This window comes from Chiloscyllium plagiosum, unplaced genomic scaffold (assembly GCF_037043375.1).
Source record: "Chiloscyllium plagiosum isolate Xiang-an unplaced genomic scaffold, Cpla_swu_hap1 HiC_scaffold_29, whole genome shotgun sequence".
In the NCBI taxonomy this organism is placed as follows: Eukaryota; Metazoa; Chordata; class Chondrichthyes; order Orectolobiformes; family Hemiscylliidae; genus Chiloscyllium; species Chiloscyllium plagiosum.
The window spans coordinates 10,693,957-10,982,314 of NW_028270167.1; the positions used below are offsets into that span (position 1 = coordinate 10,693,957).

General features: G+C 43.6%; 4 protein-coding genes and 1 pseudogene across 10 annotated transcripts; all 5 read right to left on the reverse strand.

The window, feature by feature from the left end:
• Positions 1-38,528: 38,528 nt before the first annotated feature.
• Positions 38,529-43,403, reverse strand: LOC148142249 (uncharacterized; annotated as a pseudogene).
• A 7,014-nt stretch (positions 43,404-50,417) lies between these two features.
• On the reverse strand, positions 50,418-69,620 carry hinfp (histone H4 transcription factor). 7 transcript variants are annotated; one of them, XM_043676590.2, is made up of 10 exons: positions 69,497-69,620; positions 62,334-62,503; positions 60,707-60,933; positions 59,594-59,705; positions 59,178-59,330; positions 58,690-58,767; positions 57,946-58,066; positions 54,914-55,052; positions 53,996-54,120; positions 50,418-52,240 (listed from the first exon to the last, which is right to left on the reverse strand). In XM_043676590.2, exons 2-10 carry the CDS (start codon positions 62,491-62,493, stop codon positions 51,712-51,714), a joined length of 1,644 nt encoding a protein of 547 aa, XP_043532525.1. In that variant the 5' UTR covers positions 62,494-62,503; positions 69,497-69,620; the 3' UTR covers positions 50,418-51,711. The 7 variants fall into 7 exon arrangements, with proteins under 7 accessions (XP_043532525.1, XP_043532531.1, XP_043532527.1 ...); XM_043676596.2 differs by lacking the exon at positions 69,497-69,620 and adding an exon at positions 68,375-68,544; XM_043676592.2 differs by lacking the exon at positions 69,497-69,620 and adding an exon at positions 68,281-68,372.
• Positions 69,621-71,241: 1,621 nt separating this feature from the next.
• On the reverse strand, positions 71,242-97,511 carry dpagt1 (dolichyl-phosphate (UDP-N-acetylglucosamine) N-acetylglucosaminephosphotransferase 1 (GlcNAc-1-P transferase)). Its single transcript, XM_043676597.2, has 9 exons — positions 97,177-97,511; positions 89,182-89,302; positions 86,129-86,342; positions 84,687-84,833; positions 81,478-81,562; positions 78,142-78,330; positions 77,659-77,746; positions 74,636-74,791; positions 71,242-73,450 (listed from the first exon to the last, which is right to left on the reverse strand). The coding sequence occupies exons 1-9, from the start codon at positions 97,329-97,331 to the stop codon at positions 73,385-73,387; spliced, it is 1,221 nt and encodes a 406-aa protein (XP_043532532.1). The 5' UTR covers positions 97,332-97,511; the 3' UTR covers positions 71,242-73,384.
• Positions 97,512-104,456: 6,945 nt separating this feature from the next.
• On the reverse strand, positions 104,457-117,803 carry LOC122540626 (uncharacterized). The gene is made up of 9 exons (XM_043676598.2): positions 117,683-117,803; positions 117,009-117,204; positions 116,158-116,310; positions 115,679-115,836; positions 113,672-113,758; positions 112,201-112,347; positions 107,758-107,955; positions 107,127-107,248; positions 104,457-104,752 (listed from the first exon to the last, which is right to left on the reverse strand). The coding sequence occupies exons 1-9, from the start codon at positions 117,800-117,802 to the stop codon at positions 104,557-104,559; spliced, it is 1,377 nt and encodes a 458-aa protein (XP_043532533.2). The 5' UTR covers position 117,803; the 3' UTR covers positions 104,457-104,556.
• Positions 117,804-118,421: 618 nt separating this feature from the next.
• On the reverse strand, positions 118,422-174,741 carry LOC122540546 (uncharacterized). The gene is made up of 25 exons (XM_043676412.2): positions 174,654-174,741; positions 169,290-169,508; positions 166,720-166,863; positions 165,458-165,706; positions 164,074-164,297; positions 162,747-162,911; positions 160,631-160,810; positions 158,784-158,889; positions 157,019-157,117; positions 156,283-156,463; positions 155,439-155,601; positions 154,593-154,781; positions 152,555-152,747; positions 151,174-151,313; positions 149,552-149,689; positions 146,709-146,911; positions 145,408-145,565; positions 139,035-139,370; positions 128,987-129,388; positions 127,352-127,522; positions 125,307-125,464; positions 121,959-122,099; positions 120,921-121,062; positions 119,487-119,656; positions 118,422-118,559 (listed from the first exon to the last, which is right to left on the reverse strand). The coding sequence occupies exons 1-25, from the start codon at positions 174,739-174,741 to the stop codon at positions 118,422-118,424; spliced, it is 4,497 nt and encodes a 1,498-aa protein (XP_043532347.2).
• Positions 174,742-288,358: the final 113,617 nt, after the last annotated feature.

Below are 288,358 nucleotides of genomic sequence, written 5' to 3' on the forward strand. Positions count from 1 at the left end.
CCCAAGCACCCTGTTGTGAGCAATTGGAAGGGTTAAGGGTGGAAGCAGGGGTGACAAGTCGGATGCGGTTAAGGGTCAACCACAGTGGCAGGAAACCATGGTTATGGAAGAAGGAAGCCATGTCAACTGTGCTGTTTTGGAAGGTGACATCATCTGAACAGATGCAATGTGGGCAAAGGAACTGGGAGAATGGGATGACGTCCTTGCAGGATGTGGGCTGTGAGGAGGTGTAGTGAAGGTAGCTGTGGGATACAGTGGCATTGTAGTGGATGGCAGAGGACATCAAAATGGAGACAGAGAGGTCATGGGAAGAAAGCGTCGGAAATAGACAATGTGGAAGTTACAGAGGGATAGAAGTTGGAGGCAAAATGCTCAAAGTTTTCAAGGTCCTGGCAGGAGCATGTAGCAGTTGTCGATGTACACTTCCATTAGGAAGACTGTATGCTATCTGTGGTATTCTCTTCCTTTCGGGATTTGTGGGGTGCAATTTATGGATGATTGGTTTGTGGCCAATTCCAGCAATTACTGAGCTGTACAAACAGGAAGTCTGTTATCAGCTGTTTAGTCCTAAAGTTGAAAGGACAATGTTTTCTAACCCATTGCACCACCTACAGGACAGAAAATATATTGATTTCCCCAAGTAAATCAAACTTACACCTTATTGGAAATAAAGTGTAATGCTTTCACAATTCAAAAATAAAAATAATGTTAAAGTGCTCACTGATTGGACTATATTAGCAATGTAGATGTGAGCATGTTTTGATTCACTCATTCAGGGATGTAAGCATCACTGGCTTGGCAGACAAAGTCTTTTCCCTGGGGTGGGGGAGTCCAGAATTAGAGAGCATAGATTTAGAGTGAAAGGGGAAAGATATAAAAGAGACCTAAGGGGTAACTTTTTCACGCAGACGGTGGTGGTGTGTATGAAATGGGCTGCCAGAGGAAATGGTGGAGGCTAGTACAATTACAACCATTAAAAGGCATCTGGATGGGTATGTGAATAGGAAGAGTTTGGAGGGATATGGGCCAGGTGCTGGCAGATGGGACTAGATTAGGTTGGGATATCTGGTCAGCATGCACAGGTTGGACTGAACGGTCTGTTTCCGTGCTGTACATCTCTATGACTTTATGACTCTATTGCTCATCCGTCCCAAATTATTTCAGAAGGTGCTGGTGCACTGCACTAAGTCAGTGCTGCATTGTTGCTGGTACAAAGTTCAGTCAGGCCTTTCACTGCCTGTTTAGGTTGACCAGCTGGGTAGAAAGGTCTTGAAGCATTGCGTATTAAGAATTGATTTGCTGATCAACATTCTCCCTACTTTCACTCTCACTCCACACACCAACAAATGGCCCTTTATCTTACGTGCTGCTGGTGAGATGAAGCCATGCACAATCTGGCTGTTATCTTTGTATAGAACACGACTTCAAATTAATTCCTTGGCTGTAAAATAACTTGGGGCAGCTTCAGAATGTAAAGATTTGCAGGTTTGTTGTTGTTACTGATGTCCAGTAGTTTACAAACCTCTTTTTATGGATGATCATTTATACTGTTTGTCCCTTTGCTGTACTTTTGAACACCCCTACCTTCTGTCCTGGTGTGATGAAACAAAGTTTGTGGATAACAATGAGTGGTAGAGCAAAGTATGCAGAGGACTATGAAACTTGACAAATGGACATAGATAGTTTGAGTGAGTGGGCAAAGGTCTGGCAGATGGAGTACAATGTTAACAAATGTGAAGTCATCCATTTTGGAAGGAATAACAGTAAAATGGATTATTACTTGAATGGTAAAAAGTTGCAGCACGCTGCTATGCAGAGGGACCTGGGTGTCTTTGTGCATGAATCACAGAAGGTTGGTCTGCAGGTACAACAAGTAATTAGGAAGGCAAATGGAATTTTGTCCTTCATTGCTAAAGGGGTTGAGTTTAAAAGCAGGGAGGTTATGTCGCAGCTGTACAAGGTGCTGGTGAGGTCACACCTGTGTGCAGTTTTGGTCTCCTTACTTGAGGAAGAATATACTGGCATTACAGGGGGGTGCAGAGGAGGTTCACTAGGTTGATTCCAAAGTTGAAGGGGGTTGGCTTATGAGGACAAACTAAGAGATTGGGATTATATTCATTGGAATTTAGAAGATTGAGGGGGGATCTTATAGAAACATATACAATTATGGATGGAATAGATAAGATAGAAGTAGAGAGGATGTTTCCACTGGTGGGTGAAGCTGGGAGGGCGTGGGCTCAAAATTAGGGGGAGCAGATTTAGGACTGAATTGAGAAGGAACTTCTTCACCCAGAGGGTTGTGAATCTATGGAATTTCCTGCCCAGTGAAGTAGGTGACACTACCTCTGTAAACGGTTTTAAAGCTAAGGTAGATTTTTTTTAACAATAAGCGAATTAAGGGTTATGATGAGAGGGTGCTAAGTGGAGCTGAGTCCACGAAAAGACCAGCCAAGATCTTATTAAAAGGCCAGATAGCCTACTCCTGCTCCTAATTCTTGTGTTGTGAGTGAGAGAGAGAGAGAGAGTCTGTGTGTGTGTGTCAGTTGTGATGAAATAATCATTCATTCCAGTTAGAGCAGGAGTGATGCAGCAATTACTAGACTTTTTATGCTTCTAACATAACTTCCAAACAGAGATGGAATGACTATTATTTCAAATTTACTTTGGAACACACACAATCGACAAACATCCACACAGGTGTGGTGGGGAAGCTTCAGGGCAGAGCTTTTAATTTCCAGCCCAAGTTGAATAAACACTGACACAAGTAAACACAGATGGAAATGGGGAGCTTGAAACCATCAGCGTGACTGGCACAGTTAGTTCTGCTCTCAGGTATCAGTCTACAAGTCTGTCCTAACACATGTACCACACAGTATCAGGAAGGAGTGGCATACCTTTCTGAACGACTATACAGCATGTCATTCCTGCTAATTAAATTTAAAAACCACACAACTCCAGATTTCAGTCCAACAGGTTTATTTGGGCACTAGCTTTCGGAGCACTGCTCTTTCATCAGATGGTTGTGGAGTATAAGATCGGAAGATCGTCTTACAATCTTATACTCCACAACCATCTGATGAAGGAGCGGCGCTCCGAAAGCTAGTGCCCAAATAAACCTGTTGGACTGTAACCTGGTGTTGTGTGATTTTTAACTTTGTCCACCCCAGTCCAACACTGGCACCTGCTAATTAAATACATTCATCAACTCCCTCCTCTGACACTTCATTCAAAATACCTCAAATAAATTTAAATAGATTTTCCCCTAAGCCAACTGAATTACTGTTTTTTAATTAAAAATATGATCATAAAATTTATAAAAGTACGTTTGGCAGCTGTTCAAAGTTAACATGACATAACATGAAAATCAGATTGGTTTCTTCCAATCCTGTATTGACAGGAACAGTTAACATTAACAAGATCAGTTTACATATTATACTGCCCAAGGGATTTTACCCAGTTTCTAGCCCCTTGGGGTGCAATAGACAAAAGGTCTCAGATGGTGACCTTCCTCACTGCGTCTTTGAGATGGTCACTCAAAACTTTAGGACATTAATCAGCTCATAGTCCTGGGCTTTAGAATGGGCAGCAGTTATCCATAGACAAGCTTTTACTCTGGAAGACCAGTAGTTTTCAGGCCAATCAAATCATGCCTTTCAGTGAGTTGATGGTCCTCCAGCTGGAGTTAATGTTTGTCTTGGTTGTGTCCCTGGGAGCAACACATTGACCACGGAGCCCTGTTTCTTGGAACTGCTTGGGATGAACTTTGAAATAAAAACTGTATCTCTTTGCAAACCTACTTTGCAATGTCATGTTCAAGGAGGAGGTGGGCAATGGTTTGTATTATAAAAAAGCAGAAACTGCTGGAAAAGATCAGCTTGTCTGTGGGGAGAGAAACAGAATTAACATTTTCAGTTCAATATGATTCCAAGAAACTTAGAAACTAGGCAGGAATAGGCTATTTGGCCCTTAATGCCTGCTCCTCCATTCAATGCAACTGATCCCCTGCTCCTGCTTTCTCCCCAGACCTTTTGACCCTAAGAGCTATGTCTAACTCCTGTTGAAAACATTCAATGTTTTGGCCTCAGCCACCTTCTGTGCCACAGATCTCCACAGGCTTCTTACCACTCTCTGGGTGAAGAAACATCTCCTCATCTCAGTCTGAAACGGCATACTCTGTATTCTTATACTGTGGCCCCTGGTTCTGGACTCCTTAATCATCAGGAACATCCTTCTAGCATTTGCCCCATCTAGTCCTGTTAGAATGAGGAACCCCTCATTTTTGTAAATTCCAGTGAATATACGATCCAGTCTCTTTTCATACATCAGTCCCATGTGCTAAGGAATCAGAGTTCCAGTTTCTTCAGAATTGTTCTGAAGAAGAATTGTATTCGACTGGAAATGTTAACTGGGTTTCTCTCTCTACAGATGCTCCAAGGCTTGCCGAATTCCTCCAATATTTTCAGTTTCCATTCCAGATTTCCAGCATCCTCAGTATTTTGCTTTTGCAGAATAATAGTCTCTGTAAACGTGCAGAAAGATTTGACAGGAGGCCAGTGCCCAGACCACGTCTTGGAGCTTGTTTGAATGTTTTGACAATGAGGCATTTCACCAAATGACTTTGACAATCTATTGAGGGAACCATCTGACAGGATTCACCTTTAACTTTGTTGTGGGCCAGGCCAGACCCTCTCAAAACATTTGAAGAATGTAGCCCAGACCCTAACTTTTCTAGTTTGTTAAGCAGGTGGAAAGTGGATATTCCAGGAGTAATGCAGCTGGTCAAACCATTTAGTTTTAAACAAAACAGAATCTATTAACAAGATTACTGAATAAAACACAAGGAACAGAAAACAGAATACTGAACAACTTACCCTATCTGAAAACACAACAGATTATCCCAACTCAATGATGCCATTCCAAATACTTGCAAAATTCCCCATAAACACCCCTTGGCACAAAAGGTAAAATCAAATACAGGGTCTTACAGAAGAGAAGTCAGAGAGAGAGAGGATCAATCTGGATCTGCTTCTTTGGATTCAGCAGCCTTTCTGTTCACACTCCTGTTTTTAAAAAAAACCAAACCAGAGATAAGCTGAGCTGGGAGAACTGGCCATTCCCCTTTCATTGTACAAATGTTTTTCTTAAAACTTGAAAGCCTTCTGCCTGAGGCAATCACTGTTATCTATTACCAACTTGGTTCTAATACCCTTCAAACCCAGACCTTTTGGAGTCTGTGTTGTTTATGACCTCTCTGAAGAAAAAGCCAAAGACTACATAACCTTGTTAAAGGAGCAGCTTTATCACACCTTTCCCCATAGGCCCTTTAGGACATTATATCTGAACAAATTCCTGGTGAGCTTGTAATCAAAAGTGTTTTTCTGTGTTATTACTGCTCCATTTATAACCTAAAGTGACCAGCCAATACTTGCTTAATTTCATCTGTGGGCTACATTTGCTTAAATATTAAAATTATTGAGCACATTGTGTGTGTTTCAGTTGTATTGCTACATAAATCCATTTGCTGAAGATTTATGATTATCCTCATCTGAACAGCAGGAATCATAGAATGGTTACAGCACAGAAGGAGGCTATTTGGCCAATTCCATTGCATCTTTGGTAGCTTTCAAAATAAAGTCATAGTCATAGAGATGTACAGCATGGAAACAGACCCTTCGGTCCAATTTGTCCATGTCGACCAGATATTCCAACCCAATCTAGTCCCACCTGCCAGCACCCGGCCCATATCCTTCCAAACCCTTCCTATTCATATGCCCATACAGATGCCTTTTAAATGTTGCAATTGTACCAGCCTCCACCACATCCTCTGGAAGCTCATTTCATACATATACCACCCTCTGCGTCAAAAAGTTGTCCCTTAGGTCTCTTTTATATCTTTCCCCTCTCACCCTAAACCTATGCCCTCTAGTTCTGGACCCCCCGATCCCAGGGAATATACCTGTCTACTTATCTTATCCATGCCCCTCATGATTTATAAACCTCTATGAGGTCACCCCTCAATCTCTGATGCTCCAGGGAAAACAGCCCCAGCCTTTTCAGCCTCTCCCTGTAGCTCAAATCCTCCAATCCTGGCAACATCCTCGTAAATCTTTTCTGAACCCTTTCAAGTTTCACAACATCTTTCCGATAGGAAGGAGACCAGAATTGTACGCAATATTCCAACAGTGGCCTAACCAATGTCCTGTACAGCCGCAACATGACCTCCCAACTCCTGTACTCAATACTCTGACCAATAAAGGAAACCATACCAAATACCTTCTTCACTATCCTATCTACCTGCGACTCCTCTTTCAAGGAGCTTCGAACCTGCACTCCAAGGTCTCTTTGTTCAGCAACACACCCTAGGACCTTACCATTAAGTGTATAAGTCCTGCTAGAATTTGCTTTCCCAAAATGCAGCACCTCGCATTTATCTGAATTAAACTCCATCTGCCACTTCTCAGCCCATTGACCCATCTGATCAAGATCCCATTGCAATCTGAGGTAACCTTCTTCGCTGTCCACTACACCTCCAATTTTGGTGTCATCAGCAAACTTACTAACTATACCTCTTATGCTCACATCAAAATCATTTATATAAATGATGAAAAGTAGAGGGCCCAGCACCGATCCTTGTGGCACTCCGCAGGCCTCCAGTCTGTTTAACCCTCCCCCTTTGCCCCACAGTCTTGAGAGTGTTTTCTATTTGGATAATTACCCAATTTTACATTTGAAAGTAATAATTTGAATTATCTGACAATTAATTAATAATTGAAAATGATCCAGTATTTTACTTTTGAAAGTCACATCACAGTCTCAGGTAGTAGTTTCAAAACCCCAAACCACTTGCTCCCGTGAAAAGTTATAATTTTCTCATCCTTCTTCTGCAATTCACCTTAAACCTGTGTCATCCTGTTTGCAATCATTCTGCCAATGGGAGCAGTTTCTCTTTAGCAACTCTGTTCAGATGCCTCACAAACATGGACACCTCTATCAAATCTCCCCTCAACCTTCCCATCTCTGGGGAGAACAATCTCAGCTTCCCTGATCTATCCTGTGGATGTAACTGAAATTCCTCACCACATTCCCATGAATCTTTCCCACAGTCTCCCGCTAATGACTTTACATTCTTCCTGAAGTGAAATGCCCAAAGTTGGATGCAATATGCCCATTGAGGCCAGACTTATGATTTGTCAAAAAAGACAAAATGCTGGAGATCACAACGGCTCAGGCAGCATTATGGAGAGAGAGCAAGCTGGCAGTTTGAATCTAGATCATTCTTCATCAGAGCTGATGTGAAGTGGAGGGGGCAGCAATTCACTGTAACTTCCTTGCTATTAACCGCTATATGTGTGCTTCTATATCCCCTTAATATTTGTCACTCATCTAATAAGGAAGCTAAGGTTATAATCTTGACGTAACCAGCATTCAAAGCTGAAGGAAAGTTCATCTTCCTGCTCAGAAACGCAACCAGTTAGCCTCATGGTTCCAGATTCTGGTATGAGCTCTTTTGAACCATTCAGAAAGCAAAAGAGACTACATAACAGAAGAAAAAGAAACTACGCCTCTGTCTTCAGTCCAAAGTTAAAAATCACACAACACCATGTTATAGTCAAACAGGTTTATTTGGAAGCACTAGCTTTCGGAGAGCTGCTCCCTTCATCATATACATGCAGTTCCACCTGATGAAGGAGCAGTGTTCTGAAAGCTAGTGCTTCCATATAAACCTGTTGGATTGTAACCTGGTGTTGTGTGATTTTTAACTTTGTACAGCCCAGTCCAACACGGGTTTCTCCAAATCACATCTTCAGTCCAGTGTGATCTGAGAATTCTTAGCTAAAAAGAACATCAGATTGAGTTTTAGCTTAGATTTTGTCAATCTGTTTGAACCCTTTATGACACAGCTGGGAGGCAGGTGGGTCTTGTACTGGGCTCATCTAGCACAGAGACAGGGACTCAACCTTAGCACCACAACAGCCCCCCTCTTGAAATTTCGTGCAGAGTATAAGGAGAATCATTCTTTTAAAAAATGGAAGAATGTCTGCTTTTCTTCCATTTTCAATGTATTACTTCGACCGCATATCTGACAAAAATGGCTTTCTCTATCAAATTCCTCTTTAACTTAGACTTTTTATCCCCCCTTATTTTTTCACTTGGATTTGGGCATCACCTGCAAACATTTGTTACCCATTCCTAAAAGCTCTTGAACTGAATGGTTTCCTGGGCCTTTTCAGAGGGTCTGAACTCACAGAGAGATCAGACCGCCTTCCTTCAAGGGCATGAGAGAACCAGATTGTTCTTTACAACAATTAATTATAGTTTCCACAGTCAGAATATCAGGATATCAGAATGTCCTTTATTGTCATGTGTACTTAAGTACAGAACTACAGGATTACAGTGAAAAGGCTACAATGTCCAAGATATGGTACCATCATAGGCACAGAGGACTTAGTTACAGATGTTAGAGACAAAATTCAGAAACAAAGGCAAAAAGAAAAGAAAAAAGAGGCATTACTTATAGTTGTTCATAGTACATGTTAGATAAATGAGGATAAATATAAAAAGATAAATATCTTAGTCTTTCAGTAGATCAGCGCAGGGGGTTCCACAAGTGGTCTGCCCAGGATAACAAGCCACAGACTGCCCAAACTGTCCCCAGTCCAACAACTATCCCCACATCCCCCAGGGTCTCCAGCCGACTGACCATCCCCACATCGCTCGGGTACTCCAGCCTACTGACCATCACCACATCCCTCAGGGTCTCCAGCTGAGAGATCATCCCCACATCACTCAGGGTCTCCAGCCCACTGACCATCCCCACATCCCCCAGGGTCTCCAGCGGACTGACCATCCCCATATCCCCCAGATCTCCAGCCCACTGACCAACCCCACATCCCCCAGGGTCTCCAGCCCACTGACCATCTCCACATCCCCCCGGGTCTCCAGCCCAATGACCATCCCAATATCCCTCAGGGTCACCAGCCCACTGACCATCCCCACATCGCTTGGACTCACCACCCCTCTGACCAACCCCACATCCCCCAGTGACTCCAGCCCACTGACCATCCCCACATCCTCAGTGTCTCCAGCCCACTGACCATCTCCACATCACCCAGGGTCACAAGCCCACTGACCATCCCCACATCACTCAGGGTCTCCAGCTCACTGACCATCCCCACATCCCCCAGGGTCTCCAGCCCACTGACCCTCTCCACATCCCCCAGGGTCCCCAGCCCACTGTCTGCTCCCACATCCCCCAGGGTCTCCTGCCCACTGACCGTCCCCACATCCCCCAGAGTCTCCAGCTCACTGACCATCCCCACATCCCCCAGGGTCTCCATCCCACTGACCATTCCCACATCGCTCAGGGTCTCCAGCCCACTGTCCATCTCCTCATCCATCAGGGTCTCCAGTCCACTGACCATCCCCACATTCTCCAGCCCACTGACCATCCCCACATCGCTCTGGGTCTCCAGCACACTGTCCATCTCCTCATCCATCAGAGTCTCCAGCTCACTGACCATCCCCACATTCCCCAGATCTCCAGCCCTCTGACCATCACCACATCACTCTGGGTCTCCAGCCCACTGACCATCCCCAAGGGTCTCCAGCCCACTGACGATCCAGACATTCCACAGGGTGTCCAGCCCACAGACCATCCCCCAGGGTCTCCAGCCCACTGTCCGCCCCCACATTCCCCAGGGTCTCCAGCCCACTGACCACTCCACATCGCCCAGGGTCTCCAGCCCACTGATCATCCCCACATTCCCCAGGGTCTCCAGCCCACTAATCATCCCCACATTGCTCAGTGTCTCCAGCCCACTGACCATCTCCACATCCCCCAAGGTCTCCAGCCCACTGACCATCCCCACATCCCCCAGGGTCTCCAGCCCACTGACCATCCCCACATCCCCCAGGGTCTCCAGCCCACTGACCCTCTCCACATCCCCCAGGGTCCCCAGCCCACTGTCTGCTCCCACATCCCCCAGGGTCTCCTGCCCACTGACCGTCCCCACATCCCCCAGAGTCTCCAGCTCACTGACCATCCCCACATCCCCCAGGGTCTCCATCCCACTGACCATTCCCACATCGCTCAGGGTCTCCAGCCCACTGTCCATCTCCTCATCCATCAGGGTCTCCAGTCCACTGACCATCCCCACATTCTCCAGCCCACTGACCATCCCCACATCGCTCTGGGTCTCCAGCACACTGTCCATCTCCTCATCCATCAGAGTCTCCAGCTCACTGACCATCCCCACATTCCCCAGATCTCCAGCCCTCTGACCATCACCACATCACTCTGGGTCTCCAGCCCACTGACCATCCCCAAGGGTCTCCAGCCCACTGACGATCCAGACATTCCACAGGGTGTCCAGCCCACAGACCATCCCCCAGGGTCTCCAGCCCACTGTCCGCCCCCACATTCCCCAGGGTCTCCAGCCCACTGACCACTCCACATCGCCCAGGGTCTCCAGCCCACTGATCATCCCCACATTCCCCAGGATCTCCAGCCCACTAATCATCCCCACATTGCTCAGTGTCTCCAGCCCACTGACCATCTCCACATCCCCCAAGGTCTCCAGCCCACTGACCATCCCCACATCCCCCAGGGTCTCCAGCCCACTGACCATCCCCACATCCCCCAGGGTCTCCAGCCCACTGACCACTCCACATCGCCCAGGGTCTCCAGCCCACTGATAATCCCCACATTCCCCAGGGTCTCCAGCCCACTGACCAACCCCACATCCCCCAGGGTCTCCAGCCGACTGACCAACCCCACATCCCCAGGGTCTCCAGCCCACTGACCACCGCCACATCCCTGGGGTCTCCAGCCCACTGACCATTCCCACATCGCACATGGTCTCCAGCCCACTGACCATCCCCACATCCCCAGGGTCTCCAGCCCATTGACCATCTCCACATCCCCGAGTGTCTCCAGCGCACTGACCATCCCACATCCCCCAGGGTCTCCAGCCCACAGACCAACCCCGCATCCCCCAGCGTCTGCAGCCCACTGACCATCTCCACATCACCCAGGGTCTCCAGCTCACTGACTATCCCCACATTGCGCAGTGTCTCCAGCCCACTGATCATCCCCACATCGCTCAGGGTCTCCAGCCCAATGACCATCTCCACATCCCCCAAGGTCTCCAGCCCACTGACCATCCCCACATCCCCCAGGATCTCCAACCCACTGATCAGCCCCACATTCCCCAGGGTCTCCAGCCCACTGACCAACCCCACATCCCCCAGGGTCTCCAGCCGACTGACCAACCCCACATCCCCAGGGTCTCCAGCCCACTGACCATGCCCACATCCCCCAGGGTCTCCAGCCCACTGACCGTTCCCACATCCATGAGGGACTCCAGCCGACAGACCATCCCCTCATCGCTCAGGGACTCCAGCCCACTGACCACCGCCAAATCCCCGGGGTCTCCAGCCCACTGACCATTCCCACATCACACATGGTCTCCAGCCCACTGACCATCCCCACATCCCCAGGGTCTCCAGCCCACTGACCATCTCCACATCCCCCAGGGACTCCAGCCCACTGACCCTTCTCCACATCCCCCAGGGTCTCCAGCGCACTGACCATCCCCACATCCCCCAGGGTCTCCAGCCCACAGACCAACCCCGCATCCCCCAGGGTCTCCTGCCCACTGACCATCAAAAAAACCCCCATAGTCTCCAGCTCACTGACCATCCCCACATCCCCCAGGGTCTCCAGCCCACTGACCCTCTCCACATCTCCCAGGGTCCCCAGCTCACTGATTGCCCCCACATCGTTCAGAGTCCACAGTCCACTGTCCGCTCCCACATTCCCCAGGGTCTCCCGCCCACTGTCCGTCCCCACATCCCCCAAGGTCTCCAGCTGACTGACCATCCCTACATTGCTTAGGGCCTCCAGCCCACTGACCGCCCCTACATATCCCAGAGTCTCCAGCCAACTGATCATCCCCACATCCCCCAGGGTTTCCAGCGCACTGACCGTCCCCACATCCCTCAGGGTCTCCAGCCTACTGACCAACCCCACATCACTCTGCGTCTCCAGCCCACTGACCATCCCCACATTGCTCGGGTTCTCCAGCCCACTGACCATCCCCACATCCCCCAGGGTCTCCAGCCCACTGACCATCCCCTCATTCCCCAGGTTCTCCAGCCCACTGACCATCCCCACATCCCCAGGGTCTCCAGCCGACTGACCATCCCCACATCCCCCAAGTTCTCCAGCCCACTGTCCGCTCCCACATTCCCCAGGGTCTCCAGCCCACTGACCGTCCCCACATCGTTCAGGATCTCCCGACCACTGACTGACCCCACATCCCGCAGGGTCTCCAGCTCACTGACCATCCCCACATTGCTTAGGGTCTCCAGCCCACTGGCCGCCCCTACATCCCCCAGAGTCTCCCGCCCACTGACCATCTCCACATCACCCAGGGTCTACATCTCACTTACCATCCCCACATCCCCCAGGGTCTCCAGCCGACTGACCATCCCCACATCCCCCAGGGTCTCCAGCCGACTGACCATCCCCACATCCCCTAGGGTCTCCAGCCCACTGACCACTACCACATCCCCCTGGGTCTCCAGCCCACTGATCATCCCCACATTCCCCAGGCTCTCTAGCCGATTGACCATCCGCACATCGCTCAGGGTCTCCATCCCACTGACTATCCCCACATCCCCCAGGGTCTCCATCCCACTGACCATCCTCACAACGATCAGGGTCTCCAGCCCACTGTCCATCTCCTCATCCATCAGGTTTTCCAGCCCACTGACCATCATCACATTACCCAGGGTCTCCAGCCCACTGACCATCCCCACATCCCCCAGTGTCTCCAGCCCACTGACCATCCCACATTGCTCAGGGTCTCCAGCCCACTGACCATCCCCACATCCCCCAGGCTCTCCAGCCCACTGACCGCCACCACACCCCCATGGTCTGCAGCCCACTGACCATCCCCACATCCCTCAGGTCTCTATCCCACTGATCATCTCCTCATCCATCAGGGTCTCCAGCCCACTGACCATCCCCACACCCCCAGGGTCACTAGCCGAGAGATCATCCCCAAATCGCTCAGCGTCTCCAGCCCACTGACCATCCCCATATCCCCCAGGGTCTCCAGCTGATTGACCATCCCCACATCCCCCAGATCTCCCACCCACTGACCATCCCTACATCCTCCAGGGTCTCCAGCCCACTTACCATCCCCACATCCCTCAGGGTCTCCAGCCCACTAACCATCTCCTCATAATGCAGGGTCTCCAGCCCACTGATCATCCCCATATCCCTCAGGGTCTCGAACCCGCTGACAATCCCCACATCTCCCAGGGTCTCCAGCCGACTGACCATCCCCACATCGCTTGGAGTCACCATTCCTCTGACCAACTCCACATCCCTCAGGGTCACCATTGAACTGACCATCCCTACATCACCCAGGGTCTCCAGCCCACTGACAGTCTCCTCATCGCTCAGTGTCTCCAGCCCACTGACCATCTCCACATCCCCCAGGGTCCCCAGACCACTGACCATCCAAAAATCGCTCAGGGTCTCCAGCTCACTGACCATCCCCACATTGCTTAGGGTCACCAGTGCACTGACCATCCGCACATTGCTCAGGGTCTCCAGCCCACAGACCATCCCCACATTGCTTAGGGTCGCCAGCCCACTGACCATCCCCACATCCCCCAGGGTTTCCAGCCCACTGACTGTCTCCTCATCGCTCAGTGTCTCCAGCCCACTGACCATCCCCACATTCCCCAGGGTCTCCAGCACACTGTCCATCTCCTCATCCATCAGGGTCTACAGCCCACTGTCCATCCCCACATCACCCAGGGTCTCCAGCCCACTGACCATGACCACATTCCCCACGGTCTCCAGCCCACTGACCATCCCCACATCCCCCAGGGTCTCCATCCCAGTGACCATCCCCACATCGCTCAGGGTCTCCAGCCCACTGTCCATCTCCTCATCCATCAGGGTCTCCAGCCCACTGACCAACCCCACATACCCCAGGGTCTCCAGCCCACTGACCAACCGCACATCCCCTGGGTCTCCATTCCACTGACCATCCCCACATCCCCCAGGGTCTCCAGCCCACTGACCAACCCCGCATCCCCCAGCGTCTCCAGCCCACTGACCATCTCCACATCACCCAGGGTCTCCAGTCCACTGACCATCCCCACAGCGCTCAGGGTCTGCAGCTCACTGACCATCACCACATCTCCCAGGGTTTCCAGCCCACTGACCCTCTCCACATCCCCCAGGGTCCCCAGCTCACTGACTGTCCCCACATCGCTCTGGGTGTCCAACCCACTGATCATCACCCCATCGTTCAGAGTCCCCAGCCCACTGTCCGATCCCAAATCCCCCAGGATCTCCCGCCCACTGACCATCACCACATCCCCCAGGGTCTCCAGCCCACTGACCGTCCCCACATCGTTCAGGATCTGCCGCCCACTGACCATCACCACATCCCCCAGGGTCTACATCTCAATAACCATCCCCACATCCCCCTAGGGTCTCCAGCCCACTGATCATCCCCACATCCCCCAGGCTCTCTAGCCGACTGACCATCCCCACATCGCTCAGGGTCTCCAGCCCACTGACCATCCCCTCATCCCCCAGTGTCTCCATCCCAGGGACCATCCCCGCATCGATCAGGGTCTCCAGCCCACTGTCCATCTCCTCATCCATCAGGGTCTCCAGCACACTGACCATCCCCACATCACCCATGCTCTCCAGCCCACTGATCATCCCCACATACCCCAGGGTCTCCAGTCCACTGACCATCCCCACATCACCCATGCTCTCCAGCCCACTAACCATCCCCACATACCCCAGGGTCTCCAGTCCACTGACCATCCCCACATCACCCATGGACTCCAGCCCACTGACCATCCCCACATACCCCAGGGTCACCAGCCCACTGACCATCCCACATTGCTCAGGGTCTCCAGCCCACTGACCATCCCCACATCCCCCAGGCTCTCCAGCCCACTGACCGCCACCACACCCCCATGGTCTGCAGCCCACTGACCATCCCCAGATCCCTCAGGTCTCCATCCCACTGATCATCTCCTCATCCATCAGGGTCTCCAGCTCACTGACCATCCCCACACCCCCAGGATCTCCAGCCCACTGACCATCCACACACCACTCAGGGTTTCCTACCTACTGACCATACCCACATCGCTCAGTGTCTCCAGCCCACTGACCATCGCTTCATCGCTCAGGGTCTCCAGCCCACTGACCACCGCCACATACCCCGGGGTCTCCAGCCCACTGACCATCAACTCATCCCCCAGGGTTTCCAGACCACTGAGCATCCCCACATCCCTCAGGGTCTCCAGCCCACTGACCATCCCTACATTGCCCAAAGTCTCCAGCCCACTGACTATCCCCACATCCCTCAGGGTCTCCAGCCCACTGACCATCCACATATCCCTCAGGGTCTCCAGCCCACTGACCATCCACACATTCCCCAGGGTCTCCAGCCCACTAAGCATCCCCACATCCCTCTGTGTCTCCAGCCCACTGACCATTCCCTACATTGCCCAAGGCCTCCCGCCTGCTGACCATCCCCACATCACCCAGGGTCTCCAGCCCACTGAACATCCCCACATCCCCCAGGGTGTCCAGCCCACTGACCATCCTCACATCGCTCTGGGTCTCCAGCCCACTGACCATCACCACATCCCCCAGGGTCTCCAGCCCACTGACCAACCCCGCTTCCCCCAGCATCTCCAGCCCACTGACCATCTCCTCATCGCTCAGTATCTCCAGCCCACTGACCATCTCCACATCCCCCAGGGTCTCTAGCCGACTGACCATCCCCACATCGCTCAGTGTCTGCAGCTCACTGACCATCCCCACATCTCCCAGGGTTTCCAGCCCACTGACCCTCTCCACATCCCCCAGGGTCCCCAGCTCACTGACTGTCCCCACATCGCTCTGGGTGTCCAACCCACTGATCATCCCCACATTGTTCAGAGTCCCCAGCCCACTGTCCGATCCCAAATCCCACAGGGTCTCCAGCCCACTGACCGTCCCCACATCATTCAGGATCTGCCGCCCACTGACCATCACCACATCCCCCAGGGTCTACATCTCACTAACCATCCCCACATCCCCTAGGGTCTTCAGCCCACTGATCATCCCCACATCCCCCAGGCTCTCTAGCCGACTGACCATCCCCACATCGCTCAGGGTCTGCAGCCCACTGACCATCCCCACATCTACCAGGGTTTCCAGCCCACTGACCCACTCCACATCCCCCAGGGTCCCCAGCTCACTGACTGTCCCCACATCGCTCTGGGTGTCCAACCCATTGATCATCCCCACATCGTTCAGAGTCCCCAGTCCACTGTCCGATCCCAAATCCCCCAGGGTCACCAGCCCACTGACCGTCCCCACATCGTTCAGGATCTGCCGCCCACTGACCATCACCACATCCCCCAGGGTCTACATCTCACTAACCATCCCCACATCCCCCAGGCTCTCTAGCCGACTGACCATCCCCACATCCCCTAGGGTCTCTAGCCGACTGACCATCCCCACATCCCCTAGGGTCTCCAGCCGACTGACCATCCCCACATCGATCAGGGTCTCCAGCCCACTGTCCATCTCCTCATCCATCAGGGTCTCCAGCCCACTGACCATCCCCACATCACCCATGCTCTCCAGCCCACTAACCATCCCCACATACCCCAGTGTCTCCAGTCCACTGACCATCCCCACATCACCCATGGTGTCCAGCCCACTGACCATCCCCACATACCCCAGGGTCTCCAGCCCACTGACCATCCCACATTGCTCAGGGTCTCCAGCTCACTGACCATCCCCAGATCCCTCAGGTCTCCATCCCACTGATCATCTCCTCATCCATCAGGGTCTCCAGCTCACTGACCATCCCCACACCCCCAGGATCTCCAGCCCACTGACCATCCACACACCACTCAGGGTTTCCTACCTACTGACCATACCCACATTGCTCAGTGTCTCCAGCCCACTGACCATCGCTTCATCGCTCAGGGTCTCCAGCCCACTGACCACCGCCACATACCCCGGGGTATCCAGCCCACTGACCATCCACTCATCCCCAGGGTCTCCAGCCCACTGACCATCCCCACATCCCCAGGGTCTCCAGACCACTGAGCATCCCCACATTGCCCAAGGTCTCCAGCCCACTGACCATCCCTACATTGCCCAAAGTCTCCAGCCCACTGACTATCCCCACATCCCTCAGGGTCTCCAGCCCACTGACCATCCACATATCCCTCAGGGTCTCCAGCCCACTGACCATCCACACATTCCCCAGGGTCTCCAGCCCACTGAGCATCCCCACATCCCTCTGCGTCTCCAGCCCACTGACCATTCCCTACATTGCCCAAGGCCTCCCGCCTGCTGACCATCCCCACATCACCCAGGGTCTCCAGCCCACTGAACATCCCCACATCCCCCAGGGTGTCCAGCCCACTGACCATCCTCACATCGCTCTGGGTCTCCAGCCCACTGACCATCACCACATCCCCCAGAGTCTCCAGCCCATTGACCAACCCCGCATCCCCCAGCATCTCCAGCCCACTGACCATCTCCTCATCGCTCAGTATCTCCAGCCCACTGACCATCTCCACATCACCCAGAGTCTCCAGCCCACTGATCATCCCCACAGCGCTCAGGGTCTGCAGCTCACTGACCATCCCCACATCTCCCAGGGTTTCCAGCCCACTGACCCTCTCCACATCCCCCAGGGTCCCCAGCTCACTGACTGTCCCCACATCGCTCTGGGTGTCCAACCCACTGATCATCCCCACATCGTTCAGAGTCCCCAGCCCACTGTCCGATCCCAAATCCCACAGGGTCTCCAGCCCACTGACCGTCCCCACATCGTTCAGGATCTGCCGCCCACTGACCATCACCACATCCCCCAGGGTCTACATCTCACTAACCATCCCCACATCCCCTAGGGTCTCCAGCCCATCGATCATCCCCACATCCCCCAGGCTCTCTAGCCGACTGACCATCCCGACATCGCTCAGGGTCTGCAGCTTACTGACCATCCCCACATCTACCAAGGTTTCCAGCCCACTGACCCTCTCCACATCCCCCAGGGTCCCCAGCTCACTGACTGTCCCCACATCGCTCTGGGTGTCCAACCCACTGATCATCCCCACATCGTTCAGAGTCCCCAGTCCACTGTCCGATCCCAAATCCCCCAGGGTCACCAGCCCACTGACCGTCCCCACATCGTTCAGGATCTGCCGCCCACTGACCATAACCACATCCCCCAGGGACTACATCTCACTAACCATCCCCACATCCCCTAGGGTCTCCAGCCCACTGATCATCCCCACATCCCCCAGGCTCTCTAGCCGACTGACCATCCCCACATCGCTCAGGGTCTCCAGCCCACTGACCATCCCCTCATCCCCCAGTGTCTCCATCCCAGGGACCATCCCCACATCGATCAGGGTCTCCAGCCCACTGTCCATCTCCTCATCCATCAGGGTCTCCAGCCCACTGACCATCCCCACATCACCCATGCTCTCCAGCCCACTAACCATCCCCACATACCCCAGGGTCTCCAGTCCACTGACCATCCCCACATCACCCATGGTCTCCAGCCCACTGACCATCCCCACATACCCCAGGGTCACCCACCCACTGACCATCCCACATTGCTCAGGGTCTCCAGCCCACTGACCATCCCCACATCCCCCAGGCTCTCCAGCCCACTGACCGCCACCACACCCCCATGGACTGCAGCCTACTGACCATCCCCAGATCCCTCAGGTCTACATCCCACTGATCATCTCCTCATCCATCAGGGTCTCCAGCTCACTGACCATCCCCACACCCCCAGGATCTCCAGCCCACTGACCATCCACACACCACTCAGGGTTTCCTACCTACTGACCATACCCACATCGCTCAGTGTCTCCAGCCCACTGACCATCGCTTCATCGCTCAGGGTCTCCTGCCCACTGACTATTCCCACATTGCTCAGTGTCTCCAGCCCAATGACCATCGCCACATTCCATAGGGTCTCCAGCCCACTGACCACCGCCACATTCCATAGGGTCTCCAGCCCACTGACCATCCCCCCATCCCCCAGAGTCTCCAGCCCACTGACCATCCCCACATCCCCCAGGGTCTCCAGCCCACTGACTATCCCCACATCCCTCAGGGTCTCCAACCCACTGACCATCTCCTTATACCGCAAGGTCTCCAGCCCACTGACCATCCACATATCCCTCAGGGTCTCCAGCCCACTGACCATCCACACATTCCCCAGGGTCTCCAGCCCACTGAGCATTCCCACATCCCTCTGCATCTCCAGCCCACTGACCATTCCCTACATTGCCCAAGGTCTCCTGCCCGCTGACCATCCTCACATCACCCAGGGTCTCCAGCCCACTGAACATCCCCACATCCCCCAGGGTGTCCAGCCCACTGACCATCCTCACATCCCTCAGGGTCTCCAGCTCACTGGCCATCCACACATCCCCAGGGTCACCAGCCCACTGACCATCCACACATCGCTCAGAGTCTCCAACCTACTGACCATCTCCACTCAGGGTCTCCTGCCCACTGACTATCCCCACATTGCTCAGTGTCTCCAGCCCACTGACCATCTCCTCATCCATCTGGGTCTCCAGCCCACTGACCATCCCCACATACCCCACGGTCTCCAGCCCACTGACCATCCCCCCATCCCCCAGAGTCTCCAGCCCACTGACCATCCCCACATCCCCCAGGGTCTCCAGACCACTGAGCATCCCCACATCCCTCAGGGTCTCCAGCCCACTGACCATCCCTACATTGCCCAAGGTCTCCAGCCCACTGACTATCCCCACATCCCTCAGGGTCTCCAGCCCACTGACTATCTCCTCATCCATCTGAGTCTCCAGCCCACTGACTATCCCCACATCCCCCGGGGTCTCCAGCCCACTGACCATCCTCCCATCCCCCAGGGTCTCCAGCCCACTGACCATCCACACATTCCCCAGGGTCTCCAGCCCGCTGACCATCCCCACATCACCCAGGGTCTCCAGCCCACTGAACATCCCCACATCACCAATGGTCTCCAGCCCACTGACCATCCCCACACCCCCAGGGTCATCAGCCCACTGACCGCCACCACACCCCCATGGTCTGCAGCCCAATGACCATCCCCACATCCCTCAGGTCTCTATCCCACTGATCATCTCCTCATCCATCAGGGTCTCCAGCTCACTGACCATCCCCACACCCCCAGGGTCTCCAGCTCACTGACCATCCCCACACCCCCAGGATCTCCAGCCCACTGACCATCCACACACCACTCAGGGTTTCCTACCTACTGACCATACCCACATCGCTCAGTGTCTCCAGCCCACTGACCATCCCCACATCGCTCAAGGTCTCCAGCCCACTGACCATCCCCCCATCCCCCAGAGTCTCCAGCCCACTGGCCAACCCCACATCTCCCAAGGTCTCCAGCCCACTGACCATCCCCACATCCCCAGCGTTCCAGCCCACTGACCATCTCCTCATACCTCAGGGTCTCCAGCCCACTGACCACCACCACATACCCCGGGGTCTCCAGCCCACTGACCATCCCCCCATCCCCCAGGGTCTCCAGCCCACTGACCATCCCCACATCCCCCAGGGTCTCCAGACCACTGAGCATCCCCACATCCCTCAGGGTCTCCAGCCCACTGACCATCCCCACATCCCCCAGGGTCTCCAGACCACTGAGCATCCCCACATCCCTCAGGGTCTCCAGCCCACTGACCATCCATACATTGCCCAAGGTCTCCAGCCCACTGACTATCCCCACATCCCTCAGGGTCTCCAGCCCACTGACCATCTCCTTATACCGCAAGGTCTCCAGCCCACTGACCATCCACATATCCCCCAGGGTCTCCAGCCCACTGACCATCCACACATTCCCCAGGGTCTCCAGCCCACTGACCATTCCCTACATTGCCCAAGGTCTCCCACCCGCTGACCATCCCCACATCACCCAGGGTCTCCAGCCCACTGAACATCCCCACATCACCCAGGATGTCCAGCCCACTGACCATCCTCACATCGCTCTGGGTCTCCAGCCCACTGACCATCCCCACATTGCTCAGGGTCTCCAGCTCACTGACCGTCCCCACATTCCTTAGGTCTCCATCTCACTGAACATCTCCTCATCCATCAGGGTCTCCAGCTCACTGGCCATCCACACATCCCCAGGGTCACCAGCCCACTGACCATCTACACATCGCTCAGAGTCTCCAACCTACTGACCATCACCACATCACTCAGGGTCTCCTGCCCACTGACTATCCCCACATTGCTCAGTGTCTCCAGCCCACTGACCATCTCCTCATCCCCCAAGGTCTCCAGCCCACTGACCATCCCCCATCCCCCAGAGTTTCCAGCCCACTGACCATCCTCACATCTCCCAAGGTCTCTAGCCCACTGACCATCCCCACATCCCCAGTGTCTCCAGCCCACTGACCATCTCCTCATACCGCAGGGTCTCCAGCCCACTGACCATCCACATATCCCCCGGGTCTCCAGCCCACTGACCATCCCCACATCCCCCAGGGTCTCCAGCCCACTGACCATCCCCACATCCCTCAGGGTCTCCAGCCCACTGACCATCACTACATTGCGCATGGTCTCCAGCTCACTGATCATCCCCACACATCGCTCAGCGTCTCCAGCCCACTGACCATCCACACATTCCCGAGGGTTCCCAGCCCACAGAAAAACACCCATCCCCAAGGTCTCCAGCCCACTGAGCATCCCACATCGCTTGGTGTCTCCAGCCCACTGACCATTCCCACATCCCCCAGGGACTCCAGCCCACTGACCATCCCCACATCCCCCAGGGACTTCAGCCCACTGACCATCCCCACATCGCTTGGGGTCAGCACCCCTCTGACCAACACCACATCCCCAGGGTCCCCAGCCTACTGACTGTCCCCACATCGCTCTGGTTTTCCAACCCACTGATCATCCCCACATCATTCAGAGTCCCCAGCCCACTGTCCGCTCCCACATCCCCCAGGGTCTCCAGCCCACTGACCGTCCCCACATCGTTCAGGGTCTCCCGCCCACTGACCGTCCCCACATCCCCCAGGGTCTCCAGCTCATTGACCATCCCCATATTGCTTAGGGTCCCCAGCCCACTGGCCGCCCCCTACATCCCCCAGAGTCTCCATCCCACTGACAAACCCCACATCTTTCAGGGTCTCCCGCCCACTAACCGTCCCCATATCCCCCAGGGTCTCCACCTCACTGATCATCCCCACATCCCTTAGGTCTCCAGCCGACTGACCATCCCCGCATCCCCATGGGTCTCCAGCCCACAAATCATCCCCACATCCACCAGTCTCTCTAGCCGACTGACCATCCCCACATCGCTCAGGGTCTCCAGCCCACTGACTATCCCCACATCACTCAGGGTGTCCAGGCCACTGTCCATCTCCTCATCCATGAGGGTCTCCAGCCCACTGACCATCCCCACATCACCCAGGGTGTCCAGCCCACTGACCATCCCCACATCACCCAGGGTCTCCAGCCCACTGACCATCCCCACATCCACCAGGGACTCCAGCCCACTGAACATCTCCTCATCCCCCAGGGTCTCCAGCCCCCTGGCCATCCTCACATCGCCCAGGGTCTCAAGCTCACTCACCGTCCCCAAAGCCCTCATGGTCTCCAGCCCACTGACCATCCCCCAGGGTATCCAGCCCACTGACCATCTCCACATCATTCCGGATCTCCAGCCCATTGACCATCCCCACATCGCGCAGGGTCTCCAGCTCACTGACCACCCCCACATCACCCAGGGTCTCCAGCCCACTGACCATCCCCACATCCCTCAGAGTCTCCAGCCCACTGACCAGCCCCACATTCCCCAGGGTCTCCATCCCACTGACCTTCCCCTCATCCCTCAGGGTCTCCAGCCCACTGACCATCCACACATCCCCCAGGATCTCCAGCCCACTGACCGTCCCCACATCCCTCAGGGTCTCCATCCCATTTACCATCCCTTCATCCCTCAGGGTCTCCAGCCCACTGACCATCCCCACATCCCTCTGCGTCTCCAGCCCACTGACCATCCCCACATCCCACAGGGTCGTCAGCCCACTGTCCATCCCCACATCCCTTAAATTCTCTAGCCTACTGACCATCCCCACATCGCTCATGGTCTCCAGCCCACTGACCATCCCAACATTCTAAGGCTCTCCAGCCCACTGACCGTCCCCACATCCCTCAGCTCTCCAGCACTGACCATCCCCTCATCCCTCAGGGTGTCCATCCCACTGACCATCCCCTCATCCTTCACGGTCTCCAGCCCACTGGCCATCCCCACATCCTAAGGCTCTCCAGCTCACTGACCGTCCCCACATTCCTCAGGTCTCCAGCATTGACCATCTCCATATCCCTCAGGGTCTCCATCCCACTGACCATCCCTTCATCCCTCAGGGTCTCCAACCCACTGACCATCCCCACATCCCTCTGCATCTCCAGCCCACTGACCATCCCCACATCCCTCAGGGTCTCCAGACCACTGACCATCCGCACATCCCCCAGGGTCTCCATCCCACTGACCATCCCCTCGTCCCTCAGGGTCTCCAGCCCACTGACCATCCCCACATCCCCCACGATCTCCAGCCCACTGACATGCCCACATCCCCCAGGGTCTCCAGCCCACTGACCATCCCCACATCCCCCAGGGTCTCCAGCCACTGACCATCTCTACATCGCCCAGTGTCTCCAGCCCATTGACCATCCCCACATCGCTCAGATTCTCCATCTCACTGACCATCTCCACATACACCAGGGTCTCCAGCCCACTGACCATCCCCACATCACCCAGGGTCTCCAGCCCACTGACCATCCCCACATCCACCAGGGTCTCCAGCCCACTGACCATCTCCTCATCCCCCAGGGTCGCCAGCCCCCTGGCAATCCTCACATCGCGCAGGGTCTCAAGCTCACTCACCGTCCCCAAAGCCCTCATGGTCTCCAGCCCACTGACCATTCCCCAGGGTCTCCATCCCACTGACCATCCCCTCATCCCTCAGGGTCTCCAGCCCACTGGCCATCCCCACATCCTAAGGCTCTCCAGCTCACTGACCGTCCCCACATTCCTCAGGTCTCCAGCATTGACCATCTCCATATCCCTCAGGGTCTCCATCCCACTGACCATCCCTTCATCCCTCAGGGTCTCCATCCCACTGACTATCCCCTCATCCATCAGGGTCTCCAGCCCACTGACCATCCCCACATCCCTCTGCATCTCCAGCCCACTGATCATCCCCACATCCCTCAGGGTCTCCAGCCCACTGACCATCCCCACATCCCCCAGGGTCTCCATCCCACTGACCATCCCCTCGTCCCTCAGGGTCTCCAGCCCACTGACCATCCCCACATCCACCACGATCTCCAGCCCACTGACATGCCCACATCCCCCAGGGTCTCCAGCCCACTGACCATCCCCACATCCCCCAGGGTCTCCACCCACTGACCATCTCTACATCGCCCAGTGTCTCCAGCCCATTGACCATCCCCACATCGCTCAGATTCTCCATCTCACTGACCATCTCCACATACACCAGGGTCTCCAGACCACTGACCATCCCCACATCGCTCAGGGTCTGCAACCCACTGACCATCCCCACATCCCTCAGGGTCTCCAGCCCACTGACCATTCCCACATCACTCAGGGTCTCCAGCCCACTGACCAGCCCCACATCCCCCAGGGTCTCCATCCCACTGACCATCCCCTCATCCCTCAGGGTCTCCAGCCCACTGACCATCCACACATCCCCCAGGATCTCCAGCCCACTGACCATCCCCACATCCCTCAGGGTCTCCATCCCACTGACTATCCCCACATCCATCAGGGTCTCCAGCCCACTGACCATCCCCACATCCCACAGGGTCGTCAGCCAACTGTCCATCCCCACATCCCTTAAATTCTCCAGCCTACTGACCATCCCCACATTGCTCATGGTCTCCAGCTGACTGGCCATCCCCACATCCTAAGGCTCTCCAGCTCACTGACCGTCCCCACATTCCTCAGGTCTCCAGCATTGACCATCTCCATATCCCTCAGGTTCTCCAGCACTGACCATCCCCACATCCCTCTGCATCTCCAGCCCACTGACCATTCCCAAATCCTTCAGGGTCTCCAGCCCACTGACCATCCCCACAACCCCAGGGTCTCCATCCCACTGACCATCCCCTCGTCCCTCAGGGTCTCCAGCCCACTGACCATCCCCACAACACCCACGATCTCCAGCCCACTGACATGCCCACATCCCCCAGGGTCTCCAGACCACTGACCATCCCCACATCCCTCAGGGTCTCCAGCCCACTGACCATCCCCACATCCCCCAGGATCTCCAGCCCACTGACCGTCCCCACATCCCTCAGGGTCTCCAGTCCACTGACCAGCCCCACATTCCCCAGGGTCTCCAGCCCACTGACCAACACCACATCCCCCAGGGTCTCCAGCCAACTGACCATCCCCACATCGTTCGGGGTCTCCCGCCCACTGATCATCCCCCCATCCCACAAGGTCGTCAGCCCACTGACCATCCCCACATTCCCCAGGATCTCCAGCCCACTGACCGTCCCCACATCCCTCAGGGTCTCCAGCCCACTGACCAACACCACATCCCCCAGGGTCTCCAGCCGACTGACCATCCCCACAGCGTTCGGGGTCTCCCGCCCACTGATCATCCCCCCATCCCACAGGGTCGTCAGCCCACTGTCCATCCCCACATCCCTTAAATTCTGCAGCCTACTGACCATCCCCACATCGCTCATGGTCTCCAGCCCACTGACCATCCCCACATCCCAATGCTCTCCAGCCCACTGACCGTCCCCACATCCCTCAGGTCTCCAGCACTGACCATCCCCTCATCCCTCAGGGTCTCCATCCCACTGATCATCCCCTCATCCATCAGGGTCTCCATCCCACTGACTATCCCCTCATCCCTCAGGGTCTCCATCCCACTGACTATCCCACATCCCTCTGCGTCACCAGCCCACTGACCATCCCCACATCGCTCAGGGTCTCCAGCCCACTGACCTTCCCCTCATCCCCCAGGGTCTCCATCCCACTGACCATCCCCACATCCCCCAGGGTCTCCAGCCACTGACCATCTCTACATCGCCCAGTGTCTCCAGCCCATTGACCATCCCCACATCGCTCAGATTCTCCATCTCACTGACCATCTCCACATACACCAGGGTCTCCAGCCCACTGACCATCCCCACATCCACCAGGGTCTCCAGCCCACTGACCATCTCCTCATCCCCCAGGGTCTCCAGCCCCCTGGCCATCCTCACATCGCCCAGGGTCTCAAGCTCACTCACCGTCCCCAAAGCCCTCATGGTCTCCAGCCCACTGACCATTCCCCAGGGTATCCAGCCCACTGACCATCTCCACATCATTCCGGATCTCCAGCCCATTGACCATCCCCACATCGCGCAGGGTCTCCAGCTCACTGACCGCCCCCACATCACCCAGGGTCTCCAGCTCACTGACCGTCCCCACATTCCCCAGGGTCTCCATCCCACTGACCTTCCCCTCATCCCTCAGGGTCTCCAGCCCACTGACCATCCACACATCCCCCAGGATCTCCAGCCCACTGACCGTTCCCACATCCCTCAGGGTCTCCATCCCATTTACCATCCCTTCATCCATCAGGGTCTCCAGCCCACTGACCATCCCCACATCCCTCTGCGTCTCCAGCCCACTGACCATCCCCACATCCCACAGGGTCGTCAGCCCACTGTCCATCCCCACATCCCTTAAATTCTCTAGCCTACTGACCATCCCCACATCGCTCATGGTCTCCAGCCCACTGACCATCCCAACATTCTAAGGCACTCCAGCCCACTGACCGTCCCCACATCCCTCAGGTCTCCAGCACTGACCATCCCCTCATCCCTCAGGGTGTCCATCCCACTGACCATCCCCTCATCCCTCACGGTCTCCAGCCCACTGGCCATCCCCACATCCTAAGGCTCTCCAGCTCACTGACCATCCCCACATTCCTCAGGTCTCCAGCATTGACCATCTCCATATCCCTCAGGGTCTCCATCCCACTGACCATCCCTTCATCCCTCAGGGTCTCCATCCCACTGACTATCCCCTCATCCATCAGGGTCTCCAGCCCACTGACCATCCCCACATCCCTCTGCATCTCCAGTCCACTGACCATCCCCACATCCCTCAGGGTCTCCAGCCCACTGACCATCCCTACATCCCCCAGGGTCTCCATCCCACTGACCATCCCCTCGTCCCTCAGGGTCTCCAGCCCACTGACCATCCCCACATCCACCACGATCTCCAGCCCACTGACATGCCCACATCCCCCAGGGTCTCCAGCCCACTGACCATCCCCACATCCCCCAGGGTCTCCACCCACTGACCATCTCTACATCCCCCAGGGTCTCCAGCCCACTGACCATTCCCACATCACTCAGGGTCTCCAGCCCACTGACCAGCCCCACATCCCCCAGGGTCTCCATCCCACTGACCATCCCCTCATCCCTCAGGGTCTCCAGCCCACTGACCATCTCTACATCGCCCAGTGTCTCCACCCATTGACCATCCCCACATCGCTCAGATTCTCCATCTCACTGACCATCTCCACATACACCAGGGTCTCCAGCCCACTGACCATCCCCACATCGCTCAGGGTCTCCAGCCCACTGACCAGCCCCACATCCCCCAGGGTCTCCATCCCACTGACCATCCCCTCATCCCTCAGGGTCTCCAGCCCACTGACTATCCACACATCCCCCAGGATCTCCAGCCCACTGACCGTCCCCACATCCCTCAGGGTCTCCATCCCACTGACTATCCCCACATCCATCAGGGTCTCCAGCCCACTGACCATCCCCACATCCCACAGGGTCGTCAGCCAACTGTCCATCCCCACATCCCTTAAATTCTCCAGCCTACTGACCATCCCCACATTGCTCATGGTCTCCAGTCCACTGGCCATCCCCACATCCTAAGGCTCTCCAGCTCACTGACCGTCCCCACATTCCTCAGGTCTCCAGCATTGACCATCTCCATATCCCTCAGGGTCTCCATCCCACTGACCATCCCTTCATCCCTCAGGGTCTCCATCCCACTGACTATTCCCTCATCCATCAGGTTCTCCAGCCCACTGACCATCCCCACATCCCTCTGCATCTCCAGCCCACTGACCATCCCCAAATCCCTCAGGGTCTCCAACCCACTGACCATCCCCACATCCCCCAGGGTCTCCATCCCACTGACCATCCCCTCGTCCCTCAGGGTCTCCAGCCCACTGACCATCCCCACATCCCCCACGATCTCCAGCCCACTGACATGCCCACATCCCCCAGGGTCTCCAGACCACTGACCATCCCCACATCCCTCAGGGTCTCCAGCCCACTGACCATCCCCACATCCCCCAGGATCTCCAGCCCACTGACCGTCCCCACATCCCTCAGGGTCTCCAGTCCACTGACCAGCCCCACATTCCCCAGGGTCTCCAGCCCACTGACCAACACCACATCCCCCAGGGTCTCCAGCCGACTGACCATCCCCACATCGTTCGGGGTCTCCCGCCCACTGATCATCCCCCCATCCCACAAGGTCGTCAGCCCACTGACCATCCCCACATTCCTCAGGGTCTCCAGCCCACTGACCATCCCCACATTCCCCAGGATCTCCAGCCCACTGACCGTCCCCACATCCCTCAGGGTCTCCAGCCCACTGACCAGCCCCACATTCCCCAGGGTCTCCAGCCCACTGACCAACACCACATCCCCCAGGGTCTCCAGCCGACTGACCATCCCCACATCGTTTGGGGTCTCCCGCCCACTGATCATCCCCCCATCCCACAGGGTCGTCAGCCCACTGTCCATCCCCACATCCCTTAAATTCTCCAGCCTACTGACCATCCCCACATCGCTCATGGTCTCCAGCCCACTGACCATCCCCACATCCCAATGCTCTCCAGCCCACTGACCGTCCCCACATCCCTCAGGTCTCCAGCACTGACCATCCCCTCATCCCTCAGGGTCTCCATCCCACTGATCATCCCCTCATCCATCAGGGTCTCCATCCCACTGACTATCCCCTCATCCCTCAGGGTCTCCATCCCACTGACCATCTCCACATCCCTTAGGGTCTCCATCCCACTGACCATCCCTTCATCCCTCAGGGTCTCCATCCCACTGACTATCCCCTCATCCATCAGGGTCTCCAGCCCACTGACCATCCCACATCCCTCTGCGTCTCCAGCCCACTGACCATCCCCACATCCCTCAGGGTCTCCATCCCACTGACCTTCCCCTCATCCCTCAGTGTCTCCAGCCCACTGGCCAGCCCCACATCCCCCAGGATCTCCAGCCCACTGACCATCCCCTCATCCATCAGGGTCTCCATCCCACTGACCATCCCCTCATCCCTCAGGGTCTCCATCCCACTGACCATCCCTTCATCCCTCAGGGTCTCCATCCCACTGACCATCCCCTCATCCCTCAGGGTCTCCAGCCCACTGACCGTCCCCTCATCCCTCAGGGTCTCCAGCCCACTGACCATCCCCTCATCCCTCAGGGTCTCCAGCCCACTGACCATCCCCACATCCCTCAGGGTCTCCAGCCCACTGACCATCCCCACATCCCCCACGATCTCCAGCCCACTGACATGCCCACATCCCCCAGGGTCTCCAGACCACTGACCATCCCCACATCCCTCAGGGTCTCCAGCCCACTGACCATCCCCACATCCCCCAGGATCTCCAGCCCACTGACCATCCCCTCATCCCTCAGGGTCTCCAGCCCACTGACCATCCCCTCATCCCTCAGGGTCTCCAGCCCACTGACCATCCCCACATCCCTCAGGGTCTCCAGCCCACTGACCATCTGCTCATCCCTCAGGGTCTCCAGCCCACTGACCATCCGCTCATCCCTCAGGGTCTCCAGCCCACTGACCATCCCCACATCCCCCAGGGTCTCCAGCCCACTGACCATTCTCACACCTCCGGGGTCTCCAGTGGATCATTTACGACCTGTTGGTTCCTGATCCATCATCCAGGTTGGTGAAGAATTGGCGCTGACTCTTGAGTGGAGAAATAGCAACGCAGATCAACAAGAATTTATTTTTATTTTTACATTCATGGGCTAACGTGATAACTGTTCAAAATGATCTAGTGCCAAGAATTTTGTCATGGCAGTTTTTACATACATAGAGGAACAGATCATGAAAACAAAATACATTGATATCGTGCCATTCTCAACATCAGTTGATCCTAAAACTCTTCAGAGTTATGCCTGTTGTAACATACAACATGATCCCAGGAAGTGTGCTAAGTCTGAGTGATGCAGGATTATACAGGATAGCCTGGATGGATCATAGAATCCCTATAGTATGGAAGCAGGCCATTTAGCCCATCGAGCTCAAACCAACCCACCCAACAGCATCCCACCCAGATCCAACCCCTTAAACCTAACCCTGCATTTCCCATGGCTAACCCACCTAGCCTGCAATCACCTGGACACTACGGGCAATTTAGCATGGTCAAGCCGCCCTAATCTGTGCATCTTTGAACATTGGGTGGAAACCAGACCACCCAGAGGAAACCACGCAGACATGGGGAGAATATGCAAACTCCACATAGACAGTTGCCCGATTCTGGAATTGAACCTGGATCCCTGGTGCTGTTAGGCAGCAGTGCTAACCACTGATGGACACTACGGGCAATTTAGCATGGTCAAGCCGCCCTAATCTGTGCATCTTTGAACATTGGGTGGAAACCAGACCACCCAGAGGAAACCACGCAGACATGGGGAGAATATGCAAACTCCACACAGACAGTTGCCCGAGGCTGGAATTGAACCTGGATCCCTGGTGCTGTTAGGCAGCAGTGCTAACCACTGAGCCACCGTGCCAGTAATGTCTTGATGCCCGACACTGTGCAAAACAATTAGCACTCGTCCAAATCACAGCAAGGTGGGTTCATGATTGAACTCTTTAATGGAAGAATTGTATCTACAATGTCAGACTACAATATATGTCCAAGGAATTGAATCAACACATTCTTACTGAGGAACAAGAGCTTTATACCAAGTGCACAGGCACAGAACACACAGTCTGACTGCATTGATTGATAACTTAAATCAAAAAAATGCAAAGACGTTGGTACTAAGGAAGCAAGCACAGCAATCAGACCGATTGATTAGTTTAGAAGACAGACCAATTCCATTGCTTCGACTGCAGATGTATGGACACTCTCATTAACCTGCTCTGAACAAATCAATACATGCTACATTTATTATTCAACAAATGAATCACTAAGGATTAATGTCAGCAATAAGTGCACATAATTCCCACTTCTTACTTACAGTAAAGATTCCCTCAAGAAACTGTTTCATTAAATTCTTGACATCCTGGTTTTAAGAACACTAGTTCACCCAATGGTCCATGGGAGCAAATGATGATGTTGATTTTCACACTGAGTGAGGACAATTAACACCATTGATCAGATAGGTGTCAAGGATCGCTTTGTGGGATCATCACTTACTGGCAGTTCTTTCAGTTTTTATTTAATATTTAATATTTAACTGACTGCCACATCTCTTCCAGGTATGCCCACCTTGAAGATGTTCTGCTCCTCTCTCCGACAGGATTTCCATTCCAATCATTTTTCTTGGCCACCGTCATTAGTTTCGCTGTCACTCCTTCGCTGTTTGACCAGATATTTCTCGTTTCCACAGCCACATGACGTTCCTCAGTGACTGCCTCTGGTTCAGATTCACCCCAGGTGGGTTCCAACTCGAGTTTCATCCCTCGCGCTTTGAATCCACCCAGGATCACAGGTGTCTCTGGGACGTGCGATGTTCCACAGGCAGCTGTTCTCACTGCATCCTGAGATCCACACTCAGTGCCACACAGTGTCACACGCACATTCTTGACCCCTCTCACTCTCCAACAGCATCACATCAAGCTGGCTCAGGGCTGCACCACTCGCCAGTTTCACTTCCTCCTCTGGCTTATTTTACAGCATCCATACTTCCTTTGGTTTTTGTCACTCACTGGGATCAGTATCGTGTGATGCTGCACTGAAAGCTGCTCTCTTGTTGGCCACAGTGAAGTGCAGGCCAGTTGAAAAAAAAAGCCAAATGATCCCACACCTGTAACAGGAAGATCAGGTTTTTGCAAAAGCTGTAGCAGCAGCAGCCCAGTAAAATCCTGGGTTGGGATGTCACAGATATTCCACGACCTTGCTGATTTTTCACCATCGCTATCTGTAAAAGGACTTCAAACATGCTTCAGTTTCTTGATTTAAAAGAGGCCTCAATCAGCAGATAGAAATGATGCGCTCGTTTCCCAACTTTCTGCTTTTCAATAATTTTAAAATTAATTCATTTTTGCCCCCCTAAACCATTCCTGTACTTGACACTGGTCCAGGTGTAGGACAGTAACAGCTAATGTAGTGCTCAGAAGTTAATGCAAAGGTAATTGCTTTTAATTGGGGGATTATTGTAGCAACACATTGTTTGTGTCAGTTTGTATCACAGTCCGCTTTGGAAAGCTGCAGTAAAGCCTTGGGTTTGATTCCCGCCGCGGGTGACTGTCTGTGTGGAGTTTGCACATGCTCCCAGTGTCTGCGTGGGTTTCCTCCAGGTGCTCCGGTTTCCTCCCACAGTCCAAAGATGTGCAGGTCAGGTGAATTGGCCAGGCTAAATTGCCTGTAGTGTTAGGTGCATTGGTTAGAGTGAAATAAGTCTGGGTGGGTTACTCTTTGGAGGGTCAGTGTGGACTGGTTGGGCTGAAGGGCCTGTTTCCACACTGTAGGGAATCTAATCTAATCTATAGCCCGATAGAGTCTTGGAGATGTACAACATGGAAACAGACCCTTCAGTCCAACTCGTCCATGCCAACCAGGTATCCCAACCTAATCTAGTTCCATTTACCAGCACTTGGGTCCACACCTCTCTAAACCCTTCCTATTCATATAACCATCCAAATGCCTTTTAAACGTTGTCATTATAACAGACTCCACCACTGCCTCTGGTAGCTCATTCCATACACGCATCACCCTCTGTGTGAAATGTGTGCCCCTTAGATCCCTTTTAAATTTTTCCCCTCTCATCCTCAACCTATTCCTTCTAGTTCTGGACTCCCCCACCCAAGACCTTGTCTATTTACTCTTGCACCAAAACAGTTTTGGCTGTCCCTTTATTTGGAGGATTACGATAGCTGAATTTTAAGTAGCCTCATCAACTTATAACAATTATTTAGGAGTATCACACTCCACCTCAAAAAAAAAACAAAACATATACATACCACCCCCACCCCACACTCGCCCCATGTCCATTCATAACTGACGATTCAGTTATGGAATGAAATTGATCAGACTATTTTCAAAATTTGGAAATTTTGCAAACGAAGCAAGGGTGATGTGAGAAAGAGACTTTTTATTTAGTGAGTAGTTAGGATACAGAATATACTGCTTGAAAATGTGGTGGCTGCAGGTTCAATTGAGGGCATTGGATGATTATTTGGGTAGTAATGATTTGCAGTGATATGGGAAACAGCAAGAGATTGGCACTAGCTAAGAGAACAGGTGCAGGCACAATAGACTAAAGGCTTTCTTCTGCACCGTAATAAGTTCATGATTCTATGAATTATCTTTCAATCTTCCCTGGCTTCAGAGTTGGTGCCAGAGGATGATAGAATTGCAAATATTATGCAATCTCCCCACACCCACCCTCCTCTCATTTATCTCTCCACCCTTCAGGCACTCTGCCTCTATTTCTGATGAAGGGCTTTTGCTCGAAACATGATCTTCCTGCCTGTTTGCCCAAAGTAGTGTTTGTTACAGTTCTTGAACGGTATTTTGTAAATGACATTAGTTCTTCTCACCCTACCTCCTGCAAAAATGCCATCCCGTATTCCCAATTCCTCCGCCTCCGTCGTATCTGCTCCCAGGAGGACCAGTTCCACCACAGAACACACTAGATGGCCTCCTTCTTTAGAGACCGCAATTTCCCTTCCCACGTGGTTAAAGATGCCCTCCAACGCATCTCATCCACATCCCGCACCTCCACCCTCAGACCCCACCCCTCCAACCGTAACAAGGACAGAATGCCCCTGGTGCTCACCTTCCACTCTACCAACCTTCGCATAAAACCAAATCATCCGCCGACATTTCCGCCACCTCCAAACAGACCCCACCACCAGGGATATATTTCCCTCCCCACCCCTTTCCACCTTCCGCAAAGACCATTCCCTCCATGACTACCTGGTCAGGTCCATGCCCCCCTACAACCCACCCTCCTGTCCTGGCACCTTCTCCTGCTACCACAGGAATTGCAAAACCTGCGCCCACACCTCCTCCCTCACCTCCATCCAAGGCCCTAAAGGAGCCTTCCACATCCATCAAAGTTTCACCTGCACATCTGTTGCTCCCGATGCGGGCTCCTCTACATTGGGGAGACTGGATGCCTCCTAGCAGAGCACTTTAGGGTACATCTCTGGGACACCCTCACCAATCAACCACACCTCCCTGTGGCCTAACATTTCAACTCCCCCTCCCACTGAGCCGAGGACATGGAGGTCCTGGGCCTCCTTCACCGCCGCTCCCTCCCCACCCGACGCCTAGAGGAAGAACGCCTCATCTTCCGCCTCAGAACACTTCAACCCCAGAGCATCAATGTAGACTTCAACAGTTTCCTCATTTCCCCTTCCTCCACCTCACCCCGGTTCCAAACTTCCAGCTCAGCACTGTCCCCATGACTTGTCCTACCTGCCTACCTTCCTTTCCACCTATCCACTCCACCCTCTCCTCTGACCTATCACCTCCATCCCCACCCCCACTCACCTCTTGTACTCTATGCTACTTTCTCCCCACCCCATCCTCCTCTCATTTATCTCTCCACCCTTCAGGCACTCTGCCTGTATTCCTGATGAAGGGCTTTTGCCCATAACGCAATCTTCCTGCTCCTCGGATGCTGCCTGACCTGCTGTGCTTTTCCAGCACCACTCTAATCCAGAACCTGATTTCCAGCATCTGCAGTCATTGTTTTTACCTATTAGTTTGTTTATTGTCTGTATAGGGTCTTTCAAGTTCATTAGCTGCTGTTTGGTAGGTTTGTGGGCTACAATGATGCTAAGGGGTCTGAGTAGTCTGGCAGTCATTTCCAAAATGTTTTTGATGTAGGGGAGAGTGGCTAGGGTTTCTGGACATGTTTTGTCTGCTTGTTTGGGTTTGTTGCTGAGAAATCAGCGACTGTGTTCATTGGGTACCCATTCTTTTTGAATACACGGTATAGGTGATTTTCCTCTGCTCTGTCATAGTTCCTCTGTGCTGCAGTGTGTGGTGGCTCATTGAAATAATGTTCCAATGCAGCTTCGTTTGTGGATGTTGGGATGATTGCTTCTGTAGGACAAAGTGAGGACTGCAGATGCTGGAAATCAGAGCTGAAAATGTGTTGCTGGAAAAACAAAGCAGTCAGGCAACATCCAAGGAGCAAGAGAATCGACGTTTCGGGCATGAGCCCTTCTTCAGGAATGAGGAAAGTGTGTCCAGCAGGCTAAGATAAAAGGTAGGGAGGAGGGACTTGAGGGAGGGGCGTTGGAAATGCGATAGGTGGAAGGAAGGTTAAGGTGAGGGTGATAGGCCGTAGTGGGGGTGGGGGCGGAGAGGTCAGGAAGAAGCTTGCAGGTTAGGAAGGTGATGCTGAGTTCGAGGGTTGGGACTGAGACAAGATGGGGGGAGAGGAAATGAGGAAACTGGAGAAGTCTGAGTTCATCCCTTGTGGTTGGAGGGTTCCTAGACGGAAGATGAGGCGCTCTTCCTCCAGCTGTTGTATTGCTATGGTCTGGCGATGGAGGAGTCCAAGGACCTGCATGTCCTTGGTGGAGTGGGAGAGGGAGTTGAAGTGTTGAGCCACGGGGTGGTTGGGTTGGTTGGTGCGGGTGTCCCAGAGGTGTTCTCTGAAACGTTCCGCAAGTGGGCGGCCTGTCTCCCCAATATAGAGGAGGCCACATCGGGTGCAGCGGATGCAGTAAATGATGTGTGTGGTGGTGCAGGTGAATTTGTGGCGGATATGGAAGGATCCCTTGGTGCCTTGGAGGGAAGTAAGGGGGGAGGTGTGGGCGCAAGTTTTGCATTTCTTGCGGTTGCAGAGGAAGGTGCCGGGAGTGGAGGTTGGGTTGGTGGGGGGTGTGGACCTGACGAGGGAGTCACGGAGGGAGTGGTCTTTTCAGAACGCTGATAGGCGAGGGGAGGGAAATATATCCCTGGTGGTGGGGTCCGTTTGGAGGTGGCGGAAATGGCGACGGATGATACGATGTATATGGAGGTTGGTGGGGGAGTGGTAGGTGAGGACCAGTGGGGTTCTGCCTTGGTGGTGATTGGAGGGGCAGGGCTCAAGGGCAGAGGAGCGGGAAGTGGAGGAGATGCGGTGGAAAGCATCGTCGATCATGTCTGGGGGGAAATTGCGGTCTTTGAAGAAAGAGGCCATCTGGGTTGTTCGGTATTGGAACTGGTCCTCCTAGGATCAGATGCGGCGGAGATGAAGGAATTGGGAATATAGGATGGCGTTTTTACAGGGGGCAGGGTGGGAGGAGGTGTAGTCTAGGTAGCTATGGGAGTCAGTCGGTTTATAGTAAATGTCCGTGTTGATTTGGTCGCCCGAGATAGAAATGGAGTGGTCTAGGAAGGGGAGGGAGGAGTCTGAGATGATCCAGGTAAATTTGAGGTCGAGGTGGAAGGTGTTAGTAAAGTGGATGAACTGTTCAACCTCCTCGTGGGAGCACGAGGCAGCGCCGAAACAGTCATCGATGTAGCAGAGGAAAAGATGGGGGGAGGTGCCAGTGTAGCTGCAGAAGATGGACTGTTCCACATATCCTACGAAGAGGCAGACATAGCTGGGGCCCATGGCTACTCCTTTGATTTGGAGGAAGTGGGAGGATTGAAAAGAGAAGTTGTTCAGAGTGAGGACCAGTTCAGTCAGTCAAAGGAGGGTGTCAGTGGAAGGGTACTGGTTGGTACGGCGGGAAAGGAAGAAGCGGAGGGCTTTGAGTCCTTGGTGATGGGGGATGGAGGTGTACAGGGACTGGATATCCATGGTGAAGATAAGGCGTTGGGGACTGGGGAAGTGAAAATCATGGAGGAGGTGGAGGACGTGCGTGGTGTCCCGAATGTAGGTGGGGAGTTCTTGGACAAAGGGGGACAGGACCGTGTCGAGATATGCAGAGATGAGTTCGGTGGGGCAGGAGCAGGCTGCTAGGAAGAACTATTTGTTTAGTGTATGGATTCTTCTGTGGATGAAGAACAGTAGAGGACCTTTACAGGTCTGTGAGAGTGTTGTCCTGAGCTGGGGTAGGGCTGATTGCAGGGAATGTAGGTAGCGGCGCATGGCTGCAAGTGTGGAGCGGAGGATCCGGAGGGATGTCTGTTGCTGGAGGCTTTGGATTTGTTACAGGTACTGGTTGTCCTGGTTGGGTCCAAATTTTGTTGGTCTGAACGTAGTCCGGAGTCCGTGCGGGGTCAGTCAGTTCCATAGGTGGGTGCTGAGGAAGGAGATATGGCTGTGGTAGCAAGTCTGTTTGAGAACGTGGCTGAAGAGCTTCTGGGCAGAGGAGATGACTTGGGGTGTGCAGTGAGAGAGGGACTCACTGAAATCCTTGTAGAGGGAGGAAGAGAGCTTCTTCAAGGAAGGCATCCTTGTAAGAGGATTCGCAGTAGGTAAAATCTTCTAGGAGAAAGTGAGGACTGCAGATGCTGGAGATCAGAGCTGAAAATGTGTTGCTGGAAAAGCGCAGCAGGTCAGGCAGCATCCAACGAGCAGGAGAATCAACGTTTCGGGCCTGAGCCCTTCTTCAGGAATGAGGAAAGTGTGCCAAGCAGGCTAAGATAAAAGGTAGGGAGGAGGGACTTGGGGGAGGGGGAATGCGATAGGGGGAAGGAGGTTAAGGTGAGGGTGATAGGCCAGAGTGGGGGTGGGAGCGGAGAGGTCAGGAAGAAGATTGCAGGTTAGGAAGGTGGTGCTGAGTTCGAGGGTTGGGACTGAGACAAGGTGGGGGGAGGGGGAAATGTGGAAAATGGAGAAATCTGAGTTCATCCCTTGTGGTTGGAGGGATCCTAGGCGGAAGATAAGGCGCTCTTCCTCCAGTCGTCGTGTTGCTATGGTCTGGCGATGGAGGAGTCTAAGGGCCTACATGTCCTTGGTGGAGTGGGAGGGGGAGTTGAAGTGTTGAGTCACGGGGTGGTTGGGTTGGTTGGTCTGGGTGTCCCAGAGGTGTTCTCTGAAATGTTCCGCAAGTAGGCGGCCTGTAGACGGCATGATTGCTTCTGTAGTTCAGTGTTTGGTCTGTTTGTGTTGTTTTCCTGTAGACGCTGGTTTGAAGTTCCCCATTGGCTGTTTCGCTCTACTGTGACATCTAGAGATAGCAGTTTGTTGTTGTTTTCCTCCTCTTTAGTGAATTTAATGCCAGTAAGGGTATTATTGATGGTCTTGAATGTTTCCTCTAATTTGTTTCATTTAGTGATGACAAAGGTATCATCCACATAGCGGAGCCAAAGTTTGGGTTGGATGGTTGGCAGAGCTGTTTTTTCGAGTCTCTGCATCACTACCTCTGCTAAGAACCCTGATATCAGAGATCCCATGGGTGTTCCGTTGGTTTGTCTGTAAGTTTTGTTGTTGAAGGTGAAGTGGGTGGTAGGGCATAGGTCCAGTAGCTTCACGATAATGTCCTTGCTGATGAAGTTAAAGGTGTTTGGTGTATGTGTCTTTGGTTCTTCTAATCGTGTAGTCAGTGTTTCTTTGGCCAGGTTGATGTTGATGGATGTGAACAGGGCTGTTATGTCAAAGGAACCCATTATTTCATCCTTTTCTATCTTGGTGTCTTTGATGGTGTTCAGGAATTCTTGGGTGGAGTGGATGGAGTGGCATGAGTCTACTCAGTGTTTTAGTCTTTGTTGTAGCTCCTTTGCCAATCTGTAAGTTGGTGTTCCAGGTAGTGAGACTATGGGTCTGAGGGGGGCTCCTGGCTTGTGAATTTTGGATAATCCACAGAAGCGTGGTGTGTTGGATCTGTCTGGTTTCATTTTTTGGAAGTCGGTCTTATTTATTTCTCCAGATTTCTGAAGGTTTTTGAGTAGGGCTGTGATTCAGTTCTCTTGTTGTGGGGTCAGGTCTATCGCCACTTGTTGGTGAGTGTTGGCATCTGTAAGTAGTACGTTCGCTTTCTCAATGTAGTATCTTTGATTTAAAATGACTGTCAAGCATCCTTTGTCTGCAGGTAGGATAACAATGTTTTTGTCTTTCTTCAGTCTTTCTAGCACTTTCCTTTCTTGTGCAATGAATGTGTTTCCTTCCTTTTTCCTGCTTAATATTGGTGCAACTGTCTGTCTGATGGTTTGCTGGGTTTATTCTGAGAGTTGGTTATCTTTCAGTGTTGTTTCTAATGCTGCTTAGAAATCTTTCTTGTCCACATCCTGGAAGTTGTAATTTAATCCTCTTACTAAGGCAGCTTTTTCAGTGTCTGTTAAGGGTTGGTCAGATAAGTTTTTTTTAATCCATGCTTCTGTGTTGTTATTTTGTGTAAGTTTGTCTAGTTTTTTCTGCAGGTCCAGTTTTATTTTCATTTCCTGTGTTTGTGGCTGTCTAATATCTATGGCTTGTTGCACTGTGTCTGTCCATTCATGGTCTGTTGCATTAGTGAGTAAAGCTTTTTGGCGCGAAATTTCCCAGTTGCATTTACAAAGTCTGTTGTAGGCATCATTAATCACTTCTCTGAGCATTCTGCGGCCGTTTTGCTCTGCTATTCTTTTTGCGAATGGGGTGTTAAGGGGAAGTTTGTATTGAAGATATTTAGGTAGTACTTGTTTCCTTAGGCATTCGTGCGGAAGTACAGCTGTTCATAGGTGGCGCCCTGTCAGATGGCATTGGTTTCCCATTTTCGGGCCAGTTTTTGCATATTGCACCCATAGGTGTTAGTGAGTTTTGAGAAGCTTTGTAGCTCAGGTTGAGGTTCTGGATGTAGGTTTGCTCGCTGAGCTGGAAGGTTCATTTTCAGCCGTTTTGTCACCAAACCTGCCTGTTAACATCTTCAGTGAGCCTCCAGATGAAGCACTGGTGGCATGGCTCGCTTTCTATTTAAGTATCCAGGGGTTGGTGATGTCATTTCCCTTGGAGACATCATTTCCTGTGGTGACGTCATTTCCCGTTCTTTTTCTCAGGAGATGGTAAATGGGGTCCAAGTCAATGTGTTTGTTGCTAGAGTTCTGTTTGGAATGCCATGCTTCTAGAAATTCTCGTGCATGTCTCTGCCTTGTCCTAGGATGGATGTGTTGTTCCAGTCGAAGTGGTGTCCTTCCTCATCTGTATGTGAGAGTAGGTCATGTCTTTTTCTGGCTAGTTGATGTCCATGTACCCTGGTGGCTAGTTTTCTGTCTGTTTGTCATGCCTGCAATAAAACATTATTTCAATGAGTCACCACACACTGCAGCACAGAGGAACTACGCAGAGCAGAAGAAAATCACCTATATAGTTTATTCAAAAAGAATGGGTGCCCAATGCACACAGTCCATCGATTTCTCAGCAACAAACCCAAACAAGCAGACAAAACATGTCCAGAAACCCTAGCCACTCTCCCCTACATCAAAGACATCTCGGAAATGACGGCCAGACTACTCAGACCCCTTGGCATCATGCTAGTCCAGAAACCCACAAACACACTAAAACAGCAGCTAATGAACTTGAAAGACTCTATACAGACAACAAACAAACTAATGTCATTTACAAAATACCTTGCAAGAACTGTAACAAACACTACATTGGACCAACAGGAAGAAAACTAGTCACCAGGATACATGAACATCAACATGCCACAAAATGACATGAGCCACTCTCACTAGTATCCTTACATACAGATGAGAAGGACACCACTTCGACAGGGACAACACATCCATTCTAAGACAAGCCAAACAGAGACATGCATGAGAATTCCCAGAAGCATGGGATTCCAACTGGAACTCTTTCAACACACACATTGACTTGGATCCCATGTACCACCCCTGAGAAAAAGAACAGGAAATGACATCACCGCAGGAAATGACATCACCACGGGAAATAACACCACCAACCCAAGGAAACCTAAACCAATAAATAGAAAGTGGGCCATGCCACCAGCGCTTCATTTGGAGGCCCACTGAAGAAGTTACCTACCATGGTGATGAAACGTCTGAAAACAAACCTTCCAGCTCAGCGAGCAAACCTACATCCATTATGCCCTTGTTCAAAGAAAGTTATTGAGATTGTCCCAGCAATTACAGATCAATTAGCAGTGGTAGACGTCTGGATACTATTGTTCAAGATTGAATTAATAGACACATGGAAAAATGTGGATTGATTTGGAAAAATCAGCAGGGAATTGTTAAAGGAAATTCATCTACTTAACAAAAACTGAAATCGCTGGAAACACTCAGCACATCTGGCAGAATTTGTGGAGGGAAAGCAGAGTTAACATTTTGGAAGGATTCTTCTAAAGAAAGGTCGCTGGATGTGAAACGTTAACTCTGCTTTCTTCTGACAGATGCTGACAGACCTGCTGAGCTTTTCCAGCAAGTTCTGTTTTGTTTCTGATTTCCAGCATTAGCAATTCTTTGTTTTTTTTAACTTACTAGAGTTTTTGGAAGAGGGAAGATTTTAAACATTTGCAGTTCTGGAATTCACATTTTACAAAGGGATATGATTGCACTGGAGAGTGCACAGAAGAGATTTACCAGGACTTTGCCCGGAGAGTTTCAGTTTTGAAGAGAGACAGATCAGACTGGTTTTCTGAAGGGAGAGGAGATTGAGAGGGGACATGACTGAGATGTATAAAATTATGAGAGGTCTGGACAGGTTGGATAGGAGGAGACTTTTCCCTTGATGGAGGGTCAATAACCAGAGGGGATAGATTTAAGGAAATGGGCAGAAGGTTTCGAAGAGATGTGAGGAAAACGTTTTCATCCAGAGGGTTTTGGGAATCTGGAACTCACTGGCTGTAAGGGTGTTGGAGGCAGAAACCATCATAAAACATTTGAGAAGCATTTGGATGACTTGCAATGCGAAGACATACAGAGCTATGAGCCAAGTGCTGGAAAATGGGATTAAAGTAGTTAGGCCGTTGTTTTTGACTAGGGCAGACACGATGCGCTGATGGGTCTTTTTCAGTGCTGTCGATCTCTATGACTCTATGCAGCAAAGACAGTTGATAACAAGAGTATTGATGTGGTGTGCATGGACCTCTCAATGGTGTTTGATACAATGCCTTTGTGAAGAAAGTTATTGAAGGTGGAATAAAAAGGAGAGTTACAAGGTGGATACAAAACTGGCCAATAGATTGCAAACAGAGTTAAGGTTAATGGGTATTGTTCAGTCTCAAGAAAGGTTTTTAGGGGATTTCCCTTGGGGTCAGTGTTGGGATTTTTGCTTTTATTGATTCTATGTAAATGATCTACATTTTGGTGTGCACAGGACAATTTCAACGTTTGCAAATGGCTCTAAACTTGGAAGAATTGTAATCTGTGAGGAGGAGAGTGTAGAACTTTCGAAAGTCTGTGACGCATTGATGGAACGGGCAGATATGTAGCAGATGAAGTTTAATGTGCATAGGTGTGAGTAATACATTTTGATACAAAGAACGTGGGGATACAGAATAAACTATTCTATAGAGTGTGAGGAGCAGAGAGAGACCTGGATGTATATATGCATAAGTCTTTAAAGATGGTAGGACAGGTAGGTAGATCTGTTAACACAGCATACAGAACTCTCAGCTTCCTAGTTAGGGGCAGAGAGTACAAGAGCAGGGAAGTGATAATAAACTTATATAAGCACTGGTTGGCTCTCCACTGGTGTACAGGGTACAGTTTTGGATATCATACAATAGGAAGGAATTGAGCATTGGAATGAGGGAAGATTGAAGAAGTTGGAATTGTTTTCTTTGGAGAGGAGAGCTGGGAGGACATTTCAAAATCATGAGGCGTTTGGGCAAAGTGCATTCAGAGAAACTGTTTCCATTCACAAATGGATCAAGCACCAGAACAGACAGTCTTAAATTGTTTCACGAAAGAAGCAAAAGCGAGCTGGGAAAAAAGGTTTTCACACAGTGAGGGGTTTCAAACTAGAATGCACTGCCTGAAAGAGTATTGGAGGCGGTTTCAAAGGAGACATTCAAGAGGGCATTGACTGAATACTTAAATAGAAACATTGTGCAAGATTACATGGAAAAGACAGGAGATCAGCACTAAGTTAAAATACCCAGAGAACCAGTGCTGGAATAGGAGGCCCACTTCTGCACTGTCATAGTAATAGTTCTGTAATGATTCTGTGATTCTATTGAAATCTTGGCCCACATGTGTCGATCTTAGATTGTAGCTAACCACACCTTCAGTGGATTGGACATTTTAACATGTGAAAGGTTCAAACTGACCTACTCCTCCAATTATTGTATTGCACACAGCCTAAGGAGTTCTGCATTTATTATAAAAATTCACGAGAAATGTAGTAACACAGAGAATAGTGCACTTACTTAACGTTGCCACAGCCAACAGTCAATAGTTCTATTTTGATAAGGTACAAGATAATTGCTGCAATTTTAGACAAAGCAAACAAGATATGTTCAATCCCCCACCCTTCATGTGTCATTAGTTATATTCGCTCTATGTTCCCTCATACAGCTCAGGGTTACCTCACCCAGCGAAAGATGTAAAAGATTTATATTCTTTAGCCTTATTGTCTCTGTTCTTAAGTGAAGAACAGTTGAACAAGAGTATAAGCAAGCTACTTTCGCTGACCCACATGCACACAGATAGACTCCTATGCAAGCACTGAATATGCGGACTGCATATTTCTGTCAGTCAGTGTAAGCCACGACTGCAGCACTCTAAAACCATCTTTACAATCGGATTCCACTTTCTCAATTACAAGCAGGGGATCCCATTACAATTTCAAAATAGAACAAAGTCTATTCCTAGTGTGGTTGTTGCAAATCTCAATGCTGAGACATCAGTTACGTACAATTCATAGGAATTGGTTGGATATATCTGCGTTACTGGTGATATAAAACCGAGAATGGAAGTAAACTTTGAGGAAAATACGAAGACTGCAAACGTTAGATGAATGAGCCACAAGGTGACAGTATATAATGGACAAAGTCTGAGCTTATTCAGTTTTAGTGGGTAGAAAAATAGATCTGGATCCAGTGCCAGCCTCCAAAGCATGGTTGGTGGAGACATCAGTGGCCCAGAACAGAGATGCCAGTGACCAGAGAGGAGATGCCACTGGCCCAGAGCAGAGTGCCCAGAGTGCCCAGAGTGGCAGCCAGCAGTCGGACAACATGGAAGCCCTTTGCACTGGTCTGCTGAAGGGACCCTTTGGAGAGAAACTGTGATGTTTATCTTTTTAACTTTGCATCTTGTTTTTCTGGCCTATGGTTATACTGTCTATAGCTGCAATGTAACTTTTTCCTCTTTATTTCTCTATTCTGTAACTATGCATTGTGCCCAGGTACCTTTGTACCTAAGGTGACCCTGTCAGTGGCGACTTATAAACTTTTCACTGCACTCATTTGATTACATGTGGTAATAAAACTAATTCAATTCATTCTATTTCTTAAAGGTGAGAAACTATTAAATGCTGGTGGGTTAGAGTACAAAAGGAAAAAAAATCTCCTTTAATTGTACAAGGATTTCCTGAGACAACAGATAAAAGCAAATTACTGCGGATGCTGCAATCTGAAACCAAAAGAGAAAATGCTGGAAAATCTCAGCAGGTCTAACAGCATCTGTAAGGAGAGAAAAGAGCTGACGTTTCGAGTCTAACTGACCCTTTGTCAGAGCTTTGATAAAGGGTCAGTTAGACTCGAAACGTCAGCTCTTTTCTCTCCTTACAGATGTTGCCAGACCTGCTGAGATTTTCCAGCATTTTCTCTTTTAGTTTCCTGAGACAACACTGGAGTACTCTGTACAGTTCCCACTAATGGCATCATGAGTCTACCTCGACCAAACAGACTGCAGCAGTTCAAGAAGGCAGCTCACCACCACCTCCTCAAGGAGCAATCATGCATGGGCAACAAATAGTCACAGCCCACATCTCAGGAACAAATTTTTAGTAAGTACAAAAGGCCTGTCCTTTCTGGAGATTAGATTTCAATGATGAGTTGGAGTAAATAAGATTCAGGGAGAACTTGACGAAATAGCTTGCCCCAGCAGCCTTACAGGATTATCTCAGAGAAAAGGAGCCATCCAATCAGGACTGAGAAGTTTCTTCTCCCACAATGATTTGAATTATTGGAATTCTCTATCCCAGAGGACTGTGAATGCTGTTGAGAAAATTCAGAGCGAAGATCTATCGATCATTCCATTCGAAAGGGATAAGCGGTCAGTCAGCAAAGTGGAGTTGAAGATTAGTAATGGTCTTATTGAATGATGGATCAAACTCCAAGGGCCTACTCTCACTCCTATTTCTTATGAAATCACTGTCTTCAATATTTTCACCGTTGTTAAAACATGAACAGACAAACCACTGATTTGTGGACTTTGAACCTTCCATTACTAAATTTACAACACGGGCTGAATCAGGTGGACATAGATGCATCGTGAGACTGGAACACCGGCAGGTAACCCAGTCACTGGTTTCTGTTACTCTTGTTCTGTTGGAAAGTTAACCTGTAGCTGTACCCGAATGCTGATGGAATTACCGATTATTCTCAGCATTTTCTCATTTGTTCCTCAACTGATCACACAAAAGATAAAACAACAGAAGTAACTCTAGGTGCAAGACATCCCTCAAAATCTGTTCACCTCTCTCCGTTAATGTGGAAGTACATCACTAACATGGGGGACATGAATAATCATAATACTGTGAAGCTAAACTCATGAACAACAACATTGGAATAACGTAGACCATTTAGTTCTTACAGGCGAAAGTGAGCACTGCAGATGCTGGAAATCAGAGTCAAGATCAGAGTGGTGCTGGAAAAGCACAGCGGGTCAAGCAGCATCCTGATGAAGGGCTTTTGCCCGAAACGTCGATTTTCCTGATCCTTAGATGCTGCCTGACCTGCTGTACTTTTCCAGCACCACTTTAATTTAGTCCTTACAGCCCATTTTATCATTCATTTTTGGAATACTGTGTTCAGTTCTGGTCTCCCTGCTACAGGAAAGATGTTGTTAAACTTGCAAGGATTCAGAAGAGATTTACAAGAACGTTGCTGGGATTGGAGGGTTTGACCTACAGGGAGAGGTTGATAAGGCTGGGGCTCTTTTCTGTGGAGTGTCAGAAGCTGAAGGGTTTATAAAGTCATGAGAAGTGTTGATAGGGTGAATAGCCAAGGTCTTTTATACAAATCTACAACTAATGAGAATAGGTTTATGTTGAGAGGGTAAAGATTTAAAAGGAACATGAGGGAGGGACAACTTTTTCACGCAGAGGGTAGTGCGTGTATAGAACGAGCTGCCAGAAGTGGTGGTGGAGATGGGTACATTTACAACAGTTAAAAGGCATCTGCATGGGTATGTGAAAAGGAAGAATTTAGAGGATTATAGGCTCAGTGCTGACAAATGGGACTAGATCAGTTGAGGATCTCTGGTCAGATACATGAGTTGGATTGAAGGGTCTGTTTCCATGCTGTATAACTCTATGGATCTAATTAACTCATAGCTGATTGTATTCTAATTATTTATCCACCTTTGCCCCAGATCCATTACTACCTTTCATTAACAGAAATCTAAGTCACAGATCTAATTAGCATTTGGCTTTGCATCAAATACAATTCATGGAAGACAATTCCAAATTTCAACCATCCCTCAGGTGTATAATTGTTTCTTCCCTTCTGAAAAGTCTGGTTTCACTTTTAAGGCAAACTGTCTTAATCCTCAACTCCTCAATGTTGGAAGATAGTGCTGGTTTATGCACAGAGCCTGCAGATCATGGTTGAATACAATTCTGCAGCTACTAATGGTCCACAGACTCACGGGTGCCCAGTTGACTGAGTAGAACTAGTCGAAATTAATCCCATTTAGCACAGCGTTAATGTAACACAACACAATGTAAAATATTGGTATCCTCAAGGACTGTGCAGTGGTCACCCCTGCTGATACTGTCATGGACTCATACATTTGCTGCAGGTAATTTGATAAGGATGAGGTCAAGTTATGATGCTCTCCCAAGTTCTGGCACAAGCCTCCGAATTCCTGCAGTTAAAACGTGAGCCATTCACTGTTGTCATTTCCATTGCCTTGATTAATGCCAAGTTCATCCCTCTGGCATCAGTCCTTTTAGCAGCCTATATAGTGGTTCGATACAACTGTGGCTTGCTAGGTGATTTCAGAAGGCATTTAAGAGTCACCACATACTAAACCTGGGGTCATTAACCTGAAAGGCTAACTCTTATTTCTTTCATTGATGTATTTCAAGCATTTTGTTATTCTAGAAGGTTAGTACATTGCTCAGTCAAATTTTAAACTGCCCTAAGTAATGCAGTACATTTACTAGACCAACCGTAGCTAGCTATATCTAACTTAACCCTTTTTGACTCCTTTTATCAGACAACACAGCTCCTGACAAACACAAGATGCCAAAAACAAATTAGCCTGGGCAACACTGAATATAAATTTAGCAAACATCCAAATAACTCATTAAATCATTGTAGTCTGATGAGTGAATGGACTGCTTTTCATTAAACTGAAGCACATATTTAGCAAAATGGAAATTCCACTGACTTCCCCAATTTTAGATAATTTCAGATGTTCTCCTTGTCCTACACCCGGACCATATTTTACTGCAGCAATCACAATTTTGCATTGTGGCAGTCTCTCTTCTCACACTACATGTTTAAAAAAAAAGGTCAAATTCTGTTAAAAATGTTATAACTAAATCCTTTGCAGTCAGTGTGCTTTAGATTAGATTAGATTAGATTAGATTACAGTGTGGAAACAGGCCCTTCGGCCCAACAAGTCCACACCGACCCGCCAAAGCGAAACCCACCCATACATTTACCCCTTACCTAACACTACGGGCAATTTAGTATGGCCAATTCATCTGACCCTGCACATCTTTGGACTGTGGGAGGAAACCGGAGCACCCGGAGGAAACCCACGCAGACATGGGGAGAACGTGCAAACTCCACACAGTCAGTCGCCTGAGGCGGGAATTGAACCCAGGTCTCTGGCGCTGTGAGGCAGCAGTGCTAACCACTGTGCCACCGTGCTCTTCCAGTGTTTCCCATTAACCCCTGGTAGCAAGAGTACAGAGGATGAGAACCATGTCAAAAGAACATATTGCCTTTATTAGAATCCACCGATGGCATACTTAGACATCTATGCATTCTACAGTTTTATCTCACTTGGAGAATGTGGGAAGCTACATTTTATCAGGGAGAAAGTGCCTTTGAATCTGAAAATACACTTCCCCTCGTCTGCCGCGGATAATGAACTAAAAAATAGAGGGGGCAAAGATATCCAAGTTGCAATTTCAAACTTCCATAAGAAACAGGAAGAACATGTTCACATATTTAGATGCACTGTGAAACTGGACTTGCAGAATGCCTGCATTAAAAGGGAAATATTAATGCATTTCTTTTCATTTTACTTTTATTAATTTCCCATTTTAATCTTCCATCCCTAAGACAATGTCAGTTCTCTCTGATGCTTGTTTTCATACATGATCCACTCAGTTTCTTGTAAAGGAACAGTGTTTACACACAAGAATTGAACAGGATGGGCTTCAGAATGGAAACGAATGCTACGTTGATCCAATATGCACATCCACCAGAAATTGCAGGGTTGCATTCGGGAGAGCAAATGATAGCCCATTCACTACCACCATCACTGACCCTGCCCCAACCACAAAAAAAAAACACAGGTTGTGAAATCCCCATGGCTATTTATGAGGACAAAACTTGCATGACAACCAAGCCTTCAGGGGAGGAATCAATGTATTTTTCAGTTGTATTTAATTGTACAGAGATACAAGATTGTCTTTTGCTCCCCCCATGCTGAGTACTACAGATGTCAGCACTGCTTCTATCTTGTGCTGCTGAGCAGTCCCCACTTTCCAATAGTTGGGAAGGTATGGCCTGGTGCTATTAATGTTAGTCTATTAACCCAGAGACTCAGGGAATGGTCTGGGGCCAGGTTCAAATCCTGCCATGGCAGATAGTGCAATTTGAAATTAATTCTAGAGTCATAGAGATGTACGCACAGAAATTGATCCTTCGGTCCAAGTTGCCTATGCTGACCAGATATCCTAACCTAATCTAGTCCCATTTGCCAGCACTTGGCCCATTTCCCTCTTAAACCCTTCCTATACCCATCCAGATGCCTTTTAAATGTTGTAATTGTACCAGCCTCCACCCCTTCCCCAGCAGCTCATTCCATACATGCTCCACCCAATTGCATGAAACTGTTGGCCCTTAGGTCCCTTTTAAACCATTCCCTCCTTAACTTAAACCTATGACCTCTAGTACTGGACTCCCCCCCACCTCAGGGACAAGACCTTGGCTCTATTTACTCTATCCAGGCCCCTCACCATTTTATAAACCTCCCTTCAGCCCCGATCCTCCAGGGAAAACAGCCCCAGCCTGATCAGCCTCTCCCTATAGCTCAACCTTGGCAACATCTTTGTAAATCTTGGAAAAACCTGTTTGGTTCACTGATGTTCTTTAAGGAAAGGAAACTGCCATCCTTACCTGGTCTGGCCTACATGTGACCCCAGACTCACAGCAATGTGGGTGACTCTTAACTGCCCTCTGGGATGGCCATAAAAGCCAGCCTAACTGGTGGAGCTCTCATTCCATGAGTGAATATATATAATCCACCACTAGCAGCCCTGTCTTCAACTGCTTGGGCGTTAAACTCTCGAATGTCTCCATTAAAACTCCCATCCATCCTCCCTCTGTCTTAATAGCTCATGGTTTTGGTGTCATGTTTTATTGGATAATGCTCCTGTGAAGTACTTAAGGACATGAAGATGCTTATGCAACCACAAGTTGTCATTGGTCCCTGCCGACACACTCTTTATTGTTACATGTAAATTGCTGCTCTTAAGTGAAAATGTAAAAATACAATCCCCCCCATAGAATACACGATAAGGCCAATAATATGTGAAATCAGTACTGCACTCCACCTGACCTGTCTTCCTAAAGACAGAAAGATACCGAGTGGAGGTTGTGTGACTCTTGGCGTTGGCACAAGGCTCAGGGGTAAGCACAGTCCAACACTTCAAGGAATTGATGAATACAAAGTTGTAACTCAAGAACTGGCCAAAACAAAATTTAGCACATGTTAGTGAATAGCAGATTAAGCAAACTTGCTCACCACACTATTTGAACACAAATTACATTACAATAATAATTTAGCTCAATCATAACTATTAGAATACTCCACTTTAATAATTTCCCAAGAAATCAATCGTACATTTGTCAAAATAACACCACCTTCTTAGAAGCATACGTGGCGTTAGTTACATTGTGAGTGTTAGTTCAATTATGAATCCATAGCAAGCTGGTAAACACACAGGCTTAATGTTACATGCCAAACTTGACGCTTGAAACTCACATCACATCATTTGTTACTACTTAGTAGTTAAAGATGCTTTTAAAAGTAGTGCAAGATTCTAAGTCAGACTATAAGTCTGAAGTAGGTTGCATCATATTCTCAGTTGAAGGAGATAGCAATCTCAGATTGAAGTGTTGGTGCATGGAATTCAGCCTCAGTCTATTTGATTCTGTTTGACTGTGAGTAGCTGCAATACAAATTCAAGTTAAAAAAGTATGAACTTAAAAAGATGGGCATGGAATCACAAGGATGGCCAGATATGCAGATACCTGATGCGAGTTCAAAAGGTGCTTAACAACAGGAATGTAGATGGAAGAGAATGTGGATGGGTGGAGTTTGAAGATAGGAGTATGCAGAGAAGCTAGTGGTAAAGTACCACTGTTAAAGGAAACATTGATCTTTATTACACTGGCTGAATATCGTGTTAATATAATACGAACGGCCCATGTGCGATGCAGATACTTCTGGATCAAAATAGCATAAATCAATGACTTACAAGAGAAAGGACCTCAAATCATCCTGTTAATCTGTGTAATGTCAGACCCTATGGTAACAGAGGAAATTTTTACAGCAATTTTTACTCCTAAAAAGAGTAAAAAATAGTAAGGACCTGTTTGCGTGTCGGATGGCTGTGCTAAAAAGGACATTTCACAAAAATGAACAGTAACAGTACAGGATTTTTACACAATAAAAATACTGGTGAGAACTGCATTTGCATTGACATTGACCATCCAGAACCTGCCAAAATCTATTTTCTAATAGATTTGTCTAATCCAATGATTTAGTATAATTGAATAGGGACTGCACTGCATCTGACAGCATTACAGACAGAACATAACAAACCTCTTGTTTTGAAGGGAGGGGGTACATTAGAAAAAAATGACCACCATAAATATGGTCCGAGTCTCCCAACCAAATCGATACAGCATCACAAAGCTCATTCTTGACTCGACTAAAACAGAATATAGAGATCAGACCGAATCGCAGTTTCCCATCAAGAGCAGCAGCAGTGATGTGAGCGGATCATTAATCCTAGAATATAGAGATCAGACCGAATCGCAGTTTCCCATCAAGAGCAGCAGCAGTGATGGGAGCGGATCACTAATCCTAGCCGATTATTTGAATGCCTAGTTCTTCGGCAGTCTTTTCTATATTGTCAGTTGAGGTTCCCTCAATCTCCACATTCACATCTTCACCAGATACTTCAGCGTTACCTGGGCTGGGTGGTGCATTGGTCAGAACATAATAAACAGTTTCACTCTCTCCATACTCATTCGTCCGATTGACCACCCTGATGATTGGACTTTTATCTGTGTCAGGGGAATTCAACTGCGATTGTTGGAGCTGTCCCCCACCAGCAATCTCATTATGACTGGGGTGTTGTAAGGTCTCAGCTGTACAATAGTTCAGAGCATCAGGACTGCGCTTCCCTGGGTCTTGTTCCTCACTGTTTGACTCTTCCAGCGGCTCTAGTATAATCCCCCTTAGGTTTGCTTCTGACAGAAACAAACTCTCTGACATGCTGTCCATGCGGCCGTCCTGCTTTTCCCGGTCTTTCATTAGCTGCTCGGACAGTTCAACACTCTCATAACGAACCAACTGCAGCCTCATGTAACCATCTTCATGCTCTTTGTACCTGAGGAATGAACATTAATGCAAGTGGTGAGAGCATGCAGTTTGTGCCTCACATTGATTCTCTTCGCTCTACCCCAGAGTTGTAACATTTCTTAACCAGACAGGAGACAAATAGCTAACCACCTCTTATTTCCAGTAAAGCAAGCTCTGGGCAGAGACACTTTCTGGATCTTCAGAGTGAAGCAGTTGGGAAAAGGTTCTTTTTTCCTTCTCCCTGAAAGGAAATGGCTTGTAATTAATAGTTATCAAGCACTGGCAAATGAGATTAGGTTAATGTAGGATATATCTGGTCAGCATTGACGAGTTGGACTAAAGGGTCTGTTTCAGTGCTGTACATTTCTATAACTATTTACCAGCTGCTATATGGGACATCGCAGATTTGAATTCACAACAAATGTGTCAATTTGTGTGCCAATGTGAAACCCACAAGCCATACCACATTATGAGAATGCTTTCTTGCTTATATGAACATACAAACACTGAGCCAGGTGGCTCCTGAAGCCTAGTCTGTCCCTTAATAAGATAATGAATGACCTGGTTGACAGAGGCAAAGAAGGTGGCACTGGAAAAGCACAGCCAGACAGCACCATCCGAGGAGCAGGAGAATCGACATTTCTGGCACAAGCCCTTTGTCAGGGATGCTGATGAATGCTCATTCCTGATGAAGGGCCTATGCCCGAAATGTCGACTCTCCTGCAGTGCTTTTCCAGTGCCACACTTTTTGACTCTGATCTCTACTATCTGCAGAGTCACTTTCTCCTGATCTAGTTGACAGTCCAAATCCCTGATAACCTTCCAGCCCCCATATTTATCAAGTATTTATCCACCTCTGTCTAATTTTGGTACATTTCCTCTAGGTATGACAAGGAAACATAACCCCAAAACTGGAGCCATTCAGGTGGAGAGTTAGAAATATTTTCCCCCACAAAGGGTGATGGATATGTGGAACATTATCCCACAAGAAGCAGTGGATGTCAGCTCAACTCAATTTTCAATCAGAGACTGATGGATTTTTATAAGCAATGGGTATAGGAATAAAGAGCTAAGGTTGGCAGTGATTAGCAATGTCATTTCATTACATCTCACTGCTCCAAAGTTAGTGACTTATAACCTACTTTCCTGGACATTTCACTTCTGTATTTACTCGCATATACTTTGTTCAAACCTAAAGGGACCGTGAAATGAAGAATCGCTTTAGACTTTAAAGTCCATGCTGGGGAATGAAACTCATTTTTGCTTTAGTCACAGCTGACAGACATAGCTGCACTGCAAAGCGCCCTTGACAAACCCAAAAACTGACCCAAATCAGTTCGATTTCTCAAAACAGTCACCGTCGTGGTCATCAAAACTGAGGCTGCTAACTCTCTCTGCGACAAGCTTTGGGCAACAAATTTGCATCTTTTGAGTTGTGGCTGCAGTAACTCATTTCAAGGGATAGAAGTCAGATCAGCCTACAAGGTCATAGGGCTGCTCTCTCATTACAGAGAGACTGGGGTGGTTTAAACTTGAGGTCACCACATCTCAAGCGAGGGGAGAGGTTGAGAAGGAAAGATTTCCACATACCCTCAGCTGGTGCAGGAAGTGAACATACGCTGTTTGCGTCACTACATCACAAACCAGCGGTCCAGCCAACTGAGCGAACTGACCTCATAAAATAGGACAAGGTAATGTGATAACATTAGGACAACGTGATGTGACAATATGAAATAAAAAGTTACACCATAACGTGAAGTAAACGTACAATATACCGACATACCTGAAACGTGGGTGACCTGAAGGCCACTTAAACTGATGCTTCTTCCTGAGGTGCACAGTCAGATTGTTACCTCTGGTGAAACATTTGTCACAAACATGACATTTATATCTAGGTTCCTTATCCCCCTGGGAAGGAGAATTCAGTGACACTGAATTAATTAGGAGCCACAATGTAAAGCTAAACTATAGCCACAACTACCCTCAAAGAGGTAGCCCTTATCAAAACATTCAGAGAAGAAATGTTTATGATATGAAGAATTAAAGTTATGTGAGATGTGAAAGAATTAAAAGTTATTTGGGTCCTATTCCTTTAAAAAAAAAGTGATGAAAATTTAGATCTTCCAATTTTGGAAACTGGTTTTTTGAGAGTTACTATGCCTTTATAACAGATTCAAACCAATAAGCAGCTGAAGCTAACAAATCCATAGTTAATAAACAAAATCCACAGTGTCAGCCATCTGCTGTCACAAACACGCTTAGATAACTGCTTCAGAGTGGTTTAAACCATGTTACTCACTGCCTCCTTTTCAAATTGTAGTCAGGATAGGGGGATCAAGCAAAGGTGCAAGACAGAAAGCACAGCAATTCAGCTTTCATCAAGAATCAGACATAATGGATACCTCAGAATAGATTAACTCCATTTTCTAGAAGGTATACCTTTCAAGGAGTCAAACTCGAGCTCATCAACCAAGATGTTTGAGAAATATAAAGTACAGTGGCATTATTTTTACATTTTCATTAGCTTTTCACTAGATATCAGCAATGGTCAAACACAATTACTGCAAGGATTGCAATAAAGTATTTTCTTCATTGATGCAACATCCCACTTCAGGTGGGAGACTCTTATAGGTAGATTGGAAATGTTGCGATTGGATCTTGCAAAATGCTGCAAAACACAGCATCGCTTTCAAATGCTTACCTCATGTACTCTCCTGTAATGGGACTTGATGGAATACTGGGATCGTGCAGTGAATGTACAACCTGCAAACTCACAGCGGTACGTTGGATCCTCACTGTGTGTATCTAAATGCTTTCTTAGATCCACCAAGTTCTTGCAGCTGGGAAGAAACACATTACAGCAAACATAATTTTCAAAATACTTTCAATACAAATCTCTCAAACCCCTAATATTGAGAACAACCCAACATCAATAACAGCTCCAAACTGGAGATATATCATTAGGAATGCTGCCTTTCTTAAGTTTACAGATTTTGTTGTGGGGATCACAAGTGATTTTGCAATGTTGGTAGATAGGCACCTACTCTCCACAGAGCGTTAGCAAAGACCTTAAGTGAACAATGCTAGAATTCTCCAGCTTGTACATCACACTGGATCCCAGATACTAAAGATTAGTTTCACCATTTCTATCTAAAAGATAATTATCTGGAATAGCAAGGGATTGGTCACATAACCAGATGTTTATTACAGGCTGCTGAATAGTGGAACAACTGAAATTTTTTAAAAAATAGAATAGTGGGTATAAATAATAGCTGTAATTGAAGATATTTGAATTATCCAAAGATGACTGAAGACAAGAGGAACAAAAGGAGAATATGTCATGTAGATTAGTTAGGACTGCTCCAAGTCAGTACTTGGCCACACCATCAGAAAGTACTGAATGACCATGCTCTGGTTAATGAGCTGTAGGCAACCTGAAAACTAAGTCGTATTTGGAAATCACTGTGCATGATTCAATTAACTTAAAAGAGAAGACAGAAAATAAAGAGACCACACAAGAGCACTTTATATCTTCCCCTATTGGAACTGTAAAGAGATTATAGTCAGGCTGAATGATAATGCAATTAGAGCAGATAAACCACAGCAGGAGACGTTAGCAAAATAAAATCTAAATGACACACAGATACACTACCAGTAAAATAACAGCCATATAAGAATAGGGAATTATTAATGAAGGGGGAAGGTTTATAATATTTTTGCTATTTCCTAAGTCCCTGTGTGTTTTATCTTCAGTATCACTCAGATGGAGTAACCAGGATTGTGCATTGAAAAGTAGTCACTGCCTACAATTAATTGACTTGTAGGTGGTTACAGAACAAACAGTGGGTCCTAATGTTCTAAAAAAAACCCAAAAAACTATGGATGCTGGAAATCTGAAAGAAAAACACAAATTGTTGGAAAACTTGGCAGGTCTGGTAAGATCAGTGGAGAGAGAGAGAGAGTTAATATTTTGGGTCCAGAAACCTTTCTTCGGAATGACTGTAGCTAGAAGACTGATGTGCTGAGGATAGGGTGGGGAGGAGAGGATTTGGGGAGTAAATCGTAGGTGGACAGCCCAGGGAGAGAAAACAGTTGGTTAGATATAGGTTAGTATAAAGGGTAGCCTGGGAGAATGAACAGCTGCTAATATGGATCTTTGTCTCCGACAATGGGTTGTTTGTGATGACAGGGCTAAGGCAGGGCAAGGACATGGGAGAAAATGTTCAAGCCCTAAAATTGATGAACTCCGTATTGACTTCAGAAGATGACAGGGCTCCCATGTGGAAAATGAAGAATTTCACTGCCTTCAAGTTCATGGTAAAAGATACTTCTCCTATCTTCCCTGGACCATGGAACACCAGGCCATTGTGTTCACGCTGGTTACTAATCTCATTTCATCTGATGATATCCCCACCATTGCTTCACTTCAAGCTTGTGGTAAAATCAACACACCACTGTAATCCCTGGCCAAAGTCTCTGATTTAGGGCTCCTGTTGTGCTCCAGCAAAACTCAGCACAAGCTGTAAGAACTGTACTTCACTACTTACCTCTGCCTTCTCCTAGCGACAATCAGTTCTAAAGAAGGGTCTCTGCACCTGAAACATTAACTCTGTTTCCCTCTCCACAGATGCTACCAGAGCTGCTGGGTTTCTTCACCAATTTCTGTTAATGCTCTAAAAACTTTGATGAAGGAATGACAGCTGGTCACTTTGTTTCTTAGAAGAAGAGTCTAAGAAAATTATAGGCTAATAAGTCTTCCTTCAAGTTGAAAATTTCTCGCATGGAATGAAATTACTTGAAGAAATAAATTTTTCATGTTAAATGAACAGCATTTCTGCAAGACCTAAGCGTGAGCATCAAAATCTGAAGTGGAAGATAATACGTGAAGTTCAGTGTGTTATTTCCTGAAAATGATGGGATCAGCTAGCACATAAAATACTTGGAGCTTAGTTAGTGGAACATCAGGTGGCATGGTGGCTCAGTGGTTAGCACTGCTGTCTCACACTACTGTTGGCACCGACAGGGACCTGGGTTTGACTCCACCCTCTGGCTGTGTGGAGTTTGCACACCCTCCCGTATCTGTGTGGGTTTCCTCTGGGTGTTCCAGTTTCCTTCCACAGCCCAAAGAGATGCAGGTTAGGTGGATTGGCCATGGGAAATGCAGGGTTACAGGGATAGATTAGGGGGATAGATCCAAGCGAGATGCCCTTTGGAGGTATGAGCTGAATGGCCAGCTCCCACACTGTGGGGATTCTATGACTCTTCTACGATTCTATACCATAATGGGACTAAGTTTGCATTGATCTTATTGCAGGATAAAAGGCAGCTCTAACAGCTTGTCATATTCTGACTGGACAAGCGTGGACTGCCACATGGCTTTCCTCACCACATGAATGGGGTTCACGTCAAAGTAATGCAAACCTTGCACACAGATTTATTAGTACACTACCAAGTGTGCAGAGATTTAAAGTTAGGAATATAGCTTACAATGAAAAAGCGAAGGGATTAGTTCACAAAGATCATTAAGACTCTGCAGAGTTACAATTGGGAACAATCCTACCAGAATTTACGCTTTAATGAAACGATAGGGAGAGCATATAAAATTTAGAAGGTACATTAGAAGTAAAGATAGCCATGAAAAATCCAGACCAACTACTTCTAGAAGCAGAAAATAATGTGGTAAAGCAGGAATATCTGGACAAAATACACCATTATGTGAATTGAAGACAATACCTGTATTCACAATATTCGCAACTAAATGGTTTCTCATCACTGTGACGGAATTTGACATGGTTCCGCAAGGCAGAAGGTGCTGGACAGGTCATATCACAAAATGGGCACTTGTAATAGTTCACTAGAAAACAAACATTCAAGTGTTCATTCAAACCCAGCTAAACATTTCATCTATCCCCTCACAAGGAGGGTTAGTCAACTGTTTACTGAGACACGGGATGATGGACATTCCTTCTGATTCCAAAAGAACAGGAACTATTACCACACTGTAACGTCACAACGTTTTGTTTTCTTCCTATTGATTTGCAAGATTTTTATATCCAAATCTGATTTGAGAGAAGCAAACTTTCTTTTGAGTGGAGGGTAATAGTATGGTGTTTTCCAACTAACTTTTTTGTTAGGACATAACATGGACTCTGGACCTCTCTTCTCTGCAACCATTACTGTTCACTTTGCCTTATGTTCTCTGATATCCGTACTATCTAATGCCCGTCCCCAGTATCCTTTCCCTGACCTTGCCTCCTGTTCCATTTGTTCCTCTACACCTTTCGCTACGGTAAATCCACAACACTATTTTATTTTTCTTAGACCGTGCTGTTTATTCTTAAAAAAAGATGTAAATGGTGTGGGTGAAAGCTTGATATTTTATCCTTCTGAAACAGACAGTGTAGCTAAAACGGTCAGCAGTTTGTATGAAATTATCCCAGATATGAAGATTAGTAACAGCAATAAAACTCTGCTTACCGTGATGTCGCATGTGATCCCTGAGTAGTCTTTCGGTAGCGAATCTCTTTGAACAGTGGGAGCATTGAAAGCGTTGGTCTACCAAGACAAAATGGTGGACAGCATATAATACATTTAGAACTAGGATAAGCACCCTGTAAAAACATACATTTGCATGCTGTCTTTGTGAAGCTTTGCACCTGCATCAATAGCATTAAATGGCATGCTTAAACACAACCCAGTTTGAAGTCATAGCTTTACACCAAAATGAAATTATGAATAACTAGCACAGTATATTGTCACACTGGCACAACAAGTCAATACACTCCAGAAACCAATTAACACTTTGCTAAGCCATGTTACGCATTATTTCCAAGTTCCAAATTGGTTTTAGGTAATAAAAACTGCTATGCTTAAAAAAAAAATCAGATTTCCAGGCTCCAGAAAGGAATTAAAACATCAACTGAAAAACCACATCCTTTTCAACATTCCAAAGATACTTGACTTACATTCCATGGCCATCTGCCTGCGGATGTGATCAAAGAATTTAGTGTTGCTTGCAAACATCCCTCCACAGGTGGGACATGCCACTACTTTCTCCTGCGTGTGGCTACGTAAATGCTCCCGAAGCTTAAATTTCACTCTGAAAGTTGCATCACAATCTAAAAAGACAGCAAGTGGGAAATGAATTGCTCCACTACATGGAGCTTGCTGCCATAAGACGACTAACTACACATCAAAAGCAATTCATTGGCTATGAAGCACTTTGGGACGTCCTGTGCTAACAAAAGGTTCTGTCATAATTAAATTGTCAAGGGATGTTCCCATTAAGCATTATCTTGTCGTCAATTGTGCCCATTTGTTAAAACAGGAATGGTGGAAACAACCACAACTTGCTTGGTAGTCTGGCTTCCCAAGAACATACCTTTCCAACGACAGGGAATTATTAGATTAGAATCTGTGGTTGCATCCCTGTCTGAACACATTCCATGCATGTCCACATGCCTGTAGAACCATTCTGGATTCTCAAATGTGCTCTAGGGAGAAAGTACAAAGACTGAAAAACAAAAGCGTCAAAGCCCATATGGTTCACTAGAAACTGTTAAAAACAAACTTCAATCTGTGCCAATTTCACCATGACTATAAAATAGTAGGAACCAGCACAAGTCAGGTCAGTGCCCTTCTGGGACAGCTGATTTTAATAGTTCACGACAGGAAGTTCATCCTGTCTGGTCAGTAAACATATAATACACAAACGTAGAGCAGAAATAGGCCATCTGGCCCCTCGAGCTTTCTCTGTCATTGCATGAGGAAATCTTGGAGGAAGAGAAACAAATTCAATGCTTCAATTCCAACGAAAGCATAAATATCAACTCTATTTCTCTCCCCAGAGAGGCTGCCTGACCTGAGAATGTTTCCAGTATTTGCTGTTTTTATGTCGGATTTCCAAGATCTGCAGCGTTTTGCTTCTGCAGCAATAAAGATGCTGCAGGGGTAACAAAGGAGCTGGAAATCTGCTGCCCGGGTGGAAGTTTAGAAATGCTAGTTTCCTCTCCCAGACAGCATCATATTCTCTGTGATAGTATCATCCTGCTCACCTCTAGAAATTCTTATGTTTAGTCATGGGGGCGACATGGTGGCTAGTGGCTAGCACTGCAGCGTCACAGTGCCAGGGAACCGGGTTCAATTCCAGCCATAGGCAACTGTCTGTGTGGAGTTTGCACATTCTCCCCCTGTCTGTGTGGGTTTCCTCCGGACGCTCCGGTTTCCTCCCACAATCTAAAGATGTGCAGGCTAGGTGAATTGCCAATGGTGTCGGTTAGGTGCATTAGTCAGGGGTAAATACAGAGTAGGGGAATGGGTCTGGGTGGGTTACTCTTCGGAGGGTCAGTGTGGGTTTGTTTCCACACTGTAGGGATTCTATTGAAGCTCAAAACAAATCTCTTTAAAAGAAATCTCAAGGGTAAAACTGAAATAAACATGAGTGCACAGAGTACTTGATATGAAAAGACGATTCAGATTTGCATGGTTGACTTACATCACAGTGGCCCCAGAGACAGACAAAACTCTCTGGGATTTCTGGAATGACGTTGCGGCTCTGCTGATCCATTATGCAGTGTTCGAGTTCGCTCTGAGCCTGCAGGGACTGCAGACCCCAGTGCTTCAGTTTTGTGTGATAGGCATGAAAGTAAACATGACGGATCAGGTCAGCTGAGCTCTCCACCGTGTAGAATCCACACTCTGCCCACAGACACTGGTGCTCCTCTAGGAAACAATGACACAAAACGGGTTCAGCACAGCCTGGATTATTTTGCTCAGGCAAAAAGACTTTCACAATTAAAAAAAGGTTAATCCTCCAGCATTCAAGTCAGAGTCATCTATATTTTTCATTGACAAACATGCAGCTTTATTCTAAAGGGAAGAATTTTTTTTTTCTCTTATTCGTTCACAGGATCAGCATGTTCTACTGACTTTCTCTGTAACCCATTCAGTTTAATTACAGGACATCTGCACACTTTGTATAGTTTATTAGTTCTTTCTTGCCACATTTGAATGGCTGGTTCATTTGATTGGGTCAGTGCAATAGCAAAACTCCTCAGGTGAATTTACAACACAGTCATTGTACAACTGTGTCCAATATTAAATGAATGAGCGTGCATAGAAGAGAAAAGGTCTAAAATAGTAAATGTTACAGCATAGGCCAGCAGTAATGGTGTTAACATCAACCACAACTCCATTTCTGTTGTCTTGTATAGAATGAGCTATTCAAAACTAAATTGCTGTTTCAATCAGCTGCATTAACAATAACAGAAATGCTTTTCCAGACAATACACCATGCTCTCAGCAGTATGAAGGAAAAACTGTTTAAGATTAAAATGCGAATTTACCCACAGTTACTGGATGAAAAATAACAAAATACTTTTCAGAACATTTTCAGTAAACATTTCTTCTGCAGAATGGGAAATGGTCATGTAAATTTTAACATTTCACAATCTCCAAATTATCCCAAAATTTCATTCCATCATTTAATATTGTTCACCCATCACCAGATTCTCATCAATCCGCATTGCCTTTCTGTCCCAGAGTAGTAAAACTTAAAGTTTTCAAAGAACGAACTTAAACACCTTTCCCAGCCTCGGAGAGGTCCAAGTTGCTTTGCAGACAATGAGGTGCCTTTGAAATGTGGTCACAAAAGGGGAAAGAGGAGCACACCAATTATAATAGGAATACAAACTTCTGCATTTTCAAGAGTTTAATTTATGGAAATCTGGAAACTAGTCACTCAGTGAGAGTTGAGAGTGTGTTGCTGGAAAGCACAGCAGGTCAGGCAGCATCCAAGGAGCAGGTGAATCCTGATGAAGGGTTTATGCCCGTAATGTCAATTCTCCTGCTCCTCGGATGCTGCCTGACCTGCTGTGCTTTCCCAGCAACACACTCTCGACTCTGATCTCCAGCATCTGCAGTGCTCACTTTCCACTCAGTGACAGAGCCCAACTTAAAAATAGGAGGGGAAAAAATGATCAAAGTATTTTTAAAAATTCAAAATATAATTGGTTAGTTCCTCAGTTATTTGCATCCACCATGCCATACTGTAATTATTTGTTTTTATATCAAACACTGTCATTGGCACGTTTTGTGTTTGACCCTCTGCACTGTTATCTTACCTTGTGGTTCAATGTCATTTTCATCCCCCTGGACTTGGTCCTTTAAATGGCCTGCAATGTGATTGCTGAAATCCTCCATTCCAGATGCAGTGAATCCACATGAGCTCCATTCGCACAAAAGCACCAGAGAATTATACTTTACACTCTTCCCAGCTGCCATTATATTGCACCTAATCAAAATAAGAAAATGCACTCAGTGCATTACAGTTTTTAGAATACTTCATCACATCTTGTGGTGTCAGCTTGTAATGTTTTCTCCTTCCTAATATAACAAGATATATTACAGAAATTGTCAAAGTGCTTTAAAAGCTCCTGTTTCCCTTTCCGGAAGGTAATAATACAGTTCTCAACGGTTAATGTCTCAATTTTGTTTTACAAATCAGCAGATATTTATGATTCATAAAGAACTGAATGTAAAAAAGGTAATGCCTTATTTTCAGTCACAGAGTGAGAGACAATTTCAGTATCTGCCGATAATTGGCTAGATCTTTGCCTGTTGTTACGAGATGAATACAGAACAAGAACGTGGTGGGCAGCACGGTGGCACAGTGGTTAGCACTGCTGCCTCACAGCGCCAGAGACCTGGGTTCAATTCCCGCCTCAGGCGACTGACTGTGTGGAGTTTGCACATTCTCCCCGTGTCTGCGTGGGTTTCCTCCGGGTGCTCCGGTTTCCTCCCACAGTCCAAAGATGTGCAGGGTCAGGTGAATTGGCCATGCTAAATTGTCCGTAGTGTTAGGTAAGGGGTAAATGTAGGGGTATGGGTGGGTTTCGCTTCGGCGGGTCGGTGTGGACTTGTTGGGCCGAAGGGCCTGTTTCCACACTGTAATCTAATCTAATCTAATCTAAAAAAAGAAATACAAAGATGCCTTTAAATTGGATTTAAGGCAATGTGCTTTAAAAGTTGAATATCCTACCATAAATCACTGACCAGAATCTGAACTGGACCAGCTCTGACAAAGAGTCGTCTGGACTCTGCATGGATGCTGCCTGACCCGCTGTGATCACCAGCATTTGTTGCTTTCAGTTCAGATTCCAGCATCTGTAGGAATTTGGTCCTACATTCTGACCTGTGCCTTTTAGATGGAGAATCCACTTTGGAAGTTAATTGGTGAGCCAGTCGCAACAAAAATTCCTAGCCTCTGACTTGCTTTGGTAACCACATTATTTATATACGGCTAGTCCAGTTCAGTTATACGCGGCTGGTCCAGTTCAGATTCTGATCAATGTTGACAGGGAGCAATTCAGTAATGGTTATGGCATTGAATGTTGAGATCGATGGTTAAATTCTCTCTTTCTGAAGATGCTCATTATTGCTACACAAGTGGCAGGCGATGCTAGTTGCCACGTCAGCCCAAGCCTGGACATCCTCCAGGTATTTCTGGGGACTGCTTCAGTATTTGAGTCGTGAAGTATGCTGAAAATTGTGCAACCATCAGTGAATATCTCCACTTCCGACCTTATGATGGACAGGCTTGTTGATCAAGTAGCTAAACATAGCTTGGTCTAGAACACTACTCTGAGGAACATCTGCAGAGAGATGTCTTGCAGCGAAGGTGACTGACCTCTAGCAACTTTCTTTGTGCTACATAAGACACTGACCAGTCGATACTTTGCCCATATTTCCATTGGAAGTTGGAACTTTATCAATATTTCTTCCCTGCTGCTGTATCAAAATTCATAGCCCTCTTCCTAACAGCACAATGGGGGCCGTTATAGCCCAAAGACTGCAGCAGTTCAAGGTGATAGCTCAACACCACCTTCTCCAGGGTGATAAAGGCTGGATTCACCACTGATGCCCAAATGTGATGAAGGAACAATAATAAAAAGCTACATCATGACATTTGTTTGATATGCTATTGTTCAGACTGCTCCAGTTATTACTGACTGACTCACATTCATCATTACATAATCTCCACTGACAGAGTTTATAAAAACTAGCATCTGCATAGCACAATATTTTATGCCAGAATTGACAAAGAACTACTGTTGATACCAAAATGTTGGAAATCTGAAATATAGATCAGAAAATGGTGGAATACATAGGTCAGGTAGACCTGAAATGCTGATTTTTTTTTTCTCTCTGCAGATGCTGCCAGAACTGAGTATTTTCTGCATTTATTTTTCAAAATTACTTTAAGATATGTTTTGCCAGCAATTCAGCTAGTTGCCATAAAATATAACCTTTGGAAGGATAAAAAAACTTTCAAAGTAATACAAAAACTTTCAAAGCAGACACAGTACAATCATCTCAAACCTGAAGAGAAATATAACAAAAAAAATTCAAATAACTCAGCAGGTCTAACAATCTCTAGTGGGTAGAAACAGTAACTGTTTCAGATTGATAACCTTGCATCAGAACTTCATCATCAACAGAGTTAACATCTGATGAAAGATCAAACTGAAACATTACCTCTGTTTCTCTCCACAGGTGCATTCAGACCTGCTGAGCTTTTCCAGCTGTTTTTGTTATTTCCAATTTCCAGCATTTGCAGTATTTGGTTTTCTTAATTTCAAGTGAAGCCCAACGGAAGGGACTCCAAACACCAAATCAGAATACTTCAGTCCAGCTTTTTCATCCATGACATTACCTCTGTAACAAACCACCCCAAAATGGGTGTTACATTATCAAACACTATCTAACCACGTGTTATTTAAAATAAACCTTTTAATGCTGACCATTTCTTGCTTTAGATTCAAATGTCTCACTTCACTCCCAACAAGAAGGTTTAGCTGACCACAGAACCCAAAAAAAAGGAATGAAATCATACTTAACAGAAATAACAAGATACTATTGTTTAAGGATCTCCATATGCTTTACAATAGAATGCATGGAATCAGTGCAGACACGATAGACCAAAGGGCCTCTTGTATACTGTGAGATTCACTGACTCGCTGCCACACGCAACCTCACAAATAAAAACTTTAACTTTAAACCTATCAAAGAGATAGACCACCATGTTTCCATTTCAAAACCAGATTGTTCACCTACAGCAATAAAAACAGAAAATGCTGCAAATACCCAGCAGATCTGGCATCATTTGTGGCGAGAAACAGCAGTTAACAACAAGGTAGGAACATTTTCTCAGGAAGTGCCGAACAACATATTTATAGGGAGAAAGCAGAATTAGGCTATTGGGTTGGACAATCAGCCATGATCATGATGAATGGCACAGTAGGCTTGAAGGCCCAAATAGCCTCCTACTGCTCCTTTCTTCTTTGTTTCTTCACATTCAATAACAAAACCTACAAACAAGTCAATGGAACACCCATGGGATCACCAATATCAGGGCTCATAGCAGACGCAGTAATGTAGACTTGACCAAGCTGCCCTCTTATCTATCCAACTCAAACTTTGGGTCTGCTACGTGGACACCTTTGTCATCACAAACAGAACAAATTAGAGGAAACATACAGCGCTATTAACAATATCCTGACAGGCATAAAATTCACAAAGAAGGAGGAGGACGACAACAAGGTGCCCAACTGTCAAGACATGACAGTTGAATATACAGTTTACAGAGAGCTTCAAACCAGCATCCACAGAAAAACAAACACAGACCAAATACTTAACTTCAGAAGTATTCATCCCAACACCCACAAACAGAGCTGCATCAAGACATTATTTCAACGAGCTGCATCGCACTACAACACCCAAGAACTACAAAAAGAAAAATATCGATCCAACGTTTTCAAGAAAACAGACACCCAATAAACACAATCTGCTGATTCCTCAGAAACAAACCCAAACAAGCAGACACAACACAACCAAAAACTATAGCCACATTACCTTACATTAAAGACATATAATGAATGACTTCCAGACCCCTTGGCAGCATGGTAACCCACAAACATACCAACACACTTAAACAGCAACTAATGAACCTAAAGGATCCATTAGATACCACCAGCAAAACTAATGTCATTTACAAGATAACATGCAAGAACTGTAAAAAACACTACATTGGACAAACAAGCAGAAAACTTGCCACCAGGATACACGAACATCAACTAGCCACCAAAAGACACGACCCACTATCACTAGTTTCCATACATACAGAAAAAGGACACCACTTTGACTGGGACAACACACACTCCTAGGACAGGTGAAACAAAGACATGTACAAGAATTCTTAGAGGCATGGCATTCTAACCAGAACTCCATCAATAAACAGCGGTTTAGCTCCAATCTACCTCCCCTTGAAAAAAGAACCGGAAATGACATCATTCACCTTAAGAAACCAAGACCTATAAATTGAGAGACAGGACATACCACCAGCACTTGACCAGAGACTCTCACTGATTACGTTACCTAGTCATGGTGACGAAATGTCTGAAAACAAACCTTCCAGCTCAGGGAGCTAACTTACATACTTATCAACCTGTGCTACAAATTTCAAAAATCACTTTTTTGTTTCTATAAAGCAAAGGCAAAAATAGGATTTTCTCATTTTTTAAAACAAAATCAAAATTTTCAGGATCAAAGAATAGTAAATTGCTTTTAATCTTTCACAGGTTGCAAGTGAATTTGACCCAAAACTAATTGCTGCTGCAAAGGTGGTCTTCTTGAGCCACTGCAGTGCAAGTGGAACAGATACAACCACATTTGGGTGGGCAGTTACATCATCTTGACCCAGTAAAGCAGAGCAGGCACCCCAGCCCCCAATCTCACTCATAAGGCTAATAATATCAAAATTCAAGTACTGAAGAAGTCATATAGGACTTGAAATGTTTACTTATTCTATCACCACAGATGCTGCCAGACGTACTGAGTTTCGCCAGCAATTTCTTTGTGCTTGTTTCACTCGAGACTGCAAACTGCCCTTATTGGGGGCTGGATTGGTTACAACAGAGTTGCACCAAATTTGTTCGAGGATCATCTCAACCTTACTTTTTGACAACTTGTAAAACACAAGAGGCGTAAGATGGTGGTGAGGAGAAAATATATAAACTGAATCCTGCCACCCCCACCTTTCAATAATTTCCTCCATCTTTCCACAGGAGCAGGGTGAAAGCCTAGGAGGGATCACAGTGAGGAGCTGGGGGAAGACTGCTCACACACATCTTCTTCTGCTCTACACTCATCTTCCCTCCAGCCTCACCTCTCCTCCCTCTCTCACTCCCTCCTTCTTTCCTTTCTTCCCCCTCTCCTCCCTCTCTTCATTTTTCTTCTTCCCTTCCCTCTCTCCCTTTTTATTTCTTCAGAGTTATACAGTGACAGAGATGTACAGTAAAGGAACAGACTCTTTGGTCCAATTCATCCATGCCAAACAGACATCCAAAATTATTCTAGTCCTATTTGCCAGCACTTGGCCCATAGTCCTCTAAAACCTTCCTATTCATATACCCATGCAGATGCCTTTTAAGTGTTGTAATAGTACCAGTCTCCAGCACTTCCTCTGGCAGCTCGCTCCATACATGCACCACCCCGTGTGTGAAAAGGTTGCCCTTAGGTCCCTTTTAAAGTTTTTTTTCCTCTGACCCTAAACCTATGCCCTCTAGTTTTGGTCTCTCCTATTCTTAGGGAAAAGACTTTGTCTATTTACCCTATCCATGCCCCTCAGGATTTTCTAAGCCTCTATAAGGTCACCCCTCAGCCTCCAACGCTCCAGGGAAAACAGCCCCAACCTGTTCAGCCTCTCCCTGTAGCTCAGATCCTCCAACCCTGGCAACATCCTTGTAAATCTTTTCTGAACCTTTTCTAGTTTCACAACATCTTTCTGATAGGAAGGAGACCAGAATTGCACCAATATTCCAACAGTGGCCTAACCAATGTCCTGTACAGCCGCAACATGACCTCCCAACTCCTGTACTCAATACTCTGACCAATAAAGGAAAGCATACCAAGCACCTTCTTCACTATCCTAGCTACCTGAGACTCCACTTTGTTTCATTTCTCCCCACCCCAAACAACCTACCTTTCTCCCTCTCTTCTTGCCCACCTCACCTTTCATTTTATTTATTTTCTTTCTCCCTCCTTTCCTTCCCCCCCCTCACCTGGTCTCAATCCCAGGTCAGGTCAGGGGAGGAAGTGTACGTACCGGAAGTGCGGACCCCACAGCGCCCTCGTGCCTCCCGGCCGGCCACATCCGGCGGCCCAGCCCAAGCGGAAACCAGTCGCTCGCGCCTGCGCCAATTCAAACGGTAACGGCCGCCCGTCGGAATATCCCTCTCTGTCTCCACTCAGATCGCTATACAAGCTCCGTCGCCCTCGGATTAGACGTTTATTTGTTCGTTTTGTTTAATCATTCCCGCCCGTCTCTAGAGGGGACCAAACGGATCGAAATTCCCTGTTTGCCGGGCGGCGGACCGCTCTGATTCCTCCAATCACAGATGAGATCCCGGGACGGCTGACCAATCCATAATCGGCCCGGTCGCCGGTGGGCTCTGATTGGTTTGTGTCAGTTTCCGACGGCTTCAGCGTCCGGCCGGAACCGTCAAACCCGAATATACGTTCCCTCTCCCACTCCACCAGGGGACTGGACATAAAGGGACAGGAGTCTGAGCCCAAGGCTGGAGAGGTTTTGTGGTGTGGTAGTAGTGCCCCTCCCCCCCCCCCCCCCCGTAGACCAATAAACTTCGATTCAGTTCCCCTCTGCTCCAGAAATGTGCCTTAATATCTCTGAGCAGGTCCATTCGGTTTAACTGCTCTACACCAGCATTTATTATTTTTCTTATTTGTTTATGTTTAAGGGCAGCATTTATTGTCCATCCCTGATAGCCCAGTTAAGAATCTTATCACATTTGCAGTGGGTCACATATAGTGTTGGTAAGGATGGCAGATTTCCTTCCCTAAATATAGTGAACCAGATAGGCTTTTAAAACAAGTTGAAAATGTGTTGCTGGAAAAGCGCAGCAGGTCAGGCAGCATCCAAGGAACAGGAGAATCGACGTTTCGGGCATAAGCCCTTCTTCAGGTGAATGGTTACCATTAGCCAGTTTAAAAAAAATTCTAGATGGTTATTGAATTCAATTTACACCATCTGCCATGGTGGAATTCGAGCCTGTCCCCAGGACATTAACATGGGACTATTGATTATTACCAGTGGCTCCACATGAGCTTTCTTGGCCAACAATTCTTCATCTAGAAATACCAACATTTCCTTCCATGGTTTTTCACTCACATACATCTATCTTCCTTTAAATAGAACCATGCTACTCACCATTATGTCTGCTCTTTGGTTAAAGGTTTTTCCTGCATTCCTCATTAAATTGGTAGTATAGGATGTAAATATTGCAGAAAAAAAGGACCAAAAATTGAAGTTCACTGCAAGACAAAAAAAACTCTTAAAACTTAGATATTATGAAAAAAGGTGGAGATAATTGGGGAGAAATTTGTTCTTTTATGTCACCTCAAGTATGAAAAAAAGGGTAACCTTGCAATCAGTGTGTCTTTCACAATCACTGGATGTCACAAAACTCTTTACAATGTGATAATGACGAGTAATCTTTCACTGTGATGTTTGTGGAGGGACAACATTGTCCGGACATTGGTAATAACTTCCTTGCTCTTCAAAATTGCATGTTTTCTCTACTTGAGAAGACAGGCTTTAGTTCAACAACTCATCTGAAAGATAACACCACTTCTTGTATGGCACTGGTATATCAGCACTTTTGTGTTCATGCTGGGAGTGAAAATTTTTCCCAAGGAACACTGACTCATGTAAAACTACCAATGCAACCTTAATGGTAAGGTCCTGGGGAGTGTTGCTGAGCAAAGAGACTTTGAGGTGCAAGTACGCATGGTAGTGAAGACAGCACTTGTTTCGCTTGCCTTTATTAATCAGTGGATTGAGTATACAGGTTGGGAAGTCATGTTACAGCTGGATAGGACATTGTTTTGGCCACTTTTGAAATACTGCATTCAATTCTGGTCTTCCTCCTAGAGGAAACATTTTGTTAAAATGGAAAGGGTTCAGAAAGAACTTGCAAGGGTGATGCCAGGGTTGGAGGGCTTGAGCTATAGGGAGAGGCTGAATAGGCTGAGACTATTTTCTGTGGAGCATCAGAGATTGAGGGTGACTTCATTAGAAGTTTGTAAAATCAAGAGTCAAGGTCTTTTCTCTAGGGTAGGGGAGTCCAAAACTAGACAATATAGGTTTAAGGTGAGAGGGAAAGATTTAAAAGGGACCTGAGGGGCAACATTTTCATGCAGAGGGTGGTGCATGTATGGAATGAACTGCCAGAAGAAGTGGTGGAGGCTGGTGCAATTACAACATTTAAAAGGCATTGGGATGGGTATATGAATAGGAAGGGTTTAGAGGAATATGGACCAAATGCTGGCAAATGGGACCAAATTAATTTAGGATATCTGGTCGACTTGGACCAAAGGATCTGTTTCTCTGCTGTACATGTCTGTGAATCTATGATGATTGACTGAACCAAGGATAACACTGCAATAAAAATGTAGGAAGGTACTGACTAGCCTCAAAAGGGCGAAATAGCTCACTCCTGTTGTTATTTCTGACATTCTCTCAAGAGCAGCAATTAAGTGGAAAGTGCTGGAGAAACTGGAGTGAGAATTGAGTACATGTTTTGAGTCCTATATGATATGAAATTAATAATCTTAAATGTGAGGTTGTCGAGATGTGTTATCTGAAGTTAGCTTTTAAAAGGCTAAAGTGCCAAAGTATGTATGTGGAATTAGATCACAGTTTAGCCGTCATCTTATTGACTGACTGAAAAGGTTCAAAGAACAAAATTACCTATTTCCATGTTGGATGTGAAGTATTTTGAGATGACCAGAGTTGGAGAAAGGCTACAAATACAAGGATTTCTTTTTGTTTCACCTCAGAACAAAACTCATACTCAATATTCACTTATACCGCACTTGAGAAAGCACTGCAAAATTATTCCATTTTGAATTTGTTATGCATGTTATTGGATCATTAAAAAATGCTCTTACTAGTTCCTTTCTTTAAAGATTTTATTTAGATACTGAAGTCACAATCTCAAACTCATGTTTGCCATTTATATTAACCAAATTCCAGAGTATCCGAGTCTCAATTATACACTCGCACACAATTCGTATAATCTAGCACATAAAAAGCAATATGCTCTTGCACTTTAATCAATTATTCATTCATTAATCTTTTCAGTTACCATGCACTGAACTGAGGTCATACCACATCAACAGCAATTGAACAAAGGTGTGAATTATTCACACAAAGGACTTATAAACAGTAGGTAGATAACTTCAGTAACCATGTGCATAGCCTGCAACAGCTCATCTTCACAGTGAAAAGTGTCTCTCTCAGACTCAAAATATCCAGACAACAGGATTTCTGCTTCTGATGCAAATTAAGATTAAATAACAGTGCCAAATTCAGCTTAGTTGTTAATGTGTCCCATCAAGAACAACATAATAATTTTATGCATTTTTCAAATAAGTTGGTTACAGGTTGATTTGAATTCCAAAATGTTAAACAAAAATTACTAGCACCTGAAGCATGCTAGTTGTATTTCAAAGCAACATTTCTTTGACTTTCATGCACTGTGGTTTGCTCATACATTCTCCATGTATAACACTTGGTTTTCTTAACACAAAAAAAACTAAACAATAGCATTAAAACCAAAAATGCTGTAAACAATTTGCAGGTCTCGCAGCATCTGTGGAGACAGAAATGAAGTCAATGCTTCAGGGTGACCAGCCTAAACATATTGACTCAGTTTCCCTCTTCACAAATATTGCCTGAATGCTTCCATTTTCTGACATCAGTTTGGATTTCTAGCATCCACGGTATTTTGTTCAAGTGGCAAGCAATTTCTTTGGATTTTTACCCTTGGCAAGACTGCCAAAAGCAGACTCATTACCAGCCAATGGCATTTGGGAATATCACATGCCTTAAATGTACAAACCACTGTTGCAGCTGCTTGACCACCATTACCTTTTGAATGCAATTTGCTTTTTAAATCAGGATGGCAATTTCACCAGCATTCTGGCCAGATTATTATCTTTGACCGATCCTGCAAGAGTTGTAAACACTGTATCGTAGACATTGCCAAAATGTTTGCATATTCTGGAAAGTTGTAAGAGTCACTGGAGAATGGGTCACCTAACCAGATTGCATTGTACCCTTTTCACCTGTGTTTGCTTTTATATTTTCCTGAAATTATAAAATGGATGCTGCCTGTTGCATAAGCCTGCAGACATACCCTCTGATATCATAACTAGTGTTTTGACAATGGAGTCATTTTAATATTTGGTCACACCATATTCAAAATTTCAAGCTGCACATTCTTTGGGAGAAGGCTCGGGTATATGAATGGGCTTTCTCCTCACTTACTGCCAGTGTACACTATTGTCTAAGTGAGGACTGTTCTTGGTTCTCAAATTTTTCATTCCTTCAAAGATCCAGTGCACGAACAATGACAGACACTATTTAAATGCTAACGCTGTTGAGGAATTGGAAAAGATATTTTATGGCTGAATTTAATTCAGGATGCTAAACTTCCAAGTCTAAACAAGGAAGTGCAATAATACAGGAGCTTGTGCCTTACAGCACATTAGAGTCCAGAATCACTAGAACAAAGAAGATTGAAGGTAAGAATTAGTCTGAAGATGACAAAGACTTCTGGTTTTAAGGTGTTCAAAATACTATACCCACTGTAAAGCAAACTAAAGTCCTTAAATATTGCACTGAATTCTACAGGAACATATATCAATGAGGTGTGCAATACACCAAGTGCATGCTCAGGGAAAATTTACATTGAATTTAAATTATCCCCACTAACTGGAGAAAACATTTTGCCATATTATTTCAAGTGATCCCTTAAAATACAAGAACAGAAACTTCCCTATTCCATTAACTGATTCCTAAAATTTCTAAGGAAATGGAACCGAAAATCTTCAAACTTAATTCTTAGGCACATTATGTAAGATGAGACAATAGATACTTAAAACAGACAAAAAAAAAAACCCACATTCATCTAGAGCAGCGATTAACTCTCCAGTATCCCCTGAGTTGGTGCAGTAAGGGGGAATAAGGAAAATAGCTCACTCCCAAAATAGGAATAATCCATACTATATTTCAAGTATTTTTGATTCAGAATCAAACATCGTAAAACCAGCGGACCAGGTGATAACGGACCATGAAAGCAAACGCACTTCCAGTGACCTGGATGTTGGGAGTGAGAAGACAAATGCAAGGTTAAAAGCACAGAAACAGCAAAACATTCAAATGGGTTTGTGTCCCTGAATCTTTTGTAGAGTTGAACAAATATAAAATGCATTTGGTTTAACATATTTAATCAAATAGGTGCCACAGATAATTAAGTGCAGCAGTTAAAAACATAGGAGCTAATACCAGGAGTAGGCTATTCAGCCTTTAACCTGCTCCATCATTCAATAAAATCATGGCTGATCTGGTTCACTTCACTTTCCAATCTGCCCTTGCCTCATAACCACGTACTACCTTTTCCAAAGTCTACGAAACTCTGCCTTGAATAAATATATTCAATGATCCTATCTCTGGAGAAGAGAATTCTACAGACTAATGATTTACAGAGAAAAAAAAGTCACCTTTTCTTTGTCCTAAAACAGGCAATTTATTCTTAAACTGTCCTTTAGCTCTCATCTCCTCTATTGTTAATTGCAGCCAGTCCATAGGCAGGAAACAAAACTCAATCTCCAGAGGTCATAAAACCAATTTTTTTGCAAATTTTATTAATGCATGCATTTAGGGCAAAAATTTCTGACTAGAATTTGGAAGATCTGCTCAAAAAGACTACAAGCTTTGCTGGAATGATTGTAATGGAGGGGGGCTATGCACATCACTATTATACTTGACAGCATAAATCACATGAATAATAATAAAAATCATCAGCAAAAAACCTTTTCACTCGCACCCTCAAAGGATTAGAACATAGACTACTCAATGTCACAGTAGATTGTGGTAATACAGTAATGTGTGGTATTCAGTTTTGGCCAGTTTGTTGGGAGTGCTGGTTCATTAGTTTCTAGTTAAACAAAGTTTGCTGTATCACCAAAGATTACAATCTCGCAAAAGGTTGATTTCTACCCTGTTGTCCTAAAGCCAATTATACTTATTAAAAAAAGTCTGTTCCACTTATTGACTGACTGTGGTGAACTGAAAGTAATGGGCTTTGTTCAGGTTCACAGGTGAATTTGACAAAGCTATGTGTACGTATTTACAGATTATTACAGCAAAATTATAAGAAACCACTAAAGTTGTCCATAGCAACTTTGTCTCCATAGCAACAACACTTTAAAATATCTTCCATCTGCTCTACTGATCAAGTTGAATTGGTGCAAAATTTTTGTTGCCTGCAGCAACTCTCACCTGGATGAACAGAAGTATAATGGTCAGGGTTCTCTCATGTGTAGGGCCAATCAGCTTTAATACGAAGTTTAGCAGAGTGAGGTTGTTGCACTGTATGTACGCTTTATCGTCTCCAATTCCACGAGTCACTTCTGCCAAATGGAATTTTTCAGCCACCTACAAGAAACAGTGTTAGCATTCATTCCCAAAATGAAGTTTTCACTGCTTCCCCGCTATTTGAAAGAAAGGTGTCCCTCCACATGATTTTGGTCTGATTATCTGTGAGTGGCTCATTGGGTGAGATTAGCTAGGTCTCTCATGGTGAAAGGTGCCTTGTATTGATTTGTCTCATTTTGGGTAAACACAAATTTCATTCGTTTTTATTCTCTAGCTTGTAATTTTAAATACTGATCACATACAACCAAATCACCATGGTGCAAACAGCATTAACTTTCTACAAGTAGTCAAAATCAAATCAAGCAAACAGATTTACAGGTCTAGGTCGAAATTATTGAATAAAAGTGTCTACATAAAATAAAAATCTGGCAGTAGTGTGTAGATAATAGTACAATAAAATTAACTAAAATAAATTGATGCTTTAACTACAAAATCAGTAACCAGCAAACCCAACATCAGGAGGAAAATGATGGGTTAGATTAAAAGAAAAATAAATTTAATTTCTACCGTGACAAGTAGCTAAGGCACTAAGTGCTACACAGATAATAAATGTTATAGTTTAAAATGTTTTCAGTGTTGTAACATAGGAAATGCATGTAGCAAACTTCCACAAAAGCAACTCAATAACTGCGAGATAATCTGCTTTAATCATGTTGACTGAGAGATAAAAATTGACAAAGACAGTCAGGAATCTCAAATCAAACTGTGAACACAAATACTCAAATAAAAACAGAAATTACTGGAGCAACTCAGCAGGTCTGGCAGCATCCATGGAGGAGGAGAGTTAACATTTGAAGACTGATATCACCTTCAAATGGACTTGAAATGATAATGATGGGAGCATCATCTCCACAGACGCTGCCAGATCTACGGAGTCTCTCCAGAATTTTCTGTTTTTATATATCAAGATAGTTCCCCTACTTTTCTTTGAAATAGCATCATTACATCTCTCTCATCCATCTGAATAGGTAAAAAGGACATCTGTTTAATGCCTCAATAGAAAGATGCTGTTTCTGGTTGCTGTATTCCCTCAGTGCTACACTAGAGTGTCAGCCTCACATTTTACGTTAAAGTCATTGGACATCCTTCTGACACAGCTACGGTTGCGCAATATCTGCCACTTTAACTCAAATGGAACTTATATTTACATGAAACCTCAGCATATCTCAAACACTTCATTTACAATAGCACAAGCACAAAGAGTCATCGAGCGGTATAGCATGGAAACAGATCCTTCAGGCCAAAGTGTCCTTTCCAACCTGGTATCCTAAATTAATCATAGAATCCCTACAGTGTATAAACAGGCCCATTGGCCCAACAAGGCCACACCGACCCTCTGAAGATTAACCCATCCAGACCCATTCCCCTATCCTATAGCTCTACATTTACTCCTGCCAAAGCACCAAATCTACACATCCCTGAACTCTATGGGTAATTTAGCATGGTCAATTCACATAGCCTGCACATCTTTGAATGTGGGGGGGAAACCAGAGCACCCAGAGGAAACCGATGCAGACATGGGAGAATCTGAAAACTCCACACAGACGGTCGCCCGAGGCTGAAATCAAACCCAGGTACCTGGTGCTGAGAGACAACAGTGCTAATCACCGAGCCACCGTGCCGCACCAATCTGGTCCCATTTGCCAGCACTTGGTTCAGATGCTTCTAAACCCTTCCTATTCACATATCCATCTAGATGCCTTTTAAATGTTGCAACTGTACCAGCCTCCATGACTACCTCTGGCAGCTTGTTCCATACACATACCACCCTCTGTGTGAAAACGTTGCCCCTTAGGTCCCATCTTCCCTCTCACCTTAAACCTCTAGTTCTGGACTCTCCCACCCCAGGGAAAAGACCTTGCTTATTCACCCAATGCATGCCCCTCATGATTTTATAGACTTCTATAAGGTCATCCCTCAGCCTCCATTGCTCCAGGGAAAATAGCCCCAGTCTATTCAGCCTCTCCTTATAATATAAACCCTCCATTCCTGGCAACGTTCTTGTAAATCTTTCCCAAACCCTTTCAAATCTCACATCATCCTTCCTATAGCAGGGAGACCAGAACTGTATATAGTATTCCAACAGTGGCCTAATCAATGTCCTGTACAGCTGCAACATGACCTCCCAATTCCTATACTCAATGCACTGACCAAAAAGGCAAGCATATCAAATGGCTTCTTCACTATCCTATCTACCTGCGACTCCACTTTCACGGTCACTTCAGACAACTAACAGGACTCTTCTTATTGTTGAATTCATAATGGTGGCACGTGAAGGCTATTCCATTTTAATTTCAGTATCTTGTTTTTTGAATGCAGAAGATTTCAGGCAGATGTGATAATTACATTCGATTAACATGATTTAAACAGAAGTGACACTAGTTGTATTTCACAGCATTAAGACTTGGATTTGTTACAAGGAAATACATTTTGTTCTAAAGCAAAAATTGCAAAGGAACTAAATGGGGTGTTTCCAAACCAAATTTGGCTCAACTTTACATTGAGAAGCAGTTTTCTCTTCCCTCACATGCAAAAACAAAACTCCTTCCAGTAACATGGTTGGGTGGTCTGCAGCAGGGAGTCCAAAGAGGGACAAAATACATACACACATACAAAGATGGCAAAATGTTCATTATATTTGCATCTTTTGAATTGGCAATACTGCTGGCTCCCAGTATGGAAATTAATAGGTAGCATTTCCCAATTTTTCCTCCAGTGTTGGTATGGCTTTCAAGAACCCCTGTTAAATTTACTTACTCCTGCCATGGTGCAATAACCTTGTTCAGATCACAATGATAAATGCAGTTACAAAGACATTCCACCCCAACCAAGGCCATAGAAAACACAGCAGTTAATAAAACAAGTACCCTTAATATGAAATCTCCAAGTCTAGGCAAATCCTTAGTTTTGAACGTTGAATAACTCATTCCCAGCTTTCCAGTACAAGGATCTAATCTGGATGTGAAAGCAGAGAAGTAAAATATGTATAATGCATTCTTATCCAGCACATATGTCATATCCTGTGTACGTAATACAAGATCTATTTATAGACATATTTACACAGTATCTAAGACAAACTCATGGTTACATATGCAAAAGGCAGTTGAAATCCCTTCAACATCCCAACCTACCAAGTTTAAGCATTTGAAGTTTAACATTAGATACTGACAATGTATTTAAACTATTTTGTGCTCCTTCAAAAAGTTCTCAGTGGCCTTAACTTGCTTCATTATAATTAATTGGTTCACAAAGGTTCACCAACAGGTTGCACACGGAAATAGCTGTTTCGTGAAAGAGAGTCATTTTCCAGTTCTTACAAATGTATAAGCGGTATGTAAGCGTGGATGTACCTTGGCAGTCTGTGTCGTGGGCATGGAATGATACGGAAGAGCTGAGGCACTGAGTAAAGGAAGTTGAGCACCTGAGGGATGAAGAACAGCATCATGGTCTTACTGAAGTGGCCAAGGATCCCAACCACTGCGAATGTCATTCCCGCAAAGTAACAGAAAGTGTCGCCCACAAAGGCTTTAGAAGGATACCTGCAGCACATGAAGGAGTACAAGTCAAAACAGCTTTCATAAAATAGAGTCATAGAGTTCCAACAACGTGGAAGCAGGCCATTCAGCTCATCAAGTCCACACCGACCTTCCAAACAGCACCCAACCCTAACCCTTTTTCCATGGTTAATCCACCTAGCCTGGATATCTCTGGACACGATGGGCAATTTAGCACAGCCAATCAACCTAACCTGCACATCACTGGACTGTGGGAGTAAACCGGAGCACCCAGAGGAAATGCACGCAGACATGGGGAGAATGTGCACACTCCACATAGACTGTCACTCGAAGGTGGAATTGAACCCAGGTCCCTGGTGCTGTGAGACAGCAGTATTAACCACTGGGCCACTGCGCTACCAACAAACTGTGACACATCTCCAAATATCCAACATGAAGAGTAAATCACAGTGGAGTAAGGAATTTTGACTGCCTATTCTCTCTCTGTTTTGATGGTGTTAACATGCAGTGATCCCATATTCAGTTTCTTTTTAAAGAAGGTTTTCCATTTTTTGCTGCAGTCTCTGCCTTCTACAAAGGGATATGGAAGCATAACATGACAATCCATTTAGTTGGATTTTCCTAACACTTACCAGTTGGAAAAGGGATTTTTAAAAATGCAGCTTTCACAATATGTGGGCATAAAGAGCATGACTGTCCTTTGAGTACAGTACTTGAATTCTCAGACGACTTTCGATAAAGCTCCACACAGGTTAGTAAACATGATTAGAGCACATGGGATAGGGGTAATATATTGGCAGGGACTAAGGATTATTTAATGATAGGAACATGAGAATAAGAATAAATAGGTTATTTTCAGGGTGATATGCTGTGACTGGTGTGGTACTGCATCCACTGGTGCTTAGGCCCCAATTGTTCACATTCTGAAATCAATAATTTGGGTATGGCAACTAAGTTTAATGTTGGAACTGACAGGAAATTAAGTGGGGACGTGTGTGAGAGGATGAAGGAGAGACATTTCAAAAGGATTGTGACAAGTTGAGTGAGTGGGCAAAATATGGCAGAAGGAAAATGTGAGGTTATCCATTTTGGTAGGAGGAGAAAGGGTGTAGACTAGTGGTCCTTCTAATATTTTCTTCTTCTGTGAGGACCTCTAAGTTACGTGCGCAGCAGAGACCTCCAGAACTGAAGTAAATCATGCCGATTGCTGTACGTGGAACATTGGAGCAGCTGTGGGGACATTAGTGTGGAGTATTCCTTAAAGGATGAGTGTGTGGGAGTGTTAATGTGCTAACAACCTGGGTTGCTTTGTACATAACTCGCTGAAAGCTAACATCCAGGCAGAGATGGCAATTTGGAAGACTGTTGGTCTGCTGGCCTTTATCACAAGACAGAATATATCTTGCTTCAATTGTTTAGAATCCGCTGAGACTGGACCTGGAGTACTGTATGCAGTTTTGGTCCAATGCCTAAAGAAGAATGTATTTATCAAAGAGGAAGTGCAGAGAAGTTTCACCAATTAATTCTTGGGACGGCAGCATTGAGGAGACTGGGCCTGTATTCTTTAAAGTGTAGAAAAGTGGAAGATGATCTCATAGAAACTTAAAATTCATAAAAGGGACAAATGCAGAAAGGATGTTTCATCCGATTGAGGTGGATAAGTCCAGAGCCAGAGGACACTGTTATCATTGTATATGGTCTGACGTGATGCCCGATACCTCATGGGAACAGGTTGATGATGTTAATTAAAGAGGTGATTGGATGTGAATTGATCATATAAGTACAGGGAGTTAGTAAACAGTCAGATAGGCGTTTTATTTAGGCAGTGATAGGGACACTAACTCTGAACCATGAGACCTGGCTTCAAATCCCACCTGCTCCTAAGGTGTGTAATAACATTTCAGAAAACAATGTGATGAGAAAGTATTTTTTAAAACAGTGGGATGAAAGTTTTATGGAGCATAGTTATCCAAAATAAAATTCTCACTGAAAATGTTGACACTTACACTATTCAAAAACATTTCTCTTCCACTGCATATAACACACAATCTCAGAGTATGGGATGAGTAAGCCATTATGGATTCAGATAGGGAAAAATTTCTTCACTCAAAAGATGGGGTATATTTAGTATTCTCCACACGAGGGAGCTATAGAAACTTGGCCATTAAATAAATTCAAGACAAAGATTGACAGATTTGTAATTACGAATGATATCAAGGTAGATAGGAATGGCATGAGAATATGTCATTGAGGTAGATGATCATCTGTGATCTAGAATAGTGGAATAGGTTAGAGGAGCTGAATGGCCTGCATGTTTCTAGGTTCCTCGCCTGACAGGTATACCGAAGTAATGTGACTGGGAATCTCCAGGATTGCTTCAATACTTGGCAAATCATTCTCACATGCAAGTGCTTGAAATTAACTGTTCTAAATAATAGATTCCTTATTAAAAAAAAAGTGTTTACTTTAATACAGCAGATATCCTCCCACTTGGGACTCTAATAGCTAGTTTCATTTAAAAAACTACGATATGCAAATACAAGCAAATTGCTTTGCAGATTTGCAAGGAATCCAAAGGTCTTTACATAGAAGTTAGTTTCTAATAAATCCAATAAGGAATTGAAGAACAATTTGTTTTCTCAATCACGTGGAGATGGCTGGGACAAACAGGAGGCATCTTTAATGTGAAGCCAGCAAAATACATGAAGAAAATAAGAAGAAAAAATGATATGCAGATAAAGTTGGATGAAGTAGATTTGGGAGGCGACTCTGTGGTAATGAAGATCAGTACTGACCAGTTGGTCCAAACTGCCCAATTTTGTGCTGTAACTTTTTATTTTGAAATCAATTTTATACATCAAAGAAGCTGTAAGAATTGAACTTATCTTATTGTTCTGTTGGTCACTAGCTGCAACATTCTATTTGCAAATGGTTGCTGCCTTTCTGTACCTTCATGTTCCCTTTTGAATATAGTTTGTTTGATGCATATTTTACTTATTGAGTAGGGAAAAGGCCGAGTCCAAGAAATGCACAGGAAAAAGAAATCATCATTGCAAATATGATTGCTGACGAGTGTACACTTCTTGAGTTGATACTTGCAAGTATCAGGTACATCTGTACCTTGTGTTAATTGTGTGAAGTGAAACAACATAATGTAAAAAGTTACCATACCAGTTATGGTACAGAAGCCCTAAAGTGGTGAAGAAAAATGGTATCATGAAGTACAAGGAGAATATGTGGTCATCTTTGTAGTCACCTAAAAGGAGAAAACAAAAATTGTTAATATTTATTCCATACACAAAAGAGGGTACTATTATCCAGAGCAGTTGTAATCTTTTGGTTTAATCCTTGCATTTAAATTTGTTTTCTTTTTTTCCTCAACACGAATTTACAGCTAAAAAGATGTTGCTTTTCTGACACTCTGGGAAGAATAAAAAACTTCCAAAACAAAACAATTCCTAGCAACCACCTTCATCTTGAGACTACTGATTCATAGTGCAACCAGGACATTCAGCCCCTTAAATCTATTCCACCAACTGGTGTTGGAATGTGTTTCCATGGGTACCCAACTAGCCTAGATTAGCTCATCCAAACTGATAATCTAATGTAACCATTTGTTCACAGGATATTTTTCCACAGGTGGCCTGACCCAACAATATCCTGATTATCTGCTAATTATCACAGTGCTATTTATCACATTGGCTCCTGCATTTTCTGCATTACAACAGTGAGCATATTTCAAATGTACTTAATTGTTTGTAAAACTTTGGCAGCCTGGGATTGTTAAAAGGTGCTATATAAATGTTCAAATTCTTTCACAACAATACTCTGTCCCAATGTTCTTTGGTGACTTCCTCAGCTATTTCTCCTTCCTCAGTCAATCGCTCTTGACCCTGATCTTGATCCCTGTCTCGTTTGCTCCACTCTGGGAAAATACTCTCAATCGCTGTGCTGCAATCTGACTTGAACTCCCTTCTTTAATCCCTCCATCTTACTTCTCTCGCTGTCTTTTTTATTTAAAATGTCTTTTCAAAACTTTTCTCTTCTATTATTTTTCACTAGGCCTCCCCGTCTGACTATGGCCTCACCTTACACAGACTTGCGTTCCTCAGCACTGTAGCAGATTACAACTAAGAGAGACTTCAAAATTTTGCCCTCCCTGACTTCAGATGGCTAAGACCAACTGCCTGACCTATAGCACCACCCTGGCTAGGATTGGCCGAGAATACAGATCAGGGATCTAACATTTGGTAGTTAGTTTCACTAATGTTTGTGCTCACCTTGGGTTAAATGATAAAAGAATGAGCTTGGTGTTTATACAAAGTTTTTTAAACATAGTTTAGATCAGCCAAAGTATCTAATACAAAATTAACTCTCTTTTTGTGCTTTAGCCATTGCTACATAGGAAATGTGTCTAAACCGAGAATGTCCTTTTTGATATGAAACATCATAAATTAAAGACTGAGATGAGGAGGAATTCCTTCTCTCAGAACGTTTTGTGTCTTTGGACCTGCTTGCCACAGAGAGTTGTGGGGACACAATCCTTTTGTATATTTAAGGCTGAAGTAGATAAATGTTTGATTGGTAGGAGAAATCAAGGGTTACAGGGAACAGGCAGGAAAGTGGACTTGGGAAATATTGAATCGGCCATGATTCTATTGAATGGCAGAGCAGGCTCAAGGGGCCGAACTGCCTACTACTGTTCATATTTCCTAACCTGATGGTCTAAATAATAAATTGTATTTATTTGTTTTGCCCTTTTAAAGAATACTAAGTCAAAATACTACTGTGGAAATGCAATATATAATCTAAAGTAGAAAATGCTGGAAATATCCAAGTCTACTGGCATCTGTAGAGACCAAAACAGTTTTAGTCAGATTGATGATCTTTCTGGTGAAAGTTTAAAAAGTGTAGAGTCAAAGAATCATATAGTTCAATTCCCGAGCTAGCTGAGGTCACCATTAAAATCCCACTTTCTTGACCTTGCCCTTGCCTGGAGTTTTGTGACCTGCAGGTGAAATCTCCACCAATTGTCTTTAATAAGAGACAAGACCCATATCCCTGTAGTTTTTTTTTTTACAGCAGAGATACAGCCATTATGTCTGCACTCGTCATCAAGCATTTATCTATTCTAATCCTATTTTCCAGCACTCTGTCTGTAGTCTTCAGTTTGGTCTATCAGATACTCATCTAAATACTTCGACAATGTCTTGAAGCTTCCTGCCTGAACCCGCTTAGGCAGTGAGTTCTAGATATACACAAGCCTCTGGGCGTAGAAAAAAAATCAAATTGTCTCTGAACCTCCTGATCTTTATCTACAGATTTTAAAAATGTATTTTTGCTCCCAAGTGCAAAGAACGTTAATGCAAGGGAATGTAGCACTGTCCTTTTTAATTCCTTATTTCAATATCAAAGATCTTCAGGCTAGATACAGATTCTGTAGGACAGCAATATGGCTACAACTCAACGAGCATCCAGTGTCAATGTGTAAAAAAGTTGAGGGTGAAACATTATCTAAAACATACTTTTTGCAACTCCATAAGGCAGCAAGTAGCTACAGTTCAACCTATGATAGGAACATAGGTTGGCCATTCAGCCTCTCAAGCCTGTTCTACCATTCAATGAGATCCTGGCTGATCTGTGGCCTAACTCCATACAGCTGTCTTTGGCCCATGTCCCTTAATACTTTTGCCTAACAAAACAAAAAGGCTTATCTCAGATTTAAAATTAACAACTGATTCTTATTGTCATTTGCGAAAGTGTTTCAAACAGCTAACACCCTTTGAGCATAGAAGTGCTTCCTCACATCTCTCCTGAACAGTTCAGCCTAATTCTCAGACCATGCTCCTCAGTTAGAGATTCTCCAACCTTTATCTACCCTGTCTTTTCCTCTTCATATCTTGAAGGTTTCAATAAGATCACCCTTTAAACCTCTAATTTCCAGATAAGTCTGTATCAGCTCTCCTCATAACTTAACCCCTGAAATCTAGGCATCATTCTGATAAACCTATGTTGTACTCCAGCATAGACGGTACATGACATTAGGATAAAAAAACACTTCATAATTTATCTTTATTCTGTGAATCATTATTGCACCTAATTTTGTATCTAGTTAATAAGTTCCCCAAAAATCTTAGTGTTAGGGTATTTGAAATACTGAAGCAATTCTTCCAAATTTTTACTGGAAAATGATGGTCCACTCTTTCACATTATCTAAGCTGACCATATGAGGAAAGGGGCAGAGTGTCATGGCATTATCAAAACAATCAACTGGGTTCAGGAAGAACAACACAAACCCCAAACATAAAGTATGATGAAAAAGTCCTGCCTTCGAGAACATGAGGCTGAAACATCTAAATTCCACATTCTGGTCAACTTACCATTTAACTCGACTAAATTGAAAACAATGATGGACATGGCAATCACCAGAGACTGTCCAGCCTCAATGCCATTGATGCCTGCCAGAATGTTGATAGCATTTGTACAGAAGACTGCTAGCATTCCCATATATGCATAATACAGGATTCCTGAAAGGGAACAACATAAACAGAGAGATGGATATTTACATAGGAGTTTATTTGATGCGTCCAAATCGAGAAAAAAATCCATTTTATTTGGTGCTCAAATCTACTGACCCTCAAAAAATTAAAACTTACAACATTGCTTTACATCAAAAACAGGTTAATTCCCAATTAAAATAGATTTAAAATATGCATGATCCTAGTTAACTTGTGAAAGGAATTATTTCCTGCATACACTTAAAAATAGATATAAATACTGCCTCATGACTATATCAATGCATACCCAAATGCAATGTCAGCAAAACTAGCAAACAAAAATCAGAATAGAAATTTCTTGATATAGGTTATACATCTTCACTGGTCTGCCTGCACATGACTTCCCTATTGAGATCACTAGGGAGTTGGCTAGCTCAGTTAACTGGACAGCTGGTTTGCGAGGCACAGTGATGACAGTTTCAATTCCTGCACTGACTGAGGTCATCATGAAGGACCCTCCCTCCATCGGAGGTGTGGTGACCTTAGGTTAAACCATAACTGGTCATCTCTCTAATGTTTTTCATATGGTACGATCGGCTATGTTGACTTTATCTTTGAGATTACTGTCCTGTAACTACATGCTAGATCCATTATTCACTATACCACCCTCCTTTTGCTCTGTGGCAGTGTCACCAACACCTCCCCATACACACATATACACACACACACACACCCATACCAAGTTAACATCGCAATGGTCCTTAACACTTAGAATTACAACCTCTATTTATAATGCTAATGTCCATTATAAATCTCCAACTGTAAATGACCAGTCTAACTCAGTTTGGGTTCAATAATGATTGCTTACAAAAGGGAAACAGATTGGCTTGTCGATGCATAACATTTTGTGAAGTTGCTTCACTAATTCCATGTTGTTATAAACATAAAATTTACCAGAGTAGAATCTTGGCACTACTATATGTATTAACAATAGAAAATGCTAAAGACCAGACTTATAATAAATACTACATCTGTTTCTCACAAACCTGTGAAGATCAACAGTGAAGTAAACTTCCTTTTTGTTTTAGTTGAACAGCAGTTATGATGCCAAAACATCAAGAGACAGCTAGGTATAGCACTTGGGGAATGGGATCAAAGGTTATGGGGAGAAAGCAAGATTATGCTATTGAGTTGGGTAATGAGCCAAGATCATGATGAATGGCAGAGTAGGCTCAAAGGGCCGAATGGCCTTGTCCAGCTCCTATCTTCTATGTTGCTATGATAATGCTGCTAGCATGTAGTAGACTCCAAGATTCAGAACTTACCCAAGTCCAAATGGAGACCCAAAAGAAAGCGAAATGGCTTTGGCACGACAATCATGGTATTACCAAAGTTGGTAAAGTACACCATGAGAAGGGGCAGGGATGCCATGGTCGGCAGTAGCAACTTGTGTCTCCATTGCAAGTTCAAAACGTCATCTGCAAACCCCAGGAATATCATGCAGCAGATGGCAAGGAGTGCCCCAATCAGCTGTACAAACTGAGAACACAAATTCAAATAAAATCACGGCGTTAAAAATTTTTAGCAATGACTTCATACTTTGTCTCTCTTTTTCCTGTGATTCACGGCACAAATCTCTATGAAATGCCAGTTTCTATTCATGCTACTGCCAGACGCTCAGGAAGATCATTAAGAGGCAAGTTAATGCAATTTAGACACCATTCTTCTGTCTTCTGAGTTTTATTGTACATCATCTGGATACCCGATAAGGCCTCATGTCTTTACATGACACCCCAATTTATGGCATTCTGGGTAAAATATGTCAGTTCCACAGCGCTTTTATCAAAATTTGCAATTTGTCTGCTATTTATCAACACCATTGTAAAACTAAATACTTCAGACAATTTTTATTGGGGCAAGCATGTGAAAAATATTATTTGTTTTGACAAATGTATTTATCATGTATTATAAATGTATGTGCTTACACACCACCTTTAATGTTCCAAGACACACTCAGAACTGTCAGAGTCAGAGATGTACTGCAAGGAAACAGACCCTTCGATCCAACTCATCCATGACGACCAGACATCTTAACCTAATCTCGTCCCATTTGCCAGCATCTGGGCCACATCCCTCCAAACCCATCCTATTCATATACCTATCCAGATGCTTCTTAAATGTTGTAATTGTACCAGTTTCCACCACTTCCTCTGGCAGCTCATTCCATACACGTACCACCCTCTGTGTGAAAAGGTTGCCCCTTAGGTCCCTTTTATATCTTTCCCCCCTCACCCTAAACCTATGCTCTCTAGTTCTGAACTCCCCCAAACCACAGAAAAGACCTGGTCTATTTACCCTATCCATGCCCCTCATGATTTTATAAACCTGAGATAACCCCTCAGTCTCGGACACTCCAGTGAAAACAGCCCCAGCCTATTTGGCCTCTCCCTACAGCTCAAAAACCCTCCAACCCAGGCACATCAGATAAAACTTGACATTAGGTTACATAAAAAGAATACAAGGACAGGTGACCAAAAGCTTTGTAAAAAGGTGACTGTAAACTTCTTTTAGATTGAGAAGAAAACATTTTCACAACAACAATCTGCAACTTTCATCCCCTTATAAGGCTGCAGGTATGATGAATAAAAACATATTTATGGAACATCTTAGACATGTCACACAAGCATGATAAAACAAATGAGCCACATTAGGACATAGTGGATCTGATGACCAGTAGCTTGGTCCAACAGATAGACTTTAGGAAGTGTCATCAAGGAGGAACGTGAGGTGGAGGGGCTTAGGGATGGAATTTAATACTAACATCAATTCCTTTAGCCCAACATCAGAAATGTGGGAGCACAAAACTGTTTGGTTAAAGGAACCGGTTCAGCAATGTAACTGCTGGGACAGAGAGCACAGGACACTGGTGGATGGTCGAAAGTTCACAGATGAAGCATACCCAGTTCCATGTTACTGAAACAACAAGGAAGATTACTGATGTGGTATTATACATACAAGCTTTGGGAACTCATGGAAGTTACCTCAAGATAATAATGAAGGATGTGCATTTATACTGTGAATCTTATGACCACGGCGTGCTTTACAGTTCATGAGGTATTATCTTGAAATGTATCATTGTTGTAACGTATAAGATTATATAGTACCATAAATGGTTGCTTGATTTGTCAATAGTTTTCCATTATGGATGTAGGTTTTCTCGCTGAGCTGGAAGGTTCATTTTCATATGTTTCATCACCATACCAAGTAACATGTTCAGTGAGCCTCCGGACGAAGCACTGCTGATGGTTCCTGCTTTCTATGTTTGGGTTTCCTTGGGTCGGTGAGGTCATTTCCTATGGTGGCGTCATTTCTTGTTCTTTTTCTTAGGGGTGGTAAATGGGATCCAAGTCAATGCGTTTATTGATAGAGTTCCGGTTGGGATGCCATGCTTCTAGAAATTATCATGCATGTCTCTGTTTGACTTGTCCTAGGGTGGATGTGTTGTCCCAGTCAAAGTGGTGCCCTTCCTTATCTGTATCAAACCCACCACACTAAAACAGCAGCTAATTAACTTGAAAGACCCTATACAGACAATAAGCAATAAGCAAAACTAATGTCATTTACAAAATACCATGCAAGAACTGTAACAAACACTACATTGGACAAACAGGCAGAAAACTAGCCACCAGGATAAATGAACATCAACTAGCCACAAACAACGTGACCCCCTCTCTCTAGTATCCATACAGATAAGGAAGGACACCACTCCAACTGGGACAACACACCCATCCTAGGACCTGCCAAACAGGAGAGGTCCTCGAAGCACGACATTGCAACCGGAACTCTATCAACAAACACATTGACTTGGATCCTGTTTACCACCCCCTGAGAAAAAGAGCAGGAAATCACATCACCATAGGAAATGACATCACTACAGAAAATTACATCACCAACCCAAGGAAACCCAAACATATAAATAAAGTAGGAAACACCAGCAGTGCTTCGTCCAGAGGCTCACTGAAGATATTACGTAGTATAGAGACAAAACTTCCGAAATGAACCTTCCAGCTCAGTGAGCAAACCTACATCCAGAACCTCAACCTGAACTACAAATCTTCTCAAAACTTGCTAATTGTCCATTATATTTGTCATGCAAAGGACTAGACTGAATTAACATTGCTCAGTCTCTCTGGTGTTTGAGCAGTCTCTAGGAGATCACAGATGAATTTCAGATTTGACTGCCCAGTATTGCTGTTAAAGTATTTTAGGTACAGGGTAACATTGTCTGATTTAGGAATAGCATACTGAAAACCAGCTTAGGGATATGATAGCAATCCATACAAACAAGACATTTTTGGGTCAGAAGCAAATAACTTACCACATCATGAGGAAAGCTGATACATTGCTCTTTCACCCAGCAATGCAGAAAAGGAACAGGGATGAAACAGAAAAGAATGATGAGGAATACAACACCACTGATTACTCCCTGGGATTCTGGGCTGCAAGACAAATAAGCAGAAATTTAACATGAATGCAACTGAACAAAAGTCACTCTTTAACAAATAGTTTTGAACAGAGGCATCCAAGCATGAGTTAAAATTTTATAGCATTACCAGGCTGGCTGTATGATTGAGAAGCGAGCTGAGAGCATATTACTTTGCAAAATATTGTAGTGTTTGTTTCCTTTGATACGACAGCTTAGTTTATTAACCCAAAAACGTCCTAATGCCTTCAGTGGTGTGCAAAGTTAACATTTCATTGGCTAACGTTATTGATGTAAAGTGTCAACTGTGGTTCACAGGCTGAAGTAACATGTCAGAATTAGAAAGTTGTAAGTTTAAATCCCACTTTGGAGAGCTGAGCACATAATCTCTGCTAAGATTCGACTGCAGTACTGACTGGGTGCTGCACTGTTAAAGCTGCTATCTTTCAGGTGTGTTATTAAAATGAGGCCCTGTTTCTTTTTCAGATAGATGTAAATTATCCTACAGCACTGTTGCGAAAAAGGGCAAGAGAGTTCTCTACAGTGCATGGAATAATACTTACCTCTGCACATTAAATCAGAACATCTGCTCACTGTTTAGTAAGCAGCCTGACATTTTTCCTACATGTAGATCTGGGTGTTCAGGCCCATGGTACCCTGAAGGTGGCAACGCAGATCAATAGAGTGGTCAAGAAAGCATACAGCATGCTTTCCTTCATTGGACTGGCTACTGAGTACAAGAGTTGGCAGGTCATGTTACAGTTGTGTAAGACCTTGGTTTGGCCACATTTGGAATACTGCATATAGTTCTGGTCGCCACATTACCAAAAGGATATGGATACTTTGGAGACAGTGCAGAGGAAGTTCACCGGGACATTGCCTAGTATGGAGGGCACTAGCTATGAAGAGAAGTTGAGTCGATTAGGATTATTTTCATTAGAAAGACAGAGGTTGGGGGGGGGGGGGACTTGAATGAGGTCTACAAAATCATGAGGTATAGACAGGATAGACAGCAAGAAGCTTTTTCTCAGAGTGGGGAACTCATTTACTAGGGATCACAAGTTCAAGATGAAAGAGGAAAAGTTTAAGGGAGATATGCGTGGCAAGTCTTTTCTGCAGAGGGCAGTGGTTGCCTGAAAGGTGTTGCCAGCAGAATGGGAGAGGTGGACACGATAACGTCATTTAAAGATTTATCTAGACAGATACATGAATGGGTAGGGAGCAGAGGGATACAGATCCTTAGAAAATAGGCAGCAGGTTTAGATAGAGAATCTGGATCAGCGTGGGCTTGGAGGGCCGAAGGGCTTGTTCCTGTGCTGTAATGTTCGTTGTTCTACATTACAACAGTGAATACACTTAAAAACTATTTCATTGGCAAAGAGCATTTTTGACCATCATAAGATCATTAATGTCATTCTATAAATGCAAGACCTTCCTTTCCACTCTCATCAGGACAAATTGACATTCCCTGTTTTAGTTACATGTAACATTGCATTTCAATACTGGCAAGTTTATTGAGGCATGGGGGTATGAAATAGGGCTGGTTAGTTACCTTGGCTATATGGCTAGTATGTGGATCAGAGCAACACCAGCTAGAGGGAGCTCAATCCCTATCTTGGCGGAGGTAAACCTGGGACACACCTTGTTCTGGCCCAGTGTAAAATTACAATACAAAGGTGATTCTTTAATCCTCAAATCGAGGATGCTACTTAAAAGTAGTAGTCAGGCACGAAATGGATTACTTATATTTTGTATTATAATTCATGAGATGTGTTTAGAAACATAATGTTCAGCAATCAGATTTCTAGAAATACAAAATTTGTAGCACCCAACCAATAAATTACTGATCATTTTGAAACAGACTGATCAACTACCAAGGAAATTCAACTTTTACATGAGTTTGGTAGGACCAAATTTTGAGTTAAAATGGAGGGGTTGACTTTTGCACATGTAAAATCTTTGGAGGTCTGAAATCCCACCTCATCTATTATCTTGCTAATGAACAGTTGCCTCATAGAAACTGCTCCTGCCAAAGTTTGGATACTTTAGTGAGAAGTGGAAATGACATTAACCGATATTCACGTTCACACAGTATATTAAAGTGGGCTCAGCTTGAAAATTATTTCATTTGCTGTAAACTCTTTGAAGCTTCTGTTGGTCCTGAAAAGCCTGATATAAATGAAATCTAACTTACCCAGCAATGAGGTACTAATTACTCAAAGATCAGCACCACCAGGTGACAGACGGAGTTCACGGACCTGACATCAGAATCCCAAAGCAACCACTCAACTAGAACTTAGTCAAGGGGGAGATTTCAGGAGGATAGCGGGGAAACATTTTAGGGATGCCCTCAAAGCATAATTGAAGACGTCAAACAAACATACCAGTGGATTCGTGGATGACCTGAGCTTACGATCAACCAGAATATAGGTTTATCCGGGAAAGCACCAAACAGATTAAGACTTCATTGAATTGGTTTCAGGCTATTGGATAGAGTGCACAAACCACCAAATAACCCATTTCACCAACCCCTCAATCAACACCACAACAGAAGAGTCCACAGATAACATGAGTGACTTTTCTGCTATCTCAAAACCTGTTGAACTGCAGTAGTGGCAAGTCATACTCAATCCAGAGGGACTACTTATGAAGGAGACAGCAATATGAATGGGAGTCTCTCTTTCTTCTTCATTCTCTTGCACAGACACTCTCAGAATATTAGAGTCATAGAGATATACAGCACAGAAACAGACCCTTCGGTCCAACCCATCCATGCCGACCAGATGTCCCAACCCAATCTAGTCCCACCTGTCAGCACCTGGCCCATATCCCTCCAAACCCTTCCTATTTGCCTCTTAAATGTTGCAAACGTAGCAGCCTCCACCACTTCCTCTCGCAGCTCATTCCATACACGTTCCACCCTGTGTGTGAAAAAGTTGCCCCTTAGGTCTCTTTTATATCTTTCCCCTCTCACCCTAAACCTATGCCATCTAGTTCTGGACTTCCCCCACCCCAGGGAAAGACTTTGTCTATTTATCCTATCCATACCCCTCAATTTTGTAAACCTCTATAAGGTCACCCCTCAGCCTGCGACGCTCCAGGGAAAATAGCCCCAGCCTATTCAGCTTCTCCCTATAGCTCAAATCCTCCAACCCTGGCAACATCTTGGTCAATCTTTTCTGAACCCTTTCAAGTTTCACAACATCTTTCTGATAGGAAGGAGACCAGAATTGCACACAATATTCCAACAGTGGCCTAACCAATGTCCTATACAGCCGCAACATGACCTCCCAACTCCTGTACTCAGTACTCTGACCAATAAACGAAAGCATACCAAACGGCGCCTTCACTTTCCTATCTACCTGCGACTCCACTTTCAAGGAGCTATGAACCTGCACTCCAAGATCTCTTTGTTCAATAACAGTCTCTGGGACCTTACCATTAAGTGTATAAGTTCTGCTAAGATTTGCTTTCCCAAAATGCAGCACCTCACATTTTGCTAAATTAAACTCATCTGCCATTTCTCAACCCATTGCCCATCTGATCAAGATCCTGTTGTAATCTGAGGTAACCCTCTTCGCTGTCCACTACACCTCCAATTTTGGCGTCACCTGCAAACTTACTAACTGTACCTCTTATGCTCGTATCCAAATCATTTATGTAAATGAAAGGTAGAGGATATCACCGATCCTTGTGGCACTCCACTGGTCACAGGCCTCCAGTCGGAAAAACAACCCTCCACCACCACCCGCTGTCTTCTATCTTTGAGCCATTTCCGTATCCAAATGGCTAGTTCTCCCTATATTCTGTGAGATCTAACCGTGCTAACCAGTCTAGCATGGGGAACCTTGTCGAACGCCTTACTGAAGCCCATATAGATCACATCTACAGCTCTGCCCTCATCAATCCTCTTTGTTACTTCTTCAAAAACTCAATCAAGTTTGTGAGACATGATTTACCATGCATAAAGCCATGTTGACTATTCCTAATCAGTCCTTGCTTTTCCAAATATATGGATATCCTGCCCCTCAGGATTCTCTCCAACAACTTGCCCACCACCGACATCAGGCTCATTGGTGTTATGGTGACGTCACTTCCGCCCCCACCGACCATGCAGCTTCCGCGATCGCCGCCCAGACAACCACCTCCACGATCGCCAGGAAGACCATCGCCGACAGATTCGCGGCCTCCGCGGGGTCCACGGCTATTGGGAACAACACCGTTTCTGCCGTCGCTACAGCCACTTCCGCCCCTGGGGTTGCCGTCGCCGCAGCCACTTCCGCCCCCAAGTGACATCACTCACCTGCACAACGACCACGCCGCATGCGTCTCCGCCCCACGCCGATCTCTGTCCGCACGCTTAACCCTGCCCCCATGCTGATCTCCGTCCCCACGCCGAACCCCACCCCCGCTCCGTCCCTGCCCCGACTCCCGCCCCCACCCCAACCCCGTCCCCACTCCCAGCTCCAGCCCCACACCAGGACCTAGCTCCCAGCCCTGCCGTATTTTCACCATCCCTCCAGAACTATCCCTCTCTGAGGATGAAAGATCAGTCCTCGGTAGAGGCCTCACCTTCATTCCCTTACGCTCTCGGATTAACGAGTTCAACACGCGGCGAGACATCGAACAATTCTTCCGCCGCCTTCACCTCCGCGCCTACTTCTTCAACCAGGATTCACGCCCACCCTCTGACGACCCCTTCTCCCGCCTCCAACACACCCCATCCACCTGGACACCCTGTGCTGGCCTCTTACCCGCCCTCGATCTCTTCATAGCCAACTGCTGCCACAACATTAACCGCCTCAACCTCTCCACCCTTCTTACCCACTCCAACCTCTCACCCTCGGAACGTGCAGCCCTCCACTCCCTCCGTTCCAACCCCAACCTCACTTTCAAACCGGCAGACAAGGGAGTAGTTTGGCTCGCGGACACCTCCTCCTACTGCCCCCTTGACCATGACCCCACCTCCCACCATCAAACCATCATCTCCCAGACCATCCATAACGTCATCTCCTCAGGGGATCTCCCATCCACCGCCTCCAATCTCATAGTCCCACAACCCCGCACCGCCCGTTTCTACCTCCTGCCCAAAATCCACAAACCTGACTGCCCCGGAGGACCCATTGTCTCAGCCTGCTCCTGCCCCACCGAACTCATCTCTGCATACCTCGACACGGTCCTGTCCCCCTTTGTCCAAGAACTCCCCACCTACGTTCGGGACACCACCCATGCCCTCCACCTCCTCCATGATTTTCGCTTCCCCAGTCCCCAACGCCTTATCTTCACCATGGACATCCAGTCCCTGTACACCTCCATTCCCCCATCACGAAGGACTCAAAGCTCTCCGCTTCTTCCTTTCCCACCGTACCAACCAGTACCCTTCCACTGACACCCTCATTTGACCGACTGAAATGGTCCTCACTCTGAACAACTTCTCTTTCCAATCCTTCCACTTCCTCCAAACCAAAGGAGTAGCCATGGGCCCCAGCTATGCCTGCCTCTTCGTCGGATATGTGGAACAGTCCATCTTCCGCAGCTACACTGGCACCACCCCCCCACGTTTTCCTCCGCTACATCGATGAATGTATTGGCGCTGCCTCGTGGTCCCAGAAGGAGGTTGAACAGTTCATCCACTTTACTAAACCTTCCACCCCGACCTCAAATTTACCTGGACCATCTCAAACTCCTCCCTCCCCTTCCTTGACCTCTCCATTTCTATCTTGGGCGACCGAATCAACATGGACATTTACTATAAACCGACAGATTCCCACAGCTACCCAGACTACACCTCCTCCAACCCTGTAAAAACGCCATCCCATATTCCCAATTTCTTCGTCTCCGCCGCATCTGCTCCCAGGAGGACCAGTTTCAATACTGAACAACCCAGATGGCCTCCTTCTTCAAAGACCGCAATTTCCCCCCAGACATGGTCGACAATGCACTCCACCGCATCTCCTCCACTTCCCGCTCCTCTGCCCTTGAGCCCCACACCTCCAATTGCCACCAGGACAGAACCCCACTGGTCCTCACCTACCACCCCACCAACCTTCAGATACATCGTATCATCCATCGTCATTCCCGCCACCTCCAAACGGACCCCACCACCAGGGATATATTTCCCTCCCCTCCCCTATCAGCATTCCGAGAAGACCACTCCCTCCGTGACTCCCTCATCAGGTCCACACCCCCCACCAACCCAACCTCCACTCCCGGCACCTTTCCCTGCAACCATAAGAAATGCAAAACTTGCGCCCACACCTCCCCCCCTTACTTCACTCCAAGGCACCAAGGGATCCTTCCATATCCGCCACAAATTCACCTGCACCTCCACACACATCATTTACTGCATCCGCTGCACCTGATGTGGCCTCCTCTATATTGGGGAGACAGGCTGCCTACTTGCGGAACATTTCAGAGAACACCTCTGGGACACCCGGACCAACCAACCCAACCACCCCGTGGCTCAACACTTCAACTCCCTCTCCCACTCCACCAAGGACATACAAGTCCTTGGACTCCTCCATCGCCAGACCATTGCAACACGACAGCTGGAGGAAGAGCGCCTCATCTTCTGCCTAGGAACCCTCCAACCACAAGGGATGAACTCAGATTTCTCCAGTTTCCTCATTTCCCCTTCCCCCACCTTGTCTCAGTCAAATCCCTCGAACTCAGCACCGCCTTCCTAACCTGCAATCTTCTTCCTGACCTCTCCGCCCCCACCCCCACTCTGGCCTATCACCCTCACCTTATCCTCCTTCCACCTATCACATTTCCAACACCCATCCCCCAAGTCCCTCCTCCCTACCTTTTATCTTAGCCTGCTTGGCACACTTTCCTCATTCCTGAAGAAGGGCTCAGGCCCAAAACGTCAATTCTCCTGCTGCTTGGATGCTGCCTGACCTGCTGCGCTTTTCCAGCAACACATTTTCAGCTCTGATCTCCAGCATCTGCAGTCCTCACTTTCTCCTCACAGGTGTTATACGAGTCACACTGGTGGCACGTGATGCACAATGAAGGCATAGCAACACTGGCCCCTGCCTTAGTCAAGTCTTTTCCAGTTGAGACACTCTACCAGGTTACAACTCACCCTGGTGCCAATTATTACTGTTCATGGCTGGCATGGCCATGCCTCCCATTCCATGTGCAGGCTGTGCTCCTCATTCCCAGCCTAAGTTTCCCTCCCCAGGCTAAGCCTCCACTTCCTGAATTGCTCTTTCCCCACCCCCCCACACACACACACTCAAGGCTCTGTCCAAGGTCTCTCCCCATCTTCCCAGAGTCTTACCTCTCCCTCCCTAGGTTTTACCCCCAAGGATTAACACCCCCCAGATTGTCTCTCTCTCTCTCTCTCTCTCTTCTCCCCGGGGTTCTACCCCCCACCCCCAGGGTTAACCCTCCCCAAATTGTCTCCCTTAGAGTGTCCCTCCCCTCCTAGTGGGAGTGTCCCTCCCTCCCCCCAGTGGGGTCCTCCACACCCTTCCCCCTTACCCTAGTGGGTTTCTCCCCCTCGCCCTAGTGGGTTTCTCCCCTTCTTCCCACCCCCCCAGTGGGTTTGTCCCCACCCTGTAACCCCCCCCACCAATAGGGTGTCCCCCTACCCTACCCCACCGGGTTTCTCGCCCTCCCCCAGTGGGTTTCTCGCCCTCGCCCTCCCCCAGTGGGTTTCTCCCCCTCGCCCTAGTGGGTTTCTCCCCTTCTTCCCACCCCCCCAGTGGGTTTGTCCCCACCCGGTAAACCCCCCCCCCCAATAGGGTGTCCCCCTCCCCTACCCCACCCCACCCCAGTGGGTTTCTCACCCTCCCCCAGTGGGTTTCTCCCTTTCTTCCCACCCCCCAGTGGGTTTGTCCCCACCCCCACCAGGGTGTCCCCCTCCCCCCCGGGCTCACTCACATTTGCTGTTTGGAGGTTTTGTTGAGGTCGATCCCATAGAGTCTGGCGGCGATGAAGTGCTCCCTGAAGGCGGGGATGAGGATGAGGGTTCCCAGGAAGCCCAGGAACGAGCAGCTCAGGTTAATGAGCAGGGGGAGTGTGGGCAGGGCCGACATCGGGTGGGCGGCCGGGGGGAATTAAACAATAACGAGAGAAAACGCGGCAAACCGAATGAAGTCAGCTCCCACGGCACGGAAACAAACTCGGTGTCTGGAGGTGACATTCGCACACCGTGCGAGTAGAGTCGGTGTCACCGCGTGAAGAGGTAGCGTTCTCCCTGTTTCATTCCCCACAACGTCCGGGACCGGGTCCGCAATCAAGCCCCAGGTCGGACTAGGCCTCAACGAGCGAGCGCGCGTGCGCTATCAGTTGCACATGCGCACTCGCACCATGCGGCGCCATGCACGCTGGGAGTTGTAGTCACTTCCCACTTGCTCCAGGTGAGTTGGTCTCTGATTTATTATTGTCACATGTGCTGAGATACAGTGAAAAGTATTGTTTTGCGTGCTATCCAGAAAATCATACATGAGATAAGTACATCAAAGTAATAGAACAGAATGCAGAATATAGTGTGACAGCTACAGTGTAGGCTTACAGAAATATTAACTTGAATATATGAGGGGTCCGTTCATAAGTGTGATAACCGGGCAGAAGAAATTGTTCTGAACTCTGTTGGTACGTGTTTTCAAACTCTAGTTTCTCCTGGCAGATGGAAGAGTGTTTACCGGGGTGAGAGGGGGTTTTGGTTACATTGGCCGCTGTCCCAAGGCGGTGGGAAATGTAGACAGAGTTAGTGGAAGGAAGGCTGGTGGGGAAAGGGGTATGGAGTAAACAATAGGTAGAGATAGAGCCCAAAGAGAGAGAGAGAGATGGACACTTGGACAGACAAAGGAGTGATTAACGATCAGGATAGGAGAGTGAATAGTATTGATGGGAACTGTTAATTGTTAAAAAGGGGTTGTGTGTAATAGTAGACTATGTTAGAACAGGGCCTGGGTTGTGGAGGTTAGGCGAAAGTGGGTACTGCAGATGCTGGAGATTAGAGTCAGGATTACAGTGGTGCTGGAAAAGCACAGCAGGTCAGGCAGCATCCAAGAAACAGGAAAATCGACGTTTCAGGCAAAAGCCCTTCATTAGGAAGGTTAATGTCGGGTCATGGGAGAAGCTGAAGCCCTAAAGTTGTTGAATTTGATATTGTGTCCAGGAGGCTGTCAAGTTCCAAAGTGGAAAATGAGGTTAGTAAGTTTTGAGAAGATTTGTAGCTCAGGTTGAGGTTCTGGATGTAGGTTTGCTCGCTGAGCTGGAAGGTTCATTTCCAGATATTTTGTCACCCTACTAGGTAACATCTTCAGTGGGCCTCCGAGCAAAGCACTCTTGATAATTCCTGCTTTCTATTTATATGTTTGGGTTTCTTTGGGTTGATGATGTCATTCCCTGTGGTGATGTCATTTCCTGTTATTTTTCTCAGGGGGTGGTAGATAGGTCGAACTTGATGTGTTTGTTGATAGATTTCCGGTTGGAATGCCATGCTTCTAAGAATTCTCGTGCATGTCTCTGTTTGGCTTATCTGAGAATGGATGTGTTTTCCCAGTCGAAGTGGTGTCCTTCCTGATCCGTATGTGAGGATACTAGTGAGAGAGAGTCATGTCGTTTTGTGACACGTTGATGTTCATGTATCCTGGTGGCTGTTTGTCCAATGTATGTTTGTTACGTCCTTGCACAGTATTTTGTAAATTACATTAGTTTTGCTTGTTGTCTGTATAGGGTCTTTCAAGTTCATTAGCTGCTGTTTTAGTGTGTTGGTGGGTTTGTGGGCTACCATGATGTCAAGGGGTCTGAGTAGTCTGGCAGTCATTTCTGAAATGTCTTTGATGTAGGGGAGAGTGGCTAGGGTTTCTGGACATGTTTTGTCTGCTTGTTTGGGTTTGTTGCTGAAAAATCTGCGACTGTGTTCATTGGGTACCCATTCTTTTTGAATACAGGGTATAGATGATTTTCTTCTGCTCTGCATAGTTCCTCTGTGCTGCAGTGTGTGGTTGCTCATTGGAATAATGTTCTGATACAGCTTCATTTGTGGATGTTGGGGTGATTGCTTCTGTAGTTCAATATTTGGTCCGTATGTGTTGCTTTCCTGTAGACACTGGTTTGAATTTCTCCATTAGGTAAAAACAATGATTGCAGCTGCTGGAAACCAGATTCTGGATTAGTGGTGCTGGAAGAGCACCGCAGTTCAGTCAGCATCCGAGGAGCAGTAAAATCAATGTTTCAGGAAAAAGTCCTTCACCAGGAATAAAGGCAGAGAGCCTGAAGGGTGGAGAGATAAGCTAGAGGAAGGTGGGGGTGGGGAGAAAGTAGCATAGAGTACAATAGGTGAGTGGGGAGGGGATGAAGGTGATAGGTCGGGGGCGGGGGGAGGGTGGAGTGGATAGGTGGAAAAGAAGATAGGCAGGTAGGACAAGTCATGGGGACAGTGCTGAGCTGGAAGTTTGGAACTGGGGTGAGGTGGGGGAAGGGGAAATGAGGAAACTGTTGAAGTCCACATTGATGCCCTGGGGTTGAAGTGTTCCGAGGCGGAAGATGAGACGTTCTTCCTTCAGGCGTCTGGTGGTGAGGGAGCGGTGGTGAAGGAGGCCCAGGACCTCCATGTCCTCGGCAGATTGGGAGGGGGAGTTGAAATGTTGGGCCACAGGGCGGTGTGGTTGATTGGTGCGAGTGTCCCAGAGATGTTCACTAAAGCGTTCTCCTAGGAGGCGTCCAGTCTCCCCAATGTAGAGGAGACCACATCGGGAGCAACTGATACAATAAGTGATATTAGTGGGTGTGCAGGGAAAACTTTGGATGTGGAAGGCTCCTTTAGGGCCTTGGATGGAGGTGAGGGAGGAGGTGTGGGCGCAGGTTTTGCAGTTCCTGGGAAGATGCCAGGATGGGAGGGTGGGTTGTAGGGGGGCGTAGACCTGACCAGGTAGTCATGGAGGGAACGGTCTTTGCGGAAGGCGGAAAGGGGTGGGGAGGGAAATATATCCCTGGTGGTGGGGTCTTTTTGGAGGTGGCGGAAATGTCGGCAGATGATTTGGTTTATGCGCAGGTTGGTAGGGTGGAAGGTGAGCACCAGGGGCGTTCTGTCCTTGTTACGGTTAGAGGGGTAGGGTCTGAGGGCGGAGGTGCAGGATGTGGACGAGATGCATTGGAGGGCATCTTTAACCACGTGGGAAGGGAAATTGCGGTCTCTAAAGAAGGAGGCCATCTGGTGTGTTCTGTGGTGGAACTGGTCCTCCTGGGAGCAGATATGGCGGAAGCGGAGGAATTGGGAATACGGGATGGCATTTTTGCAAGAGGTAGGGTGGGAAGAGGTGTAATCCAGGTAGCTGTGGGAGTCGGTGGGTTTGTAAAAAATGTCAGTGTCAAGTCGGTCGTCATTAATGGAGATGGAGAGGTCCAGGAAGGGGAAGGAGGTGTCAGAGATGGTCCAGGTAAATTTAAGGTCAAGGTGGAATGTGTTGGTGAAGTTGATGAATTGCTCAACCTCCTTGCGGGAGCACGAGGTGGCGCCAATGCAGTCATCAATGTAGCGGAGGAAGAGGTGGGGAGTGGTGCCGGTGTAATTACGGAAGATCGACTGTTCTACGTAGCCAACAAAGAGACAGGCATAGCTGGGGCCCATACGTGTGCCCATGGCTACCCCTTTGGTCTGGAGGAAGTGGGAGGATTCGAAGGAGAAATTGTTAAGGGTGAGGACCAGTTCGGCCAAACGAATGAGAGTGTTAGTGGAAGGGTACTGTTGGGGACGTTGGGAGAGGAAAAAACAGAGGGCTTGGAGGCCCTGGTCATGGCGGATGGAGGTGTAGAGGGATTGGATATCCATGGTGAAGATGAGGTGTTTGGGGGCACCCCCACCCTCCTCTAGCTTATCTCTCCACGCTTCAGGCTCTCTGCCTTTATTCCTGATGAAGGGCTTTTGCCCGAAATGTCAATTTTACTGCTCCTTGGATGCTGCCTGAACTGCTGTGCTCTTCCAGCACCACTAATCCAGAATGAATTTCCCCATTGTCTGTTCGCTGTACTGTGACATCTAGGAATGGCAGTTTGTTGTTGTTATCCTCCCTTTTAGTGAATTTTATGCCAGTAAAGGTATTATTGATAGTCTTGAAGATTTCCTCTAATTCTAGGACAAGCCAAACAGAGACAGGCACGAAAATTCCGAGGAGCATGGCATTCCAACCGGAACTCCATCAACAAAACATTGAGTTAAACCCCATCTAGCACCCCTGAAAAAAAGAACAGGAAATTACATCACCACAGGAAATGACATCACCAACCCAAAGAAATCCAAACATCTAAATGAAAAGCAGGAATTATCAACAGTGCTTTGCCCGGAGTCCCACTGAAGATGTTACCTAGTAGGGTGACGAAACGTCTGGAAATGAACCTTCCAGCTGAGCGAGCAAACCTACATCCGGAAAATGAGGTGCTGTTCTTCCAGCTTGTGCTGAGCTGCACTGGAGGACTGCAGTAAGCCTGCGAAAGAGATGTTGACCAGGGAACAGGATGGTGTGTTGACGTGGCAGGCAACTAGTAGCTCAGTCTTTTTTGCGGACAGAACGTAGGTGTTCTGCGAAGTGGTCACCCAGTCTATGCTTTTTTCCCAATGTAGAGGAGACCACATTGTGAGCACTGAATGCTGCTGAGCTTTTCCAGCAATTCACTTTTTGTTTCTGATTTCTTGCATCTGCAGTTCTTTTGGCTTTTTATTCAGTTAGGACTATAATCACTGGAGTTTATAAGAGTGCGGGGCAATCTTAGAGAAACTTAAAATTTTAGGAGGACTCGGCAGAATAGATGCAGGAAGGGTGTTCTCAAATATGGAGTTGGGGCAGAGTTTAAGGATGTGGGGTGGATCATTTTAGACTAGATTAGACTCCCTAGAGTATTGAAACAGGCCCTTCAGCCCAAAATGTCACACTGACCCTCCGAAGAGAAACCCACCGAGACCGATTTCCCTCTGACTGATGCACCTAACACTATGGGCAATTTAGCATGGCCAATTCACCTGACCGGCACATCTTTGGACTGTGGGAGGAAACTGGAAAATCTGGAGGAAACCCACGCAGATACGGGGAGAATGTGCAAACTCCACACAGACAGTCACCTGAGGCTGGAATCGGACCCGGGGCCCTGGCGCTGTGAGGCAGCAGTGCTAACCACTGAGCCATCATGCCACCCTAAAGATCACTAAGATGAAAAATTTCTTCATCCGGAGAATGTGAGCCTGTGGAATTCTCTTCCACAGAAAGTAGATGAGGCTAAAACGCATTGTTTTCAAGAGTTAAGAATTCATCTAATCTCTTAAGAGTTTGAAATAGTTCTTACGGCTAAAGAGATGAAAGATTATGGGGAGAAAGCAGGAACAGGATATTGAGTTGGATGGTCAGCCATAATCAAATGAATACCAGAGCAGGCTCAAAGGGCCGAATGGTCTACTCCTTCTATTTTCTGTGTTTCATTGTCATTCTAGTTGGTTTATGACTGCCCCTTAGGGAAAGAAATCAGCCATCCTTACCTGTTGGAGCCAACATGTAACTCCAGACCCTTAGCAATTTGGTTGATTCGTAAATGCCCTCTGAAATGGCTTAGAGAGGCAAGGCAACAAATTCTGACTCTGCTATACAAGGATAAAAGGATTTGTGCTCTTGATCACATCCAGTTTGTAACCCAGACAAACAAAGCTGAGACCAGACAAAAGGAAAACAATCATTTGTGGCAAGAAGTCTTTGTGTGATGCACAATCTAGATAAAAAGCAGGTAACGAAACACAAAATTGCTCATATGAGTGCTAAAGATTGACTTTATTTGATATGATGTTCTGATTGTGACCTTGAACTTTTAACGGGTATTCAGAGTATCCTTCAGGTGCGACAACAAAAGCAATGTTGCAGATTACTCATTTACAACTGCACAGTATTATTATGAATTGCAATTGAAAGCAATTAAGTAATCACTGTTAATCTTATTTTAAAAGCACCTGAGGAAATTAAAATAAATCTTCAAGAAAACCTGTAAGGATTCAAGTTAACTGCTGTCTCTCACTAAGTGCAAACTATTTCAATTAACTGTTTTGAAAAAGAAACTAAACACACAGAGCAGTGTGATAATGATCCACAGAAAAAGCAGTCACTCAGTTCAAAGATTTATCAATCCTCTGCAGACGTTGCCAATACTTCTTGAGGAAAAGATGAATTAGGTATATAGGAAGAACAAAACTGCTCATAATAATAACAATACCTTATACTTATATAGCTCCTTTAACATAATAAAACTTCCCAGGCGCTTTACAGGAGAGATACAGAATTTGACACTGAGCCACATGTCAGTTGATCTAAAGCTTGATAAAAGGTAGTTTGGAAAAAGTGTTTTAAAGGAGAAAATGAGTGTGTAGAAAGATAGAAAAGTATAGGATAGGCACTCCAGAGCTTAGGGCATGGGTAAGGAAGTCATAGAATTGTAGAGATGTACAGCATGGAAACAGACCCTTCTGTCCAACTCGTCCATGCTGACCTAATCTAGTCCCATTTGCCAGCACTTGGCCCATATCTCTCTAAACCCTTTCTATTCATATACCCATCCAGATGCCTTTTAATTGCTGCAAATGCACCAGCCTCCACCACTTCCTCTGGCAGCTCATTCCATACACACATCACCCTTTGCGTGAAAACATTGCTGCTACCAATGTTGCAGAGATTAACGTCGGCCTGCTCAAGAAGCCAGGTTTGGAGCAGCACAAATATCTCAGAGTGTTGTAGGGCTGGCTTTAATGTGCAGGTAGGGTGCTTTTGAGTGCTAGCCTTTAACTTTCAAACCAGGAGACGTGAGTAAAATCTGTTTCACTCAGAGGGCATTGGGAACCTGGATGTCACTGCCTGTGGGAGTGGTAGACTATATCTCAGAATCCGTACAATGTGGAATGAGGCCATTCAGTCCATTGATTCTGCGCCAACCTTCCGAAGAGCATCCCACCTATACCTAGTACCTCCTATCCAATCCACTATGGCCAATCCACCCGAACTTGCTATTCTTTGGACTATGGGATGAAACCAGAGTGCCCGGCAGAAACCCACGCAGACACGGGGAAAATATGCAAACTCCACACAAACAGTCACCCAAGGCTGGAATTGAACCCAGATCCCTGAAGCTGTGAGGCAGTAGTGCTGACCATTGAGCCACCTTGCCACCCATTTATGACTGGTCCCACTTCAATGCTTTTCCCTGTAGCCCTGCCAAATTTTCCTCATGAATGTATGATTTTACCAGGCGCAGTAGTACAATGGTAGGACATCAGGGAAGAGTTCATTTTTTCTTGCTATCTAATTCTGTTTCCAATTCTTCAATTTCCTTTAGGAAGGCTCTTTTCTTGGAGATGGACACCATGCTCCGTTGCACCTTCTGCTCTGCGTCAAAGATTGCGGAGAGCTCCATGGTTATATTATCTATCTTCTCTTCAATCTCTTCCAGGTCCAGTTCTGATTTGGATTTGAAGAAAATTCTGCAAAAACATATGAATTTAATTTTACAGCTGCCATGCATTTTTTTTCAATTAATGAAGCTAAAAAAAAAACACAAAAAATAGGAGAAGGAGTAAGCCTTTCAGCCTTCGAACCTGCTCCACCATCTAGTATGATCATGGCTGTTCATCTGACTCAATCCCATGTTCCTGTTTTCCCTCCATCACCTTTGATCCCTTCAGCCCATGAACATTTTGCTTCAGTGGTCAGCACTGCTGCCTCACAGTGCCAGAGACCCGGATTCAATTCCAGCCTTGGGCAACTGTCTGTGTGGAGTCTGACTCGTTCTGAAGGCTTCCCTCTGGTTTACATTAGCTAGCACTCTATTGTCAAGATTTCACAATGTATAGATCACGATTCTGAATTAGTCAAGACCATGAGGCGATAACCAAATTTAGTTCCATTTCATAGAATCCCTCGAGTATGGAAACAGGCCATTTAGCCCAACAGGTCCACACTGACCCTCTGAAGAGTAACCCACCCTGACCCATTCCCCAACCCTATTACTTTATGTTTTCCCTGACTAACCAACACACCCCTGAACACTGTGGACAATTTACCATGGCCAATTCACCTATGCTCCACATCTTTGGATTGTGGAAGGAAACCGGAGCACCCGGAGGAAACCTGCACAGGAGGTGCAAACTCCACACAGACGGTCACCCGAGGCTGGTATCAAACCCAGACCCCTGGCACTGTGAGACAGCAGTGCTAACCGCTGGACAACCATGCTCCAAATGATATTCTAATAGAACAGCACTTATCACAGCCATGGACTGAGAAATATGCCGTAGTAATGGAATGGATGAAAAGTATAATGATAACTGGTTAGAAACATAGGTTTTTTGATTATTAAGTATAACTCATTCTGTAGCACGTACATAGACATTTAAAAACATTTAAAAGATATAGATACATTTACCATTTTAAATTGATAAATTCTATTGCAAATAGCAGAAAAAATGTGCCAAAGGTGACACACATATGCTGGTAATTAAATTAAGGTTCAGCACAGATAAAAAGAATTGTAAACAATAGTCGCTAAAAGAAAGTCCAGAAAGACAAATGGCAACAACCTGGGCATGCAAGTAAAATGTTAATTACAGAAGAAATACTGGAATCACCCAACTGATAACAACAAAATTCATATCACCTGAATACCAATAGTAACCAGGGTGAGACAATACTCAAAGGCAAAGAAATAAAATATCTTTACTGATCATTGTTTAATGAAGGATTGAAATTTCAATGTATAAGTGAGAGATGGAAGGCGTTTAAACATTGATGATACAAAATATCACAACTTCATTATCATTAAAGGCTTTCAAATATTACTCCTCAGAAGGACAAATATATCTTACAAATTCAGGGCTTTGTAGTAAAACAGCTTTAATTGTTGATGATCGTTCTACTCTTAGATATTATGGGATATTTTATTTTTGGTTATTCTAAGATATTCCTAGATATTTTTGGATATTCTTGAACTGTTATAAATAACATCAGAAAGTACTGCTCCTTAGAATGCTGAAGATACATGTAGGTAAATGTTGATATCTGTTCTGAAGAAAAGTCATACTGGACACAAATCAATCTTATTTCTCTTTCCACAGACCTGCTGAGTTTCTCCAGCACTTTTTTTCCCCCAGATTTCCAGCATTCATAGTATTTTGCTTTTATGTTAGGTTTGGCACTACATCTTTTGATAGATTTTGGCACAGCAGTGTGCTTATCTGCATAAAGTATATTACTTGTTCATTTCTTTTAATAAATTGTAAAATTAGTAAATCGGCACATGGAAGTTTTTTTGGTTACAGCAGAAATAAACCATAATCTCTTATTTTCTGTAGAGAACAATCCTGGACTCTGAAAATACCTGGGATATTTATAGCATAGCTAAGCATTATTAAAATTAAGCAGGCTAGTTGGAGGACAGTGACAATCTCAGGCAACTGCTTCTTCTGTTCAAACTCAAATCTTTAAATATTTGTGAAACTGACCAGCATGAACTCAGCAGCAGAATTTAGTTAAAAAATAAGTTCGTTCTAAAAATACTTAAAAAGCTATAAATCACTTCAGAAAGAGACATTAAATGTTTTAAGATCTTTTGAAGACTAATTCCTTGTTCCAATGGTGGCTTATTAAGGGATACACCAAATTATAATAAGATGTAGGAATATTCTATAATAAACTTGTGTTCACATTGTTCCAAATGATTTATTGTAAGAATGTATTCTGAATAAAGAAAATACTGAGTACTTATTGATATAGTTTAATATTTATCCAGACATTTCACAACGTATGTAAAGCTCTAAAAGTAATAGGATGCACATGTTAGTGAGTGCATTGATCCCTTACCCATTGTCCTTCTGTATTTCACTCTCGCTCTGCAGACATTCCTTTATTATGTCAGCTTGTTGGTTTTTCGATGGTGTCCCAGTTGTCTTGCTGTTCCAAGCTTCTGTGCGCTGCTGCAATTGCTGAAAAATACACATTGATCCATTTAGAAAGCACATGTTCTCAGTGAAGATTCTTAAAGATGAATCCAAATTGGAAGTCTTCCGATGAATTTATAAACTCCCTCCATAAATTTTCTTCTATACATTTGCCATTTTCGGTTACCTCACACTTTCCACTTAGATTTTGATGTCTGAGATTTTGGAATTTAAGTGCGCTGAACATATGCATTTACCACACAGTCAGCAACACTAATCACAAAAGAGTTGTTATTTATTACGTTACTGAGTCTTTATAGGTTCTTGCTATGTGCAAAATATTTAACACTCAAACAGTCACTGCATTTCAAAGTACTTATTCATATGCAAAGAACATTGTGATGATTCTGAGGGCAATTGGTTGCAAGTCTTTACTTCCTTACTCTGATTGCTTTAGACAATTGTGGAGCTCAAAATTTCTCTAAATCAAGGAAAGAGTCAAACTAACAATGCACTATCTATATACTTAGAGGAAAAAAGTCAACAACTAATACCTCTGCAAACATTGTTAAGGCTTGTGAATCCTTCATATCGAAATTCAGTAAATCAGAAATTGCATCAGTATAGATTTCCAGGTCGAATTCTTTTTGGAATAATTTGTTTGATGTCGGGGCTCTTGGCTTACGTGCATTCATAGGAGGCAGAATCTGGAATCTGATGAAGAACATGTCTTCGAACAAAGTCTTCAACGCCTGAGATTAGAACACAGGAGGCATTTAATTTCAGATTTACTTGCTTGGGGAGAATGCAACAATCAATAAAGTGATTGCCTTTACTGTTCAACCTTTAATTTTTCAGGGAATGTAGGTGTCACTGTCCTTCAATTGAGGGGCAGGATGGGGCATTTTCAGAGGGCAGTTAAGAGGCAACCGCATTCCCTGGAGGAAAGCCAGTAAAAATCTGTGAATGATACATTTCCATTCCAACCTCACCTTGTAGACTTCAAAATGGAGCTGCAATAAGATCATTACTGAGTATTACTGTTTTTTCTTGTTGGGCTGCTGTGGATTTGGACTCATGGGCAAGATCACACAAAGATGGTTGATTTCCATCCATAAAGGACATTAGTGAACCGAATGGGGTTTTCTTTCAAACAGCAGTTGATAAAACCATAGAGTTCGAATCACTAATTGAAATTAAATTCCAGCAGTCACCATGGTGAGATTTTAACCGGTGCCTCCAGAGCTTGGCATCTGGATTACTAGTCCAATTACTTCACCACTGTGCCACCATCACCCTGAAAGGTGTTGTTATAACACGATGATTCTTTTTCTTTATCTGTTCATGGAATTTGGGCTTTGCGGCTGAACTAGCATTCATTACCAATTCCTCTTTTCCCATGAACTGAGGACTTGTTCAGCCATTTCAGAAGGCAGTTCAGTGTCAACCACATTGCTCTGGATCTGGAGGCCAGACTAAGTAATAGAACAAAGAAGAAGAACAAAGAAAATTTACAGCCCAGGAACAGGCCCTTTGGCCCTCCAAGCCCGAGCCGATCCAAATGTACTGTCTAAACCTGTTGGTCAATTCCTAAGCATCTGTATGCCTCTGCTCCCCACCTACTCATGCATCTGTCCGGATGCATCTTAAATGAATCTACCGTGGCTGCCTCTACCACCTCTGCTGGCAACGCGTTCCAAACGCCCACCACCCTCTGTGTGAAGTACTTGCCGTGTGTATCCCCCTTAAATTTTCCACCTCTCACCTTGAAAGTATGATCTCTGGTTAGTGAATCCTTCACCCTGGGAAAAAGCTTGTCTCTATCTACCCTGTCTATACCCTTCATGATTTTGTAAACCTCAATCAGGTCCCCCCTCAATCTCCTTTCTAGTGAAAATAAACCTAACCTACTCAACCTCTCTTCATAGCTAGCACCTTCCATACCAGGCAACATCCTCATAAACCTTCTCTGCACCCTCTCCAAAGTATCCACGTCCTTTTGGTAATATGGCGACCAGAACTGTACACAATATTCTAAATGCGGCCGAACCAATGTCTTGTTCAATTTTAACATGACTTGCCAGCTCTTATACTCAATGCCACGTCCAATGAAGGCAAGCATACTATACACCTTCTTGACCACTCTATCCAACTGTGCAGCAACCTTCAGGGTACAATGGACCTGCACTCCCAGATCTCTCTGCTCATCAACTTGTCCTAAGGATCTTCCATTCATTGTATAATTCGTTCTAGAATTAGACTTGCCTAAATGCATCACTTCACATTTGTCTGGATTGAAAGCCACCTTTTCGCCCAACTCTTCAATCTATCTATATCCTCCTGTATTTTCTGACAGTCCCTTATACTTTCTGCTACTCCACCAATCTTTGTGTCATCTGCAAACTTGCTGATCATACCAACAGTGCCCTCTTCTAGATCATTTATGTATATTGCAAACAACAGTGGACCCAATACTGACCCCTGTGGGACACCACTGGTCACCTTTCTCCATTTTGAGAAACTCCCTTCAACTACTACTCTCTGTCTTCTGTTGCTCAACCAGTTCTTTATCCACCTAGCTAGAACACCCTGCACACCATGTGACTTCATTTCTCCATTAGTCTACCATGGGGAACCTTATCAAATGCCTTACTAAAGTCCATGTATATGACATCAACAGCCCTTCCTTCATCTATCAACTTGGTCATTTCCTCGAAGAACTCTATTAAGTTGGTAAGGCACGATCTCCCCCGCACAAAACTATGTTGCCTGATACTGATAAGCTCATTCTTTTCTAAATATAAATAGATCCTATCTCTTAGTACCCTCTCCAGCAACTTCCCCACCACTGATGTCAGGTTCACTGGTCTGTAGTTACCCGGAATATCCCTACTACCCTTCTTGTACAAGGGGACAACATGAGCAACCTTCCAGTCCTCCGGCACATCACCTGTATTTAAGGATGCCACAAAAATATCTGTCAGGCCCCAGCTATTTTCAATCTCACCTCCCTCAGCAACCTGGGATAGATCCCATCTGGTCCTGGTGATTTGTCCACCTTAATAATCTCTAGCATACCCAACACATCTTCCCTACTTATGCCAACGTGATCCAGACTAATCAAACTTCTATCTCTAATCTCAAGATTCATCATGTTCCTCTCCTCAGTGAACACTGATGCAAGGTAATCATTCAGAATCTCACCCATTCTCTCAGGTTTGGCACACAACCTTCCTTCATTATCTTTTAGTGGACCAATCCTTTCTTTAGTTACCCATTTGCTTCTTATATAAGAATAAAATGCTTTGGGATTTTCCTTAATTCTGCTTGCTAAAGCTATTTCATTACCCCTTTTAGCCCGCTTGATTCCTTGTTTAAAACTTGTTCTACTCTTCTGAAATTCATCCAGGGCCCGTTCTGTTCTTAGCTGCCTAGACCTTATGTACGCTTCCTTTCTCCTCTTGGCTAGTCGTACAATTTCTGCTGTCATCCATGGTTCACGAATCTTGCCCTTCCTATCCTTTGCCTTCAACGGGACATGTCTATCCTGCACTGCCGTTAACCTATCTTTGAAAGCCTCCCACATCTCAAATGTGGACTTTCCTTCAAACAGCTGTGTCCAATCCACATTTCGCAGCTCCTGCCTAATTTTGATATAATTGGCCTTGGCCCAGTTTAGTACTCTTCCCTGAGGACCACTCTCTTCTTTATGAGTATTCTAAAACTTACAGCATTGTGGTCACCGTTCCCAAAGAAATCCCCCACCACAACTTCTACCACTTGCCCTGGCTCGTTCCCCAGTACCAGGTCCAATATGGCCCCTTCCCTCGTCGGACTATTGACATACAGCTCTAGAAAACTCTCCTGCATGCTTCGTACAAATTCTATCCCATCCAGACCTCTGACACTAAGTGTATCCCAGTCAATGTTGGGAAAATTAAAATCTCCCATCACCACTACCCTATTGCCTCTACATCTTTCCATATTCTGTTTACCTATTTGTTCTTCTACCTCACGCTCACTGTTGGGAGGTCTGTAATACAGCCACAACAATGTAACTGCACCCTTCTTATTTCTCAGCTCCACCCATAATGCCTCAGTACCCAAGACCTCCATAGTGTCCTCCTTTAGCATAGCCATGATATCATCCCTGACCAGCAATGCAACTCCACCCCCCCCTCTTTTACTTCCCTCCCTGTCCTGTCTGAAACGTCTATATCCTGGAACATTTAGTTGCCAATCATCATGCCCTTCCTTCAACCAAGTCTCTGTGATTGCAATAATGTCATACTCCCAGGCACCAATCCAAGCCCTAAGTCCATCTGCCTTACACACTATACTCCTTGCATTAAAGTAGATGCATTTCAGGCCACCAGTTCTTTTGTGCTCATCTGCTCTCTGCCTATTCTTCCCTTTATTAATATTATCTTCACAATTCTTACGGTCTCCAGTCTCCATCTCGCTGCCTACTCGTTTTCTCTTCTGGTTTCCAGTCCCCTGCCACATTAGTTTAATGAACGTGGATTTCCTTCCCAAAAGGACATTAGTAAACCAGATTTTTTTTATTTATAATGATGGTAACATAGTTGCTATTAGGCAATTTTTAAATTCTAGGTTGTGGTGATTGGAATGAGGTTGACCGGGTGGATCTCATTGAATATGAGATCTTTGATTGGGGCTGTTAACTTGGACTAATCAGGGAACCCTAGTTCACAGACATACACAGGAGTTTCAGGGATTCTCCTCGTTGCAGGAATTGGCTCTGAGCTAGCTGGTTAGAGTCCATGCACCGTACACATGTAAATAACGAGTGACTTGGCAATGGGAAGCTGGCCTCCATGCAGTTATTTCATTTTTTTTTTACTAAATTGAAAATTTTATTATCTACTGACAAGGGATTCAAACCTATGTTCCCTAGAACATTAGACTGGAGCTTTGGATTACTAATCCAGTGACATTACTGCTATATTACTGGCTCCCCTTTCCTCCAACATTACCTGGTGAAAGAGCTGAAGGAACAGAGGATTGGAGTCATCACTGAGCTCATCTGTGGCAAGGTGAGACAGACAGTGCACCAGAAGGACCGAGAAGGTACCCACAGATGCCAGCTGTTGTCTTCGTATAAACAATATTTTCTGAGAATGCTGAAAGAAAAAGTTTTGAACGTCACTTCATAGTCTTTGATGCTACATTTAGGTTATGAATTTAAGAAAATAGCATTTATTCTGTTTCTGCCTGTATTTTCTAATAAGCAAGGCTAACCCAATTTCTACTGAGTTGACACTAGAAGAACAATTCAACATTATCTTAAGATCAGCTTCGGAGAAACTGTTCCTGCTGCATCAACTGGAGTATTCCTCATCTTTCAATACCTGATAGACAATGTGTGTGACAGCATCAATTGTGGGTATGTCTGTCCACTAGATCATCATGAATTGGGCTAGGATCACATATCAACAATAAAGGAAGATTGGTCTGATTTATTCCTGTTAGATCAAAATCAGGTTTTAACACCATAGTAACTCTGGCCAAAAGTGTGTTATATCCATTGAGAAAATTGACAAGTAATGTAAATAGTTTGTCAGAGAATCTTTGCTATTATCTTTACCCCGTTTTTCTAATCAACCTGTTCGGAGACATTATTACACACCACCGGAGCAGGTGAGACTTGAACTCAGGTCTCTCAGTCTAGGGGTATGGACACTACTGCTGTACCACAAGACGGCATTTTCACTATTGTACAGAGATTTCCCTCAACTGCAAATTTGAACATTAAGGAGTTTTACCATACAATTTTGTGTCAGATAGCAGTATTTAAAATTTAGCAAAAGAAAAATTACTTCCTTTGTGTCTTTTCCTGATACATGATGCTTATATTTAACATGGACTGGATATTTGTGGCTCATGGTTCTACTGACCACAGTAGAATTTTCTCTTCCAGTTTCCTGTGGCACTGATCCCACCGGGAGCTTTTGAGGTCAGCTGGTAGGAACTCCAAAAGGACCTGTGGGCGCCAGAGTAACTATGGGCACATCTCCAGTGCCCACCCACACATTGCTTCCAAAATCTTTGGTACCTGGTTATTACTGACCAGGAATGCCCAGAATGCTTCCCACGACCTGAAATTATACCTTTTAACCCCACAAGAGCACAAGCTTCAGAAACATGCTTTTTCATTGTGGATTATTACTCCATCCCTTGTACAGAGCTTTACCCATCGTGCCGTACCCCACAACCCCTAACTCCACTGCTCCTCCCTGCCCCCCAGGTACACTGTTGCCCATTTGGAGGCTGGTACATCTCAGTCATCTCTGAGTTACCATGTGGGAGCCCCCAACATAGTAGGTCTGTGTCCCTAGATCACTCGAGTCTGATCACTGACACTATTGACTTTGTAAGGGATGGGATGAGGTTTCATCCCCTCTCAATTCCTGTTCATAAAGACACAAGTTTCACTGAACTACATACCTGATAAAAAAAGGAATTGCGGAAAGCATTGTGCGTGTAATTGTTAGCCGGCAAACTTGAGGCGAGAAGGATACCGATCTCCGGAGCCTTTAGAGAAATGTGAACACATTATTCTTCAGTTAGAGTAACAGCTAGCAATGATTACAGCAATTTTAACTTAAAGAGCCAGATAGAAGGTTTGTGGCACTCATTCACCCTTAGTTTAAGATGTCATCTCGCATTGTCCCACTGTTCAATAGACTATAAAATTGGACAGGGTCTAAAACCAACATCCTATCAATGCTACCCTGATCAATGACCCCCACATTCTATGAATAAAAAGAGGGAGTAATTGTTATTTTACCTACAGGAGAACAGAGCTAGTTATGGGGGGGGGGGGGGGAGGGGGAGGGGGTTGATGTTGGCATAAATAACAATGTAAAATGTTCTAAAGAGTAAGAAAAGGTTTGAGAAAAGTACAAGGTCAAGTATGAAATATTGATTTGGTTTTCTTTACCATTGCTTTTGGAAATTGTTACTAAATGGATCCTGTTCTCTGTATTTATGCATGGAGCTTTGTTTGTAAGAGGATGGAGACTGTGGTGTCTGGTGCTTACGCAGGTTTTAATTTAAAAAAGGCATATTAACTCAGCAAACAGGACTTAAACAATGCCAAGGCTAAACTTAAAAGAACCATAGAATTTTATGAAAAAGACCATGCAGTTGTCACACATCACAGTATTTGCCAATCTTAATTTTTCAGTTGGAACTAATTCCGTTTACTAATTTTATCTTAATGTCCTTATATATTCTTCCTTTTCAACTATCATATTTCACTTAGTAATGATGTTATAGGCTCTGTTTCAATATTAGGCTGTAATGCATTCCATGTTATAAAACTCCTATACATAAAAATATTTTGAACTCCCCCTTTTGTTCTCCTCAGTCTATGCCACCTTGCTTAACCAATATAAGTAATCAATGATGTAAGTATATGATGCATTTATTTGAAAGTTTGGATTTTGAACTAGTGGCATGTGGGTTTGAGATGATGTGCCTGGAGGGGTGTAATGATTAACTTGTAGCTACTTCTGAAGCTATGGTGATTACTTGTGGAAGAAAAACTGAGAGAAATAGTTGTTGGAGGTTAATCGGCATTTGTTTATATTTGGAGAGTTATGCACTAGAAGGGTAGGGATTGATGTTTTTTTCTTTTGATTAGGGGCAACATTCATAACTTGAAGAAAGGTTTTGGGTTTCACTTTGGCAGGTTTTGCAGAAATCTTGGCTGAATCTGGATGTGAAATCAGTTGCTCTGAAGAAAGGGATGTAGTTTAGAACGGTTAAGAAGTTGGTTATCTCAGTGTAAGAAATTTAGTTTAAATATTTCAGACCAGAAATGTTTAGTTTCAAACCTGAAGGGATTATTTGAAGCAAAGAAAGTTTAAGCATATTTGTCGGAGGCTCTAAGAAGGGGCTATCAGATTCTCCAGTTGGAAATTGAAGCCAAAGTTATAATAGAATTGATAGAGAAAGAAATTCTCTGTGGTGCAAGTTGTATAAAGGAGTGTTCTTGGGATTAATGGAATTGCAGTTTACTGCATGTTTTGAAATCTTTAAACTTGTCTTATATGTAAATAGTTTGGCTTATTCTATTTTAGCATAATTTCTTTTGCATAATAAACTTCTGTTTATTGTCAAAACCAAATCTGTAACATTGTCTGCTTGTGATGCAGTGAAAGACTACCTCAGTAAAACAAAAGAACAAAATATGATCAATCATGCCAGATTGTAGTGCCAGATCCGACATGTCCACTAATAATATTTGCTGAGATCATAACAAATCTCTCAGCATTTGTCCCTTTCATCAGTTTGGAAACCATTATTAATCTTAGCTTTCCCTGTCTCAGTGAAAGAAATCCCATAAGCAACTGAACATGAAGACCGAGGAAGATGAATTAGTTTCGTTTTTGAAATCTTATAAGGAAGGAATGAATTTTGAATAAAAATTGCATCAGAAGCTCTTACATTGATTGATCTCTTCACTAGCTGGGCTACAAAGATTCCAAACCGATAGACAACCAGCTCGGGCACAGAAACCATCTCAAGGGACACTGGCACAAGTCTTCCTTCACATGTCCACTGGGCATCTGTAATATCCATGTATGGTCTGTCTGCTTCTGGAACTAAACAATACCTGATCTCAATTGACAAAAGTATGATTCCCAAAAATGTATTTAATCAGAAAGTACAAGTTCAAGGTCAAAATTTTTAGTTTGCACAAACAATATTCTGGTTAAGCTCTGTAGTTTCACTGTACCTGTAAATATTTCTGAAGATATGTTGATTACTTGGAAAAATACATAAACAATTTTCGAGAGAGAGTTCTTGGAAGTTAATAGGAAATTGAAAGTTTTTAATGAGTGAACAAAGTAAACGGTTGTGCATTACAAGGTTAGGGATTGGGGAAACATTCACAACTTGAATCATTTATTAAGTCAATGTACCTTGGTATTTGGCCTCTGTTTGTGTTGTGTTCCGCGGATGGCCATTCTCTTGCCAAAGCTCTTCTGTTTTTGGATTTGTTTTCAGTTGCTCATTGATTTCCTTGAGGAGCTTAATGAGTGGAGATTGGGATAACAGCTTGCCCTTGTCTTTCTCTGCAAGATTGAAAAGATCTACGATTGAGTCAGTATCACAGGGACACAGTGATATGGAATTCCCATATTACTCTTCAAATAAACCTCTGGATCAGGTGGATTGATTTATCCAGATTGGTTGAGTTCTGCTTTTGTTTCTTTTTCCAATCAGTACTGTCTAGATGGCATGCTCTCAACCTTATACCCCCTTCCCCTAGGCCGATTTCTCATTTATCACATGTCTCATTGTAGATTGGCCAGCATCACATTGTCTTTAAATTAAAAGTGCTACATAAATGCAAGGTACTGTTGTGTCTGCCAAGCCTTTTCTTTAAGCCCATCTTCTGCTTTGAACACAAGGTGGCACAAACAAAAGAGCTGGATGTTCACATCTGTTAAAGGTATCAACAACCTTGAATTTAGACTTTCACATTGTACATGATGGCTGTGAGCTAGTAGGAGCCACTTTGACGGTATCAGTTGCGAGAATGGCACCAGATTAGTTGCACGGAAGTTGGGTCATGCTGGACTGGAGAGCAATGGTATATTCAGCCTGAATGATGATACAAGATAAAGCTGTAGATGGACATGGGATCAATGGAGTTGGAAAACCATATTGGATAAATTACACATTCAGACCACCAAGCATATTCAATATTTAACTACTGAAGGTAAAGAGATGGGAAAATAATAGAAGTTGAAAAAAGTCCAGTGCTTACCATGATATGCTACAAGATTCAAAGTGTCTGGAGATAGAATGATGTTCTTGTTAGTCTCTAACAGGCCTATTAACTGTTTGAGAAGAGGAAGCATCTTTTGAGTGGTCAAATATGGAGCCTCATACAATTCTCCCTTGGCTCCATGTCCAATCAGCTGGTAGTCTCCAAAACAGTAGAGCTTCCCAGAAAGAATATCCTAAAGTGGAAACGTATAAGAGATAAGAATCAATAATTACCTAAGCCTAATGATTGTTCTCCATGGTCAACCAAGCAAAGTTATCTGGTGTGTGTGAAATATTCACCCTCTATTTAGAAACATTGCTTTTCCAGACAAGATATTTTTTTAAAAATCCTAATAATGTGCTGTCACGCAGTTGATTCAAGGAAGGTAAAAGCATAGTTTAGGTTTAACAATCTATTGTAGAAGATAGTGAAAGTAGGAATTGAATTGTTATGGGAGACTGTGGGGGTCTGACTAATAATAAATTCAAGAATGGGTTGGATCAATAATGTGAGAAAAAATTAGTAGTGTGATTGAGAGGTATCATGAGACACTGTGTTGTTTATAAGTTGGGACTGACTGGATGGACCACAAAGACTTCTCCCTCTCCTGGAAGCACACATTCCTGTGGATAATGCACCAACTGTCATACCAATAAATGAGCTGTGCTTACCTTGGCTCCCAAAGCACACAGCTCAGCCAAGTCTCGGAGGTGTTCCAGCCTGATGCAGGCAATCTCAAGACCGGTCCACCTGCTCATCATGCTTTTGTGAAAGTCTTGAGTGAGAAGCATTTTCACCTTCAGGAAAGAGAGAATGGAAGATGAGCTACTAATTCAAACAATTAAATGGGTGAAAATCAAAGGAAACTTCATCCACTCTCAGGAACAAGCCAAATTTGGTGAGGACTTGACTCACATTTGTGTGCGTTAAAATGAACTAGAACAGATGTAGGGCAGCACGATAGCTCACTGCTGCCTCACAGTGCCAGGGACCTGAGTTCGATTCCCGCCTTGAGTGACTGTCTGTGAGGAGTTTGCACTTTTTCCCCATGTCTGCATGGGTTTCCTCTGGGTGCTTTGCTTTCCTCCAACAATCCCAAAATGTGCAGGTCAGGCAAATTGGCCATGCTAAATTGCCCATAGTGTTAGTCAGGGGTAAATATAGGACAGGGGAATGGGTCTGGGTCGGTTACTTTTCAGAGGGTCGGTGTGGGCATGTTGGGTCAAATGGCCTGTTTCCATACTGTAGGGAATCTAATCTAAACCAATCAGATGAGGGGAAGTTAGTTGGTATAAGTAATGAGATTTTGAATCCTCACTGTGATGAGATCAAGGACAGAGGTTTCCGGAAGCAGCAGTGATCCGACTGGGAGAGACTCTAGTCTGGCAGGTGAAAGGACTGAGGACTGCATTACGTGGCTGCCATCAGGGTTACCATCTTATTCAGGATGATGGCCCATTGCCAAGGGCTGCTGGTCAAAAGAGAGAACCAGTAGCCTGGCTGTCTCAGCAGCATCCCCACTGCTGGTGGCCAGTGATGGGGCTGCACCTGGAGAATGAAAGCACATTGATTGTTGTGTACTTTTAAGATAGGTTAGTGGGATTTGTGCATGCCACTGTCAGTCATGTTGGCCCCTGTGAAGTAGAATAAGGTGGAAAGATATTTCAAAATGCCTCCACTTGAGGAAACATTGTTTCAACATTTGCCCAATCAAGGCCCCCTTCAGAATCTTATACATTTCAACAAATTTGGCCCTCATTCTGCTAAACTCTAATGAATGACATTCCTGATGTATGCCCAAAATGTCGACTCTCCTGCTCCTCAGATGCTGCCTGACCTGCTATGCTTTTCAAGCGCCACACATTTCAACTCCAATGACTAAAGGCCTGACAACCTCTGAACTTGTTCAATAATGGCTTCAAAATAGAGTCGGTGCCGTAGCAAGCCACAAACTCTGACATTTGACCAGTTGCAGTTTTCATAGTGACCTACTTGGTTTGTTTTCAATGTCACCACATTATTTTAGTTTTAAATTTTTATCTGCTTGCCTTCTCATCTTGTTAAGGTTGTATATCTCAGAATTATTTCAACATTGAGAAGGCTGTTCAGCCCACCATGCCTGTACGAGCCCTCTAAAAGAACCATGCGCTTAATCACAATCCTCTGCTTTCTACCCTATAGCCCTCCAACTTTTTCCTTTTCAAATAAAATCCAAATCTAGTATAAAAATCACTACTGATTCTGTTCCCACTTCGTTTACAGGCAGCATGTTCCAGATAATCAAAATGGAATTAAGAAACAATGTCTTGGGAATCTCTATAAGGCACCATTGCAGAGAAATACCATTCACATTGTTTGGCTGGAGAAATCAACTGCTTAAATAGTTAATGAGTAGGATGCTTTTAAATTAATAAATGGTGACTATGAAAAAACAAACTGGATTTGATGCATCCAGCATGGATTAGAATTGCTCACCTGTTGGTGCCTCAGTCTGAAAGTTTCTTGCTGGTCAATATATTCCTGCAGTTGACCCCTTAGATGAACCTCTTCTTGACGCATCTTTTGAGTAAACTGTTTGACCTTCTCGATGAAGGTGTGAGACATGGCTAAATACAGAAGCTGCTGCTCCACCTCTTCCTTATCCACTACAGATTGAAGAACACAGGATAACATCTTTAAGAACAGCGATTGGTAGATACAACAAAGAGTGAGGAGATAAGCAAAGGTTCTGCAGTTATAGAACATAGAACAGTACAGCACAGGAACATGCCCTATGGCCGACCGTGTCTGTGCCAACCATGATACCATTCTAAACTATAGTCATCTGCCTTCTGTTACGAAGATGTGGGTGAACTACACCTTTTAAGAGAGTTAAAAGTGTTCTTACTAAGACACAATACTCCAGCTACTGGAGTAGCTGGTTGCCTGGAAACAACAAAAAACAGATTCGAATTAGGCCAATCAATCCCCGAAAAAAATACCAATTTCCAATCAAGTTTGAGTATATTGACAACCTTAAAAGCCTATGACACAATCCAATGCTCTGAGGTAGAAGACCGGGGAAAAGTTGAACAGTTGGGAGGAGAACTAGTGGGTAAAAGACTGTCTGAAAAATAGCTCTCTTAAAAGTACCTTTTTCAATAGTAACCTGTGATGCAGAAATTCCTAAGAAGAAGAAAATAAGACACATGAAGATCCAAATAGAAGAACCGAAAGCTGTGTGGTTTTGAGATAACAAGTGTTGTTTTGTAAATCTTAATTGGGAGTTTTATTGGACGAATATTATAGAAGGGAAGGTAAAAGACAGGTTAGAGTAAGGACTTGTTGTAATAGTTATAAGTTAATTATTCTCTGTTATACTTTAAGAGATAAAGTGTGCATCAGCGCTGAAGTGGCATCACTGACTCTGGAGATCCCAGATCTACCCAGAGAATTTGGTTACTTCTGCCCCCTCCTGGAGTGAATCTTCCCCAAACATCAGATAAAAGTGAAATACTGCGATGCTGGAAATTTTAAGTAAAAACAGAAAATGCTGCAGAGACCCAACAGGTCTGGCAGTGTCTGTGGAAAGAGGAACAGAGTTAACATTTGGAGTCCGTCGTGAGTCTTCTTCAGTAGTTTCTGTTTTAATATTGTAATTATCAACCACAGCAGAGAGGTCTGTAGACTTTAGATTGTTGATTCATACACTGTCTCATGGATTCCCTCTTATGACAGAAAAAGGGCAGAGTAAAAGGGCATCATGGAGGTAAAAAGGCCTTTAAAGTGTGGATGTGGGAACAGAATTAAATACCTAGAGAAATTGTCTCCACAGTTTGGAAATATTTGGAGCTGGGAGATGGAATGAAAGCTTAGGAAGAAAGACTTGATGGAAAGCTGAATGTAGACAGCAGCTGTCACAGGGTTTACCTTGAGAAATCAGAAACAAAATGTCTACCGGCATCAAGGATGCAAGCTGCGACTCCTGTGTGCATCTGCGTTGGGCTTCACTTTGTGCACAGTCTCGCAACGAGTCAATGATATCATCAAAGGCCACCATGTTCTTCTCAACCTTCGGAAATCCAGATAATTAGATTGAGACCTGCTACACACTCTATAGAGAAACAGAATAGTCAAAGCAGGAAACAGTTGATCTGCTGGGTGCTCCACAGAGTGCACCTTGGGTCTGAAGAAACAACATCTCAAGTTCATTTGTCTGGTTCCAAAAAAGATGAAATAATCTTACTGACTAGTAACTGGATACAAGTGATTATTTTCATTTGACAAGAGGATGTGGGTTTTGCTGCCCACCTAATTGCCCTTAGTTAAGAGTCAACTGCAACCAGGCAAGGATGGCATATTGTCTTCCTTAAAGGGCATTAACAAACCAGATGATATTTTTAACAATTAATGGCAGTTTCATCATCATTACACAGACCAGCTTCAGACTGATAAATTGAATTTAAATTCCACAAACTGCTGTGAGTGGATTTGAACTCACATCCTCAGAACATTAGTAGGTGCCTCTGGATTGCTAATCCAGTGATGTCACCAGCACACCATTGTCTCTCCGTTAAGGACTGCTCAGTAAAAGTGAAACAAAGTCTTTTTAGACCATTATGTATGGAAAACTGAAGTTATTGATCATGGGTAAATCAATTAAATGTCCTTTATGTACTGAGTTGCAGTTTAACGTTTATATAGAGATGTAATGTGACACACAGGATTTTAATTTAGTTCATGAAAGAGATGCATACAAGTGTCAGTTTGTGATGACTAATTAGGTATGTAAAGGCCGAAGATATTGAATTGCAAGCTCTTTGAGTGACCGAGCAAACATTATCAGGTGTGATTGTAATACTAAGGATATGTTTACGTCTGACTGCAATGTTGTATATTTAATAAACTAATGACCTGATTCCATTATTCAAGGGCTTTTTTGTAGATCTCACTTTAATGACAATGTACCTTCATGAATTTGCAATCAGCTTTGGTGTCAGATACCTCCTGCAGCAAACCCTTCAAAGCGACATACAGATCTTCCTCTTTCTGTCGCTGATATTGCCAATTATCTTGCCTATAACGGAGTTCCTCTTCAAGGACATCGAGCTGAACAGAAACACAAATGTCACCATCAATTTGGAGCACTGAGTCTTCCTGTAGAATTGAAGCTGTGAACATTTTCAGGATGATATACCTGGCACTTCCACCTCTGCAGTCAGGTTTTGAACCCAGCCAGCATGAGAAGCTGTTTTCAGTATTTTACCCACGCAGTCCCCATTCAATTTCCCTAATCTGACACTCATTGCTGATATTACACATGAAACCTGTTGAGCAACATCATGGGAAATGGATAAATGTTATAGTGGTGCTGTAGGCTACCACACTTTTGAGGGGAGGCTGAAGTACTTTAATGGCAGAATGAATATAAACAGGAATAGGACATTCAACTCCTCAAGCTTGTTCCACAGTTCATTACATTATGTTTAATTGGCATCTCAACTCGATTTACCTATTTTTATGACAGATTGAGTTAACAAAATTTCTGTTGGTCCCCAGCATTCCCAGACTTTAATGAGAAGCTGTTTTAAATTTCCACTACCCTTCGCGAAAAGGTGATTACACGCCGTAGCTGTAAGCCAGTTATTAAACTTCCTTATTTTGTTTGCCCCCACCACAGAAACGAGCTAAATAGTTGCATGGTATCTTCAATATTAAATCCCTTTATCATGTATATACCTCATTTAGATTACCTGTCCACCAACAGATGTATGCAATATCTAATGTGAGAATGACACAGGAATGACCAACATAGAAGAAGATCCATTCATCCAGCATGAAATCCCATAGAAATGGCTTTAGAAATACACACCTCATGTAAGAAAAGTAGCATTACTCAGTTTGTCACCCCAAGGATACAAATACAACAGCATGTGCCTTTCTTCCAGTGAATAATGACAAAACGGAAACATTTACACTTATTATTCCATGAGACCATGTTCCCAGAGGGCAGCAATGGTCACAGGGTTGATATCTGGTTAGAAATATAGTTTTGATTGAGAAATAAATATAATGGATGAGGCAAATACACATAGATATTAAAAGCTTTTAAAGATAAAGATTTTTGTCAGAATTAACCATGAAAATGTCTATCACAGCCAGCAGAAAAATTATAATGGGGACATGGAAACACAACTTATATGCTATTAACTAAATTAATGCACAGCACAGACAATAATAAAGTATAAATGGTATTTAGTCACTAAAAATGAGATATTGAAAGACAAATAGTAACATCATACCTGGGCATAAAAAGTAAAATGGTAATTATGGAAGAAATACTTGAAACAGCCACTGATAAGAATGCCAAAGATCCTTATCATGTTAGAAAGATTCAATGAAGAGTTCATTTAAGATGAAAAGACGAAAGGGAGAGATGAAAGGAGTGTACAGTAAATATTGACTATGTGAAAGTTCACAACTTCATAAATGAATCTTCACAGAACAATAAAGTAATAAGAATAAAAAACTGGTGGCTTAGTGCTGAGCTCTGCTGCCTCTGAGCGCCAGGGACCCGGGTCCAATCCCTGCCTCGGGTAGCTGTCTGTGTGGAGTTTGCACATTCTCCCCGTGTCTGGGTGGGTTTCCTCCGGGTGCTCCGGTTTCCTCCCACAGTCCAAAGACGTGCTGGTCAGGTGAATTGGCCATGCTAAATTGCTCATAGTGTTAGGTGCATTAGTCAGGGGGTAATAGAGGGTAGGGTAATGGGTGTGGGTGGGTTACTCTTCGGAGGGTTCAGTATGGACTTGTTGGGCTGAAGGGCCTGTAGGGAATCTAATAAAAAAAGACAGCATCAAATGAAAGTGGAAGAAAACTACACAGAGGGAGACATCACTTTTGCAAAGCAGGAGAAATCAAGCTAATGTAACAAAGAAACAAATACACGACCTTGCTGGAAAAGCTCAGCAGGTCTGGCAGCAGTTGAGAGATACACCTGACAGTTTCACTTCTGCAGGCTGGTATTGATCCCAGCTAGCAGAACTCAACTGGAAACATTAACTCTGATTTCTCTCCAAGATTCTGCCGGCTTGCAGAGCTTTTCTAGCAATTTCTGTTTTTGTTTCTGTTTTTGATTTGCAGCATCTGCAGTTCTTTCGGTTTTTGTTTTATCTAAAATAGAATTCTTCAGTGAAATTTTAGAAATATTAGAGGACCTCAGATAACACTTCTCAAAGTATTTTCTCCCACAGGGAGGAGATATCATCCTCGCTCAGAACTTTAAGGTAAAACTTTACTTCATGATGAATATTCTTAGCTATTGTTAAATATTTTTCTTAGCTATTATTATAATCCTATATGTTTTTAGGTGCACTTGAATCATTAAAAGTAACATCAAACTATTACATGCAGTATTACATCTTTTGATTGTTTTTGGCATAGCAATATATTTGTACACATGAAACATGTTACTTGTTAATTTCTGTTAATAACATGCTAAAGTTAATAAATTATCTCATTTATGTTTGTGTTGCAACTAATGCCATATATACTTCTTTACGTTGGAAATCTATGTGCTGAAGCAATAAAAATTGGACCTTAAAGTATCTGGGATGTTTATAACAAAATGAATGATTATTAAAATGAAGCAGGCTATTGAGAAGATGGTTACATTCCTGGGTCACTTCTTTTCCTTTAGGATGGTTATATAAATCTTACAAATCCACAACTTTAAACCTTTGGAAAATTGACAAGCTTGAACTCAGCAGATAGAAGTTTTCAAGGAAATATTCCTGATCTAAGTTCGCTCCAAAATAAAACTGTAAATCACATCAGAGGCTATGTTGGAGATAACTATACAACAGTACAGCCTGATTATCTGCCAACATGGGTGGCACAGTGGTTAGCACTATTGCCTCACAGTGCCAGAGACCCGGGTTCAATTCCACCTCAGGCAACTGTCTGTGTGGAGTTTGCACATTCTCCCCGTGTCTGCGTGGGTTTCCTCTGGGTGCTCTGGTTTCCTCCCACAGTCCAAGAATGTGCAGATTAGGTGAATTGGCCATGCTAAATTGCGCGTACTGTTAGGTGTAGGGGAATGGGTCTGGGTGGGTTGCTCTTTGGAGGGTCAGTGTGGACTTGTTGGGCTGAAGAGCCTGTTTCCACACTGTCAGTAATCTAATCTAAACATTGCATCTCCTTTGTCAAGAGAATAGTTGCTGGAAAGCAAAGCTTTTTGTCTAAAGCACTTTGCTGAAATATTAGCTAAGAAACTATTAAGAGAAGATTCAGTGGTGTTCCAGCTACCTATTACATTACCATTTCTAGAACTGGTTTTCGTCTTACGGAGATTCGGGATGACTGTGTGATGGGTACCACAATTCTAGTTTGTTGATCGATACGAGCGCCAACAACTGGACCAATTTCACCCGTGAGCTCGTCTATGCTTCTGGCACCAAGAGTGATTGGTATCAGACCTAGAAAACAGAAGAAACATGATCAGTTCTGAAATGAGGGGACAATGAGGAAATGCATTCTACATTTAGTTTTCAATTGAATGATTTTGGTGAAAATACAAAGCCACAATGTAGAAGGCCATGTTGAGGCTGAAAAGAGTTAGAAGGAAGCACGACATTAGTCTGTAGTGTCATAGAAGAACATCTCATCTGAACCCACCTCATCCCTGTTACCCTGCATATCCCATGGCTAATCCACCTAGCCTGTACACAATGGGCAATTTACCATGGTCAATCCACCTAACCTGCACATTTTTGTACTATGGGAGGAAACCTACGCAGACATGGGGAAAATCTGTAAACTCAGCACAGACCGTGACCCGAGGGTGGAATCGAACCTGGTCCCACATGCTGTGAAGCAGCAGTCTAACCACTGAGCCGCTATGCCACATGATAAAAGCTATGGGAGAGCAAGCTCTGGTTTTAAACATTTGTGCATTGTTGGAAAGGGGCATATTATAGAAAAACATAAGGAGACCTTTCATTTTGAGAATTAACATTGGAAATGGTGATATGTTGGTGTAAACTCAATGGGCTGAATGGCCTCTTTCCACACTGTGGATACGCTATGATTCTATATCAATTCAGCAAAGAGGAAGAATGTGCAGGATGAAATATTTGAAATTTAAGAGGAAGAAGACAATTCAGAAAAATGCTTGACAAATTCAAGTAATTGGTAATGGTGGAGAATCCTGTTGCACTGATAAATTGGAAAAATATTAAACCTTACAACTTGGAGGCTAAAGGTCTGAGTGAAAAATGCCCATCAGGTGGCAGACGTTTATTAGATTAGATTCCCTACGGTGTGGAAACAGGCCCTTTGGCCCAACCAGTCCACACCGACCCTCTGAAGAGTAACCCACCCAGACCCATTTCCCTTTGAATGATGCACCTAACACTATGGGCAGTTTAGCATGGCCAATTCACCTGACCTGCACGTTTTTGGATTGCGGGAGGAAACCGGAGCACCTGGAGGAAACCCACGCAGACACAGGGAGAACGTGCAAACTCCACACAGACAGCTACCCGAGGCTGGAATCGAACCTGGGATCCTGCTGCTGTGAGGCTGCAGTGCTAACCACTGAGCCATCGTGCCGTTTATTTCGCGCAAGATCGTAAAAGGGGGCCGTGATGAACTTCTAATTATGGTTTTGATAGTCAAATCAAAGCAAAAACAAATCTTGAATCACCAGTTTAAAATTTAATGCCAATCTAATGAAATGGAATCTGAAGAGAGAATACTGGCGATACACAACATGTTTAATTGTCGTTTTCAGAAAGAAAAAATGAGGTAAAGAGTCACGTTGCCTCATAATGACAGTTCTTGCTGGAAATAGGATCCTGAATGTCTTCTTTTCAGATGTTTTTAGATTGTAGACATTTTTTTTCAGAATACTTCAATAAAAGTCTGATTTCAGGTGTATGACGCCTCAAGGAAGAGGCTGGCAGAATTTCAAGATTGAGAATTGAAGCATCAAGACAAGTTGAATAGATATGAGTATTATAGAGAGATGCTGTTAGAATTAATGGGATTGTACTTATATGTTCTGAAATGATTAAACTTGTGTTATATGTCAATAGTTGTGTTTATTATATTTTATCTTAATTTATTCTATGCAAGTAATAAACTTCTGTTTTATAACTTAAACAGCAGCATTGTGTGCTTGTGTTTTAGTGAAAACGATCTCGCTAAAACTAAAGAAAAACAAAATATGATCCATCAAGCCCAATTTTGGTCAGGGATTGGACTTGTCCAGTAAAGACATCAGCTAGGATCACAATAATTCACAAAAATGCAGGCTTTTAAAGGCAGGATTCAAGGCAACAAAGGAACCATATAAACATTACCTCTTCCATCTGGATCCTCCATAGTTCCAGCAAGAGGGATGAGTTGACCAGTTGCCCTGTCGATTTCCACCCCTAAAATAGGCACTTCCAGGTCAGAACCTCCAGGATCAGGTGTCTGCATCCCAATGACAGCCGGGATCGGCAGGCCAGTGCTAGCAAATGAGATCATCCCTATAGGCAAAACAAAATCAACTTAAAGAAATACGTTTTGAAGTTCTGAAAAGGAAACAAAACATAAACAGATGCTGCCAGACCTGCTCAGTTTGTCCAGCCCTTTGTGTATTTACTTCACATGAACTCTGTTCTTTCTCAACTAATGTTGTTCTCTATATACTGTTTTGTTAGCTTCCCTGTGTCCTATCTCCTGAAAAGAATGAAAAGACAGGAATAAAAGTATGGAAATGGGAAAACAATGTTCAGTAAGATTGGGATTTTTGTTGCTAACACTTGCCTTTATTTCATTGGCCGGGGAATACATGGACCTGGGTAATTTTAAATGGATGAACCAGAGATGGCATTCCTGCATGAGCCAGGAGCTTTGGGTTTGAGTCCCACTCTGGGGTTTGATGGCTGAGGATTAAAGTGTATTCATAACGTGGCCAAACAGTTTGAGTGTCAACTTGTGCAATCTTCCCGCACACAGCAATAGCAGGTGGTAGGAGTAGGAGACATTCCTAATCAGCCACTAATGGAAAGAAATTGGAGCCTCTGCCATCACCATCCATAGCTCCAGGCAACAAAGTGTTTATAAAAGTGTGCGTTACAACAGCACAAGGACTGCTCGAGTGAAGTGTAGGACACTGCCACAAATGGATGGTCAAAGTAATTCAATGGAGACTAGGACAACGTTCAACAGATTGTCAGCCATCATTTACTTGCAAAGAGGTAATCAGCTGCTTCTCATACACGTACATGTTCTCACACACACACACACACACACACACATGGAAGACTCCAATTGAAATTTTCAGGATGGATGAAAAGACCTAACCGTCCAGAGAAATATTTGGAAATACCATTTACAGGAAGTTTTTTTCAGAGGCCAGGAGAAGCAGCGTTGGTGTTGGATCCTTCCTTCTCCTGCTCACTCCTACCACCCCACTCTCCCAAGCTGCCAGTTCATTCATTGGGGGATTCCAATGGATTCCCATCCTCCCAAGTGACAATGGGTCTCTTCTTCAACAGCAACAATTGCCCAGCAAATGAGTCGTGACTCTGAAAATGATTATTTTTATTTGTTCTTGGGAAATGGACATCACTGACAAGGCCAGCATTTAATGCCAATACCTAAATAACCTTATGATGGTGGTGCACAAGGTGGGTACAGAGAAATTCATGATACAGCTTTAGGATGTTAACCAAATTTACATGACTCCTGATGCCAGGGAAGAGGACTGAAGACTCAATTGACTTCACACTCATTTTGAGTAGAAATAAGATTCGAAACTGAAAATGTGTTGCTGGAAAAGCGCAGCAGGTCCGGCAGCATCCAAGGAACAGGAGAATCGACGTTTCGGGAATAAGCCCTTCTTCAGAAATAAGATTCCTAAATGTTTCAGCAGACCATCAGTGGCTGTCTGAAAATCTCCTACAAAACCTTTTTCCAAATTCAGTTTTATGCATACGTAAGCTTACCCACACTTCCACCATTGTCTGCTAAATCCTTGGCTTCTTTCCTCTGTCTCTGCAGGTTGTACCCAGTGTGAATGATGTGTGCCCAGCTTCTGGCCCGTGCCTTCACCAAGTCATCTACTGCGCCCATTAGCAAGCTCAGCTGCTTCTGAGGACAGGAAGGTGTCTCTGACGTCGTCATTGCCAGTTCTTCCTTCAACGCTTCCAGCACTTGGATCTCACAGGATAGAGTGATAGCATCTAGCAGTGCCTGGTAACCGCCAGCACATGGCAACACCCGATTCCCTTGTATGTAAGCACCTGAAATCCGAGTACACTTTCCACTGAGAGGCTCCAAGAAACTGTCCCCAACTATCAGGGGAGTGTTTGAAGATTCTGCAACTCCTCCGAGAGGCACCACCAGACCTGAATGAAAATTACTCTATTAAAGACACGTAACTTATTTTCCAAAATAGTTTATATTTATGTAACACATTTAATGTAATAAAACATTGTAAGGCACTTCACAGCAGCATTGTAAAATATATCTATCACACCGAGCCATCCAAAGTAGATATTAGCTCAGTTAACAAGGAAGGAGAATCTGTTAAGGAGAATCTTAAAGGAGGTCAGTGAGATGGAGAGGTGTAGAGATGAAATGCCAGAGCTTTGGGCCTTGACAGCTGAAGGCAGCACTATCACTGTTAGAGGAATTGAAATCAGTGAAGCTCAAGAAGCCAGAGAATTAGATGAGTGATAAAATCTCAGAAGGCTATGACACTGGAGGAAATCATAGTGATAAGGAAGGGTGAAGGCCATGTAGGTTTTAGATATTTTCTAACCAGCCTGCTCAGAGATGGAATGATATTTCTGGAGAAGTGGGATGTGAACTTGGGTCTCCTGACTTAGAGGTAGGGACACTACCACTGTGCAAGACCCTTGTGATGGGCTTTCTTGTATATAGGATTGAAAAAACTATAAGCTAATAGCTAGAGTGCCTCATTAGTGATGTCAGGTGGTACTGGTTCACATGGGATTGGGAGTTTAAGGAGGAGGGTCTCATGAACCTCTCCCCTGCTGGGCAGTGCCATTGTGTAATAGTTAAAGTCTATTTTGGTGTCTAGAAACTTCCAGAACCTGCTCACAATATTTCTACTGAATTAAAAAGCGTGAACAAGAACTTTAAAATCAAAATGCTGCTTCACCAGGAGCCTGGAGATAGAAAGGACTGCAGATGCTGGAAGTTAGAGTCGATAAAATGTGGAGCTGGAAAAGTCAATGTTTTGGGTCAGGACTCTTCATCAGGAGCCAGTAAGCACAGGGCTTGATGGGAGAATCGGACTCAATGATAGCGAAGACACAGGCAGCTGAGTTTTGAATGACTGCTAGTTTATGGAATAGACAATAGACAATAGGTGCAGGAGTAGGCCATTCTGTCCTTCGAGCCTGCACCACCATTCAAATGATCATGGCTGATCATCCTTAATCAGTATCTTGTTCCTGCCTTATCTCCATAACCCTTGATTCCACTATCCTTGAGAGCTCTATCCAACTCTTTCTTAAATGAATCCAGAGACTGGGCCTCCACTGCCCTCTGGGGCAGAGCATTCCATACAGCCACCACTCTCTGGGTGAAGAAGTTTCTCCTTATCTCTGTCCTAAATGGTCTACCCCATATTTTTAAGCTGTGTCCTCTGGTTCGGAACTCACCCATCAGTGGAAACATGTTTCCTGCCTCCAGAGTGTCCAATCCTTTAATATCTTATATGTTTCAATCAGATCCCCTCTCAGTCTTCTAAACTCAAGGGTATACAAGCCCAGTCGCTCCAGTCTTTCAGCATAAGGTGGTCCCACCATTCCAGGAATTGACCTCGTGAACCTACGCTGCACTCCCTCAATAGCCAGAATGTCTTTCCTCAAATTTGGAGACCAGAACTGCACACAGTACTACAGGTGTGGTCTCACCAGGGCCCTGTACAGCTGCAGAAGGACCTCTTTGCTTCTATACTCAATCCCTCTTGTTATGAAGGCCAGCATGCTATTAGCCTTCTTCACTACCTGCTGTACCTGCATGCTTACCTTCATTGACTGGTATACAAGAACATCCAGATCTCTCTGTACTGTCCCTTTACCTAAATTGATTCCATTTAGGTAGTAATCTGCCTTCCTGTTCTTGCCACCAAAGTGGATAACCATACATTTATCCACATTAAACTGCATCTGCCATGCATCTGACCATTCACCTAACTTGTCCAGGTCACCCTGTAATCTCCTAACATCCTCATCACATTTCACCCTGCCACCCAGCTTTGTATCATCAGCAAATTTGCTAATGTTATTACTAATACCATCTTCTATATCATTAACATATATTGGAAAAAGCTGCGGTCCCAGCACTGATCCCTGCGGTACCCCACTGGTCACTGCCTGCCATTCCGAAATGGAGCCGTTTATCACTACTCTTTGTTTCATATCAGCCAACCAACTTTCAATCCAAGTTAGTACTTTGCCCCCAATACCATGCACCCTAATTTTGCTCACTAACCTCCTATGTGGGACTTTATCAAAAGCTTTCTGAAAGTCCAGGTAAACTACTTCCACTGGATCTCCCTCATCCATCTTCAGAGTTACATCCTCAAAAAATGCCAGAAGATTAGTCAAGCATGATTTCCCCTTCATAAATCCATGCTGACTCTGACCTATTCTGTTAATACTATCCAGATGTGTCGTAATTTCATCCGTTATAATAGACTCCAGCATCTTTCCCACCACTGAGGTCAGACTAACTGGTCTATAATTTCCTGTTTTCTCTCTCCCACCTTTCTTAAAAAGTGTTACAACATTAGCCACCCTCCAATCCGCAGGAACTGATCCCGAATCTATCTAACTCTGGAAAATAATCTCCAACACATCCACGATTTCCCGAGCCACCTCCTTCAGTACCCTGGGATGTAGACCATCAGGCCCCGGGGACTTATCAACCTTCAGACCTAACAGTCTCTCCAACACCAATTCCTGGCAAATATAAATTCTCTTTATTTCAGGTCCTTCAGCCATTGTTACCTCAGGGAGATTGCTTGTGTCTTCCCCAGTGATCACAGATCTGAAGTACCAATTCAATTCTTCTGCCATTTCTTTGTTCCCCATAATATATTCCCCTGTTTCTGTCTTCAATTTTAGTCTTAACCATTTTTTTGCCTTTCACATACCTAAAAAAAACTTTTACTATCCTCCTTTATATTATTGGCCAGTTTACCTTTGTACCTCATTTTTCCTCTGCGTATTTCCTTCTGAGTAATCCTCTGTTGTTCTTGAAAAGCTTCCCAGTCCTCCATTTTCCCACTTATCTTTGCTATGTTATGCTTTTTCTCTTTTAACTTTATATGTTTCTTAACTTCCCTCGTCAGCCATGGCCGCCCATGCCTCCTCCTGGGATCTTTCTTCCTTTTTGGAATGAACTGATCCTGCAACTTCTGCATTATACACAGAAATATCCGCCATTGTTCCTCCACTGTCATCCCTGCCAAGGTATTGCACCATTGAACTTTGGCCAGCTCCTCCCTCATAGCTCCATAGTTTCCTTTATTCAACAGAAATATTGTCACTTCCGATTGTACCCTCTCCCTCTCAAATTGCAGATTGAAGCTTATTGTATTATGGTCACTACTTCCAATGGCTCCTTCATTTCGAGGTCCCTGACCAATTCTGGTTCATTGCACAATACCAGATCCAGAATTGCCTTCTCCCTGGTCGGCTCCAGCACCAGCTGTTCTAAGAATCCATCTCTGAGGCACTCCACAAAGTCTCTTTCTTGAGGTCCAATACCATCCTGATTCTCCCAGTCTACCTGCATGTTGAAATCCCCCATAACAACTGTAGTAACATCTTTGCGACAGGCCAATTTCAGCTCCTGATTTAACTTACATCCGACATCCAGACTACTGTTTGGGGGCCTGTAGATAATTCCCAAGAGGGTCTTTTTACCCTTAGTATTTCTCAGCTCTATCCACACTGACTCTACATCCCCTGATTCTAGGTCCCCCCATGCAAGGGACTGAATATCATCCCTTACCAACATGGCCACCCCACCCCCTCTGCCCGTCAGTCTGTAGAATGTCGGAAAGGAGATAGGAGTGTATTGGAATAGTCAATCTTGAGTTAGTGAAAGTATGAGTGAGGCTTTTAGCAGTAGATAAACTGAGACATTTTATGGGTTCCATTAACCCTTGAAAAGTGCAATGTTTCTGACATGATAATGCATCTGGATACTGTTGCCTACGTTAACCCAGAATAAAAAAAATGCCAATTTTGAACACTTGAAAGGCATAGGGAAATAAATAAATACATTTTGAAAATATTGAAAATTTTGAATTTTGGTGTATAATCTTCCCCAACTCAATTATCTGTCCCTTTTGTTAAGATAGGATTCTGAACGTGTGCCAACTGGTACTTTATTTCATTGTCCTACTATCATAGTTGTTCTGTGACTCTACTTGACAATGGAAGGTAGTATACATTACTTATGCAATGTAAAGCCTTTACATTGCATAAGTATCAGTTTGGCTCAAGAATAACTCTCATTTTTGGGCCAGAAGGTCACTATTTTAAACAATATTGCAAGACTTGAGTACATGGCCCAACATGACACCTCAATACAACAATGAGGGAGTGCTGCACTGTCAAAGGTATTGTCTTCTGGATGAAGCATTATTTTCTTGACACCATGATGCTCTTGAGGAAGAACAGGAAGTTCATTCCTTGCCAAACTATCCAAAAGTTATCTGTGAACCACTATTACCAAGCACAGATAAATTACTTGCTTATCACATTGCTGTTTGTGAAATCTTGTCCACAGGTTGTTTGCCCCATTTCTTATATTACTTACAGTGTGGAAACAGGCCCTTTGGCCCAACAAGTCCACACCGACCCATCGAAGCACAACCCACCCTGACCCATTCTCCTACATTTACCCCTTCACCTAACACTACGGGAAATTTAGCATGGCCAATTCACCTAACCCATACCTTTTTGGACTGTGGGAGGAAACCGGAGCACCCGGAGGAAACCCACACAGACACGGGGAGAATGTGCAAACTCCACATAGTCAGTCGCCTGAGGTGGAGATTGAACCCAGGTCTCTGGCGCTGTGAGGCAGCAGTGCTAACCACTGTGCCACCGTGCCACCCATATTACTTAGTGTGAAAACAGGCCCTTCGGCCCAACAAGTCCACACTGACCTGCCGAAGCACAACCCACCCAGACCCATTTCCTGCTGTAAAAACAGTGACTAATTTCCGGAGTAAATAATTGATGATGAAGCACTTGCAGACTTTGAGCAGCTGTGAATAGTGCTACATAAATGCAGTTTTCATTTCTTTCAGATGCAAGTATTTTAAAAAACATCACAGAGGATATATTTTGAAAGCTGTACACAGCACAGAGGCAGTGGAGGTGACAAGGGAGGTGGCAATGGGTTAAAGCTTGGTGGCTTGTGTTGTGAAACAGATCTTGTATTTGTGAATAATGTTACAAAATGGAAGAATGTCGATGAGGAAGAGGATAGGGCTAGAGATAGACCCTTGGGATTCTCCAGGAACACCAGTGTAGAGGTGGGAAGAGAAATGATTTCTATAGATGATATGTCTTGGATTGCAACAACTGAGGGCTGTGACACTGAGCTGGAAGATGAAAGAAAGCCATTAGAGGAAGATCGACCTTGAACATTGTCAAAATATTACAAAGGTGTAGAGGAAGATGAAAAAAGATAATGCATCATGGTCAAAAATCATTAATAATTTTATTCGTGATATATTGTGAAATATTTTGATAAGTTGAGTGCGTGGGCAAAGATTTGTCAAACGTTTATGAAATATCGGGAAATGTGAAATTGTCCCTTTCAGCAGGAAGGCTAAAAAAGAAATGAAGTCACATGACACCAAGTTATAGTCCAACAGGTTTATTTGAAATCATATGCTTTTGGAGCGTTGCTCCTTGGTCAGGTGACTTCACCAGTTGGACTAAAACCTGGTGTCATGTGACCTCTGAATCTGTCCACCCTAGTCCAACTTTGGCACCTCCACATCATAAAAATGAAATGACAGCAGATCTCTGAGATGTAGTGGGATCTGGGTTTCCTAGTGCATGAACCACATAAGGCTGGCATGCAAGAACAGCAAGTAATGAGGAAAACTGACAGCATTTATCATAGGGAGAATTGGATAAAACAGTAGGGAGGCAATGTTTCAGTTATACAGAGCATTGGTGAGATCACTTCTGTAGTGCAGAGTAAAATATTGGTCACCTTATTTAAGGAACAATGTAAATGCGCTGAGGTCAGTTCAGAGAAATTTGCTGGACTAATGTGTGGAATGAATGCTTTGACTTATGGGAAAAGATTGGACAGACCAGGATTGTATCTGCTGCCGTTTAGAAGAGTAAGAGACAACTTGATTGAAACATACAACATACCGAGTTCACCAGCAAGCAGGAAGGTGGTTTGAAGTGCGTTTACTTCAATGCCAGGAGCATCCAGAATAAGGTGGGTGAACTTGCAGCATGGGTTGGTATCTGGGACTTCGATGTTGTGGCCATTTCGGAGACATGGATAGATTGTTGCAGGTTTGGGGATTTAGATGTTACAATAAGAACAGAAGATAGTAAAAGAGAGGGAGGTGTGGGATTGTTAGTCAAGGACAGTATTACGGTGGCAGAAAGAACACTTGAGGACTCGTCTACTGAGGTAGTATGGGCTGAGGTTAGAAACAAGTAGGGACAGGTCACCCCATTGGGAGTTTTCTATAGGTCTCCAAATAGTTCCAGAGATGTTGAGGAAAGGTTAGCAAAGATTATTCTGAACAGGAGCGAGAGTAACAGGGTATGTCACTTCACCCTATTTGCCAATGACTTCTCATGCCCCCTCCTTGCTCCAGGGTATGTTAGTTATGGGGTCTTTAACATTCCAAATATTGACTGTAAATACTATAGTTTGAATACTTCAGATGGGTCAGTTTTTATCTGTTGTGTGCAGAAGGGTTTTCTGACACAGTATATAGACAGGCCATTAAGAAGCAAGGCCACATTGGATTTGGTGCTGGGTAATGAAACCATATTGGTGTTAGATTTGGAGGTAGCTGAGCACTTTGGTGATAGTGACCACAATTTGGTTATGTTTACTTTAGTGATGGAAAACGATAGGTATATACTGCAGGGCAAGAGTTATAGTTGGGAAAAGGCACTTTTGATGTGATATGGGAAGATTTAGGATGCATTGGATGGGGAATGAAACTGCAGGGGATGGGCACAATAGAAACGTGGACCTTGTTCAAGGAACACCTACTGCATGTCCTTGATAAGTATGTACCTGTCAGGCAGGGAGGAAGTGGTCGAGCGAGGGAACCGTGGTTTACGAAAGAAGTTGAATCTCTTGTCAAGAGGAAGAAGAAGGCTTATGTAAGGATGAGATGTGAAGGCTTAGTTAGGGCGCTTGAGAGTTACAAGTTAGCCAGGAAAGACCTAAAGAGAGAGCTAAGAAGAGCCAGGAGGGGACATGAGAAGTCATTGGCAGATAAGGTGAAGGAAAACCTTAAAGCTTTCTACAGGTATATCAGGGATAAAAGAATGACTAGAGTAAGATTAGGGCCAGTCAGTGATAGTAGTGGGAAGTTGTTTGTGAAGTCCAAGGAGATAGGAGAAGCGCTAAATTAAAATTTTTCATCAGTATTCACTCTGGAAAAAGACAAACTTGAGGTGAATACTGAGATACAGGCTATTAGACTGGATGGGATTGAGGTTCACATGGAGGAGGAGTTAGCAATTGGAAAGTGTGAAAATATATAAGTCCCCTGGGCCAGATGAGATTTAACCTAGTATTCTCTGGGAAGCCAGGGAGGAGATTGCTGAGCCTTTGGCTTTGATCTTTATGTCATCATTATCTACTGGAATAGTGCCAGAAGACTGGAGGATAGCAAATGTTGTCCCTTTGTTCAAGAAGGGGAGTAGGAACAACCTTGATAATTATAGACCAGTGAGCCTTACTTCGTTTGTGAGTAAAGTATTGGAAAAGGTTATAAAAGATAGAATTTCTAATCATCTAGAAAAAAATAAGTTGATTTTGGATAGTCAACATGGTTTTGTGAAGGGTAGGTTGTGCCTCATAAATCTTATTGAGTTCTTTGAGAAGGTGACCAAATAGGTGGATGAGGGTAAAGCGTTTGATGTGGTGTATATGGATTTCAGTAAGGCATTTGATAAGGTTCCCCGCAATAAGCTATTGCATTAAATGCGGAGGCATGGGATTGAGGGTAATTTAGTGGTTTGGATCAGAAATTGGCTAGCTGAAAGAAGACAGAGGGTGGTAGTTGATGGGAAGTGTTCATCCTGGAATTCAGTTACTAGTGGTGTACCACAAGGATCTGTTTTGGGCCACTGTTGTTTGTCATTTTTATAAACGACCTGGATGAGGGTGTAGAAGGATGGGTTAGTAAATTTGCAAATGACACTAAGTTCGGTGGAGTTGTGGATAGTGTGGAAGGATGCTGCAGAGGGACATAGATAAACTGCAGAGCTGGGCTGAGAGGTGAAAAATGGAGTTTAATCTAGAAAATGTGACATGGTTCACTTTGGAAGGAGCAACAGGAATCAAGAGTACTGGGCTAATGATAGATTCTTGTTGGTGTGGATGAACAGAGTGAGCTTGGTGTCCATGTACATAGATCCCTGAAAGTTCCAATCAGGTTGATAGAGTTGTTACGAAGATGTACAGTGTGTTAGCATTTATTGGTAGACGGATTGAGTTTTGGAGCCACAAGGTCATGTTGCAGCTGTACAAAACTGTTGCGGCCAAACTTGGAATATTGCATACAGTTATAATACGGACGTGAAAGTTTTGGAAAGGGCTCAGAAGAGATTTACTAGGATGTTGCCTCGTATGGAGGGAAGGTCTTATGAGGAAAGGTTGAAGGACTTGAGGCTGTTTTTGTTAGAGAGAAGAAGGTTGAGAGGAGATTTAATTGAGACATATAAAATAATCAGAGAGTTAGATAGGATGGATTGTGAGAGCCTTTTTCCTCGGATGGTGATGGCTAGCAGGAGCGGACATAGCTTTAAATTGAGGGGTGATAGATATAGGAGAGATGTCAGAGATAGTTTATTTACTCAGAGAGTAGTAGGGATGTGGAACACCCCTCCTGTAACAGTAGTAGACTGGCCATCTTTAAGGGCATTTAAATGGTCATTGGATGAAAATGGAATAGTGTAGGATAAGTGAGCTTCAGACTGATTTCATGGGTCGGCACAACATCGAGGGCTGAAGGGCCTGTACTGCGCTGCAATGTCCTATGTTCTCTACTTGAGTGGTCTTGACAGCAACAATATGGAGAGGATATTTCCTCTTATGGGAGAATCTAGAACTTGGTGTCACCCATTTAAGACAGAGCTTGAGTCTTGGATAATTTAAAAGAGGATTCTTGATAAGTAAGGGAGCAAAATGTTAAATAGGCAGAAACGCAGATGCGAATATACAATCAGATCAGCCATCGCCTTATTGAATGGTGAAGAGTTTGTGAGGTGTTGAAGATCTACCCCTGCCTCTTTGTAAATATGTACATTTAGCTTAGAAAGAGCCATTGCTGCGCTTCTGATATTTTCTAGCCAACAGCAACAGCAGACGATGATGTAACAGTGACATCACTAGCCTAGTAATGCAAAGGCTGGCTTTAATGTTTGGGTTAAAAAAGATCAAATGCCAGCTGGTGAGATTTCAATTCAATGAATAAACCTGGAATTCAAAGCTAGGTGTAGTCATGATGACCATGACAACTGTCATTAATTGTTGAAAAATAAACCATGTGAGTTTTAAAATATTTTACATAGCCAGAAGTACAAGGGGGAAAAAAAATCTTGTTTCATTTAATTACCTCTCCAGTATATTCTGAAACTTATTCAATATGCTTTTGCCCTCCTTATCCAAACCCAACCTCACTTCCCCTGACAAACCTTGCTACATTTTAGGATGTTCTCTATTTTGGAATGACATTGCAGCATCATTCACAGATCACTTGCCCTTCACTGTTACCTGTGTTGGAATCCAGACCAACTCCAATGATGGATACCACCTGGCCAGTCTTCTCGTCGATGATAGGTGCTCCAATTTCAATCGGTGCCAACATGTTTGTGGCTGGGCTAATGTACGTTCCCCCCAATGGATAGGCCAGCCCTGTCCTCAGATGAATGGTCACAGCCAAGATGGGCACCTCAATGCCTGTCGCTGCGTCTCCAATTGGTCCTCCCAGCCTCAGCTTGCACTGCTGATGCAGGCTCCTTAGCTGAATCTTCACTGGGAGGCCAGTGTTTGGATTCAGTGGGTGAGGCACATATGGAATCAAATGTTCCACACGTTGACAGACCACTCCTAGGATTTGAAAGTAAGGAATAAAATGAGATTACTTCATATGCATAAATCCAAAACTTCATAAATATGTCAGTTATAGTACAGCACCAACTACTCAGACAGCAAAATTAAATGACATCTGTATATTTTTAGCTTTCTGCCTTCAAAACTGAATGAGGCACTCAAAGAAACCTTTTGCTATACATTTTTATTTCTGGAATGTGGGCACCACTGGCTAGGCCAGCATTATTGCCTTGACAGCAACTACATTGTTATAACCCGAGAGCCTCATATCGGTCAGACCAGATAAGGACAGCAGTTTCCTTACCTTAAGACCATGAGTGAACCAGGTGGGTTTACGTCATAATGTTGTTCTGGTAAAAACTTACACTTACTTCCAGATTTCCTATGAATTCAAATTCCACCATCTACCGTGGGAGCAGTGGGGTGGGGAGGTGGGTGGTTGAGCCCAGATCCCTGGAATATTAACTAGGTCAACAGCCCAGCGACAATACCATTAAGCCATCACCTCCTGATTGGCTTCAAGCATTCCATATTAACAAGCTTCTGCTTTCCTGATTATTGAGCTAAGGAGTTGGAAAGTCATGTTGAAGTTCTACAGGACATTGGTGAGGCCCTTTCTGGAGTATCGTGTCCAGTTCTGGTCGACCTGACATAGGAAGGAGATAATTAAGTTGGAGAGGGATCAGAGAAGATTTGCCAGGTAGGATATTGCCAGGAATGGAGGGTTTGAGTATTAAGGAGAGGCTGGGGTGTAGGAGGTTGAGGGATGACCTTATAGGGTTAGGGTTAGGGTTAGGGTTTATAACATCATGAGGGACATAGATAAGGTGAATGGTAAGATTCTTTCTCCAAGGGTGGGAGAGTTCAAAGCGAGGGGCCATATTTTTAAGGTAAGAGGAGAAAGATTTAAAAAGGACATGAAGGGCAACTTTTTTTACACAGCCCATGATTTATGTGTAGAATGAATCATAGAATCCCCACAGTATGTAAACTGCCCATTTGGTCCATCAAGCCCACATTAACCTTCTAAAGGTCTTCCCACTCAGGCTAACCCTATCCCTGCATTCCCCATGGCTAACCCACCTCGCCTGAACACAATAGGGCAATTTAGCATGGCCAGTCTATCTAACCTGCACACCTTTGGACTATGAGGGGAAACCAGAGCACCCAGAGGAATCCACACAGACACGAGGAAAATGTGCAAACTCCTCACAGATAGTCATCTGAGGCTAGAATCAAACCTGAATCCCTGGGGCTAACCACTGAGTCACCGTGCCACCCTAGACTGCCAGGGGAAATGGTATATGTATGACAGTATTTAAATGACGTTTGGATAGGTACATAAATAGGAAAGGTTTGGAGGGATATGGGCCAAATGCAGGCAAGTGGGACTTGGTTTAGTTTGGGAATATGGTTGGTATGGATTGGCTGGATGGAAGGATCTGTATCACTCTATGACTCTATAATGTTCACTGGTTATTTCTTTCAGGTTTTTAAAGCTGCTTTTGCTTTTTGTTTTAAAAGTCATTTACCTGATGCTTTATGTATAATTCTAGCGCAGTAGCATAGTGAATTTGTCATAGGACTCGTAATCCCAAGGACTGGGCTAATGATCCAACAATTATAAGTCAATTGCAGGTGCAGCAAGCAATCACGATGGCAAATGGGCTGCTGGCTTTTAAAGCAGGACGATGTGAGTACAGTAGTAAATAAGTCTTGCTTCAGCTGTGTGGGACCTTAGTAAGATAGGACGTGGAGTATTGTGCATATTTATGGTCCCCTTACCTCAGGAACAATATAGATGCCATAGATGAAATGCAACAAAGCACCTAAAGACTAATTGCTCGGGTGATGGAACTGTCCTGTCAGGAGAGTTTGTGGAATCTGGGCCTGTATTCTCTAGACTGTAGAAGAATGAAAGGTGATCTCATTGAAACTGACAAAATTCTTAAAGGGGTAGACAGGATAGATGGAGAAAGGATGTGTCATCTGCCTGGGAATCTAGACACACTGTCATGCATTAAGAGGCAAGCCATTTAGAACGGAGATAAGGAATTTCTTTGTTCAGAGTCTCGTAAGTCTTTGGAATTCTCTGCCTCAGAGAGCAATAGAAGCTTAGCATCTTCAAGACAGGGATTAACAGGTTTCCAGATACTCATGAATCAAGGGATATATGGATAGTGCAGGAAAATGGTGTTGAGATAGGCAATCAGCCATGATTTAGAATGTTGGAACAGGCTCAAGGAACAGAATGACCAACCCCTGCTCCGATATTCCCACGTTCAAATCCTAGAACAGCAGCTCGGAAATTTAAATTTAACTAATCAAATAAAACTTGTAATAACAATTAACAATGAACACGGTCAGTATGTAATAACTAGGTTGCTATAAACACCTGGAGACACGAAGGACTGCAGATGCTGGAAGCCAGAGTCAAGAGATGTGAAGCTGAAAAAGCACAGGAGGCCAGACAGGATCTGAGGATAGGGGAGTCAACATTTCAGGCCAAAATGTTGACTTTCTTGCTGTAAACATCTATTTGGTTCACTAATGTTCCTTAAATCAGAAAATCTGCTGTCCTTACTCAAGTCTATATGCAGGTCCAGATCCACAGTAATGTGCTTCATTCATATTTGCCTTCTGACCTACCAAGCCACACAGTTTTATTCAAGAAAACATCTCACCACCATGTTCACAATGACAATTAAAGTGGACAAGAATTGACCTTTCCAGTGACACCCATATTAGATAAATGAATAAAAAGGAGGACTTGTTCCTCTGTAATATCCAGGGGAATAGAGCAAGTGAAAAAAAGAGAATAATGCCTTGTGGAGTTGGCTGATGGTGAGGGGTTGGAATGAGAAAGGTCTCACCCAGGTGTATAGAACAATTCTGTGAGGCATGAAATGGTCCTCAAATTCTTTAGTTATTCAGTGCCTTTGAACAAGATAAAGAGGGTGAAGTGGATGAAAAGTTGCTGAAAGCAGGTTAAAACAGCAAGATTCAAAAAGAGAATTAGATAAATACTAAGTTGAAGGGAGAATATTCACAGGACCATAGGAAAAAAGCAGGACATTGGGTGTAATAGGGCAGCTGTGTGAAAAAGGTAGAAATATTTTCCATTGCATCACTCTATAATTCTATGACTGAGTTGAACTAATTACTAGTTTCATCTCCCTGCTCAGCTTGATTGCTCATGAATTATTCCCTTATTTATCAGTATCTAACAAAGTTATTGGGCAAATGTTTCATGTATTGTGTTAAATATAATTGTTCTAATTAGCACACATGATGACTCTGATGCATTGTTTCTACAAGGGTCTTTAACATGTAGGAGAAAGTGAGGTCTGCAGATGCTGGAGATCAGAGCTGGAAATGTGTTGCTGGAAAAGCGCAGCAGGTCAGGCAGCATCCAGGGAACAGGAGAATCGACGTTTCGGGCATAAGCCCTGAAGAAGGGCTTATGCCCGAAACGTCGATTCTCCTGTTCCCTGGATGCTGCCTGACCTGCTGCGCTTTTCCAGCAACACATTTCCAGCTCTTTAACATGTATCTTTTTCTTATATTAACAGTTGGCTCTTTGCTTTGGGGAAGTAACCTGTTGAGTCCGTGAACGGGATAAGCTGAGATCTTGTGGAATCGTAACACACGTTGCCAGCAATAGGCAGCACCTTTCCAGTCTGAGGGTGCAGGAAATGGCCTTCAGGTACAGGCATGATGTATTTGTTGGCCAGAAGCATAACAGCATCCGGATGCGGAGTGACCAGCCCAGTCAGCTGATCCACCTGGAGGAGGTCACAGGCTCGGATTGTTCCATCAGCTCCTGTCATGTGAAATTAAAGTGAGTTTTAAAATGACAACATTCTGACATTTCACAATTGGAGTATCTTTCAATACCTGCTACCTGCAGAGGCATAGAGTTATGTGGCACGAAAACAGATCCTTCGGTCCAACTTGTTCATGCCGATCAGACATCCTAATCTGACTTTGTCCCATTTGTCCGCACTTGGCCCATATCCCTCTAAACCTTTCCTATTCATATACCCATCCAGATGCCTTCTAAATGTTGCAATTATATCAGCCTACACCACCTCCTCTGGCAGCTCATTCCGTATGCGCATTACCCTCTATGTGAAAGTTACCCCTCAGGTCCTTTTTAAATCTTTCCCCTCTCCCCTTAAGCCTGTGCCCTCTAGTTTTGGACCCCCCCCCATCCGAGGAAAAAGACTGTGTCTATTTACCCTATCCATGCCCCTCATGATTTTATAAATCTCCGTAAGGTCACCCCTCAGTCTGTGATGTTCCAGGTAAAATAGCCCCAACCTATTTAGCCTTTCCCGATAACGCAAACTTTCCAGTCCCAGCAACATCCTTGTAAATCTTTTCTGAACCCTTTCAAGTTTAATAACATCTTCACTATAGAAAAGTGACCAGAGTTGTATGCAGTATTCCAAAAATAACCTAACCAATGTCCCAAACAGCCACAACATGACCTCCCAACCCCTATAGGGAGAAAGTGCAAACTGCAGATGCTGGAGGTCAGAGTCAAGAGTGTGATGCTGGAAAATCACAGCCAGTTAGGCAGCATCTGTGAAGCAGGAGAATCGGCGTTTTGAGCATAAGCATGAGGAAGTGTTCCCATACCCAACCTATACACAATGCATTGACTAATAAGGCAAACATACCAAATGTCTTCTTCACCATCTTGTCTACCTATGAGTCCACTTTCCTGGAACTATGCACTTGCACTCCTAGCTCTCTTTGTTCAGCAGCATTCCCCAGATCTTGCCATTAAATGTACACTTCATGCCCTGATTTGCCTTACATTTTTCAAAATTAACCTCCATTTGCCACACCCTTGGCTCATTGGCCCATCTGATCAAGATCCCATTTTACCATGACATAATCTTCTTCACTGTCCAATATGCCACCACCTATTTTGGTGTTATCTGCAAACTTACCTCTTTTCTTCACATCTAAATCATTTATATAAATGATGAAAAGCAGTGGACCCAGCACCAATCCTTCTGGCACACCACTGGTTACAGGTCTCCAGTCTGGGAAACAACCCTCTACCTCTGCCCTCTGTCTCCAAACTTCAAATCAATTTTGTCTCAAATTGGCTAGCTCCCCCTGGATCTCGTGTGATCTAACTTTACTAACCAGTCTACCACGCAGAACCTTGCTGAATGCTTTTCTGGAGTTCATATGGACAACGCCTACTGCTCTGCGTTTATTAACCTTCTTTCTCACCTCTTCAAAAAACTCAATCTGGTTAATAAGACACAGTTTCCCACATAAAAAGTCATGCTGGTGAGGTGGGGTGCGAGGGGAGAATTGGAATGGGGCTCCGTGTTCAGGAATTATGTGTGTTGTAGGTCCATACAATCTACAATAGAATTTAAGGGAGTCATTCTCTTTCACTGGTGCTATGTCCTGCAATTTTCCCCTTGCATATTAACTCATCAATTTGGGATGTCTTTTGATTGCATTCATGAAAGACCCATTCTTCATTAAAGGGTTTCAGGCACAACTAAGGAGTGTGATGAGATACTCTCCATTTGCCTGGATTGATGCAGGAACACTCAAGAATCTCATCAACGGTCTGTCATAAAACAGTCTATGTGATTAGCATCCCATGTACCTCCCCCAGTGCATTGTAGGAAATCAGGGTGCATTGTAGATATTCACCAAGTGCAGGATATTCCTAAATCTGGCATATTTAAATAAACGTTTCAATGCATTCATTGCACATCTCCTCATGTGAGATATTAACAGACAATTAAAGTAACTGATATATTTGACAACTATTGTCAAAATCATTCCTGGCTTTCTTGAAAGATACAAAGAATTAGCAAAATATATATGTTTTTGATTACCATTTTCAAAAAGCCATACCAACAGTTTACCCACCTGATCAATGCCAGTTTTCACACCTCACTATCACAAGTCATCCAGCATTCTACAATACTTTAGCAAGAAATAAATCTAGTATTTTAACTGGGAAATGATAATGAACATAATTTTTCTTTACCAATGAGTTCCTCCTTAGAGAGAGCTTTTGATGTGCTCTTGTTCACTAGCTGGGCACCTGTTCCATCCCCCAGGAGAGCCCAAGCGTTTAATCTCTGACACTCGCTTGTGATGGCGTCTGACATTTGTAATATCAATGCTTCAAACTGCTCAGCAACTCTGCAAGAGGACATTACAATGGAATAATTATGGAAATGAGTTTCATCAGGTTAACTCTGCTGCTTGACACTTTTGAACAGTAGCCATTACGATTTTTGTTATGTGGAAATTCTCAGTTTGTTGCTTTGACATTGCAGTCATTTTTACTTAGCAAATTGTTTATGACTTTTTATAATTTCCATTTTGAAATTTGTGTTGAATCTTGTGCCAAACCTCATTTTCCTGAATAAACTAAATCTCTGAGACCTAGCACTCTGCAAATGGATCCTTGACTTCCTGACCCGCAGATAGCAATCATTAAGGACAGGCAACAACACTTCCTCCATGATAATCCTCAACACCAGTGCCATACAAGGCTGCATACTCAGTCCCTTGCTAAACACCTTATACAAACACAACTGTAACCAAATTCAGCTCTAACTCCATTTACAAATTTGCTGATGAAACCACTGTAGTGAGTCAGATCTCAACAAGGACGAGACAGAGTACAGAAAAGAGATAGAGTGCTTAGCAGCATGATGTAAAGACAACAATCTCTCTCTCAATGTCAGCAAAATGAAGGATTTGGTCATTAACTTCAGGAAGTGGAGTGGAGGACATGCTCCTGTCTGTATCAATGGTGCTGAGGTGGAGATGGTCAAGAGCTTCAAGTTCCTCGGAGTAAATATCTGTCATGGTTCATCCACATGGATGCTATGGTTAAGAAAGCACACCAACTCCTCTACTTCCTCAGAAGACTAAGGAAATTCAGCATGTCCACAATGATTTTACCAATTTTTATAGATGCTCCATAGAAAGCATCCTATCGAGATGCATCACAGCTTGGTATGGTAAATACTGTGCCCAAGACCACATGGAATTACAGAGAGCTGTGAACACAGCCCAGTACATCACACAAACCAGCCTTTCATCCACTGACTCCATCTATACTTTCTGCTGGATACAGAGGGTGAGAAGCAGAGAGAGAGAAGCAGAATGAGAAACAGAGTGTCAGAAAAAGAGGTTGAGAAACAGATTAAAACTTTTATGAATGGTATATGAATGAAGAAAATTACAATGAATACTTGTAGCCTACTAACTTCACCAAAGCAACTACATTCCCACCTGCCAACACTTCGTTTTACAATGATCCAGGATCACTACCTGGTGCTTGGTAGTATCTTGTCTCCCTTGCTATTGACAGTGTGTTCCTCCAGAAACCGGACTGATTCTCTCAGGACTGTGTTGAAGGAGATGTGATGCTCCTCTCGGCATCTCCAGTCACTGCGAAGTAGTTGCTGCTGTCTGTTCAGAACCTCTTCAAACTCCACCCCAATATGCTTTCGCTTCTCAATCTCGGTCCTTATCTGAAAGGATAACACAGGCATGGATTCAGCCAGTCATGTCTTCAATTCCAACCCATTCAGGAATGTGAATTCAAGACACAAGTCTTCAATTTATAAAAACAACATATTCAGCTGGGTTCCAAGTACGATATCAAGGAGTTGTCTCCCTATTAACGGCCACTGCTGTTAACCCTCATCTGCTCTGCCTTCAGAATCTGCTATGAAAGTTATCCAACTTACCAGGCAATGATGGGCTTTTAAACTTCTGCAGGATATTTACACCTGATTAGGTTACATTTATGTTAGCTACTGTGCCATAGGTATGGGATAATACTGAAAGATTCATTTGACACCGTTATAGCTCCTGGTATCTACATATATTACAGTCACAGGCACTGCTACGTCTGGTGTACTGAACATTTTAGCTACATGCTGTAGACTACTTCCTTCAGGGTATCATGACGCAAGTGGTCTCAGTAAGATGAAGCCTGAGACCATACACCATTAGGCCACAGTCAAAAAGTGTGGTGCTGGAAAAGCACAGCCGGTCAGGCAGTATCTGAGGAGCAGAAGCGTCGGCATTTCGAGCATAAGCCCTTCATCAGGAATCAGGTCACATGCTATAATATGGTCATGATATCATGTGCATGTCTATTAAAGGAATATCACACACTGTCTGAGAGATATAACTCAACAGTTCCTATTAGCTACAATGAGTATGCAACCCATTCTGTAAGCTAACAGTCTTAGTTATGGTTTATTTAACATTTCCTCTACAACCAATGATTATTGGAACAATTTTAAAGGTGAATATATTTTTGGAAAGGAGGGATCTGGGGACTTGCTCAATCAGCCAATTTCCTTTTATTTTATTTTCTTACTTTTCTACTAGAACTTGCTCCACTCGTGCAAAACCAGAATCCACCATGGAGAACAGCAATCGTAAATACAGACAATCCTTATTTCAGGTTGCCCCTTTTAGCATTGTTTTGCTATAATGTCACTTAGTTCTTAGGACCAAACGTATCATTGGCACACAAATTGCATAATGCTCAATGTTGTTTACTGATGTGTTTCACTGGACCCATTGCTGACCCCTCTCTCTCTCTCTCTCTCTCTCACTCTCTAATACTTCAGGCCACCCTAAGCCTCTAGCTTGTGGTCTCTTGTTGAGCTGCATCATACCCAAGGTCCACACTAATCACTCCCCACTCAACAGGCTTCAGTACTAGATCCCCTGCTCCTCACCTCTCTGTATCTGCAGCATGCAGATCAGTGCTGGGCTTGGTAGACCATCCTCTCCTACCCTGACCCACAATCTTGGCAGCACCCCAACAGCACCCCCTTCCTTCCATCGGCAGGGCTGGAGGAGCACGGCCCCTGTTACAAGCTGTGGCCCACAGCCAGCAGGAGAGTCATCCAGACTAGAGAGGCCATCACCCCAGTGTCCAGCCCAGACAAGACTCAGCAGCTCCCCTCCTCCATGTGTCCCCATCTACCACTCCCTCGCAATCCACCACAGGAACCAACATCAGAGAGAGACACACTCCCATTGTCCACTAGCCAAGAGGAGGGAAGGATGTCCAGGCCCTGACAAGAAGCACATTCTCAGCAAATAAATGGCCCAAGTGGACCCCAAGGGACATCAGTAGCCAGCAAGAAGGATGCCATGGATCCCCCGAAACACGCCACCAGATAACAACTACAGTGTGGCTTGGAACCAGTTACAGTCTCAGCCTGTGGCCCAGAGCCCAGTGAGCACTCGTTCCTACAGGAGTCAGTGCTTCACCTCAAACTATGTTTTTTTAACACAAGTTGACAATTTTTAGGAATAACACCCCAATTTTAAGTGAGGGCACCCTGCATTTACTTGGGTCTACTCCAAGTGTCCATGACTCATCTTCAGGTTGGAATCGTTAAAAATCTAGAAGCTAGAGCAAAACAACAGCCGGTAGAATTTGGAGCCTAAAAACTGTCAAGAGTTTAGGACATAGAGAAACAATGGAGAGAGGTTGTCCACTTGAGGAGAGCTGGAGATGTGGAGGAGACTAACGTACAACTCAGGAGTCCCTCATAGCCTTGTCCCCATGTTTAATTTTTCCTTCCTCATTCAGATCTACTCATCTCATTCTAGTTGCACCCTGTCAGAAAGACCTGTGCATTGATTTTCATTGGCACAATACTATTTGATGATATGTATACTGATTACTTATTGCAGATAAAATCATAATGTGCCACGTAAGTTAGACATCTTCCATCAAATTTGCCTCTTTAAGATCTTGGGCTTCACTTGGAGACATACATGGTGAAGAAGTGGCTACAGTCATGTGCACAATGTTGTGCCAGAAAGATGATTGAGACTGGCAGGACACATGTTTCATCTACTGGACATGTGCTACCTGAGCGGCAGTGAAATGGACACCACCAGTTGGGTGAAGAAGAAAGGGACAGCCAAGGATGACCTGGCAAATTATATTTAAGGAGGAACTTCAGGGGTGAGACACCACCTGGTCTGGGGTGAAAGAGATTGTGATAGACTGGGGCTGGTGACAGAAGCTTACTGTGTGTTGTACAGTACGCAACTAGAGGAACAAAGTCCAAGTAAGTTATTCTAATTAGCATCCACAAGCTCAAAATGCAATGGCAGTCTTAAAAACCAACCTTGAGGCACATTTTCTCATGCATTTCCATGTCTTTGTTGTTCACATCTACACATCTTCCAGCGAAGTGCATTCTCTCCATCCATAGTTCCCTGAGACAAGTGGTCTCCCGATCTATTTTTTGGTACAATGTTTTCACCTGTCAAGAAGAGATTTAGAAGATATCTTTATATCGAACTTCTTAATACTTTATTTGAAGCTAATATTTACTCTTGGTTCCCTCTGTGCAATGGTCATAGGACACTGATATGTATGTCCTACATTTTTTTACAATGAAAACTTAATTTTAAAAAATGCAAAACATGGTTCTATTGGGTTGTCAATAGAATGAACAGAAGTGAGTATACTTGAATATGGATGTGAAAGTTTCGGTGTCAAGTCAGAAATATTAATTAACAAATTGCAATATCAAGTTACACTTTCACTACAAGTGTCAGGCAATGAGGGCAACAAGAGGGCATCTAATCATTGCCCCATGATATTCATGATTACTGAATGCCCCACTGGAGGTTACAATTGACTAGAAACTGAACATAGCCAAACTTATACATAGATCATAGAATCCCATTCGGCCCATTGAAACCACACCAAACCCTCCCCCAACTGAAGAGCATCTACCTCGACGAACCCCCTACCTTATCCATGTAACCCTGCAATTCCCCCTGCCAACCCACTCCCCAAACACTATGAGGCAATTTAGCATGGCCAATTCACCTAACCTGCACATCTTTAGACTGTGGGGGAAGCTGAAGCAAATCCACGCAGACACAGGGGGAAAGTGCAAGCTCCACACAAACAGTCATGAGAGGCTATATTCGAGTCTGCATCCCTCATGACGCAAGGCAGCAGTGCTAACCATTGAGCCATCGTGCTGCCCTACATATCACAGCTACAAATGCAAGTCAGAGGCTGTCATTCTGCTGTGAGTAACTCACCTCCTGTCTCTCCAATACCTGTCACCTTCTACGAAGTTCAAGCCAGGAGACGGGATGGGTGCAGGAGTTCCAACACCAGCTAAGAATCCCAGCATCATCCAACACAGAGCAGTGAACTTGTTTGGCATCCAATTCACCACCTTTAACATACTATCCCTTCATCGCCAACACACCTGTGCACCATCTACAAAATACACTGCAGTATTTCACAAACACAACTTTAGCAGCACTTTCCAAACTTTCTCCACCATCTAGAATGACAAGGCAGCAGAGGCATAGGAACATCACAATTTGTAATATTTCCCTCCAAGTCACATACCATCCTTATTTGTGACTATATCACTCTTCCTTCCTGGTTGCTGGGTCAAAGTTCTAGAATTTCATTCCTAGTGGCATCATGAGGTTCCTACATAGCAAGGACTGCAGCAGTACAAGAAGGAACTCCACCAACTTCTCAAAGGCAATTGGCGATAGACAATAAATTCCAGACCAACACTCAAATTCCATGAATGAATAAAAAAGAAGCCAAGTTATCACCTCACACCTGGCAATTTTATGAAACAACAAAATTGCTTTTGAAATAATTTGCAGTGTTGGAAAAGACAATGGATATAAATGTGAGGGAATTGTTTAACTGAAAGCTCTTTCTGAGGCTACATCAATGTACACAGCTCACCATATGTCTTACCTCATTCTTATGTTGACTTAATCTGATAGACACAGCAAGTGACTGCTTCAGCAGAATTTGATAGAATGTGTTGGCATTAAAGGACTCCAGGTCAATTTGCTTCTCATAATCCCAAAATTCATCATTTTTCAGAATAGAATCTAAGATAAAATAGTTCTTATTTAATTTCTGAAAGAAATTGTGAAGATCGAAAAAGATCTTAAGAGAACTTGAGCTGTGGGATCTTGCTGCGTATGAATCACTGTGATCCCAGGTATGTTTGTCGTACTGCAAAGAAAATCATTATAGATGAAATACTTCCAGGCATTTAGAAATGTCAGAACTTAATTGTATTAATACAAGTCTTTCTCTCTAAATTAATTTTACTTTGTTTAAATAAGTTCATGACCTACCTTAGATGAAGCTGCTCAGTACAAAATAGAAAAGTCAGCAATCCATGCAGCTAGATGCCAATTCACATGACAGGTAGGATCTCATCAGTCATCTAGAATGAATTCTTGATACATGCGCTTTGTTACTATACATCTGTACAGTTGTGATGTCTGATTGCGGTTGACTTGGAATTAAATGCCAAGTGGCAGATGGAGTTTAATTTAGATAAATGTGAGGTGCTGCATATTGGAAAGGCAAATCCAGGCAGGACTTACACACTTAATGGTAAGGCCCTGGGGTGTGTTGCTGAACAAAGTGACCTTGGTGTGCAGGTTCATAGTTCCTTGAAAGTGGAGTTGCAATTAGATAGAATAGTTAGAAAGCATTTGGTATGCTTGCCTTTAGAGATGAGAACATTGAGTTGGGAGATCATGTTGTGGCTGAACAGGACATTGGTTAGGCCATTTTTGGAGTACTGTATGCAATTCTGGTCTTCCTGCTTTGGAAGGATGTTGTGAACCTAGAAAGGTTTCAGAAAAGATTTAAGAGGAGGTTGCCAGGGTTGAAGGGTTTAAGCTATAAGGAGAGGCTGAATAGGCAGGGGCTGTTTTCCCTAAAGTGTCGAGGCTGAGTGGTGATCTTATAAAAGTTTACAAGATTACGAGAGGCATGGATAGGGGAAATAGACAAGGTCTTTTCCCTGGGGTCAGGGAGTCCAGAACTAGAGGGCATAGCTTGGGAAAAGGTATAAAAAGGACCTAAGGGCCAACTTTTTGACACAGAGGGTGGTGCATGTATGGAATGAGCCAGAGGAAGTGGTGGAGGCTGGTACAATTACAATATTTAAAAGGCATCTCGATGGGTATATAAATAGGAAGGGTTTAGAGGGAAATGGGCCAAATACTGGCAAATGGGACTAGATTTATATGAGATATCTGGTCGTCATGAACGAGATGGACCAAAGGGTCTGTTTTCATGCTATATGACTCTATGACTCAGTTAAACTTACCATCTCCTTGTTCCCTATCATCTTCATTCCCCTCAATTTGTTCCTTGAAGTGTAGACTCCGATGGAATTTTTTAATGGTGGTGACAGCAGCTCCTTTCGAAGAGTAATCATCAAAGTTGTACACTTTGTGTAGTTCCCGATAGGTTGGTTCAACAGTTGCTTTCTCAGGCCATTTGCACTTTCTAAAGAGAAGCTGAAGAGTTGAGCTTAAACAAAATTTTCTACCCACCAAATTTATCATTTCATGCTTCTTCCTTTCTAGAGGAGAGTACGGTACAAGTTCACCTTGAACCAAACAAACTGTGGATGCTGCAAATCAGAAACAAAAACAGACTTTGCTGGGAGAGCTCAGCAGGTCTGGCAGCATTTGTGAAGAGAAATCAGCATTAACGTTTGGGGTCCGGTGACCCTTCCTCAGTCCTGCTGAGCTTTTCCAGTTTTTTCCCCTTAAGGGGAGGCTTGGCCATTTTTCTTCAGATCTAACAATCATTCCACTGTTCTCAATAAAATTGATTATTGGATGGAATATATATCTGGCAACTCTCATAAGAGATCCTGTTTGGTTCTTCTGCCCAAGTTAAATTTATTCCCATTACTTCACACTGAGATACCTCTCCACAGGCACAGGCAACCTTCCAGTACCTCAGCCCAGTGGCCATTACTTGGACACCAGCAGAGACTGCAGTTGAGGTTGCCAGAAAGTAGCTAGGAGGCAGGCACCTTGCTTTCCTTTTTTGACTCTGGCATCCAGGAGTGCTGAAGCCAATTGTAACATCCAGTTCATATTCCCCACCAAAGTCTGGATAAGTGACATTATCAATGATTATCCTGCCAACCTGGGATAAAATAAAAGACTTACATTTATATAGCACATTTCATTTCAGAAGGGCTTCCCAAGTATATTTCAGTCATTAAAGTACTTTGGTACAGTTAGTCATGTGGGAAAAGCAGCAGCTAATTTGTGCATTGAAATTGCACCAAGAGAAAATAAGCTTCCATTAAAATGACTGTTTTCATACACTGTTTTTGTAAATTAACGTCTCTTAATTTAATTGAAAGAAAATATAATGAGCAATTTGCACACAGCTTACAATATATGTGGAGCATTCATCTGTTGCCTTCTTGAGGTAAAAACCCTAATCGTTCTGAAAGGTTTGAGCAGAGGTTTCCTAAATTTTTTTAATGATGCCAAATTCATCTTATAATGCATATTCAAATAAAGCTGCCATATAGTTCTTCTTTTGATTAATGGGTTTTAGGCATTGCTGGTTGGTTCAGCATTTATTTCCCATCCCTAATTGTCTGGAAGGCAGTTAAGAATCAATTACATTGCTGTGGTTGTAGAGTGAGATGTAGGCCAGACCAGATAAGGATGGCAGATTTCCTTCCATCAGTTAACCAGACAGGATTTTATGACAATTGAAAGTGAGTACATGGTTGCTATTTGGTTCGCTTTTCTACTCCACATTTTTACTGATTGCAAATTTCACCATTTACCACGGTGAGATTTGAACCTATGTCTCAGAACATTAACCATGGGTTCTGGATTATGAACCCAAATAAATGCCTCCCTTATTATTCAGGTAATATTATGCAGTGACACCATGATATCACATTGATCAAAGTTAGGGATGACCAGCCGAAAAGCAACATCTCCCAATTATGTTAACAATTATGGCTCAGTGGTTAGCACTGCTGCCTCACAGTGCCAGGGACACGGGTTTGATTCCAGCCTCAGGTGGCTGTCTGTGTGGAGTTTGCACATTCTCCCCGTGTCTGCTTGGGTTTCCCCCAGGTGCTCCGGTTTCCTCTCACAGTCCAAAGATGTACAGGTAGTGACTTGGCCATGCTAAATTGCCCATAGTGTTCAGGGATGTGTAGGTTAGGTGCATCTGTCAGGAGGAAGTATAAGGTAGAAGAATGGGTCTGGGTAGGTTACTCTCCGGAGGGTCAGTGTGGACTTGTTGGGCCAAAGGACCTGTTTCCGCACTGTAAGGATACTATGATTCTATGAATTATAATTGGATGCCTTGCTTACCAATAATCCTGCATAAACACCGACTGTTATGACTGTTGCTAACAGCAAGCTGGAAATGAGGAGCCAGTCTGGTTTCAGCAGTAAATCTGGGCTCCTGCTGATACCGATGCGGATCATGTTTCTAGCTGTGGTTGGGAAGAAGGGGCCTTCTTCATAGCACTGACCCCCGACAGGCATCACTCGGATATACTGGAAAAAGAACAATTGACCTGTGAATATTTCTGTTGCGTGAGGTAATGGTTCTGACATGGTTCAAGCTAAAGACTGCACTAAGCTCTACCAGACTGGATGACAGCACAAGGACTTTAGTGAGGAAAGGCAGAACAGCTGTGGATCTTAAAGGAGCATGACCTACCGACCAGATCTCTCCATAATCCTTATAACAATGTCCATCACACCAATGTAACATGTAGCCGTTTTATATCATGCAGCAAATTAAGACAAGAACCTCTTCTATTAGACGACCAAATAGTTTTGCTCCATCAGACAAAACCAAGTGGGGCCTGCAGATCCCAACTTAAAAAGATGGTGACAAAACATCTACTTTATTGTAACCAAAAGTGCAGCTGACCGATACACACGGTGCCAGCAGTGGTCATCTGAACATTTAGTGAAATTGTTTTATCTTAACAATTTCTCATCAAGAAGTCAATATAATCACTGTGTTTTTACAAAGTTCACCAGGAAGGGAATCATAACTTTGGAATTTAATGGCTGAAAATTTAATTCAGAAATGCGGAGTACTTTCAAGGTACATTGCATGTGAACACCTTGCATCATTAAAAATTCAGAACTAAGGGTTCAGAGACTGAGAATAAACATAAGAGCAGTAATTGGAACACATACCATCTTCTTGTGAGGGTCCTTGTTCAGTTGGAAGACGTGCACCCCAGGTTGTCTGAAGCGATACAATAAAAGCCAGGATGTGCTTGAGTTGGGTTCCATCTCCTCTGCAAGGCCACGGAATGCTCCCCAGTCAAACTCACTATTAGTGTTGTAAAGATTTTCACTAGAAAGTAAAAACAATTCAGTCTTTCTCTTGCTAATTTTGTTTATCAACCTTGTGTATAAACCTCACGAAAATGTTTGGATATTATTAGTGTCTCCTGTCTCCAGGCGTCCCGTCCAAATGGGTGATGGTCTATGAAACCTTGACCAATGTGTAGTGATAGATATAAAGGTTGAATAACCTTCATTGCGTGGTAACAAGATATTCAGCTCAACCAGTCTCTGATGGTATTTATCCTTTACACATGAACACTTTCTCATGCACTGAGACAATTTCTTTTCTTATTCTTTTATTCTACTAATGAATCTAATTTTAAAATTTAGCATAGTTTCTGCCTCAGTCACTAATGAGAAAAATAATTTTCTAATCGTACAACTTTGTATAAAGTAATTTTTCAGTGTGTGTGTTGTAAATACCTTAATTTAATTCTGAGCTTATAACTCTCCAGTCTAACATTCTCTTTCTACATCTGTGCGCTCTATCATTCCATATTACAAACTGGTAAAGTTACCTGTGTCAATATTATTCTAATGATAGAAGATTCAATTTTAAAGAGAGTTTTTCTTTTTCTTTGCCACATGCTTATCAATTCTCAGGTAATAATTTTCCAAAAATCACATGCTGGGATATTAAATGGGTGAATAGTGCTAAAGATCTTAACTGATGAACTATGATACATACATATTGTACACAGGGTAATATCCACTGGACACAGTGAACAGGATAATACTCCCAAAGTGGATGCAGGTGGTGGGGTTGAAGATGCCAAAAAACAGAATGCCATTCGTGGTAGAGTCAACAAACTGGGACATTCTTGACCAGCGAGGTTCAGGATCACCAGGACTTCGTGATGTTGCATTATCTAAGGGATAATAGACACACAGTCTGAGAATAAATTCAAAATGAAGCCTCACGCCAAAGAAGAATAAGTGTGGTTCCGAAAAATCCCTTTTTGTGACAGAAAGTAGATTAGATCAGGTTAATGGATGATTAGATTAGATTCCCTACAATATGGAATCAGGCCATTTAGCCCAATAAGTCCACACCGACCCTCTGAAGAGTAACCCACCCAGACCCATTTCACCACACTTACCCTTTACTAATGCACCTAACACCATGGTCAACTTAGCATGGCCAATTCACCTGATCTGCACATCATTGGACAGTGGAAGGAAACCAGAGCAAACCCACACAGACCCTGGGGAGAATGTGAAAACTCCACACAGACAATCACCTGAGGCTGGAATTGAACCTGGGTCCCTGGGTGCTGTGAAGCAGCAGTGCTAATCACTGAGCCACCATGCCACCCAAGAGATTACAAACAATAGTAAAGAACAATAAAGTTATAGCAGGAGATACACAAGCAGCGACAAAATGGTAATGAGTGTGAAGTGATATTTAAATAATATATCAGTACCTGGAGACACATTTATTAATGGATGATGTTGCAGATTCATCTCCAGCAAATTCTTTAACTTTATGGGATCTGGATCATAAACACCCAGAAAACCTGCATCTGAAAAATATGATTAAATACAGATATCATTTTCTACCTATTCTGTACGCCTTGAACTGTAAGCTTGCTAAATGACAAAATTAAGCATCAGCAATACATTTTCGTTAGGACATTAGTCAGCCATTTGTAGTCAGAGTACTCAAGGGCTGCTTCTTTTTCAAACATGGATCATGGCATCAATGAGAAAACAGGGCAAAGAATTTACTGAATGAGATGGAAGTAGGCACCGTAAAACATACAAAACATTGGGGTAGGTCTTGAAAAGGCTCAGACTGGTGACATGACTGGATAGACCAAACAACCGAGAGTAGGCTTAAAGTCCAACTAAAATTGCACCTCTCGCCTAATTTCAATGAGATGTCTCCAGCAAAGTGGATGTTGGTCAGATCAACGAAAACTCCGGGGAAGCTGACAATTGGGAAGAGACTGAGGGTGGGCTGCCTTTAGAGTCTTTAGTGGTTCTGTAGAACTACTTGTGTTCCTCCAGGGTCCACTTGCAGGTGAGGCAAGCATTAAGAATCCTCCCTTTTTGGTCATAGCTTCCAGTGGTCTTTTCAGGATCAATTGTTCATTTATAAATTGATTGGATTATGAGCAGCCTAACTTTGGGAATAGGCCCTGAGACAGGCATTTGGTCCCACATTTCTGTTAATAAGGAGCCAATGCCTGGTTCTAGGCGACATCAAGGATTCCAGAAAAATTGCCTGTCTCAGAATAATATCAAATCTATTTCAAGTCATCGCTGTGACTAAGGATGTAGCCCCACAAAAGAAAAGGTCATTCTTCCCATCCAGGAAACAGTTCAAACATTCCCATTTCTAACACATTGTGTCCAATCTTTGCCCTGTCATGTCATAACCAACTTCCCTTTTGAAAGGTTTCAAAAAGAAATATCTTTAGTGGAAGGATTACCTCAACAAGAACTATATTTCTTAATCCAGCTGAACAGCAAAGATACAAGCCCTTGACTTCAGCTCATTGCCAATTTATTCAAACATTAGCTTCCTCCCTCAGTAAAGGACAACCATTATGTTATTGCTAATTGAAGCAGACCAGAGCTTAGTTCATATATTTGTGTCTAAATGAATAGACCAACCCGTGAACACGCAATAATGGGAGTGGAACTTAGTAATCTCTCCACCTTTAGGAAGCTGAGATTTGAGAGAGTGCTGTGTCTTTTATAAAGTCGTACAGTACAGAAACAGACCCTTTGGTCTGAACTTGTCTTCCGTGCTTCCTCCTGGCCCATATCCCACCAAACCCTTCCTGTTCTTGTACTTGTCTAAGTGTTTTTTAAACATTGTGACTGCACCTGTATCCACCATTTCCTCAGGAAGTGTATTCCACATGCGAGCCACCCTCTGTATAAAAAAATTGCCCCTCATGTCTGTTTTAAATCTCTCTCCTCTCACCTTAAAAATATGCCCCTTAGTCTTGAAATCTCTCATCTCAGGGATTACTATTAACCCTATCTATATCCCTTATGATTTTATAAACCTCTATAACGTCACCTCCCAACTTGCTCTGCTCCAGTGAAAAAAGTCCCAGCTTATCCAGCCTTTCTTTGTAATTCAAAGCTTCCATACATGTCAACATCCTGGTAAATCTCTTCCAAACCATCTCTAGCTTAGTAAGTTCTATGCAAGTGCACACAATAAATTCTTACCAGACATTTCCACCAAGTGCACTGGTTGTTGCTGGTGACACTGGCCTCCCTCGATGATGTTTCTGCTGTTCAAAACTCTTCCAATACCTTTTAAAGGCAAATCAATCTAAAGAGACACATATAGTTCTGTTGTATTGAAACAATTCCATGTTTTTAACCCCTTGCATTGCTGATAGATTTACAGTGGGTAAATCACCTCAACATCAATTCTTCCACGAAATGCACAGGAGCCAGTGTCAACAACTTGTGGGGACATCAAATCTGAGCTCTGTCTTGTTCAATGTTACAATCAGTTAATGTAACAATCAGGAGAAAGTGAGGACTGCAGATGCTGGAGATCAGAGCTGAAAATGTGTTGCTGGAAAAGCGCAGCAGGTCAGGCAGCATCCAAGACACAGGAGAATCGACGTTTCGGGCGTGAGCCCTTCTTCCTCATTCCTGAAGAAGGGCTCATGCCCGAAACGTTGATTCTCCTGCTCCTTGGATGCTGCCTGACCTGCTGCACTTTTCCAGCAACACATTTGCAGCTCTAATGTAACAATCAGTCTGTTCACTGTGTAATGGGAGATCAATTGATGGAGATTAAACCCAACTTTATCTCATGTCAAAGTCTACGTGTTTCAAGTAAGGTAAAGTCTCAACCTTGACATACTCAGAGATAAAATTTCATTGGTTCAACAACAGATGAGGCAACGTATTCGACCAGATCACTGTCCAGCAAGTGAAGAGGACAATCGTCCCACTGGAGCAAGAACCCTGGTTAACAATATCCCTCTCTCGTACAGAGGTGCTGGAATTAATTTTAGTCTCTTTCCTGCCACCTGTCTTCAATTAGTTAACTCAACTATTGGAAGGATGTTGTAAAACTTGAAAAGGTTCAGAAAAGATTTACAAGGGTGTTACCAGAGTTGGAGGATTTCAGCTATAGAGAGAAGTTGAATAGGCTACGGATGCTTTCCCTGGAGCGTTGGAGGCTGAGTGGTGACCTTACAGAGGTCTATAAAATCATGAGGGGTATCGATAGGATAAATTAACAAGGTTTTTTTGCTAGGGTGGTGGAATCCAGAACTAGAGGGTATAGGTTTAGGGTGAGAGGGGAAAGATATAAAAGGGGCCTAAGGGGCAGCTTTTTCACATAGAGGGTGGTGCATGTGTGGAATGAGCTGCCAGAGGAAGTGATGGAGGCTAGTGTAATTGCAACATTTAAAAGGCATCTGGATGGGTATATGAATAGGCAGGGTTTGGAGGGATATGGGCCGGGTGCTGGCAGGTGGGACTAGATTGCGTTGGGATATCTGGTCGGCATGGACAGGTTGAACCGAAGAGCCAGTTTCCGTACAGTATATCTCTATAACTCTATGATTCTATAACACAGATGAGAGCAGAAGCTGGTTATTTCTTTGTTGGAGTTCAGTAAAATGAGGGGGATTTCATAGAAATCTCGAAAAGTCTGACAGGACTAGACAGCGTAGAAACAGGAAGAATGTTCCTGATGGTGGAAGAGTCCAGAAACAGGGGTCACAGTCTAAGGATACGGGGTAAGCCATTTAGGACTGAGATAAGGAGAAATTTCTTCACCCAGAAAGTGGAATTCACTCCCTCAGAAAGCAGCTGAGATGGAAACTTTGTGCGATTTCAATAAGGAGTTGGATATAGCATTTGGTGTTAAATGGACTGAAGCATATGGGGGAAATGTGGGAACAGAGCACTGAGTTAGATGATCATAATGAATGGTAGGGCAGACTCAAAGGGCTTATTTTCTATGTTTCTATGTTTAACTCAGTCAGTGCAATCACCAGATGAACCAAGACAGAAGCTGCTTTCTTTTTAATAGCTCCTGTCATTACCTTTGAACCATCTCTGAAAGTGATACGGAACTGTGCTCCTCCTTCACAAGTGATCTGCAGCCTGCTCCACTGTAACTGCCTGCATTTCCAGTTGCACACTGAGTCCAACCTCTGTGTCTGACAGAGACACAGACCGAGAACTCGATCAAACCCCTGGTAATCGACAGGGGAAGCGCAAACCTGTGACATAACCAAATATTCGGTTACCTTAGATCAGTTAAAACAGCGTGGCAGAAATATCAAAACAGCTGCATTGCAATGTACGATAATGACATTTGTTTGGACCCATGTTTCAGTATGTGAACTGTTCAAAGTCACATGAAACATTGTGGGAAATAAAAGTAAAATAATGTGGATGCTGAAAATCTGAAATAAAAAGCAGAAATTGCTGGAGAAACTCAGCGGGTCTAGCAGTATCTATAGAGAGAGAAACAGAGTTAACAGCTTGACTCCAATTTGGCCTTCCTCAGAGCATTAACCTGTTTTTCAAACACTTGCCCCATGTCTCAGAACACAACCTACTCTACCAAAGGAAGTATTACTTTTCCTTATGATTTTACTGAAAACATTAAAATTATTTTTCACAAGTAATTGTAGCTGCTTGACTCTAGATGGATATAAAGGGAGTTTAAGCAAGATAAAAGTGGGCATAACATTGACAATGGGGAGTGGTCGTTACTGGCGCGCCCTTGTTGACTATCAGAACAAACATCAGAAAAACATTACAAGGAGAGTGACAGAAGGTCCCATCAGACCAAAACTGCACTGCGTTATGTATTCTGCTGAATATTTCCACAAAAGATGGCCAGAGTCTAATAGTTATGTCTAAAGCTGGCGATGATGTGTGGTTGAATTTTACAGAGTGGTGTGGTCCCCATCCCCTGGTGAAAAAGCCAGGGTGGGGAGAGAAACACCCCATGATTCTGAAGTTTGCCCCACACCAATTTAATGCTGAGCAGTTTTAATTACTCCAAGGAGAGACTGTCACAGGAGGACGTCTCATCTTAATTTCCACGTCTTTCTTGTCTCTGCAAAGGCAGATGGTAACATTGCCCACTGCTAGAACTGTAGGCAGACCCACCGAGAGCCCAGGGAACTCCAGGGTCAGTGGGGTATCTTGGAAGTGCAGTGCTGGGGTCAATGGGCAGGAAGAGGATTAAAGGTTAAAGTGGAAGGGCAAATAACCTTTGGAGGATTATCTCCATTGGACCCAGAGGGACCTAAAGGCAATCCCTCCTCACATTGCCTGGCTTACTACAAAGGCCTGGGTGTCCCTCTGCAGCTGGTAAAATATTAGCAACTGTAGGATGGGATCCTTAAATGGCCAATAATTGAGCACTTCAATTCTTCAATAGCCCAAGAGCATGTGCGTTTCCCTGTCCTCTAAATATGACAATTATTTTGGGGGTGGAAGATGTCAGGAAAGCTGCCACTGGGTTTTATGAACTCATGGCTAAAGGGATGAAGGAATAAGGTAGGAGTGGATTAGGGTATTGAGCGGAATGATCAGCCGCGGTCATGTTGAATGGTGGAACGGGCTCAAGGGCTCAAATAGCTCGCTACTGCCTCTACGTTCTATGCTTTTACGTATCATTATTGTACCATGTAACTCTCCTCACTGGGTGCTGGGGAGCAGGTAATCAGTATGTTTGAAGGTTTGTGATGTGAAAGGTGAAATAAAGCTCTGGTTAGAAAAGTCTATGCCTGGATTCTGTCCAAATAACCTGTTAACTTCTTTTGTTTGGTGGCAAGGTGCACATTCACTACCCATCCCACGTTGACCTTAAGGAAGTGGTGGTGAGCTGCCTTCTTGAACTGCTGCAGATGTAGGTAACCCCACAGAGCTATTAGGGAGGGAGTTGCAGGATTTTGACCTGGTGACAATGAAGGAAAGGTGATATAGTTCCAAGTCAGGACGGTGTACGATTTGGAGGGGAACTTGCAGGTGTTGGTGTTTCTATATATCTGCTGCCTTTATCCTTCAGGTGATAGAGATTCTGGATTGGAACATATTGAGTTTCTTTACATTACTCCAGAGACAACATCTCTAAAGCTATTCTCTGGGATGTCCCGTGCTCTTAAAAGGAGCTTGATTAAGTCCTTTTTGGATACACACCTTCAGAGAACAATATTCTTTCCACTCATCATTTGTGAGACAGACTCCATCCTGATTTCTGCTGGTCCCATCTCGGCAGATATTGTACAGCTTTCTGACGCATGCTCTTGTTCCTTTAGATACCAATCGGTGTCTCAAAGCACATGTACAATGAGAATCACTAGGCTAAGAAAGATCCAATCATTAATTTACATAAAACACATCCTCCCTGTCTAACAACTGTGAGGATAAGTTGGAAGATGCCTCAGAGCTCCTGACAGAGGGTGGGGGAATGGAAACAGAGTCACAGTGACTGAATGGCAAAAAGCTCGGTCAAAATGATTGGTTTTAACAAAGTTGTAATGGAAAAGGAATAAAGAGAGAGAAGAGGGGTGCCCAGAAGTTTGAGACAAGGAAGCTGCTGAGCTAGAGTGCTTGGAAGGCAGGTATACGAAAGACCAATGTCATGGGATCGATAGGTGCAAAGGAGGTTGTTAGCAAAGACATGAGTGGGAAAGCCTATTGCAGGGTCAGGATATGGTGTCACATTTCGTTCTTTTCTGTATTGATCCTCCTGGCCTGGAACTTTGCTTTAGTCAGCTTTTGTCCATGGGGCTACGTAGGCCTGAGTTGAACTTGTGGTTAAAACAAAGGGCCCACTCCCTCAACTCCCATCATTCCTCACTGGGAGATGACACTGCCTTTCTTTTCTTCTCTCATGGAATCTGCATGTTTCACTGACAAGGCCAGCACTTATCATCCATCCCTATCTGCCCAAGGCCATTTCAGAGGGCAGTGAGGATGCACCCACATGACTAAGCTTCTGGAGTTACATGTAGGCCAGACCATGTAAGGATGGCAGATTACCTTTCTTAAAGAAAGATCATTATTGAACCAGAATGAATTATTTTGAAACAGCAATCCATGATAGTTTCAGGATCATTATTGCTGACACAAGTTTTCAATTCCAAATTTATTAATGAAGTTGAAATTGCACCAACTGCTGGGGTGGCCCACATCTCCAAAGCCTAGATCTCTGGCTTACTAGGCCAGTGATATCACTGTGGCGCCACCAATTCCCACAGGGGCAGGTAGCCTCATCATTTGAAATTGGACAAGCATCTGGTGGTTTAGGGTGGGATCTGCTTTGCATTAGCAGCACAGTTTTAACAGAGGATGGACTGAGTAGTGGAGACTAAAGTTGGCCATCAACATTCTTAATGAAGTTTGATTGACATCAAATGCACTGCAAATGTCACAAGTTGGAAATTACTAAACACAAGACTGTATTGCTTTCTCATGCAATAAGAGATCAAGAAGTCAAATGGTTTCAAATGAGCATTGTTACCTGGAAGATCTCCCCTTTCTGATAGCAAACACAGATGTCCTGTCCTTCTTCAGACTGCTCAGCCTGGGAGCCACAGGAGAAGCAGGCTCCCTGGCCTATTAAATGGTTGAAGTAGTCTGTGGGACATTTCAGGCAACTGTCAGCACTCACTGCTCTTTCGCTCGGATTGTAAGTACCTTTCGGACAGGGGATTGGCTCAGGGCTTGCCTGAGGGCAGTAGTGACCTGCAAACAATTGAGGAGAATGTGATTTCTTTCATTGAATTATCCATTCTGACAAGTTGTGTCCTTTAGCAAACTCTGTATAGCAGGCTCTGAGCAAATAGTAGCTCATTAAGTTGTTCACTTTATTCATGAAGGTTTCAGAGTTTACTGTTTAGCTGGTGGAAAGGAGCAGATATCAAGGGGACAATAATATTTTGGATTAGTAGTAAATTTCTGTTCCCTTAAATAAGTTTCTGTTAACTGTTAGTCTGCATTTTTGGTACAATGCCCATTCAACCCAATTTTGTTAATTTAACGTTTAAAAGAGGAGAGAGGTATGAGAAGTAGCAGAACTATTAAATCCCTGCTGAGGATATTTGCAAATGTTATATTAATCCAAGTTAAGTTTCACAGCCAACAATTAGCTGTGCCATCAATACAGTATTCATGATTTGGAGGAGCCAGTGTTGGACTGGGGTGGACAAAGTTAAAAATCACACAACACCAGGTTATAGTCCAACAGGTTGATTCGGAAGTACAAGCTTTCAAAGTGCTGCTCCTCCACAACCACCTGATGAAGGAGCAGTTGGACTATAATCTGAGGTTGAGTGATCAGTATTCAAGACGGATTCCCTGGGGAGACAGTGGAGACAGCAATTCCACAAAGCAATGGGATAGAGTATTAAGCATGAGGGCTGGAGAGTATTGGATACTTTTCAAACTTTGAATGAGGTGTAACTGAATCTCTCTGCTCTCTATATTCCTCTGTTTTTAGTACATCACCAAAATGGCAGGAATTCAGTTGCACAATTAGTTCAATATGCAAGTATCTCAAATGTATAAATAGAATCAAAAGTGGACTAAAATTGTGTTGTTAGACATGATGCTGGTTCAGATATCAGTCGTTCAGTGAAAGGGAAGCCATGATGTGAAGGTGTCAGTGTTGGATGGGGCTGGACAAAGTTAAAAAGCACACAACACCAGCTTATAGCCCAACGGGTTTATTTGGAAGTTTGAGCTTTCAGAGCACTGCTCCTTCAGCTGGTAACTAATTATTTGATGAAGGAGCAGCGCTCTGAAAGCTAGTACTGTACTTCCAAATAAACCTGTTGGACTATAACCTGGTATTGTGTGATTTTTTAGCAATGAAAGAGAAGATATTGCTCTTGAAGCACACATACCTTTTGGACAGATGTAAGATCTGGCTGATACAACCTCATCGTCATTCACATTTGATGGTGGATCGGTGGTGGTAGCTCCTTGAAGACAGACCACCCCTGCTTGGCATTTGAGACAGACCTGACGATCATTGTGGTTCCCATAGTAACCAGCAGGGCATGGTTCACAAGTATTGTTGAAGGTGCTTCTGTTAGATCCATTGTACTCCCTGTATCCCAGAGGACACTTCACTGGCTTCCTGGCTCCAATGACTGATAAAGAGAAGTTAGTGGTATGTTTGCCTTGTGGTCCCTTGAATGAAGCTGTCATTCCATTTCCACCAGGCTATTGTATTGACCTAGTCTATTGAAGCCATATGATCAGGTAAGGGATGAGTAGACGCCTTTCAATCCTATCCAGAGGCCACCAACATTCTATTTCAGGGAGCCGTGGAATAATAAAAGCATTTTGTGCATTGAGCCCATGTTGGCTGGCTGTCAAGCAATCAGCCCATTTATAGTTTATTTCCCACCACCCTCAAAAATAGAACCGTAATATGTTAAAGTACAGAGGGAGGCCATTTGACCCATTGTGTCTGTGTCAGCTCCCAAAAGAGTCACACGACTAGTTCCATCCTCCAGCCCTATCTCTGTGGACATCCCTTTCAAATATAATCCAGCTCTCTCTTGAAACCTCCTGTGGAAACCGCCTCCACCACTCCCCGGGCAGCACATTCCAAATCCCAGCGGCTTTCTGAGTAAAGAAGTCTCTCCCCAACTCAGTCAAGTTGTCTTGCTGACAAGATTGAAATTGTGCCCCCTTGTTATTGACACTCCTTTTGAATTGCATATCTGCTTCCACGCCATCAGAGGGAGCACTTCTCACTCATGACGACTTGCTGCAGAAAAAAAACCTCTCAAATTCCACCTGTATCTCTTGCCTAAAATGTAAATCCCTTTAACAGTCAGCTGATAGGAACAGCTTCCTATCTGATCATGAACTCTATACGAGCATTTAATCCCTTAAGTTTATTTTTCAGTTTGTAGGTGGTTCTTCTATAATGCAATGGCTGAGTTCTTGTGCAACCCCACATTATAGAAAAATCTCACTTTATGTTTAAAGTGCTGGCAATGTAATTGTGTTACAGCCAACAGTGTCCACAATTTGTCAATCGCGTTGCAGCCAATGCGCCTTAATGAAATGCGCGTTATAGCAGAACAACCTGTAGTTTGAAATAGTTTGTGTTTAAATTAATGGCTGACTATAGTTATTTTAACTTTCTTACCCCATCTGGAGCCATCATGGCTGAGAACAATGTCCTGAGGACAATAGTGACCAGCTGGACACTCAGTTGGGACCTGGGATCCTGTAGGACAATAGTAACCAGCTGGACAAGGTAATCGAAGTATAGGTGTGGTGCAGCAGTAACCTGGAACACAGAACAGAGTTTCCCTTCATTTCAGCTTCTAAAAACACATTCTTTCACAGAAAAGTGTTGTTTAAGGGTGTGCTAATTCCTCAGCCCACATTCATTTACATACACAGGATGAGAGATGTTGTAAATTCACCTATTGCTAATGTCAGCAGAATGGAATTATGGTGAGGTTTTCAAACATAAGGAGATGAAATAATCGTTTAACTCCAGGCCTTTTCTGTTGTTGAATAATTTCACAGCTGATCAACTTGAGGTCTCAGTCTGCACCCTCTAAAATAATTTCATTTCCTTGTCTATCAAAAATCGAATTCAGCCTTGAATTAAAGTTCACCTTCCAGTACTTTATGAAAGTCCATACTCCTTGTGTGATGCTTTAATAGAAAAATATTCACCTCATCTGAAAACAGAGATCTCTTATTCTTCACCTGTTTCCCTTGTTTTAGTCCCCCCACAAGAGGATACGTTCTCTCTGTGCCCCCTTAATCTAGCCTCTTCAACATCTTTTTTGTTTCAGTAAGATAATCGTTCATTCATCTTAACTTGAATTAGTATAGGCTGAGCCTATTCAACCTTTCTTTATAAGATATGCCCTTTATCTTGTGAATGAGTCTGGTTTTTCAGATTACTGACCAGATCGAATCCTATCTGTTTTGCTGAAGTATCTGGGGAAGAGATATGCAACATATGGGGAAGAGATTTTCCCTTCTATACATAACAAAGTTGCCAATTCATTTGTAAAGAATTATTTACAACTTCTCAAAGTGATTTAAATAGAGAAAATCTCAGTTCATAGAGTCATAGAAATGTACAGCATGGAAACAGACCCTTCAGTCAAACTCATCCATGCTGACTAGATATCCTAAATTAACCTCGTCCCATTTTCCAGCATGTGACCTGTATCCCTTTAAACCCAATTTATTCATATACCCATCCAGGTGCATTTTAATGTTGTAATTGTACCAGCCTCCACCACTTCCTCTGGCAGCTCGTTCCATATACGCAACCCCTCTGCATGAAAAAGTTGCCCCTTAGGTCCCTCTGAAATCTTTCCCCTCTCACCTGAAACCTATGCCCTCTCGGTTCGCACTCCTCTACCCTGGAGAAAAGACCTTGTATATTTATCCTATCCATGCCCCTCATGATTTTATAAACCTGTAAAAGTTACCCCTCAGCCTCTGACGCTCCAGGGAAAACTGCCCCAGCCTATTCAGCCTCTCCCTATAGCTCAAACCCTCCAACCCTGGAAACGTCCTTGTAAATTTTTTATGAACCCTGTCAAGTTTCACAATATCTTCACTTGCAAGATGACGCCTCTTGATAATGTCACAATACTTCAGTTGAGATTCGATTTTTGTACACATGTTCAACAGTGGGACTTGAACACAGAACTTTGTGATTTAGGTGAGGGTGTTACTCACTGTTGTTACTTTAGAGGCTGTGAGTGAGAAATTAATATTTGAAATAGTGGACACTTTGAACAAATATTTTGGATGAGCCTTCACGACAGAAGACAGAAAAGGTCTCTCAGAAATGTTAAAAAAGTCAAGAGGCGGCAAAGGAAGGAAGGAACTTAAAGCAATCACTAGAGAAAACAGATTAGGAAAATTAATGGATCTGGCAGCTGACAAATCTTCTGGACTTGGACAAAGTGAGGACTGCAGATGCTGGAGATCAGAGTCGAGAGTGTGGTGCTGGAAAAGCACAGCAGATCAGGCAGCATCTGAGGAGCAGGAGAATCGACGTTTCGGGCATCAGCCCGTCATCAGGAAGGGCATAAGCCATCCTGATGAAGGGCTTTTGCCCAAAACGTCGATTCTCCTGCTCCTTGGATGCTACCTGACCTGCTGTGCTTTTCCAGCACCACACTCTTGACTCAAGTCTCCTGGGCTTAGCGGTCTCCTGGTCTTAAAAGATGTAACTGCAGAGATAGTGGATGCTTTGGTTGCAATCTTCCAAACTTTTGTTAATTCTGGAGAGGTTCCAATGGATTGGAAAACAGCAAATGTAATACCACTAATAAAGAGAGATAGAAAATAGGAAAGTATAGTTTACTTATCCTGAACATTGCTGACAGATTTGGTCTCCTTACTTTAAGGGGGACATACTTGCATTGGAAACAGCTCAGAAAAGATTCACTCGGCTGATTCCTGTTAGTAAACTATTGTCATAAGAGGAAAGGCTAGGCAAATAGGGCCTATACTCAGTGGCATGTTGAAGAGTGAGAGGTAACATTATTGAAACATAAGATTCTGAGGGGGGAGTTACAGTGAACAGAAGCATTTATTTTACAATAGCATTTTCTAGGGATTAATGTACAGGAAACAGTATAACTTGTGTGTGCTGATCAGCCCACTGTGTCAGAAATATGTAACATCTTGAGAATTGTAAGCATAATTTAAACATACAACGTATAAATTTACCTGGTATGTTACTGCACGTCCCAGGAGGGCAGCAAAAGTGATTTCTTTCAGGACAGAAAAAGCCAGGAGGACATGTGGCATTGGTGTCCATTTGAAAATGAGCATGACAGTAATGGCCAGCTTCAGAAGGGTGGCAACTCTCTTGGCCAGTTGCATCCTGGTCACTTCTCATAGGACAAGGAGCTGGTGGACAGGTTCCTCCAACTTCATCATGGGAACCTGTAACAGCAAAAGCAACAGCATGCTTGCAAAGTAGCCAGTTTCTCTGCATGTCATTTATTTTATAATTTATACCATAGTCGGCAGTGTTTCTGTATTACCCAGTGTGGATATGGCATCTGCATTTTCTCAGGTGTGAGAAGAACAATGGAGGGCAGAAATTAATGTCTGCAGCACCTTCCAAAACCTCAATGTTCAAAAGCTTTACAACCAACAAGGTATTTTTGAAGTTTAGTCAATGATATCATATAGAAACTGCAACAACCGTTTTGCACACAGCAAGATCCAACATGTTGCAACGTGAAACAGGCAATGATGTTGATTGAGGGACACCAAACAGAACTCATCCAACCCTTCTTCAAAGTAGTCCCATGGAATCTGTTACATCCACCTCCGAGGATAGGTGGGCTCCTGGTTTAATGTTTCATCTGAACAGAATTCCCTCAGTACTGCACTGGGATTCTCCAGAACATTAGCCTGGAATTCTAGTTTACTAATCCAATAACATTACCACCCAATGTGAGTCATAATTCCTCAGTATGAGTCAGGAAAAGTCTTGAGGCATGTGTTGAGTTTCAGCGTTAAAAAGCATGGTGCTGGAAAAGCACAGATGCCTGCCGGGCTTATGCTCAAAACGTCGACTCTCCTGCTCCTCGGATGCTGCCTGACCAGCCGGGCTTTTCCAGCACCACGCTTTCTGAGTCTGATCTCCAGCATCTGCAGTCCTCACTTTCTCCTAGCAGAGTTTCAATGTTTGTTTTTCTGTTGCTCAAAGGTCACATCAATTACTTTGTGATTATCATTGGGTACCTCACAGCAATATAGACAGAGGTCTGAGTCATGACAGTTCAGATTTATCTGTTTCCAGACTGGAAAGCAATTTGCAAGAAGAGAGAGAGAGGTCAAAAAAAAGAATAAATTATTTTCCCTTCCACAGGAATGTGGATATCTGAATTGTTCCAGCTTGCAATCCTTGATGTCTGAAATGAAGAGATAAAGTTCCTTGTTAGAAATCCAATGAGCTGGAGGATGTGGTGGAACTAGGGGGTGTAGGTCAGCTCTAAGCCAGTATGTGGGCGCTGCTGATGGAGACAGAGGTCGAGAGGATGCTTATGGCGATACATGGCACTGAGATGCAGTGAGAGCAGCTGTCTGAGGAGTGCTGTACATCATCGAGATACCTGAGATCCCTCGTGGACTCAAAACACAAAGGATGAAACTTCAGTCAGAATCCCCATGGGGTGCATCTGAGCCGTAGACAGTTACTGAGAAATGAGATCTGGCTGTGGAAACGTGCCTTAGCAAAGACTTTGTCAAATACTAGGACAGAAAACAAAACTAACAATGGCAAACAAGAAGAAAGGTTGGAACTGAAATCCTGTCAGAGACAGGAGCAGAACCTCTTCAAGGTGAAAGAGATGTTGCAGTGAGTTAAACACTAAATTAAAATGAAGAATTGTGGATGCTGGAAATCTGAAATAAAAACAGAAATTGCTGCTGAAACCTTTCATCCACCCCACACCCGGTCCTGTTATGACACAATTTGCTTTTAGCACAGTCACCTGTTTTGATGCACTCCTAGGCCCGTTATCACATTGCAGACCAACCTCAATTATCCGATTGACCAGCGGGGAATATTTTGTTCAGATAAATGATTGTTCGGATAATGGATTATGCGGATAATGGAAAATGTTTTTACAGGACCGTGAGACCTTGTTCAGATAATCTGAAATTCGAATAATTGATGTTCGGATAATCGAGGTTGTTCTGTATGTGGATTGCATTCAGCACAGCTGACCCATTTTCTCAATTTTGGATCTAATTATCTCTTATTCAGTTTTTCTTCTGGCCTGCTATCTGTTATCTCCTTGTTTACTTAGTGTAGTGATTGGAACCAGGGCCTGGTGAATCTCATTGATGATTAGAGTATTTATTGGGGTTGTTAACCTGGGTCGATCAGGGAGCTCGGGCTGACAGATATAACCAGGAGATTCATAAATTCTCTTCAGTCTAGGGACTGGCTCTGAGCTGGCTGGTCAGAGCCCATGTACTGTGAATGTGCTATTGCTATCGAGAGTGTGGTGCTGGAAAAGCACAGCAGGTCAGAGAGTATCTGAGGAGCAGGAAAATCGATGTTTCAGATTCCTGATGAAGGGGTTTTTTCTGAAACATCAATTCTCCTGCTCCTCAGATGCTGCCTGACCTGCTGTGCTTTTCCAGCACCACACTCTCGACTCTGATCTCCAGCATTTGCAGTCCTCACTTTCTCCATGTTGCTATTGCAGTCAACCTACCAATAAGAATTTTATTTGAAGGTATTTTATTCAAACATTGAGGCTGCACCTTTGATAATACAAATACTTGAGAGGCTTCTTACCAACTGCACAACAGATGTTTCTCTCATACTCAAAATGCACAGAAAACATCAGAAAAATCCCAATTTAGAAGCCTGCACAGCTGCATTGGTCGATACACTTCACTGAATTCAAAAGTTGCTTTACAAAATGCAACAGTACCCCCTGGTAGTTGCAGACAGTAATGCAACCGAATTGCATTTGAATTAAGCCAGTCTGGAGTTCCTCATTTTGTCTAGTTTTCTCAGGCTTCAGTATTTATGACAGAGCCACTTGAATGTTAGTAAATAATCCCACCATTTTGCACATGTCAGTACCTGTGAACAGTGACTGATTTATGAACCACAAAAGAGACAACAGCGCAGAAAAGAAGAATAAGTGAAAGACAGAAAGACTTAGAAAACTCAACTTGGACAAAGTCAAATATAATTATAAAAGGAATCCAAAGGGCATGAACCTTCATTTAGTATTTTCATTGCAAGGCAGCAAATGGATGATATTGGACCTGCTCCCTTACATCCCGCCCCCATTATATTTTCTACTGAAATCATAATGGAAATCAAGAATCAAACATTGTGTAAAAAAGATAGCTGACCTATAAAAATATCACTGCAAATTTGAGGAGCCTTAGACAGACAAGGATTGGACACCATACAAGTGATGAACATATCTTGACAATTTAGGTAAGTAGGCTCAGCAGGACTTTAGATTAGATTAGATTCCCTACAGGCCCTTTGGCTCAACAAGTCCACACCGATCCTCTGAAGAGTAACCCACCCAGACCCATTTCCCTCTGACTAATGCACCTAACACTACGGGCAATTTAGCATGGCCAATTCACCTGACCTGCACATCTTTGGACTGTGGGAGGAAACCAGAGCAAACCCATGCAGACACAGGAAGAATGTGCAAATTCCACACAGTCACCTGAGGCTGGAATCGAACCTGGGACCCTGCTGCTGTGAGGTAGCAGTGCTAATCACTGAGCCACTGAGCCACCCCAAACCTTTGCTCAGTTTCCAGTTCCACATGATCTGACAGCTCTGATGATGCAGCCTAACTATTAGTATAATGGGTCTTAACTAACTGACCCGCAAACCACTCACCTCTCTACTCGTCTCTTAGTCATAAAAACGAGAGTGTCTGTGCAGAATAGGATCAAGACCCTTGCTCAGAGGAATGCTGAGCAGATGTGCTGGCATCCTAGCCAGGCTCAACAGCAAAGCATTACCCCCTGCCATCCAAGGAGCTAAATATGGACACAGCACAAAGCAAAATATTGCAGAAGGTGAAAATCTTAAATAAAATCTTAACATGCTGGAAACACTCAGCAGGCCATGTGAAAAATAGAATTAGAGTTCCAGGTCGATGACCTTTCATCAGAACTGAGCAACGTCAGAATGTGATTGGTTTTGAAAATATTAGATATTGTTGTGAATGCTTCATGCTGATGTGTTGGGTACCCCCATGATAGACGGTGGCAACACCTGAGCCTCATCCTCCAGTGAATTTAATTGTCCAGCACCATTCATGACTGAAGTGGCAGCTCTGCAGAGTTTAAGTCTGACCAGCTGGTTATGCAATCGCTTAACTCTGCCTATCACTTGTTGCTTATACTGTTTGCCACAGAAATAGTCACGCATTGTAGCTTCATTAGTTTGATACCTTAGTTTTAGGTGCTGCTCCTGGTATGCCCCTCTGCACTCTTCATTATACTAGGTTTCATCACTGACTTGATGATAATGATAGAATGGGGGGATAGTCGGTCCAGGAGTTTGTAGATTGTAACATTGACTCTGATTTCTTTCTGCAGATGCTGCCAGATAATAGATTAGATTAGATTACTTACAGTGTGAAAACAGGCCCTTCAGCCCAACAAGTCCACTCCGACCCGCCTAAGCGCAACCCACCCAAACCCATTCTCCTTCTACTAACACTACGGGCAATTTAGCATGGCCAATTCACCTAACCAGCACATTTTTGGACTGTGGGAGGAAACCAGAGCACCCGGAGGAAACCCACACAGACACGGGGAGAATGTGCAAACTCCACACAGACAGTCGCCTGAGGCGGGAATTGAACCCATGTCTCTGGCACTGTGAGGCAGCAGTGCTAACCACTGTGCCATCGTGCTGAGTTTCTCCAACAACTTCTGCTTCTGTTTCAGATCTCCAGCATCTGCAGTTCTTTGCCTTCTGTAAGGTTGCAGATTGTGTTGGAAGTAGAATTCTGCAGCTGTTGGTGACCCATTCAGCATGGTGGTCGTGCTACGCTGCCCAATGGAGGCTATCTTCAATGTGAAGGTGGAACTCAGTTGCTCAAGGACTGTCAAGCAGTCCCTCCTATCAATATCATCTTGGACAGAGGCACCTGTGACATTGGTGAGTCGGTGTAGATTGGTGAGGCTAAGGTCCACTATATTTCTCCTCTTGGTACCAGTCACAGGCCCAGTCTAGCAGCTATGTCTTTTATAACTCAGCCGGACTGGTCAGTAGTGCTGCAGAGCCATTGTTGCTGATGGACATTGTAGTTACCCACCCGGACTACTTTCTCTGATCTTGCCACCTCCAGTGTTTCCTCCAAGTGGTTGTCAACGTGAAGGAGCACTGATTCAGCGGTGGAGGCTGGTGGGCGGTTGGAAGTGTGATTGGTGGTAATCATAAGGTGCTTTCCTTGCCCATGTGTTAAAGTGACAGCATGTGACTTCATGTAGTCAATGTTGAGAACTGCAAGGTCAACTCCCTCCTGACTGTATACCACGGAACTGCCATCTCTGGTGGCTCTGACAAACCAATGAGATAGGAAGTGTCCATGGCTGATGGTGGTGGTGTCTGTAAGGTATTATTCTTGAGGATGACTGTGTCGGCTTGTTCCTTCATTAATCAATCGGATAGGTCTGCCAGCTTTGATGTAGAAGAGGAGGACTTGACAGTGTTGATACTGCTTTGTTTGCTGTTATTATTTTAGATGAGATTACCTACAGTGTAAAAACAGGCCCTTCGGCCCAACAAGTCCACACCGACCCTCCAAGGAGTAAGCCACCCAGACCCATTTCCCTCCGACTAATGCGCCTAACACTATGGGCAATTTAGCATGGCCAATTCACCTGACCTGCACATCTTTGGACTGTGGGAGGAAACCGAAGCACCCAGAGGAAACCCACGCAGACACAGGGAAAATGTGCAAACTCCACACAGACAGTCACCCGAGGCTGGAATTGAACCTGGGACCCTGGTGCTGTGAGGCTGCAGTGGTAACCACTGAACCACCATGCCATAACTGGTGCTTCAGTCAATATTAGGTAGCCTTCCTGGTTTCATTCCTTTATCAGACTTTGTAGGGGGTAGGTACAACTTGCTTATCCATTTCAGAGAGTGTTTAAGACATTGCTGTGGTTCTGGAATCACTTGTAGGCAAGACCTGGTGAAAATGGCAGATTTCCCTCTCTGAAGGACATTACATTTATATCTCAATTCTACCTTGGTTTCATTGTTTTAAGCTCTTCTGCCTTACAAGAATTCTGTAAGAGATTGTTGGGCATTTTGAAGGGTTAGATTTGGCACTTATATTTTACATTTCATAGTTCCTTCACTATTCTTTCTCTGAATTTATAGCTTGATAATTCTCTGAAATAAGTTTCAATTAGTCCCCACCAGCAGCTCATTGCTGCTTCTTGGGCAAACAGTGGCACTCCTCTGGACAGGAGAGCAACTCCCCCCTCTTTGGAGCTCCTTGGCAAAAGGACCCAGGTAGAAAGTAGTGGGTGAAAACTACCTGTTAGTACCTTGGGAGTAGTACAGACCAATGGGACGGATGTGCGCTCAAGAACCTGGAGATCAATTTCCAACCAGACAATAGAAGCTAGTGTTGCAAGATCCTTATCAAACTAGCACAAAAGAGATAAAACAGTTAGGGACCTATAAGCATATCCTGTTCTAAAATTAACAACAGTAAGCTGCATTCATGCTTCAGCTGTTAAACATACCATGGTATTTCAGCAGCATTGGCAAACACAATTTGGCACCAATTCACATACAGGGTCATTAAGGAATTGTTATGCACCACTCAGATAGTGTGATGGAGATCCTGATATCCTGGAATATTCTCAGAAGTCAAACATTTTATCAAAATATACAAAATCTCCAATTTTCTTGTCTGATAGAGTCAGATTAACAGAAAATATGGACTTTCTGCACTTAACTAGAACTACTGTTTGTTACCAGTAATAACAACTGGTAATCAACAATGAACTGCTGACATATATCTCGACTAGTTAAGAATCTAAACCACCCCTCCCACTTCACATACACTCAAACAGAGACAGGCAGGCATGACATTGGTGTTTTGGACAGAGAGAAATAAAGTGCTGAGGAAAGAGTTCAATCGCACCAGTCTTCAGTGTATGATGGAGGGTTTCCCCCTTGTTTTCCCAAGTCCTTTAGTTGTCTAAGCTTTTCCTTTAGGTCTATTCACTTCTTCACAGGCCAACAGACCAATTATGTTCACAAATCATAAACACGCTGACTTATTGGCTGACAGAAACTGGTGGGAGAAAACAACAGGCTTTTATTTTAGCTTCATGTATTCATGTATTTTACTGCAGAGAGAAAGGGAGAGACACACATGCTCATCACTTCCATGCCAGAGGTCCAAGGGTTTCTGCCTATATTGTTCACATCCACAAGCTGTTCAGGTGCTCAGCATCCAATCAGATAGTTTTCTCCAAGCTGATGATCTTTGGCATCCACAACTGGTCACAATTCCACAAACCAATCAGCATTTGTTGCCCCCAAGTCTCACTATGAACCCATGCCCTGGTTCTGTGCCATTTATTTATACCTTCACCCACCTTGCAAACAGTGTAAACAGGAACCACAAGGAGTTTCAGTAACTTGCATTTTAAATGTACACCATTCCTTCCTCAGTCTATGTTGTAAAGATAGTCCTTCTCCTAATTCAGTCCACAATCAAAAATAAAGTAAAATAGAAAAATGCAGGATCTACAAGCAAAAGCTTTGCCTGAGATGGTTTCAAACCTTCCTCGTGGAGAAAAAGCTTCTGAGATTTAGGTAAGAAGTTCCAGAAATTGCTAAGTCAAGTAATTCAATGAGTAACTCAGACTGCTGTGGCCAATAAAACAAAGTGAAAAACAAAGAGTGTAAGGAAAATGTGGTGGAATAAGAGGAGGAGGAGGAGAAGAAGGAGAAAAAAAGAGAGAAAGAGAGAAAGAAAGCAAGGAAAATGGGCAGGAAAGATGAGGAGAGAGGGATGAACAAAGGAAAAGTTTTGTTCCTGGGATGCAGGCCTTGATGGCTAGGTGGGTATTTATTGTACATGTTTAAGTGCCCTTCTTTTCACTACCTTGGGATCATACAAAGATTCTGACAGATAAAAATATACTTTAAATTATAATCACTGTTGTAATAACAAGGAATGAGAGTTTATTTGAGCACATCAAACTTCCACACATAGCAATATGATAAATGATTGGGTAATTAGTTTTGTGTTAGTTGAGATTTAAATATTGGTCTCTGTTCCCACTATTTTATCTCTTGAGAAAATTACAATTAAAAAAAAACCCTTCTGCTTTGTAAAATTCTGTTCTGGAATCTTAACATTTCAGTTCTGCTCTGTGTGTTTCACTGTGGCCCCTCAACACAGGAATAAGACTGTGCCCAGAGTGAATAATTCCCGCACCAATCTCTCCACCAATCTGCATGCCTTTATTATTAATGATAAAATAGATTCACACAAAATAAAACATGAGGTTATTGAAGCCAGAGAGTCATTACTACAGAAGCCCTACCATGTGGAAGCAGGCCACTTGGCCCATCAACTCCATATTGACCCTCTGAAGAGCATTTCCCACTCCTTACCATATCCCTACATTTCTCACATTTCACCCACCTAGGCTGCACATCTCTAGATACTACTCCCATGGCAAATCCACCTAACCTGCATAGTGGAAGGAAACCGACACAGACAAGGGAATACATGCAAACTCCACACAGACAGTTATCCAAGGCTGGAATCAAACCCAGATCCCTATCACTGTGAGGCAGCACTTTGAACCACTGAGCCACCATATCATTGAATTAACAGGTGATAAATTTCCTTCCTTAACATTTTTGTATGAGGTGCACTAAACAGGATTTACTTGAAGCTGCTTATTCCTTGTGATTTAGTTGAACAAACTCAGTACAGAATTGAAGATAAAAACAAATGAAAGAAAAGAGCTTGAGATTGGTCTTAAACTAGCCGCAATATTCACCTTGTAACTCCCAATGGTGTTGAGTAGCACCTCAGCTTATAGCAATGCTTTAATTCTTCTCCCAACTCATATGGAACATATTAATCATTCCATTCTATTGCATGGTCATTGAGGGTTGATGACATCCAGTTGGGAAGGGTCTGAATTAATTAGGATGATTTCTGGGTAGCACGGCAGTTAGTTTTGCTGCCTCACAGCAACAGGGACCCAGGTCCAATTCTACGCTCGGGTGACTGTGTGTAGAGTTTACATATTCTCCACATGTCTGTGTGGGTTTCCTCCTGGTGCTCTGGTTTTCTCCCACAGTCCTAAGATGTGCAGGTCAGGTGGATTGGCCATGCTAAATTGCCCATAGTGTCCAGGAATCTATAGGTTAGATGGATTAGCCATGGGAAATGCAGATGGATCTGGATGGGATTCTCTCCAGAGGGTTGATGTGGACTTGTTGGGCCAACTGACCTGCTTGACTGAAGTAAGTGGTGTACCTTTCTGTAGAATTGAAACAGTGGGAAGAAGAGTTGAATGAAGCGAGGCTGATGTTGCAACATGAAAGATGGTGCAGCAGTAAGACTCTGATAAAGATGGTGGGAAGGGTTCAATTATTGTTGTGAAGGCAAGGCGAAAGGAAAAGATTTCCTCTGCACACTAATCCAATTCTTCATAAATTCACCATGCAGTAAAGAAATCATTCACTCCTCAGTGCCACTCTTTGTGCTTACTTTCCTGATAAACAAGAGGTTTTTAATCACATTCTCCTCATTTCACTCCCTTAAGCTGTTGATTGTTCTCAGGGTTATAGTTCTTGCAGCCGTCACCTCCAACACCTTGTAACTATTTCTCCACACATCCTTTCACCAGTGAATGTCAGAAGGTTACCTGACTGGCTGGGGTGCCAATTTATCAAGACCCAGAATGCCACACTGATGAGCTGCAGGTCGGCTCAGGTCACATGGAAGAAACTTATCATTCCATTCTAACACATGGATATTGAGGGTTGATGAAATCTTGTGAGGAAGAGTCTGATTGATTGGGATAATTTCTGGGGGTGGTTATTTTTTACAAATTCTCTTATTACATGGGTCGCTGGCTTGGCCAACATTTCTTGCTCATTGCTACTTAAACTCAAGAACGAACAGTATGCCTCTAATTGTCTCATACCACAGGAATTTCTTTATATAATACAGCATTTTAAGGCTGTTTAATATACAGAATGACGCCATTTACTTGACTCCATTTGAATTCTTTTCTTAAAAATGCTAACTGTCATCTTAAGTATATCACAGATTGGAAGCCAATTAAATTGAGTGTACTCACTTGCCCAAAGGTTTTATTTCAATGGAATGCAAGTTCTTGGTATTAAATGAAGAGCTTTATTAAACGATAAATTGTATTTATAAAATGTACTGCACAGCAAGTGCCTGGCAGGGAGGATGTGCCAACATCAGAAATACTGCAAAAGTTCTGCTGGTACAGTTCTAGCGTAAAGCTGTGTGTCAGAGAGAAAACAAAACAGTAACATGTAAATAGTTTTATATCTCATTACGTGTTGAAACAAGCACGGAGAAGAACAGAATTCGACATCTATGTATGGGATGACTTACAAAGACTAAGGTTTTATTGAATTTGCACCTTGTCATGTAAAACTGGAAAAGCATGTCTTCCCTTGATGGAACCGACTTTCTTTCTCTAGTTTTTGACAAAGTAATCAACCCATTTATATGAAATGTTAATCCATTTGTTTATGGACAGGAAGACAAAAGGAATATCTCAAAACCTTTCATGCAAGAAACTATGTGGCCATGTAGTTAAATGTGGCAACCTTTAAGATGGGATCAGACCATGGGAAAATGTTCACACATGGATAACTCGATTTGTTTAATTTTCTATGTTGACTTGGAAGACGGGGCATTCAATCCTCTTTGAATTTTGCACTGGGACTTTTAACAGCCGCCTGAAGCAATAGAACATGCAAATAAGTCCTTAATATAATGTCTCACAGAGTCATAAAGTCATAGAGATGTACAGCACGGAAACAAACCCTTCAGTCCAACTCGTCCATGCCGACCAGATATCCCAAACCAAAACTAGTCCCACCTGCCAGCACCCAGTCCATATCCCTCCAAACCCTTCCTTTTCAAATACCCATCCAGATGCCTCTTAAATGTTGCAATTGTATTAGCCTCCACCACTTCCTCTGGCAGCTCATTCCATACATGTATCACCCTCTGCGTGAAAAAGTTGCCCCTTAGGTCTCTTTTATATCTTTCCCCTCTCACTCTAAACCTATGCCCTCTAGTTCTGGACTTCCCAACCCCAGGAAAAGACTTTGCCTATTTATCCTATCCATGCCCCTCATAATTTTGTAAACCTCTATAAGGTCATCCCTCAGCCTCCGACGCTCCAGGGAAAACAGCCCCAGCATGTTCAGCCTCTCCCTGTAGCTCAAATCCTCCAACCCTGGCAACATCCTTGTAAATCTTTTCTGAACCCTTTCAAGTTTCACAACATCTTTTCAATAGGAAGGAGACCAGAATTGCACGCAATATTCCAACAGTTGCCAAACCAATATCCTGTAAGCTGCAACATGACCTCGTAACTCCTGTAATTAATGCTCTAACCAATAAAGGAAAGCATACCAAACACCTTCTTCACTATTCTATCTACCTGTGACTCCACTTTCAAGGAGCTATGAACCTGCACTCCAAGGTCTCTTCATTCAGCAACACTCTCTAGGACTTTACCATTAAGTGTATAAGTCCTGCTAAGATTTGCTTTCCCAAAATGCAGCACCTCGCATTTATCTGAATTAAACTCCATCTGCCACTTCTCAGTCCATTGGCCCATCTGATCAAGATCCCATTGTAATCTGAGGTAACCTTCTTCACTGTCCACTACACCTCCAATTTTGGTGTCATCTGCAAACTTACTAATTATACCTCTTATGCTCGCATCCAAATCATTTATATAAATGATGAAGGGCGGTGGACCCAGCACCGATCCCTGTGGCACTACACTGGTCACAGGCCTCCAGTCGGAAAAACAATCCTCCACCACCACCCTCTGTCTTCTACCTTTGAGCCAGTTCTGTATCCAAATGGCTAGTTCTTATTGTATTCCATGAAATCTAACCTTGCTAACCAGTCTCCCATGGGGAATCTTGTCGAACTCCTTACTGAAATCCATATAGATCATGTCCACCTCTCTGCCCTCATCAATCCACTTTGTTTCTTCTTCAAAAAACCCAATCAAGTTTGTGAGACATGATTTCCCATGCACAAAGCCAAGTTGACTATCCCTAATCAGACTTTGCCTTTCCAAATATATGTACATACTGTCCCTCAGGATTCCCTCCAACAACTTGCCCACCACCGAGGTCAGGCTCACTGGTCTACAGTTCCCTGGCTTGTCCTTACCACCCTTCTTAAACAGTGGCACCACATTAGCCAACCTCCAGTCTTCAGGCACCTCACCTGTGACTATCGATGATACAAATATCTCAGCAAGAGGCCCAGCAATCGCTTCCCTAGCTTCCACAGAGTTCTCGGGTACACCTGATCAGGTCCTGGGGATTTATTCACTTTTGTGCATTTCAAGATATCCAGCACTTCCTCCTCTGTAATATGGACATTTTTCAAGATGTCACCATCTATTTCCCTATATTCTATATCTTCCATGTCCTTCTCCACAGTAAACACTGATGCAAAATACTCATTTAGTATTTTCCCAATCTCCTGCGGCTCCACACAAAGGCCACCTTGCTGATTTTTGACATGGGATTTTAGATCAGAGTGGTGCTGGAAAAGCACAGCAGGTCAGGCAGCATCCGAGGAGCAGGAAAATCGACGTTTCGGGCAAAAGTCCTTCATCAGGAATAGAGGCAGGAAGCCTCCAGAGTGGAGAGATAAATCGGCCGGGGTGGGGGGGTGGAGTGGGGAGAAAGTAGCATAGAGTACATTGGTGAATGGGAGTGGGGATGGAGGTGATAGGTCAGAGAGGAGGGTGGAGCGGATAGGTGGGAAAAGGAGGACAGGTCATGAGGGCGGTGCTGAGCTGGAAGGTTGGAACTGAGGTAAGGTGGGGAAATGAGGTAAGGAGGGGAAATGAGGAAACTGGTGAAGTCCAAATTGATGCCACCTTGCTGATCTTTGAGGGGTCCAATTCTCTCCTTAGTTATCCTTTTGTCCTTAATGTATTTTAATGTATTTGTAAAGATCCTTTGGGTTTTCATTAACTCTATTTGCCAAAGCTACCTCATGTCCCTTTTTGCCTTCCTGATTTCCCTCTTCAGTATCCTCCTACTATCTTCATACTCTTCTAAGGATTCACTTGACCTATTCTGTCTGTACCTGACATATGCTTCCTTCTTTTTCTTAACCAAACCCTCAATTTCTTTAGTCATCCAGCATTCCCTATACCTACCAGCCTTTCCTTTCACCCTGACAGGAATATACTGTCTTTGGACTCTCGTTATCTCATTTCTGAAGGCTCCCCATTTTCCAGCCATCCCTTTACTTGCAAACATCTGCCCCAATTCAGCTTTTGAAAGTTCTTGCCTAATACCATCAAAATTAGCCTTCCTCCAATTTAGAGCTTCAACTTTTAGATCTGGTCTATCCTTTTCCATCACTATTTTAAAACTACTAGAACTATGGTCGCTGGCCCCGTAGTGCTCCCCCACTGACACCTCAGTCACCTGCCCTGCCTTATTTCCCAAGAGTAGGTCAAGTTTTGCACCTTCTCTAGTAGGTGCATCCACATACTGAATCAAAAAATGTTCTTGTACACAATTAACAAATTCTTCTCCATCTAAACCCTTAATACTATGGCAGTCCCAGTCTATGTTTGGAAAATTAAAATCCATGACCATAACCACTCTATTATTCTAAAAGATAACTGAGATCTCCTTACAAATTTGTTTCTGAATTTCCCTCTTACTGTTAGGGGGCCTGTAATTCAATCCCAATAAGGTGGTAATCCCTTTCTTATTTCTCAGTTCAACCCAAGTAACTTCCCTGATGTATTTCCAGGAATATCCTTCCTCAGTCCAGCTGTAATGCTATCCTTTATCAAAAACACCACTCCCCTCCTCTCTTGCCTCCCTTTCTGTCCTTCCTGTAGCATTTGTATCCTGGAACATTAAGCTGCCAGTCCTGTCCATCCCTGAGCAACGTTTCTGTAATTGCTATGATATCCCAGTCCCATGTTCCTAACCATGCCCTGAGTTCATCTGCCTTTCCTGTTAGGCCCCTTGCTTGAAATAATTGCAGTTTAATTTATCAGTCCCACCTTGTTCTCTGCTTTGTCCCTGCCTGCCCTGACTGTTTGACTCGCTTCTTTTCTCAACTCAACCTGTCTCAGATTGATCTCTTTCCTCACTATCTCCCTCAGTTCCTCCCCCCACCACCTTACTAGTTTAAATCCTCCCAAGCAGTTTTAGTAAATCTCCCTGCCAGTATATTAGTCCCCTTCCAATTCAGGCGCAATCTGTCCTTCTTGTACAGGTCACTCCTACCCCAGAAGAGATTCCAATGATTCAAAACTGTGAATCCTTCCCCCATACACCAGCTCCTCAGCCATGCATTCATCTGCTCGATCCTCCTATTCCTACCCTCCCTTGGATGGTGAAATAACTCCATAGAGGCTAGTATCCCATGACAAAGTCACCCTTTATTTATATATGGCGAATCCTTGACACTGATCCATCTCCTCAGAAACAGCTCTCAGAGTGAACAGAACCTCCCTCACTCCTGTTTATATCTGTCAGCCAGGACTCCCTTATTGGACCAGATTAACAGCCCCAATCAGACAACTCATATTCTAAGAGGTCTACCTCAATCACTACAATCACTACAAATAGCACTTCCAACAATGTTCTGCCTCTTCTGCTTTGGATTGCATCCAATATTATGAGATTAATTCCTGAAATGGAGTTCAATGAGAATTTTGTGTGTGTTTGTTGATAATTACCAGTAAACCAAAAACTAGTGATCCCAGGTGATTAAAAATAAATACCCCAGCTACTTAGGAAATTACAGTGAATCAAACACTTCCAGTGGAATCCATTGTGAAGCATCCAACGAAACATTCAAATTCCAGAATGCAACACAGACACAAGATTCCACAAAACAGGAACATGATGACAACCAGGTTCTCAGTTTCTGTGATGCTGATTAAAAGATTGGTAATTGGTCCTTTTCAAAACAGTACCATGGCATCTTCCATGTCTACCTAAGACAACACCTCAGTTTTAACAACATATCTGAAAGGCAGCACTCTCTCAGTATTTCTCTGGAGAGATTTTTGTGCCGGAGTTCTGGAATCCATAGCCTTGTGACTTAGGGGTGCAACAGTGCTGCCAACTGATCCACCACTTGCACAACGATGATGATACAAGTTTCCAAGTTATGGAAACAAGCAGCTAGATTTGGAATCTTTATTTCATCAAAATGGTCAAAAAAAAGTCCATAGCTTCTTCCGACCTTGGGTGCTCATTTCCCATTTGGAATAACTCGTGGGTTGAGTTCTACACTGGGGTTGCCAAATTTGTCAGAGAACAGAAAATTGAGATCGGTCAGGACCGAGACTTTTAAAGCATTGATAGAAACTGATTAGTGAATGTCTGGTTAAAACAAGGATTGAAGTTGTAGGAATTGTAATAAATTCATTCACTAAAGTTCATTATACCTTGAGCTATCTCACACAATTATCCTGTGGCATGCTGCCTAACTGGATGTTTTAATGTCTTACATTGGAATGTTTTGAAACTGTAAAAGAATGACAAGAATTATTGCTCCTAGCTACCGTGACCAAAAAGAACAGATGACATGTGGCTCAGTTAGGGTGGCACAGTGGCTACCACCGCTGCCTCACAGTGCCAGGGACCCGGGTTTGATTTCAGCCTCGGGTGACTCTCTGTGTGGAGTTTGCACTTTCTCCCCGTGTCTTGGTGGGTTTCGTCCGGGTGCTCCGGTTTCCTCCCACAATCCAAAGACGTGCAGGTTAGGTGAATTAGTTGAGCTAATTTGCCCATAGTGTTCAATGATATGTAGATTAGGTGCATTAGTCAGGTGTAAATGTAGGATGATACAGCAGAGGGGTGGGTCACTCTTTGTGGGGGGCAGGGGGCAGTGTGGAGCCAAATGGCCTGTTTCCACGTTGTAGGGAATCTATTCTAATGATCCCATTTATAGGTGAGAATTTTATGGCAAATTAGCAGAGTGTGATGATTAATCACTCAACAGTGCCTATCTGCTTTGGTTCAGAGTCACTATTAGATGGACTGAAGTTCAGGATAGGCTATGGGGCAGGCTATCCTGTATTTAGAAAGACCAAGAATTGTGACAGCTTTAGCTAGGCTACTATCGATTGTAGATCTTGAGTGCTGATATACTGTCATTCGTACAGCATGCAAATTACATGATTACTCCAGCAAACACACATTGGAGATAGAAACCAGCGAGATATCTTGAACTGGCTCTGGGATAAAGCCTGGGACACACTGTGGTTATTAAATGTTGAGAATTGTTTAACAGGCAGAAAGGAGACAGTTGGAATAAATGAATCTTTCTTAGGTTGGCAGACTGTGACCAATGGGGTACAGCAGGATCAGTGCTTGGGCCGATTCACATCTGGGTCATTGATTTGGATGTAGGGACCAGATGTAATCCTTCCAAATTTGCGGATGGTACAAAGCTTGTTGGGAATGTGAATTGTGAGGAGCATGCACTAGAGGGGATTTTGATGTGCTGAGTGAGTGGGACAGAGTTGGCAGAATAAATGGAAGATTATCTACTTTGACGGGAGGAAAAGGTGGAAGAGTATTTCTTAAATGGTGAGTGAAAAATATTGACACTCGAAGGGAAACAGGCCTTGTTATTCACCAGCCACAGAAAGCTAGCATGAAGGTGCAGTATATTATTCCCTAGGCACACAATACATTAGTCTCTAATGCAAGAGGATTTGAGTGCAGGAGTGAAGAGGTCTTACTTTAATTATAGAGAACCAACTGAGACCTCACCTGGACCTCACTTTCTAATTGCCTTGCCTGTGGTAAGATACACTTGCCATAGAGGGAATGCAGTAGGCGTTTGCCAGATATTGGGACTGTCTCATGAGGAGAGACCAGGGACACTGGCCCTGTGTTAGTGAAAGTTTAGAAGAATGAGAGGCAATCTTATCAAAATCCAAATTGCTTTTTTAAAGGGATAAACAGAGTTGGTCAGAAAGGATGGCGTAGGGTCTGGAACCAGAAGACAGATTCTCAGAATAAAAAGGGGGCAAGCCAGTTAAGATGGAGATGGGGGGGTGGGAGGAATTTCTTCCTCCAAAGATTGTAAGTCTCTACACCAAAGGGCTATGTAAACTCAGTCATGAAGTAAGTTTCAGACAGAGATTGATGAGTCTCTAACTATTAATACCATTGGGGGATATGGGAATAGATTGCGAAGACAGCACTGAGGTTGGTGAGCAGGTATGAGCTAGAACAGCAGAGCAGATTCAATGGGCTGAATGGCCTACTCCTGCTCCTTTGTTCTTATTTAGCTATGTGACAAGATGTCTATGTCGCCAATGGGGAATTTCAGGAGAAGTATAAAACATCAAACAAAAAATAAAAGGATCTACAAAGAGAAACAGTTTACCAATCCGATATAACTTATCATCAAGACTTACAATGAGTGTGATGACAGAATCCTGAATGTTGGTTTTGGTAGAAGTTTAGATGTTAAAAGAAATTAGAAAGGTTTATCTATCCTTGTAATACCAGCTTAGAAATAAACAATGTACAATCATGCAGGATTTCTTGATATTGTTTCGAACAAAATGTCTCACATTAAGGTAAAATTTTTCAAAATCTCTGGACATTTCCAACTGCTCTAAGTCTGGGTTGTCACTGCTGTAAGATAGGAAACTCTTTAAATGTTCACAAACAGTGATGTAGCAAAGACCAGATAATCAGGTATAGCCTTGGTGGTCAAAGGATTAATGTCAGCTTGGAGTGTAGAAAATCTCTGCTCTCACTCAAGGCACTTAACAGGAGTGCTACAAGGCAAAATTTGACACTGAACACAGGAGGATTGACTAGAACAGTGGCCAAACACAGCAGAGGGGGATAGTAAGAGGTTTAGGGTGGGAATTTGGACAGGTTCTGTAATAGAAAGATGAGCTGCTTGAGTGGATTGCAATCCATGTGATAAAGGTGAGGATTTACTTCAAGGCTGTTGAATTGTGAAATTTGGATAATGAAATATGGGTTTCTGAACACTTCAGACATACCACTGAGATATTGTCACGTTGTGTCTTGCAGCTTGTACACAGTACACATTTAAGATACATGCTCATGAGACTCAGCAAGATGGCGGCGATTCAGTAGAACTGCCGTGGACAGCTCTGCCTAACAGCCAAGGCATATTGGTGTTTTTAGCCATACCTAGCTAACACGCATGAGAGAGTTGTTAATTTAAAGCCTTGGGAACACATATATAATATTTGGGAGTGAGAAGGATGCCAGAGGGAAAGGGAGGGAGGAACAGCAGCAGGGAGGTCACTCCCCTGCAGCAGTGGACACACCAGAGACCGCAACAGTGGCCTCTTCTGCACCCCCGAGGGACTTAACGGCCTCGGAGGAATTGGCAGCGGTGATGGCGAGTCATTTCGCGAAGGTTGAGGTTGCGATCGGAGAGATCTGTGCCCAGATCCAACCCAGCGTATCCATGCTGCAAAAGCATGAACAGGAGCTCCAGGGCCTCGGGGCATGGATGGAGGAGGTGGAGGATCGAATCAAGGCCTCGGAAGTGGCGATTGAGTCCTCTTCCTGATGGAAATAGACCCTGGAACATCAAGTATGGGCCTTGCGAGATCAGGTCGATGACCTCAAAAATTGAGGTCAGAGGACAAATCTATGGATTGTCGGGCTCCTGGAGGGTGAAGAAAGTGGGCAACCAATCAGCTTCTTCGAACACTGGCTGCCACAGTTCCTGGGCCTTCAAATCGAGTCTGGCCGGCTGCAGATTGAAAGGCCTATTGGATTGCAGTGCACAGGTCTGGGCCAGTACAGTGCCCCCGCCTGGTCCGAGTGCACTTCCACACAAGAAAAGTGTAATAGAAGCCTCCAGATCACTGGGAAAATACCCACAGGCACTGCTGCACAAGGGGTCAAAAATTATGTTTTTTCAAGATTTCTCAGCAGCATTAATTCAAAAGAGGAAATCCTTCAATGAAGTTAAGAAGAGGCTGAGGAACCTGGGGTACCTCGCGGTATTCCGTTTCAGCCACGAGGACTCAATTTATAAGTTTGACTTGGCGGATAAAGACAACAACTTTGTGGACACTTTAAAATAGTCCCACTGATCTGAAAAATATGGTTAATGTTTGTCCTCTTTTCCTTCTTTCCCTGTGTTTTCCCTTTACCCATTGTTTTCTCTTTCCCTAATAACGTTCTTTTTCTAAAAAAGAACTTGGAATATGTTGTTCCTATTATATTTTTATAACTGGATTTTATCATGGGAAATTTTATGGGTGTCCTTTGTTATTTTCCTTTTTTTTGTTCTTTTTCTCTTTTAGTCATAATTGGGGTTGACATGGAGCGGATGGGTGGAGTGTTTATCCTGACTTTGTCTTCTTTTGTTGATTTAAGGATCATCTCCTTGTTTACTTATTTATTTTTGCCTAAAGCTGGGGCACAGTCCAGGCCTGAAGGAGCTGTGAAGGAGGGGATGGGTAAGGTGAGTGCCCCCTATGGACAGGGGGGAGAGTCTCCTGTACAAGGTTTTACAGTTGGTTTTCTTTGTATTTTTTTGGTAACAATAGTCATTTGTAGTTATGTTAGAGTAGTTTTTGTATACACAATTCTGCGACTCTATGAGTCTCCATTTACTTGTGCTTGATGCATTGCAAGCAGGGTTCTTCCTCCTTTGTGGAGGGGGGGGGGGGGGGTTCAAGGGTCTCTGAAAGGGCCTATGTTAAGTGTCTTGTTAAATGGTGCACCTGGAACATCAAGGGAGTCATTCGCCTGTTAAAAGGAAAAAAGTGCTTTCTAGCTTTAAGAGGGAAAGGGTTGATAATGTCCTATTGCAGGAAACCCATCTTGACAATGGGAACACCTGAAGCTGCAACAGGGGGGTTATGACAGGGTATTCTTTTCATCCTTTACTACTAAAAGTAGGGGAATGGCTGTACTTATACAGAAAAATCTTCCATTCACATTAATATAGCAGGTGAAAGATGAACAAGGGCAGTTTGTGAAACTTAAGGCCCTGATACATGGGGAGGAATATGGCGCTATAAAGGTCTACGGTCTCCTGGCCCATCCCCTCAAATTTTTGATTAGTGCCTTCTCGAAGCTGAGTGCCTTTGGAACACAGCACATTATTATCGGGGGGGGGGGGGGGGGGATTTTAATTGCCTTTTGGATCCAATGGTAGACAGGATACAGGGTGGGCCCCCAACTATCTCTTCGCAGGCCAAGCAGGTGGCTGACTTATGTGAGGAGTTGGGGGCTGGTGGACATTTGGAGATGTCTTCACCCTATTGGCAGGGATTTCACCTTTTTTTCAAACCCTCATAAATGTCACATGAAGATTGATCTTTTTCTGGCTCCACCCCATTGGATTATGGGGTGTAAATTTGAGAACATAGTTATTGCTGATCACACGGCAGTATATTTGGAGGTTAAGGCCAAGAGTGAGGGGTTAGGTTCACGGCATTGGCAGCTGGATCCTTTTCTCCTCAAGGATTCCAAATTTGTAGAACACGTTTTGAAGGAGTTTCAGGAGTTTTTGACTATAAACTCAGGCATGGCTAGTATTTCGTCTATTCTATGGGAGACTGCTAAGACCTCTGCTAGGGGATTAGCTATTTCCGAATAGGCCAGCCGGAAACAATGGAAGGGGAATCAGCAGCATCTACTTGAGATGCGGTTGAAAGCTGCCAAGGCGACACATTTTGCAGGCCTTCTGTGACCAAGCTACAGCGGATCATGGCCCTCTGGGCTGCCCTGAATTCAGTACCGACACAAACAGCAAAGAAAGAACTTGCTTTTGCTAGAAAAAGGCTGTTTGAGTATGAGGATAGGCCAGGGAAGTATGTAGCATCTCTGACGAGGAAAAAGCATGCTCCCCAATCCATTACTGCAGTTAGAGTCAGCACCAGGGTCCTTACATATGATGCCAAAAGGATTAATGAGGCTTTTCATAGTTTTTACATTGAATTGTATCGGTCTGAAGATTGCGAGGTTGGGTGGGCCAAAATGGAAACCTTTTTTAAGAGCCTGGACCTCAAAGGGGTAACCTTGGAACAGGCCTCTTTCCTCAATACTGCCCTGACAGTTCAGGAAATATAGGAGGCAGTTAGGCAACTTCAGAGTGGGAAAGTGCCTGGCCCTGATGGTCTTCCAGGTGAGTTTTATAAGGAGCTTACAGGGATTCTGTCAGGGCCAATGCTGGAAATGTACAATCACTCCTATATGCATGAATGCCTACCACCATCTTTGACAGAAGGCAATATTTCCCTCATTCTAAAGAAGGGAAATGTTCTTGAGGACTGTGCCTCATACAGGCACATCTCTCTATTAAATTCAGATTTTAAGATTCTGTCTAAGATTTTGACGCTGAGATTGGAGAAGGTGCTACCTATATTATCAAAGAGGACCAGACAGGTTTTATAAGGGGCTGTAGATCCTCCAATAATATTAGAAGGTTGCTGAATATGATCCAAGTTTGTCAGCAATGATTGATTCAGGGGTTGGTGATTTCCTTAGATGCAGAGAAAGTATTTGACTGGGTGGAATGGCTGTATATTTTTTATGTCTTAGAGCAGTTTGGGTTGGGTGGAGTCTTTGCTAGGTGGGTGGAGGTTTTGTATCACCACCCTTTGGCCGCAGTCATCACCAAAGGGGTGAAGTCTGGTAACTTTAGGATTGGTAGAGGTAGTCGTCAAGGCTGCCCCCTTTCACTTGTTGTTTACGTTGGTGATAGAGCTGCTGGCCGAGGCCATTCGTCAGATCGTCCACATAACCACTCCGGAAGTGGGATCAAGGGCACACAAGATTACAAGACCCATTCCCCATATTTACCCCTGACTAATGCACCGAACACTATGGACAATTTAGCATGGCCAATTCACGTAACCTGCACATTTTTGGATTGTGGGAGGAAACCAGAGCTCCCAGAGGAAACCCACACAGACACGAGGAGAATGTGCAAACTCCACACAGACAGTTGCCCAAAGCTGGAAACAAACCCAGATCCCTAGTGCTGTGAGACAGCGGTGCTAAGCACTGAGCCATCGTGCCACCCCTTTCTATGCTGTCCTTTGTGTGCGATTGGGTAGGTAATGATCCAGGCTCCATATAGCTGGATATCGAGGCATACCAGGCAAAGTGCTCTCTTATTAACCTGTTGTTCATGGATATGATGAAGACAGTTATGGACCACTGCCATTGTTATTAGCAAGGTCAAGGCATGGAGGCCGATGCGTCAGAGTGAGAGTTGCTTATACAAGATTTCGTCACTCACCCCCATAGTTGGTATGCCGAGGTTCCGACCAGGAATGATGGACTCAGGGTTCAAACTTTGTGCAGTGAGAGGAGTTTCCAGTTTGGGAGACTTGTTTGAGGGGGAGATTATGATGTCTTTCGAGCAACTGGGCTGCAAATATGGGATGCCCAGCAGAGATCTTTTCCGTGTTTTTCAGGTTAGGGATTTCATCCAGAAGAAGACTACAATTCTCACTAAGCCCTATAAGCCTGATACAGAGAGGTTGTTGCTATGTTCCACAAGCACCCTTTCGGTTAGTGCCCTCTATCGCCTACTGGGTGGTATGGTCTGGCAGGATGTTAACTGGTTATGTGAGGTCTGGGAGCAAGAGCTAGGAGTGGAGATCTCTTCTGAAACATGGGAGAATTTTTGGGAGAATGCACAAAAAATCTCAATCTGTAATAGGATACGTTATGCAGTTAAAAGTTCTGCACAAGGTTAATTTGGCACCGAACCGTCTGGTGAAGTTTTAAAAAGGGGCATCTTCAGTGTGCCCCAACTGTAAAATCAGTGTAGGTACTCTTACCCATTGCCTCTGGACATGTCACAGGCTCAATGTTTATTGGAGCGCTGTGGCGGGAGAGATAAGGAGGGTATTGAGGACCAAAGTTAAAGTAGACTTGATATCTCTCCTTCAAAGTCTACCAAAATTTATTATCTTTAGATGGGCATTGGAAAAACTATTCAATATTCTTACTTACTGTGCATGGAAGAATATTCTGATGAATTGGGTGTCTGAGAACCCACCAGGCTTGCTGGGATGGAGGAAGTTAATTATGGAGCACATTCCCTTAGATTTTTTTCACAAATATGGTGCTTCACACAACAGACCTTTTTTATAAGACATGGCAGCCCTTTTTGAGTTATTTGGACATAGATTTGTCTTGTATCTTACCTAGGGCGTTTGTTTAACCAGGATGGTTAGGTTTGCTGAGCCCTGGGCCCTGGAAGAGGGACTCCTGAGTTAATACAGGTATATATACAATGCTCCTGTTTTTTGTTTGGGAGCTCTGTGCCAAGCGTTGCTATTTTGTGTTCTTGTGTGTTCATTTGTTTTGTTTTTAAGTCAGTTACTTATTTATTGGTGTTATTTTGCATAGTGTTTGGTTTTGTTTAGTCTTATAAAGTAGGTTAGTAGTTAGTAGACAGTAGTTGTATTGTGTTGTATGGTAATTTGCATTTTAAAAATTATACTGGTATTTCTTATATCTTCCATAAATTTAAGATACATGCTCGTAACATCATCACCCCATCAGAGCATATTACCTGAAAGTTTTAAAAGTTTCAGTCTCCATTTTATCTGGGGCTACTTGAAGCATACCAAGCTAATGAAAGCAAGGAACTTCTTGTGATCGAATAACTTAGTGTTAGACCGATATTGAGCAGCCTGTAACTGTAATACACATACACATCTGTTAATCCTTTCATTACAACGTGAGCCACATTTAGTTGTTTTCTGACAGAGGCAGACAGAAGTATTTTCTCATCAGATATAAAGACCCTGTTGGAGACAAAAGCTCACATAACAGTGACAGATCATCATTGCAGTGCAGTGGCATGAAAAACAGTGGCTACGTATAAAATAATCTCATCTTTCAGTGGCAGACACCTGAAAATCCCACTGAAGTACAGTTGGGTAACACCCCTAGACTTCAAATTCTAACAGTTCCAATTTCTAAGGGTAGAGATCTGCAGATTAGAGCTCACAGCCTTTAGAATTCTATTTGGATAGAACTGTTTCTGATGTTTAGCATTTGGGCTGCTAGTTAGTTGGCCAAAGCTTAGTTAGGATTATTGAGAATGTACCTGGTTGAACTTGCAAAGGTTGGTGATGGCCTAGTAGTGTTATTGCTGGACTATTAATCCAGAGACCCAGGTGGGGATCTGGGTTTGAAACCCACCATGGCATATGGTGGAATTTGAATTCAATTATAGTGTGGAAGTAAGAGTCTGGTGATGACCATTGTCAATTTTTAGGGAAAACTCATCTGGGTCACAAGTGTTATTTGGGAATGAAATTGCCATTCTTATGTGGCCATGCCTATATGTGACTCCAGATCCACAGTAATGTCATAGAGTCACAGAGATGTACAGCATGGAAACATACCCTTTGGTCCAACTCATCCATGCTGACCAGATATTCCAACGTAATGTAGACCCACTTGCCAGCACTTGGCCCATATCCCTCCAAATCCTTCCTATTCATATACCCATCCAGATGTCTTTTAAATGTTGCAATTGTACTAGCCTCCACCACTTCCTCTGGCAGCTCACTCCATATACGCATCACACACTACATGAAAAAGTTGCCACTTGGGTCCCTTTTATATCTTTCCCTTGTCACCCTAAACCTATGCCCTCTAGTTCTGGACTCCACCACCCCAGGGAAAAGACCTTGTCTATTTAACCTATCCATGCCCGTCATGATTTTATAAACCTCTATATGGTCACCCCTCAGCCTCCGATGCTCCAGGGAAAACAGCATTAGCCCGTTCAGCCTCTCCCTATAGCTCAAATCCTCCAATCCTGGAACACCCTTGTAAATCTTTTCAGAACCCTTTCAAGTCACACAACATCTTTCTGATTGGAAAGCGACCAGAATTGCATGCAATATTCTAAAAGTTACCTAACCAACACCCTGTACAGCCACAACATGACCTATACTCAACACTCTGACCAATAAAGGAAAGCATACCAAACGCCTTCTTCACTATCCTATCTACCTGTGACTCCACTTTCAAGAGCTATGAACGCACACTCCAAGGTCTCTTTGTTCAGCAATATTCCCCAGGACTTTATCATTAAGTGTACATGTCCTGCTTTGATTTGCCTTTCCCAAATTACAGTTCCTCGCATTTATCTAAATTAAACTTCATCTGCCACTCCTCAGCCCTTTGGCCCATCTGATCAAGAGTCCATTGTACACTGAGGTAACCTTCTTCACTGTCCACTACACCTCCAATTTTGGTGTCATCTGTAAACTTACTAATTATACCTCCTATGTTCATAGCCAAATCATTTATATAAATGATGAAAAGTTGTAGACCCAGCACCAATCCTTGTTGTACTCCACTGGTCACAGGCCTCAGTCTGAAAAGCAGTCCTCCAGCACCACCTTCTGTCTTCTACCTTTGAGCCAGTTCTGTATCCAAATGGCTAGATCCCCTTGTATTCCATGAGATCTAACCCTGCTAACCAGTTTCCCATGGGGAATCTTGTTGAATGCCTTACTGAAGTCCACATAGATCACGTCCACCACTCTGCCCTCATCAATCCTCGTTGTTACTTCTTCAAATCCTCGACCAAGTTTGTGAGACTTGATTTCCCATGCACAAAGCCATGCTGACTATCCCTAATCAGTCCTTGTCTTTCCAAATACGTGTAAATCCTGTCCCCCAGGATGCCCTCCAACAACTTGCTCCCCACCGACTTCAGGCTCACTAGTCTATAGTTCCCTGGCTTGTCCTTACCACCTTTCTTAAACAGTGGCACCACGTTAGCCAACCTCCAGTCTTCCGGCACCTTGTCTGTGACCATTGATGATACAAATATCTCAGCAAAGGGCCCAGCAATCACTTCTCTAGCTTCCCACAGAGTCCTAGGGTACACCTGATCAGGTCCTGGGGAGTTAACCACTTTTATACATTTCAAGACATTCAGCACCTCCACCTCTGTAATATGGACATTTTTCAAGATGTCACCATCTATTTCCCCACGTTCTACATCTTCCATGTCCTTCTCCACAGTAAACACCAATGCAAAATACTCATTTAGTATCTCCCTCATCTCCTGTGGTTCCACACATAGGCTGCCTTGCTGATCTTTGAAGGGTCCTATTCTCTCCCTAGTTACCCTTTTGTCCTTAATATATTTATAAAATCCCTTTGGATTCTCCTTCACCCTAATTGTCAAAGCTATCCCATGTCCCCTTTTCACTCTCCTTAATTAGACTCCTACTACCTTTATATTCTTCTGAGGATTCACTCAATCTCTGTTGTCTATACCTGACATATGCTTCCTTCTTTTTCTTAACCTAAACCTCTAGTCATTTTTCTCATCATCCAGCATTCCCAACACCTACCAGCCTAATGTTGGAAATCAGAAATAAAACAGAAATTGCTGGAAAGTTTTATCCCGCATTGCCCCACGGCACCTTTTCCTGCAGAAGGCGTAACACCTGCCTGTTTACTTCCTCCCTGCTCAGTATCCCAGGGCTCAAACACACCTATGTTCTGTTCGGCAAAGAAGATCCTGAGCTTCCAGTAGCCTGCCTCACCATCCTGTACCATGGCCAACATCTCTGTCTCAGGCTTGCTGCAGTGCTTCAGCGCAAGCTGGAAGAACAGTACCTCATTTTCTGTTTGGGGTCTGTACAGCTTTCTCAACTCAATATCGAGTTTAACAATTTTAGAGCTTGAGGCAGCTTCACTTGAGCTTACTCCAACCCATACACACCAGGCCTTGTTATCACATAGTGTGCTATTACACACCACCCATTGTTAACCACTAATTGTCCACCGATAGCTATTCATTCTCCCAGGCTGATTGTTAAGCCCTCCTTTGTCTTTCAATCTGTTCACATCTCTCTTTAGACTCTATCTCCACCTGTCATTTACTCCTTATTCCCTCCCCCCACCCTATTCTCTGCATAAAAAACAACTTTTTCCTAGCTACTATGTGAGCATAATGTTTCATTGAACATGAAACATTAACACTGATTTCTCTCCACAGGTACTGCCAGACCTGCTGAGCCTTCCCAGAATTTCTGTTTTTGTGTCAGATGAAGTCATTACTGATCTTGGTGCTACGTTACAAAGGAACAAAAAGCCAGCTCAGACCAGCATACAACACACCAATCAAGCACAGAGTGAGTGAGGAAGAATATTCTAACAATGATGATTATGTGATGACGTTGAGTAACAGCAACCAGATCAAGTTGTCAACCAACAGCAGATCAGGACAGCTGCACAGGTGCAGGATCAGCTGATCAGAACAAGTTGTCACATCTCCAAAACTTACATTGAAGAAGTTTGAATTGCAAATCTTGTAAATTGTTTTTATCTATGTGTATAGTTATCCAATTGACAGCATTTGCTGATGTATAATTTGAGATTTCCTTTTTCTTCTTTGGAAAGAGGAGAATGTTTGGTTCGCTCAGTTAATTAAGAGTTAGCAGGCAGTGTAACCTTAAGGGATGCGCTTGTAATATCAGAACAATAGCAAACATGTGACATGAGGTTAGAAAGGATTCAGTCTCCAGCTTTACTGGGGGCCATTTGAAACATGACACGCTGTTGCAAACATGCTGTTTGTACTGCAGAGCTTAGTATTAGCCTAAACACGGATGTGCCTGTGAATGTATTATATGTATCTATCGGGTGCCTTCATAATACCTGCTAAATCTTTTAGTATTACATTAGCCACATCTCATTCTTATGTTACAGGAGCTAATTTAATGAGGTAGAAAACATCAGGCTTAAGGCAAAAACTCACATCATAGTGGCAAATCTCATGCTTTCTTGTAATTTTCTTGCAAAAATGTTAATTGTCGCTCAGTTGTACAGACTTAAGTATTGTTGAAAAAGGATAGGGTCCATTGAAGCCTTTCATTTTGTACTCAATCAGGAGAAATACCAATGTAAAGAGAAGTAGCAGCTTTGTGCTGTATGAGAAAAGAAGCTCATAGGTATGTTACTAGAGAGAGTGCACTAGTTTGATGTTGAATGACAGTTAACTGTCAATCTGTGTTCACATTTAAACCAGGCAGATTGATTGTGGTTGGTCAACACATTGCTCTGAGCCAGTGAATTGCTGTTGCCTATTCTGCATATACACATTCTTCCTGTCTGCGAAGTTAAAGACTCAGAGTATGTATGTATATATCTAGCCCTCCAGTCCACACAACTGCATCATCCTGCAAACCTGATTGGCATCTTAAATCGGTTGTCGGAGTAATTGTTAGTACAGTTAGGATTATTTTGCAAATATTGCCCAACTGTGGAAACACATCCAATTTTGATGCTAGTTTTATAGAGTTGTTTGCCGCTAACAGGATGCTGCCTTCAAGAAAAAAAATTGTTCTGCCCATCACACAAATGAATAACATGCTGAATTTCACTGCTGATGTGATGCTCAGTGTATACAGCAAATAGCAGGTTCCTTTAACTGTTTGCAATACATAAAGCACTAGACATGCCTGACAAGCTCTAATTGCAAAACTCTAGTTACAATGACACAAAAACCATTATTTTGTTTAATAGCGTGGAAGTAAAAGCTTTCTTTGCAATTTCTGAAAGTCAGACAGTAGTCACTGTTGGGTAAGACAAAGACAAATTCAAAGTAGGGTAGTATATTCTAAGAGACTAGGTTGTACAGTGTGTACTGAGCTCTGTTCGCATTGTAGGGAAAATTCATAAGGATTGATCGACTCAGGGTTGTATCCATGAAACAAGGTCAATTCATGGTGTCAGCTCAAACCACAACTTGCTCTGTGAACAACTCATCTCAGTTGGACTGAGGAAAGGGCTTAGATTAGCTACTGTGCATGACAGTAAAATCCAGATGAAAAGACAAAGAATTGCATTCCCATCAACAGTTTATTTATTCAGCGCACGGAGAAAGCAAATGATTGAAACAGTGGTAATAATGCAGGAGACAGATAACAACATCTTTCTGCTAATTGCCAACATTAATGTATGAAGGAGTTAGGACATTGTATCTTTTAACAGAGCTCCATCATTCAACATGATCAGGACTGATTTGATTATCTCACTTTCCTGTCCACCCCTGATAATTTCTGACCCATTTACTTATTTGTTTACCACTTCCTTAAAGCTATTTAAAGACTTTGCTTCTACTATTTTTTCAAGAAGAGATCTCCAAGGATTAGCAACCCTTTGAAAAATCTCATCTCTGACTTAAATGGTTGACTTGTTTTTAAGCAAGCGATGACTAGCTCCAGATTCTCCCACCAGAGGAAACATGCTTTCCACATCTAACCTGACGAAGGGCTTTTGCTCGAAACACCGATTTTCCTGCTCCTCGGATGCTGCCTGACCTGCTGTGCTTTTCCAGCACTACTCTAATCTTGATCCTTCCACATCTACCCTGTCAACAGTGCTCTCAAGATCTTTAATGTTCCAATCAAGCACCCCCTTACTCTTCTAATTTCCAACAGGTACAAGCCTGGCCTGTTCAACTTTTTTACATAAGAGATTTGATAGAGGTGCCCGTTGCTATGAAGAGTCAGTGTATGGAGCAGATTGTAAAAAATGTTGTCTTTGGGAGGAGGAGTCGAGAACCAGAGGACACCATTTTAAGGTGAGTGGCAAAAGAAACAAGTGACATGAAGATAAAAGCTTTAAGTAGTAAGTCGTTAGGATCCAGAATTCATTGTGTGGAGACAAATTCAATAATGGCATTTCTAAGGGAAGTTATCTGAATAAAATAAAATTGCAGATCTACAGGAAAGATTGCAACAAAGGTTGACTTAAGTGATTTGCAGAGAATCAGTGCAGACACAACAGTTTATCTCTGTGCTGTTCCAAACTATGATCATAGTATGTGGACTGCAGCTCACTACTACCTTCTCAAAGGCAACCATGGATAGGTAATAAATGCTAGCCCAGTCAGTGATACCCACAACTTGTAAATGCACAAAAAAATCATTTCTGGAGAAAAATCTTTGTTACTAGATCTTAAAACATTATTAAAAATCACACAACACCAGGTTATAGTCCCACCGGTTTATTTGGAAGCACTAGCTTTCATCAACAGGTGGTTGTGGAGTAGGACCATAAGACACAGAATTTATAGCAAAAGCTTCGAAAACTAGTACTTCCAAATAAACCAGTTGGACTATAACCTGGTGTTGTGTGATTTTTAACTTTGTCCACCCCAGTCCAACACCGGCACATCAACATCATTAAAAACATGATGTGATGGTAATGCTGGAGTTACATTTCAAAGCATCAGCTTCATTCCCTTCCAGGGTTCGAAAACATTGCAACTCCTCATCTCCCTTCGATCGCCCAACCATGGTTTTACTTGGTCTCTCCTTCACTTTCAGATTTGCTGATATCTGACAATATTCTGAATACAATGCTTTTGGAATGCATTTGCCCCTCCCTCCCATTCCAAGAAGCTAACAAAGAAATGTAACTATAAATACCATCGTCTTGCTGACTGATGCCAAATTGTATGAAATGGTACGGGATCATATTTCAATGTTAGAACACCTTAAGTTACAGCAAAGTTAACTTCCTTAAAATAAACAGAGTCGGTTCCAATTCAGTAGGCCATCCATCATTCATCCTTTTAACAGCATGACTCTCCTTACACCCAAAGCTATTTTCTTTGGAAAGACTCTTCTCAAATGTTTTGAAGTCAAATCCAAGAAAATGACTATTTCATAGATTAATTGTAATTTGGTGCTATATGTCAGCTCTTTCAATAATCTCGCAGCAGGATGACTCACCCTCAAGTGCCTGAAGGAAAGAAAAACGATCGCAGCAAAATATGGAATAGCACCCCAGTAAGGCCTGCTTTTGCTGAAATTGCGTGACTATTTACCCACAGAGATTTGACACTGGTCCAATGTTAAAGAATCTGGGCACTTGACCAAGTGCCCAATTTACATGAGTACACATTTTTAGGAAGTAACAGGTGACTCTGATCAACCATTGTGAACTGTGTTTGGTTTGTTCCAGGCAGTCCGTAGTAGCCTCATAAAATGCAGTAGTGTTCACTATTGTGTTCCACAGTGCCACATCCTCACACTGGTCAAAAAGGTGAGGGCACGATTTTGTCCTTGTTGCTGAAGAAGTGGAAATAGAACTAGAATTCTGAATCACAGAGATGTACAGCACAGAAACAGACACTTCTGTCCAATTCATCCGACCAGATATCCTAAATTAATTAGATATCCCAACCTAATGTAGTCCCACTTGCCAGCATTTGGTCCATATCCCTCTAAACCCTTTCTATTCATATACCCATCCATATGCCTTTTAAATGTTGTTATTGTACTGGCCTCCAGCACTTCCTCTGTTGGCTCATTCCACCCTCTGTGTGAACATCAGAGCATAAGGACTAGGAGCAGGAGTAGGCTGTCTGGTCCTTGGACCCTGCTCCGCCATTCAATAAGATCATGGCTGATGTTTTCACGGACTCAGCTCCACTTACCCGCGATTTCACCGTGTCCCTTAATTCCTTTATTGTTCAAAACAAAATCCATGTTAGCTTTAAAACGTTTACTGAAGTAGCGTCAACTAGGCAAGGAATTCCATAGATTCACAACTCTCTGGGTGAAGAGGTTCCTTCTCAATTCAGTCCAAAATCTGCTCCCTCTAATTTTGAGGCCATGCCCTCTTGTCCTACCTTCACCTGGCAGTGGAAACATCCTCTCTACGACTATCTTATCTATTCAATTCATAATTTTACATATTTTTATAAGATCCCCCCCTCAATCATCCAAATTCCAATGAATATAATTGCAATCTCTCAGTTTGTCCTCATAAGCCAACTCTCTCAACTTTGGAATCAACCTAGTGAACCTCCTCCAGTGCCAATACATCTTTTCTCAAGTAAGGAGACCAAATCTGCACACAGTACTTCAGGTGTGGCCTCACCAGCACCTTGTACAGCTGCAACACAAGCTCCCTGCTTTTAAACGCAATTCCTTTTTATAATGAAGGACAAAATTCCATTAGCCTTCCTAATTATTTGTTGTACCAGGAGACCGACCTTCTGTTATTCATGCACAAGGACACCCAGGTCCCTCTGCATAGCAGCATGCTGCAACTTTTTGCCATTCAAGTAATAATCCATTTTACTATTACTCCTAACAAACTGTATGACTTCACATTTATTTATATGGCATTCCATCTGCCAGACCTTTGCTCAGTCACTTAAAGTGAGTTTGTGTGCCTCTGCAAAGTTTCACAGTCCTCTGCACATTGTACTGCCACTCATCTTAGTATCATCTGCAAACTTTGACACACTAAACGTGGTCCCTAACTCCAAATCATCCATATAAATTGTAAACAATTGCGGTCCCAGCACCGATCCCTGAGGCACACCACTAGTCACTGATTGCCAACCAGAATTAAACTCATTTATGCCCACTCTTTGCTTCCTGTCAGTCAACCAATCCTCTATCGATGCTGATACTCTATCCATAACACCACACATCCTTATCTGTACGGCACCTTGTTGAAGGCCTTTTGGAAATCTAGGTACACCACATCCACTGGGTCCCTGTTCTCCATCTTGCTCATAATACCTTTATAGAATTCCAAAAGATTTGTCATGCATGACCTGCCCTGGACAACCTACAGCCCGGAGGACTCTAGATTTGCGAGAGCTGGAGGATTTAAACTAGCAAGGAGTGGGTTTGGGACCCAGGTTGATACACAGGAAAGAGATCAATCTGAGACTGGTATAGTTGAGAAAAGAAGTGAGTCCAAACAGTCAGGGCAAGCAGGAACAAAACAGAGAACAAGGTAGGACGGATAAATTAAACTGCATTTACCTCAGTGCAAGTGGCCTAAGAGGAACGACAGATGAACTCAGGGCATGGTTCAGAACATAGGTCTGGGATATCATAGTAATTACAGAAATGTGGCTCAGGGATGGACAGGATCGGCAGCTTAATGTTCCAGGATGCAAATGCTACAGGAAGGATAGAAAGAGAGGCAAGAGAGGAGGAGGAGGGACGTTTTTGATAAGGGATAGCAATACAGCTGTACTTAGGAAGGATATTCCCAGAAACACATCCAGGGAAATTATTTGAGTGGAACTGAGAAATAAGAAAGGGATGATGACCTTAATGGGATTGTATTATAGACCCCTTAATAGTCAGCAGGAAATTGAGAGACTCATTTGTAAGGAGATTTCAGTTATCTGTAAGAATAATAGGGTGGTTATGGTAGGGGATTTTAACTTTCCAAACAGACTGGGACTGCCATAGTGTTAAGGATTTAGATGGAGAGGGATTTGTTAAGAGCGTACAGGAACATTTTCTGAGTCAGTCTGTGGATGTACTACTAGAGAAGTTGCAAACTTGACCAACCCTTGGGAAATAAGGCAGAGACTGAGGTGTCAGTGGGGGAGCACTTTGAGGCCAGTGACCATAATTCTATTAGCTTTAAAATACTGATGGAAAAGGATAGACCAGATCAAACAGTGGAAGTTCTAAATTGTAGGAAGGCTAATTTTGAGAGTATTAGGCAAGAGCTTTCAAAAGCTGATTGGGGGCAAATGTTCCCAGGTAAAGGGAGGACTGGAAAATGGGAAGCCTTCAGAAATGAGATAATGAGAATCCAGAGGCAGGATATTCTTGTTAGGTGAAAGGAAAGGCTGATAGGTGGAGGGAATGCTGGATGACTAGAGAAATTGTGGGTTTTGTTAAGAAAAAGAAGGATGCATTTGTCAGGTATAGACAGGACAGATCGAGTGAATCCTTAGAGTATAAAGGCAGCAGGAGTATACTTAAGAGGGAAATCAGGAGGGCAAAACCGGGACATGAGATAGCTTTGGCAAATAGAATTAAGGAGAATGCAAAGGGTTTTTACAAATACATTAAGGACAAAAGGGTAACAAAGGAATGAATAGAGCCCCTCAAAGATCAGCAAGGCGGCCTTTATGTGGCGCTGCAGGAGATAAGGGAGATACTAAACGAGTATTTTGCATCAGTATTGACTGTGGAAAAGGACATGGAAGATATAGAATGTCGGGAAATATATGGTGACATCTTGAAAAATGTCCATATTACAGAGGAGGAAGTGCTGGATGTCTTGAAATGCATAAAGGTGGATAAATGCCCAGGATCTGATCAGATGTACCCTAAAACTCTGTGGAAGGCTAGGGAAGAGATTTCTGGGCCTCTTATTGAAATATTTGTGTCATTGATAGTCACAGGTGAGATGTCAGAAGACTGGGGGTTAGCTAATGCGGTACCATTATTTAAGAAAGGTGGTAAGGACAAGCTAGGGAACAATGGACCGATGAGCCTGACGTTGTTGGAGGGAATCCTGAGGGACAGGATGTACATGTATCTGGAAAGGCAAGGACTGATTGGGATAGTCAACATGGTTTTGTGAATGAGAAATCATGTCTCATGAACTTGATTGAGTTTTTTGAAAAAGTAACAAAGAGGATTGATGAGGGCAGAGCGGTGGACGTGATCTATATGGACTTCAGTAAGGCATTCAACAGAGAGAACTAGCCATTTGGATACAGAACTGGCTGAAAGGTAGAAGACAGAGGGTGGTTGGTGGAGGGTTGTTTTTCAGACTGGAGGCCTGTGACCAGTGGAGTGCCACAAAGATCGATGCAAGGTCCACTACTTTTCGTCATTTATATAAATTATTTTGATACGAACATAGGAGGTATAGTTATTAAGTTTGCAGATGACACCGAAATTGGAGGTGTAGTGGACAATGAACAAGGTTACCAAAGATTATAACGGGATCTTGATCAGATGGGCCAATGGGCTGAGGAGTGGCAGATGGAGATTAATTCAAATAAATGTGAGGCACTGCATTTTGGGAAAGAAAATCAGAGCAGGACTTATACATTTAATGGTAAGGTCCTGGGGAGTGCTGCTGAACAAAGAGACCTTGGAGAGCAGGTTCATACCTCCTTGAAAGCAGAGTGACAGGTAGATAGGATAGCGAAGAATGCATTTGGTATGCTTTCCTTTATTGGTCAGAGTATTGAGAATAGGAGTTGGGAAGTCATGTTGTGGCTGTACAGGATTAGGCCACTTTTGGAATATTGTGTGCAATTCTGGTCTCCTTCCTATCGAAAGGATGTTGTGAAACTTGAAGGAATTCAGAAAAGATTTACAAGGATGTTGCCAGGGCTGGAGGGTTGAGCTCTAGGGAGAGGCTGAACAGGCTGGGGCTGTTTTCCCTGGAGTGTTGGAGGCTGAGGGGTGACCTCATAGAGACTTATAAAGTCATAATTAGATTAGATTCCCTACAGCATATAAACAGACCCTTCAGCCCAACAAGTCCACACCAAACCTCTGAGTAACCCACCCAGTCCTATTCCCACATTTTATATTTGCCCCTGATTAATGCACCTAACATTACAGGCAATTTAACAGGGCCAATTCACCTGACCTGCACATCTTTGGATTGTGGGAGGAATCCAGAGTAATTGGTGGAAACCCACACAGAAATGGGGAGAATGTGCAAACTCCACATAGACAGTTGCCCAAGTTGAGAATCAAACCCAGGTCTCTGGTACTGTGAGGCACCAGCGCTGATCACTGAGCCACTGTGCCATCATGAGGGACATAGGTAGGATAAAAAGACAAAGTATTTTCTCTGGGATGGGAGAGTCCAGAACTAGAGGGCATAGGTTTAGGGTGAGAGGGGAAAGATTTAAAAGAGACCTAAGGGGCATTTTTTTCACACAGAAGGTGGTATGTGTATGGAATGAGCTGCCAGAGGAACTGGAGGCTCATTGGAGGCTGGTACAATTGCACCAATTAAAAGGCATCTGGATGGGTATATGAATAGGAAGGATTTGGAGGGATATGGGCCGGGTGCTGGCAAATGGGACTAGATTAGGTTGGGATATCTGGTCGGCATGGACTAGTTGGACCGAAGAGTCTGTTGACTCTATGACTCTATGACTCTATGGCTCAACACTGAGTTCTCCAAACTTGTAATAACAATTTCAAATAATATTAAATGAGCTGCATCAATACTCAGCTTAATCAAATTCTGTCACAAGAAATTTGGGAACCATACCAATAGTCCTTCAAGTGGAACAAATTTTCTGTTGTGTAAGGTGGAGCAAAAATTCCCATCAGATACCCAGGACTAAATCCCTCTGAATTTGGGACACGAGTTTGTGGAGTTCTCATTTGAACTAAGAGTCACTGAGCTCTCTGGCTGGGATAGACGAGGCAGTATGCAAGCCTATGGGCAGCTGTCTGGAACAGGGGTTATACTAGTAAAGCTAAAGGAAGACCCCCCACAAATGCCTCAGCTAAAGGCAATGAAAACCTGCCTGCAGAGCAAACAACTGAGTCATTCTGCAGCCTCCAAAATTATGAAACCATTCACCTTTTAATTATTAGCTTGGACGCAGAGATACTGAACATTCCACACCATTGCCCAACATGCAAACCTGTTTGTCTTGAATGGGAAGGCCTTCACGCTATGAGCCACACCTTAACCTACACCCATCTAAGAGAAATAATGGACATTCAAAACTATTGAAAACTCACCCACTTTAATCAGAGAACCATTCACACCTCTTCCAATACTCAGGAAGCTCTTTCAGCCCTGAAAGGAGTGATCCAATCCAGATTTGGCGGGAGATAAGGAAACCAACAGTCAGTATAACTGGGGAACCCTGATCTCTGTCAAAAAGCACAGCAACGGATACAGTAGATGACGTGGGTGGAGGTGCAGGAAAATCTCTGCCGAATGTGGAAGGACAGCTATGCCCATTGCACCTTCTTTTTTATTGGATTTTACTCCCTACATCATGGAAACAGGCCCTTCAGCCCAACAAGTCCATACAACCCTCTGAAGGCTAATCCACCCAGACCCTATATTTCCCTCTGACTAATGCACCTAACACTATGGGCAATTTAGCATGGCCAATTCACCTGACCTGCACATCTTTTGGATTATAGGAGGAAACTGGAGCACTTGGAGGAAACCCACACAGCCACGGGGAGAATGTGCAAACTCCACACAGACAGTCGCCCAAGTCTGGACTCAAACCCAGCAGTACTAACCATTGAGCCACCATGCTACCCCAAACCTCCACACACGTCATCTAGACTATGTCCATTGCTCTCGATATGGTCTCCTCTACATTGGGGAGACAGAACGCCAACTTGCGGAACATTTCAGAGAACAGCTCTGGGACACATGCATGAAACAACCCTACCGTCCTGTGGCTGAACACTTCAACTCCCCCTCCCACTCCGCCAAGGACGTGCAAGACCTTGGCCTCCTCCACCACCAGATTCTGGTCACCCGATGCTTGGAAGAAAGATGCGTCATCTTCCGCTTTGGGACCCTCGAACCACACGGGTTCAATGTTGATTTCACCAGTTTCCTCAACTACCCTCCCCCCTCCTTATCCTAGATCCAACCCTCCAACACTGTATGGCCTCTCAAACTATCCTAGATGTCCATCTTCCATCACAGCAGGACTGTCAATGCTACAATTATAAGCTCTTCATCAGGAATGTGGGCGACGCTCAAGGGGGCTGAGAGATAAATGGGAGGGGGGTGGGGCTGGGGGGGAAGGTAGCTGGGAATGCAATAGGTAGAAAAAGGTGGAGGGGGATAGTAATAGAGTCATAGAGTCATAGAGATGTACAGCATGGAAACAGACACTTCGGTTCAACCTGTCCATGCCGACCAGATATCCCAACCCAATCTAGTCCCACTTGCCAGCGCCTGGCCCATATCCCTCCAAACCCTTCCTATTCATATACCCATCCAAATGCCTCTTAAATGTTGCAATTGTACCAGCCTCCACCACTTCCTCTGGTAGCTCATTCCATACCCGTACCACCTTCTGTGTGAAAAAGTTGCCCCTTAGGTCTCTTTTATATCTTTCCCCTCTCACCCTAAACCTATGCCCTCTAGTTCTAGACTCCCTGACCCAGGGAAAAGACTTTGCCTATTTACCCTATCCATGCTCCTCATAATTTTGTAAATCTCTATAAGGTCACCCCTCAGCCTCCAACACTCCAGGGAAAACAGCCCCAGCCTGTTCAGCCTCTCCCTGTAGCTCAGATCCTCCAACCCTGGCAACATCCTTGTAAATCTTTTCTGAACCCTTTCAAGTTTCACAACATCTTTCTGATAGGAAGGAGACCAGAATTGCACGCAATATTCCAACAGTGGCCTAACCAATGTCCTGTACAGCCGCAACATGACCTCCCAACTCCTGTACTCAATGCTCTGACCAATAAAAGAAAGCATACCAAACGCCTTCTTCACTTTCCTATCTACCCGCAACTCCACTTCAAGGAGCTATGAACCTGCACTCCAAGGTTTCTATTGTTGGACACGTGGAGGTAGTTTGGCTGTTGGCTCTTCACCCAGTTTCTTCAATCAATAGAAGGATTGAATTACATTAAATCAGTAAATACCATTGTAGTTCATGATCAAAGCAGTTTAACTTTGTTAGCAAACTCACATCCCCAGCCCCGACCCACGAATTTACTGATCCATGACTAGATGCATATCAGTTGACTGAAAATTTTGTAAACTATTTTACCAGCATTTTTCAATTCCAAAACTTCACCAAGAAATAATGAGGTTTGGAAATGAACAACAATTCTGTTCTTTGACCTAAATATATTATTTTGCTGCAATCAATCCTGTCACAGATTTCATTTCCAGATTATTTCCAGAACACTTCAGATAGATCAAAGTTGTACAAAACTGGGGTATTGAACAGCCACTGAACAGTGACTGCCTTGAATACAAATTACACCTAAAAGGTGGGTTTCTTCTGGGTGCTCCGGTTTCCTCCCATAGTCCAAAAACGTGCAGATCAGGTGAATTGGCCATGCTTAGTTGCCTATAGGTTAGGTGTGTTAGTCAGAGGGAAATGGGTCTGGGTGGGTTACTCTTCAGAGGATCGGTGTGGACTTGTTGGGCCAATGGGTCTGTTTCCACACTGTAGGGAATCTAATAAAAAAAATAATCTAATAATCACATTAACCTTAAAAATATATACTTTCTGTACTGCACTATTAATACTGAATTATAGATGCTTTACTCTGCATAATACAATGATAAAATCTGTTGTTTTTATTCATTCTTGGGATTTGGCAATCAATGGATGGATCAGCATTTATTGCCAATTCCTAGTTGTCCTCGAGAAAGTGATGTTGAGCTGCTTTCTTGAACTGCTGCAGTCAATTTGGTGTATCCTATATCTACCTGTATCCTGCTTCTTTACCAGTAGAATGGGGGTGTTCCAGGCTGACTGGGAGGGTTCTAGCACCCCTGCTGCTAAGTAGGTAGATTCACAATGCCGTTAGGGAGAGAACTCCAGGATTTTGACCCAGAGACATCAAAAAAATCATGATAAATTTCCATCCTTCACATTGTCCCTGTGTCAAAGCCCTGGAACCTCACTGTGGGTATATGTAGCTTGCCGTGGGTATATGTATCTTACCATAGACTGCAGTGGTTCAAGCAGGCAACTCAGTTAACTGAAGGGAAATTGGCGAAGGGCTTAACAAGCCTGTCCCAAATCCTACGACAAGCAAAATAACTATGCATTTATTAAGTAGGGAATTTAAGTAACTGTGATTCTAAGCCTCAGTTTTGAGTTAGTTTGTGTATTTGGGTGATTGCCCACTCTAATAAGCAATAACACATTACAATACAAATACAGGTCACCACATGTTTGACTGGCTAATGTCTTTTGCTGCAAGTTTTACATTTATACATACAGGTATCAAGCATTTATTTTAAGCAAAATTCTTGCACAACTGCATAAAACAAAGGGATCAAATTTGGGAAAATGTCATACATCAAAGAGTACAGACAAGCCATTATTATAAGAAATGATAATCAGCTCATGACAGGCAAGTACAGACAGTACAGCTGCTAGTAAGTCAATAGATAAGACTAGAGGTTAGCAAAAGTAGCAAAAAGACAAAACTAAAGTTGAATTGAATGCATGTGGCATTTGAAACAAAAAGGTGAACTGATAGTGTGAATGGAAATAAAAATGGTCTACAAGAACAAGTTGCTGGGAAAGCTTAGCAGGTTTGGCAGCATCTGTGAAGAGAAACATTTTGGATCCGGTGACCCAGTTTGGAGGAAGTGTCACCAGACCTGAAATTTAACTCTGATTTCTCTCCACGTATGCTGCCAGATCTGCTGAGCTTTTTCTGTTATTGTTTCTGATTTACAGCATCCACAGTCCTTTTGGTTTCTCATAAATACACATAACCTGATAACCATTATGTAACCATGACTACAGGATGACATAGATTGAGACCTGACTATTGAACTAGGAGAAAATGAGGACTGCAGGTGCTGGAGATCAGAGTCGAAGTGTGTGGTGCTGGAAAAGCACAGCAGGTCAGGCAGCATCCGAGGAGCAGGAGAGTTGACATTTCGGGCATAAGCCCTTCATCAGGAAGATTCGTCGGCTCTCCTGGTCCTCGGATGCTGCCTGTCCGGCTGCGCTTTTCCAGCATCATACTCTTTGAACCTGAATATTGAATTTGGGAAGGATCTGAACCAAGGAGAAGGTGGAAATGTGGCTTATTTAATTAAAGAAACAAGTAACATATTAGGCAGTGATGAGGTAAGTTGAGGAAATTAGGGTGTAAAAGTGGTTTCGGTAGGATAAGAAATGATAAAGGCAAGAAGCCACTTGTGGGAGTCTTCATAACAGTTGATAGAGCATGCAAGATGACATAATGAGAGCTTGTCGGAAAGGTACAACACAAACCATAGGGGATTTTAATCAATGTATCGGCTGGAAAAGTCATATGAGCAAAGGTCATCTTCATGTGGAATTCATCATATATTTTTGGAGTTCCTTAGAACTACATATTCTGAAGCCAAGCGGCGAGAGTGGGCCATTCTAGATCTGATATTGTACAATGAGATAAGATTGATTGATGACCTCATAGTGAGGCACCCTGAAGTATCAGAGATAGTAATGTTCTATGTTCTATCACATGGTTGAATTTCACATCGAGTTTGAGTGAGAGGTGGTGAGTCCAAGACTTTCAGTTTAAAGTTAAATAAAGGCAATTATGAGGGCATGTAAACAAAGCTCATTAAAGTGACTGTCAAATTAGATTAAAGAATAGGTCAATTGTGATGCAATGGCAGACAATTAAGAGACTATTCCAAAATACAAGAATCGATAGATTACACATTGGTTACACATTGCAGAAGGTTCTGTTATTTTTCATTCATTCATGGGATATGGGCTTTGTTAGCACGATCAACATTTACCTTTCAATGAGAAAGAAAAGTTCGAAGGGAGGACCATGAAACCATTAACCAACTACGGTTAACTAGAGACAGGGGGACATGATGGTTCAGTGGTTAGCACTACTGCCTTACAGCGCCAGGGGCCTGGGCTCAATTCCAGTCTCAGGCAACTGTCTGTTTGGAGTTTGTACATTCTCCCCATGTCTGTGTGCGTTTGCTCCCAGTGCTCTGGTTTCCTCGCACAGACTGAATGTGTGCAGGTAAGGTGGATTGGCCATGCCAAACTACCCATAGAGTCTAGGGATGTATAGGCTAGGTGGATTGGTGACGGAAAATGCAGGGTTACAGGGGTGGGTCTGGGTGGGATGCTCTTTGGAGGGTAGGTGTGGACTTGATGGGCCAAATGGCCTGCTTCCACACTGTTGGATTCTAAAGTCAAAAGCAGTATCAAACTTAAAGAAAAAGCTAATAATTTAATAAAGATTGGTGGCAGCCAGAAAATTGGACAGAGTAGAAAAGCAACGAGGTAAAAACAATGACTGCAAATGCTGGAAACCAGATTCTGGATCAGTGGTGCTGGAAGAGCACAGCAGTTCAGGCAGCATCCAAGGTGCTTCAAAATCGACGTTTCGGGCAAAAGCCCTTCATCAGGAATAAAGGCAGTGAGCCTGGAGCGTGGAGAGAAAAGCTAGAGGAGGGTGGGGGTGGGGAGAAAATAGCATAGAGTACAATGGGTGAGTGGGGGAGGGGATGAAGGTGATAGGTCAGGGAGGAGAGGGTGGAGTGGATAGGTGGAAAAGGAGATAGGCAGGTAGGACAAGTCCGGACAAGTCATGGGACAGTGCTGAGCTGGAAGTTTAGAACTAGGGTGAGGTGGGGGAAGGGGAAATGAGGAAACTGTTGAAGTCCACATTGATGCCCTGGGGTTGAAGTGTTCTGAGGCGGAAGATGAGGCGTTCTTCCTCCAGGCGTCTGGTGGTGAGGGAGCGGCGGTGAAGGAGGCCCAGGACCTCCATGTCCTCGGCAGAGTGGGAGGGGGAGTTGAAATGTTGGGCCACAGGGCGGTGTGGTTGATTGGTGTGGGTGTCCCGGAGATGTTCCCTAAAGCGCTCTGCTAGGAGGCGCCCAGTCTCCCCAATGTAGAGGAGACTGCATCGGGAGCAATGGATACAATAAATGATATTAGTGGATGTGCAAGTAAAACTTTGAAAACTTGTCCACATCCATCAAAGTTTTACTTGTATTAGCACTGAAGGAGTGCTAATACATTTCCAGGTCAGGCTGGTGAGTGGCTTGGAGGAAGCCTGCAGCTGGTGGTGGGTCCCATGTAGCTGTTGCTCCAATCCTTTCAGATGGAATTGGTCACAGGTTTGGAAGGTCCTGTTCTAAGGAGTCTTAGTGAATTTCTACAGTGCATCTTGTAGATGGTACTCACTGCTACGACTGAGCATCAATGGTGGAGGGAAGGGATGTTTGTGGATGTGATGCCAATCAAGTGGACTGCTTTGTCCTGGATGGTAGCTTCTTGCATGTTTTGGTGCTTGTTTATTCATTTACGGGATGAGGGCATTGCTGGCTAGGCCAGCATTAATTACCCAGAGAGCAGTTAAGAGTAAACCACGCCACTGTGGGGCTAGAGTCACATGTAGGCCAGACCAGATAAGAATGGCAGCTTCCTTCACTAAATGACATTAGTGAACTAGATGGGTTTTTCCAACAATCAACAATGGATTCATGGTCAGCATTAGCCTCTCAGTTCCAGATTTTTATTGAATTCAAATTTCACTGTCTGCCATGGCGGGATTCGAACCCTGGTCTCCAGAACATTATCTAGGTTTCTGGACTAATAGGCCAGCAATACTACCACCAGGCCATCACCTCCCCCCATTCAGGCAAGTGGGGGGTCTTCCATCACATTCCTGACTTGTGGCTTGTAGATGGAGGACACACTTTGGGGAGTCAGGAGGTGAGTTACTCACTGCAAGTTCCTACAATATGACCTGATTTGTAACCACAGTATTTATGTAGCTAGTCCATTTCAGGAAAATAGAATCTTGCCCAGACTTTTGTCAATGAAACCTAATTAAACTCTTAATTTTAAAAAACTGCAGAAGAAATTCAACAGGTCCAACAGCGTCTTTGGGAGACAGGAACAGAGTTAATGTTTTGAGTCTGATATGACATTTCTTGAAGTGAATAACTGGGAATCTATATACTCAATGGCTGTAGTTGTAGTAAAGATATCATCATAGAGAGGAAACACGATTCACGATGTAACAAACATTGAATTTTAGAATGGGCAACACAGGAGGAGGCAATTTGGCCCATCGACTTTGTATCTGTTCTTTTGAAGGACAATCCAGCTGGTCCCACTCATTCATTCTTTCACATAATTATTTCTTCCCTTCCAACGTTTACCCAATTCCACTTTGAAAACTACTTTTGAATCTGCTTCCACCATTCTTTCTCGTCGGAGATTCCACATCATACCTACTCACTGCATAAAAGAATAATCAGTCCTCATCTTCTTTTACCAATCATCTTAAAGTTGTATTCTCTCCAGCTGCAATGGCAAAACTATTTTACGGTTTTGAATGTTTCTATCAAATCTCATAGAAACTAGGAGCAGGAGCAGACCATTCAGTCCTTCAAATCTGCTCTCCTCCACCATTCATTATGATCATGGCTGATCCTCTTACCTCAGTGCCTTATTCTCCCAATCTCCCCATTCTATTTGATACCTTTAAAATTTAAAAATGTATCTGTCACTGAGGGGAGATTAAGTGGAGGCAGACAGGATGCCAGAGGAAAGAATAAGGCCATTAACAGTTATGGGGAAGTGTATTCTAAAAGGAGGAAGGGTAATGGTTAAATTCAAGGGAAAAGTTAAGTACCCTGGTTTTAGTAAGAGTGTTTTCCAAAGTAGCACTCTCAGGATGGGCCATGCAAATGAAAAAATCCCAGGTCTCTTTGCTGGTGTTAAGGGGGAAAAACAAAAACAAAAATAGGGGAAGAACGTAAAGACTTATCCCCTTTGGGAGGTACCAATAGGGGATAAAGAGATTAGGTTTGTAAGTGCCCCCCTCACCAGTGGGGAGGTCAGAATATTTAAAAAGGAGATGAAGGTCCTGGTTGAGGATCCGGTATGGTTGTCTGAACAAATTGATCAATTCTTGGGGCCCAGTCTGTTTACGTGGACTGAGTTAATGTCTATTTTGAATATACTATTTACTGGGGAAGAAAGGGGACTTATACGAGGAGCAGCCATTAAAATATGGGACAGGAAACATCCTATTGGGGATGGGGATGCTGGACAGGGAGAAACAAAGTTTCCCCTCAGAGATCCCCAGTGGGAAAATCAAAGTCCGGAGCATAGAGAAGAAATGAGGGAATTGAAAGACCTGATTCTAAAAGGAATAAGAGAGGCAGTTCCGAAGTCGCAGAATTTGACTAAAGCCTTTGAAGTTAGACAGGAGAAAGATGAGACTCTGTCAGCTTTCTTACAAAGATTAAGAGACTCAATACGGAAATACTCTGGAATGAACCCTGAGGACCCAGTGGCACAGGGTCTTTTAAAAGTACATTTTGTGACAAAGGCATGGCCAGACATACAGAGAAAGATACAGAAGATAGAAGGGGTGGAGCGAAAAACCATTAGATGAATTGTTAAGAGAGCACAGAAAGTGTTTGTAAAGAGAGAGGATGAAAGACAAAAACAGAAGGCAAAGATAATGGTAGCTACGGTTGATGAGGTAGTTAAGAGGAGAATGGAACCAATAGTGAGCAACCGGAGTGGCGGGAGGCAGCATGTAGGACAGAGAGGAAGAGGGAGAGGGAGAGGACAAGGGGAAGCATTTGATAGAGGGTATGAGCGACAGGGGCAGAGATGGAAGTCTCCACAGGCAGGATGCTATTATTGCGGAAAGATAGGGCATTTTAAGTGGGAGTGTCCTGATCTACAAAGGGAAGAAAGGGCAATTCCGCTTATGAATTTTGATGTAGAATAGGGGTGTCAGGGGTTCCTGCCCCCGGGGACCCACCAGGAACACTTGATAAACTTGAAGGTGGGACCCTGTAGGGAAGAGGTAGTCTTCCTAGTAGATACGGGGGTAGCACGGTCATCGCTGAATTTTAAACCAAAGAAAGTAGGAATGTCAACACGGTCAATAACTGTTTCCGGGGTAAAAGGGGAAGGATTTACTGTTCCAGTATTTGAACCTATGATGATAGAAGGTCCTAAGGATAGGGTCACAGGGGAACTGCTGTATATCCCTGACATAGGAAGTAACTTACTGGGGAGAGACTTAATTATCCTCTTAGGACTGGAGATTGGAATTCAGGAAAAAGAATTAGTTGTACAAATGGCAATGTTGACAGAGGATGTGGAGAGAGAAATAGACCCGATTGTATGGGCTAGAGAAGGGAATCGTGGAAAAATACAGATCCCTCCCCTAGAAATAAGTTTAAAAAGGAAAGGGGACGTTGTCTGTGAGCAACAATATCCCATTTCCATAGAAGGTAAATGAGGACTGCAGCCAGTAATTGAGGGACTGATTAGAGATGGACTGTTGGAGCCAAGTATGTCTCCTTATAATACCCAAATTCTACCAGTATGGAAATCCAATGGAACTTATCGATTGGTGCAGGATTTGAGAACATTGAATCGAATAGTACAGATCAGACACCCAGTGGTGCCAAACCCCAATACGTTATTAAGTAAGATCCCTCATGACCACAAATGGTTTAGTTTGATAGATTTAAAGGATGCCTTTTGGGCTTGTCCCTTGGCAGAGGAAAGTAGGAATTTGTTTGCCTTTGAATGGGAAGATCCCAAGACAGGACGGAAACCGGTGGACTGTGCTCCCCCAGGGGTTTACGGAATCCCCAAATTTATTTGGACAGATGCTAGAACAAATATTGGAGAAATTTAGCAGCCCGAAGGGAACTACCCTGTTGCAGTATGTAGACGACCTCTTAGTAACAGGAAAAAGAAGAGAAAGAGTAGTAGAAGCTACTAACAAATTATTGAATTTCCTGGGTCAGCAGGGACTGCGAGTATCTAAAAACAAACTACAATATGTGGAGCGAGAAGTGAAATACTTGGGACATTTAGTTAGTGAGGGAAAGTGAAAGATAAGCCCGGAACAGATAGAGGGAATAATGGGGATGCCGCTGCCCAGGACTAAACGGGAGTTACGTAAAGTTTTGGGTCTAATGGGACATTGCAGATTGTGGATTGATTCTTATGCTCAAAAGACTAAGAAATTATATCTCAAACTATTAGAGGAGGAACCAAAGTGTCGAAGTTGGGATGATGAGGAAAAAGAACTAGTTGAGGAACTCAAAAGCGATCTGATCCGTGCCCCTGTGTTAGCCTTACCTTCTCTAGATAAATCTTTCCACCTCTTTGCTACCGTAGATAAGGGAGCGGCTTTGGGAGTATTAACTCAGAGGTGGGGAGGAATGAAACAGCCAGTAGCATATCTTTCAAAGCTATTGGATCCAGTATCCCGGGGATGGAATCTCATCAGAATCCAGGGCACGACTGCCTTGACATTATAGAATACCAAACTAAGGTCCGCATGGACCTGAGAGATGTTCCGCTTCATGCAGGAGCCCGACTTTTTATAGACGGATCATCCCGGGTGACTGAAAGGAAAAGACATAATGAGTATGCAGTCATAGACGGGATGAAAGGTAGTGTGGTAGAGGCAGGAAGGTTGCCAAATGGGTGGTCAGCTCAGACCTGCGAACTCTATGCATTGGAAAGAGCCCTTAGGGCATTAGAAAATAAAGAGGGAACAGTATAAACTGACTCTAAATATGCATTTGGTGTTGTGCACACTTTCGGAAAGATATGGTAGGAAAGAGGACTGATTAATAGCTGGGGGAAGGAATTAGCACATGAGGAGTTGATTAAACAGGTCTTGGAGTCCCTATTACTCCCCTGAGAAATAGCGGTAGTGCATGTAAATGGTCATCAGAAAGGAAATGAACCAGAAGTTAGGGGGAATAGATTAGCCGATGAAGTGGCTAAGGAAGCAGCCCTGAACCCACAAGAAGTGGTGATTCATTCCCTAATACCTACTGTCCCAGATCCTAGGGAAGCTCCTACATTTACTGAAAGAGAGGAAAAAGAATTGCAAGATTTAGGGGCTGCAAAAACAGCAGACGGAGAAATGGATGTTACCTAATGGAAGGGAAATGTTAAACAAAATGATGATGCGAGAGATTATGGCTGTCCTACACCAAGGCAGTCACTGGGGAGTACAAGCAATGTGTGATTTAGTTCTTAGGGAATATGGATGTAAAGGAATATATACCATTGCTAAACAAATATGTGAGGGATGTATAATATGCAGAAAGGTAAATAAGAAAGTCTTGAGAAAACCGACCCCGGGAGGAAGAGACCCGGGATTGAGACCCTTCCAGAGTATACAAGTAGATTATTCTGAACTATCCAGAGTAGGAAGACTAAAATATATGTTGGTCATAGTAGATCATCTATCTGGTTGGGTTGAGGCATACCCTCTAGCTACCGCCACTGCGAATGGGGTGTCTAAAACAATATTAGAGCACATAATTCCCCGATATGGGTTAGTGAACCGTATAGATTCCGACCAAGGAACTCATTTTACCTCTAAAGTGTTACAGGGGGTAATGAAGGGGTTGGGAATTTCCTGGGAGTTCCATACTCCATGGCACCCGACATCATCAGGAAGGGTTGAGAGAATGAACCAAACACTCAAACGACAGCTCTCCAAATTGATAATAGAAACCAGACTCCCTTGGACCAAATGTTTACCTATAGTTCTCTTGCGAATACGGACAGCCCCAAGGAAAGATTTGGGACTATCCCCCTATGAAATCTTATTTGGATTACCTTATCTGGGAACGAATGGAGAATTGCCAATTCCCGAAACTAAAGACTTGTTCTTAAAGAAGTATATACTGGGCTTGTCCTCCTCTTTGTCTTTCCTCAGGAAACAGGGTTTATTGGTACAGACTCTGCCCCTCGAATTCACCGTTCATCCCATCCGGCCGGGCGATTGGATCTTAGTAAAATCATGGACAGAGACTAAATTGCAGCCGGACTGGGAAGGGCCGTATCAGGCTGTTTTGACCGAAACAGCAGTAAGGACGGCGGAGAAAGGCTGGACTCATTACACTCAGATCAAAGGGCCAGTGGAATCTCCAGTTGAGGAAGAAGTCTGGACAGCCAAATCAATGCAAGAACCGCTGAAACTCAGGCTAAAGAGACTTTGAGTAACTGATTATACAGTGGCGACGTGAGCGCGAGATTATTTCTGTAGGATTGTATATTAAGTCTTTTTGTGCTTCAGCACGTTTTTTTTAGAATGCTGGGGATGTTTAGAGTTATGATGCTAGCCCTCTTAGTATCGGGGTTTTGTCAAATATCATTTTCGTACGTGTTATTAACGGTTCCTGAGTCTGATAATCCACAAGTAATTGACGCTGATGCATGCAGCTTAGTAAATTGTGGGGATGTAGATAATCAGAGACAGTACCGCAGCTCAGAGATACATCTCTGATGTATTTGGGGATGGCCTTGGGGATGGTACTTGGTATAATGGTCTCGTCACAGTACACCGGGCCCCCTTCCGACCAGCTCTCGATTGTCCCGATAAAAAGTGTAACCCAATATACCTAACGATAAAGAAAACCACATGGTACGAAGGAATTCTTGGGGGGGGGGGGCACCTATGAGACACAATTAAATGAAACATTTGGGATAGAAATGAAAGCAAACGGGAATGATTTCTCAGGCTGTTGTTTTCGAATTAGAATAGGACAGGGAAAACGGGTAGAACTACTGGATAATAAGGTACAACCTTTCACCCCTCCCGATGACCTTGAAGTAGTAAAAATTATAGAGGTAAAGGTCTTAAAACAGACCATTGAAATAGAAATTGGATATGGGGATGCAAATGCCTGGGTTGAATGGGTAAAGTATACTGTAAAATGTCTGAACAAGAGCAATTGATATGCATGTGCCTCCGGTAGGCCAGTGGCCCAGGTGGTTCCCTTTCCGCTCGGGTGGAAGCGAGACAGAAAGGGTATGAAATATATGACAGCCCTGTATCAGGATGAGACTGCATGGAATGATAGGAACTGTACCTCCCTATCTCTGATGTTCCCTCCCTTGGAGAAGAAAGATTCAAAAGCCCCCCTTACGTTTTCAGCTGCATTCGGAAATCACACGTCGTGTGTGCGTAGACGAGGTACAACTCGGTCTAGAGATTTGGGGGAGCTGAAATTATGTACAGAGAATGTTACCGAAACGGAGAAGGGAGGGAACTACTCAGCATTAAAGGTTCCCCGAGCGGATCTGTGGTGGTACTGTGGAGGCAAAATACTGAGACCCACCCTTCCTCCGGATTGGAGAGAGATATGTGCAATTGTACAATTGGCAATTCCATTTACCCTGGCATTTGAGAAGGAAAAGATAGTAGGGAAAAAGGGAAGGAGTAAGAGATCACTGTTAGACACTTCTTTCAATGACAGGATTTATCTCGATTCTGTCGGAGTCCCTACGGGGGTACCTGATGAGTTCAAGGCTCGTAATCAGATTGCAGCAGGCTTTGAGTCAGCCCTCTTTTGGTGGGTAACAATTAGTAAAAATGTAGATTGGATAAATTATATTTTCTATAATCAACAGCAATTTATAAATTATACAAGAGATGCGGTTCAAGGAATATCAGAACAGCTTGATGCGACAAGTAGGATGGCATGGGAAAACAGAATGGCCCTTGACATGATTTTAGCGGAAAAAGGGTGTGTGTGTGTGATGTTAGGAGGAAGCTGTTGTACCTTTATTCCTCATAACACTGCGCCTGATGGTTCAATTACTCAGGCCATAAGGGGATTGACTACCTTAGCAGAGGAACTGGCTGAGAGTTCAGGAGTAGACACATCTCTCAGGGGATGGCTTGAATCCTGGTTTGGAAAATGGAAGGGGGTGGTGGTTTCCATCCTTACTTCCCTGATAGTAGTAGTCAGGGTATTGGTAGCCATTGGCTGTTGTATCATACCCTGTGTACGAGGGCTTACCCAAAGACTGATTGAGACAGCATTAATGAAACAGATGCCCCTAAAAGGGAATCAGGCAGAGGAACTTTATCGATTAAATAATGAGGGGATGAGTGAGACCAAGATGGATGAAATCTCCGGAATGACGCTTGCGAATTTTGGGGGCGATGCTTAAAAGAAAAATGCAGAAGATAACAAATGGTAATTAAAGAAAAAGGGGGAAATTGTGGGATATAGGTAAAGTAGTGTTACTTCTGCAATCATAATTACTTTTACAAGGTAAATGCACTCACACCAGTGTATAATTGTTTCAACCAAGAACTGAGTCAACAAAAATGAAAACTATGTGGAGGAAATATATAATTGTTTTTGTATTAGCTAAAATGTGAATGCAAGAATGAAACGTGCCTGCAAACAATGGTAGACAAATAGATAAGGTGCTGTGAGGATGTAGGTTAAGCCAGATATGCTTGTGCAAGCAGTAGTTATAAGCATCTGTTTCCCACTTTTGCAAAAACACAAAAACAAACCCCAATTAGAAGGTCATAAGGATCAATGTGGTTAGGGAAAGGGAGGAAATGGCACAGGTGGAGGAAGTAAATAATCATGAAGAAGGATATACCTAACAATGGGCCACAGCAGGATGTGGTGAAATGGCCGAGTAAAACTTGTACTTTGTTATGCACAAGGCTGGATACGGCAAGAGATAAACAATAGTAATGGGCACCGGGTTTGGAGTAGTGAATCCTATATAAGATATGTACTTGCTAAACTCTGTGTGCCCCATTCCAGGCACCATGTTTGTAAGCATATAATAAACATACTGATTGCTTCAGATCTTGTCTCGGACTGAAATTATTGAAGTGAGTGAGTTTTGTTTCTCACAGAACTTTCCTTCTCAACCTTTTCCCTGGCCTGAGGTGTGGGGACCCTCAGTTCAAACCACCACCAGTTATCTCTCTCTCTAATGTGAGAGCAGCCTGATGGCCATAATAGGACTCTGATGACCTCACCTAGATTCTGGCTGAAGGACTAGTTGGAAGGCATGGTTGCAACACCAAGTTACCTGGTTATGGTTAACAAGGAAAATTAGGGATCGTATTAGATCTAAGGAAGGGGCACACAAATTGCAAATTGGCCAAAAAGAGCTGAAGACCTGAGGATTGGGAGCAGTTTAGATTTCAGCAAAAAGAAAACAAAGCGATTAATTATGATAGGAAAAGCAAAGTTATAAAAGTAAGCTTGCAGGGAACGTACAAATTGATAGAAGTTTTTACAATTGGTATATGAAGAAGAAAAAACGGTTTATCAAAGATAAATGTAGATCCCTTACAATCAGAAACAGGAAAAGTTATAATGGGGAACAAAGAGATCGTAAGACAATTTGTTCCAAAATATATATTTGTCTTCACAAAGGAGGACCCAATAATAAAAATGTTGGGAAACTGGATTAAAGGCCAACAAATCCTCAGGGCATAGTAATCCATACTTAGTCCATCCACTTAAGGAAGACGGCTGAGAAATAATGGATACGTTGGTGGTCGCTTTCATGATTTGATCAACCCTGGAACATTTTCCATGAATTGGAGTGTGGCAAAAATAGCTCACTATTTAAAAAAAGGTGGAGATAAAACAAGGAATTATGGCCTGATATTGGTCTTAGGATCCATTATAAAAGATTTAATAGCAGTGTACTGGGGAAACAGTGACAGGATTGGACAATGTTAGCACGGGTTTACAAAAAGAAAATCATGCTTGACAAAGCTATTGGAATTTTGACAATGCAACTAATCAAATTGATCAGGGGAGCCAGTGATGTGATTTACTTGAACTTTCAGAAAGCTTTTAATAAGGTCACACATATGAGATTAGCATGTTAAACTAAAGCATATGAGATTGGAGGTAGTGTACTGAATGAACAGAAAACTGGCTGGGAGATGGGAAAAACAGAGTAGGAATAAACAGATAATTTTCAGAGTGGCAGCCAGTGTCTAGTGAGGTACCATAGCGATCATTGTTTGGGCCGCAGTTATTCACATATGTAATAATGATTTAGATGAAAGAATAAGTATAATACCTCGAAGTTTGCCGATGCCAGAACATTGAATAGAAAGGTGAACCATGAGGAGGATGCAGAGATGCTTCAGAATTGACAAGATTGAGGTACACGACGAGGTGTTAGCAATTCTGGAAAATGTGAAAATAGATAAGTCCCCTGGGCCAGATGGGATTTATCCTAGGATTCTCTGGGAAGGTAGGGAGGAGATTGCAGAGCCTTTGGCTTTGATCTTTACACCATCATTGTTTACAGGAATACTGCCAGAAGACTGGAGGAAAACAAAGGTTGTCCTCTTGTTCAAGAAAGGGAGTAGAGACAACCCTGGTAAATATAGGCCAGTGAGCCTTAGTTTGGTTGTGGGTAAAGTTTTAGAAAGAATTATAAGAGGTAGGATTTATAATCAACCAGAAAAGAATAATTTGATTAGGGATAGTCAGCATGGTTTTGTGAAGGGTAGATCATGACTCACAAATCTTATTGAGTTCTTTGAGACAGTGACAAAACAGGTGGATTTCAGTAAAGCATTTGATAAGGTTCCCCATGGGAGGCTATGGCAGAAAATATAGAGGCATGGGATTGAGGGTGATTTAGCAGTTTGGATCAGAAATTGGCCAGCTGAAAGAAGAGGGTGGTGATTGATGGGAAATGTTCATTCTGGAGCTCAGTTATTCATGGTGTGCCACAAGGATCTGTTTTGGGGCCATTTTTATAAATGACCTGGATGAGGGCATAAAAGGAAGGGTTAGTAAATTTGAGGATGACAATAAAGTTGGTGGAGTTGTGGACAGTGCTGAAAGATGTTTCAGATTACAGAGGGACATAGATAAACTGCAGAGCTGTGCTGAGAGGTGGCAAATGATGTTTAATGTGGAAACGTGATTCACTTTGGAAGGAGTAACAGGAACACAGAGTACTGGGCTAATGGTAAGATTCTTGGTAGTGTGGATGAGCAGAGGGATCTCAGTGTCCATGTGCAGAGATCCCTGAAAGTTGCCACCCAGGTTGATAGGGTTGTTAAGAAGGCATATGGTGTATTAGGTTTTTATTGGCAGAGTTGGATTGAGTTTCAGAGCTATGAGGTCATGTTGCAGTTGTACAAAACTCTGGTGCGGGCGCATCTGGAATATTGTGTGCAGTTCTGGTCGCCACATTATAGGAAGGATGTGGAAGCATTAGAAAGGGTGCAGAGGAGATTTACCAGGATGTTGCCTGATATGGAGAGAAGGTCTTATGAGGAAAGGCTGAGGGACTTGAGGTTGTATTCATTAGAGAGAAGGTTAAGAGGTGACTTATTAGAGGCATACAAGATAATCAGAGGGTTAGATAGGGTGGACACTGGGAGCCCTTTTTCTCAGATGGTGATGGCGGGGACCTAGCTTTAAACTGAGGGGTGATAGATATAGGACAGATGTCAGAGGTAGATTCTTTACTCAGAGAGAAGGAACAGCATGGAATGCCCTCCCTGCAACAGCAGTAGACTCACCAACTTTAAGGGCATTTAAAAATGGTCATTGGATAAACATATGGATGATAATGGAATAGTGTAGGTTAGATGGGCTTCAAATTGGTTCCACAGGTTGGTGCAACATCGAGGGCCGAAGGGCCTGTACTGCGTTGTATTGTTCTATGTTCTATGTTCAGTGTGATTTGGACAGCTGGATGAGCGAACAAACACATGGCTTATGAAGTCGGAGATGGAAAAATGTGAGGTTATTGGTAACAAGAGAAAAAGACAAGTCAAATTATTACCTGCATGGCGATAGATTGGGGAAGGGGGAGTTGGATTGAGTCCTGCGTGTCCTGAAAGCAAGTCCTCAGCTGTAGCAGGCAGTGAAGACAGCAAATGGCATGTTGGCCTTCATAGTGAGAGTATTTAAATACAAAAGTAGGGGTGTCTTGCTGCAATTGTATGGGGCCTTGGTGAGACCACACCTGGAATATAGTGTGCACTTTCAGTCTCCTTATCTGAGGAAGGATGCTTTGGTTGTAGAGGGAGAGGAACGTCATTGGCAATCACTCACTAATGAGTATGATTGTTCAGCAAGGAAATTCCGTGTCACTGGTCATGTGTCCTGTGGGTCTTTTTGTGGCTGATGAGACTGATCAGAGAGTAGAATGTCCAGCAACACATTCAGCAGGTGTTTGCATGAGGTGAAATTGGTCCTCACCTTGAAATTGCTGTCATTCCTTTCTCTGGTTGATTTTCCACACCTTTTTTACTCAAAGAAGTTTACTCAAAGAGCCTCAGACAGCACTCTCCTCCAGGTCAGTCTCTTCTGAATGAGTGTCTCCCAAACATTAACATCTTGTTGCATTTCTTCAGCAAAACCCTTCAAGGGTTCCTTGAAACACTTCCTTTGTCTTCCATTTGTCAGAATGCCTTCCTTGAGCTGAGATTTGCTTTGATGATTGAAACTTAGGCATCTTAATCACATGGAGAAAGTGAGGACTGCAGATGCTGGAAATAAGAGTCAAATGTGGTGATGGAAAAGCACAGCAGGTCAGGAGGCACCCGAGGAGCAAGAGAATCAATGTCGATTTTCCTGCTCCTCGGATGCTGCCTGACCTGCTGTGCTTTTCCAGCTCCACACATCTTAACCACATGGCTGGCTCAGTGGAGTTGTTTGCAGATGATCATATAACAAAGGGAGCACATTAAAAGGCTTACCAGTCTAATAGGGTGGCACAGTGCCTCAGTGGTTAGCACTGCTGCCTCACAGCACCAGGGACCCGGGTTCAATTCCTGCCTTGGGCAACTGTCTGTGTGAAGTTTGCATATTCTCCCTGTTTCTGCGTGGGTTTCCTCCCACAGTCCAAAGATGTACAGGTTAGGTGAATTAGCTATGCTAAATTGCCCGTAGTGTTAGGTGGATTAGTCAGGAGTAAATGTAGGGGAATAGATCTGGGTGGGTTGCTTTTCGGAGGGTTGGTGTAGACTTGTTGGGCCGAAGGGCCTGTTTCCACACTGTAGGGAATCTAATCTAATTCCTGCAAAGGCAGGACTGATGTACAGGGTGAGACTGGATTTTTCACTGATTTAGAAGAACGAGGGTGATCTTCAGAGATGTACAAAATTCTAAGCAGGACTAGACACGGTAAATATAGGAAGGGTGTTCCTAATGATGAGTGCAGAACCAAGGGTCATAGGCTCAGAATACCAAGTAGGCCATTCAGGACTGAGATGAGGAGAAATTTCTTCACCCAGACAATAGTGAAACTAAGGAATTCTCTGCCACAGAAAGCAGTTGAAGGAAGAATACTGAATGTTTTTATGATGGGGTTAGATATAGTTCTTTGGGCTAAAGGTATCTAAGGATGTGTGTTGAAAGCAGGAACGAGTTGTGAGTTAGATGATCAGTCATGATCATACTGATTGGAGGAGCAGGCTTAAAGGGCTGAATGGCCTACTCCTGCTCCTAGTTTCTATGTTTCTAGCTGTCTGTGTTTGGATTTCTCCAGCCCCTGCATCACCTCTGCACCAAGAACATTCAAAAAGTTGGTTTTCCCCAACACAACAATCTGTCAAGCCCTGACTCCTGTCTCCAATTGCCCTCCAGACATCCCGTCCCATTGAAGTTGGAAGCCGTCCCAGCTGTAGCTTCCAGCTGCTCGATTCCCATTCCCAGCCAAGTCAGAGATCAGGAAGCTTGTGCAGGCGCCAGTGTATTTTTATTAAAGGATGCCTTGTCGATAAAATTGGTCATGTCTCTGTATAACCAGACTCTCTGCTGGCTTTCCAGTTCCCCTCCACTGATCATACCCTCATTTTTAAACTCGGGGCCAAATTATTCGCATTGATCATGTTTCACGCGATTGATGCATGAAGTTCTTAACAGGCAACACAAGTAACAGCCTCTATTTACTATCTCATACAACTGGATAGTTGTAGCCTGGAGGACAAATGTCATTTAATAAGAAGAAAAATTAACAGGTAACTGTGTATGATTCAGTTGCCTCAATATACAGAAATCTTGAAATACACCATTGCAAGCTCCGTATCCACATATCTGAAGCAAATTTCCTTTCTGTACAGCCTTGTTTGTTGTCAATGATTGCTAGGTACAGAGGTGCTTATAATATTGCAATAATCCCCACCCAGGGCTGGGTTTTCAACCACGGGTTTGAATGTATAAACAAACCAGAATTATGGTTCAATCAGGAATAGGTTTGCAGGCTTTCCTTCATGAACACAAATTTGTCCTTTTTTTTTTAAGAAAGAAAAGATTTTGCACATGAAAAAAATCCAAAGAACTTGATAAAGACATAATAAAATAAGACACCAGGGCAGTGCAGCATTATATGTTACCTAACATTTTTGGATTAAGGATCGAGAGAAAGGAGTTCAAATCTCACCATTACAGCAGTGTAACTTTAAATGAAATAAAATTCTGGAAATGGTAACAGTTGCCATGAAAACCTTTTCTGGAAGGAAATCTGACATTTTAACTGGTTAAAATGAGAAGGAAGTGACATAAAAAAATCACCCATAAGTCTCTCGACTTTGAACCAATGTAACATAGAAATGGAGGATATCAACTAGAGAATGAAGGAAGCTGGGGATAAACAGGAAATCACGGTCACTGGTCATTCTTATTTTTCCTGGCTGCATGGACTGACATCAGGCCAAGTGACTTTATACTTTGAGATGATAATAAATGTGGAGTAAAGTTTTCAAAACTGCGACAATAGCTGCTGAATATGTGCATAAGTAACTATGTGAAAATGTCCAAATACAAGGAACTGCAGTCTAATGGAAGAAGAAAAACTCCGTTCTGCATTACTTTTGTATATAGTTCATAGGCAATAAATATTAACAATTTGCACTAACCTTGGTGTTCAACTCTAGATGTCTTAAGATCTGAAAAATCCCAAGCAATATTGTGGTAATGAAGAAACAACAACTGCACCATAGAGTCATAGAGTCATGGAGATATACAGCATGGAAACAGACCCTTCGGTCCAACCCGTCCATGCCAACCAGATCCTGAAGAAGGGCTCATGCCCGAAACGTCGATTCTCCTGCTCCTTGGATGCTGCCTGATCTGCTGCGCTTTTCCAGCAACACATTTTCAGCCAACCAGATATCCCAACCCAATCTAGTCCCACCTGCCAGCACCCGGCCCATATCCCTCCAAACCCTTCCTATTCATATACCCATCCAAATGCCTCTTAAATGTTGCAGTTGTACCAGCCTTCTCCACTTCCTCTGGTAGCTCATTCCATACACGTACCACCCTCTGCGTGAAAATGTTGCCCTGTAGGTATCTTTTATATCTTTCCCCTCTCACCCTAAACCTATGCGCTCTAGTTCTGGACTCCCCCTCCCCCAGGAAAATCACTTTGCCTATTTATCCTATCCATGCCCCTCATAATTTTGTAAACTTCTATAAGGTCACTCCTCAGCCTCCGACGCTCCAGGGAAAACAGCCCCAGCCTGTTCAGCCTCTCCCTGTAGCTCAGATCCTCCAACCCTGGCAACATCCTTGTAAATCTTTTCTGAAGCCTTTCAAGTTTCACAACATCTTTCCGATAGGTGGAGACCAGAATTGCACAGAATATTCCAACAGTGGCCTAACCAATATCCTGTACAGCTGCAACATGACATCCCAACTCCTGTACTCAATACTCTGACCAATAAAGGAAAGCATACCAAACGCCTTCTTCACTACCCTATCTACCTGCGATTCCACTTTCAAGGAGCTATGAACCTGCACTCCAAGGTCTCTTTGTTCAGCAACACTCCCTAGGACCTTACCATTAAGTGTATAAGTCCTGCTAAGATTTGCTTTCCCAAAACGCAGCACCTCATATTTATTTGAATTAACCTCCATCTGCCACTTCTCAGCCCATTGGCCCATCTGGTCCAGATCCTGTTGTAATCTGAGGTAACCCTCATCGCTGTCCACTACACCTCCAATTTTGGTGTCATCTGCAAACTTACTAACTTTACTTCTTAGCATCCAAATCATTTATGTAAATGACAAAAAGTAGAGGGCCCAGCACCGATCCTTGTGGCACTCCACTGGTCACAGGCCTCCAGTCTGAAAAACAACCCTCCACCACCACCCTCTGTCTTCTACCTTTGAGCCAGTTCTGTATCCAAATGGCTAGTTCTCTCTGTATTCTGTGAGATCTAACCTTGCTAATCAGTCTCCCATGGGGAACCTTGTCGAACGCCTTACTGAAGTCCATATAGATCACATCTACTGCTCTGCCCTCATCAATCTTCTTTGTTACTTGTTCAAAAAACTTAATCAAGTTTGTGAGGCATGATTTCCCACACACAAAGTCATGTTGACTATCCCGAATCAGTCCTTGCCTTTCCAAATACATGTACATCCTGTCCCTCAGGATTCCCTCCAACAACTTGCCCACCACTGAGGTCAGGCTCACTGGTCTATAGTTCCCTATCTTGTCTTTACCGCCCTTCTTAAACAGTGGCACCACGTTTGCCTATCGATGTGACTATCAATGATACAAATATCACAGCATGAGGCCCAGCAATCACTTCTCTAGCTTCCTATAGAGTTCTGGGGTACACCAGATCAGGTCCTGGGGATTTATCCACCTTTAACTGTTTCAAGACATCCAGCACTTCCTCCTCTGTAATCTGGACATTTTGCAAGATGTCACCATCTATTTCCCTAAAGTCTATATCTTCCATATCCTTTTCCACAGTAAATACTGATGCAAGATATTCATTTAGTATCTCCCCCATTTTCTGAGGCTCCACACAAAGGATCTTTGAGGAGCTCTATTTTCTCCCTAGTTACCCTTTTGTCCTTAATATATTTGTAAAAACCCTTTGGATTCTCCTTAATTCTATTTGCCAAAGCTATCTCATGTCCCCGTTTTGCCCTCTTGATTTCCCTCTTAGGTATACTCCTACTTTCTTTATACTCTTCTAAGGATCACTCGATCTATCCTGTCTATACCTGACATATGCTTCCTTCTTTTTCTTAACAAAACCCTCAATTTCTTCAGCAATCCCTATACCTACCAGCCTTCCCTTTCACCCTGACAGGAATATACTTTCTCTGGATTCTTGTAATCTCATTTCTGAAGGCTTCCCATTTTCCAGCCGTCCCTTTACCTGTGAACATCTGCCTCCAATCAGCTTTCGAAAGTTCTTGCCTAATCCCATCAAAATTGGCCTTTCTCCAATTTAGAATTTCAACTTTTTGATCTGGTCTGTCCTTTTCCATCACTATTTTAAAACTAATAGAATTATGGTCACTGGCCCCAAAGTGCTCCCCCACTGACACCTCAGTCACCTGCCCTGCCTTATTTCCCAAGAGTAGGTCAAGTTTTGCACCTTCTCTAGTAGGTACATCCACATACTGAATCAGAAAATTGTCTTGTACACACTTAAGAAATTCCTCTCCATCTAAACCTTTAACACTATGGCAGTCCCAGTCGATGTTTGGAAAGTTAAAATCCCCTACCATAACTAACCTATTATTCTTACAGATAGCTGAGATCTCCTTACAAGTTTGTTTCTCAATTTCCCTGTGACTATTAGGGGATCTATAATACAATCCCAATAAGGTGATCATCCCTTTCTTATTTCTCAGTTCCACCCAAATAACTTCCCTGGATGTATTTCCGGGAATATCTTCCCTCAGCACAGCTTGATGCTATCCCTTATCAAAAATGTTACTCCCCCTCCTCTCTTGCCTCCCTTTCTATCCTTCCTGTAGCATTTGTATCCTGGAACATTAAGCTGCCAGTCCTGCCCATCCCTGAGCCATGTTTCTGTAATTGCTATGATATCCCAGTCCCATGTTCCTAACCATGCCCTGAGTTCATCTGCCTTCCCTGTTAGGCCTATTGCATTGAAATAAATGCAGTTTAATTTATTAGTCCTACCTTGTCCCTGTCTGCCTTGACTGTTTGACTCACTTCTATTCTCAGCTGTACCCATCTCAGATCGATCTCTTTCCTCACTATCTCCCTGGGTCCCACTCCCCCACCTTACTAGTTTAAATCCTCCCAAGCAGTTCTAGCAAATTTCCCTGCCAGTATATTAGTCCCCTTCCAATTTAGGTGCAATCCGTCCTTCTTGTACAGGTCACTTCTACCCCAAAAGAGGTTCCAATGATCCAAAATGTGAATCCTTCTCCCATACATCAGCTCCTCAGCCATGTATTCATCTGTTCTATCCTCCTATTCCTGCCGTCACTAGCTCATAGCACTGGGAGTAATCCAGATATTACTACCCTTGAGGACCTCCTTTTTAAATTTCTGCCTAACTCTCTGTAATCTCCCTTCAGAATCTCAATCTTTTCCCTTCCAATGTCGTTGGTTCTAATGTGGACAATGACCTCCTGCTGGCCTCTCCCCCCGTGAGAACGTTCTGCACCCTCTCTGAGACATCCTTGATCCTGGCACCAGGGAAACAACACACCATTCTGCTTTTTCTCTGCTGGCCACAGAAACGTCTGTCTGTACCTCGGACTACAGAATCCCCAAACACAATTGATCTCTTGGAAGCCGATGTACCCCTCTTTGCATTAGAGCCAGTCTCAATACCAGAAACCTGGCTGTTCATGCTACGTTCCCCTGAGAATCCATCACCCCCTTCATTTTCCAAAACAGCATACCTGTTTGAAATGGGTATATCTACAAAAGACTCCTGCACTAGCTGCCTACCTCTCTTACCCTTCCTGGAGTTAACCCATCTATGTGACTGCATCTGAGACATTCCCCCCCCTTCCTATAACTGCCATCCATCACATACTGTTGCTGTTGCAAATTCCTCATCGCTTCTATCTGTCTCTCCAACCAATCCATTCGATCTGATAAGATTCACATCCAACAGCATTTAAGGCAGATATAATCTGCAGTAACCCTTAAACTCTCTTTAAACTCCCACATCTGACAAGAAGTACATATCACTGCAAAGGCCATTTTTGCTCCTTCACAATCTACAGACCCAGAAAGTAACACCGTCTTATCCCTCTACCAAAAGGTGAAGGTTTTGCCTATTGTACATGGTAAAGATATGCCAAGATTCTTAGATTGTACACCGTGCAAGTCTAAGATGGGAAATGCTGTGATGCCATTCTGGTGAACCTTTGTTGCTCACCCTCTATGGCAAGCAACAGGCAGAAGGAGAACCTTCCTCATGAAAAAAAAAGTTGAAAGTACGTCACAATTACATTAAAAGAAAGGGAAGGAGATTAAAACTATGTAATATTCCAGATGCGGTCTTACTAAAATTTTATGTTCATCAATAAATGTGTTAAAAAAAACTCACCTTTATATGTGGCAGCATACTCAGAATGTTTATTTTACTCTCAATACATCTAACCTTATAATGGATACTGACAATGTTTAAAAATTAAAAACAGCAATCACAAAATGTACACAGTTCAGTCAATTTAACCCTGAACTGAATTTAGAATCATAGAATCCTGACAGTGTGAAAACAGGCCATTTTGGCCCAACGAGTCCACACCGGCCCTCTGAAGAGTAACCCACCCAGACCCAATCCCTTATGCTACTGCTCTACAGTTACTCTGACTAATGTACCTGACCTATACATCCCCAAACACTATGGGCAATCTAGCACGGCCAATTCACCTAACGTGCACATCTTTGGACTGTGGGAGGAAACCTACGCAGACACAGGGACAAACAGACAGTCCACACAGACAATCGCCTAAGGCTGGAATCGAACCCAGGTCCCTGGCACTGGAAGGCAGCAGTGCTAACCTTATTAATCTGTGTTGCACATATTCATCTGTCTTCGATATAGGGTGACATACAGTTCATCTCCATTTTACCCAAGCAAATCCTACCCTTCAATCTTAATATATTTATGTTGAAGTATTTGAGTTGTTTATTCCAACTTATGAAATATGTTGGATGTCTTCTTGGTGCACTGAATATTCTCACATTCTCAGTCATGGTACTGAAGGATTGTTGCTTACTTAGCATTTCCTTTGTCACTGGTGCTGAAAATTCTTCACTAAAGACAAAGGACTGAAGTTTTGTTCTTGGGTTTGTGTTAGTTTTCTTTTCTGTTGACAGTTTGAAACAATTATCTCATGTCAATCATGGGTTGCACTTTGAGTCTGGGAAGCTCAATAAAATCTTTCACCAGTTGTGCCTTTACCAGTTCAGTGATGTCATTTTCCTTCTTGAACTAGTTGAATTCCTTGGGCTACCATAAGGTTCTTAAAGTTAGGTCATCCATGCAGGCACAAAATGAGCAGTATGCATTTTTAACTCTCTTACACCTTTTGCTTCGCAGGGTTACTTGCCTCATACTTTTACTCTTGGGTGTTATCTCTGTAGGTTGTAACTTCTGTTTCATCAACCGTCCTACTTGATCTCATAGAACAGTGGCACTTACTCCTGTAGAAGCATAAAATTAATGTGATATCCATTGATTGAACAGATTGGGGCTGTTTTCCCTGGAGCGTCGAAGGCTGAGGGTGGCCTTATAGAAGTTTATAAAATCATGAGGGGCATGGATAGGATAAATAGACAAGGCCTTTTCACTGGGGTGAGGGAATCCAGAACTAGAGGGCATAGGTTTAGGGAGAGAGGGAAAAAAATTAAAAGGGTCCTAAGGGGCAACTTTTTCACACAGAGGGTGGTGTGTGTATGCAATGTGCTGCCCGAGGAAGTGGTGGGGGCTGGTACAATTGTAGACATTTAAAAGGCATCTGGATGAGTATATGAAAAGGAAGGGTTTAGACAGATATGGGCCAAGTGCTGGCAAATGGGACTAGATTAGGTTAAGATATCTGGTTGGCATGGATAAGTTGAAGTGAAGGAACTGTTCCTGTGTTGTACATCTCAATGACTCTTTGTTGAGTCAAACTCATGTTAGTTTAGTCTTCAAATGCCTCTAGGAATGCTTTCAGCATCTTTTCCAGTAAGGTCAGCTCTATCTCATTAGTATGAGTGAGCATTTGGCTTTCAGCTGCTCTGAAACCATGTTCCACATCTACACATCTTCTGGAGGCGGCTTACTGTTGTTAGTTGGACATCTTTTGTCATAATTGAGCACTGATTGTACCTGTGAGGCTTGCTTATTCCTTACCATTGACACTGACTCTGAGTATGTTCTCTTTAACCAATTCTTTGTTTTGGCTTGTTTGCAAGAGTTTATGGCTCATAGAGAGTTCTTTCATCTCCTGTGTAATGGCTGTTCTTTTCTCAGGGTTTGTCTGTGAGTTCTCCCAGTTTCTGCATCTAGTACCATTTGAATAGCTTGCCTCAAAGTCAAACTTTTCTTTGACTGTAATGAATCTGCCAAAGACTCATTAATGATCAAAACAATAATTCTGTCTTTTGTGAATTCTGATTTCAAAGCTCTACTGTGACAGTTCTTCACTATTCTATTGAAGTTATTAATGAAATTATTTACAATTCTTCGCGATGTTGAACTATCCTCTTAATCTTGCCTTTTGAAAAATGTTATTTGCTCTGAGATTAACATTATTTCAAAAGCTGTTAGAACTTCTCCACAAAGTATTGTTGCCTTCTTTTTTATTTTGATGATATATAATAGTGACAACTGTTGGATCTGCTGAATACAATAGTATATTTTCTTTAACAGCTTGAAACTTGGCATCTAATTTTGAAACAGTTCTGCAATTTAGGGCTGTTTTCACCAAAAATGTCAAATCTGATGTTGTCTTTGCCCCATTTATGATAGTAAATCCTTGACACAGAATTATTCAATGTGGTTATTTATTTTTAATTCAAAAAAGTAGTTGTAAATTTGTCTATGATCTGCTGCTTTTAATCTGGGAGCATCTCAATCTTGTTTTAAATCCCTTGTTTTAAATTCATTCCAAGCTTTTAAACTCTGTATTACAACAACACAATGAACTGGATCAACCATATGAATATTGCAGCTACAACAGCCGATCAGAAACTAGGAAGTTAGTGCTGAATCACTCATCTTCTGCCTTCCCCAAAGTCTGTTCAATATTAACAAGGCACAAGTCAGAAATGTGATGGAATAATCTAACTTCCCTGGATTAATGTAGCTCCAACAATACTCAAAAAACTTAACAGTGTCCAGGACAAACCAGCCCACTTGATTAGCACCCACCCAGTCCTACCAACATTTACTCCCCTCACCATAGATGCAGAAAGGTAGCAGCGTTATTATCTACAAGATTCACTGCAGTAACTCAGCAAAGTTTTTTTGATAGCATTTTGCAGCCTGCAACTTTTACTAGCTAGAATGAGGACAGCAGATACATGGGAACATCATCATCTGCAAACTTTCCTCCATAGAACAATACAGCGCAGACCTGTGAACTAATCGAAGCCCATCCCCCTACATTATCCCATAATCATCCATGTGCTTATCCAAGGATTGTTTAAAGCACACACAGTGCATTCCCATTCCTTCACTGTCACTTTGTTCAAACACTGGAACTCTCTTCCCTCCCTCCCTTGACACTCCAAGGACTGCAGGGGTTCAAGAATCACAAAATCGCCACAGTGTGGAAGCAGGCCATTCAGCCCTTTGAGTCCACACCAATCCTCTGAGGAGCATCCCAGCTGGACCTACCCCATCCCTGACACCCTGCGTTTCCCATAGCCAATCCACCTAACCAGCACATCCCTGGATATTATGGGCTATTTCCCATGGCCAATCCACCTAACCTGCACAAGTCTGGGAGGAAACTGAAGCACCTTGTGGAATCAGGGCGAATGCACAAACTCCACACGGACAGTCACCTGAGTCTGGAATCGAACCCTGGTCCCTGGTGCTGTGAGGCAGTGGTGTTAACCACTGAGCCACTGTGTCACCCTAGTGGACTCAGCACCATCTTCTCCAGTCAATTTGGCAAAGGAAATGAATGCTGGTTAAGCCCACACACACACAGACCTTCTGTGAATGAATAAATAATATGCTGCATTATTTTTTAGTGATGTTTTGATTCTGTTAAATATCAATATTAGCTGGCATTGCTGTCTTGAGGTTTCCCTGCCCTTTCTGCGATCAAAATGGCAGTTTCCGACCTCCTATGAATCAAATGACAGTTTTCCTGCCTTCTGAAATTTAGATGGAGAGTTCCTGCTTCTTCATTGACACTTTCCCACCTTTTATGGCCTAAAGCCAATGTACATTCCCATCCCCAAATCATTAAAGAAACATCTTTGTCTGTGGCCTTTCTACAATTTCCCTCCAAATTTGTGGTTTCAATCACGTGTCTCCCAAAGAACATTCACATTCTTTTAACTAGTTTCCTCTCAGATTCTGTTTTCTGACTCTTTTGAATTGCCCTGTATACTCTGTGTGGTGGAGGGTTGTTTTTCAGACTAGACGTCTGTGACCAGTGGAGTGCCACAAGGGTCGAAGCTGGGTCCACTACTTTTTGTCATTTACATAAATGATTTGGATGTGAACGCAAGAGGTATAATTAGTAGGTTTGCAGATGACACCAAAATTGGAGGTGTAATGTTCAGCGAAGAAGGTTACCTCAGCTTATAACAGGATCTTGAACAGATGGGCCAATAGGCTGAGAAGTGGCAGATGGAGAGGCACAGCAGGTCAGGCAGCATTCGAGGAGCAGGAAAATCGACGTTACGGGCAAAAGTCCTTCCTCTATTCCTGATGAAAGGCTTTTGCCCAAAACGTCAATTTTCCTGCTCCTCGGATGCTGCCTGACCTGCTGTGCTTTCCCAGCACCAATCTAACCTAGACTCTGTTTTCCAGCATCTGCTGACCTTGTTTTTATCAAGTGGCAGATGGAGTTTAATTCAGATAAATGTGAGGTGCTGCATTTTGGGAAAGCAACTCTTAGCAGGACTTATACACTTAATGGTAAGGTCCTAGAGATTGTGGCTGAACAAAGACACCTTGGAGTACAGGTTTATAGCTCCTTGAAAGTGGAGTCGCAGGTAAATAGGATAGTGAAGAAGGCGTTTGGTATGCTTTCCTTTACTGGTCAGAGAAATGAGTATAGGAGTTGGGATGTCATGTTGCAGCTTACAGGACGTTGGTTAGGCCACTGTTGGAATATTGCGTGCAATTCTGGTCTCCTTCCTATCGGAAAGATGTTGTGAAACTTGAAAAAGTTCAGAAAAGATTTACAAGAATGTTGCCAGGGTTGAAGGACTTGAGCTATGGGGAGAGGCTGAACAGGCTAGGGTTGTTTTCCTTGGAGCGTTAGAGGCTGAGGGGTGACCTTGAAGAGGTTTACAAAATCATGAGGGGCATGGGTAGGATAAATCGACAAAGTCTTTTCCTGGAGTGTGGGAGTCCAGAACTAGAGCGCATAGGTTTAGGGTGAGAGGGGAAAGATATAAAAGAGACTCAAGGGGCAACTTTTTCACGCAGAGGGTGGTACATGTATGGAATGAGCTGGCAGAGAAAGTGGTGGAGGCTGGTACAATTGCAACATTTAAAAGGCATTTGGATGGATATATGAATAGGAACATGCTAGGATTAGAATCGTGCTGGAAAGGCACAGCAGGTCAGGCAGCATCCGAGGAGCAGGAAAATTGACATTTCGGACAAAAGCCCTTCATCAGGATTGCGTGACATTACTCACTGTGATGAAGTCAACCTTCAAATTGGGACTACCCCTACAAATCATTCTTCTTTAAGGATTCTAATTGCCAAGAGTGACTCATCCTTTTTATGATTCGGAGGTGCCGGTGTTGGACTGGGGTGTACAAAGCTAAAAATCAAACAACACCAGGTTATAGTCCAACAGGTTTATTTGGAAGCACTAGCTTTTGGAGTGCTGCTCCTTCATCAGGTGGTTGTGGAGTATAAGATCATAAGACAGAATTTATAGCATAAGTTTACAGTGTGATGTAACTAAAATTATATATTGAAAAAGACCTAGATTGTTTGTTAAGTCTCTCATCTTTTAGAATGACCATGTTGGTTTCAGTTCTTTCATATGTAAATTGAAGAACCTGTTCTGGGATTTAAATATGAAAGAACTGAAACCAACACGTTCATTCTAAAAGATGAGAAACTCAACAAACAATCCAGGTCTTTTTCAATATATAATTTCAGTTACATTGCTCCGAAAGCTAGTGTTTCCAAATAAACCTGTTGGACTATAACCTGGTGTTGTGTGATTTTTCACTTCATCTTTTTTACTGCTGCATCACCTTTATTGCATCCCTTACCAGCCCAGAAGTGTCAATTTTAACCTATTATCCTACCTTTTCTTCCAAAGGACAGCAGTCTGCTTTTCCATTTAACCACTTGCAGCTGCCGACTGTCTGAATATTCTGAAAGTGCTAATGCTCTTAAAAGTGTTAATCTCACTTAATTCTGACAATCCTTTTTGATGACTCATATGGATTTTTTTCACTATTTTGACCTAAGAGGTATACAAGCAACAATCACAGACAAAAACAGAAATTGCTGGAAAAGCTCAGCAGGTCTGGCAGCATCTGTGGAGGGAAATCAAAGTTAACGTTTTTAAGCCGCATGATCCTTTCAATGATCCACCACTGCTAACCATGCTGTATGTTCGCAGAACCAATCATTGGCCACTTTTGATGGGGTAGTGTCCTGTCACCAATCCTCTTTTCTACAGTTTTAAATAATCCAGAGTCAAAAAGTGTGGTGCTGGAAAGGCACAGCAGGTCAAGCGGCATCCGTGGAGCAGGAGAGTCAACGTTTCAGGCATAAGCCCTTCATCCACCCACCTCATCAACTGTGTCAGTTACTCTTCATGTGGTCTCCTCTACATCAGGAGACAGGACGTCAACTCGAGGAGCACTTCAGGGAACATCTCTGGGACACATGCACCCAACAACCCCATCATCCTATGACCAACCACTTCAACTCCCCCTTCCATTCCCCCAAGGACATGCAAGTCCTGGGCCTCCTCCACTGCTTAATCCAAACCAAATGGAAGAACAATGCCTTATCTTCTGCCTTGGGACCCTTCAACCAATGGCATCAACATCGACTTCACTAGTTTCCAAATTCCCCTTTCCCCACCTCATCCCAGATTCAACCCTCCAATTGGAGCAGCACGATGGCACAGTGGTTAGTAGTGCAGCCTCACAGCACCAGGGTCCCAGGTTCGATTCCGGCCTCGGGTGACTGTCTGTGTGGAGTTTGCACATTCTCCCCGTGTCTGCGTGGGTTTCCTCCGGGTGCTCTGGTCTCTTCCCACAATCCAAAGATGTGCAGGTCATGTTAAATTGCCCATTGTGTTAGATGCATTAGTTAGAGAGAAATGGGTCTGGGTGGGTTACCCTTCGTAGGGTCGGTGTGGACTGGTTGGGCCGATGGGTCTGTTTCCACACTGTATGGAATCTAATCTAATCAAAAAGTGAGTTGTCTTAATAAGATGATGTCATATATTGGATGATAGTAAGAGGTACTGATTATGTTAACTAGCTAGACATAATTGCTAAGACGAAGGGGAGCCAGAAATGACAGCTCTTGGATTAAGAGCTGGACCCCTCACTTCTCTATCCAGTATCATGAGACATCAGATAAACCAGGCTCCAGAATTAACTGTTTGAGAACTTTGCTGCAAACAACAGTGACTACGAATAAGAATGACTACCATTCTTTGCTGGAAATTTGTCAACTGTTCCAAGGGAACCTGGGAAACCTTCAGGACCTGGATAAGTTCAGAATGGATTCCAGTTGATGGTCTGCAATAAAGGAATATAATAAACTCCAGTTCATAGACAATTCCAGTTGGTAGAGAGTCAGATACTGCAAAATTTATCAATGATAGCGATTGGAAATAAAAATTGCTGATGCGAGTCCATTCTGTCTCCATAGATATTGCTGATTTGCAAAGTGTTTCCAGCATTTCCTCATCTTATTGCAACAGTGTCTAAGGATTGTTTTTGTCCTGTGAGAATGGTTGATATTTTTAAATTTTGTGAACTGGATTTCCATCACCATTGCCATAATCTAATCACTTTTTGTTAACATTGTGACTGAATTCATTTTTCCTTTACTGTGTTGCTGGCTTGAGCCAGCCTCTTCATCTGTAGAACACCTGGAATGTATTTCATGTTAAGAAATAGAACTCTGGTAAGGACTCTTGTGGCACATGGTAGTGTCTCTATCTCTGAGTGAGGAGGCCTGGGTTCACGTCTCACCTGTTCCAGAGGTGTGGCATAATATATCTGAACAAAATGATTATAAAGATCTGGAATTCTGGTCACAGTGACATCGATTCAATCACTGAATTATAAATGCACACATGACCTTCATTACATTCATCAAGAGCCGTATTGAAGAGCCTTCTGTTGATTGCAATTTGTTTCCTTTTATGATGTGGGGAGGCTGGTGTTGGACTGGGGTGGACAAAGTTAAAAATCACACAACATCAGGTTATAGTTCGACAGGTTTATTTGGTAGTATTAGCTTCAGAATACTGCTCCTTCATCAGGTAGCTGTGGAGCAGGATCAAAAGACACAGAATTTATAGCAAAAGGTACAGTGTCATGCATCTGAAACAATATGGTAAAAGCAATGACTGCAGATGCTGGAAACCAGATTCTGGATTAGAGTGGTGCTGGAAAAACACAGCAGTTCAGGCAGCATCCGAGGAGCAGGAGCAACTGTATTCCTGATGAAGGGCTTTTGCCCGAAACGTCGATTTTCCTGCTCCTCGGATGCTGCCTGAACTGCTGTGCTTTTTCAGCACCACTGGAATCCAGAACTAAAACAATATATTGATCAAACCTATATTGAACAGCATGCACATGTGCAAACACAAACTCTCTCATGCGTGCTCACATTCACACACTCACATGCACACACTCACACTCTGTCATGCACGCACACACATATAAGTCCATGGGGTGAATTCATATTTGTAGAATTGTATTTGCAGATACATGCTATTTTGCCTAAAAAGCGCACAATCTTCAGGCAGTCAATGCAGGCAGTCAATCCATGTAACATTTTATAAATTCCTGCTTTGGAAATAGAAGCAGTCTGACTCACGATTGCGATACAGACAGGCTCTCACCTCACACCTTTAATGCACTGTCTGAGCTGAGATGTCTCCTTTTTATATAAAACCTTAAGTTATCTCGGGAATGTGACTTAAAAGAAGTTCTGGGATTTACATATTAATGAACTGAAACCTGCAACCCATTCTAAAAGGTGAAAGACTTTACAGCAATCGAAGTTTGTTCAACACGTCACTTCAGTTGCATGACACTGTAATCTTTTGCTATAAATTCTGTGTCTTATGATCCTGCTCCACACCCACCTGATGAAGGAGCAGCACTCTGAAGGCTAGTGCTTCCAAATAAACATGTTGGACTATAACCTGGTGCTGTGTGATTTTTAATTGTCTCCTTTTAGTCATTCCAACTCTTCACGGTATGTGTGGTGGAAATCCCATTTCCACATGGTATCCTAATACTTCTGTCAAAGTTGTGGCAAAGCTAGATCAGGTGGAAGGGAATGCTGCCACAACTCCCCTCCACCCTCACTCCCATGCCCGAATTAACAGTGTGTGCCACTTGCTGCTAGAGTTCACCATTTCTACGTTGGGTGGAATTTAAGTTTGTTGCAAATGGAGCAATGACAGTCTGGCCCGATTGTATTGTAGAGGAGAAAGTGAGGGCTGCAGATGCTGGAAATCAGAGCTGAAAATGTGTTGCTGGAAAAGCGCAGCAGGTCAGGCAGCATCCAAGGAACAGGAGAATCGACGTTTCGGGCATAAGCCCTTCTTCAGGAAGCCCTTCTTCCTGAAAAAGGGCTTATGCCCGAAACGTCGATTCTCCTGTTCCCTGGATGCTGCCTGACCTGCTGCGCTTTTCCAGCAACACATTTTCAGCTCCGATTGTATTGTAGGCCTCTTCCAAATCCAACACCATCCAGAAGGACAAGGGCAGCAGATACTGCAAGTTCCTCTCTGAGCCCCTCACTACCCTGCCTTGGAAATATATCACAGTTCCTTCACTATCAAAATCATGGAATTCCCTCAGGCAGCACATGGACTGTAGCAGTTCAAGAAGGCAGCTCACTCCCACCTTCACAAGGGACAATTAGGGATGGGTAGTAGATATGGCCCAGCCAGCAATGCCCACATAAATACATTTTAGAAATTTTCAAAAATCACATGACCCCGGGTGATATCCAACAAGTTTGCATTTGTATTTGCAGATACATGCTACTTTGTTTAAAAAGGACATGATATGTAGATACCAGTCAATGTGACACTTTATAAATTCCTACATTGGAAATAAAATCAGTCTGATTCCGGGTTGAGACACAAAAACACTGGAAACATGGACTCACACTTAAAATGCAGTATCTGACCTGAGGTGTCGCCTTTATTCTGATAAAACCTTAAGTTATCTTGGGGTAGTGACTTGAAAGAAATTCTGAGATTTAAACATTAGTCAATCGTAACCTGCATCTCCATTCTAACTGATTGAAGATTTAACAGCTATCTAGCTTTATTCAAAGTGTTTGCATAAGTTGTATGACCTTTTGATCTGTTACTTATAAATCCTGTGTCCTCTCTCTTACCAGCTGTCTGAGGAAGGAGCAGGGTCTCCAAAAGCTTGCGGTTTCAAATAAACCTGTTGGTCTATAACCCGGTGTCATGTGATTTTTGACTTTGCCACCCCAGTCCAACACCAGCACTTCCACATTAAAAAATCATTCTGAAGGTCTTGGCAAAACCTCACCTAATTAACTTGGAGGGCATAAAGGACTGAGGTAGAATTCCAGACCAGCAGTCAAAGGATGTCACTCCAGTTCATTAATGATCCAATTGATCTCCATTGTCTTGGCAAATCCTATGAGATTTCACTATGGCTCAGGGACTAAATGGGAGCCATGCAATGGCAGGCAAGGAAGCCAGAGAACAAAGAATTATTAGATGCTCACAAGGACTGTGATACTTTAAATTCATCCCTGATTTAGCAAATGCATTCATTCCACCCTGGAAATGATACCAAGTTAGGCAACCCGGAAGATTAGTGGGATGTCAGAAAGCATTTGAAAAAGTGAAGGAAGAAAGACTTGGGTTGTTACTTTGATCCTATATGATCCCAAGAAAAAAAACATGGTTTTAGCTTGCAATGATTCAGCACAGAGGTTATATGTGTGACATTACAGCACATAATGGACGACAGTGTGGGGAAGCCAGCCACACACACTTCACATACTTTAACAAAGTCAGCCGAAAAATACTCGCAATGTGGGAATGAGGCATCACCAGTTACATACGGTGTTATTCAATTCCACAAATACTGTCAGGCTGTGCCCATTGATAATTAGTCACAAAACCCTTACAATCACATCTGCTTCAAAGAATGGAGTACCAGTTCTAAAAACAGCAATGTCTGGTTTTGGGTGTTAATTGTGTTGGCCTATCAGTGCAATGTTAAATACCACAAGCCAGCATATCATACAAATGCAGATGTTCTTTTGCCATTACCCACGAAGGCAGATTAATTCCTAGTCACTGGATTATCTGTGAATTACTTTACAGATACAACTAACATGTCAGTGTCTGCCAGAGGAATTGGCGTAGAAACTCACAAGGAAGTGATTTAGTGCAATGCTCCCTTATCTTCACCATCAAGCCCAAAGAATGTGATGAAGGGAAATTGAGAGAGCACTTCACATGCAGAAATGAAATGAGTGTCAAAGCTATTTCCTACAATTGTTATTCCAAAGCTTTAAAGAGAGATTGTCAAAGGAATTTCATCAGGAACACACAATACTTCAAATACAAGCTGTTACAAAAAATAAAAATTGTCAGAAAACAATGATTTTGAAGAGTCGAAAAGGGTGGTGCTGGAAAAGCACAGCAGGTCAGGCAGCATCCAAGGAGCAGGAGAGTCAACATTTTGGGCATAAGTCCTTCATTAGTAATGTGGGGGTGGGGGAAGGAAGTTGAGAGATAAATAGGGGGTGGGGTTGAGGCTGGGGAGAAGGGAGCTAGGAAGATGATATATGGATGCACCTGGGGGGTAATTGTGATAGGTCGATGGGGACGGTGGAGGGGTTAGGTGGGAAGGAAAATGGACAGGTACGACAGGTCAAGAGGGCAGTGCAGAGTTGGAGGGTTGGATCTGGGATGAGGTGGGGAAGGGAGATTTGGAAACTAGTGAAGTTGATGTCAATGCCATGTGGTTGAAGACTCTTCAGCATCTGCAGTTCTCACTTTCTCCCAGTGGTTTTGAAGAATCAACGAGAAATGGTGAAATTTGCCTGAAGAAGAGAAATGATCCAACCAAGATTTCTTTCAATCTATGGTCGAACACATGAAAACCATGAGTAGATGTTGATTTCTTTGAAGTGGAATGGAAAGTGAAACTTGTTTTGATCAACAGCTATGGCGAGTGGACAAATATTGAGTCTGTGCCCAAGATTACCAGCGTCAAGATGGTGCAAGCTTGAGAGGTTGCCAGAAATGTTGGTGTTAAACACTGGTCTGTAGGTTAGGTCAGAACAGTCTGAATTATTTCTCAGTAAGGATGGTATCAGATACATGTTATTACACACAAAACAGAATGGCACTTCAATAAGAGCATACAGATTGTGAAGAGGACTTTGAAGATGTATTTGGTAGGTAACAAACTAGACAGTAATTTCCATACTTTGCTTTATTGAAAAAAAGTTGCTATAGCCCTATCAGGCTGTAGGGAAGCTTTCTCATTAGAGGGACACAACAGGTGGTAGTTTAATCTAAGGGTCACCACATCTCAGGCAAGGGGAGGGGTTGAGATGGACAGTCCTTCATCGTAACCTCAGTTAATGCGGGAACACAATCATTGTTATTCACATTACTCTTCATTACAAATCAGCCATCCAGCCAACTGAGCTATAGAGAGTAGACAATTAAAGCTGCATTTCTGCAGGGAGATCAACTCAGAGAGGAAAGTGTTTCTTCACTTCCCAAAACAGGCACCAAATGTCGTTGGGAAGGAGAAGTAAATATGAAAGCTTTTCATCAATGGGCTTAAAGCAGTATTGAAATTTGGAATCCATGGTTCATGGGTTTATAGGTATATATACTGGATCTGAACTCAGGTGGAATGTATAAAGTATCACTTTGTACCAGCAATCTTATTCATAAAATGTTAGCCACATTGACTAACTGCAAAGTGCAGTGGCTTCCAAAGTTGAGACAGAGGGATTGCAATGTCTAATTGGACAGCTTTTTTGGGGGGGAAGCAGGCCATCCAGCCTACACTGACCTTCCAAAGAGCATTCTACATGGACCCACCCCCCTATCCTATAACCCTGCTTTCCCATTGCTAATCTACCAAGCTCACACAAGACGATGGACAATTTCCCTTGGCCAATCCCCTTAACCTGCACATTTTTGGACTGCGGGAAGAATACTACTCAGATGTGGGGAGAATGTGCAAACTCCATGCAGACAGTCAACTGAGGGAGGAATTGAACCTGGCTCCCTTGCACTGTGAGGCAGCAGTGCTATCCACTGAGCCACCATGCCATCCCTATTGCCCTCTAGTTGAATTGACCGGGCATCTAAATGGGACTACGTGTTTGTTTGAAGGTCTTCCTATGAAAAATCCCAAGGCAGAAGACACTACTTGGCAAATAATGCATCGGAAAACTTCAAAATGAAGCATTGTTTTTCAATATTTTCATCATTGGTGAAGCCACGAAATGTATTGTTTATACGGATTCCTCTTTCTGCAAACATCTGATGGACTCTGGAGGGTTTATAATTTTCCTTTTGCGAGACGGAGGAAATATTGCCTTTTAGCTTAGCAAGCTAAAAAGATCAGAACAGTCGTAAAAAGTACTTTAGTGGCAGAAATCTGTGCTCTTGTTAAGGCAGTGGATCTTGCGTGTTTCTTAGCAATAACATTGGAAGAAATTCTAAAAAACCATTCAGCATCAATAACCATTGAGTGGTACATTCATGTCACAATGGGGTAATATAAAATTGATAAGATGGGTGAATGAAAAAGACTGAGGATCATTATCACAGCTTTAAATCTGATAGTGGAGAATGGGCAAGTCTCCAAGTTAATAAGGGCAGATAGCAGCAGTCAGCTATATTATTGCTTTACAAAGAAAGGATCATGTTCTAAGAAACTATTAGGAATACAGGGGAAAAAGGACATTTGGGACTGATAGACACTAGAAAAAAAAGGCAAAATACAATATATTGTCATATTGAACAATATATTATACTTCTTTCATTATTGTCATTTATATTAAATCATTGAAAACTGAATTAAAGTGAATCTGTTATTATCCAGTGGGGTCTAGCCTGAGAGATCTGAAGCCAAATGGAATTAGGGAAGAAGAGAATTAACTAAATGATGACTGTGTGAGCACTTGTCTGACTGTATACAATAGAATCTCTACAGTATGGAAACAGGCCATTTAGCCCAACAAGTCCACATCAACCCTCCAAAGAGTAACCTACCCAGATCCATTCCCTATTACTCTATATTTCCCCTGACTAATATACCTGATCTACACATCCCTGAACATTATAGGAAATTTAGCATGGCCAATTTACCTAACCGGTACATCGTTGGACTGTGAGTGGAAAGCAGAGCACCTGGGGAAAACCCACACAGACACAGGGCAAATGCACAAACTCCACACAGACAGTCATCCAGGGCTGGAATTGAACCCAGTTCCCTGGCACTGAGAGGCAGCAGTGCTAGCCACTGTGCCACCCATGTATAATTCCAATTGGAGGGGCAGTGTGTGATCTCGAAATAAAACTGACTGGAAATGAATATAACTTGACTGTCTAACCAGTATTCCTGATGAAGGGTTAATGCCCAAAAGGTCGACTCTCCTGCTCCTCATTTTCTTTGGTATTTAACAATTCAGTTGTAAATAAGTCCAGAGATTTTCAAGTAACAGAATCCACATCTCTTATTTGTGTTACACAAGGACAGCACAAGATTATTATTTCACCCACACACAGCAAAAAAGAAGAGAAGTCTGTTTCAAGGTCATTGATCTAAACTGTTAGCTCAGTTTCTCCTTCTAAATATGCTGCCTGAACTGATGAGGATTTTTAGTATTCTGTTTTTATTGCAGATTCACATCATTCAATCCCTTCACAAAACAAATAAAGCTTTAGTTTGAGGTAGTGATTGATACATGGCAATATTGCATGTTGTTGAAACTCTTGTACTCTGTAATGTCAACTCCTTTCTCTAAGAATTGAATAGAGGCGGCAAGAGATTACTTGCCTAAACATTCTCTCCAGACTTCATGCTGACTTCAGATTTGTTATAACTGTCATGTCACCACAAACCAATGTTATTATTTGACCAATTGGACAACATTACCCAGATGCTTTTGATAAATGCACTGGCATGATTATTCTCAGATAAGGTAATCTCTTTTGGGAAAAGGCAGAGAAATGATAGCATAATTAATAGAACAGAGCTTCTAAAAATTGAAGTGTTTTAACTTGACATTTTTCTGTAATCTATATTTTAAAAATCTGTTTATCTTCATTGTCAGGCTGCCTGCCTTGAAGAATTGAAAAATATATATTCATTCTTAAAACTTGACAGTAAGCTTTAGTGATTCAGTTGTTAGAGATTTTAAAAAAGGCTTAGGTCATTTTACTGAGAAGTGATTACAAGATGCTCACTGTACTGGAAGCTTGTTTCTGGGCACAGCTGGTTCTGGAGCACAGTTCTTCAGTACTATTTCACGGACTTTGTCAAGGTCCCTAGCCTTTGTATTTTCCAGTGCCCTCTGCCGTTCTTTGATATCAGGTATAGTGAATCAAATTAATTCACAGCTGACATCTATCATGTAGAGGAACACAGGAAGAAGCCAGAATGGGCTGAGCATTCAACACATCTGGCTGAAGGCGATTGCAAAAGCTTCAGCCTTATCTCCTCCATTATTGAGGAGGGGGTTTTTGTGGAGCTTCCATCTCCAAGTGATTTTTTAAATTAACAATCAGATGTGGCAGGACTTCACAGCTTGGATCAGATCAGGTTGTGGGATTGCATTGCCCTCTCTATATTCTACTGTACCTGCTGTTTGGCATACAAGTAGTCCTGAATCAAGGCTTAAACAGGTTGAAACTTTATTCTATGGTATACCTGGTATTGCTCCTAACACACGCACCTCTACTCTTCATTGAACCAGGGTTGATGATAATGGTCAAGTCTGGGAGATGTGTTGCTGGATAATGATGGAGGGAATCTTCAAGGTGAAGATGGGACTTTGTCTCCACAAGGATACTGTGGTGGTCACTCCTCCCAACATTTACTTTGACAGACTCACCTGTAACAGATGAGAATGGAATCAGGTAGAATTTAACTGGGTGTTTGATCCAAACTTTCTTGGTTTAGAAATTCCACAGAATAGAAACCACTTCTGTTGAGGTGACTGATTTCCTTGGACTGAATGGAAAAACTTGGTTTTTGGTTGTTAAGTTCAATGTTTTTTTGTACTGGTGTACGTAAGTCTAAATTACTTTCTGACCTGCTTTAAAAAGTGAATTGCTCAGAGCACCACAATAAATGGGAAAAAGGAAGACATGCATCTCTCACCCTTTTCACCGTCTCCCATGGTATCAACAAAGTGTTTAGTAGTCTACTGCGCAAACACTCAACTGAGCAGGCGCTCCTGTAACGTAGTAAATACAGCAGCCAATGTAAACACAGCAAGAACCCACAGGTAGTGACATGATAATAATCAGGCATTCTGTTTTCTTTAAAAAAATTGTTTATAGCACAATCCATAGTAGTCCAGACAACTATAAAGAAATGTCTTACACAATAAATTCACAATTTTCAGTTAACAAATCCACAAAATAATTACACACTATGGTCGTGCAGATTTCTTGATGTGAAATTTTAGATGGGGGAGTGGTGTACTCTCCTACACAGTGGACCAAATTTCCTATCATAGGTATCTGAGGACAAAGTTTAAACTTCTGTTTACTACTTCCACAGCGTTATCAAGAGAAACAAGAGCGGGAACAGTTGTACAGTCGGGTTCCAGTTTCTCCTGAGACTGAAATAATCTAAGTATCACCCACTTTTGGAAATCAAAGATGTGCGACTGCTTCTCGGTGAGAGAAACAAGAGAACCAAACAACCAAAGCAAAAAAAAAACACTTGACTTGGTCTGCAGGTATGCTGCAAGTTCCAACTCATTCGAGATCCAACACACTTCGCTATTCCATATTCTATTATGTACACAAACATCTTTGCATCATCAGATAAGAAATTGATTTCTCTTGTTTATTTAAAGGATTTGAAGGGGTTGGCTTATGAGGAGACACTGAGTAGATTTGGGATTATATTCATTGGAATTGAGAAGAGTGAGGGGGTCCTTATAGAAACATACAAAATTCTGAAGGGAATAGATAAGACAGACATAGAGAGGATGTTTCTACTAGCGAGTGAAACTAGGACAACAATTAGGGTGAGCAGGTTTAGGACTGCATTGAGAAGGAACTTCTTCACCCAGAGGGTTGTGAATCTATAGAATTCCCCATCCAGTGAAGTAGTTGATGTTACTTCAGTAAATGTTTCCAAAGCGAAGATATACTTTTTTGAACAATAAAGGAATTAAGGGTTATAGTGAGGGGGGGGTGGTAAATGGTGCTGAGGCCACAAAAAGATCATCCATGATCTAATTGAATGGCAGAGCAGGCTCAAAGTGCCAGACGGCATACTCCTGCTCCAAGTTCATATATTCTTATTATACTTACTAGCAAAAGCTCAACATGTCTCGCCAACAAGTAAACAAAATTGCAAATGCTGGAAATCTGAACCAAAGTTACAACATTTAAGAGGTGTCTGGATGAGTAGATTAGTAGGAAGGGTTTAGAGGGATATGGACCAATGGGACAATTGGCATATCTGGTCAGCGTGCATGAGGTGGACTGAAGGGTCTGTTGGGAATCTGGTCACCATGGACGAGTTGGACCGAAGGGTCTGTTTCCGTGCTGTACATCTCTATGACTCTATAAAAGGGGAACAAGATAAAAGGGGTTGAGGAGACTGAGTCTGTATTCCCCAGGGTTTCAAAAAACGAGAGATGATCTCACTGAAATTTACAAAATTATCGTAGGGCATAACAGAGGGGTGGATATAGATCAGATGTTTCCTTTGGCTGGTGTGTCTAAAACTAGGGGACAGAATCTCAGATTAAGGGGCAGGCCATTTAAGGCTGAGATGAAGAGGAATTTATTCACTGACTCAGAGGATAGTGAATTTTCAGAATTCTGTATTGCAGAGTGCTCTGGAAGGTCAATCATTGAGCATGTGCAAAGCAGGAATTGTTAGGTTTCTGGGGACTAATAACTACAAGAAATATGCAGGTGAAGTAGGAAAGTGGCATTGATGTTGTTGACCAGTTATGGTATATTGAAAGGTAGAGCATTCAATGGCTTAATCCCACTCCCATGTTCCTGAATAAAACCTCTTGACCAGTTATGATTTATCAGCTGTAATTCTTCTTTGCTCTCTCTTGCTTTTCTCCAACCTCACTAAAATTGTTCTGTTGTTTTCAGTAATATGCAAATGAGTTATTTGCCAATGTTTCTCAACCTCTTCTATGCAATCTCAGTTTAGTGTTTAGTCTCAACCCTGGAAGGAGGTGACCCATTGGACTACTACAAACAAGTACAGTATTCCTGCAAGATGGTCATGCTCACTCTTGTTTTGTTTTAACGGGGGAATCAAATTGAATGAAAAACTCTGAATCAAGCTCTGTGGTCACTTTAGCTAATTTCAATCACCCAAGGGATTTGGGGAAAACTTGGTCCAGGTTTTGATCTGTACTTTCTATCTCTCCCAGAGTTTACACGTTTTCAGGTCCAGCGATCCTTCTTCAGAATTGACAGTAGCCCGGAAAATGCGGCATTTATGCTGGTGACAGAGGTGGACGGAGTGAGCAGGTAGATGGAGACAGAGCTCAGAAAGAGACAAAGAAAGTGAGGCAGTGAAAGGGATTGTTGATAGTTAGCTAGGGAGAAAGAAAAGCTGATAATGGGTAGATTGAGTCAGTGGAAATAGGTTGGCTGTCCTGAAATCAGCCCATGTCATGACAAAAACAGGACAGAGCAGCCAACTCATTTGTCACCTTATGCAATAACTTAAACATTCACATTCACCACCACTAACACACAGTGTATCCTGTTGACAATACACACTGCTGCAACTTACCAAGGCTTCTTCAAATGCAGCATTCAAACCCATGACTGCTACCATCTAAAAGGACACAGGTAGCTATGACATTGGAACTTGTAATACTAATCCCTGCAAGGCACACATCATCCTGCCTTGGAAATAGACTGTCATTTCTCCAGTGTCAAAAACTTGGAGTTCCTTCTCTGGATATACCTACACCACATGGACTTGCTTAAGATCTGTCATCCTTACTTGGTGTGATCTACATGTGACTCCAGACACAGAGCACTGTGGATGTCTCTTGCAAATGTCCTCTGAAGTGACTGAGTAAACCATTCAGTTCAAGAACGATTCGTGATAGGCAATGAATGCTTGCCTTATCAGCCACATTCTCATCTCTGGAAATAAAGAAGGAAACAAATCTGCAGCAGACCAAAAAAGTGACTCCGCACCTTCAAGGGCTATTAGGGATGAGTAACAAAAGCTGACCAAGTTAACAACACCCACATCCTGTCAAAGAATTAAAATAAAAACATAGCAAATTGCAACTGGAATTTGCTGAATTTGACCCACCTCTGCTATTATTTCAATGCAACTGTATCCTCATATAGTTGCCTTTGACATAACAGAATTGTTTTGAATAGAATAGAGGATGATTGATATGTGAGGTGGATTGCTGGGCCCAGGAACACAGTATTGGCCCTGTAGCAGGGACTTGAGTAGGCCCCATAGCCCAGATTTGAGTAGGCCCCATATTGCGGGCTTGAGTAGGCCCATTAGCACAGAATCAAGTAGGTCCAGCAGCACAAGACTTAAGTAGGTCCCATAGCATGGACTTGTGTAGGCCCAGCAGCATGGACTCGAATAGGTCCTTTAGTACAGACTTGAATAGGCGCAGTAGCATGGATTCAAGTAGGCCCAGTAGCATGGGCTCGAGTAGGCCCTGCAGCACAGATTCAAGTAAGCCCCGCAGCGTGGACTTGAGTAGGCCCAACAGCACAGACCCAAGTAGGCCATGCAGTGCAGACTCAAGTGAATTTGAGCAGGCCCAGCAGTGGAGACTCAAGTGGAACCATATACTACTGTATGGAACTGCTTATGTGACTGAGATATTTTTCAGAGTTAATGTTGTGAGTCTGGCATGACTTTTCTATAGATATAATTCTGAAGAGTCAAGCCAGACTCGAAACATTAACTTCACTTCTCTCTCCACAGTTGCTGGTAGACTTGCTGTGTTTCTGCAGCATTCTGTGTTTGTATCACTGATTCACCAGTGGGGGAAGGGTGCCAGTGTTCTCTACTGCCAGGAATGGAATCAATTATGGCAAAGGCATAAAGGGGCCTTGAAGTGGTCAATTAATTGACCACTTAAGGGGCACAGCTGGGGGTGAACTATAATGGTTTCCAGTGCAGACCTTATTTTCTGCAGTAGCAGGAAGATAACAGGAACCTCTAAGGTCAACCTGCCAGATTATCTTTCTTTTCCATGACATTCGAGAGTTGAAGATCATCACATGAGTATTGGAAATGTATAGTGTGTCACATAGAAGCAAAACCATGCACTAGACTTGGAGAGGGCTGCTAGATGGATAGGCTTGGAAAGTAAAGGTGTTGTGCTAAATCTCCATTGAATCCTAGTCAGACTGCAGTTAGAAGATAGCTTCAAGTTCACATCATTATTACAAAAACAAAGGATAAAGATGGACTGACGGGGGTCTTGAGATGACTCCCAAGGATAAAAGTATCTTCAGTAGGTGTGGCAGAAAACTAGGAGGGCATGGTATGGGTGAGAAAAGGAAAAACTATGTAAGAAGTGGAGATATTGAAAATCAATAGTGATGCAGATTGGATAATTCATATCACTAGTGACAGCCTAACCTTTTACACCAGTGGTCCCTTGGGCAAAGTTGATCAATGCCCAATCCTGGCAGTCTTTCAACAATGCCAGAAGGATGTGGTTTAGCCATCATCTCTACATTATCTTGAGCTCCCATTAGAATACCATCCTGTCAATGACTAGAAACAGGCCCTTCGGCCCAACAAGTCCACACCGACCCTCCGAAGAGCAACCCACCCAGACCCATTCCCCTACATTTACCCTTTCACCTAACACTATGGGCAATTTAGCATGGCCAATTCACCTAACCTGCACATTTTTGGACTGTGGGAGGAAACCGGAGCACCCAGAGGAAACGCACACAGACACAGGATAATGTGCAATCTCCACACGGACAGTTGCCTGAGGTGGGAATTGAACCTGGGTCTCTGGCGCTGTGAGGCTAACCACTGTATTACTATGCCGCCCAGTACATTGATTGGCCTCATGTAAATATGTTCAGTGACTGACTATTAGCAAGCAAAACTGTACAAATAAAGTTTATGATCTATAGAATCCGACCTGTTCACTTTTATCAACAACTGAGATTCTAATGACATTAAATAATTTTCTTGCATTTTACTATGTTTTCCCTGGAAATAGGTAAAAAAAATCAATACAATTGTGCTATTGACAGTTAATACACTGATTGACATTGTGGGTGAGAGGGGGAATATGGAAAATACAAACTAACCAACACAATCCAAACGTTGTATACTCAGAAAGGAGTTTAACTGTTACTTGGAACCGAGCAAGGAGCAGCTGTTAGGAACCTGACACAGTAATGATGGGCTACATAACCTCCTTCTGCACTGTGCAATTCCATAAGATGAATATAGAGGTAGACAACTATGAAGTATTAAATATGTAAATGTACTAAAATTTTGAAAAACATCTACAAATGTCATACAGAGCCTAAATTGTACACCAAACATTATAAGAATTAGGCATGTTTAAAAAACAGATGTTTGACTGTCACAGAACCATTACAAATAGAAGTGGAAATATTATCCAGCATAATCTCCTGTGGGTTAGAGGTAATGCAGACACTAACTGTGCATTAAAATATGCATATATTTTACCTAATGAAAATTGACTGATGTTTAATTCTGAAGATACGCAGGCATAATGAGGTAAACTGTCTTCTTCTGTCCTGCAAAATTCTCAGAGTCACAAAAAGTAGTCTCTGTGTTATTAAAGAAAGGTGCTGAAATTTGCAATTTTGACCTAAAATCAAAGTAAATCCATTTGGGAGTTAGTGCAATATGGAACTGTGCCTACCACAATAGCATTTCTGGGTTGTTACTTTCCTTTCTTCTCAATGTATTGCACATAAAGTTGCCACACATCGATTTTGGAATGGAGAACTGTTTTTACTCATTTTCTGTATTGTGAATGGATTGATGTCTTATTTTCAGAGCAGACACCCACTCCCATTTCCCTTTGCATCTTGTGATGTTTTTGATCAACCTTCAACCTCAGAAAAATAACCATCAGGACATCAGCCAAGATAGTTGCTGAGCTACTCCCATCTTATTGCCTGCTAACAACATCAATTTACCCTAACTATAGGTTCCACTCTTGTACTGACACTGACAAGCATTTGTAATATTTTAACTAGTTGCATGTTGACTTAAACTATAAAGTGATGTGTCAGCAGACTATAAACAGCCAAATCTCTTGACCAACAGAAACGCAATAGTATGGAATCTAGAAAGAAATACTTGTCCATGTCAGGTTCTAAATCATCCACAAAGAGAATGAATGCAGAGATCATCAATCATCGAGCTTGCACTATAAACAAAAAACCATAAATGGAAGTGAAATTCAAGAAGGCTAAGTATATACAATTATTTACACCTAACTCCTCAGTTTCCTTTTACTGGACACAAAAGATTTTTCATTTCAGTCCCCTGACAACATGCTGACAGATTTCCTACTGTGAGTGTCAAAGTGCATTGCACAAACTTGTGATATACTCAAGTGGATACTCAGCTCATTGGGACTATGTGAGCCTTTTGCAAGGGCACGCTGTAACTCATTTCTGTTAAAGCCACTCGTACCGCACCACTTTCTCCCCAAAGTTATGCTTCTCTTGTTCCACCAGAAATGTCAGACATTTGAGGTGTTAATAACACATGTCTGATGTTTTATGCTAGTGCCAAGTTAATCCTATCCTTAAGGCAACCACCAGGAGACTCCTCCTCACTACAGGGAAAGGCTCGATCAAAACGTTTGACAGTGTGCAGCTGCATGGGAACCAGAATGTGAAGGTACTACAGCTGTGCTGAGTTTGAATAAATTGGAAACTAAAATAAGCCCAGATCACCAGATGTGCTATTTGAGGTAAAAGATGCGAGTTATCATAATACGCTTGGTTGCAGAATCTTGAGGTGCAGAAAGGTTGGCAACGTTAACAAAGAAAAAGCAGATCAAACTTTCACAAAACTCAAAGAAGCAGCGTAAACAATGCAAACAGGGTTAACAGCATTTTATGTGGATGGTAAAAAAAACCTTAACGCATGCCAACTTTTTTTCTGATGGGCAGATTTGTGTGACATGGTGAAGTCTCAGAGGCAGAGATGACTGATGGTGGTTTAATCCAAGGGTCACCATAGCTCAGGCAAGAAGAGAGGTTGAGAAGGCGAGTCCTTCAATAGGAACAGCTGGAATTTAACCCAGGCTGTTAACATCATTCTGCATTGCAAGCTGGTTGTTCAGCTAACCAACCCCCCTCCTGGGTAAGACCCCACATGTGATGTTGAGCTCCTCTCACAACTATCCTTTTCACTGTCTCTTTGCTGAGATAACAATAGAGGGTTTGAGCTATAGGGAGAGGCGGAACAGGCTGGGGCTGTTTTCCACAGAGCATTGAAGACTGAGGGGTGACCTTATAGAGGTTTACAAAATCATGAGGGGCATGGATAAATCAACAAAGTCTTTTCCCTGGGGTGGGGGAGTCCAGAACTAGAGGGCATAGGTTTAGGGTGAGAGGGGAAAGATATAAAAGAGACCTAAGGGGCATCTTCTTCACACAGAGGGTGGTGTGTGTATGGAATGAGCTGCCAGAGAAAGTGGTGGAGGCTAGTACGATTGCAACATTTAAAAGGCATCTGGATGAGTATATGAATAAAAAGAGTTTGGAGGAATATGGACCAGGTGCTGGCTGGTGGGACTAGGTTGAGTTGGGATATCTGGATGACATGGACAAGTTGGACTGAATGGTCTGTTTCCGTGCTATATATCTCTGTGACTCTATAACAGACTTACATCTCTAATCAATCAGGAAAATAAGGCTTCTCACCCTGGAACTCCTATTGACAGATCTAGTTAATTGACCTGAAACACTAACTCAAATTTTTCTCTTTTCAAACATTGTCAGATCTGCTGAGTCTTTCAAGCACTTTATTTGTTCATTATGTAATTATATCACAGATGGATTATCATTGCTGTTTGTTAACAAATTCAATTCACACCTTATAGGAAGAATGTGTTCATTGTATACTGATTGGTTAGTTTAATGCAGGTGGTCGGTATCAACTGTAGTTGATCTGACTCCTTACAATCATGATGTGGGGATGCTGGTGTTGGACTGGGACCTCAAACAAAGTCAGAGGTCACACAACACCAGGTTATAGTCCAACAGATTTATTTGGAAGCACAAGCTTTTGGAGCACTGCTCCTCTGTCAGGTTCCATCTGGTATGTAGTGCTCTGAAAGCAAGTGATTTCGAATAAATCTGTTGGATATAACCTGCTGTTATGTAACTTCTGACCCTTACAAAAGGCACAGGTTAAATCTATAGATTTGGGTTTAGTAGGTGTTTATTCATAACATGTAACTTCAAACTTTTAAAAGCAATGGAGAGGGGTCTTACAGCTGAACAATATCAATTTAACAGCAGTTACTAGGAAGTGGGTTTGGTGTTGGTTTTGTATAGCTAAACTTAGCAAACCTTAAGACATAGAGCCAGGAATTTGGTCTAAATGGAGATACTTTTTTGAAAGGATGGACGATGCGGTTTTTGAGTAACTTTCAAAGTGGAATTAGATTAATGCACAAAGAGGGAATTATTACAGAATACTAGGGAAAGGAAAGGGGAGTGGCAATAATGGATAGTTCTTTCAAACAGCTGGCACAGCTGCAATGGGTCAACAATGTGGCCCCTGTGCTTTCTTCTATGACTATACTATTTTTATTCAGACATAGAGTGTGGGCATCTCTGGCTAGGTCAGCATTTATTGCCCAATCCTAATAGCCCAGATTCTGGAATCACGTGTAGGCCAGACCAGGTAAAGATGACAGATTTCCTTCCCTAAAGGATATGAGTGAGCCAGATGAGTTTTTACTGACAATCAACAATGGTTTCACAGTCATCTTTAGACCCTTAATTCCAGATTCTTTTTTGACTTCAATTCCCAGCATCTGCCATGGCAGGATTTGAACCTTGGTCCTGAGAATATTACCTGGGTCTCTGGATTAATAACTATATGACTTAACTATATGACCTAAGGAATGTGAGCTCCAACTTTTTTAATTTGTTCATGAGATATGGGCATCGAGGCCAATCATTTGCCCATCCCCAATTGCCCAGAGAGCAGTTAAGAATCAAGCACATTGCTATGGGTCTGTAGTCACATGTAGACCAAGCCAGGACTTCCCTCCCTAAAGGCCATTAATGAACAGATGGGTTTTCTAATAATAGTGGTTATGTTAGTAGGCCAGCTCTCTATTCCAGGTTGCTATGGAATTCTACAACATCACCTACCATGGTGTGATTTGAGCCCATGCCCCCAGAGTTTGGTCTGGGATTCTGGACTAGAGTCCAGTACCATTATCATCACACCACCACCTCCCTCTCCCACACCCCCGCACCCTAGCGCTATCCAATGTCTTCTGCTGGAATGTCTGGCTGTTGAAGGAAGAGATAAGGAGGAGCATGGTCTTAACTGTGAGCCACCCACACAACACAATCCTTGCCAGAACCTCTTACCTAAAGTTGTCAATGAAGAACAAGCCTGAAAGTTATGTATTGAAGGAAACTGGGGCTGAATTTTCAGACTCCATTGAGGGCATCAATGGGAGCAGACGGGGCCTGACAGTACCGCGTTAACTGGAGTGACCGATCCCGAATGCCATTCCCAGTGCCAGCCATTTTTGGCAGAGGTGTATTTGGGTCCAGCAATGTGCCTATTGGACATGGTGGATAACTTTAGTCTTGTCCTGAGCCTTGTGCTGGTCAATTAACGGAGGCTGACTGGAAAATCCCATTTGGTCTCTGCATATCTACACTGGTGGGAACCACATTAGCCACTTGGAGACAGGCACCCAGCTCCAGATGAGGGGCCAATGCTCCCAGCTGACCTAAAGGCCTTCCCTACTTGGCTGGATGCAAGAGCAGCCACAGACCATTCTTTAAAGGTTCTCTACACTCACTAACGTGCCTTCTAAATGAAGGTTCAAAAGAGTTGGTGAGAGGTCACGGCCATGTTGAAGCACTCCCTTAGTCACAAATCATCCATTGCCTGCAACCGCTGCTTCTCTCAAGTGGAGGTCCTGATGAGATGTCCAGCCTCAAGTCCCTGCCTGCTACTCCTAATTGGCTGTGAACCTGTCTCCATGTCGATTAAGATGATGTATTGGTCAAAATCTCAATGGGTGACCATTTATCCATGTAGATGGATCTGGACTTGGAAAAACCTTTGACCTCTATTTTCCAACTCAGAAGGGAAATCCAGGTCTGGAGGTGTGTTGAATTACATTGCAGTATTAATGTGTGTTTATAAAAGGGAAAGCAACAAAATGGATAGTTAAATTAGTAGCTTTTCCCTATCCTAAACTAAGCTAGGTACTATTGGGTCTCTTTGATATGGTCATAAGTGCATGAAATCTTCATGCTGTAGATAATTACACTTGGAGTATGTTCAAAATGGTTAAGTACTGGGTGTGTATCTAGTGCCTTTCCAAGAACTTTCTCTAAAGTCATCCCACTTCGAATTTGTATTCTTGGCAAGAATAAAGTGACTCAACCTCATTTTCATTCATTGGCAATCTGACTGGTGAGTCACAGTTGCAAATGTGTATTAGAGAAGTTTTAAACTTTAGCAACCGAATACTTGTATGCTGAAAAAAAAACAACACAAACTAATTTCTACTAACTAATTTATTCTTTTAAGAATAAAAATGCTTAATAGGTAAACAGATAGATGCTCTGGAACTTTGCTTGCTTTACTGCAACACTTATTGGTGAGGGGGGCAAATTTGTTTACACAGAGAGTGATAGGAGTCTGGAATGGGCGACCAGGGCTGGTGGCGGACACAGATATGATAGGGATGTTTAAGAGACTTTTAGAGAGCACACAAATATGTAAGGAATGTTAGGATATGGGCCAAGTGAAGCAGAAGGGATTAGTATAATTTGGTGTCATGTTTGGCTCAATATTGTGGGCGAAAGGGCCTGATCCTGTACTTTATTGTTCTATGGCTAATTTTCTCCACAAAATCCTGAGGAACCATATAGGTCATGTTCTCTATTCTAGGAGAATCTAGAATGAGGGATTGATGTTTTAAAAAAAGGGGTCACCTTCGTAAAATAGAGATGAGGAGAAATTGAAGTATTGATTCTTTAAAAATACTCATTCATGGCATCAATGTCTAGACCAGCATTTTACTGCCCAGACAGCAGTTAAGAGTCTACTACATTGCTGTGGATCTGGAGTCACATGTAGGCCAGGGAAGGTAAGGACAGCAGATTTCCTTCCCTGAAAGACATCAGATGGGTTTTTACAACAATGGTTACACAGTCACCATTAGGCTAGCTTGAAATTCCAGATTTTTATTGACTTCAAATTTTACCACTTGCCATGGTACTTTACTCAGAGAGTAGTAAGGGTATGGAATGCTTTGCCTGCAATGGTGAGAATGATGCAGCAAACATATTTGGATGGCATCATTGCTCTACCCAAGCATTCGCCAACTTTAAGTGCATTTAAGTCGTCATTGGACAAACATAGGGACGTACATGGAATAGTGTAGGTTAGATGGGCTTCAGATTGGTATGACTGGTCAGCGCAACATCGAGGGTCGAAGGGCCTGTACTGCCCTGTAATGTTCTATGTTCTATGTTCTATGGTGTGATTTGAATCCATGTCCCAAGAAGATTAGTCTGGCCCTCTGAATTGCTTGTCCAGAAACATTTTTCCCCACCTCTGAAACTCTGTAGCAGTGTTTTTGAATATTTTTAAGGGAGAGGTGCACAGATTTTTGTTAATCAAGGGGATGAACTCTTATAACGGGTAGGTGGGAGTGTAGATTTGAGATTACTGTCAGATCAGCCATAGTCTTTTTGGAAGGTGAAGCAGATTTGAGGGGTTTATTCCTGCTCCTTGACAACAACATTTCAGATTGCATTCAATTGTGCTTGGTCAATTCTCTCAGAAATATTCCCATACACTCAAAGGGAAGAATATTGATCAGGAAACAGTGAAAGGGACCTGACCCTGCTTTGAACAGTAAGTAGCATCCTTTGTGTTCACCTAGAACTAGTAGATAAAGTTTCAATTTGTATGTGTTTTATTGAATGGGAACAGTAAATGTTAGTAAGAGATTATTTTCAGAAATTGTACAGGCCAACCTTAATGGGTCATTTCCTGTTTGGCAGGATGTAACAAGTGTGTGCCACAGACCAATGGTTTTCAACCGGTGTGTCACGAGCATGACAGGACAAGGTGAGAATGATGCAGCAAACATATTTGGACGGCATCATTGCTCTACCCAAGCATCAAGGTCACATCTGTGCTTCTAAACTCCTCTGGAACCCAGATGTCTATTACTGAAGGTAGCATATGCTGACACAAGGCTTCCTTAAAGATTGTGCAAACCTCCAGAGCCATTCATGTGTAGACTTCAATATCACACACGCGTGGAGATCTAGCAGTGTCATGAATGGACAATGGAATTGTTTGTCTCATTGATTTATGTCTTCATATTGGGAACCACTCCTGTGTAGATCAATGCAGAGGCCTCAACATTTCACAGTTATACAAATGACTTGGATGAAGGAACCAAAGATAATGGTAGCTAAATTTGCAGACATTAAAGGTAAGTAGGAAAATGAATTGTGAAGAGGACATAAGGTGATTACAAAGTGATACACGTGCATTAAGAACTAGCAAATGGAGTATCCTATGTTCATTTTGGCAGGAAGAATGAACAAGCACAATGTTATGGAAATTGCGAGGTTTTGTAGTGCTGAGATGCAGAGGGACCTGTTGTCCTGGAACCGCAATAGTTTTGTATGCAGGTACAGCAAGTAGTTAGGAAACTTTATGGAATATTGTTTATTATGAAGGAAATTGAATATAAAAGTAGAAAAGTAATATTTCAGATATGCAGGACATTGTTGAGACGATACCTAGAGTACTGTGTGCAGTATCGGTCCCCTTAAAGGATGATGTAGAGGAGCCAGTGTTGGACTGGGGTGGACAAAGTTAAAATTCACACAACACCAGTTTATAGTCCAACAGGCTTATTTGGAAGCACTAGCTTTCAGAGTGCTGCTCCTTCATCAGATGGTTGTTGAGTATAAGGCGCAGAATTTAAAGCAAAGATTGCAATGTCATGCAACTGGAATGATATATTGAACAAATTTAACAATCCATGTTTGTTCAATATTTCATTTCAGTTCCTTAAAGCATGTAAATGCATTGGATGCAGTTCGGAGGAGGTTTACTAGACTAATGGCTGGAGTGAGCAGGGTGCCTTATGTGGAAAGGTTGACCAGATCAGGCTTAGATCCAGTGGAGTTTAGAAGATTAAGAGACAATTGGATTGAAATGTACAAGATCCCGAGCAGTCTTAATAAGGAAGATGAGAGGATGTTTCCTCTTTAGAATAAACTGGAACTAAAGAACATTGTTAAAAGTAAGGGTTGCCCATTTACATGCCAACACACAAAATCAGAGTAGAAGTCAATCATTCTAACCCAAGACTGCTGTGCTATTCAATAAGATTGTGTGCAATCAGGTTATGTTTCAAATTCCACATCCCCACTTACCGAGCAAAAAGTTATTGCTTTGTCTAACAAGAATCTCTTCATCTGCCTTAAAAATATTTAATGACCCCACTTCTGTTTCCTTTAAGATGACCTGGAAATTAATTTCCTCAGAGGATTGAGAGCCTTTGGGACCGCTCTTGTTCAAAGGTGTTGGAGGTGGAATTTTTATCTATTTCAAAGGAGGCACAGGCTTGAGGGGTTGAGTGGCCAGCTGTTTCCATGAACCATGGAGATACAGTTTGTAACCTGTCCCTATTTGACCTGCTGCCAAAATGGTGGACACCATGTAGGGGACAGGACTTGACCCCTGAACTCTTTTTCAAAATGGTGGAGAGAGAAAGGGACTGTCAGTCATTGTAAACATTTAAACAATGAACTCTACTCAACCTTGGCAAAGTGGTCCGAAAGATTTGGTTTCATTGTCAAAGATAGGTGAAGCACAACTTTGTGAATAAATCTTTACCAACTGCCGTTCTTGAGTGCACTAATATAATGAGAGTTCATCATGCGTGTGTTATTTCATTACACGGATAGATTCAGGGACAGATAATCAACTCTAATTTCTCAGCAGATCTACACTCAGGCCATTTTTAAAATCAGTTCCAACAGCCAAACAATGTTTGGCCAATGATTTGATGCAAGTGTTGTCAGAGTGCAGAAATGCAATGAGGTCAGGTCCATCCACTCTATCGCACTAACATCCATGTCTCACTCTATAGAATCTCAACCATGTTGATTAACATCAGTTCAAAATGCCTTCATAAGAAAATTCCAGCCTGGTTTCAAAGTGTGGCGTACAGTCAACAGATCAAAGTTATACTGTCAGAAATATAAAAACAAACAGGTCCAGAAAAATCCATTATCATAGAGTTAACATTGAGTCCAGTACAATCTTCCACCTCTCTCTTCAGTGCCAAAAGAGTTGAGTTTCTTATACTGTAAAATAAAAATTGGGAGGAGGAAGGCAAACAGAAGGAAGGTTAGAGAGCGGGAGATCAGAGATTGCAGGTGTTGCAAAAGGTAAATGGAGTGGTAGTGGTTGGAGAGAAGGGAAATAGAAGCAGAGTCTCTGTGAATGGCCAAATATAGATCAGCTCTGCTGATAGCTAAACTAAGAACATCAAACAATGGTAGAGTGGAGTGGTGGGGTAGAGATGGAAACAAAATGGAGAACAGGGTTCATAGTCTGAAGTTGAATTTAATATTGAATTACTTTATGGCTTCTGGACTGAATAGAAACAAGGGGTAGTTGGTACTGAGATGAGCCATAAAGGTGTGCATATCCAGCCGAGAGCAGCTTCACTCTTCCACAGATTATCTTCGAAAGTCATCATGAACCCTGTTTTCTCCAAGAACAAAAAAGATTAAAGAGTAGATATGGACTTTGGGATCACTTGGTCTCTTTTTTTAAAAACAGTGTCTTTGCCACAGACTGGAGTTATGCAGCTCCTCGTTATATTTGAAATCTGGTGAGCTTGCTCTGTTTTGAAGGTTTTTAACTTCATCTTCAGCGTGCTTGGGACTAGACTATCTTTGAAATCAATTGTAAATCGCTTAGCAACTCAATATAAATCAACTGATAAAGCAGTGATGAAGAACTCAATCTGATGCCTTTTAGTCTATACAGGTGAGTTAAACAGCTTTTGAATAACATAAGGAATGCATTTGTCATGACTATCGAGTGTAACCCTAGGTCACTCATGGACATATTAAATTTTTCATTGTATGTTTTTTTCAGAAAGAGAATATTTAGCTGAACAAATAGCTGAGAATATAAATTCTGAGCAATGTAATTCAGTCATAGAATCCCTACAGTGCAGGAAAAGGTCATTTGTGTCTGCACCAACCCTCTGAACAGCATTCCAGCCAGACGCAGCCCCCTACTCTATAACCTCACATTTACCATGGCTACTCCACCTAACCTGTATATCGTTGGACTGTGGGAGGAACTAGACAACCCAGCAGAACCCACAAAGGCACTGGGAGAATGCTTGTGTGGTGTTTGAACAGTCAGCCAAGGCTGGAATTGAACCGGACGCCTGGGGCTATGAGGCAGCAGTGCCAACTACCATGCTGCCTCTGTGGGGATTATGAGCAAATGAGGACTGCAGATGCTGGACATCAGAGTCGTGAGTGTGGCACTGGAAAAACACAGTAGGTCAGGCAGCATTCAAGGAGCAGGGGATGTCACCAAGAGAGCAGGAGAACGTCTTCAAGGTAGGCATCCTTGGAAGAGGCTTCACAGTAGAGTTGAACTCAACTCAGAGAAAGTGAAGACTGCAGATGCTGGAGGTCAGAGTCGAGATTGTGGTGCTGGAAAAGCACAGCAGGTCAGGCAGCTTCTGAGGAGCAGGAGACATTAGCAGGTGATGTTGTCTGTTCCTTAGATGCTGCCTGACCTGCTGTGCTTTTCCAGCACCACACTCTTGACTCTGTGTGGATTGTCCCCAGCTTCAAATGAGACCACAGAAAATCCCACCTGATAGGTGTCAAGGAAGCTTCAAATTGGAAAGACCTCAAATGGGGAAATGGAGTACAAACCAAGCTGTAATCTCATGAGTTCCTGGGTTGTGAACATGATGGGGGAAACAAGGGCAGTCAGCTGAGAGACACATTGAAAAGGGGAAACAGAGGAACAGGGCACAGGCTTAAGGTGAGAGGGGAAAGATTTCAAAGGGACACCTTTTTCAAGCAGAGGGTGGTGCGTGTATGGAATGAGCTGCCAGAGGTAGTGCTGGAGGTGGGTGCTATTACAGCATTTAAAAGACATCTGGACGGGTTTATGAATAGGAAGAGCTAAGAGGGATATGGGCCAAATGTTGGCAAATGGGAATAGATTAGGTTAGGATATCTGGTCGGCATGGACAAGTTGAATTGGAGGGTCCGTTTCCGTGCTGTACAACTCTCTGATTGTATGTCAACCTTGGTTAGCGTTCTAGTGGGCAAAGTTGTGTGTGGTATAAGAGTCAGAATGGACTAAACTCTTACTCATCTTGCACTACAGGGAAAGGAAGAAAGTGCCTCTCTTTGTTGAAGTCAGAAAGCAAGTGAAAAGAATGTGAAAAAAAGGACAAAAGTCTTTCAGCACTTCTGTTAGCTCAAGGGAGTCTGGTTAAATTAACTCTGCTTAGAAACAAAGTCATTTGATCTGGGAGGGGGGAGAGAGAGAGAGAGACATTCACAAGGGAAGAGAGAGAGAGAGACAGTGAGAGAGAGAGAGAGGCAGAGGCATTCACAAGGGAAGAGAGAGAGAGGGAGTCAGAGAGAGGGAGAGAGAGAGAGAAGCTTTCACAAGGGGAGAGAGAGAGAGAGAGGCGTTCACAAGGGAAGGGAAGGTGGAACCCATCCATGAACAACTGGTTTGGCTTTCTTGTTAGGGAGGAGTAGAAAGGTTAATACAACAAGCTCTTAACGTTGTGGTGAAATCATCTTCACTTTATAAACCTTAGTCAGGATGGCACTGATACTGTATCCGGTTTACGCAGAATCTCAGTAAGCAGTAGGCGGACTACCGTCCACTTTCCAGGAAAAGAAACAAAGAACTACAGACTTAGGAGCCATGTTTCTGTAGGCATTGGGAAAAAGTGCTGCAGTTAGAACTCCAAATGATGATTCATAATAAATAGCAAGGAAGTGCTTTCAACATATTTGTCCTGATTTCTTCAGGAAGACTTTTATACTGAATGCTGCTTGTAAAGCTGAGCCTGAAAGTAAGGTATTAGACTCTCATCTCTGGAATAATAAGCTGTGGCTTTAAGGCTTGCTGTCGGAGAGATGAGCACATGATCTAGATTTACACAGCAGCACTGTGGTAAGAGACTGCTGCACTGTTGGAGTTGCAGCTTTTCAGTTGAGATGTTAAACCAAGGTCCTTTTACTCACTCAGTTGGACAACACAATGCAAAATAGACGAACAGCATTGGTACTATTCAAAGGGAAGGGAAATTTTCCCAGTGTCCAGGTCAATATTTACTTTCAGGCAATACGATGAAACAAATTAAAAGCAGCAAGTGCTGGGAATTCTCAGCAGAATTTGCTGATGGAGGAACAGAGTTAATGTTTCAAGAGCAAACTGGCTTCAAAATCAGTGCACTTCTATTTGGCTTGAAATGTTAACACTTTCCCTCCACATCCATATTACAGAGGAGGAAGTGCTGGATGTCTTGAAACACATAAAAGTGGACAAATCCCCAGGACCTGATCAGGTGTACCCGAGAACTCTGTGGGAAGCCAGGGAAGTGATTGCTGGGCCTCTTGCTGAGATATTTGTATCATCGATAGTCACAGGTGAGGTGCCGGAACACTGGAGGTTGACTAACATGGTGCCACTGTTTAAGAAGGGCGGTAAAGACAAGGCATGGAGCTATAGACCAGTAAGCCTGACATCAGTGGTGGGCAAGTTGTTGGAGGGAATCCTGAGGGACAGGATGTACATATATTTGGAAAGGCAAGGACTGATTAGGGATAGTCAACATGGCTTTATGCATGAGAAATCATGTCTCACAAACCTGACTGAATTTTTTGAAGAAGTAACAAAGAGGATTGATGAGGGCAGAGCGGTAGACATGATCTTTATGGACTTCAGCAAGGCATTTGACAAGGTTCCCCATGGTAGACTGGTTAGCAAGGTTAGATCTCACAGAATACAGGGAGAACTAGCCATTTGGATACAGAACTGGCTCAAAGGTAGAAGACAGAGGGTGGTGGTGGAGGGTTGTTTTTCAGACTGGAGGCCTGTGACCAGTGGAGTGCCACAAGGATCGGTGTTAGGTCCACTACTTTTCGTCATTTATATAAATTATTTGGATGAGAACATTGGAGGTATAATTAGTAAATTTGCAGATGACACCAAAATTGGAGATGTAGTGGACAACGAAGAAGTTACCTCAGAGAACAACATTTAAAAGGCATCTGGATGGATACATGAATAAGAAGGGTTTGGAGGGATATGGGCCGGGTGCTGGCAGGTGGGACTAGATTGGGTTGGATTATCTGGTTGGCATGGACAGGTTGGATTGTAGGGTCTGTTTCCATGCTGTACACCTCTAAGACTCTATGACTCAATAAATGTTGCTTGGCCTCCTGAATAGTTCTAGGACTTTGATTTAATTGTAGATTTCCAGGAAATGCAGAATTTTGATTGCCTGATCATTTTTAAAAAATATTTCTCTTTATTCATCCATGGGATGTGGGCATCACTGGTTAGGCCTGCATGTCTTGCCTATCCCTGATTGCCTAGAGTGTATTTATGAGTCAGCCACATTGCTGTGAATCCAGGGTCACATCTAAGCCAGACCAGGTAAGACTTCCTTCCCTAAAGGACATTAGTGACCATCAGTAACAATTGACTGATGGCTCACAGTGACTATCACATAACTCAGATGGAATGTAAGTAGCTATTAAGTTCTATGCAATTCTGTTTGTCACGATTGAATTTGTCTTCTGCTAAAGATTGGGTGGGCATCCATTCCCAATTGGTGTCAGTAATTTTGACTAACCAACAACAGTAAAAAGACTTGGTAGCAGTGAATCCTTTCAAAATATTTCAGATGACTTGTAGGACATAACTATAACAGCTACCATGCTGACAGCAGGATGGACTGAGCATTGCCCACTTACTTTATCATCTTATCATCTTACAGCACCAACAATGAAATCCTAGGGCCAACATTTTAGTTCTCTATAGAATTTGAAACAAGCAGAAGTGTATTTGAGAATCAACATCAAAAAAAGCCAATGCTTTATGTACTTTTTAAAAATTGTTACATCGAGTTGTACACAAATTACTGCTTAATATTAAATTATCCTGAGTAATGGATGGATTTGCAGCGTGCTAAATATGAGCTGGATTAAGACAACACAAAAATCATGTTACTAACAATGTTCATGAAATAACTGCACAGAGGCCATTATCCCAAGAGAAGAAGGCTGAGAGGTGACTTAATTAAGACATATAAGATAGTCGGAGGGTTAGATAGGGTGGACAGTGAGCGCCTTTTTCCTTGGATGGTGATGGCTAACACGAGGGGACATAGCTTTAAATTGAGGGGTGATAGATATAGGACAGATGTCAGAGGTAGTTTCTTTACTCAGAGAGTATTAGGGGTGTGGAACGCCCTGTCTGCAACAGTTGCCCTTGCCAACTTTAAGGGCATTTAAATGGTCATAATAGAATAGTGTTGGTTAGATGGGCTTCAGATTGGTTTCACAGGTCGGCACAACTTTGAGGGCCAAAGGGCCTGTACTGCACTGTAATATTCTATATTCTAAGCCACCCTTTATTTACTTGTGCACAGTATACGGACTGTCAAGAGTATGGTGCTGGAAAAGCAAGGGTCAGGCAGCATCTGAGGAGCAGGAGAATTGACGTTTCAGGCCAGACCCCTTCATAGGAATGGTTCTGACCCGAAACGTTGATTCGCTTGCTCCTCGGATGCTGCCTGACCTGCGGTGCTTTTCCAGCAACACACTCTCAACTCTGACTTCCAGCATCTGCAGACCTCACTTTCTCTTAGTACACTGGCTGTGGCCAGCCAGCTTGGAGTCAGACCCCTGAACGAAGGAGATTCTATATCCCCTGTGTATATAGGTCAGTGTGATGATGCTACTCCTTTAATAAGGTTATGCTGTCCTTGGCTTTTTTTTTCTGAGAGGTTGTAAAAGCAGCGATTCTGAAAGGTCTAGGTTTGAAGGGTTTTATAGCCAGATTGATTAAAGCTAACAGATACTGCCTCAGGCAAAAGCTTTTCAAGTTTGAAAAAATACACTCATACAATGAAAAGGGAGTAGCCAGGTCTCCCAGCTGGTTTGGTTTTTAGCAAGCAGCATTTGAAGCTGCTGGACCCAAAGGAGTAGGCCCAAGCTGATCCTCCCTCTCGTTGACACCTCTCCTGGAAGACCCTGGGTTTGATTTTTCCTTTTTCTTGCCAAATGGTGTTTACAAGTATTTGGAACAGCATCATTAAATTGGGGTAATCTGTTGGGTTTCAGATATGTTAAGTTATTTTATTTCTGTTCTCTTTTGTTTGTGTTTCATTCAGTAATCTTGTCAACAAATTTGACCAGCTGCCTCATTCCTGGAATATCTACCTAACACCTGCTTAAAACAATGAGCAAAGTTTGAATCTGGGCTATTTTCTTGGAATGTTTTGAGGTGGCTGGCCTGGTCCATAACAATCAGCCAGAACTTTCCTTACTGGCCCTGGTTTCAATCCCAATCGAGGATCTTGTTGTCAATGAGATCCACCCGGTTCAAATCAATTCAGTTAACAACCAGCAATCAATACAGCAGGCTTTCTTGCAGTTGGGAGAATTGAATCCCAACCAAGGTGGAAGTCAGTGGCAGCAATTAAACTTTGTGACTTTCTGAAATCAAACCATCATCACATAACAGGTGGACGAAGTGCTGGAGAATTTGTAAGAGTTGATTCACAATTACTGCAGCACAAAACTCTCCTCTCTCTGCCTTATAGTCTTGCCAATGCATGGAACAATTGGAAATAACCCATTGCTTTTGTTTGTAAATTGCAACGAAACTCAGAAACCTCTGATGGACCCTTCAGGGAAACTTTTCAAGTTTTCCTTCAATGTCTTCCTTTGTTTCTGTTTATTTACTGTCTCAGTTTCACTTTCACCCTAACTGGCATCCTTGACCAGTTAGACTGGGAAGGCCCTGGAGAGTTCAAAAGATCTGTGCTTTAACAGCCATCCTTTTTTGTTGGAATAGAATTCTGGCAGTATTAAAAGGTTGGGTTAGTGAACTGCAAATTGAGGAAGAGCTATTAAAGAGTTGAAGTCACCATCATCTAACTCCCGCCTTAGAGAAGGACAGTTGGTGGTGAGGTTAATCTCAGGATCGCCACGCCTTAAGCAAGGTTGAGAAGGCAAATCTTTCCAGGTAACCCCAGCCAGTATTGGAACTGAACCCACACTGTCGGCATCACTCTGCCTCTGCGCAGAGTCTACTAAAGTAGACAAGGTTGTCTTCAAAGGAAAATCTCTTCTCACTTAATTTCCTATATTGAGGAGTTTATCAACGAGTCATCAGAAAAGGACAGATTTCCAGATCCACATCTTTGCCCATGTTGATATCAATGATTCAATTTGAAATGCAGGTGTTAAACAAAGGTTGTGCTGGACACTAGATGCTCAAACTTTCTGGCTCCGTTTTCAAAATTAGTATCAATTGAATTCACTGCTCTCCCTAAACCTGTGCAATTTTTTTGTTTCCATGCTCAGGACATTCTCTTGTACATTAACATCCCATTGTCATCTTGGGCACTGCTCCCTCACCTTTCGAAAGGCCATCGCCAGCACCTCCGCATTTTTACACCATGTGCTTCTAATTCCATTTCCTCACAACTGAAAAATCTAAAGCTAAAGTACCTTGGATGACTAAGGATGTTGATGAGGAGATAAAAAGAAAAGGAGGTATATGATGCACACCAGGACAATGGTACCAACAGAAATCAGGAAGAGTATCTCAAATGCAGGACAGGGGCAACGGTTGGAATAAGGAAGGTTAAGAGAAAGCAAGAGGAGAGAACAGCTGGCTGAACTAAAATCAAAGTGAAATGTTCTTCAAACATTAATATTAAAAGATTAGTGAAGATTAGAAGGGTCAAATGGCCTCCCTCTGTACTGTAACATTCTGTGATCCCATGGTTGGTCCAATAACAAAATCTCTCCCAAAAGTCACTCACAACGATGCTGTCAAGCTCCAAACAAGTCTCGAGCCTTTTATTTACCACTATATTTCTCAGCTGTCTGATTTACTCCCCTGCTCTTCCTTCCTCTTCACTGAAATTTTTGGTGGCTTGGTTCCTAGCAAAAAGCTTCTTCTCTCAGAGGGATAGGGATCTACAGCTCAGAAAAAAGGCCTCTTGGCCCATCTAGTCTAAACCAATCAAAAGCAAGCACCTATCTATTCTAATCCCATTTGCCAGCCTTTGGCCCAGAGCCTTGTATTCCATCACATTGTGATTGTCTATCACTTTTTTTAAACTGTTGAGAGTTTCTGCCCCGATCACCCCACTACAGGCAGTGAGGGCCAAATTACCACCACCTTCTGAGGGAATTTTCTTTCCCCTCACACCCCCTCCAAACCTCCTGTCCCTTCCCTTAAATCCATGCTCCTGGTCATTGATGCCTTCATCAGGGGGAGAAGTTCCTTGGTCAGTTCCTAAAATACAAAACAATATTAATTTTTGTTATTTATGTGATGAGACACCTCCCTGGCAGCTGTGACATGAACCATAATCTCTGACTCAGACACTGAGACACTGCTGCACCACAACAGCCTAAAACCTCAACACTATCAACATCTGCTGTGCGCTGGTTATCTTAGATCATGCTTCAAATAGGAACTCTTCAAATATTCAACTAGCACCACGGAGTGCATTTGGATTTGAAAAATCTTGCCTTAGTTGGTCTCAACAGGTTTACGGTATGGGTGGCAGGCATTAGCAAACACAGTTCAGCTGTACATTTTGTTGCTGTGAACTCAATCTTTCATTCTGCTTTGCTGCATGTAATTGCTGTTTCAATTGCTACTGATTGAAAAATCCAGCAAGGCTCCAAAATAAGCAAGTTTGCATTCAAAAACAAGTAGTCAATGGCTCATACCAGGGTATGGATCGACAACAGAGTGTACACATTTCTGAAACCTCTGTTTTGCTCACAGATTCTGCTAATGGCTTTTGCTTTCTTGGGGCTTTATTCTAACGTTAACAATGGATCCTGCTATTGACACCAGATAATTATCTATTAACATGATTCTTAATAGTGAGAGAGGGGAGAGTTCTGTACAGGTGAAGAAATCTTTAAACTAAATCCTGAGGGAGGTAGTTCGCAGAGTGGGAACCAATTTTTCAGTTTGCCACAATGTGGTTGGACTGTGTCACAATTCCACTATAGAGGCGTTATTCCTACTACAAAAGCAGAAATTGCTAGAAAAGCTCAGCAAGTCTGGCAGCAGCTGTGGAGAGAAATCAGAGTTAAGTTTTGAGTCCAAATGACCTTTCCTCAGAACTTTATTTCTGCTGCTTCCTTTGAGCCCCATGAAAACTGATTAAATTGCAGGGAGCACAGTAGCATCAAATGCAAGTAAGAAAGATTTGCATTTGCATAGCACCTTTCGGAATCCAAGAATGCCCTAAACACTTCATAGCAAATCAAGTTGTTTACTTGAAGTGTAGTCATCATTGGAATGTAGGAAAGATGATAAAAATCAACAATCCCAAAAACCAATGACTCTTGGTTGGTCCAACTCATCCATGCCAAGCAGATATTCTAACATAATCGAGTCCCTTTTGCCAGCACTTGGCCCATATCCCTCTAAACTCTTCCTATTCATATATCCATCCAGATACCTTTTAAATGCTGCAATTGTACTAGCCTTCACCACTTCCTCTGGCAGCTCATTCCATACCTCCTGCACTATCTGTCTAAATATTCCACCTTTCATGGAGTTAACCTATTCATCTGACAGTGTCTATGGCTTTTCTTCTTTCCTATAACTGCCTTCCATCACATCCCCTTGCTCTTGTAAATTCCTCATTGCCTCTAACTGTCGCTCCAACCAATCCATGTGATCTGATAGAATTCACAACCAGAGACACTTCCTGCAGACATAATTATCAGTAACATGCAAACTCTCCCTAAACTCCCACATCCGACAGGAAGAGCATATCAATCTACTAAAGGCCATCTTTGCACCTTCACAATCTTACAGACCCAGAAACTAGCACCATCATTTTGCTCGGAAAAAAAAAATTGCTCCAGGCTAACCCACTACTTACAATTTATAATTTTAAAAATTTAATCAAGAGACATATTTCAATAAAACATATAATCAAGAAGGAACCCACTCTACTCACAACTGTATAGTTACAGCAATGTTTCACATTAAAAACTATGTACTTATCTGCTCCTGTGTTGTGAGCTCTCCCACACAGGTTCCTCCAAGATCAGTTGTGAATTTTGCTGTTCGTTAATTTTTCCTAGATGCACTCTGGTGTCCAGAGATACATGAATTCAGATTTTCTAAATTTATCTAGGCCCATTTGCCAGCACTTGGCCCACATCCCTTTGAACTCTTCCTATTCATATACCCATCCAAATGCCTTTTAAATGCTGTAATTGTACCAGCTTCCACCACTTCTTCTGCCAGCTCAATCCATACACGTGCCACCCTCTGTGTGAAACAGATGTCCCTCAGGTCCCTTTTAAATCTTTCCCCTCTCATCTTAAACCTATGCCTTCTATTTTCGGACTTCCCAATCCTAGGTTTGTCTATTTTCCCAGGAAATACATTTGACCTGTGTTGCACAAAAAATATAATCTTCACATTGCAAGCAATTTAACAAAATTATACACCTCACTATCTGTATCAAAGAATACGTGAGGATGGATAACTGATCAGAGCACATGATATAGTGGAACCATGCAAATCGTGTTGACCAGTTTATTTTTTGCCACTAACACTCTACTTTGAAGAGGTCCTTGAAATTGCAAGAGCAAACAGAACTCAAAAAAGTGACAGCCGGGACAGAAAAATGTCCTTATTTCAGCTGTTTGATGAGCGTGGTAAGACTACCAAGATTTCTTCTAGTGGGCAGATGGGAGGGCAGCAGAAAAAGACAATGACCCAGGAGAATCTGGAAGAGAGATGTCAGAGTGACAGTAGATGAGCTACAGTGGATATGCGAGGGTGGAACAATACAGATGAACGTAGCATCTTGGCAACAAATCTCTTGGCAGGAGAAGCTACAAGTAGCAGCAACATTTCACAATTGTTTCAATATGTTGCCCTGTAATGTTAGGATTCTTATATTATTTAGCATCAGATTTTGGCAGTACTTGCAAAAGAACACCTAAAGGTAGTCATCATAATCTTACCAGACCAAATGGCTGGTCTCTCAATTAGAGACACATGACTGGTGGTGGGTTAACCTGAGTGCCTTAGGCAAGGTTGGAAAGGAGAATCCTTCAAGATAACCTCAGCTGGTACAGGAATTGAACCTATACTGTTTTTAACTCTCTGTATCACAAGGCAACTATCCAGCTAACTGAGCTAACTGCTCCCCTAAACCAAAACAAGAGATGCATTTGAAGAAATAAGCCTTTGACAACTATTTCAACCTCAGAACTAATAAAATTCTTAGAAGATCAATATTAACAGAAAAATACAGCATCCAGGGAATCCATGAATGATTTCATTACTGATCTCAGGCTACTGGAGAAATGTGACAATGGTGACTTAAAGTAAGAGTTTACAAATGTCTGAATTATTGTAGACATTACTGATGACCCTTTATCAGATTTATTATGGTCCAAAGAAGACCTAAGTCTTAAGAAAGACATTTAGATTGAGAGTTCCAAATTAATCCCCAGAGGACAAGATTAAACTCACGTAGGAGATTATAAGATTGCATTCAATTTTTAAGGAACAGAATCACAAAACAAACATGAGACAAGACAAGGTAATGAATAGAATAAACTTGCTAAAAGTTCTTGACAACAAAATGGAGCAAAGAAACCCTACAGGTGCAACATGCCCAGTTATTAAAACTGATAGGTATAATTGCAAAACTGGTCACTTCAATGTACTGAAGCAGATGTAGCCATAGAAAAGTGAAAGATCAAAGAAATACCCACACAAAGGGGTAAATGAGAAGAATAATCTCCAGAAAAAGACAACCTCAATTGTTTTAGGGAGAATAGATGAAACAAACCTAGAATTTGGCAAGCTGATATTTATGTCTGAAATTCAGCTTAGATGCTGGAGCAAGTGTCACAATATTAGCACTTAGCAATTCATAATTAAGAAAGTTCAATTACAAAGTCCAGAGGGCATTACACTTAATGTATGCCACAAGCAACTGTCCAACATCGGGGATATCAAATGTGAGAAAATATGTACTAAAAGCTAGGAATTCTTATTCCTCAGTTGAAAAGTATGCATTGACCTCAATCTCATTCAAAAGGCAGAAGAGATTAAACTACAAAAGATCTAGATCAGGTGATCAAAGAACAGTCAACAGAAGATTTTATAGCGCTTTGTCAACACTTGGCAGCATAAAGATAAGAAACAGTATCCCTTGGTTAGTTATGCTGGAATAAGAAATTTGTTTCATGCTGACTCTGAGAAGGAAAGTAGTGACTGTACTGGTTTGACTGAAATATTTTTCATTGATATCAACACTGAAAGATAGTACAGTCAGTGAAGACAGTATGACGTCGGTAGAGGCAAGATGGTGCCAAAGATCAAAGGGAATCGATGCTGGCCAACTGCTTTGTCTCAGCATCAGGGTGGAGTTGCTCAGATCCAGGCTCATAACCCAGCGTTTAAGAAGGAGTGTAATATTGAACTTCTAATGTTATTTCTTTACTTTCTCCTTTACACTTAAGATTTTATATCCAAATACCTTTTTACCTAAACGGCACCGGAGAATGGTGACTTTGTACACTCTTCTGCTGGATCACTGTGCTTGATTACATGTGACAATAAATCTCAATTCTAAGTAAAAAGTCTACCTTTTTCACAAATCTACAGGTGGATTCAGATCAAAAATCCACAAATACAGTTTGAGGATATGGAACATACAACTCCTTCTAAGCTACCATTAAGAACCAGCAAGGTTTGTGAGGAGGTAAAGCAAAGAGAGAGCCCTTATATTGTACATTCCACATAATTATTGATGATTTGTAACTGAATTGAATCAGATTACAACACAGTTTAGTGTTATGACAGATTCAACTCTGAGAGTGGATGCTGAGGGGACTTTTGTAACCATTATATTTACATGACTAGTCCAGTTCAGTTTCTGGTCAATGGTAACCTTGGTGGTACCACAAGAGATTCTTCTATTTAGATGGTGGTTATCCTCATCCACACTGGTTCACTTTTTCACTATGAAGAAATTATTTCAAGAAGGCATCGATAGCAACATATAAAACAATGAATATAATACTGGTTTATGTACCTGATGACATTATAGTGGTGTTAAGGGTGATGCCCTGAAAGGCTAACAAAACACTTGTATTCTGTTTTGAGACTTTTGGCAGCTACAAAAAGACCAAAATAAACAACATTATCTTTATGTCAGCCCTTTTTGCTTCACTTAATCGTTATTATATCACAAGTACACAAACATTAAGAACAAATTGACAGGAAAGTCTGCCTCAGGCTGATGGAACTGAAAGATCATGCTGGTGAACAAATGAAGAACTTGTTTGACATAATTCCAGAGACAGGAGCTGAAGAAAGAAAATTTTTCCCTGGGCGGAAACTTGTGCTCCTGGTGGTGTCAGGATTGGAGGTTGTTAAGTCGATTAATTAGATGGAATGGAGCTAGCCCAAAACCCTGCCACATTCCTGCCTCCAGCAGAATTAACTTCCTTGCAGGAAGGACCAAGATCAAACTTCTCTCCCCATCACCAGTTAAGGACCATTTATGGACCTCAATTTACCAAAGTTGGGATTAAACAAGCTCCTGGCATCGTGTAGTCAAGCAACAAAGCCTTTACCTACAACTCAATGAGTGGCTTGTTATCTTGGCAAGGGGAGGGGTATGAAGTAGGCCTCTCGATCCAAGGAAATCTGTGTCTGAGCGAGAAACTGGAATTTGGGCAGCATGTTGCCTCTTAAGAACCGCCTCTGTCCCTTGCTGCTGATACTCTGCCCCTTTCTACCCAAGGTCCTCAACCTGAGAAACACCCCCATCACTGCTCCATTGCTTACCTTGGTCCTGGACCTTCTGTGATCCTGGGACTCTGGGCTGGTTGGGGTTGGGAAGGGTGAGTGTGGTGTTGGGTTCCTCCATCCTGTCAGCAGCATGGTACAACATGAGGGCTCCGGCCTCTCTTTCGCAGCAGCTCTTGGTGGATAGGACTTCTACCCCAGGGTTTGATTCTGGGAGATAGACCACTGGTGGCCTGTATGGCATGTGGTTCAGCAAATTTGGAACAAAGTTCAGTCAAACTAGAGTCAACAGAAATCAGAGAAAATGCACTGCTGGTTGGAGTCAAACGTAGCTCAAAGGAAGATGGCTGTTGGAAGTCAAACTCTCAATCATAAGACATCTCTGCAGCACTTCCTCGATGTAGTATCCTAGGCCCAACCATCTTCAGTTGCTTCATCAAAGACCTTCCCTCCATCTTAAGGACAGGAATGAAGATCTTTGCTGGTGACTGCATAGCGTTCAGCACCATTCATGACTCCTCTGATACTGAAAATGGTCATATCCAAATACAGAAGAACATGGAAAATATTCAGGCTTGGGCTGACAAATGACAAGTAACATTCATACCATACAAGAGCCATGCAATGACTATCTCCAACATGATCGAATCTAATCATCACTCTTGCATTTAAGCTGCAGCGTTTGCCTGTTCTTAAGTCCATGGACAGGTGGACCATGGGGAATTCAGAGGTAATAGAGGCACATCTGAGGATTCTGGTAGCAGATGATCTGAGACAGAACAGAGTTGTATAGAATCCCTATAGTGTGGAAACAGACCCTTTGGCCCAACAAGTCCACACCGATCCTGCGAAGAGCAACTCACCCAGACCCATTCCCCTACCCTATTGCTCTACATTTACCCCTGACTAATGCACCTAACCTACACATCCCTGAACACTATGGGCAATTTAGTATGGCCAATTCACCTAACCTGCACATCTTTGGATTGTGGGAGGAAACCGGAGCACCCGGAGGAAACCCATGCAGACACAGAGAGAACATACAACCTCCACACAGACAGCTACCCAACGCTGGAATCAAACCCAGGTCCCTGGCACTGTGAGGCAGCAGTGCTAACCACTGAGTCACCACGCTGCCCCAGAGTTGGGGTGAGATTGCAGGTCAGTTAGCTTGAGCTTAGTAGTTAGACAGTTATGAGGAAAAAAAGTTCTGTGCACCAGTCCTAATCATTATTTAAAAAGGCCAGAATTGATCAAAAACAGTCAGAATAGATTTGTAAAGAAAGAAGTTATTTCTGACAAACATGTTTGAATGCTTTCAGGGGATAATGAAAGATCAATGAAGGAAGCACATGCAATATATTCAATATGTTGGAGAAGATGGGAAGAGAGCTACCGTAGATTAGAATTCTCCTCAAATAAAAACAGAAAAATCACAACAAAAGTTAGAATATTAAGTATCGAGAGAGTAGATTTGCATCGATTAGAGACAAAAAAACCTGCAGATGCTGGAATCCAAGGTAGACAAACAGAAGGCTGGATGAACACAGTAAGCCAGGCAGCATCAAGAGATGGAGAAGATCCCTGATGAAGGGTCTCTCGAAACAATGACTTCTCCACTTCCTGACACTGCCTGGCTTGCTGTGTTCATCCAGCCTCCTAGTACAGCGTATATTTGACGTAGCTGAATCATGAAAGTGTCTGTAAATTTTACCATACTTATATTAATTATAATTATCTTGCTCTAGGCAGCATCTATTTTCAACCTTGTTCCATCAGTGCTGTCATGTTAATCCAGCTAATGCCTTTAGATTATGAATGATCAGTTTTGAATACATACGTCATTAAAGCAGGTGCCTAAGTATTTTCAGATTAAATATTTAACAGCATAGGGAGGAATTCACAGAATAATAAGTGGCATTGAAAGATTTGCGTTTTGCAGTTAATTGCCTTTTCTCACTGCTAAGTCTTTATTCATTGTCTATTAACAAATTGTGCCGATGGCTTTGCTCTTGGTATGCAGGAGTATCTGCCATTTCACCAGGGCAGGAGTATCACATTGTGTCACGTGCAGTCTATTAATCTATCACAAATCTACCACACTAGTGTTTCCCCCTTAAGATCATGAGGACCCGAATAGCATGCGTTCCTGAGGTGAACTGAAGGCAAATCACTTGGAGATAAATTTTATGATCGGCTGTCCATCAAAAGAAAAAACTGAAGCTAATTAGTCTTTGCCTGCTTTCAAGAAACATAAACAAAACGTAGGAAAGCATGTCAATCATCTTCTGAAGCTAGACAGATACATTTTCAAGCTTATCCTTCTTCTCAATGTGCATCACGATTCATGCTGATGTTGGGGAAGACTTCAGGCTTTGACAGAACTGTACCATGTCTAATAAATTAATTTTTCAAGCCATCATTTCAGAGAAAACGCAATATTTATTGATATGGCACTTCTCATGTAGAATTTGGAAATGAAGTAAATGGTATCAGATGGGAAACTGCAAAGGGATATTAAATCAAGACAAAGGTAGGAAATTGAAGGTAAATCTGTTTGTAGTTGGAAAGAGAAAGAACATCTTTTTCTTGATAATTTTAAGTGGGTTTCAATACTTCAATGATTTTGGTTCTGGAACTACTTCAATGATTTTGGTTCTGGAACTACTTCAATTCACTTTTTTACCTTGATTTAGGTTAGATTAGTTACAGTGTGGAAATAGGCCCTTCGGCCCAACAAGTCCACACCGACCGCCCGACCACACCGAAAAGCAACCCACCCAGAGCCATTCCCCTACACCTAACACTACGGGCAATTTAGCATGGCCAATTCAGCTAACCTGCATATCTTTAGACTGTGGGAGGAAACCGGAGCACCTGGAGGAAACCCACGCAGACACGGGGAGAATGTGCAAACTCCACGCAGACAATTGCCCGCTGTGGGATTTGAACTCAGAGCTCTGGCCCTGTGAGGCAGCAGTGCTAACCACTGTGCCACCGTGCCACCTGTGAACTTAGATTATAGAGATAACAAGATTGCTGCCCAACAATGCAGATACAAACAAAGAGATATAAAATTAATTCTGAGGACCATAAGACCTCCAAGGGATCATGCCTGGATGAGCACAAATGTGGCAGATGAAACTCAATGTCAATAAAGGATACATTTAACCAATTTCATTTGGTGGAATTTATGTGATGTGGAAGATCAGTCAGATTTGAGGATTCAATATTTACAAGACAACAAAAATAACAGCTCAAATGAAGTCATAGAATCATAATATCCCTACAGTGTGAAAGCAGACCATTCGCCCTATCTAGTCCACACTGACCGTCCGAAGAGCACCCCATCGAGAACTGCCCCTCCCCCCCCCATACCTGTAACTCTGCATTTCCCATGGCCAATTCACCTAGTCTGCACATTCCTGGACAGTATGAGCAGTTAAGCATGGCTAATCCGCCCTAATCTGCACATCTTTGGTTTGTGGGAGGAAACCAGAGTTAGAGAGGAAACTCACAGATACAAAAATCTACTACTTCTTGTGTATTGTGTGATGTGGAACTTAATTTCTTCCCCCAGGTATGGCATTTATTACGGTGCTCACTTCAGTAACAAATGCAACGTTATAGAACATAGAACATAGAACGTAGAACAGTACAGCACAGAACAGGCCCTTCAGCCCACGATGTTGTGCCGACCACTGATCCTCATGTATGCACCCTCAAATTTCTGTGACCCCATATGAATGTCGAGGAGTCTCTTAAATGTCCCCAATGACCCTGCCTCCACAACTGCTGCTGGCAACGCATTCCATGCTCTCACAACTCTCTGTGTAAAGAACCCACCTCTGACATCCCCTCTATACTTTCCTCCAATCAGCTTAAAATTATGACCCCTCGTGTTAGTCATTTCTGCCCTGGGAAATAGTCTCTGGTTATCGACTCTATCTATGCCTCTCATTACCTTCTATACCTCAATTAGGTCCCCACTTCTCCTCCTTTTCTCCAATGAAAAAAGTCCGAGCTCAGTCAACCTTTCCTTATAAGATAAGCTCTCCAGTCCAGGCAGCATCCTGGTAAACCTCCTCTGAACCCACTCCAAAGCATCCACATCTTTCTTATAATAGGGCAACCAGAACTGGATGCAGTATTCCAAGTGCGGTCTAACTAAAGTTTTATAGAGCTGCAACAAGATCTCACAACTCTTAAACTCAATACCCCTGTTAATGAAAGCCAAAACACCATATGCTTTCTTAACAACCCTGTCCACTTGGGTAGCCATTTTAAGGGATCTATGTACCTGCACTCCAAGATCCCTCTGTTCCTCCACACTACCAAGAATCCTATCCTTAATCCTGTACTCAGCTTTCAAATTCGACCTTCCAAAATGCATCACCTCGCATTTATCCAGGTTGAACTCCATCTGTCACCTCTCAGCCCATCCCTGCATCAATGTCCCGCTGCAGCCTACAATAGCCCTCTATACTGTCAACGACACCTCCAACCTTTGTGTCATCTGCAAACTTGCTGACCCATCCTTCAATCCTCTTATCCAAATCATTAATAAAAATTACAAACAGTAGAGGCCCAAGGACAAAGCCCTGTGGAACACCACTCACCACAGACTTCCAGGCAGAATATTTTCCTTCTACCACCACTCGCTGTCTTCTGTTGGCCAGCCAATTCTGTATCCAGACAGCTATGTTCCCCTGACCTTCTGAATGAGCCTACCATGGGGAACCTTGTCAAATGCCTTGCTAAAGTCCATATACACCACATCCACAGCTCGACCCTCATCAACTTTTCTAGTTACATCCTCAAAGAACTCGATAAGGTTTGTGAGGCATGACCTGCCCCTCACAAAGCCCCTCATCATATCTAAGGAGTTATACTTCAGGTAGTAAGTTAAACAGTTCCGTACATATAAATATAATCTGGTAACTGTACCAATATATATCTGGCAGGCAAAACATGGCTGTCATATAAACGGTACAAAGGCCTGGTTGATACCGCACACTAAGTACATTTGATATAAATGAAAATTTCATCCCTGCTAATCAATCTGCAAAAATGACAAATCAAGATATATTCTATATAAAAAAAAATGTCCAGAAAATATGAACTCATCTCCTCAAACAAATTGGACACACACAAGACTGTCGAACTGGCCTCAAAGTATTGTGGGATGAAATTAGTGACTGACCTCTCTTTGCACAGAGCTCTGTGTAATGGCAGTGACTATCAGGAAATCAAATACAGAACATGCTTCATCAGTCATCATATCTAAGGAGTGGACGACAATCAGGAAGTGTTTCAGGAACATGATCATAAAAAAAATAATTTCAGATCGTTTGCAGGTTTGGACTGGGAGCATTAAACTGCAACATTTATAATTCCTGTACTTTTCGTAAATCAAAAACTCTCGTTTGCATTTGAACTCACCAAAACTGCTAATTTCTCCCATTGCCCTGGGCAGATTGTTCCATAATTTCTCTTTCGACCAAGTAATTAGCTTCAAACTGTTTGTTCTCTCTTCCATTTGAGATCTTGCGGTTATGTGAAATGATATACCCAGGCTCGATTTATTAGTGTTAATGTGAACATAGTAAAATGTAATAAGATCTCTACTATACCTTTCTTTGAAAAATGCATTCCCACTCTCCTTTAGGCTCAGGTGTCCCATGTCCGACATCATTTTAGTCATCTTCTGTATATTCCCTTAAAACCCAGATGGGCCCATTGTGAACAGGAACTAAGTTACTGAATTCTTCAGACATAACAGGGGCTAAATTCAAGAGCCACCAGTCCTGGGCATGAGGCTCAAGGTGCATAATCAATCTTTGCATGTTCAATAGAATGCAGAAATTACATCAAGATTATGCTGGTCAGTGACAGTGTAAATGGAAGCCAAGGAAGTCCATGGGGAATTTCATTTCCACCTTCCTTATTTCACTTTCATAAGATTGTCATGGACAGCCCAGCTAGAAAGTTCGACATCGTCTATGTTGCTGCCTCTTCTCTTCCTGCTCACATTGTAAGCTTCTTGCAACTTAACGGGTGGCAAGGGCTAACCCCTCATCATGGTGAAGTCATGTAGCATGCAATCTTGACATCCCCTTGACAGAATGCTGACTAAGAATCAGCTCTGCTACATTTCATGTTGAAGGATGGTTCCTATTGTGAAGTCCTGGGGTGAATACCAGAGTTATCAGCCACGTGGTCAGCAGATAATCCTTGTCACCCAGTAACTGTCCCTTGGGTGGGTAGTGCAGCCGACTACTGCAGGATGAAAGCACGATAGTACTGGACATTGATCTGCATGTTTCTCTCCATATGGTAGCACACTAATTGGATATTGAGGAAACCAGTACAGGGCAGGGTTGGCATACAGAGTCAACAAATATCACCCTAAATCATAGGAAGACTGATATGATAGCAAAGCAGCAGGCTTACTGCATCAGCTCCTCTCTTGTAGGTGCAGAGTGGCTCAGTGGCTAGCACTGCCGCCTCACAGCACCAGGGAGCTGGGTGTAATTCCAGTCTTGTGTGTCTGTCTGTTTGGAATTTGCACATTCTGTATGGGTTTGCTGTGGTTTCCACTCACTGTCCAAAGGTGTGCGGGTTGGGTGGATTGGTCATGCTAAATGTTGCCCCATAGTATACAGGTTAGCCATGGGAAAAGCCCCATGCAGAGTGGGTCTGGGTGGAATGCTCTTTGGAGGGGCTGTGAAGACCCGATGTGTTAAATGGCCTCCTCCTGAACTGTAGGGATGCTAGGATCAGTATTCAGACTTTAATACTTGTTGGAGTTGTTAAAAATGTCACTCCGTTTTCTTAAACCTGATCTCTTTTAACTCCTTTTCCCTGATCCCATCTTCCTTTGTCTCTTTTTATGTTGCTTCCTCTATATGATTTGGTGTTGAATTAAATGGGCAATTCTCACTTCCCAGTTCAGACACTGGACAGCTCAATAATCCTCCTTCGAATGGAGTGGTAAAACCGACACAAAGTAACTTGCCCAAGATCCTCCACAGGGGATGTGATTTCAAAGTAACTTTAATCACAGCAAACTCCAGTGTAGAAGCTTATCGCCAACCTGAAACAATGTTGAAATGGAAAGGATGGTTGGCACTGTTTATTCCTAACTACAAAATCTAATCCAATGTTATTTTCCAATCTCTGAATCTGAAATATTCTCTTTCAAAATTCATGTCGGCACACCTAAATATTGCCCAGATAAATAAAAACAGGCAAAAAAAAACACGTCAGAAGTCTGTTGAAGAAAAAGAGACTCTTGCTAATTGTTTTACAATAATTTGCAGTCCCTGGGTTGTGAAAGGGTTTTATTCTTACATACATTTGCATGTCGATTTGCATGCAAGTCAGAGTACATTACAGTACAGGAAATAATGACTCTTTGTAAGTGTAAGGAAACTCTGATGGGGTCACCACTTTACGGAACACCTCTGGTCCACGCACAAGCATAATCCTGACCTTTCTATAGCCAGTCATTTTAACACAGCGTCCTGCTCACACTCCATGTGTCTGTCCTCGGCGTGCTGCAGTGTTCCAGTGAATCACAGCGCAAACTGGAGGAACGGCATCTCATTTTCAGACTAGGCACCTTACAGCCATCTGCACTTAATATTGAGTTCAACACCTTCAAATTGTGAACCATTTCTTCCCTTTATTTAGCTTGTTACGTTCTATTTTGGGGTGGCACGGTGGCTCAGTGGTTAGCACTGCTACCTCACAGTGCCAGGGACATGGGTTTGATTCTCGCCTCGGGTGACTGTCTGTGTGGAGTTTGCACATTCTCCCCGTGTCTGTGTGGGTTTGCTCCAGGTGCTCCGGTTTCCTCCCACAGTCCAAAGATATGCAGGTTGGGTGAATTGCACATAATGTTCAGCAACGTGTAGGTTAGGTGAATTAGTCAGGGGTAAATGTGTCTAGTAGGGGAATGGGTCTGTATGGGTTACTCCTTGGAGGGTCAGTGTGGACCCCTTGGGCCAAAGGGCCTGTTTCCACACTGTAAGGATTCTATGTTATCATGTCCTCAATCCCCTGCCATCCACCCCCTTCCCACTGGAGACTGTCTGTCCTTTCCAGTCTGGCATGAGAACACACCATTGTTGTGCCATTCTCACATCCCAATCACTTAATCTGAACTATCAACATTTTTTCACCACTAGCACCCTACATCCACTACCCCCACACCTCTCCCCCACCACCCCCTGTCCGTTCCCCTTACACTATCGTATGTCCTCCCCACTGTCCATTTCAGCTCTGATGAAGAACCATCTAGACTCTAAACGTGAGCTTGTTCTCTTTCCATGGATGCTGCCTGACCTGCTGTGATCTCCAACATTTGTTGTTTTCAGGAAATATTCACATGTTGGTTCATTAAAATTAATGTTAACACACACTGTGTGGGATCTTGTTCATAAGTACAAGTGTTCAGAAGTTGGACATTTGTAACTTGGGACCCCCCGTAATTTAAAAGGGGGATAACTGATTGTAAATGAATTAGATTAGATTACAGTGTGGAAACAGGCCCTTCGGCCCAACAAGTCCACACCGACCCGCCGAAGCGTAACCCACCCATACCCTTACATTTACCCCTTACCTAACACTTCGGGCAATTTAGCATGGCCAATTCACCCAACCTGCACATCTTTGGACTGTGGGAGGAAACCGGAGCACCCAGAGGAAACCCACGTAGACACGGGGAGAACGTGCAAACTCCACACAGTCAGTCGCCTGAGGCGGGAATTGAACCCGGGTCTACTGGTGCTGTGAGGCAGCAGTGCTAACCACTGTGCCACCGTGCCGCCCACAAGATGAAGATTAGAACACTTCATTACTTTTTATTGGTTGAAGAATGTCAGATATCATCATAACTGCAGTCTGTTTTGGCTTCACAGTAACAAGCAGAATACTACAGGAAGCATTGTGCTGTCTAAAGATATCATTTTGATAGTAGGAATGATAACAGCAATCACATAATAACACCTGTCATTTAAGCAGTTACTTGGATGCATCATAGTTAGAAGTTATGCTAATTAGGCTTTTCCAGAGAAATGCAGTCCACATTGTGATTCACTTTAAAAGTTCAGGATCAATATTGAGTTCAGGTTAATCCAAGTTCTTCAATAGCTGAGTAAATATTGAGCACCAGCACCTTATCCAAAAACAGATCAGGTACATCCAGATAGTACATTGTACATTAGTCTAGGTGTAAATGTTAAATCAATTACAGAGGAACCTCGATTATCCAAATATCAATTCTCCGAATTTCAGATTATCTAAATAAGATCTCAAGGTCCCATAACAACAATACATCAAAGAGGTAAGTGTATTCAGATTGCCTGCGGTGAAGAACATGTGACAATGCTGGCAAAAACAAAGAAACACAAGTAGCTCAAACAACTGCGATTGTAAGGATTAGTTACACAGCCCTTTGGAAAAGTAAGTACTTTATTCCCGTCACTTTACCGGGTCATTCATGAAAAAAATGGCAGAGACAGTAAACACATGCGCAAGGAGGTGCCTCGGTCTTTCTATCGCAACACTGAGTTCAGCGGAAACTGACAAATGATCTTGTGTTTGTAGAAGCTGTTTGGGACCTTGTTTAATGCTGGGATTTCATATATTTATGTGATGGCAAGGGTTTAGTCCTTCTCAGTTTAACCTGCAATTTGCAAAATGCAAAGATTAGTCTGATTAAATAACAGATTCATCAAAACTATAGATTTAAACAAACTCTCCGGTACAGCACAGTGTTAAATCTGTCTGGCTTCCCTTCTTTTAGGTCAAATCGATTATTTGAATAATCAGTTATCTAAACAAAATACTGCCTGCCTGACTCGTTCAGATAATTAGGGTTCCTCTGGATATCATTAAGGATAACTAGGTGATGCATGATAATTGATTGTGTTTGAGCACATAAAGAAAGATGACAGGCCTGAGTTCAAGTCCCGTCTGCTCTGAAGGTATGTAATATCATCTTTGAGCAGGTTGATTAGAAAATATCTAAAACATTGAAACATCTTAGATACTTTTCAAAATAAAGTAAAAAGGTAGCTGGGTCCCTGGGAATGCAGAGGTGGTATCCCAAAAACTGTGCCAAAAATCTGGGTTCAAGATCCACTCTAAAGATGTGCCATAACATGTCTGATCAGATTGATTAAACACATTTAAAAAGAGCCCCATTCCTTGGTTTCTAACATATCACTAGGCTTGGATCCAGTTGTCGTTGTGTTGCCCAAGCTTTCTGTAAAGCTCATTGTTTCTCTTCTTACAAGGCAAACTCACTTCCACCACCATATAGAAGGGCAGCAGATACCACCAGAAAGATCCCCCCCCCCAGACCTCTCACCATCTTGACTTGGAACTACATCACCATTCCTTCAGTGCCATTGGGTCAAAGTCCTGGAGCTCCCTCCCTAAAGCACTGTGGGTGTCGCCACAGCCCACAGATTGCAGTGATTCAAGAAGGCAGCTTACTACCTTCTCACGGGCAATTTGGGGCAGAAAACAAATGTTGCCAGCAAAGCCCACATCCCATGAATGAAGAAATAAATAAAAACAAAAAGGCAATCATCGGCAGTTGTGAAGCAGATGAATCAAGACCACACCACCCAGACTGGGGGTTCTGATGTTTCTTTCCATGACCTTAGCGTGTTCCAAAGATTTTTACACCTGATGAATTACTTTTGAAGTGTACAAAGTTAAAAATCACATAACACCAGGTTATAGTATAATAGGTTTAATTGGAAGCACTAGCTTTCGGAGCACTGCTCCTTCAACAGGTGGTTGTGGAGTCTAAGATTGTTAAGATGACCACCTGATGAAGGAGCAGCGCTCCGAATGCTAGTGCTTCCAATTAAACCTATTGGACTATAACTTGGTATTGTGTGATTTTTAACTTTGTCCACCCCAGTCCAACACCGGCATCTCCAAATTTTGAAGTGTAGTCAGTGTTGCACTAGAGGGTAATGCAGCAGCCAATTAGTGCACATTGTTGGATCCCAAAGTCTAATGATAGTAACTGGATGATCTGATTGTAAGTGCTGGCTATGGAGCCAGAATGGGCCAGGACACTGGAGAGAACACCAACCCCTACCTCACTAAATTCTTCTTTAAAATAAGGATCATGAGACATAGAAGCAAAAGTAGGCCATTCAACCCATCGAATCTGCTCCACCACTCAATGAGATCATGGTTGAGCTGATAATCTACTTTTCTGCCTTTTCCCCACAACTCTTGATTCCCCTTACTGATTAAAAATCCATCATCTCAGCCCTGAATATATATAATGACCTAACCTCAACAGCCCTCTGTAGTAATAAACTCCACAAATTCAATACTCTCTGACAGAAGGTACTCCTCCTCATCTTTGTCCTAACTGGGGCACCCCTTACTGAGATTATGTCCTCTGGTCCTAGACTGTCCCACAAGGAAAACAATCTCTCCATATGTAACCAGTAATGCCCTCTAAGAATCTTATAGGTTTAAAAAAACGGCTCATTTCTCATTCTTTTGAAGGCCAGTAAGTACAGGCCCAACTTTCTCAAACTCTCTTCATAAGAAAATTCTTCACCACCAAACTTCAGCCGAGTCAACATTTTCTGGCCTGCCTCCAATACAGTAGAATATTCTTAGATAAAGGGACCAGAACTGTTCGTACATGCTAGGTGTGATCTAGCTAGTGCCGTGTATAGTTTTAGCAAGATCTCCCTATGTTTATACTCCATTCCGTTTGAAATGAATGCCAATGTTCCATTTGCTTTCCCTATTACCTGCTGAGCTTGTATGCTGCCTTTTTGTTCTTATACGCACAAGGACCCCCTAAATCTGTCCGCATTGCAGCTTTCAGCAATCTTTTTCTATTTAAATAAAATTGATCTCCTCCATTCATTTTGCCAAAGTGCATAACTTCACATTTTCCCACATAATATTCCGTCTGGTAAGTTTTTGCCCACTCACTTCATCAAGAGTGCAGACGATTTGTGGCAACTTCATCACCAACCTTCCCAATTATATTTGTGATATCTTCAAATTTGGCAATATACATTCTCTTCTCTCATTCAAGTTATTGAAATATATTGTGAATAATTGCGGCCCCAACACTGATCCTTGTGGCACTGCACTTGTTCCAGGTGACTGTATTAATTAGAATCAGAACTAAGTGGATCTCATTAACTATTAGTTCCTTGATTGGGATTGTTGACCTGGACCATTCAGAGAGCCCTGGCTGACAGATATAAATAGGAGATTCAGAGTTGAAAGGGCAGCACGGTGGCTCAGTGGTTAGCACTGCTGCCTCACAGCACCGGGGACCCAGGTTCAATTCCAGCCTTGGGTGACTCTCTGTGCAGTTTGCATGTTCTCCCTGTGTCTGTGCGGGTTTCCACTGGGTGCTCCAGTTTCCTCCCTCCAATCCAAAGATGTGCAGATTAGGTGAATTGGCCATGTCAAATTGCCTGTAGTGTTCAGGGATGCGTACGTGCGTTAGTCAGGGAACTGGAGAGTAAAAGGATAGGGATACTCTTCAGAGGGTCAGCGTGGCCCTCAGAGGGTCAAAATGGCCTGTTTCCACATTGCTGGGATTCTGTGATTCTCAGGTCTCCACAGTCCAGGGACTGGCTCTGAGCTGGATGGTCAGAGGCCATGTACTGTGCACATGTAAATAAAGGGTGACTTGGTGATGGGATACCAGCCTCTTTGCAGTTATTTCAATGACCAGAATGAAAATGCCCTTTGCATTCCAGCTCTGCCAATGCTTGCAGTATTTCATATTAGAGGTTTAAATCTTAACTGAAACTGCATTGAAATTTAGTTTGGGGGTATATCCATGAATCGTACTGCCAATATGGTATTATTAAAACCTCTGGGTCAACATTAATTGAA

Excerpts from the sequence above, each read along its gene's own strand:
- hinfp (XM_043676588.2), bottom strand. The coding sequence starts at position 67,324 with ATGGAGGAAATTATTGAAAG. Across the intron at positions 54,121-54,913 it reads ATTACAGGAGAGTACATGAG|GGGGATAAGGAACCTAGATA; the intron begins GTAAGCATTTGA and ends TCTCCTTCCCAG. Across the intron at positions 52,241-53,995 it reads TCAGGTCACCCACGTTTCAG|GTACAAAGAGCATGAAGATG; the intron begins GTATGTCGGTAT and ends TTCATTCCTCAG.
- dpagt1 (XM_043676597.2), bottom strand. The coding sequence starts at position 97,331 with ATGTCGGCCCTGCCCACACTCCCCCTGCTCATTAACCTGAGCTGCTCG. Across the intron at positions 89,303-97,176 it reads AAAACCTCCAAACAGCAAAT|CCCAGAATCCCAGGGAGTAA; the intron begins GTGAGTGAGCCC and ends TTTGTCTTGCAG. Across the intron at positions 77,747-78,141 it reads CCACGACACAGACTGCCAAG|ATTAGATCCTTGTACTGGAA; the intron begins GTACATCCACGC and ends TTTCACATCCAG.
- LOC122540626 (XM_043676598.2), bottom strand. The coding sequence starts at position 117,802 with ATGCTTCTCACTCAAGACTTTCACAAAAGCATGATGAGCAGGTGGACC. Across the intron at positions 112,348-113,671 it reads GCAATTCCTTTTTTTATCAG|CATTCTCAGAAAATATTGTT; the intron begins GTATGTAGTTCA and ends TTTTTCTTTCAG. Across the intron at positions 104,753-107,126 it reads GAAATACAGAAGGACAATGG|AATTTTCTTCAAATCCAAAT; the intron begins GTAAGGGATCAA and ends ATGTTTTTGCAG.
- LOC122540546 (XM_043676412.2), bottom strand. The coding sequence starts at position 174,741 with ATGAAGGAACAAGCCGACACAGTCATCCTCAAGAATAATACCTTACAG. Across the intron at positions 155,602-156,282 it reads TATTACCCTGTGTACAATAT|TGAAAATCTTTACAACACTA; the intron begins GTATGTATCATA and ends TTTACTTTCTAG. Across the intron at positions 127,523-128,986 it reads AGACAATGGTGGAAGTGTGG|GGATGATCTCATTTGCTAGC; the intron begins GTAAGCTTACGT and ends TTTTGCCTATAG.